We start from the raw sequence: 288,358 nt of genomic DNA, 5'->3' as shown, positions 1-288,358 counted from the left end.
GGGAAGGTTGAACACCAGACGGGCTGCGGCGTTCTGGATGAGTTGTAGGGGTTTAATGGCACAGGCAGGGAGCCCAGCCAACAGCGAGTTGCAGTAATCCAGACGGGAGATGACAAGTGCCTGGATTAGGACCTGCGCCGCTTCCTGTGTGAGGCAGGGTCGTACTCTGCGGATGTTGTAGAGCATGAACCTACAGGAACGGGCCACCGCCATGATGTTGGTTGAGAATGACAGGGTGTTGTCCAGGATCACGCCAAGGGTCTTAGCGCTCTGGGAGGAGGACACAATGGAGTTGTCAACCGTGATGGCGAGATCATGGAACGGGCAGTCCTTCCCCGGGAGGAAGAGCAGCTCCGTCTTGCCGAGGTTCAGCTTGAGGTGGTGATCCGTCATCCACACTGATATGTCTGCCAGACATGCAGAGATGCGATTCGCCACCTGGTCATCATAAGGGGGAAAGGAGAAGATTAATTGTGTGTCGTCTGTATAGCAATGATAGGAGAGACCATGTGAGGTTATGACAGAGCCAAGTGACTTGGTGTATAGCGAGAATAGGAGAGGGCCTAGAACAGAGCCCTGGGGGACGCCAGTGGTGAGAGCGCGTGGTGAGGAGACAGATTCTCGCCACACCACCTGGTAGGAGCGACCTGTCAGATAGGACGCAATCCAAGCGTGGGCCGCGCCGGAGATGCCCAACTCGGAGAGGGTGGAGAGGAGGATCTGATGGTTCACAGTATCGAAGGCAGCCGATAGGTCTAGAAGGATGAGAGCAGAGGAGAGAGAGTTAGCTTTAGCAGTGCGGAGCGCCTCCGTGATACAGAGAAGAGCAGTCTCAGTTGAATGACTAGTCTTAAAACCTGACTGATTTGGATCAAGAAGGTCATTCTGAGAGAGATAGCGGGAGAGCTGGCCAAGGACGGCACGTTCAAGAGTTTTGGAGAGAAAAGAAAGAAGGGATACTGGTCTGTAGTTGTTGACATTGGAGGGATCGAGTGTAGGTTTTTTCAGAAGGGGTGCAACTCTCGCTCTCTTGAAGACGGAAGGGACGTAGCCAGCGGTCAGGGATGAGTTGATCTCCGGAAATGGTCTGGAGAAGAGAGGAGGGGATAGGGTCAAGCGGGCAGGTTGTTGGGCGGCCGGCCGTCACAAGAAGCGAGATTTCATCTGGAGAGAGAGGGGAGAAAGAGGTCAGAGCACAGGGTAGGGCAGCGTGAGCAGAACCAGCGGTGTCGTTTGACTTAGCAAACGAGGATCGGATGTCGTCGACCTTCTTTTCAAAATGGTTGACGAAGTCATCTGCAGAGAGGGAGGAGGGGGGGAGGGGGAGGAGGATTCAGGAGGGAGGAGAAGGTGGCAAAGAGCTTCCTAGGGTTAGAGGCAGATGCATGGAATTTAGAGTGGTAGAAAGTGGCTTTAGCAGCAGAGACAGAGGAGGAAAATGTAGAGAGGAGGGAGTGAAAGGATGCCAGGTCCGCAGGGAGGCAAGTTTTCCTCCATTTCCGCTCGGCTGCCCGGAGCTCTGTTCTGTGAGCTCGCAATGAGTCGTCGAGCCACGGAGCTGGAGGGGAGGACCGAGCCGGCCTGGAGGATAGGGGACATATAGAGTCAAAGGATGCAGAAAGGGAAGAGAGGAGGGTTGAGGAGGCAGAATCAGGAGATAGGTTGGAGAAGGTATGAGCAGAGGGAAGAGATGATAGGATGGAAGAGGAGAGAGTAGCGGGGGAGAGAGAGCGAAGGTTGGGACGGCGCGATACCATCCGAGTAGGGGCAGTGTGGGTAGTGTTGGATGAGAGCGAGAGGGAAAAGGATACAAGGTAGTGGTCGGAGACTTGGAGGGGAGTTGCAATGAGGTTAGTGGAAGAACAGCATCTAGTAAAGATGAGGTCGAGCGTATTGCCTGCCTTGTGAGTAGGGGGGGAAGGTGAGAGGGTGAGGTCAAAAGAGGAGAGGAGTGGAAAGAAGGAGGCAGAGAGGAATGAGTCAAAGGTAGACGTGGGGAGGTTAAAGTCGCCCAGGACTGTGAGAGGTGAACCGTCCTCAGGAAAGGAGCTCATCAAGGCATCAAGCTCATTGATGAACTCTCCGAGGGAACCTGGAGGGCGATAAATGATAAGGATGTTAAGCTTGAAAGGGCTGGTAACTGTGACAGCATGGAATTCAAAGGAGGCGATAGACAGATGGGTAAGGGGAGAAAGAGAGAATGACCACTTGGGAGAGATGAGGATCCCGGTGCCACCACCCCGCTGACCAGAAGCTCTCGGGGTGTGCGAGAACACGTGGGCGGACGAAGAGAGAGCAGTAGCAGTGTTATCTGTGGTGATCCATGTTTCCGTCAGTGCCAAGAAGTCGAGGGACTGGAGGGAGGCATATGCTGAGATGAACTCTGCCTTGTTGGCCGCAGATCGGCAGTTCCAGAGGCTACCGGAGACCTGGAACTCCACGTGGGTCGTGCGCGCTGGGACCACCAGATTAGGGTGGCCGCGGCCACGCGGTGTGGAGCGTTTGTATGGTCTGTGCAGAGAGGAGAGAACAGGGATAGATAGACACATAGTTGACAGGCTACAGAAGAGGCTACGCTAATGCAAAGGAGATTGGAATGACAAGTGGACTACACGTCTCGAATGTTCAGAAAGTTAAGCTTACGTAGCAAGAATCTTATTGACTAAAATGATTGAAATGATACAGTACTGCTGGAGTAGGCTAGCTGGCAGTGGCTGCGTTGTTGACTTTGTAGGCTAGCTGGCAGTGGCTGCGATGTTGACACTACACTAATCAAGTCGTTCCGTCGAGTGTAATAGTTTCTACAGTGCTGCTATTCGGGGGCTAGCTGGCTAGCTAGCAGTGTTGATTGCGTTACGTTACGTTAAAAGAACGACAATAGCTGGCTAGCTAACCTAGAAAATCGCTCTAGACTACACAATTGTCTTAGATACAAAGACAGCTATGTAGCTAGCTACGATCAAACAAATCAAACCGTTGTACTGTAATAGTTTCTACAGTGCTGCTATTCGGGGGCTAGCTGGCTAGCTAGCAGTGTTGATTGCATTACGTTACGTTAAAAGAACGACAATAGCTGGCTAGCTAACCTAGAAAATCGCTCTAGACTACACAATTGTCTTAGATACAAAGACGGCTATGTAGCTAGCTAGCTACGATCAAACAAATCAAACCGTTGTACTGTAATGAAGTGAAATGAAAATGTGATACTACCTGTGGAGCGAAGCGGAATGTTGACCGGGTAGTTGAAGTTCTATTCGGTAGAGGTTGGCTAGCTAGCTAGCAGTATCTCCTACGTTAAGGACGACAAATAGCTGGCTAGCTAACCTCGGTAAATTAAGATAATCACTCTAAGTCTACACACTCTAAGCTACACAATTATCTTGGATACGAAGACAGCAAAGACAACTATGTAGCTAGCTAACACTACACTAATCGAGTCGTTCAGTTGAGTGTAATAGTTTCTACAGTGCTGGTGGACAGTGGACGTTAGCTAGCTGCTTAGCTAGCTGCTGGGCAGATAGCAGTGTAGACTACGTTAGGACGACGAAATACGATAATTACGCAATTATCTTTGATACAAAGACGGCTATGTAGCTAGCTAAGAAGAAATTGCTAAGATTAGACAAATCAAACCGTTGTACTATAATGAAATGTAATGAAAATGTAATGAAAAGTTATACTACCTGCGGACCGAAGTGTAGATGCGACCGCTCGCTCCAACCCGCTCCAACCCGGAACCGGATTAATAACAATATTACCACTCCTATTTGCCACATCTTCAATTTAGGCCTACTAGAAAGGCCTGGAGGGAAGCTAAAGTTATTCCGCTGCCCAAGAATAGTAAAGCCCCTTTACTGGCTCAAATACCTGACCAATCAGCCTGTTACCCACCCTTAGTAAACTTTTGGAAAAAATTGTGTTTGACCAAATACAATGCTATTTTACAGTAAACAGACTTTCAGCATGCTTATAGGGAAGGACAATCAACAAGCACGTTTATAATGGCTTTACACCCCCTGCTATATTGTGGATAAAGTGTTACATGTCAAACAGAACACAGAGGGTGTTATTTAATGGAAGCCTCTCCAACATAATCCAGGTAGAATCAGGAATTCCGCATGGCAGCTGTCTAGGCCCCTTACTTTTTTCAATCTTTCTAACGACATGCTACTGGCTTTGAGTAAAGCCAGTGTGTCTATGTATGCGGATAACTCAACACTATACACGTCAGCTACTACAGCAACTGAAATAACTAGAAAAAAATAAATGCAGTAAGCTTCAGAATGGGCGGCAAGGAATAACTTAGTCCTAAATATTTCAACAACTGAAGCATTGTATTTGGGATAAATCTTTCACTAAACACTAAACCTCAACTAAATCTTGTAATGATTCATGTGGAAATTGAGCAAGTGAAGGTGTCATGGTCAAAACCTATTGTTTTATACAACAGTAGCTAAGATGGGGAGAAGTCTGTCCATAATAAAGCACTTAACATCACTATCAACAAGGCAGGTCCTACAGTCCCAAGTTTTGTCGCACCTGGACTACTGTTCAGTCGTGTGGTCAGGTGCAACAAAGATGGACTTTGCAATTGGCTCAGAACAGGGCAACTTGGTTGGCCCTTAGATGTACACAGAGAGCTAACATTAATAATATGCATGTCAGTCTCTCCTGACTCAAAGAGGAGGAGAGATTGATTTCATCACCACTTGTATTCATGAGAGCTATTGACATGTTGAATGCGCCGAGCTGTTCTGTTCGAACTACTGGTATACAGCTAAGACACTTATGCATACCCCACGACATGCCACCCCAGCTCTCTTCACAGTCCCCAAGCCCAGAACAGACTATAGGAGGTGCACAGTACTACATAGAGCCATGACTTCATGGAACTCTATTCCACATCAAGTAACTCATGCAAGCCATAAAATTTGATTTAAAACACAGATAAATATACACCTTGTGGAACAGCGGGGACTGTGAAGCAACACACGATAACATACGCACTATACACACACGTACATATGGATTTTGTGTTCTAGATATGTGGTAGTAGAGTAGTGGGCTGAGGGCACACTTAATGTGTTGTGAAATCTGATGTGAATGTATTGTAATGTTGTGTTACTGCCTAAATTTAGCTGGACCCCAGGAAGAGTAGCTGCTGCCTTTATTATTGGGCATCATAATAAATACAAATACAAATAGCCACAAGGAAACTAGCATACAAGTAATATGTTGCCATTTCTCTAGTAGTTTAATGGTGTCCATCTACATTCACTCCTCTTCACACGAAGAGGACATTACAATAAAGGCATCTAGCAATCACTCCAGACACATGCAGCAAATATTACTCCTAAACAAAGCTTGACGTTAATGGTGATTTCAACGGTCGTTTTCAGAAAGCTAAATAGACTCATCTATTGCAATGTCCTTGTATCTAACATATGACTATACTTCATGACCGTACCTGTGTTCTTTACGTTTTTGAAGACCCTCAGAAAGAAATAGTGGGCTGTAATACCAAAAGTAAGCCATCAGCCCACTTTATGGGGGGTAGATTTTCATGAGGGTTTTGTCTGTGTTTTGAGCATGTTAAAAAGACTCGTACTGAGGCAATGTCCTGAGACTAGCACAAAGATGTCATCTGAAAACACATTTCTTTCCCTTAACGTTTTAAGAGGTGTCTCTGAGGTGTTGACAGAACTGCCAGTACTAGTAATTACTAACCTAAAAAGGTTCTTCACGTACCGAGGTCGTTGAAGGTGACGATGTGTTCCCACATGTCGCTGGGCTGGGCATCTCAGACGGGTTCCACCTTGAACAGGTACTGATGGCTCCCCAAGTTCACCTGGAGAAAGAGATAACATTTTATTAGTCCCAAATAGATGGTTTGTAGATATAACTGTCAACCATGTCAACTAACCCTAACCCTTATCCTAAAGATACGCAGTTCTGCCATTGAGTGTTGAAGAAGTTTGTCTTTGATGTAAGGTCTCATCCCTTCAGGTCTCTCTCCCATTATAGCATTTTTAGCCCAGTGAATCGCGACTCCTGAGTGGCTCAGAGAAAAAAAATGTAAAATGGCTCCCTCCAATCAATTTGTGCGTAAACAGCAACATCCATAAAACACATAACACAAAATCTAAGTGTTCCAATCAGGAGAGGACAAGGAACCAGGACATGTAATCAGTTTCCCAGAAGGCATCAGTTTTCATTATTCCTCCCATAGTGGAGGGAGGAAGAGAGACAAAGGGAGAGAGAAAGAGTGACAGAGAGAGAGAGAGCTAGAGAGAAAGAGATTGAGATTGAGAGACAAAGCCAGAGAGAGTCCCATTTTGTAGCCTACAACATTGACATTGTTCTCTTTTTACACATCCTTGTGCTATTATTGTATTAATGTTTCATACATTTTTAGATACTAAGAATAAAAATGCCTGCAGGTCTCATCAGTGACATCCTCATACATCCAGTGTTTCACACCTGGCATAGCATGTAAATCTCTTTCCTAACTTGTTTTATAGATAGACAGCTCTCCCCTCCGATTTCCATGCTCACTTGACAGCCATTGAAAATTTGTATCATTAACTGGCCCATATGTGATTGCTAGTTGGCGGTTGGTGACAGTTTCACGCACTTAGGATGTACAAACTCCTCAAAGCTACAGTTTACTTTCCTCCCACTTTTCTTTCACCCTTTTGTGGCGACGTCCTGCCTCCTACGTCACATCAGCCTATTAGGCTTTCATAAGACTTGTTTGTGTACGAACGTTCTCAATAATAACTTTGGCCGTAATTTACAGTCCGGAACGACGTTGGAGTACAATACATTATATAAGAATAGAGTACACAACGGTAACACTTTATAATGTTAAGTAATAAACTTTTTCCAGCTATTTACCAACAGTTTCCTCAGCATTTTTTTAATCATTACTCCCACATTTGTCAATGTTAGTCAGCAAATTATTCACACATTTATAAACAACTTTTAAATTTGATTAATGATTCATACGATCATTCATAAGATATTTATGTCCTCATCAACCTTTTATTGCCCTGGGATTCCCTCCCCGGGAAACCGGTGACCTAGGGACCCCCGTAAAAAAAATTGCATCTTGTCTTATCATCAGGTGAAGAATGATAATGGCAAGGAAAAGTAGTAGGTAAGTAAAAAGAGCTTACAGTAACAGACTTTGGAAACATTGATGATTTAATATTGGGCTGGTTCTTTAGAGGAACGAAAATACGAGTGATAAATGTATGTACAGCACCTGATGCAAATAGGAAAAAGTTATTATTTATGAAACTAAGGCCTATTTATGTGTGGGATATTCCGTTTTTATACGTGGGGATTTTAATATGGTGGCGGAAATCTCAGACAATTAAATATTATTAACTGCATCAGTGTCTTGACAAAAACTATTTATGAAGTGATATCTGATTAAATGTCACGGAATTTGTCTTCCTCTGATGAGGAGTAAGAGAGGTCGGACCAATGCGCAGCGTGGTAATAAGTGTTCATGATTTTTTATTTAATCAAAACTGAACACTAAACAAAATACAACTAGGAAGAACGAACAAACGAAACAGTCCTGTCTAAATCAAATCAAATCAAATGTATTTATATAGCCCTTTGTACATCAGCTGATATCTCAAAGTGCTGTACAGAAACCCAGCCTAAAACCCCAAACAGCAAGCAATGCAGGTGTAGAAGCACGGTGGTTAAGAAAAACTCCCTAGAAAGGCCAAAACCTAGGAAGAAACCTAGAGAGGAACCAGGCTATGTGGGGTGGCCAGTCCTCTTCTGGCTGTGCCGGGTAGAGATTATAACAGAACATGGCCAAGATGTTCAAATGTTCATAAATGACCAGCATGGTCGAATAAATATAAGGCAGAACAGTTGAAACTGGAGCAGCAGCACGGCCAGGTGGACTGGGGACAGCAAGGAGTCATCATGTCAGGTAGTCCTGGGGCATGGTCCTAGGGCTCAGGTCCTCCGAGAGAGAGAAAGAAGAGAATTAGAGAGAGCATATGTGGAGTGGCCAGTCTTCTTCCGGCTGTGCCGGGTGGAGATTATAACAGAACATGGCCAAGATGTTCAAATGTTCATAAATGACCAGCATGGTCGAATAATAATAAGGCAGAACAGTTGAAACTGGAGCAGCAGCACGGCCAGGTGGACTGGGGACAGCAAGGAGTCATCATGTCAGGTAGTCCTGGGGCATGGTCCAGGGCCAACCCAGGGCCAACCCAGACAGCATGACCACATCAGTGAATCAACCCACTCAGGTGACGCACCCCTTCCAGGGACGGACCAGTAAGTAAGCACCAGTAAGCCAGTGACTCAGCCCCTGTAATAGGGTTAGAGGCAGAGAATCCCAGTGGAAAGAGGGGAACCAGCCAGGCAGAGACAGCAAGGGTGGTTCGTTGCTCCAGAGCCTTTCCGTTCACCTTCCCACTCCTGGGCCAGACTACACTCAATCATATGACCCACTGAAGAGATGAGTCTTCAGTAAAGACTTAACGGTTGAGACCGAGTTTGCGTCTCTGACATGGGTAGGCAGACCGTTCCATAAAAATGGAGCTCTATAGGAGAAAGCCCTGCCTCCAGCTGTTTGCTTAGAAATTCTAGGGACAATTAGGAGGCCTGCGTCTTGTGACCGTAGCGTACGTGTAGGTATGTAAGGCAAGACCAAATCAGAGAGATAGGTAGGAGCAAGCCCATGTAATGCTTTGTAGGTTAGCTGTAAAACCTTGAAATCAGCCCTTGCTTTGACAGGAAGCCAGTGTAGGGAGGCTAGCACTGGAGTAATATGATCAAATTTTGGGGTTCTAGTCAGGATTCTAGCAGCCGTATTTAGCACTAACTGAAGTTTATTTGGTGCTTTATCCGGGTAGCTGGAAAGTAGAGCATTGCAGTAGTCTAACCTAGAAGTGACAAAAGCATGGATTAATTTTTCTGCATCATTTTTGGACAGAAAGTTTCTGATTTTTGCAATGTTACGTAGATGGAAAAAAGCTGTCCTTGAAATGGTCTTGATATGTTCTTCAAAAGAGAGATCAGGGTCCAGAGTAACGCCGAGGTCCTTCACAGTTTTATTTGAGACGACTGTACAACCATTAAGATTAATTGTCAGATTCAACAGAAGATCTCTTTGTTTCTTGGGACCTAGAACAAGCATCTGTTCTGTCCGAGTTTAAAAGTAGAAAGTTTGCAGCCATCTACTTCCTTATGTCTGAAACACATGCTTCTAGCAAGGGCAATTTTGGGGCTTCACCATGTTTCATTGAAATGTACAGCTGTGTGTCATCCGCATAGCAGTGAAAGTTAACATTATGTTTTCGAATAACATCCCCAAGAGGTAAAATATATAGTGAAAACAATAGTGGTCCTAAAACGGAACCTTGAGGAACACCAAACTTTACAATTGATTTGTCAGAGGACAAACCATTCACAGAGACAAACTGATATCTTTCCGGCAGATAAGATCTAAACCAGGCCAGAACTTGTCCGTGTAGACCAATTTGGGTTTCCAATCTCTCCAAAAGAATGTGGTGATCGATGGTATCAAAAGCAGCACTAAGGTCTAGGAGCACGAGGACAGATGCAGAGCCTCGGTCCGATGCCATTAAAATGTAATTTACCACCTTCACAAGTGCCGTCTCTGTGCTATGATGGGGTCTAAAACCAGACTGAAGCATTTCGTATACATTGTTTGTCTTCAGGAAGGCAGTGAGTTGCTGCGCAACAGCCTTTTCTAAGATTTTTGAGAGGAATGGAAGATTCGATATAGGCCGATAGTTTTTTATATTTTCTGAGTCAAGGTTTGGCTTTTTCAAGAGAGGCTTTATTACTGCCACTTTTAGTGAGTTTGGTACACATCCGGTGGATAGAGAGCCATTTATTATGTTCAACATAGGAGGGCCAAGCACAGGAAGCAGCTATTTCAGTAGTTTAGTTGGAATAGGGTCCAGTATGCAGCTTGAAGGTTTAGAGGCCATGATTATTTTCATCATTGTGTCAAGAGATAGAGTACTAAAACACTTGAGCGTCTCTCTTGATCCTAGGTCCAGGCAGAGTTGTGCAGACCCAGGACAACTGAGCTTTGAAGGAATACGCAGATTTAAAGAGGAGTCTGTAATTTGCTTTCTAATAATCATAATTTTTTCCTCAAAGAAGTTCATGAATTTATCACTGCTAAAGTGAAAGTCATCTTCTCTTGGGGAATGATGCTTTTTAGTTAGCTTTGCGACAGTATCAAAAAGGAATTTCGGATTGTTCTTATTTTCCTCAATTAAGTTAGAAAAATAGGATGATCGAGCAGCAGTAAGGGCTCTTCGGTACTGCACGGTACTGTCTTTCCAAGCTAGACGGAAGACTTCCAGTTGGTGTGGCGCCATTTCCGTTCCGATTTTCTGGAAGCTTGCTTCAGAGCTCGGGTATTTTCTGTGTACCAGGAAGCTAGTTTCTTATGAGAAATGTTTTTAGTTTTTAGGGGTGCAACTGCATCTAGGGTATTGCGCAAGGTTAAATTGAGTTCCTCAGTTAGGTGGTTAACTGATTTTTGTCCTCTGGCGTCATTGGGTAGACAGAGGGAATCTGGAAGGACATCAAGGAATCTTTGTGTTGTCTGTGAATTTATAGCACAACTTTTGATGTTCCTTGGTTGGGGTCTGAGCAGATTAGTTGTTGCAATTGCAAACGTAATAAAATGGTGGTCCGATAGTCCAGGATTATGAGGAAAAACAATAAGATCCACAACATTTATTCCATGGGACAAAACTAAGTCCAGCGTATGACTGTGACAGTGAGTGGGTCCGGAGACATGTTGGACAAAACCCACTGAGTCGATGATGGCTCCGAAAGCCTTTTGGAGTGGGTCTGTGGACTTTTCCATGTGAATATTAAAGTCACCAAAGATTAGAATATTATCTGTGTCTATCTATCCCTGTTCTCTCCTCTCTGCACAGACCATACAAACGCTCCACACCGCGTGGCCGCGGCCACCCTAATCTGGTGGTCCCAGCGCGCACAACCCACGTGGAGTTCCAGGTCTCCGGTAGCCTCTGGAACTGCCGATCTGCGGCCAACAAGGCAGAGTTCATCTCAGCCTATGCCTCCCTCCAGTCCCTCGACTTCTTGGCACTGACGGAAACATGGATCACCACAGATAACACTGCTACTCCTACTGCTCTCTCTTCGTCCGCCCACGTGTTCTCGCACACCCCGAGAGCTTCTGGTCAGCGGGGTGGTGGCACCGGGATCCTCATCTCTCCCAAGTGGTCATTCTCTCTTTCTCCCCTTACCCATCTGTCTATCGCCTCCTTTGAATTCCATGCTGTCACAGTTACCAGCCCTTTCAAGCTTAACATCCTTATCATTTATCGCCCTCCAGGTTCCCTCGGAGAGTTCATCAATGAGCTTGATGCCTTGATAAGCTCCTTTCCTGAGGACGGCTCACCTCTCACAGTCCTGGGCGACTTTAACCTCCCCACGTCTACCTTTGACTCATTCCTCTCAGCCTCCTTCTTTCCACTCCTCTCCTCTTTTGACCTCACCCTCTCACCTTTCCCCCCTACTCACAAGGCAGGCAATATGCTCAACCTCATCTTTACTAGATGCTGTTCTTCCACTAACCTCATTGCAACTCCCCTCCAAGTCTCCGACCACTACCTTGTATCCTTTTCCCTCTCGCTCTCATCCAACACTTCCCACACTGCCCCTACTCGGATGGTATCGCGCCGTCCCAACCTTCGCTCTCTCTCCCCCGCTACTCTCTCCTCTTCCATCCTCTTCCCTTTCTGCATCCTTTGACTCTCTATGTCCCCTATCCTCCAGGCCGGCTCGGTCCTCCCCTCCCGCTCCGTGGCTCGACGACTCATTGCGAGCTCACAGAACAGAGCTCCGGGCAGCCGAGCGGAAATGGAGGAAAACACGCCTCCCTGCGGACCTGGCATCCTTTCACTCCCTCCTCTCTACATTTTCCTCCTCTGTCTCTGCTGCTAAAGCCACTTTCTACCACTCTAAATTCCAAGCATCTGCCTCTAACCCTAGGAAGCTCTTTGCCACCTTCTCCTCCCTCCTGAATCCTCCTCCCCCCCTCCTCCCTCTCTGCAGATGACTTTGTCAACCATTTTGAAAAGAAGGTCGACGACATCCGATCCTCGTTTGCTAAGTCAAACGACACCGCTGGTTCTGCTCACACTGCCCTACCCTGTGCTCTGACCTCTTTCTCCCCTCTCTCTCCAGATGAAATCTCGCTTCTTGTGACGGCCGGCCGCCCAACAACCTGCCCGCTTGACCCTATCCCCTCCTCTCTTCTCCAGACCATTTCCGGAGACCTTCTCCCTTACCTCACCTCGCTCATCAACTCATCCCTGACCGCTGGCTAAACCTACACTCGATCCCTCCGATGTCAACAACTACAGACCAGTATCCCTTCTTTCTTTTCTCTCCAAAACTCTTGAACGTGCCGTCCTTGGCCAGCTCTCCCGCTATCTCTCTCAGAATGACCTTCTTGATCCAAATCAGTCAGGTTTCAAGACTAGTCATTCAACTGAGACTGCTCTTCTCTGTATCACGGAGGCGCTCCGCACTGCTAAAGCTAACTCTCTCTCCTCTGCTCTCATCCTTCTAGACCTATCGGCTGCCTTCGATACTGTGAACCATCAGATCCTCCTCTCCACCCTCTCCGAGTTGGGCATCTCCGGCGCGGCCCACGCTTGGATTGCGTCCTACCTGACAGGTCGCTCCTACCAGGTGGCGTGGCGAGAATCTGTCTCCTCGCCACGCGCTCTCACCACTGGTGTCCCCCAGGGCTCTGTTCTAGGCCCTCTCCTATTCTCGCTATACACCAAGTCACTTGGCTCTGTCATAACCTCACATGGTCTCTCCTATCATTGCTATGCAGACGACACACAATTAATCTTCTCCTTTCCCCCTTCTGATGACCAGGTGGCGAATCGCATCTCTGCATGTCTGGCAGACATATCAGTGTGGATGACGGATCACCACCTCAAGCTGAACCTCGGCAAGACGGAGCTGCTCTTCCTCCCGGGGAAGGACTGCCCGTTCCATGATCTCGCCATCACGGTTGACAACTCCATTGTGTCCTCCTCCCAGAGCGCTAAGAACCTTGGCGTGATCCTGGACAACACCCTGTCGTTCTCAACCAACATCATGGCGGTGGCCCGTTCCTGTAGGTTCATGCTCTACAACATCCGCAGAGTACGACCCTGCCTCACACAGGAAGCGGCGCAGGTCCTAATCCAGGCACTTGTCATCTCCCGTCTGGATTACTGCAACTCGCTGTTGGCTGGGCTCCCTGCCTGTGCCATTAAACCCCTACAACTCATCCAGAACGCCGCAGCCCGTCTGGTGTTCAACCTTCCCAAGTTCTCTCACGTCACCCCGCTCCTCCGCCCTCTCCACTGGCTTCCAGTTGAAGCTCGCATCCGCTACAAGACCATGGTGCTTGCCTACGGAGCTGTGAGGGGAACGGCACCGCAGTACCTCCAGGCTCTGATCAGGCCCTACACCCAAACAAGGGCACTGCGTTCATCCACCTCTGGCCTGCTCGCCTCCCTACCACTGAGGAAGTACAGTTCCCGCTCAGCCCAGTCAAAACTGTTCGCTGCTCTGGCCCCCCAATGGTGGAACAAACTCCCTCACGACGCCAGGACAGCGGAGTCAATCACCACCTTCCGGAGAAGGAATACCTAGGATAGGATAAGTAATCCTTCTCACCCCCCCCCCCTTAAATGATTTAGATGCACTATTGTAAAGTGGCTGTTCCACTGGATGTCAGAAGGTGAATTCACCAATTTGTAAGTCGCTCTGGATAAGAGCGTCTGCTAAATGACTTAAATGTAAATGTGAAATGTAAATCTGCTATGACTACAAGGTCCGATAGGAATTCAGGTAACTCAGTGAGGAACGCTGTATATGGACCAGGAGGCCTGTAAACAGTAGCTATAAAAAGTGATTGAGTAGGCTGCATAGATTTCATGACTAGAAGCTCAAAAGAATATTTGCTTTCGTAAATGTTAGCAACACCTCCGCCTTTGCGGGATGCACGGGGGATATGGTCACTAGTGTAGCCAGGAGGTGAGGCCTCATTTAACACAGTAAATTCATCAGGCTTAAGCATTGTTTCAGTCAGGCCAATCACATCAAGATTATGATCAGTGATTAGTTCATTGACTATAATTGCCTTTGAAGTAAGGGATCTAACATTAAGTAGCCCTATTTTGAGATGTGAGGTATCATGATCTCTTTCAATAATGACAGGAATGGAGGTGGTCTTTATCCTAGTGAGATTGCTAAGGCGAACACCACCATGTTTAGTTTTGCCCAACCTAGGTCAAGGCACAGACACGGTCTCAATGGTGATAGCTGAGCTGACTACACTGACTGTGCTAGTGGCAGACTCCACTATGCTGGCAGACTGGCTAACAGCCTGCTGCCTGGCCTGCACCCTATTTCATTGTGGAGCTAGAGGAGTTAGAGCCCTGTCTATGTTGGTAGATAAGATGAGAGCTTGGATGGAGTCCGTCACTCCTCAGCAGGTCAGGCTTGGTCCTGTTTGTGGGTGAGTCCCAGAAAGAGGGCCAATTATCTACAAATTCTAACTTTTGGGAGGGGGAGAAAACAGTTTTCAACCAGAGATTGAGTTGTGAGACTCTGCTGTAGAGCTCATCACTCCCCCTAACTGGGAGGGGGCCAGAGACAATTACTCGATGCCGACACATTTTTCTAGCTGATTTACACGCAGAAGCTATGTTGCGCTTCGTGATCTCTGACTGTTTCATCCTAACATCGTTGGTGCCGACGTGGATAACAATCTCTCTATACTCTCTACACTCGCCAGTTTTAGCTTTAGCCAGCACCATCTTCAGATTAGCCTTAACGTCGGTAGCCCTGCCCTTAAGTCTAATACTGCGGGTAATGGAGTCGCCAATGACTAGAGTTTTTAATTTGTCAGAGCTAATGGTGGGAAGCTTTGACGTCTCAGACCCCATAACGGGAGGAGTAGAGACCAGAGAAGGCTCGGCCTCTGACTCCGACTCGCTGCTTAATGGGGAAAACCGGTTGAAAGTTTCTGTCGGCTGAATGAGCGACACCGGTTGAGCGTTCCTACAGCATTTCCTTCCAGAAACCGTGAGAAAGTTGTCCGGCTGCAGGGACTGTGCCAGGGGATTTATACTACTATCTGTACTTACTGGTGGCACAGACGCTGTTTCATCCTTTCCTACACTGAAATTACCCTTGCCTAACGATTGCGTCTGAAGCTGGGCTTGTAGCACAGCTATCCTCGCCGTAAGGCGAGTACAGCAACTGCAATTAGAAGGCATCATGTTAATGTTACTACTTAGCTTCGGCTGTTGGAGGTCCTGACGAATCGTGTCCAGATAAAGCGTCCGGAGTGAAAAAGTTGGAGGGGGGGGGAATAAATAAATATATATATATATATATATATATATATATATATATATATATATATATATATAAACAGTAATTAAAAAGTAAAAACCGTAAAGTTGTCAGGTAGCAAAATAGGTTGGCAACAAAACGCACAGCACAGCAACTCGAAAACAAGTCTGCAAGTTGTGACCGGAAATTACGTCCACAGTGTGTATAGTGTTGTCTCCCTCTCCTCCCTGCTGCTAGTGACAACACACAAAACAGAAAACAATCACCCACGAAACACAGGTGAAAAAAGGCTACCGAAGTATGATTCTCAATCAGAGACAACTAACGACACCTGCCACTGATTGAGAACCATACCAGGCCAAACGCAAAATACAACATAGAAAAACAAACATAGACTGCCCACCCCAACTCACGCCCTGACCATCCTAAAACAAAGACAAAACAAAGGAACTAAGGTCAGAATGTGACAGTACCTCCCCCCCCAAAGGTGCGGACTCCGGCCGCAAAACCTGAACATATAGGGGAGGGTCGGGGGGGGGGGGCGTCTGTCCGCGGTGGCGGCTCTGGCACGGGACGTGGACCCCACTTCACCATAGTTTTTCTCCGCCTCTTTCTCCGCCTCCGTGGCCTCTTAAAAACGGCGACCCTCACCACCGACCTCGGACTGGGGACTATAGCCCCAGGTCCCGGATGGATGGGAGAATCCGTTAGCACCGGACGGACTGGAGACTCCGGCAGCTCCGGAGTGAAGGGCGATTCTGGCAGCGCCGGTGTGACAGACGGCTCTGGCAGCTCCTGGCTGACTGACGGCTCTGGCAGCTCCTGGCTGACTGATGGCTCTGGCAGCTCCTGGCTGACTGACGGATCTAGCAGCTCCTGGCTGACTGACGGCTCTGGCAGCTCCTGACTGGCGGGCGGCTCTGGCAGATCCTGACTGACCGGCGGCTCTGGCAGCTCCTGATTGACCGGTGGCTCTGGCAGCTCAGGACAGACGGGCGACTCTGGCAGCTCAGGACAGACGGACGACTCTGGCAGCTCAGGACAGATGGACGACTCTGGCAGCTCAGGATAGACGGGAGACTCTGGCAGGTCAGGACAGATGGGAGAATCTGGCAGCTCAGGACAGACGGGAGACTCTGACAGCTCAGGACAGATGGGAGACTCTGGCAGCTCAGGACAGACGAGAGACCCTGGCAGCTCAGGACAGACGGGAGACTCTGGCAGCTCAGGACAGACGGGACTCCCTGGCAGCTCAGGACAGACAGGAGACTCTGGCAGCACTGGACAGGCGGGAGCACCTGTAGGAAGGAGACGGAGAGACAGTCTGGTGCGGGGGGCTGCCACCGGAGGGCTGGTGTGTGGTGGTGGCACTGGATAGACGGGACCGTGAAGGCGCACTGGAGCTCTCAAGCACCGAGCCTGCCCAACCTTACTTGGTTGAATGCTCCCCGTAGCCAGGCCAGTGCGGCGAGGTGGAATAGGCCGCACTGGGCTGTGCTGGCGAACCAGGGACATCATGCGTAAGGCTAGTACCATGTACCCCGGCCAAAGGAGACGCACTGGAGACCAGATGCGCTGAGCCGCACCTGGCTCGATGCCCACTCTAGCCCGGCCGATACGAGGCGCTGCAATGTACCGCACTGGGCTATGCACACGCACCGGGGACACAGTGCGCCTCACGCATAACACGGTGCCTGCCCGGTCCCTCTCTCTCCACGGTAATCACGGGGAGTTGGCGCAGGTCTCCTACCTGACTAAAACTAAAACTGTAACTTAAGTACAGTCTCTGTTTTCACTGTAAACGCTCTGGAAGTTCTCACAATGTTCTCACAAAGCACAGAATTCTCACAATGTTCAAGTTTTCGATCACAAGACCTGAATTTCTTTTGTTTTAATGTTGTAGAGGGAACATTGATTTTCAGATATTATTTTTGTATATTTTTGCTTAAGGACATTTGTATAATATTTTTATTAACCCTCCTTTTATGTTGTAGGTCAATTGACCCATTTCCACTTTTGATTTGTCTAAAATACTAATACTCTTTTTCTTCATGAAATTTAATTACTTTTCCTCATTTAGGGTCATGAGCCTAACTTCAAAATGTGGCCACACTGATGTGTTGTGGAATGTCATATGCAAACATGATGTTGTGGGTCATTTTGACCCCGAGGCTTTCATGTGTAACGATATCCCTTTGTCATCTGAGGAGGAGTAGGAAATATCGGACCAAGGCACAGCGTGGTAAGTGTCCATGTTGTTTATTTAAACCGGAACACTGAAGCAAAACAAAAATAGAACAAAACGCAACAGTTCTGTCAGGTACTTACACATAACACTAAACAGAAAATAATCACCCACAACTCAAAATGAGAAAACAGGCTACCTAAGTATGGTTCTCAATCAGAGACAACGATTGCCAGCTGCATCTCTTTGGGAACCATACCAGGCTAAACACAGAGATAGAAAACATAGAACACAAAACATAGAATGCCCACCCCAACTCACACCCTGACCAAACTAAAATAGATACATAAAAAAGGAACTGAGTTCAGGACGTAACATCATGTATATAGATATTTGCGCAGGTCCAAAAGTAGCAAGTGTCTTTGATGTATTCTGTTTTGACTGGTTCTGGTTGCACTTTTATAATTATGTTTGGGTGAAAAGGAGTTTCCCCAAGCTTCTTCTTCTCAGTGCGAGAGTGCAAATCTCTGACACAGACACTCAAAAATGAGCTCCAAAAGATGTTCAGTCAGTGAAGCCTTATCACAAATTCTGGACTGTGACAGTGAAATAGAAGAGGTTTTAGAGACAGAGGACATTTACGAGATAGAGGACAATCCTGTTGATGATCCAGATTGTGAATATTTCTTTGGTGAAGAGGATTCAGAGGAGTCTGCCATACCATCCCGTCCATCAGATGAGAGAGAGAGGATGTAACAACCATCATCAAGAGAAGAGAGGACATGGAAGCCTAAAGATGGTAGAATGGTAACCATCACCACAACAAAGTCAAGGTAGACTGTCAGCTTCCAATGTAATCAGAATTGTTCCAGGGCCTACACGACTGGCTCTGCACCCCTCGATAAGACAGTAAAACCAGCACCACGTGTGTAGAATGCAACACATACATCTGCAGAAAGCACACACGTACATTGTGTTCAACATGTGGAGAGAAGACTGAAGGGCTCATTTTGACCAATAGGGTCTAATCACACCTAAGTGTTAGTGTTACTGGGAAATACAAAAAAAAATGCCTACTTGGGGAAACAGAAAACGCTTGTTTGTGAGAAAGGAAATATGTTAAACAAATAGCTCTTAAATATTGTTTTTGAAGTAAAATAAAGTTTTGACTGTTTTGTGTTTAAACTGTGCGGGTCAATCTGACCCATACCACAATGGTAAGACATTTGCCATTTTGTTTCCTATGAGCTTTGTTATTATCATATTGTTACAATTTATTAAACGTCTGTAATCAGCAGGGGACTCTCCAGATTTACATGTTTTAATATAACTGAAATAACTGTTTGATATATGGAACTAGGAAGCACTGATTTGAGCGATGTATGTTGCAATTTGTGTAAATAGGGGCGTTACTTTGTCCCAAAATGTTAAATAGAATGATTTATAGTAATACAAATGTAATTGCACTTTATTATTTCCATTCCGGAGTGAATGTGCATATGAAGTGGCTATGCTGAGCGGAAAAGTGATCATTTGAAACTGATCCTATACGCTAGATTTAGTAGTAAGTGGCAACTTTAGCTGTGATTGATGCATATCTTAGAACGTGTTAGAAATCGAAACATAAATGGGCTGCATCACGTGATTATAGGCTATTGATGACTTGAGAAAGTTTCAGAAAAGTTTGTGCTCTGTTCCTTGCCTCTAGCTGCACAGTCTGTTCTCTCATCAAGTGATAATATTTGAACCATCAGAATATTCTCAATTTAATCGTGTCTTTACTAATACACTACATACAGAAAAGTATGTAGACACCCCTTCAAATTAATGGATTCAGCTATATCAGCCACACCATAGCTGACAGATGTTTAGAATCAAACACACAGCCATGCAATCTCCAAAGAAAACAATTGGTAATAGAATGGCCTTACTGAAGAGCTCAGTGACTTTCAACATGCCACCAACATAGGATGCCATCTTTCCAACAAGTCAGTTTGTCAAATTTCTGCCCTGCTAGAGCTGTCTTGGTCAACTGGAAGTGCTGTTATTGTGAAATGGAAACGTTTAGGAGCAACAACGGCTCAGACATGAAGTGGTAGGCTACACAAGCTCACAGAAGGGGACTGCTGAGTGCTGACACGCGTAGCACGTAATAAAAGTCTGTCCTCGGTTGCAACACTCACTACTGAGTTCCAAACTGCCTCTGGAAGCAACGTCAGCACAATAACTGTTCATCAGGAGCTAAGATCACCAATACCAAGCGTCGGCTGGAGTGGTGTAAAGCTTGCTGCCATTGGACTCTGGAGCAGTGGAAGCGCGTTCTCTGGAGTGATGAATCGAGCTTCACCAGCTGGCAGTCCGACGGACAAATCTGGGTTTGGCAGATGCAAGGAGAACACTACCTGCCCGAATGCATAGTGCCAACTGTAAAGTTTAATGGAGGAGGAATAATGGTGCTGTTTTTCATGGTTAGGGCTAGGCCCCTTAGATTCAATGAAGGGAAATCTTAACGCTACAGCATACAATGACTTTCTAAACGATTCTGTGCTTCCAACTTTGTGGCAACAGTTTGGGGAAGGCCCTTTCCTGTTTCAGCATGACATTGCCCCCGTGCACAAAGCAGGGTCCATACAGAAATGGTTTGTCGAGATCGGCGTGGAAGAACTTGACTGGCCTGCACAGAGCCCTGACCTCAACCCCATCGAACACCTTTGGGAATTATTGGAACGCTGACTGTGAGCCAGGCCTTTTCACCCAACATCAGTGCCTGACCTCACTAATGCTCTAGTGGTTGAATGTAAGCAAGTCCACGCAGCAATGTTCCAACATTTAATGGAAAGCCTTCCCGAAAGAGTGGAGGCTGTTATAGCAGCAAAGGGGGGACCAACTCCATATTAATGCCAATGATTTTAGAATGAGATGTTCGATGAGCAGGTGTCCACATACTTTTGGTCATGTAGTGTATCAAATTTGCTTCGATTTAGAATTGTATTTGGAATTCCTACCCATTTAATAATGGGCAGGAACAAGTGCAGGGTAAAAAAGACATCTGCATGCACTCGAATAGCGAATAGCGAATGATGGCCGCTTTCCCGCTGGTTCATTTTTCAATCATACCGGGTAGGCTACTCCGGTTTTATAGCATGTGCTTAATATGTGCAGCTGAGAAATAAATATAGTAACAGCTGGGATCCTTCTCTTTTTATTGGCAACCATCAAACTGCTTTCACATGGGATTGCATAAAGAAATGTCTGGGCTGATAAGAAGACGTATTGCACTCCACGCATCAACCAGTGTTTGAGGAGCTGCGTGACAGGTGACACTCAAACTCTGTATGAAATGGGCTCTCCAACCCTGTTCTTGCAGCTACCCGTGCTTAACTTGCAACATCGATAGTAACATGTTTTCACTACAAAACATACTCCTTAAACGGTTGACAGCCCCTCTCTCTGCGCACTCGAGACAGGAATTAAGGAGAGAGGAGGAGATGGAAATTAACAGTGGTGGGATATTTTGTAGCTAAAGGTAATGTGTCAGCCTACTAATTCTGAAAAAAAAATCCTATTACTAGGCTATTCAAAATCAAATACAAATTCACAATAATTTTAGGCTAACTCTGTAGGCCGCCATGCACAGTCAATGAACCAACAGCATCACCTAGGCCTATATGTTCTCTCCCAGACTCATGGATTAAAAGTTTGCAGCGTAGAATAAGGTAACCAGTCTGTGAAGAAACGTCTGGTGCCATGTCTTCTGGGGTATGCATGGGTGTCTGAGCTGTGTGCTAAACAGACAACTCGGTGCATTCAGCATGTCAACACTTCTTACGAAACAAGTAGTGATGAAGTCAATCTCTCCTCCACTTTGAGCCAAGAGAGATTGTCATGCATATTATTAATGTTAGCTCTCTGTGTATATCCAAGTGCCAGCTGTGCTGCTTTGTTATGAGCCAATTGCAATTTTCCTAAGTCCCTCATTGTGGCACTTGACTACACGACTGAACAGTTGTCCAGGTGCGACAAAACTAGGGCCTGTAGGACCTACCTTGTTGATAGTGCTGTTAAGAAGGCAGAGAATCTCTTTATTGTAGAAAGACATCTCTCCATCCTAGCTCCTGTTGTATTAATATGTTTTGGCCAGGACAATTTACAATCCAGGGTTACTCCAAGTGGTTTAGTCTCCTGAATTTGCTCAATTTCCACATTATTCATTACAAGATTTAGTTGAGGTTTAGGGTTTAGTGGATTATTTGTCCCAAATACAATGCTTTTAGTTTCTGAAATATTTAGGACTAACTTATTCCTTTGCCATGGTGAGTTTGTCCAGGACAACAACAAAAATGTACTCGAAGACTGGAGTTGGGAAACACTGGACGAGAGTATGAATCCTTCAACAGGAGTGAATTAGCATTATCATAACTTCCTATGTATTCAATTCTACATACACTACCTTTATACAGCAGTGGTTGTGCATCATCACCATATGCTGTTCTTTCACTGGACTGACTGACCTGTACAACAGTACATACAGTAGGCAGGGTGCCAGAAGTGACTTCCTGAAAATGAGACAGTTTGATATTTTAAAATTGTTTTATTTAACCTTTATTGAGACAAAGGTCTCTTTTACAAATTACAGAAATTACAGAAAATACACATATAAAAATAGAAATGCAAGCAAAAAGAAAAACATGGTCATAAAAACTGTCTTTATTATTTTGGTTAGGTCAGGGTGTGACAAGGGTGGTTTGTGAAGTTTTTGAATTGTCTAGGGTTTTTTGCATGTTTATGGTTTTCTAGTCTAGGTGTTTATATGTCTATGGTTGCCTAGATTAGTTCTCAATCAGAGGCAGCTGTTTATCGTTGTCTCTGATTGGGGACCAGATTTAGGTAGCCATATTCCTTGGATAGTTTGTGGGTTGTTGGCCTGTTTAGTTGCCAGTCTGCACTATGCATATTAGCTTCACGGTTTGTTTTGATAGTTTGTTCAGTGTTCTCTCTTTTATTAAAAGAAGATGTATGCATTCCACGCTGCGCCTTCCTCTTTTATTTCTTCTTTTTTTGGGGGTGAATTTTTACCCCTTTTTCTCCACAATTTCGTGGTATCCAATTGTTTTTTAGTAGCTACTATCTCGTCTCATCGCTACAACTCCCGTACGGGCTCGGGAGAGGCGAAGGTTGAAAGCCATGCGTCCTCTGATGCACAACCCAACCAAGCCGCACTGCTTCTTAACACAGCACGCATCCAACCCAGAAGCCAGCCGCACCAATGTGTCGGAGGAAACACTGTGCACCTGGCAACCTTGGTTAGCGTGCACTGCGCCCGGCCCGCCACAGGAGTCTCTGGTGCGCAATGAGACAAGGATATCCCTACCGGCCAAGCCCTCCCTAACCTGGACGATGCTAGGCCAATTGTGTGTCGCCCCACGGACCTCCCGGTCGCAAACTCAGAGTCTCTGATGGCACAGCTGGCGCTGCAGTACAGCGCCCTTAACCACTGCGTCACCCGTGAGGCCCCTTGGTCTCCTCTTTATGACGACTGTGACACCATGTCTCCGGCATGAAAGGAAAACACCTTGCACATCAATAGGGTTAACCCACTTAGAGGGAATTGTAACGTGGCTCATACAACGAGGTTGGCTACACTGCACCCAACGAACGGGAAGGCACGTCCCTGTGATTCGACTTTCTTTCAAGCCCCTTCACACGTCTACCCGTGTGTTCTGAGGGCCTCACAGTCGCCATCCCACTTCTGGCCTATGTAAGGTCATTGGCGTTTGTTTTGCAGTCTTCCATTAGTGTTGACAGAGGGAACTACAGCGAACTGAATTCAAGTCTTAGTCTGCGTCCCAAATTTCACCCTTATTACCTACACATTGCACTACTTGGGGCTCTGGCCAAAAGTAGTGCACGATAAAGGGAATAGTGTGCGATTTGGGACACAAACTTATTAACCTAGGCATCCTATCTGATTGAGCACAGTGGTTCCACTGCAGATGGAAACAAAGACAGAGGAGCAAACACAGATGCCCTGGCTCAGAAATGCCAGATGTCACTAGCATGATTCTAAATGCCAGCTCCTTTTCCTGCCCGAGTCATCAGTTCCCTCAGGTTGTTGGTGTTCCTGAATTTCACCATTCAATGCTTATTTCATTACTGGATCAACTTTGCCTTTCAAGTTAGCTAAATGTATTTGCTTGATTGCAAAGTAACCTTAATCAATCCTCATCCTTTCATTAAATTGAATCATGATTTCAATAGTTTTTCATAAAATCATGAAATACAAAGTGATGTGAAAATATACAAGGAACAGTTGCGTAAATTGCAGTTTGATAATAGTTCAGAGAAATTGTAACGGCTTTCTTCCGTCAAAGAAGAGGAAGACCAAAATGCAGCGTGGTTAGAGTTCATGGTGTTTAATAAGTGAAACTAAACATGAACACAATTACAAAATAACAAACGTGGCAAAACCCGAAACAGTCCTATCTGGTGCAATAACACAAAGACAGGAAACAAACCCCAACACAAAACAAGCTACCTAAATATGGTTCCCAATCAGGGACAATGACTAACACCTGCCTCTGATTGAGAACCATATCAGGCCATACATAGAAACGGACAAACTAGACACACAACATAGAATGCCCACCCAGCTCACGTCCTGACCAACACTAAAACAAGGAAAACACAAAAGAACTATGGTCAGAACGTGACAGAAATGATAAGGGTCAAATTTAATTCTACAAAATGATTGTATCAAACTGATTACAGAGGCCAATATCGTAATACAGACTATAATATATACACAGTATTTTTTTAAGGAGCAACATCCTGTATCCATGCCGTAAGAGTCTGACTCAGACCCTCCCTCTGACTGACGGAAGCTCCATCTCACCACTTCGGACTCAGGAGTGGGTATAACGGGAGCAGACATATAATTGTTCTATTTCTATGAGAGGAGATTGTCGAGGAGCCTTGGTGACAAGAGAAGGTTAGAAATTTGAAGCCAGGTGCTTTTCTAAAAGGTCAGGATATTTCCCAGCATGCAGGGTAGCGATTTAAGAAGGGCTGATGCGTAAAATGGGGGGAGGGGTGGAAGAGGAGAGGGCCCCTTGTGGGGAGAGGTGCAAATAAACACAAACAACGCTTTGTTTTCATTTTCTCTTTGTTTTTCCATAAAATAGGAGAACATAAAAATACAAAGAGAGAACATTTTGATGTCTCATAAAGTCACTTTATATCAAATCAAAGTTTATTGCTCGAGTACACAGATGTTGTTGCAGTTAAATGCTTGTTTCTAGCCTCTTACATTAGATACAATCCTTAATATGAGACAACAGAACATCAATATAATCCCTTTTTAATTAATTTCACTGTATATCATTTCCCCTGTCAAAGCCTAAATCCCAAGCTTTAAAAATGTCAATCAGCAGCTGAAACAAAAACAAAGTGACTCCTCCACCCATTTTGATAAAAAGCTGAGGGATAGGTCTGGAGAAATGTAACCACTCAAATTCATAGACAGATCTATGGTTGCAGGGACTGACCATCTATGATACCAACATTATATTTTTTAACCATGTTTTGAGGCTAAAATGTGTGTTTACATTTATTTGTTTACAAACATAGGCGTGATAAAGATTATATATTGGGTTCTGATGGGGTACGGCAGTTGAACTATGCTCATGGGGCATTTATAAGTTATATTCTTCAAGAATAAGTGGGTACATTTCATTTATTCAGAAGTCCAAAAATGGAAGAAGAAACTGCAGATTGTCCCTTTAAAATGAAAGATGGGAAAAATCGGACTTTGTTTGGAGCAGATAGCAAATCCCTATGAATACCTTCACTTTCTCAATATTACTTTTCAATGGGTATTATTACCTACCTTTCAGCTCCTATCAGCTATATGGATAGACACATTTTGCCCATACACATACACCTCCAGTTTGGCAAGCCTTTTCTCTACAGGGCCTTCGGAAAGAATTCAGACCCCTTGACCTTTTCCCCCCAAAAAATTCAGCAATCTACACACAATACCCCATGATGACAAAGCAAAAACAGAGTTTTAGAACATTTTAAAACATGTATAACATTTTTAAACAGAAATACCATAAAAAAGGTGATGGGGTCAATACAAGAGGCTATATTTGGTTATTATGATATGTGGAAAAAAGCTGTTTAATATAATTGAGCAACATAAGTCATTACTCTATTCTTTAGAATTGCACTGTAAATTATTTTGAGTTTTTTTTTTTTTACATAAAGTCTAAAAGTATTTGGTTTTAAATATACTTAACCCTCCTTGTAACGGTTCTCGTCTGTCGAAGGAGAAGCGGACCAAAATGCAGCGTGGTGGTTATTCATGTTCTTTAATGAAAGGGAACGCGACATGAAATAACTAACAATACAAAACAACAAACGGAACGTGGAAACCTATACAGCCTATCTGGTGAACAACAAACACAGAGACAGGAACAATCACCCACGAAATACTCAAAGAATATGGCTGCCTAAATATGGTTCCCAATCAGAGACAACGATAAACACCTGCCTCTGATTGAGAACCACTCCAGACAGCCATAGACTAGGCTAGATATCCCCACTAAGCCACACACCAAACAACACCCCAAGACAAAACACACCACAATAAACCCATGTCACACCCCGGCCTGACCAAATAAATAAAGACAAACACAATATACTACGACCAGGGCGTGACACTCCTGCTGTGTTCCGGTCAAATTGGACCGAATTAGAAGTTCTCTCTGAATAATGTAGTTCATTTAATCTGATTGTCATAAGGTTCCATGACTTTGTTCACACAGGGCATCTGAACACACAAAATACATTTTGATGATTTTCATTACATTTTGGGTGTTTTATTTCACTTTTGCACACCTGTGGTGTTCCCGGTCAAAAATGACTAGTCATTAGAAATTAATGGGTGAGACTAATAATAAAATTGAGTTCAAGCACATGCCCATTTCTCACACATGTTGGCATTCTCACAACAACATTGTTTCAATAATATATAGAACTTTTCTAGCAGCTCTGGTATATAAAACTTTATTGAGACCTTGATAACAATTCATTCTGTGGCAACACAATGACCAAACGATATACTGTATGTGAGGCTCTTGATCATATCTTTGATCATGACACTGGTGAGGAGACAGTCCTTGTTAAACTTTGACACAAAGTAGTCTGTGATAAATATCACAAATGTTTAATCTGAGTATTTGTATTTGAGTATTTGAGTCCAAATAATCCATACATTATATGTTTTTTTTTATTCAAAAAAGAGTTGTATGAGCTCAGGTCAATGTGGCCTACAGGCCATAAATAGCTCTTCACAAGAACTTAAGTTGATAAAAAGATCTAACACAACATTAGGTGATAATATATGTATTATTATGGATTTATAATCAGCTATAACGGGGTGGACATTTTGGACTGGGAACACAGAATTAATTAACATAAAACGAACACAACAGTAGGGTTAAGTGTCAAAAGTAAATGAAATTGCTCAAATCAACTTAAGTATCAAATGTGTGTAACGGGTTTCTTCTTCCTCCTCTGAGGAGGAGTAGTAGGAAGGATCGGCGGGGCCAAAATGCAGCGTGGTATGTATCCATAATGTAATTTAATGGAAAAATGAATACAAAATACAAAAGAACAAGAGAATCAAAATGAAAACCGAAACAGTCCCGAATGGTGCAAACACGGAAACGGAAAAATAATCACCCACAACTCAAAGGTGAAACCAGGCTACCTAAGTATGGTTCTCAATCAGGGACAACGATTGACAGCTGCCTCTGATTGAGAACCATACCAGGCCAAACACAGAAATCCCAAATTATAGAAAAAATAACATAGACTGCCCACCCCAACTCACACTCTGACCATACTAAAACAAAGATTAAATAAAAGGAACTAAGGTCAGAACGTGACAATGTGAAAGTAAATATTTAAATAATTTCAAATTCCTTATATTAAGCAAACCAGATGGCACCCTTTTCTTTTTTCTTTTTTTTTACAGACAGATAGCCAGGGGCACACTCCAACACTCACATCATTTACAAACAAAGCATGTATGTTTCATGAGACTGCCAGATCAGAGGCAGAAGATGACCAGGGATGTTCTCTTGATACGTGCGTGAATGTGAGGCCTCTTAAGGGAGAGGGGCTGATGGGGATACGACCAATAGGGGCTCACTGATAACGATGAAGGAGGGAGTGGAGTAAAGGAGTAACGAAGGAGAAAGGGGTCTCACCATGTGAGTGGGCTTTGAGCAAGTCTCCATCGAAGCGCGTCAGGTTGGAGCGATCCTCTTCAAAGCCATCAAAGTCCTCCAGCTCCTGGGCGTTGCAGAGGGATTGTCCTTCTCTGGGTTGGCATGCTGACCACAGAGAGACGGATGGATGGAGAGTGGGTAGAGTTAACAGTCAAAGAAGAGTGAAAGGATGCATTGAATTAATTCATTAGAAGCTAATGGCGATGGGAAAGCTAAATCCCTAAATGAGCATTGAGGGGTTAAACAAGTTGGGACTGAAAATATTATTTTAAATAGGAAGCTGAGATTGCGGCAGCATAAGAGAACTGGACATGATGGCATGAGTGGGAAAAGTAGAGGTGCTTTGAGGAACTGAAGAGGTAGGGATGAGGAGGAGAGGACCTGAGGTTAGGAGAGAGGGGCCTTAAGAGGCTAAAACTGAGGGCTCAGAGAGAGGTTTGGAGGTGGGTTGATGTAGGGGAGGTTAGATACACAGAGGCACAGAAAGTATCATCAAGATTGGAGGTAAGAAGGAGAGTAGAGATATGGACAGAAAATGAGGGGTTCCTAAAGAAGGAAAAATAAAGACTGAGTGTGTTAAGAAGAGAAGCAGAGAGAGAGAGAGAGCACCAGAGAACATAATTGTTTTCCTCATCATCTGTAACCCAGGGTCATGTTATTTAGAGAACAAAGTGCAAAGAAAAATGAAAATGTGGATTTCTTATTGGACAAGTTCAGGTAGCTTAATCTCTCGCTGTTTCACTCAATTTCTCTTCTGTTTCATGCCTAATGAAGGAACACTCCTCTCCTGTCTTCTCCTCTCAGCAGCTCTGGCGACATGGGCCCCTAGCTTCTCTTCTGGACAGTCACCTCCAGGCTAGGGACACACACAGGGCGGTATGACTATACTGATGAAGCGACAGAGACAGGGCAGTATGATGATCACACTCACTGAGGACACCAACAGAGAGACAAGCAGGTATGACTACAGAGAGAGTAGCATGTTCCAGTGTGACTACAACTGGCTGAGAACAGAGAGGACAGAGAGCAAATCAACTTTGTTTTTACAGCTTTATCTTTTTGTGTTATACATACATTTGACTTTTGTTCTCTTCACAGCAGTTACAAGAATATAGTTACTTGACATACATCACATCCATATAGACAGTACCCAAACATATACAGTATACGTTATATATTGTGTTGTTAGTCATAACTATTATAGAGCATGAGCTTTTAAACCAACCCCTCAGCTACTCTCAGTCCATCCCACTCAGTCCATCCATCTCAGCTACTCTCAGTCCATCCCCACATCCCATCTTCATAAACCGCCCTCTTATGATTTCCATGTGCCATATATTTTTAACTGTAAATTCTGAACCTTCCTCAACGCATAGTATCTACAGATGTCAAGTTAAAGATGAATATTTTTACTAAAAATATGATTATATTTTTGATTGACTATGGCTTTCCAAATCTCCCAACAGCGCTATTTGTAGGCTTCGTTTTATCAATCAGTCAATCAAATGTATTTGTAAGGGTGCATGCTGGTGGCAGGGAAGTCATGCGCAGGAGATCGAACTTGGTATAAATGGAGCAGTTTAATAAGTGCTTAAAAACTCAGAAAACCAAAATATACAATTATACAAGTGGGTACAAAACCCGTCGCACACCAGAACATATCTTGCACAATGCTTACAAACAAACATTCACCGACAAGGACAATGAGGAGGAACAGAGGGTTAAATTCACAACAGGTAATGAATGGGATTGGAGCCAGGTGTGATACAAGGCAAGACAAAAGGAAAATGAAAAGAGGATCAACGATGGCTAGAAGGTCGGTGACTTAGACCGCCGAACGCCGCCCAAACAAGGAGAGGGACCAACTTCGGCGGAAGTCGTGACAGCGCTATTTACATCAGCAGAAACCCAGCCTAAAACACCAAACAACAAGCAATGCAGATGTAGGAGCACATTTTATGTAAATGTTTTTCTGCCATTCCTGAGCCTGTGACCAGAAACAAGCTACATAGAGGCAATGCCAGAATAAGTGATCTAATGATTCTGTCTCTTCACAGCCAAATCTGCAGAGCTGAGATGGTTATATGACCCATATACATAACATTTTGTTGGTGGCAATAATTTTGTATAATAATTGAAATTGAAATACTTCAATCAAGGCTTGTTTTGTGTACAGTATCAGGTCATAAACCACGTACCATGGAATCGGCACACCACAATCTCAACTTTTTTGCAATTTGTACGGCACAGCCGTCTACATTTTGGTCCACATCAAAATTCATACATTTAAGCTAGAGATTATCGGGTTTTTTTTGTATTGGATGCGTCTCTATCCACCGCATCCACCTATGTAACACTTCCATATTTGCAGTGAAAGGTGGCAGAGCTAGAGTGGTGTTTGTCAGACCATGAGACATCCTGGAAATCGGTCTTCTCACAAAATCATCTGTAGCGTCCGAACGGTTTGACCTATAAACTTTTAGGACTCCTCTATAGTCAAATGAGACTCTCACGAACACACAGTGTTCTCCGTTTCACTCTACGACCCCCACAAGCATCTTGGAACTCGTCTGAAGTCGGTACAGCAGATCTGCCAACTTCTGTCTGTAGCATCTAATATGTGACTAGTTTCAGGAAACTAGGCATAAGTCGCACGTCACTACTTCACAGGAGTGGCATTAATGCACATTTGAACATTTTGGGGCAGAAATACCTTCTGGAACATGTGAACTACCATCTGTAAATACAAATAAAATGGTTAAATTACAAGCCTAGTTGGTTTAGCCATGGAAAAAGCCAGGAACCTTCCCGCAAGCCATGATTGGCTGAGATAATGAATGGGCTGGACATACCGAGTGATGAGTTCGGATTGGTCTGCCATGTGGCACCTTCTGTTGATAACATAAACTGTTCGGTATGTGTAGATAATCCATTTTACTGCAGCTCTCTCAATAACATGAAGAACTGCAAAAGTGTTTCTCCAGATTATATCTTCAAACTTAAGGCAACCATGGCATTCGTGACAGAGAGGGAGAAAGATCTGATGATTCTTATGGCATTGCACACAGTCAGTGTGAACCAGAGTGACTTGACACAACTGGCCAAGCAAGCTGTACAAACAAAATGTAAATGTCACAGGACGTCTTATTTAATGAAAGGGGTTTCAATCTGCTGTGAAGCGTTCATCCATATACTGCACATGGGTAAGAGTCTAGCTTCATTTTCAAAAATGATACATTTCTAATTTTGTCATAAAGCTATGACAATCGGTTTGTATTGCTACTCCTCTATTGATTGGGATTAAGGTTCATTGTTTAGCTAGCTACCTACATGTCTAAACAAAAGACTCCAAGTTAAACGGCCTGTTCGCTAGCTAGCAAATGATAGCTGCTTGGCTCACTAGCTAACATTATGTGTAGGATCTGTGTAGTAATCTGTGTAGTGAAAATAAAAATCTTGTTTATTTATCAAGACCAGTCCCCATGCTGTCTCAGAGTAGTGTTGTCTTGACCTCTGAATGTTGTCTCTTCCATTCATTTTGAAAGAGTATTTTCCAGTAATCAACTACTTTATTCCAATATTTCTGTCATTCACTGATATTTATTCCCATAGTAATTCATTATGGATCCATAACAAAATAAAAATCTGCATTTTCAAAGAGTATTTTTTATAATAATTTTATTAATGAAATCATTCAAATCAAATCAAATGTGTTTATATAACTGATATCCCAAAGTGCTGTACAGAAACCCAGCCTAAAACCCCAAACAGAAAGCAATGCAGGTGTAGAAGCATGGTGGCTAGGAAAAACTCCCTAGAAAGGCCAAAACCTAGGAAGAAACCTAGAGAGGAACTAGATGCTAATGAAATACAGTACTCTACAGCATATGCTTTATCAGACATTTTGCGGTTGCATGAGGTCACCCACACGCGCTTTAAACATTTGGATAATAAAGAATTTAAAGCATTTTGAAGATAGAAGTTATCTGCATTTGTTTATTAGGCTACTGTGCAGTCTGACAAGTAAACATAGCCTAAGGTACGTACTGTAGTAAACATGGTAAAGTGCCTAATTCCTTACATATGGGAGAGCAGGCGATGTCCAGACAGAAGTTGGCTTGATGAAAATGATGTCCATTTTGTCTGTTCTCTTTGGTTGTAATGTCATTGTTTTTTAGATAAACAGCTCATTTTTGAATGATAACTGTGTTAAGGGTAGAGTTTGGGGCAGGTTGAGTAGTCCTGGAAAGGTGTGACTTTCAGTTTACAATAGGCCGTAAGTATACAGCAGAACACTGACTGTCCTCACTTTGATTATGCTGTAACATACTGTAGCACCATGACCAGGATCTCTATTCATTTAAGTGAACAGATTAGGGCTTTCAGGTGGAACGGAAAATCTAGTACAGCCAATAATGTTTGTTTTATTATCAATTAGTATATTTGAGTTTAACCACAATATTTGTTGTATTATTTGTTCTGTCTCTTCTGGTGGATTAAACTGAAATTGCAAACAACTTTCTATGGTTTGTTAAAAAATTACAATATTTTGGAAATGCTTTTGTTTTCAAATAACCTAAAGTGAGCGAGAAAAAGGCCATTCTTGAACATGGGGTGAGACGTCGTTACTAATTTATAAATAAAGCCAGTTTGTTATTTAGTATTATTTATTTCTGTTTTTAGAGGGAGAGAAACCAAAAGTCCACCGTTGCCTCATGGGTCTCTCCGGTCTCAGACAGTACGGGTATCGAACCAACATCTGAAGCAATGCAGTTTACACTGCAATTGTCACGCCCTGACCTTAGAGATCCTTTATTCTCTATTTTGGTTAGGTCGGGGTGTGACTAGGGTGGGCATTCTAGTTTCTTTATTTCTAAGTTGGTTTGGTATGTTTCCCAATCAGAGGCAGCTGTTTATGGTTGTCTCTGATTGTATATCATATTTAGGCAGCCTTTTCCCACCTGTTTGTTGTGGGATCTTGTTTTTGTGTATTGCCTGTGAGCACGGAGCCTGTGAGCACTGCATTTGCTTCACGTTTCGTTAATCTTTATTGTTTTTGTGAGTTTCATTTAATAAACATGTGGAACTCTACGCACGCTGCGCCTTGGTCCGTTAATTCATTAGACTATCGTGACAGCAATGCAGTGTCTTGGACTGCTGCGCCACCCGGGAGGCCCCATCCACAAAGTTTTTAATGCTGATCAATTGCCTTGCTCAAAGTATCAAAATACAGAGAGGTGTTGGCAAGAGTCTATTGTCCTACTAATAGCCTATAATGGTATATTAACACACTGACGCCTCAGGACCAGACATCCAATCAATCAATATAAACCAAATTACAACACAGTCAAACAAAACTACAAGCTCAAAGAAAAATGCAGTGCTATCTGGCCCTAAATCAACAGTACACCGTGGCTAACTACTTGACCATGGTTACTGATCAATAACTTAGAAAATGACAAAATAGAGGCTTTGTGAGCACAGCCTTGCCATTGAGAAAGGTAGACACATGAAAATATGTCTTTCTGTAGAGGACAGGCTGTGCAACCACTGCACCACAGAATAACCCGAAACAGAGCTACATTTCCTGAAAAAAATATAAAAACAATTAGAGTGTATCGTTTCTTCAAATTTGACCAGAGTAGGCTGTAGGCTGTGGGTTGGCAGCACTACATTCCTCCCTGCCATAAGATGAGGCACAGTGTCTGAGAGACCAACCAACCTGCACAAGTCCTCTATGCTTATTGTTATTGTTAAATGTATGGTTATTTTGACCCTTGATTATTGTTGTTACTGTTGTTCCGTTTACAATATTTATTATTGTTAATTTAATTATGTTAATATTGTAAATGTCCAGAATAAGCTTTGGTAAATGGTCACTGTTACCTCATGCCAATAAAGCAAATTGAATTAGAGAGAAAGAGAGAGAGCGAGGAGTCTTAGCCTACCTCTTTCAGGTAATACATTCAATGTGGTATTAGCCTTATATTTAGCTAATGAATGAAGAATTTTGCATAATAAGCTTCCAATTTATAGCCTCTGTCTCTTGCGCAATACATACACACACCTGTTTCCTCTGGACTCTCTCCTTTGGGTAGACGGAGGATGTCCATGAGAATATTGATGCCTATGAAGCATTTCATCTACTCTTCAAACATTTCAAACAATAACGGGGAGTCATTGGATGTGGTGACGGACAGGTTGAGGCAATGTATAGCCTATGAATATCTGTACCTTGCAAACACGACAAAACATGACCTAAGCCCAGTAGATAAACACAAATTACTCTCATATCCATTTTGATGGCTAGTAAGCTGGTTGTCTGTATGGCTAGCTAGTGAAAGTGACAGCTGAGGTTGACGCTTTGCAAATGCACCCGTAATTTACCACCACACACATCTTTTCTTGCCTGAATAAATACAATGGGGGAATTTCAATTGACATGTGGACTGACGATTTTCTGACGCACGGCCAGACGGAAAGACGGAAGGCCAGACAGAGAGACAGGCGGCCAGACGGAAGATGGACGGAAAGACGGACGGCCAGACGGAAAGACAGACGGACTGACGGACGGCCATACGGCCAAGTGGCAGGCCAGTTGGCCAAACGGAAGGCCACACGGTCAGACGGACAATGTATTATGTACTCTAAAGTTTTACATTTCTAACTACAAACATCATGCAACCGCAAAATATCAGATAATAAATACACTGTACAGTATTTCTTGTGGGTGTTTGTTTCCGTACTGTGTCTTTTCACTACACGGTACTGTTTTGGTTTTCGTTCGTTTCACGTTTATTGTTTTTCTATCCGTTGTGTTCATGTTAAGTATTTCTTATTAAAAGAACCATGGACACTTACCACGCCGCATATTGGTCCTCCGATCCTTCTTTCCTCTCCTCTTCAGACGAAGAGGAGGAAAGCCTTTACATCATGTCTTTGTCAGAGATTGTTTTATGTTCAGTTTCGTATTGTTTCTATTCGGTGTGCGACGGGTCCTCGTACACAATTTGTTTAATTTGCATTTATGGTTTTGGAGTTATGTTTTGTTTTATTAAATTACTTCACTTTACCAAGTTTACTTATCGTGCGCCTGATGTCCCTGCCACCTATACACACGATTGTGACAGAATCTCTGACCACCAATGAAGTTAGCAGGAGAAGGTACCCCGGCCATGGAGGTGGAAGAGCGTGACATGGAACATATAGAGATGATTTCCAAACTGAGCGCCGCCATGGATCACGTTGTCCAGAATATGGACCGCTGGGAGACACAGGGAGTTTTCCCAGCGCCTCCACCAGCACAACCGGGGTCTCCCCTGAACGCCCCTTTCCCACCTGAACCTAACAGGATCCAGCTATCCATGCCACAGGGATACGACGGAGATACTGCCAGGGTTTCCTTCTACAACTAAGCCTGTACCTGCCACGGTCCACCCAGCTCCATTGGACCATGAGAAGAGTTTCTCCCACGTCTCGTGCTTCACCGGTAAAGCCCTGGAGTGGGCCAGCGCTGTGTGTGGAGGGAGAGATGCAGCGTTGGACAATTTTGAGGAGTTCACCCTCTGTTTCCGGACAGTATTTGACCACCGACCTGAGGGCAGAGCGGCGGGTGAGCGCCTCTACCATCTGAGGCAGGAGACAAGAGCGCCCAGGAGTTTGCACTGGAGTTTAGGACCCTGTCTGCCGGAGCTGGATGGAGCAATCGGGTCTAGATCGACCATTACTACTGTAGTCTACGTGAGGACGTCCGTCGTGAGCTGGCTTGCAGAGAAACCACCCTCACCTTCAACCAGCTGGTGGACCTGTCCATCCGTCTGGACAATCTGCTGGCTACTCGCGGACGTCCAGATCGGGGTCTGGTTGTTCCATCCTCCCGCACACCCTCTCCGATACCCATGGAGCTGGGAGGTGCGGTGCACAGGGAGAATGGAGGGGGTTCCCGCTCGTGCACCATATGTGGCCACAGAGGTCACACTGCTGGTCGGTGCCGGGTTGGTTCCTCTGGGTATCAAGGCGGCAGGCAGGGCACTCTGGCGTCATCCCAGGTGAGTAGGCACCATTCTCATCCAGAGCCCATATGTTTGTCTCTGTTACCTTTCCTGAATTTTTTCCCGCGTTCCCAGCATAAGGCGCTAGTAGATTCAGGCGTGGCTGGGAATTTCATTAATAAAGGATTAGCTCATAGTTTTGGGATCCCCATTGTTCCTGTGAATATGCCTTTCCCCGTTCATGCCTTAGATAGTCGACCATTAGGGTCAGGGTTTATCAGGGAGGCCACCGCTCTTTTGAGTATGGTAATGCAGGGGGGTCACAGGGAAAAGATGAGTATTTTGCTTATTGATTCTCCTGCGTATTCCATGGTGCTGGGGCTACCCTGGTTAGCTTGTCATAGCCCCACTGTTTCGTGGTCACAGAGGGCTTTCACGGGGTGGTCACGAGAGTGCTCAGGTAGGTGTTTAGGGGTTTCCATTGGTGCTACTACTGTGGAAAGTCTAGACCAGGTCTTCACCGTGCGCATCCCCCCTGAATATGCCGTTTTAGCTATCGCCTTCTGCAAAAAGAACGCGACTCAATTACCACCCCATCGATGGGGGGATTGTGCGATAAATCTCCTGGTAGACGCTGCACTTCCCAGGAGTCATGTGTATCCCCTGTCTCAAGTGGAGACGGTGGCTATGGAGACATATGTCTCTGAATCCCTGCGTCAAGGGTACATTCAGCCCTCCATTTTACCCGTCTCCTCGAGTTTCGTTTTTGTGAAGAAGGATGGAGGTTTGCGCCAGTGCATTGATTATCGAGGTCTCAATAAAATCACAGTGAGGTATAGTTACCCGCTACCTCTTATCGCTACGATTGAGTCAATGCACGGGGCGCGCTTCTTCACTAAACTGGATCTCAGGAGTGCGTACAATCTGGTGCGTATTAAGAAGGGAGACTAGTGGAAGACAGCGTTTAGCACCACCTCAGGGCATTATGAGTACCTAGTTATGCCGTATGGGTTGATGAATGCTCCATCAGTCTTCCAATCATTTGTGGACAAGATTTTTAGAGACCTACACACGGGCAGGGAGTAGTGGTGTATATCGATGACATTCTGATGTACTCCGCTACGCGTGCCGAGCATGTGTTAACAACCCTCCAGGCAAGCTTCAATGCCATACAACTCTCCTTCCGTGGCCTCCAATTGCTCTTAAATACAAGTAGAACTAAATGCATGCTCTTCAACCGATCGCTACCCGCACCTGCCCGCCTGTCCAACATCACTACTCTGGACTGCTCTGACTTAGAATACGTGGACAACTACAAATACTTAGGTGTCTAGTTAGACTGTAAACTCTCTTTCCAGACCCATATCAAATATCTCCAATCCAAAGTTAAATCCTGAATTGGCTTCCTATTTCGCAACAAAGCATCCTTCACTCATGCTGCCAAACATACCCTTGTAAAACTGACCATCCTACCAATCCTCGACTTTGGCGATGTCATTTACAAAATAGCCTCCAACACCCTACTCAACAAATTGGATGCAGTCTATCACAGTGCAATCCGTTTTGTCACCAAAGCCCCATATACTACCCACCATTGCGACCTGTACGCTCTCGTTGGCTGGCCCTCGCTTCATACTCGTCGCGAAACCCACTGGCTCCATGTCATCTACAAGACCCTGCTCGGTAAAGTCCCCCCTTATCTCAGCTCGCTGGTCACCATAGCATCTCCCACCTGTAGCACATGCTCCAGCAGGTATATCTCTCGAGTCACCCCCAAAACCAATTCTTTCTTTGGCCGCCTCTCCTTCCAGTTCTCTGCTGCCAATGACTGGAACAAACTACAAAAACCACTGAAACTGGAAACACTTATCTCCCTCACTAGCTTTAAGCACCAACTGTCAGAGCAGCTCACAGATTACTGCACCTGTACATAGCCCACCTATATTTTAGCCCAAACAACTACCTCTTTCCCTACTGTATTTAATTTATTTATTTATTTTGCTCCTTTGCACCCCATTATTTTTATTTCTACTTTGCACATTCTTCCATTGCAAATCTACCATTCCAGTGTTTTACTTGCTATATTGTATTTACTTTGCCACCATGGCCTTTTTTTGCCTTTACCTCCCTTATCTCACCTCATTTGCTCACATCCGTATATAGACTTGTTTATACTGTATTATTGACTGTATATTTGTTTTACTCCATGTGTAACTCTGTGTCGTTGTATGTGTCGAACTGCTTTGCTTTATCCTGACCAGGTCGCAATTGTAAATGAGAACTTGTTCTCAACTTGACTACCTGGTTAAATAAAGGTGAAATAAAAATAAATAAATAAATGTGTTCCTTGTGCGCAAAGTGCTTTGTCGCCTGTTGGAGCATGACCTGTACGTCAAGGCTGAGAAATGCTTGTTCTTCCAACAGTCGTCTCCTTCCTGGGGCATCGGATTTCCACGTCAGGGGTGGAGATGGAGAGTGATCTCATTGCAGCCGTGCGTAATTGGCCGACTCACACCACAGTAAGGGAGGTGCAGCGACTATTAGGGTTTGCCAACTACTACCGGAGATTTATCTGGGGTTTTGGTCAGGTTGCTGCTCCCATTACCTCACTGCTAAAGGGGGGCCCGGTGCGCTTGCAGTGGTCAGCTGAGGCAAAAAGGGCTTTAAGGCACCTGAAGGCTCTGTTTACCTCGGTTCCTATGTTGGCTCATCCGGATCCCTCTTTGCCGTTCATAGTGGAGGTGGACGCATCCGAAGCTGGGATAGGAGCTGTGCTCACTCAGCGCTCCTGTACGCAACTGATGCTCCGCCCCTGTGCATTCTTTTCGAAGAGGCTCAGCCCGGCGGAGTGAAACTATGATGTAGGGTTCCCAGAGCTGTTGGCTGTCGTCAAGGCCTTGATGGCGTGGAGACATTGGCTTGAGGGGGCTAAACACCCTTTTCTCATCTGGACTGACCATCACAATCTGGAGTACATCCGGGATGCGAGGAGACTGAATCCTCGTCAGGCAAGGTGGGCCATGTTTTTCACCCGTTTTGTGTTTACCCTCTCTTACAGACCAGGCTCCCAAAACGTGAAGGCAGACGCATTGTCCCGGCTGTATGACACAGAGGAGCGGTCCATGGATCCCACTTCCATACTCCCAGCTTCTTGTTGGGTGGCGCCGTTAGTGTGGGAGCTGGATGCGGACATTGAGCGGGCGTCGCGTGTAGAGCCCTCTCCCCCTCAGTGTCCAGCTGGGTGTCTGTACGTTCCGTCTGCTGTTCGTGACCGAATGATCTATTGGGCCTACACGTCTCCCTCCTCTGGTCATCCTGGGATAGGTCGGACGGTGCGCTGTCTTGATGGGAGGTACTGGTGGCCCACTTTAGCTAAGGACATGAGAATTTATGTTTCCTCCTGCTCAGTGTGTGCCCAGTGCAAGGCTCCTAGACACCTGCCCAGAGGTAAGTTACAACCCTTCCCTGTTCCACAACGGCTGTGGTCACACCTGTCAGTGTATTTCTTAACTGATCTTACACCTTCACAGGGTAACACCACGATCCTGGTCATTGTGGATCATTTTGTAAGTCCTGTTGTCTCCTCCCTTTGCCCGGTCTCCCTACGGCCTTACAATCTGCGGGGGCTCTGTTTACACTCGTCTTCCGGCACTATGGGGTGCCTGAGGATATAGTGTCTGATCGGGGTCTCCAGTTCACGTCAAGGGTCTGGAAGACGTTCATGGAACGGCTGGGGGTCTTGGTCAGCCTTACCTCAGGTTTTCACCCCGAGAGTAATGGGAAGGTGGAAAGAGTTAACCAAGATATGGGTAGGTTTCTGCTGTCTTATTGCCAGGACCAGCCGGAGGAGTGGGCGAAATTCGTGCCCTGGGCAGAGATGGCCCAGAACTCACTACGCCACTCCTCCACTAACCTTTCTCCCTTTCAATGTGTATCAGGGTATCAGCCGGTTCTGGCTACATGGCATCAGACCGAGTCAGATCGAGGCTCCGGCGCGTGGAGGAAACCTGGGAGGCCGCCCACGTCCACCTTCAGCGCGCCATACTGTGCCAGAAAGTTGCCGCAGACCGTAACCGCAGTAAGGCCCTGGGGTGTGCACCAGGGGACAGGCTCTGGTTGAAGTGTGGGATGTTCCTCCGCCCCCTCTGGACATCGAGGGGGTCCCGGCGTACTCCGTTCGATCCATTTTGGATTCGAGACGTCGGGCGAGGGGCCTTCAGTACATCGTGGACAGGGAGGGGTACGGTCCGGAGGAGAGATGCTGGGATCCTGTGAAGCTCTGGTGAACTCCATGCCCAAGAGGGTTAAGGCAGTGCTGGAAAATGATGGTGGCCACACAAAATATTGACACTTTGGGCCCAATTTTGGCATTTTCACTTAGGGGTGTACTCACTTTTGTTGCCAGCGGTTTAGACATTAATGGCTGTGTGTTGAGATATTTTGAGGGGACAGCAAATTTTTACACTGTTATACAAGCTGTACACTCACTACTTTACATTGTAGCAAAGTGTCCTTTCTTCAGTGTTGTCACATGAAAAGATATACTCAAATATTTACAAAATGTGAGGGGTGTACTCACTTTTGTGATATACTGTATATACAGTCATATATATATATATATATATATAGTACCAGTCAAAGGTTTGTACACATCTACTCATTCCAGGGGTTTTATTTATTTTTACTATTTTCTATAATGTAGAATAATAGTGAAGACATCAAAACTATGAAATGACACACATGGAATCATCTAGTAAGCAAAAAAGTGTTAAACAAATCAAAATATATTTTATATTTGCCTTGATGTCAGCTTTGCACACTCCTGGCATTCTCTCAACCAGCTTCATGAGGTAGAGTCACCTGGAATGCTTTTAAATGAACAGTTGTTCCTTGTTAAAAGTTAATTTGTGGAATTTCCTTCTTAATGAATTTGAGTCAATCTGGAAAATTTCAAGAACTTTTAAAGTTCCTTCAAGTGCAGTTGCAAAAGCCATCAAGCACTATAATGAAACTGGCTATCAAGTTCCAACCGCTGTGTCTTTGTGAGACAACAGAGTAGGGGGACCGATTATCTCTGCAGGTGTGGTTCCCACGTGAAGCATGAAGGAGGATGTGTGATGGTGTAGGGTCGCTTTGCTGATGACACTATCAGTGATATATTTAGACTTCAAGACACACATAACCAGCATGGCTACCACAGCATTCTGCAATGATACGCCATCCCATCTGGTTTGCGCTTAGTGGGACTATAATTTGTTTTTCAACAGGAAGATGACCCAAAACACACCACCAGGCTGTGTTAGGACTATTTGACCAAGGAGTGTGATGGAGCTATGTTATAACAATATGCACTTCGTTTCTCATAATGCTGTGCGAGGTTTCCCTCATCTGACTCGTCGGTGCTCGGTTCTGTTCTGTGAAAATTGTATAAATGTGCTGAGAAATAGCCTACAGAAGTTAATTCAGTCCCCGCGTCAGGCAGCCTGCCTGAGCCCTGCGCGTGGGAGGGGTCTGTCAAAGCCTTCGCTCTCTAATTATCCAAGCAATAGAAGAAGCCAGGGACGGGGAGGTGACCAGCAGAAATATTCTGGGAAAACAAAAGGTATATGCAATATAACTGATAATTAGAAATTACCACGAATTACCATTTGAGTAGACATATTTCCCTCTACTGTTAATAATGAGATTGTGAATGAGGATGCGTAGGCTTTGCCATTCACTTATGTTGTGTTTGTGTAGGCTATACCGAGAGAGAGAACTATGAACCGCTAACGTGTTTTGGTAAAGCAACTCTCCTTGTAGAGAGCGTTGTGCAAAATACAACGTTTGTTCATCCTGGATACATGATAGGATTAGGAACATTTTTACCAAGAAGTCATTAGATTAATTTGTCTCAGTCTTATGCTTTTTTCGATGTTGCAATTGCCTAAATTCAAAAGTAAAATATGTACTTGCACTGCACTTAAACCAGATTTAGAGATGTTATATCGATTTTAGGGGGATGTTTACATTTTGTAATTGGATACCGGTGCGACAAGGTATTTATTGGTAGGTACCTATTGGTCGAAAATAATCCACCATGCTCGAGTAATTAAATGTAACTTTGTGTGCTATTAATTGTCTGGTAAGTGTGTCAGCGATTTAAATGAACATTCATTTCAATTAATGAACCGGGACATCCACTTTCTTAGCAATATTCTACACATGTGTGCTGCTGCTGGCAGTTGTGAACTAATATGCCTGCATGTTCATTATCTGTATTTACAGCGAGCTGGAAATGGAAAATGTTAAAATAGTTGATTTAGAATCCCCCTGCTTTGATCAAGAGGACAGTCGGTCAGATGATCCCACAAAAAGCCTCCCATGGGCTTCAAACTACCAACGCATCAATAAAAAGTCACTTTCCAACGAGCATCGTTGTGAGTCGGGGAATTGGGAGACTGCCTGCGCGGATTCGGAGCCAACTGCCTACGGAGACGGGCAGCCCCGCGCAATCAGCCAGCGGGGAGCAGAAGCTGAGAGAACCGTATGTTGCCTAGAGGAATTGGAGACATCTTTCACACGCAAATACGAGGATTTCAATTTACAACAGGAGAACAGTCCGCAGCAGTCCACAAGGGTCAACAACGGAAGCCTGAGTCACAGCTCCTTCGACGAACTCCACGACGGTGTCCCGGAACTGTCCATGTTGTCAGACAATGAGTTTACATCCGAAGCCTTGGGTAAATCAGCGGATTACGGTTTCATAAGTGCTGTCACTTGCCTGGTGACTGGCATCTCGTTAGTAGCCATCTCCTACACTGTTCCCCGGGAAGTTAAAGTGAACCCGGACAGTGTGTCGGCCCGGGAGATGGAGAGACTGGAGAGGGAGAACGCCCTGGTAGGGGTTCACCTTGACCGGTGGGTTATAGCAGGGCTGTGCTTGCTCACCCTCGGGGGTGTGGTCCTCTCCACCCTGCTCATGGTGTCTTTGTGGAAAGGGGAGCTGTTGAGAAGAAGGGCCTTCACCTACTCCAAACAGTCTGCACAATTATATGGCTCTATCAATTTAAGAGGGGGCTCAAACCCACCTAATGTCCCCTCCCAATTGTCTGTGGAAGATTTGGAAGAGGTCCTAAATTGACATTATGTACAATTGTAAAGACACAGACTAATCTCTATCACAGAATGTCCCTCTGCAACTCTTACCAATGGTGTCTTAAGATAATGCTGCTTTGTTTTGTGCATTTCATTCATGTAGCCTACTGGGAATATTCCATTCCCCATGTAGAATGCTCCTTGCCTAAAATGGATGGGTATTATTTGAAATATTGGCTTAATTTACCCTCAGACATAAGTTTGTGTTGTGCAGACCATAACATCTTATTAGCATGAGATTTGTCATTTTGTCAAAGCAATGGTTTATTCTGTGTATATAGTGTCTTTAAAAGTTTAAATTGGATATCATGTTGTATCAGATTTAAAAGACAATTGCATGATCAACACTGGAAATACAAACACACATTGTGTCCATATTTGTTTGTTGCTATGCATACAAAATGCAAATACCTAGCATAGACAAATAATAATACAAGGGTTATGTTTGTGAGTAGCTCAGTAAATACTCAATACACTAGGATATTGGACAGCAAATATTCAAAAACACAAGTGATACACGACACACACACACCTTAGGAGGGTTAGCTGGTTAAGGTGCTCTGAACAAACTGTTGTCGGTGTCTAAAATTGCACCTTATTCCTTATTTAGTGCACTACTTTTGACCTACTCCTAGGGAATCAGGTGCCATCTGGGATGTAAACATTGTGTCCCTTGCTTATGGTGAGCATAATGCTGTGCAGTGCAGGTTCAGTAATAGAATGTTTACAGTAGGCAGGATCAGATTATACTCACCAGCCTTTGTAAGCATGTAGCACTAACCATTGCCAAGATGCACACTTATTTGACCTCTTAGCGCCGTCATTTAATGTATGACTTGCCTGTCTATGTATTACCTACATGTTAAGTGGACTTGTAATCCATCCTCATTTAGTGTTGTTCACTGAGGGTATAAGTAGGGGTGCTCCAAATGTGAGAGGATATATATGTATATTGTGTCATTTAAGCAAAGTTGAAAAGGCTTCAAAGGTAGGCTATTTATTTTAAATAAGCAGATCTTAGGCATATCTGGAGTGGGGGCTGGGCACTACAGCTGACAACCACCCACTGTCTTTCTCTCACTCACTCACCCACTCACTCTCACACACACACGCGCAAGCCCCCCTCCCCTGAACGGAGTCACTGAGTAATCCATCAGGCCAGCTGGCAGCAGGAAATGGAATTGGAGTGCTGCAGGGATCACATGGGGTCAAGAGCTGGGTTGTGGCAGTTGTGGCCCCTGGGGATCAGGAAGTGAAGACACATGCGGTGGTAATGGCTGTGGCTCAAATGGCACCATATTCACTATGGGCCCTGGTCAAAAGTAGTGCACTATATAGGAAGTAGTGTCAGGGTGAAATTTTGAGACATAGCCAATCTATCTTATCCGATGTGGCATCCAGTTATCATCAACTGTCATAGCATGTGAAGGGAAAGTGTTCAAAATGTATTTTTGCTTAATGAGTTGGCAGTGAGATCATTACTGCAATTTTAAAATTCCTTTCGGATTCATAACCTTAGTTAATAGCTTATTCGATAATGATTCTTATTACCCAGTGTTTGTTGCATAGCAACGACCGGCTGAGTAAAGGAAGACCAGGGAAGAAGTGACAAAGGAGATGTTTTTACTGAGACAAGGAAGAAGTGTGAATATAGCACCTAATGTATAGCCATATCTTATTGATTGATTGCATGTATAAAGTAGTAGGCAGCTCCAACCAGAGATAACATTACATACATTACAATTTATCAAGGATAAAAACACAATAAAGCCCAAATTAATGACTTATTTCCATTGTGTTCTCTGGTTAATGTGGTTAAAAGGGACAAGAAGCAGCAACATCACACCACAGTGACTTCTTCTATTTTCATATTTCGTATTATGTGATGTGCTGCATGAACTAGAAATAATATTTCAGACAGTGCAGTTAAAATATACCGAACAAAAAATATAAACGCAACATGCAACAATTTCAACGATTTTACGGAGTTACGGTTCATTTAAGGAAATCAGTCAATATAAATAAATTCATTAGGTCCTAATCTTTGGATTGACTGAGCAGGGGCACAGCCATGTGTGGAACTGGGAGTGCATAAACCCACCCACATGGGAGCCAGGCCCAGCCAATCAGTTTTTTTCCCCACAAAAGAGCTTTATTACAGACAGAAATACTCATCAAGTTCATCAGCTGAAATAAGCTTTTGGTGCATACATGGAACATTTCTGGTATCTTCTATTTCAGCTCATGAAACATGGGACCAACACTTTACATGTTGGGTTTATATTTTTGTTCAGTATGGAATTGCCTCTGTTAAAGTTGATTGACTTCAATAAAAGTTTCTGAAAGCTGTAATTAACAGCCCACTGTTTTCCAGTCACGACTTATCTGTTTGTATCATGTTGCTCTCCCTCATATTCATTGTAGACAGCAGTGATTAATTGTCAGCTGTTCTTGAGTTAATGTCGCCCACATAGTCATGTCCCTTTGTGCCATCGCTGTCCTGACTGAAGCACAGAGAGTGCACCATAACCATAGAAACGGGGTCAGCCGTTTCTAAGGAGAAGACACAGTTTGCCACAGTGAGGATTCCTTGAAAGAGATAAAAATAGGTGATTTCCCCATGCAGTGCTTGTAGAGTCAACAGAGCTTTTCTGAATTCAGTGTATGTTTTACAGTTAAAGTAGCTTTCACTGCACACAGAGAGGATACTGCAGGTGCTTCCAAGCCCTTATCCAGCTGTGTAACACTTATGTCACACTGGAGAGAGCAAGCATTCACTCAGATTGGAGCACATGTAATCACTAGGCTACCAGTTCTTCAGTACCAAAGTACTTAAATAATTAATTGCGCATGGATCAGCTGTAGATGGTATTGTTTATTATTGAAATGAAAACATGTATGGTGTGTTATATGGTCTTGGATATATGTCAACCTGATGCCATCACATTTCATTCCCATTATTATTATTATTCATTTTAAATCTAATTTATCTTAATCTGACATGCGAGTGGATTACCGGTACTCCATGTGTATAAACTCTAAAAATGCAGAGCCATCGAGGTTTGACTCAGAGCCGAGCTGAGAATGTGCAAGCAAGCATTTATCGCCAAGAGGAATTTTATTGCCATTTAGCAGTGAGGAAGGTGTAGAATTAATCTTATAGTGGGACAGCTTTGCTTACTTTGTCCTTGATTTATGCTGCAATTTATTCAGTGTGCCAAGCTTCCACAGCAGTTCCCAGCACCTAGGTAGGGACATCAAAAGTTTCCACTGCATATTGATTCCATTTAAGTTGTCCAGCAGACCAAAGCTGAATCCCCAGGAGTCTCAACTCCATCCTAACAGACACTACAAAAGCCTTGGAAGGCTTACAAGCTATTACGGTGTTCTATTTGGTACACATTGATTGTGTGCCCTATGTATCAAGCTCTTAGTTTTCTTTCTTAATCATTTTAAGAATTGAATGTCTGTATGACTGTGCTGGATATAAGGCTATTGCTTCATCCAAATGGGTGGTATGAAAGGTATATCTCCCAAGATTTGATACAGTTAATTCATTTGTCATTTACTGTAACAATTGCTATGATTATTATGATCTAATTAGTGTGAGGCAACAATTTTGTGCTGATTTAATGAAATATGGTGACTGAGTAATTGCTGTTTCTAGGTTTGAATAAGTAATGTGCCCTTTAAAGCACTGCCAGCAGCAGGGACAAAAAAGGCACATTTCCTTAGTGCTCTTTCTTTCCTTAGTGCTCTTTCTTTCCTTAGTGCCCTTTCTTTCCTTAGTGCTCTTTCTTTCTTTAGTGCCCTTTCTTTCGTTAGTGCCATTTCTTTCCTTAGTGCTCTTTCTTTCCTTAGTGCTCTTTCTTTCCTTAGTGCCCTTTCTTTCCTTAGTGCCCTTTCTTTCCTTAGTGCCCTTTCTTTCCTTAGTGCCCTTTCTTTCCTTAGTGCTCTTTCTTTTCTTAGTGCTCTTTCTTTCCTTAGTGCCCTTTCTTTAGTAAGTTCTCTTTCCTTCCTTAGTGCTCTTTCTTTCCTTAGTGCCCTTTCTTACGTTAGTGCTCTTTCTTTCCTTAGTGCTCTTTCTTTCCTTAGTGCTCTTTCTTTCCTTAGTGCTCTTTCTTTCCTTAGTGCCCTTTCTTTCGTTAGTGCTCTTTCTTTTCTTAGTGCTCTTTCTTTTCTTAGTTCTCTTTCTTTACTCGCCCCTCCCATATGGGATGAATGAATGATACTATCGAACTTCAAAAGATCACGTGAACAAACAATTGTGTATAAAAAATATTTCAGTTTTTTCTGGAATGGAAACAGCAAGAACATGGAGAAACTAATGAGCACACACACACACACACACACACACACACACACACACACACACACACACACACACACACACACACACACACACACACACACACACACACACACACACACACACACACACACACACACACACACACACACACACACACACACACACACACACACACACACACACCACTCTACAGGCAGCACTGGCAACTTCAGACTTTATTGAGTCTCAGGTTTATGTGTTTACCTCCCTTGTAATGCAGATGATCTCATCTCAGTCTCTCCTCTTCCCTCATGTTTTTCCTCCAGCTGAGTAATTGCTGAAACTGTAGAGTATGACTCTCACATTAATTTTAGTGTACACATTTGTTTCCACATTTGTGCCTGATCTCTGTCAAGTTTATTGGAATGATCGGCTGAGCGTTGTAGTTATTTTTTGTTGTGTAGTTAGTCTGTGGAAGGTCATATAGAGAATTACAAACCAACGCAATCAACATGCAGAGCACTTTATCTTCAGAACTTGTTCTTGAACTATGAATTGATGAAATTACAAATTTAAAAAACTACACAGTTCTTGTTAGCGACTAGGGTTGCAAAGTTCCCAGATTTTCACATTTTGATACAGTCCTTCTCTCATTCTAGGATTTACTGTAATACCGGTTTAGTACAACGCAGACTGTTGAGCATCTTACCAGGATGCTAAGATAATTAGCACAAGTAATAACACATTTCCATGGAGGCTGCTAGCTATATATGCTAAAGTGTGGAAAGATAGGCAATCCAGCCCATTAGGTTATACAGGTAGGAGCTACCAAACGACTGTGAACAAGAGACATTGTTCAAATGAACAAAGTTTTGATGCACACTTGACTGCTCTGAAGCAGGACGTGTACACGCTGTGTCTGTCTGGAGTGTGTCTGTCTAGGACACCTTATTAATTCAGCCTGCTCTGCTTGGAGAAGATGGGGGATGAGCAGAGGGGCCGAGAATGGAGGAGAAAAACGCAAGGAAATCAAGATAGCAATGGCAGCTGTACAGATAACTCATCCAAAGGGCTTTGACTTCTCAAACATGGCAGAAAGCTTACAAAATATGATGCCCCATCATCTTATTAATTCAGTAACTTACTTAGATAACTAGGAAGTTAATCTTAGGGGTCGTCTTAACGTAGAAGTCTTCATTTTTCATGCAGAGAAAAAATATAACGTAAAATCTCTTGCTGTGTTTTGTAAATGCAGATCTAAAATGCTTCTTATTGTATTTTCTGCTTGGCCTCAGACTATTTTTTTTCTTTCATTTATTTAACTAGGCAAGTCAGTTAAGAACAAATTCTTATTTACAATGAAGCATACACCGGCCAAACCCGGACGACGCTGAGCCAATTGTGCACCACCCTATGGGACTCCCAATCACAGCCAGTTGTGATAAAGCCTGTATTTCGAACCAGGGTGCATGTAGCAATGCCTCTAGCGCTGAGATGCAGTGCTGTAAACTGCTGTGCCACTCGGGAGCAATAATGACCATGCATTGTTTTTGCTGTTTCACAGGCTTCCCCAAAAAATGTCCTTCAATTCACAAGAGGCTAAATGTATCTCACCTGAGAAAGGATCAGAGAAAACGAAACAGAGCCCTTCTGGCTTTGTATGTGTAGGGTATGACATTTTTGCCACCAGTGGCATTGAATATAGGGAAGCCTGCGAGCATTTGGCCTCCCTTCATAAAATAATAGCCAATCAGCGTTGAGCTAAACTGAGTGAGCTCAGCTGTGAATGGTCCTGGTGCACCAAAAAAAGTGTTGAGGGAAGCCAGTTTGGATTTGGCTTCAGACCAATCACGTTACAAACCTGTGTAAGTTTTATTATTGACAGAACAAAAATTGAATTGTTGCATCTCATTGTGTTGTTTTCCTCCAGGGGCTAGCTTACTAAAATTGTCCTTTTCCTAAATTAGCCATCGATGGAGATAGTGATTTGGACTTGTGGTTTTACATAAATATCCATACTGGCCAATGATTATAATGGCAATTCTGATCCAACCATAAATTTATTACATTGTGCCCTTGGCCTGAGAGTTTAGAAGTTCAACATGTAGCTAGATGTAGTATGCTAATGTGAACTAGCTGGCCTGGTGTCTTTGCCCATGAAAGGAAGTTAGGCTAGCCAGCAAGTATTTTGGCCAGGTAGCCTAGGGCAACTAAAATGTAAAGCATGTACTGTATCACAGAATTATAGACTGTTTAGGCAAATGCAACATGAAAGAGGAGGATGGCATTGGCGTTTCTCTACAAGTTAAGTTGAGTCAACCTGTTTTTTTCTACTTGCACACACGCATGCACACACACATCAGTATCATGGACTGCCACATCCTATTTAGCTTACATTGATTGGGCTGAATAGTTGTAAAAAATATTTTAGTGGTCACCGTCTTAGACTAAGCATAGGTGATTAGATGATGTAGAAACGTTGAAGTTGAAATGGTGGAGGCAGCTCTGGTTTTCTTTGCGGTAACTCCGTGGTTCTAAATCAATAGTTGTTTAGTCGTCTGAAAATGTCTGAAACATTACCTTGCTTGACCATGCTGTAGGTCATGTAACTGTCATGTAACTGTTTGTTACATGCAATATGTTTTGTGGAGTTCACCGTACAGATGTTGCTCTCAGATTTTGTAATGAAACAAATGCGTGGTTGAATTTAATGCAAATATAACAACACAGAGGTTTTAATATGTCTTTTTCTAGATTGGCTTCCCCGGTGATTTTACCCATACACCTCTGCTGCTTTTTCATTGTAAGCTGATTTACTTGTGTGGCTGCCAGCCAAATAGTGTGTGGCACTTCTGTTGTCATCTGATGAAAATGAAGTTATTTACTGCCAAATGTGTTGCACTGATGTATTTTCTGTGAAGGAAAACTATTGTTGCACGTCCCTGATCCCTCTATTGAAGCAAAAACAACTTTACTTTCAATATAAAACGCAACCCATGTCAATACACAGCTGGACTCACCTGTGCTATTGTGCTGCTTGCAAACAAACACTTGACTTGACTGTTCTGGGGAAGTAAGGAAAGCTTCATAATGTAAAATAATGTGACAGGTAAAATGAAGGGATGTGATCTGCTTTTTTCGTCTAATGTATTGCACAAGTTGACTGCAGATATTTAATGAAAAATTAGCTACAGATATAAAAATGTATTGAAAATAGCACTATATACTGACAAGGCTATTAGCTACACAAATATCCCTCCAGTGTAGACCTCTTGTATCCATTCATGGATCAGCCATTATGGTTCGTTCCATTACAAATCAAATCACAATTTTATTGCCAATATATGATTTGGCAGAATATTATTCGATAATATCATTTTGTCTATACCTTTGTCATCATAAATTGGGCTATAGGTTTGTTAAGTGGTAAATCTAAGCGCTGGCGGTAACACAATAGGTCAGGGGGTGTATCAGAAATATTCTATGCTATTTTCACAGCTGTTATTATGAGAGCAATAAGATGGCGGTGGTGCGAAATTAACAAGTTGTAGGTGTGATGAGGGCTTGGCCACTCACTGGCCAATCAAGGCATTCCATGGCTTAAAATGCATGTCTCAAGTTCTGTAGGTCTTCAACTCTAATTCGGCTGGGGGCACGGAATATTCTTGTCCTATTCCATTGTGGATTGATACTACAGTTTATTAAATAGAATAGGCTACAGTCACAAGTGATAGCAACAGTAAAAAAAACATCCAGTCTTTGCTCAATATGTTTGGATTGTTGACAGTAAACATTGTTTTAATTGGCTTCAACGAGTATCCCACTGGGCACAGAGGTCAGTTCTACTAATTTGAATTCAACCAAAAATGTCACCCTGTTATTGGATTTAGGTTGAACGTTGGATGGAAAGGTACTAAATTCCCTTACATTGATTAAACGTCATCTTGTAAAAACAAATCGGTTGAAATGACGTGGGAACAACGTTGATTCAACCAGTTCTTGTCCAGTGGGATAGGCCTTCACGCATCGCACTTCTCGGCTCACAGCCTCAATATGCAAGATATACCATAGGCCTAACATTGATATGGTGTTATAGGATGGGGCAGTATTTTGATGTTTGGATGAAAAACGTGCCCAAAGTAAACTGGCTATTTCTCAGGCCCAGAAGCTAGAATATGCATATAATGGCAGATTAGGATAGAAAACACTCTAAAGTTTCCAGAACTGTCAAAATATTGTCTGTGAGTATAACAGAACTGATATTGCAGGCAAAAACCTTTCTGAAACCTTGCTTTTCCATTGCAAGCCTATCCTCCATTTAAAGGGATATCAACCAGATTCCTTTCCCTATGGCTTCCACAAGGTGTGAACCATCTTTAGACATAGTTTCAGGCTTTTATTCTGAAAAATGAGTGAGAATGATCACATCGCATCAGTGGATAGCTAGGTGTCCTCAGATTTGTGCATGCGCGCGCCACTGGAGCAAGACCTTTTCTTTCTCTCTTCAATTGAAAAGGCTACCGTCCGGTTGAAATATTATTTATTATTTATTGTAAAAACAACCTGAGGATTGATTATAAAAAATGTTTGACATGTTTCTACGAACTTTACGGATACTATTTGGAATTTTCGTCAGCGCGGTCGTGACCGCACGAGAATGTGGATTACTAAACAAAATGCGCCAACCAAATGTAAGTTTTTGGATATAAAGAGAATGTTTATCGAACAAAACAAACGTTTATTGTGTAACTGGGAGTCTCGTGAGTGCAAACATACGAAGATCATCAAAGGTAAGCAATGAATTTGATTGGTCACGAAAGTCAGAAAAGCAATCTACTTTGCTGCTAGCTGTTTGTAATGTTTTGTCTGCTGAGAGCTGTCCTCACATAATCACATGGTTTGCTTTCACCGTAAAGAATTTTTGAAATCTGACACGCCAGGTGGATTAAGATTTTGGGTCAGATTTTCCAAATGGAGGGCGAGGGAGAGCTTTGTATGCGTCTCTGTGTGTGGAGTAAAGATGGTCCAGGGTTTTTCCCTCGGGTTGCACATTCGCATGAAACTGAAAGCGCGAACCACTGTTTTCAATCAGGGCAAGGTGTCTGGTAACATGACTGAATACAAACAATGCAGCTATTCCCTCCGTAAGGCTATCAAACAAGCTAAGCGTCAGTACAGAGACAAAGTAGAATCCCAATTCAACGGCTCAGACACAAGAGGCATGTGGCCGGGTCTACAGTCAATCACGGACTACAGGAAGAAATCCAGCCCAGTCACGGACCAGGATGTCTTGCTCCCAGGCAGACTAAATAACTTTTTTGCCCGCTTTGAGGACAATACAGTGCCACTGACACTGCCTGCAACGGAAAAATGCGGTCTCTCCTTCACTGCAGCCGAGGTGAGTAAAACATTTAAACGTGTTAACCCTCGCAAGGCTGCAGGCCCAGACGGCATCCCCAGCCGCGCCCTCAGAGCATGCGCAGACCAGCTGGCTGGTGTGTTTACGGACATATTCAATCAATCCCTATACCAGTCTGCTGTTCCCACATGCTTCAAGAGGGCCACCATTGTTCCTGTTCCCAAGAAAGCTAAGGTAACTGAGCTAAACGACTACCGCCCCGTAGCACTCACTTCCGTCATCATGAAGTGCTTTGAGAGACTAGTCAAGGACCATATCACCTCCACCCTACCTGACACCCTAGACCCACTCCAATTTGCTTACCGCTCAAATAGGTCCACAGACGATGCAATCTCAACCACACTGCACACTGCCCTAACCCATCTGGACAAGAGGAATACCTATGTGAGAATGCTGTTCATCGACTACAGCTCGGCATTCAACACCATAGTACCCTCCAAGCTCGTCATCAAGCTCGAGACCCTGGGTCTCGACCCCGCCCTGTGCAACTGGGTACTGGACTTCCTGACGGGCCGCCCCCAGGTGGTGAGGGTAGGTAACAACATCTCCTCCCCGCTGATCCTCAACACTGGGGCCCCACAAGGGTGTGCGTTCTGAGCCCTCTCCTGTACTCCCTGTTCACCCACGACTGCGTGGCCACTCATGCCTCCAACTCAATCATCAAGTTTGCGGACGACACAACAGTGGTAGGCTTGATTACCAACAACGACGAGACGGCCTACAGGGAGGAGGTGAGGGCCCTCGGAGTGTGGTGTCAGGAAAATAACCTCACACTCAACGTCAACAAAACTAAGGAGATGATTGTGGACTTCAGGAAACAGCAGAGGGAACACCCCCCTATCCACATCGATGGAACAGTAGTGGAGAGAGTAGCAAGTTTTAAGTTCCTCGGCATACACATCACAGACAAACTGAATTGGTCCACTCACACAGACAGCATCGTGAAGAAGGCGCAGCAACGCCTCTTCAACCTCAGGAGGCTGAAGAAATTCGGCTTGTCACCAAAAGCACTCACAAACTTCTACAGATGCACAATCGAGAGCATCCTGGCGGGCTGTATCACCGCCTGGTACGGCAACTGCTCCGCCCTCAACCGTAAGGCTCTCCAGAGGGTAGTGAGGTCTGCACAACGCATCACCGGGGGCAAACTACCTGCCCTCCAGGACACCTACACCACCTGATGTCACAGGAAGGCCATAAAGATCATCAAGGACATCAACCACCCGAGCCACTGCCTGTTCACCCCGCTATCATCCAGAAGGCGAGGTCAGTACAGGTGCATCAAAGCTGGGACCGAGAGACTGAAAAACAGCTTCTATCTCAAGGCCATCAGACTGTTAAACAGCCACCACTAACATTGAGTGGCTGCTGCCAACACACTGACACTGACTCAACTCCAGCCACTTTAATAATGGGAATTGATTTGAAATGATGTAAATATATCACTAGCCACTTTAAACAATGCATACGTATATACTGTACTCTATATCATCGACTGCATCCTTATGTAATACATGTATCACTAGCCACTTTAACTATGCCACTTTGTTTACATACTCATCTCATATGTATATACTGTACTCGATACCATCTACTGTATCTTGCCTATGCTGCTCTGTACCATCACTCATTCATATATCCTTATGTACATATTCTTTATCCCCTTACACTGTGTATAAGACAGTAGTTTAGGAATTGTTAGTTAGAGTACTTGTTGGTTATTACTGCATTGTCGGAACTAGAAGCACAAGCATTTCGCTACACTCGCATTAACATCTGCTAACCATGTGTATGTGACAAATAAATTTGATTTGATTTGACATTTAACATGCTGATAGATATTAGTTAAAACTGATTTAGGTTTCCCTGCATTAAAGTCCCCGGCCACTAGGAGTGCCGCCTCTGGATGAGCGATTCCTGTTTGCTTATGGCGGTATACAGATCATTGTGTGTGGTTTTAGTGCCAGCATCAGTCTGTGGTGGTACGTAGACAGCTACGAAAAACAGATGAAAACTCTCCAGGTAGATTGTGTGGTCTGCAGTTTATCATGAGATACTCTACATCCGGCGAGGTAGATATTGTGCACCAGCTGTTGTTTACGTATATGCATAGGCCCCCGCCCCATGTCTTATCAGAAGCTGCTGTTCTATCTTGCCGATAGAGTGTATAACCCGCCAGATGTATGTTCTTAATGTCGTCGTTCAGCATCGACTCGGTGAAACACAATATACTACAGTTTTTAATGTCGCGTTGGTAGGATATACATGCTTTCAATTCGTCCCATTTATTTTCCAGAGATTGAATGTTAGCAAGCAGGACGGAAGGCAAAGGCCACTCGCCGCCTGATCCTCACAAGGAACCTGATCTTTTTCCGCAAAATCTCCATTTCCTTATCCAGCGAATGACAGGGATCTGGGTCTGGTCGGGTGTCTGTAGTATATCCTTCCCCTCCGACTCATTGAAGAAAACTCTAATTTGAGGTGAGTAATCGCAGTTCTAATATCCAGAAGCTCTTTTCTGTCATAAGCGAAAAACAAAACAAAATAGCGTGGTTGGTTATTAAGAGCCAATAAGACGGCAGCCATTCCCTCTGGCACCAATACTAACATAATTGATGGAGTGAAAAAAAGGAAGCCTGTACAGAATACAAATAACAATACGGTTTGCAATAAGGCACTAAAGTAAAACTGCCAAAAAATTTCCAAAGAAATTCACTTTATGTCCTGAATTATGTTTTGGGCAAATCCAACACAAAAAAAACACATCGCTCTTCATATTTTCAAGCATAGTGGTGACTGCCTCATGTAATGGATATGCCTCTCATCGGGAAGGACAAGGGAGTTTTTTTATCATAAAAAGAAACGGAATAGAGCTAAGTACAGCCGGACAATAACCTAAAACACAAGGCCAAATATACACTGGAGTTGTTTACCAAGACACCATGGAATGTTCTTGAGTGCCCTAGTTACAGTTTAGACTTAAACTGGCTTGAAAGTCTATGCCAAGCCTTGAAAATGGCTGTCTAGCAATCATCAACAGCCAACTTTACACAGCTTGAAGAATTTTTATAAGAATAATGTGCAAATATTGTACAATCCAGGTGTGCAAAACTCTTAGAGAGTTACCCAGGAAGATTTACAGCTGTAATCTCTGCCAGAGGTGAGTCTAACATGGGGGGTTGAATACTTATCTAAGCAACATGTATCAGTGTTTTATTACAGTTTTTCTCAATTGCTAAAACACTATAACACATTGGCTGTACAAAGTTCTCAGTTGCCTGGACTCATTTAGCTAATTATGCAGTCTGTTGTCAATACCTTAAACCATTTCAAATGGTAAAACACAATTTGCAGATCTCACTTAGACTTTTCAGGAAAACTCTAAACACATTCTCATACTCAAAACACATTCTGCACTCTAATGCACATGTCATCCATACTGGTAAACACAAGTGGCAACAATCAAATACAAATAGAGAACATATGTCATTGATTGAACACAGCCACTCAAAATTGATTTAACCTGTTTCAAATGATGCGACACAACCAATATAAGCCAGTTCAGAGAGCAAACAGGTTGTTGAAGGTGGGAAGGAGAAAGTCTGAGAATGGATAGAAGAAATAATGTGAGAGGACGAGGATGAGTGTGTATGCGAGGTGGGCGATGAGGAGGAAGAGGAGGAGGAGGACAAGAAAGATGAAGAGGAGGACGAAGAGGAAGACAAAGAGTGGAAATATCTGATGAAATTCGAGCAACAGTTATAGACCATCTTCTTGTCCATGGACTGACAATGACGGAAGCAGGACTTAGAGTGCAACCCAATTTGAGCCGATTTTCTGTGTCTGTCACGAGTCCGACCGAGGGTGGCTCCCTTTCCTGGTCGGGTGGCGCTCGGCGGTCGTCGTCGCCGGCCTATTAGCTACCACTGATAGTTTTTTCCTCCCCCTCCTTGTATGTTTATTGTTAGCACCTGTTAGGGAGTCAGTAGTTGGGCTTTATTAGACAGCCGGAGGTGGTCTCCTCTCTCCACCTTCGGCACCCCCGACTCCGGACTCCTCATCTCCCGACTCCAGCACTCTCCGTCTGATGCTCCCGCGGGCTTATGATGGAGCGGCGGCGGGGTGCCAGGGGTTTTTACTCCAACTGGAGCTATACCTGGCCACCGTCAGACCCACTCCCTTGGGCGCGGAGAGGGTGAGTGTCCTCATCTCCTGCCTCACGGGTCATGCTCTGGAGTGGGTGAACACAGTCTGGAATGGCCCAGAGTTCCGGACCTTGGCAGCAGGATCTGGGTGGAACGACAGGGCCCTCATCGACCACTACAGGTGAAGTCTCCGGGAAGACGTCCGCAGGGAGTTAGCGTGTCGGGACACCGCTCTTTCCCTGGATGAGCTAATTGATATGTCCATCCGATTGGACAATCTACTGGCTGCCCGCGGGCGTTCGGAGAGGGTCCTGTGTGTTCCACCACCCAGCCCCTCCGCTCCCATTCCGATGGAGTTCGGGGGGCTGTGCCGAGGGGTACCGGAGGAGGGGGCCTCCACTGCACCAGCTGTGGTCGGAGAGGACACACGGCCGATCGGTGCTGGGGGGGTCCGTCTGGGAGTAGAGATGGCAGGCAGGACGCTTCTCGGTCACCCCAGGTGAGTCATAAGCCTACATGGAGGATCTGGCTAAAGTAATGTAGTAGCCTACACAGATAAAACAGGGATGTCCTCTCACTTTACTGCTACCAAACTTGATGTTGTAATAAAGTTTTGGTGATTAAGATTTATTTCAAAGCGGTCTCACGAGCCAAACCCTGTATCCATAGTCTTGACTAGGCCTACTTGGTGAATGCATTGAGCATGACAAAAAAACAGCCTTCATTGAGAGGAGGGGAGGCTATGCTTGGTTTCTAATTAAACTGAGTGGGGGAAAAAACATTTTAGTTTGTTTCTAAATATGAGATTTACTGGCAAGAAAAGCACATCTCTCGTGTTCCATGTACATGCATCACGCATCAAAATCCATGCTATGAGATCAGATCAAGTATTTTCCTGCGACCTGTCAAATCGGTAAGCAGCTGCTCTTGATCATTGTCACGAAACTACAACCGTCTTACTTGAGTTACATGTTCGAGAAAGTGTAGGCTATATAGAAATAATGATGGTCAAATTCAAAATCATGAAACTAAATAATGAGGATTTCTATCAGCCTATGAACAACCGGGTACACATAAGTACTCTGTTACATTGCACCGGATGTCATGCATGTAAATGGGGACGTCCACAATGGAGTGAAAACACAAATCCCCCTTGCGATTGGAGGCTCTAGATGGATGCAGCATACTTTTAAGTTTTTCACACTTTGGATTGTCTTCAGTCCAGCCAGAGTCAGTCAAAGAACAGTAAGTCTCATCGCACACTAGCTACTCCTGTGGCGGGCCGGGCGCAGTGCACGCTAACCAGGTTGCCAGGTGCACGGTGTTTCCTCCGACACATAGGTGCGGCTGGCTTCTGGGTTGGATGCGCGCTGTGTTGAGAAGCAGTGCGGCTTGGTTGGGTTGTATTTCGGGGGACGCGTGGCTTTCGACCTTCGTCTCTCCTGTAGCGATGAGACAAGATAGTAACTACTAACAATTGGATACCATGAAATTGGGGAGAGAAGGGGGGTAAAAAATTCAACAAAAAAAGAAAATGTAAAAAAAGAATACACATTGGCTGTTAAGACAATTATATTATATGACTGTTGCCTCCCGTTTAAGTTTAGTGCAATGTAATGACATCTGTTTTTGATCATTGTTAGGTGGAGGTCTGCAGAGCTAGCTGCTCTGCAGTGCAAGCTAACTTGACTTGTTAAAATGTCCGAAACAAGTTGATGAAAAAGTAACAAAACATGTTTTAATATCACCTGGAACAATATCATCCTGTCTTGAATGAAAGGTCAAATTTTGCAATCTCCCAAAATAAATTTGATCTGACTGTAGCGGTTTTCTTCCATTGAAGGAGAGGAGGACCAAAATGCAGCATGGTTAGGGTTCAACATGTGTAATATAGATGATAAACGAGAACACTACAAAATACAAAACAACAAATGTGAAAACCGAAACAGTCCTATCTGGTGCAATGACAGAAGACAACCACCCACAACGTACCCACAGAATATGGCTGCCTAAATATGGTTCCCAATCAGAGACACCGATAGACAGCTGCCTCTAATCGAGAACCAATCTAGGCAACCATAGACATACAAAATACCTAGAAAGGTAACAGCCCCATAAACATACAAAAAACCATAGACCAGACAAAAACAGATAAATCCCCCATGTCACACCCTGACCTAACCAAAATAATAAAGAAAACAAAGGTAACTAAGGCCAGGGCGTGACACTGACTTTACAAATTGCTTTATAAACACTATACTTGTCTGTTTAGTAGAGGGGCACATTAGTGCACATTTTTAAGGACACACCTCAGATATTTCTCCCTCCCACCTCAGCTCAAGCGAGTTCATACAGTATAAGACAAGAAAATAGAGGCACTTTAACAGGTCGAGCGTGCATTTGACAATTTCAAATGGACATAAATATTGGAAATAATGCCATATTTGGACTAAATTATGCTGAACAAGGTTGGAATGTCTTACATCAAAATAATAAATTGATAAGTGGTCTGTGGTCACCACCTGCAGAACCACTCCTTTATTGGGGTTGTCTTGCTAATTGCCAATAATTTCCACCTTTGTCTATTCCATTTGCACAATAGCATGTGACATTTATTGTCAATCAGTGTTGCTTCCTAAGTGGACAGTTTGATTTCACAGAAGTACAATTGAGTTATTTTGTGGTGTTTAAGTGTTCCCTTAATTTTTTTGAGCAGTGTATAATAAATATATATATATATATATATATTATATTATATAAATAAATACATTCTTAAAATATGTACAATAATTAATTAGACAATAAACGGTCAAACAAAAATAATGAAATCCCACTGTGGATGTATTATGTATGTGCACTATGGTGTGTGCACACATGAAATGTGTGACTTAAGTATTAGAGTCATAGCTCTCATTGCAGGACTTGGATTGTGGGAAATCACCTCCAAAGTCAACCTGTTGTGCATATTGAACATTCATATTGGACTGTACCGCCTTGTTTTTTATTTAAACAGGAAGTCACCATTGAGACCAGGCCGGCATTATGGGCGGGCCTTAAAATGCCTTGCCAGCCCTCCCGTGCCTCCTTGCCTGTCCAAATCAAATATTTCAATATTGATCATTTATTTGACCAGCAGGGTAGTAACGTCATGAGTTGTGATTATGGTGTATTGTTTACCTAGCTAGGTAACATTAACTGGCTGGCTCACTAGCTAACGCTACGTGTATATCCTTATTATTCGTATCTCAGAGCCATTTGCTTAGCTAGCTATAGCCTAATGTTAGCTAGCTAACATTGAACCTGGTTGGTTAGCTACCTTCAGATTCATAAAGGGTAGTAACATCATGAGTTGTGATTATGGTTCGTTGTTTACCTAGCTAGCTAGCTACATGTCTTAACAAAAGACTCCACTATGCAAGTAACCATTTCGTGTGAGTTCGTAAATCCAGTCTCGCCATCTACTCAAATTTCAGAGCACTCTCGTCTGTGTGCCAGAGAGCACAGAACACATGATGAAGTCTAACAACACAGCCCCCTCAATCTTTTTATCAGTAGTTTCCCTCAGCCAATCAGCAGTCATTTGTCTAAGTGTTGTGCTTGTTGAATGTCTTTCCTCATAAACGTGCTGAAAGTATGTCAATTTGTCAATCTGTAAAATAGCTTTGTATCTGGTAAAACATAATTTTATTCCAAAGGGTTGATAACAGGCTGATTGGTCGGCTATTTGAGCCAGTAATGGGAACATTACTATTCTTAGGTAGCGGAATGACTTTTGCTTCTCTCCAAGCCTGGGGGCATACACATTCTAGTAGGTAAAAATTGAAAATATGGCAAATAGGGGTGGAAAAATCATCAGCTTTTATCCTCAGTAATTTTCCATCCAAGTTATCAGACCCCGGTGGCTTGTCATTGTTGATAAACAAGAATAATTTTTTCACCTCTTCCACACTCACTTTACAGAATTCTAAAATAGAATGCTTGTCTTTCATAATTTGGTCAGGTGTACTTGGAGGTGTAGTGTCAGCGTTTGTTGCTGCCATTTCACGCCCAAGTTTGAAACCTTGCCAATGAAAAATGATTAACGTAGTTGGCAATACAGTGAGGGAAAAAAGTATTTGATCCCCTGCTGATTTTGTACGTTTGCTCACTGACAAAGAAATTATCAGTCTATAATTTTAATGGTAGGTTTATTTGAACAGTGAGAGACAGAATAACAACAAAAGAATCCAGTAAAGCGCATGTCAAAAATGTTATAAATTGATTTGCATTTTAATGAGGGAAATAAGTATTCGACCCCTCTGCAAAACATGACTTAGTACTTGGTGGCAAAACCCTTGTTGGCAATCACAGAGGTCAGAGGTTTCTTGTAGTTGGCCACCAGGTTTGCACGCATCTCCAGAGGGATTTTGTAAGGAGCAAGGAGGCCTACAAACCTGACTCAGTTACACCAGCTCTGTCAGGAGGAATGGGCCAAAATTCACCCAATGTATTGTGGGAAGCTGGTGGAAGTCTACCCAAAATGTTTGACCGAAGTTAAACAATTTAAAGGCAATGCTACCAACTATTAATTGAGTGTATGTAAACTTCTGACCCACTGGGAATCTGATGAAATAAAGAAAAGCTGAAATAAATCATTATCTCTACTATTATTCTGACATTTCACATTCTTAATATAAAGTGGTGATCCTAACTGACCTAAGACAGGGAATTGTTTACTAGGATTAAACATCAGGAATTGTGAAAAACTGTGTTTAAATGTATTTGGCTGGTGTATGTAAACTTACGACTTAAACTGTATATATATATCGAGGTCAACATGCAGGGGTAATGGGACACAGACAGCAGAGGCTGGGTCTAGTCATGCCAAAGATGGTGGTGCTGATGAGGCTGGGCCTAGTCTTGCCAGGGATGGTGGTGTAGATGAGGCTGGGTCTAGTCAGGCTAGAGATGGTGGGGTAGCTGAGGCTGGGTCTAGTCAGGCTAGAGATGGTGGAGTATCGGAGGCTAGGTCTAGTCAGGCTATGGATGGTGGTGTAGATGAGGCTGGGCCGAGTCAGGCTATGGATGGTGGTGTAGTGGAGGCTGGGTCTAGTCAGGCTAGAAATGGTGGGGTAGCGGAGGCTGGGTCTAGTCAGGCTATAGATGGTGGGGTAGTGGAGGCTGGGCCTAGTTATGCTATGGATGGTGGTGTGGATGATGCTGGGCCTAGTCTTGCTATGGAGGTGTTGTAGCGGAGACTGGGTCTAGTCATGCTATGGAGGGTGGGGTAGCGGAGGCTGGGCCTAGTTATGCTATGGAGGGTGGTGTAGTGGAGGCTGGGTCTAGTCAGGTGATACTAGTGGATGAGGAGAGTATAGTGGGGAAGTATAAGAGATTTGGGAGGAGGAGGAGGGTGTCAAGCGGAAAAGGAAAAGGGGTGTGGTCAAAGGCACCATGGAACCTTTGCCTGTTGCTGTGAGGGGGGCCTGACCAGAGAGGAAGGGCAGGTGGTCAGGGTGGGAGATAGAGATGAGGAGGAAAGTGAGGAAGAGGATGAGGAGTTATTTTTTTCAGACTCCTCTTCAATGGGCCAGGAGCTGACAGCCAGTCAAGCAAAGGGGTCTAAGTACACGTTGAGAGAACTGTCAAGGTTCCTGAATGAGACCAAAGGGGAAAAAAAGTTAATCTTGAGGCTTTTTGTCTGATCAGAGAAAGTTTGTAAGATTAGTACAAGATGCTATGAAAAATGAAGGGCATGGTGTCCTCTCACCCAGGAAACGGTTTAGGTTGAGGAAGTGGGTCACAACGGTGTGTAAAGGTTAAAATTCAAACACTGTTTAGATGTACAGTATATTTTCTTTCTGACACTGGGGCTTTTTGAGCTTTGCTATTGGTCTCTTTGCTGGCTTTTCTCCAACTTCTTATGGAGACTCATCGGGTAGGCTCCCTCAATATAAATGACGCCAGCAGGTGTATCTCACTGATCATCCCTAAAGCCAACACCTCATTCGGCCACCTTTCCTTTCTGTTCTCTGCTGCCTGTGACTGGAACAAATTGCAAAAATCGTTGAAGTTGGAGACTTTTATCTCCCTCACCAGCTAACCGATCGCTGCAGCTGTACATAGTCCATCGGTAAATAGCCCACCCAATTTACCTACCTCATCCCCATACTGTTTTTATTTATTTACTTTTCTGCTCTTTTGCACACCAGTATCTCTACCTGTACATACATCTGATCATGTATCACTCCAGTGTTAAAATCTGCTAAATTGTAATTATTCGCCTACCTCCTCATGCCTTTTGCACACAATGTACAGTGCCTTGCGAAAGTATTCGGCCCCCTTGAACTTTGCGACCTTTTGCCACATTTCAGGCTTCAAACATAAAGATATAAAACTGTATTTTTTTGTGAAGAATCAACAACAAGTGGGACACAATCATGAAGTGGAACGACATTTATTGGATATTTCAAACTTTTTTAACAACTCAAAAACTGAAACATTGGGCGTGCAAAATTATTCAGCCCCTTTACTTTCAGTGCAGCAAACTCTCTCCAGAAGTTCAGTGAGGATCTCTGAATGATCCAATGTTGACCTAAATGACTAATAATGATAAATACAATCAACCTGTGTGTAATCAAGTCTCCGTATAAATGCACCTGCACGGTGATAGTCTCAGAGGTCCGTTAAAAGCGCAGAGAGCATCATGAAGAACAAGAAACACACCAGGCAGGTCCGAGATACTGTTGTGAAGAAGTTTAAAGCCGGATTTGGATACAAAAAGATTTCCCAAGCTTTAAACATCCCAAGGAGCACTGTGCAAGCGATAATATTGAAATGGAAGGAGTATCAGACCACTGCAAATCTACCAAGACCTGGCTGTCCCTCTAAACTTTCAGCTCATACAAGGAGAAGACTGATCAGAGATGCAGCCAAGAGGCCCATGATCACTCTGGATGAACTGCAGAGATCTACAGCTGAGGTGGGAGACTCTGTCCATAGGACAACAATCAGTCGTATATTGCACAAATCTGGCCTTTAGGGAAGTGGCAAGAAGAAAGCCATTTCTTAAAGATATCCATAAAAAGTGTCGTTTAAAGTTTGCCACAAGCCACCTGGGAGACACACCAAACATGTGGAAGAAGGTGCTCTGGTCAGATGAAACCAAAATTGAACTTTTTGGCAACAATGCAAAACGTTATGTTTGGCGTAAAAGCAACACAGCTCATCACAATGAACACACCATCCCCACTGTCAAACATGGTGGTGGCAGCATCATGGTTTGGGCCTGCTTTTCTTCAGCAGGGACAGGGAAGATGGTTAAAATTGATGGGAAGATGGATGGAGCCAAATACAGGACCATTCTGGAAGAAAACATGATGGAGTATGCAAAAGACCTGAGACTGGGACGGAGATTTGTCTTCCAACAAGACAATGATCCAAAACATAAAGCAAAATCTACAATGGAATGGTTCAAAAATAAACATATCCAGGTGTTAGAATGGCCAAGTCAAAGTCTAGACCTGAATCCAATCAAGAATCTGTGGAAAGAACTGAAAACTGCTGTTCACAAATGCTCTCCATCCAACCTCACTGAGCTCGAGCTGTTTTGCAAGGAGGAATGGGAAAAAATTTCAGTCTCTCGATGTGCAAAACTGATAGAGACATACCCCAAGCAACTTACAGCTGTAATCGCAGCAAAAGGTGGCGCTACAAAGTATTAACTTAAGGGGGCTGAATAATTTTGCACGCCCAATTTTTCAGTTTTTGATTTGTTAAAAAAGTTTGAAATATCCAATAAATGTCGTTCCACTTCATGATTGTGTCCCACTTGTTGTTGATTCTTCACACAAAAAATACAGTTTATATCTTTATGTTTGAAGCCTGAAATGTGGCAAAAGGTCGCAAAGTTCAAGGGGGCCGAATACTTTCGCAAGGCACTGTATATAGACTCTTTTTTTTCTTAAAAAAATAAATGCTTTATCTTGGCCAGGTTGCAGTTGTAAATGATAACTTGTTCTCAACTAGCCTACCTGGTTAAATAACGGTGAAATAAAAAAATAAAAATATAAAAGAGTTGCGGAAAAGAGGAGTGTGTTGGGTGAATATGCAAAACAAAAAAAGTACATGTGTTGTTTCTGCAGGAGACGCATAGTGATATGTTGAATGCAGTAGCGTGCCGTGGTTCTGGGGCCTGGGCCTTCAGTGAAGTCCTACACAGTCCCACCCGAATTAATCCACCTCTTATTACCATCATTATGATGCCATGGCTCTAGACACTATACATTTAGACAGAAACGCAGTATAACCAGGCGTTGCGTCACCTTGAAATTGACATTGACATTTTTATTCAGAGAATTACAGGGGAAGAGTACAATACCTTTTCATTGTGCAGCTTTGTTGCCCTGCACGCTTGTTCGTTGAGCTCTCCTGTCTTATTCGGTGTTCTGTGTGAATTTAAGTATGCTCTCTCTAATTCTCTCTTTCTCTCTTTCTTTCTCTCTCTTGGAGGACCTGAGCCCTAGGACCATACCTCAGGACTACCTGGTATGATGACTCATTGCTGTCCCCAGTCCACCTGGCCGTGCTGCTGCTCCAGTTTCAACTGTTCTGCCTGCGGCTATGGAATCCTGAACTGTTCACCGGACGTGCTACCTGTCCCAGACCTATTATTTGACCATGCTGGTCATTTATGAACGTTTGAAAATCTTGGCCATGTTCTGTTATAATCTCCACCCGGCACAGCCAGAAGAGGACTGGCCACCACTCATAGCCTTGTTCCTCTCTAGGTTTCCTCCTAGGTTTTGGCCTTTCTAGGGAGTTTTTCCTAGCCAACGTGCTTCAACACCTGCATTGCTTGCTGTTTGGGGTTTTAGGCTTGGTTTCTGTACAGCACTATGAGATATCAGCTGACGTACGAAGGGCTATATAAATCAATTTGATTTGATTTGAGTATGAGTCTCTGAGTCAATGGTGGGATGTGGGGAAAGTCCAAATTCGGCTTTTCTGTCAACAGTACACAGCTCTCTCATCCTCAGAGGCTAGGAGAGTTTTGGGGGAACTAGAGCGTTGTATTAGTGAGATGGAGGTAGAGATGGTGGGCATGGCAATGTGTATGGTCAAGGTGGGAGGGGGGCTCAGTAGGCCAGTCTGGGTGAGATGGGGCATTAAACATGGATGCCCACTATCTGGGCAGTTATACACACCAGCCATTGAGCCTTTTTTGGGACTGCTACGCAGGAGACTGTAGGGAGTGTGCTGGACAGGCATGGATATGGTGACAGGCATAGCAGTGTCAGCATATGCAGATGATGTTTCTGTGATGGTCAGGGATGGTCAGGATATGCAGGCACTAGAGAATAGTCTGAAGGTGTACGAGGGAGCTTCTTCAGCTAAGGTAAACTGGGGCAAGAGCAAAGCTCTTATGTGGGGCATGTGGGGATAGGACCCCTCTGCTTTCAGGGGGTTTGCAGTGTGGTTGTGAAGGGCTTAAAGTATTAGGGGTGTACCTGGGCTCGGAGCTCGGAGAAGTGGGTCAGAAAGAACTGGGAGGGGTTGTCACAGGCAGTTGTGTCAAGACTGGCCAGGTGGAGGTGGCTCCTGTCCCAAGTGTCATATAGAGGGAGGGTGCTGATAATCAACAACCTGGTGGCATCTTCCCTGTGGCATAAACTGGCTGTCCTCAACCCCCCCTAGGAGCAGGATGGCTGCTTTCAGGCTAAAGGCGGCGCAGAGACTGCTGCACCATACTGATGTCGGCTGGAGGGAACCAGCATGCGCGCTGCTGAGGAGAGCTGGCGGATTAGGGTTGGACCGGCAGCTGTTCCTCATGAAGCTGGAGAGGCTGAGTACAGCAGGTCTCTCAGATTTGTACTCTACAGTGCTGAGGGCCAAAGCTGCTAAGGCCCACACGAGAAGGGGGTGTGGAGCCTGGGCTGTGGGAGGAGCCTATCTTCCACAACCCAGCCATCCCTTTGAGATCGGTTCAGTCGGCCCTCCTGCAGAGGCAACTGATGGCAGTGGGTTTACAAAGGCTGGGTGACCTGAGACTGCTGGGAGAGGAGGGGTGGAAAACCCTGGAAGTCTTGGCACAACAAACAGGAATAACGTCTCTTAGGCTGCTGAAGATATTCCTGGAGGAGGTCCAGGAGACACTGTCTGAGCCGGTAAGGGGGGTGTTTGAGCGGCCAAAGGGGGAGGGGCCACCAATGTTTCCGCCACTGCAGGTGACGGCAGAGACTGGAGACTGGCAAGGGGGTCTGGAGGACTTGTTAGATTTTAACACACCGAGCCTGGGGAAGTTTGAAGGGGTGGGAGGTAAAGCCCTCTACAACCTCTGCGTTAAGGTTAGGAACATTAGGTGCCTAACAGGAGTGAAGGCACATCAGTAGCAGTGTATGTGGGGCGGAGAGTATGGTGGGATTTAGATGGAGGGGGCTCTACAAACCCCCAGTTCCAAAGAGGTCAGGGGACCTCCAGTGGAGGGTTCTACATGGAGCCCGGGCCACTAACAGCTGGTTAGCACGGGTTGAACCAGGAATCGGGCAGGGGTGTCCTTTCTGTGTTATAAAAGAAACTGTGATTCATGTGTTTTCTGTGTGCATCAGGTTAATGCCATTAATGTCGCTGTTGGAATGTCTGTGTGAGAGGTTGGGGGCGGTTTTTACTGTTGGGATGATTATAATGGGGTACAGGTATTCAAATAAGGAGAAAGCCAAATGTGCTTTGTTGAATTTTCTGTTTTCTCAGGCAAAGTTGGCTATTTGGCTAACAAGGAGGAACAGGGTCAAAGGTGGGGGGATAACTTCTTATGGCTGGGGGCAGTATTGAGTAGCTTGGATGAATAAGATGCCCAGAGGTGCCCAGAGTAAACTGCCTGCTACTCAGTCCCAGAAGCTATGATATGCAGCTTTGGATAGAAAACACTCTGAAGTTTATAAAACTGTTTGAATGATGTCTGTGAGTATAACAGAACTCATATGGCAGGCAAACATCTGAGAAAAAATCCAACCAGGAAGTGGGAAAACTGAGGTTTGTAGGTTTTCAACACTTGGCCTATCGAATACACAGTGGGATATTGGTCATATTGCACATCCTAAGGCTTCCACTAGATGTCAACAGTCTTTAGAACCTTGTTTGATGCTTCTACTGTGAAGTGGGGGCGAATGAGAGGGGAATGAGTCAGGGCTCTGGCAGAGTGCCACGAGCTGGCCATGCTCGTTCACGTGAGAGCTCTGTTCCATTGCATTTCTACAGACAAAGGAATTCTCCGGTTGGAACATTATTGAAGATTTATATTAAAAACGTCCTAAAGATTGATTCTATACAACTTTTTGACTTTTCGTCTGCTCCTTTTTGGACATAAATTATGGATATTATCGAACAAAACAAACATTTATTGTGGGACTGGGAATCCTGGGAGTGCATTCTGATGAAGATCATCAAAGTAAGTGAATATTTATAATGCTATTTCTGACTTCTATTGACTCCACAACATGGCGGATATCTCTTTGGGTTGTTTTGATCTCTGAGCACTGTACTCAGGTTATTGCATGGGGTGCTTTTCCATAAAGTTTTTTTGAAATCTGACACAGCGGTTGCATTAAGGAGAAGTGTATCTATAATTCCGTGCATAATAGTTGTATCTTTTATCAATGTTTATTATGAGTATTTCTGTAAATTGATGTGGCTCTCTGCAAAATTACTGGATGTTTTGGAACTACTGAACGTAACGCGTTAATGTAAACTGCGATTTTTGGATATAAATATGAACTTTATCGAACAAAACATACATGTATTGTGTAACATGAAGTCCTATGAGTGTCATCTGATGAAGATCATTAAAGGTTGGTGATTCATTTCATCTATATTTCTGCTTTTTGTGACTCCTCTCTTTGGCTGGAAAAATGGCTGTATTTTTCTGTGACTTCGCTCTGACCTAACCTTTTGCTGTAAAGCCTTTTTGAAATTGGACACTGTGGCTCTCACTCTCTCTCGTGCTCTCTCTCTCGCGCTCTCTCTCTTTCTTGCTCACACTCTCTCGCGCACTCTTTCTTGCTCGCTCTCTTTCTTGCTCACTCTCTCTCTTTCTTCTCTTTCTCACTCTCTTTTTCTCTCCCTCTTCAATGGGCTTTATTGGCAAGGGAAACATGTTTACAATTGCCAAAGCAAGTGAAATAGATAATAACAGTAAACATTACACTCTCTCTATCCTCTCAGCATGCTGGCAGACAAGCTCAACATGACGCCTGAGGAGGCAGAGCAGTGGAACTTTTCAGGGTTCCATCTTGACAACAACTTTCAAAGGCTTCAATATGTTTTCTCATCAAATGAAGGACTTATCCAAGTTCCACAGGTGTTACTGTTTATGCAGACAAGATACTGCATAGACAGAAAATGTGCTTTCAATTAAAAAACAAGGACATTTCTAAGTGACCCCAAACTTTTGTAAAACTGTAAAAATAGCGAAATACACCCAGTATGATACGTTTTGCATTATACACTGGGTGGTTCGAGCCCTGATGCGGATTGGCTGACAGCTGTGGTATATCAGCCTGTGTACCACGGGTATGACAAAACATTTATTTTTTACTGCTCTAATTACATTGGTAACCAGTTTATAATAGCAATAATGCATCTCGGGGGTTTGTGGTATATGGCCATTACACCACGGCTAAGGGCTGTATCCAGGCACTCCGCTTTGTGTTGTGCATAAGAACAGCACTTAGCCGTGATATTCTCACCATATACTACGAACCCCAGAGGTGACTTATTGCTGACATGCAAAACATTTAGTTTTTCTTTAAGTCACCATTGAAATCCTTGAGTTGGCCGCCTACATTGTTTTAATTACTTTTCGGGATGGAAAAACGCTTTTAGTGTAAACTTAGACTAAAACCAGTTATAAAGTCTGTAGAAAAGATAGTGGACCCATCTTTTATATAATAATAACTAACATAATCACCTAAATGAAAGCTAGGTAGTCAGGGAGAATTGAAAATTCCCAAAGCAATGATTTTATCAATAATGATTTTTCTCTCATTCACTTTTATGAAACTACACCAGATGTTTGTTAACATTGTATGTAAAACAGTTTCTCCTCTGTCCACTAGATGGCAACATTGGCATTTTTTTCTACATTCCCTCAACTAATGTGCTGCATAAACTATTTCACATGCCAATTTCAAAATGGCTTGCGTTTCCCAATTTCACAAGGTTATCATATCAACGTTTCTTATTGTGGTACAGACATGGACAGATTGCCTTTTGGCTCTCAAAACAACCTCAGAATGTGGGAAGCTTTGTCTGGCGTTTGGCATGTTTAGGTCATTTTGGATCTTTGAAATGTCATGCTGCTGTTGTCATAGAAACAAACAGGAATGGAAAGTCTCCTGGTTTCTTGTGACAGTGACTCACAAGTTACAGAGGAACCAGATATGCTTTACTTAACCACACTGTACCAGCGGTTACTTTCCACACCCAGTTGCCTATGGACACAACCTAGATCTTTCTGTATGTTTAGTTCTGGTGAAACCGGTCAACTCCAGCAGCATATTGTACTTCATCATAAAAGGTTAAAAAAAAAACATGCTTACTGAACAGGCAGAGGGAGGAGGCCAGGAAAGATTCTTTAAGGAATGACAGGCAGACCCACGTTCACAGGCATCCTTTCAGGTTTTTTTTGTGTGTGCGTTTAGTATGTGTGTTTTCTCTCTGCTATATAGCCTCATCACTCCTTCGTTGTGCAGTTCGCTTCATCCACATACAGTCTGAGCACACACATGTACACACAGCACGAGTCAGAGGTGAGGTGGGCTGAGGTCTGAGGGCTCCCATCTTAGTTTCTACTACTGTTGCTGTTCCAGCTGCTGTATCTGCTGTGCTGTGCCTCCCTGAGCACAGATTCATCCCATAGGAGCCCTGCTGAAGATAGATATACAGACAGATGGACCGAGACAGACGGACAGAGCCAGACATTAGAATGGGGGCCCTGCAAGTACAGTTAACTGACGAGTGAATTAATATTGTAAAAACTCCAATTTGTATTATACAGGGTATATTTTCAAAAGAGACCTAGGTCTCAATATGTCTTCCCTGTTAAAAAAAAAGTTAGATAAAAAAATAAATATAAATAGTTGACTGCATCCACCTGGCACAGAAGTCTATTCTTGTTCTGAGAAATTAAGTCTATTCCATGAGAAAAATTGATAAGATGGCCAGCATCCCGGAGTCGCCTCTTCACAGTTGACGTTGAGACTGGTGTTTTGCGGGTACTATTTAATGAAGCTGCCAGTTCAGGACTTGTGAGGCGTCTGTTTCTCAAACTAGACACTCTAATGTACTTGTTCTCTTGCTCAGTTGTGCACAGTTTTCAGCTGTGCTAACATAATTGGAAAAGGGTTTTCTAATAATCAATTAGCCTTTTAAAATGATTAACTTGGATGAGCTAACACAACTTGCCATTGGAACACAGGAGTAATGGTTGCTGATAATGGGCCTCTGTATGCCTATGTAGATATTCCATAAAAAATCTGCCGTTTCCAGCTACAATAGTAATTCACAACATTAATGTCTACACTGTATTTCTGATCAATTTGATATTATTTTAATGGACAAAAAATGTGCTTTTCTTTCAAAAAGAAGGACATTTCTAAGTGACCCAAACCTTTGAACGATAATGTATATACTGTATACCATCTATTGCATCTTTCCTATGCCGCTCTATCATTGCTCATCCATATATTTATATGTATGTATTCTTATTCCATTCCTTTACTTAGATTTGTGTGTATTAGGTCGTTGTTGTGGAATTGTTAGATTACGTGTTAAATATTGCTGCACTGTCGGAACTAGAAGCACAAGCATTTCGCTACACTCACAATAACATCTGATAACCATGTGTATGTGACAAATAAAATTTAGTTTGATTTGATGACATGGTAATTTGATGACATGTCTGTACTAGCTGCATGTGGATGATGGCAGTGATTATACTGTAGATGATTTCAAATTTTCCTCCTATTGTTTAATGGCCTGCATGTGTGACATAACTGAACCAGTCATATTTATGATATAATTTACAAAATTGTACCTTTTTTAAACATATCGAAGAAAAAAAAATTATATATATATATTTATCAATCAATTTGTATATGAGTTTAACCACAATATTTGTTGTACTATTTGTTCTATCTTTTCTGGTGGATTAAAGTGAAATTGCAACCAACTTTCTAAGGCTTGTTTAAAAAATAATATTTGGAGATTATTTCTTTTTCAAATAACCGAAAGTGAGTTATAAATTCTTCCGTTGTCACGACTTCCGCCGAGGTTGGCTCTCCTGCCCATTCAGGCGGTGCTCGGCGGTCGTCGTCACCGTCCTACTAGCCACTACCGATCCCTTTTCGTGTATCTGTTGGTTTTGTCTGATTGGTTTCACCTGTGTGTTGTTTAGTTAATTAGTGTCTGTATATATAGTAGGTTGTCCCGCCCTTGTTTTGTGCGGGATTGTTTATTTGTCATCCATGTCTGTCGGTGTATCTTGTGTTCTTATTCTCCGGTTCGTCTTTTATCCTGTGTTGGATTGTTCACCCTGTGTGTATTGGGTTGACCGTGTTTCTTGTTCACCGGAGAATAAACTTTCATATCGCTATCTGCTCTCTGCGCCTGATTCCACCCACCTTGATTAGACGTGACATCCGTCCTAGTTAGAAACAAGTTATCATCCAGTAGGCTTTGATTACATTTCCAATATTCTAGCCCACGTGGAAATTCTGTAAGAGTAATATATATGCCAATTTTAACAATTTGCGACATTTGGAATGAGACTGATGTGAGGTAAAGAAAATTCATTAATAGAAGACTAATTGATGAGATATTAAAATATCTGAAGCGCTATATTCAGAAAATTATAACTTTGTAATCTGAAGATTTTCCGTGGTGCCCCGACATCCTAGTTTAATTACATTTACATGATTAGTTTAATCATGTAATAATAATGACAGAGAATTGAATTAATGAAATAAGTCTTCACTTTTAATGATGCCAAAGACACAACACTATGAAATGATCAGGCTGTTTATTCAGTTTCTTGACATGCTACACCTGTCAGGTGGATGGATTATCTTGACAAAAGAGAAATGCTCACTAACAGTGATGTAAACACATTTGTGCACAACATTTGAGAGAAATAAACTTCATGCGCCTATGGAAAATTTCAGGGAAATTTTATTTCAGCTCATGAAACATACAACACATGTTGTATTTAAATTTTTGTTCAGTATAGATACAATGACAATAACTATCTTAATACTCTGAATAAGAAGGTACTTTAAAATACACAAACAGAAACCTCAATGTCCAAACTCTCTAAATGGCTCTTATGCTTAAGGTGATGGAACATTTTATGTTGGTGCTTTTCTATTTATACATTTCTGTGCTCTCCGTTTGTGCTTTTCTGTGAACCAATTTCTGTGTTCGTGCAAGTGACTGATTGAATGAATCCTCACTATCAATGTCTGCATTACACCCAGAACCTTGTTTAGAGAAAAGGATATTTCAGTTTCAAGCTTAGAGAGAAGAAGCCTTGTGAGGTATTGGCCTGTCACATGCATGACCCAGTACAGGTCGGTCACATGAATGAAGCAAACGTTAATGACTAACTCATTATGAATAAGCTAAATCATGCAAATATGACTTGTCTGAGGTATATAAGTGAACTAAACGGAACTGCCGCATTAGAGCTCCTGACAGACATTCACTTTTGTGCATCAAGTTTGTTGGAACCTCTCTAGCGCGCTGACAATAAACAATGATTAATTTAAGATTAACTTTGTCCCTGTGTAAGAAATTCCACAACAATTTGGCGTTAATGAACAGGATGATTGATTCTGCCTGCGAAGCTTTCCAGTAGGGGTCTGTGGGGAAAACCAATGGTGCATTTTATGAAGCGTGAGGGAAATTCCCATCTGACCAAAAGACGAGACCCACGCAGACTAGACCCTTTCTGTGAGCTGCCCAGAAGGATATCATCCATATAATCTGTGAACAATTGAGGGACAGCAACAGATTTCAGGAAATCAATTTATATTAACCTGTATAAAATAAAATGGAAAGAAATCAAATCAAGGCGGGTATAAAAAAAGGTCTTTCCATGGTACTGTTCCACCATCTGTCAGGATTTGGCCAGGGTTGTTCCGGGTTTTGGTCACTAGATGCCCCCATTGTGCTTTTTGACCTTGTATTTTTCCCTTGTTCCCCATTATTATTTGCACCTGTGCCTCGTTTCCCCTGATTGTATTTAAACCCTTAGTTTCCCTCAGTTCTGTGCTCTGTGTTTGTATGTTAGCACCCAGCCCTAGTGTTCTGTGTATTCTTGTCGATTCCGGTGGATGCTCTAGTGGAATTCTGTTTTTTGTTTTTGAGTATCTCTTGAGGTTTTTTTTGTGCTATTCCTACCACCTTTTGGATTTGCCATTTTTGTATTTAAGGACTTCTCCTTTTTACTTTATTAAATACACCGTCTTAAGTACTGCTGTGTCTGCCTCATCTTCTGGGTTCTGCTGACTATTCGTGGCTCAGTTGGTTAAGTGACTGTTTCTCACTCCGGAGACCCAGGTTCGTAACCGGGTCCTGACAGAAACACAGAGCCAAAAATGAACCCAGAGGCAGCCAGTTCCCAGGACCTTTTGGCCATGCTGTCCCACCACCAGGAGACTGTCCAACGCCACGAAGCCGCCCTAGTTCAGCAAGAGGCCTTAATGGCTAGACATTCTCATCTTCTGTCGGAGATGCTGACTTCCATTAAGCAAATATCTGATCGTCTTACCCCGGCAACAGTTCCCGTCCCAGTACCTCAGATTCACGTACCCATGGCAGTTAACCCCCTGGCTGAACCTCGTCTTCCACCTCCCCAACGGTTCTCAGGTGATCCAAGTGCTTGTAAAGGGTTTCTCACCCAATGTTCTCTCTCCTTTGAGCTACAACCCTCGTCGTTTCCCACCGACCGGTCTAAGATCGCTTATATCATCACCCTGCTGTCGGAAAAAGCCCTGGCCTGGGCTACTGCTGTGTGGGATGCCCATAGTTCCTGCTGTGCCAGCTACTCTGCCTTTGCTGAGGAATTCAAATGAGTGTTTCAAGGCCCAAGCAGTGGTTCTGACTCAGCCAAACAGCTCCTGACTCTCCACCAAGGTTGGCGCAGCGTGACGGACTATGCCATCCAGTTCCGCACGATGGCAGCGGCAAGTGGCTGGAACAACGAGGCGCTCACGGTGTGCTTTCTGAAAGGCCTTTCCGACACTATCCAAGATGAACTGGCCACTCGGGAACCACCGGACAATCTCGAGTCCCTGATCAAGTTGGCCTCACGCATTGACCAGCGTCTGAGAGAGAGAGAACTCAACCGTAGACCTCTAGCCCCTATCAGTCCCAGCTCCGAGTCCCCACCTTTATCCTCGCTGGCTCCATCGGAACCCATGCAGATTGGACGCATCTCCCAGGCTGAGAGAGACCGCCGGATGAGGGAGCGACGCTGTCTATATTGCGGCAAACCGGGCCATTTCCGTTCCACGTGTCCCGGGCTCCAGGGAAACGCTCTGTCCCGTACAGACCGGGGGAACTGTAACGGGAAACATAACCTCCTCCCATCCGTCCAACTCCCGTCTGCTCATTCCAGTCACCCTCTCCTGGGACAACCACAAGCTTCACCTTCAAGCCTTGGTAGACTCTGGAGCCGCAGGTAACTTCATGGATGGTGTCTGGGCGAAGGAGAATGGCGTTCCCTCTGAACCTCTAAGTGAACCCATGAGGGTCACTACATTGGATGGAAGCCCTTTGGGATCTGGACTTGTCACTCATGTCACTACCTCCTTGCGACTTTCAGTTTCACAACACCAGGAATTGATGAACTTTCATTTGATCTCCTGTTCCGAGTTCCCTCTCGTCCTTGGATACCCCTGGCTTCACAGCCATAACCCTCACATCGACTGGTCTATGGGCACTATCAAGCAGTGGGGTCCTACGTGCCAAGCTACTTGTATTTTCCAGAATTCCCCGAGTTCTACTCCCGAGTCTTTAGAATCCATCGACCTGACCCGAGTTCCCGAGTGTTACCATGACCTCAAACTGGTGTTTAGCAAACAGAGGGCCACCATGCTACCACCCCATAGACCTTACGATTGCCCCAACGACCTGTTTCCGGGCACTTACCCCCCCAGGGGTCGGATATTTTCCCTATCTCCACCCGAACGAGCTGCTATGGATACCTACATCAAGGACGCTCTGGAAGCAGGCCTCATGCGTCCATCCACCTCCCCGGCGGGAGCAGGGTTTTTCTTTGTGGCCAAGAAAGACGGTGGATTACGTCCTTGCATCGACTACCGGGAACTCAATGCCATAACCGTCCGTAACCGTTACCCGCTACCCCTTATGGCCACAGCCTTCGAGCTGCTCCAGGAAGCAGTTGTTTTCACTAAGCTTGACCTGCGGAACGCATACCATCTTGTGCGGATCAGACCTGGTGACGAGTGGAAGACCGCTTTCAACACGCCTACTGGTCACTATGAATACTTGGTGATGCCCTTCGGCCTGACCAACGCCCCAGCGGTGTTCCAAGCGCTCATAAACGATGTGCTTAGGGATATGCTTAACATATTTGTGTTCGTTTACTTGGATGACATCCTCATCTTTTCGAGCTCCCTTCAAGATCACACTAAGCATGTCAGACAAGTACTCAAACGCCTCCTAGACAGCCATCTGTACGTTAAGCCGGAAAAATGTGAATTCCATTCATCCCGAGTACAATTCCTGGGATTTGTAGTGGAACCCGGTCGAGTCCAAATGAACCCCAGGAAGGTAGGGGCGGTAGCGGATTGGCCCACCCCCAAATCCGTTAAGGAAGTTCAGCGTTTCCTGGGCTTCACAAACTTTTACCGCAAGTTCATCAAGAACTTCAGCTTGGTGGCAGCCCCTCTCTCAGCTTTAACCAAGGGTGGCAATGCAAGGTTTTTGTGGGGAAGAGAAGCTGAGACGGCCTTCCAAGGACTCAAGCAGCGCGTTCTCTCTGCTCCCATCCTGATACTACCGACTACGGATGAACCATTTGTGGTGGAGGTAGACGCATCAAAGGTTGGTGTTGGAGCTGTCCTGTCTCAGAGGGGTGAAGACAAGAAGCTTCATCCGTGCGCTTTCTTCTCACACCGGCTTACCCCGACTGAGAGGAACTACGATGTGGGGGATCGTGAACTCCTAGCGGTTAAGATGGCATTGATGGAATGGAGACACTGGCTCGAGGGGGCTTCTCACCCGTTTCAAGTGCTTACGGACCACAAAAATCTGGAATATATCCAGCAGGCGAAGCGGTTGAACTCTAGACAAGCTAGATGGTCTCTTTTCTTCAATCGATTCCAGTTTATCCTCACCTATCGGCCCGGGTCGAAGAATCTCAAACCGGATGCCCTGTCCCGAGTCTACGCTCCTGCCATTCGAGATGACACGGACATGCCTGTCCTTCCTGCTGCTAAGATTGTGGCTCCGATCTCGTGGCAAGTTGAGGATACCGTGAGACGTGCTCAAGCTAGCGAACCGGACCCGAAAGGAGGTCCTGCCAATCGGTTGTTTGTCCCCAAGGCAGTGAGGACTCAGGTCCTTCTGTGGGGGCACTCCTCTCGCCTCACCTGTCATCCGGGCGTAGGTCGCACCTTGGAGTTCATCCAGCGTAAGTTCTGGTGGCCTACCATAAGAGAAGACGTTGCCACTTTCGTCAATGCCTGTCCCGTGTGCTGCCAGGAAAATCTTCTCACCTCCGCCCTCAAGGACTCCTTCACCCTTTACCTGTTCCCCACAGACCCTGGTCCCATATCTCATTGGACTTTATTACTGGACTTCCTCCATCCCATGGCAATACTACTATCCTAGTCATAATCGACAGGTTTTCAAAGGCGGCCAGGTTCGTCCCTCTGACTAAGTTACCTTCTGCCAAGGAAACGGCTGAGTTGGTAATTAATCATGTGTTCCGAGTCTTCGGCATTCCTCAAGATATGGTTTCTGACAGAGGTCCCCAGTTCGCCTCAAGGTTTTGGAAGGCCTTCTGCCAACTCATGGGGGCTTCTGCCAGTCTATCTTCAGGGTACCATCCGGAGTCCAACGGCCAAACAGAGAGGATGAATCAAGAGCTGGAAACCACCCTCCGATGTATGACTCGTGACAACCCGTCCACATGGTCATCCTTTATTGTTTGGGCCGAATACGCGCACAACACCTTGCGCTCCTCCTCCACTGGTATGTCCCCGCACGAGTGTCAGTTTGGCTATGCTCCTCCATTGTTCCCGGACCAGGAGGCAGAAGTCAGAGTGCCTTCAGCCTTGAAGTTCGTCAGACGCTGTCGGCTTATGTGGAGGAAGACCCGTCTTAATCTTATGCGTTCCTCACAGAGGTACCAACAACAAGCCAACAGACGTCGCCGTCCCGGGCCTACCCTGCGCCCGGCCAGAGAGTCTGGCTCTCCACAAGAGACTTACCTCTACGGGTGGAGTCTCGCAAGCTGTCCCAAAAATACATCGGTCCCTTCAAGGTTGCCAGGAGAGTTAACCCAGTTTCTTATCGCCTACACTTACCCAGATCCCTTAAGATTAATCCCACATTTCACATTTCATTGTTAAAACCTGTTGTTTTTCTCCCCTTGTCCCGGCAGACAGACCTACCCCTCCGCCTCGTGTCATTGGAGGCCAGCCGGCTTATACCGTCCATCGGATACTGGATTCCCGCCGGGTGCAGCGGTCCTGGCAGTATCTGGTGGACTGGGAAGGCTACGGTCCCGAGGAGCGCTCCTGGGTTCCTGCCAAAGACATCCTGGACCCTGACCTCATTCGTCAGTTCAGGGCCCTCCACCCTGAGAGAGCTGGTAGGAACGTCAGGAGCCGTTCCTAGGGGGATTCTGTCAGGATTTGGCCAGGGTTGTTCCGGGTTTTGGTCACTAGATGCCCCCATTGTGCTTTTTGACCTTGTGTTTTTTCCCTTGTTCCCCATTATTATTTGCACCTGTGCCTCGTTTCCCCCGATTGTATTTAAACCCTTAGTTTCCCTCAGTTCTGTGCTCTGTGTTTGTATGTTAGCACCCAGCCCTAGTGTTCTGTGTATTCTTGTCGATTCCGGTGGATGCTCTTGTGGAAATCTGTTTTTGTTTTTGAGTATCTCTTGAGGTTTTTTTTGTGCTATTCCTACCACCTTTTGGATTTGCCATTTTTGTATTTAAGGACTTCTCCTTTTTACTTTATTAAATACACCGTCTTAAGTACTGCTGTGTCTGCCTCATCTTCTGGGTTCTGCTGACTATTCGTGGCTCAGTTGGTTAAGTGACTGTTTCTCACTCCGGAGACCCAGGTTCGTAACTGGATCCTGACACCATCGTCTTATAGAGGCTATTCACTAGTTTTATGAGAAGACTAGTGCGATGGTGTAACAGTCCCATGGAAAGCCCCGCTGACAACAGTCTGTAGGCATTTATAAGAAACGTCTATGTGGATTGTCATTAAAAAAATGTCATGTCATTAAAAAATTCATAAAAAAATACTGTAACTTGAAAAGTATACACACTGTATATGTTTGGTTTTCATCTTATATGTTGTGCATGAGACATGAAACATGATGAAAGGATTTTTGTTAAAGAAAAGTTTTTGTGTAAGAAAAGGAATGTGATTTTAGTTTTCTAACGAGATCATAGTTTTGATGATACTTTGCACCAGTAAGAAGCCACGCCCTGAGGGAGCGCAGAGATCGTGTCAGGATGATGGAACTCCCCTTTTACGCAGAGAGTATAAAGGCTTGGAAGATAAATTAACATCAGATCAGGAAACATGAGGCGAGAGCTACATGTTTTTAAATGGTTGAAACTTTGAACCTCAACACGAGGTGAAGAAATAAACTCACCTTCCTTTTGACCAGGGAGACGAAGAGCTTCAGCTCATGTCCATCATGGTCCGAATCCTGAATGCCAACACGAGGAGTAAGAGGAGAAGAAAACTCCCCTCTCAGACAATCACTGGTACGGCTAAGTAGCTGTTCTTAGGAAACAACCCATTGGAGACCGGACAACTAAGAAGAAGAACATTGTGACCTTTGGTGTACAATCAGAGCATGTACAAGTGGCCCACAGGAAAGGCTCACCAAACCAACATTCTTCCGAAAGAGGGCTCGTTCCAACAGAGAAACGGCAAATGGCATTCAACACATAAATACATTCATTATTTCTTATTTCAAACGGGCGGCGGTTTGTGTGCAAGGTATATGATTAATGTGAGAACAGTCCTAGAATGTATCCAAGATAAGTGTCCCTTTTTCTCTCTCTCTTTTTCCCACCCCCTCTCTATGTGTAAGAAGCCGTCATATCTGGTCACTCCACTAAGGACCTTTATCTCATGTAAGCATGTACAGTGCCTTGCGAAAGTATTCGGCCCCCTTGAACTTTGCGACCTTTTGCCACATTTCAGGCTTCAAACATAAAGATATAAAACTGTATTTTTGTGTGAAGAATCAACAACAAGTGGGACACAATCATGAAGTGGAACGACATTTATTGGATATTTCAAACTTTTTTAACAACTCAAAAACTGAAAAATTGGGCGTGCAAAATTATTCAGCCCCTTTACTTTCAGTGCAGCAAACTCTCTCCAGAAGTTCAGTGAGGATCTCTGAATGATCCAATGTTGACCTAAATGACTAATGATGATAAATACAATCCACCTGTGTGTAATCAAGTCTCCGTATAAATGCACCTGCACTGTGATAGTCTCAGAGGTCCGTTAAAAGCGCAGAGAGCATCATGAAGAACAAGGAACACATCAGGCAGGTCCGAGATACTGTTGTGAAGAAGTTTAAAGCCGGATTTGGATACAAAAAGATTTCCCAAGCTTTAAACATCCCAAGGAGCACTGTGCAAGCGATAATATTGAAATGGAAGGAGTATCAGACCACTGCAAATCTACCAAGACCTGGCCGTCCCTCTAAACTTTCAGCTCATACAAGGAGAAGACTGATCAGAGATGCAGCCAAGAGGCCCATGATCACTCTGGATGAACTGCAGAGATCTACAGCTGAGGTGGGAGACTCTGTCCATAGGACAACAATCAGTCGTATATTGCACAAATCTGGCCTTTATGGAAGAGTGGCAAGAAGAAAGCCATTTCTTAAAGATATCCATAAAAAGTGTTGTTTAAAGTTTGCCACAAGCCACCTGGGAGACACACCAAACATGTGGAAGAAGGTGCTCTGGTCAGATGAAACCAAAATTGAACTTTTTGGCAACAATGCAAAATGTTATGTTTGGCGTAAAAGCAACACAGCTCATCACCCTGAACACACCATACCCACTGTCAAACATGGTGGTGGCAGCATCATGGTTTGGGCCTGCTTTTCTTCAGCAGGGACAGGGAAGATGGTTAAAATTGATGGGAAGATGGATGGAGCCAAATACAGGACCATTCTGGAAGAAAACCTGATGGAGTATGCAAAAGACCTGAGACTGGGACGGAGATTTGTCTTCCAACAAGACAACGATCCAAAACATAAAGCAAAATCTACAATGGAATGGTTCAAAAATAAACATATCCAGGTGTTAGAATGGCCAAGTCAAAGTCCAGACCTGAATCCAATCGAGAATCTGTCTCTCGATGTGCAAAACTGATAGAGACATACCCCAAGCGACTTACAGCTTTAATCGCAGCAAAAGGTGGCGCTACAAAGTATTAACTTAAGGGGGCTGAATAATTTTGCACGCCCAATTTTTCAGTTTTTGATTTGTTAAAAAAGTTTGAAATATCCAATAAATGTCGTTCCACTTCATGATTGTGTCCCACTTGTTGTTGATTCTTCACACAAAAATACAGTTTTATATCTTTATGTTTGAAGCCTGAAATGTGGCAAAAGGTCGCAAAGTTCAAGGGGGCCGAATACTTTCGCACGGCACTGTATGTGTATTCTTTGTTATTATTTAGTTAGCTTGTAAATAAATAAACAACATTTGTGTAATTCTGAATATTGCTCAAGATTTGGGTTTTTGCAAATCCAGGATGGTTACGATCGTTCAGAATGAGTATTTTATAAGAGGTAATGATTAATAAGATGACTGTTTATTGATGTTATAGGTAAATATCTTATAGAGTCACGACAGGTTTTAAACATTTTTTTAAACCAAATTAACGTTATTAGCAGATAATTTTGCTAATTTTAAACTAAAAAATGCTAAATACAAGTAATCTTATTTCAATATATTTTTCATGATTTTGACCTTAATCATCGTATTCAGATAAAATATTTGTAAATATATCGTTCACTACATTTGACCAGGGCCCATAGGGAAGAAACTAGGCAGCACCTTTCAAGATGCTTTTAATCTTTTACCAGCTTTATTAACAATTTGTGAGTGACTGTTTTGACTAGGTGTCAAGTCAACAGTCATAATGAGTGCAAGAGGGCCCTGATCTGGTCAAAGTGGTGCACTATAGGGAAGAGGGTGCCATTTTGGATGCAAGCCCAATCTCTTGCTCTCCCCTAACAGTTGAATAATGCTGGGTCGATCACCTGCTGGGTGTCGATGAACGTGACAGTTTAACATGTAGAATCTATTTAACATGTAGACCACCCGTGTGCCTTGTTTAGTAATCTGCCAAGTCCTCTGTAATGCCACTCATGGAGCATTACTATTGATACTGTCGCAGAATCCTAACAATGTTCAGTCCAGCACAGCTAGCATTGTACCAATGGCTCTTGTGAATCAAGGCACTGTTGTCTGCTGAGATGCAGTTTGATGTAGTGCTGAATAGACAAAGACACTCTGAGATGGCTCAGGCCCAGGCTTTGAGGGAGAGCCTTTGTGTTTCCTCTCAGTAATGAGGAAGCTACGGTTCATTTCCTCCCACTGACTAAACCAAGTGGGTGGACACATAGGATGTATCCCAAATGGCAGTATTTTCCTATATATAGTGCACTACTTTTGACCTGGGCCCATGGGACTCTGGTCCAAAGTAGTATACTATGTAGGGAATAGGATGCCAGTTAGGATGCATACGGAGAGAAATAGACGAGCTTCAGAGAAAGAATGACGCATGGCTGTTTGCAACTGTAGAAGGCATGATCTCACATTCCTATCTGTGATGAAATATCATACGGATGCATGATCTCATTATATATGATTGTGTGTGAGTGTCTTTTCTGAATGAGAAAATATTTTTGGGATCACAGCAAAGAAATATTTGTTGAATATATGTAGGAATAATTGCATATGACCTCTAGGCTTGTGTTCATAAAGCGTCTAAGAGTTTTGACTTAGGATCAGGTCCCCCTGTCCATATAATCGTATCCATTATGATTGAAAAGCTAAACTGATCCTACATCAGCACTCCGACGCTTTATGAATAAGGGCCCTGACTGACCTCTATGGTACTGTCATACTTGGCCAATGATCTACTCATGTGTGTCCCAAATGTCACCCCACAGCCCCTGGTCAAAAGTAGTGCACTATAAAGGGAATAGAGTGCCATTTGGGACACAGCCCTCTCTGTTCAATAGGAATATGAATGATACTGCATAATGATGATCCAGCCTGTTGCTGGATGCATTATTTTCCCTCATCACTGGAGAGACTCAACTTAATTTGTTAAAGTGACAACTGCAATCACAATTAGTGGCTTCTCAACAAGGATGTCTTTGTCTGATCTAGAGACGACATGTCAGAAATCATCATAATAGTTTTCCAATGGAGAGGACTGTCATTATTATTAGTTCAAACTGATGTAGAGATCTCTCTAGCCACAGTGTGTAATAAGCTTTCAATAACAGTTTTGAATGAGCTACCTGAACTTGTTCAATTACTTCAAATGTGATAATTGAAATTTACCACAGTTTCGTTCCTAGTTCAACATAACTTTTATATTGTATGTGTACTACAATAGTGAAAGAAGAAACAAAAGAAAAGCATGTCACATCTGTAGCAGAGTGCCCTCTGGACAGGACATTTATCAATAAACCAATTAGGCACATTTGGGCAGACTTTACACAACATTTTAAACAGTAATGCAATGGTTCTTTGGATCAGTCTAAAACTTTGCACATACGCTGCTGACACCTAGTGGCCAAAATATACATTGTGCCTAAATTGCAATAATACATTGTGGCCTTTCTCTTGCATTTCAAAGATGATGGAAGAAAATGCATGTTTTTTTTTTCTTTGTAATATCTTTTGCCAGACCTAATGTGTTATATTCTCCTACATTAATTTCACATTTCCACAAACTTCAAAGTGTTTCCTTTCAAATGGTAGGCACAAGTGTTTAGAGTGTCAAACCCTCAGTAGATGATTTAATCAAATTGTCTGGACAGGATTTACTCAAGAACTGTGTTATTTGCCATTTTGCCATGGCCATTTTGGATATCATATGATGTCTCCGCTTAGCCTGGCTGACGCAACTCACGTGACTCACAGCAAAGAAGAGCTGTGACACACTGGTCTGGACAGAAGGCCATTGTAAATGCAGTATTCACAAAGAGTTTGCTTATTTCTGGCTAGCTTTAATTGGTTCTGTCAAATATTTTGTTTTTCTCTCCTGAGGGGTTGAGAACTTGCGTTGTTTGGATTTGAAAATCCAACAGTTGTATTGGAAGGGGGTGACCCTCGAGGGGCTGTCAGCGTGGGTTTCAGTGACAAAGACACAGAGGAGAACCAATCAATAAAACAGCAGATCCTCTTCATAATCGACGCATCCTGCCGGCAACATCAAAATAGCCTTTCCAGATTGAAGTCAGGAGGACTTTGAGTTAGCCAGACTAGGTTTTGCTGGCTAGGGAGATGAACGTCTGACAAGATGTCTAGGGCTTCAATGGTTTGAAATGTAATTATTGAAGGCACTTTTTTTACAATATAAACCTATAGCAATATCAGTAATGCACTAGGAGAATTCCAAATAATGTGCATTGTAGCCCTGGTAAGGTGTATGGCAAAGATGACCTAAACAGTCCCTCTACTGGTATGACCATGTACGGACACAATACATTATTTTCACGCCACTTCGATACGAAGTGATTTTTATAGGAGGTTAGGAGAGCATTATGGGAAACTCTTTCCTAACCTTAACCTCAGGGTGTTTTCACATATAGCCCTTTTTAAAAGAAATGATCTCAGTCCTCTTTAAAGTGAACTCTGGTGTAAAACGAAACGCAAAATAACTCTTATCTGTTCTATTGACACTTCCCTTGCGTTTGAATGAGGACTCAACTGTTTTGCTAGTTCACTTCACCTATTTTGTGGGCCGAGTCCTCTTTGAATTCACATTGTTATGTTTAGAAAGGAACCCAGATCTTTTTTCCAGCATGCACTCTGGGTTTTTACAAAGTGCAGGATGAGCCATTCCATCAGAATGTGTTGACAACTAGATATACCTAAACTCAGCAAAAAAAGAAGCGTCCTCTCAATGTCAACTGCGTTTATATTCAACAAACTTAACATGTGTAAATATGTGTATGAACATAAAAAGAGTCAACAACTAAGACATAAACTGAACAAGATCCACAGATATGTGACTAATATAAATGGAATAATGTGTCCCTGAACAAAGGGGGGGTCAAAATCAAAAATAACAGTCAGTATCTGGTGTGGCCAGCAGCTGCATTAAGTACTGCAGTGCATCTCCTCCTCATGGACTGCACCAGATTTACCAGTTCTTGCTGTGAGATGTTAACCCACTCTTCCAACAAGGCACCAGCAAGTTCCCAGAGATTTCTGGGGGGAACGGCCCTAGCCCTCACCCTCCGATCCAACAGGTCCCAGACGTGCTCAATGGGATTGAGATCCGTGCTCTTCGCTGGCCATGGCAGAACACTAACATTCCTGTCTTGTAGGAAATCACGCACAGAACGGGCAGTATGGCTGGTGGCATTGTCATGCTGGAGAGTCATGTCAGGATGAGCCTGCAGGAAGGGTACCACATGAGGGAGGAGGATGTCTTCCCTGTAACGCACAGCGTTGAGATTGCCTGAACTGACAACAAGCTCAGTCCGATGATGTTGTGACACCGCCCCAGACCATCAACCTCCAAATCGATCCCGCTCCAGAGTACAAGCCTCGGTGTAATGCTCATTCCTTCGACGATAAACGCAAATCCTACCACCACCCCTGGTGAGACAATACCGCGACTCATCAGTGAAGAGCACTTTTTGCCAGTTCTGTCTGGTCCAGCGATGGTGGGTTTGTGCCCATATGCGACATTGTTGCCGGTGATGTTTGGTGAGGACCTGCCTTACAACAGGCCTACAAGCCCTCAGACCAGCCTCTCTCAGCCTATTGCGGACAGTGTGAGCACTGATTGAGGCATTGTGCGTTCCTGGTGTAACTCAGGCAGTTGTTGTTGCCATCCTGTACCTGTCCCGCAGGTATGATGTTCGGATGTACCGATCCTGTGCAGGTGTTGTTACAAGTGGTCTGCCACTGCGAGGATGATCAGCGGTCCGTCCTGTCTCCCTGCAGTGCTGTCTTAGGCATCTCACAGTACGGACATTGCAATTTATTTCCCTGGCCACATCTGCAGTCCTCATGCTTCCTTGTTGCATGCCTAAGGCACATTCACGAAGATTCACGAAGGACCCTGGGCATCTTTCTTTTTGTGTTTTTCAGAGTCAGTAGAAAGGCCTCTTTAGTGTCCTAAGATTTCATAACTGTGACCTTAATTGCCTACCGTCTGTAAGCTGTTAGTGTCTTAACGACTGTTCTACATGTGCATGTTCATTAATTGTTTATGGTTCGTTGAACAAGCATGGGAAGCAGTGTTAAAACCCTTTACAATGAAGATCTGTGAAGTTATTTGATTTTTTTTTAATTATCTTTGAAAGACAGGGTCCTGAAAAAGAGATGTTTATTTTTTCGCTGAGTTTACCATTATTTTTACCCACCTTTTTGTGATATCCAATTGCGAACTTGTCTCATCGCAATGGAGGAAACACGGTTCAACTGACAACCGAAGTCAGCCGGTGCCCGACACAGACTGGGATCAAACCTGGGTCTGTAGTGACCTCAAGCACTTTGATGCAGTGTCTTAGACCGCTGCGCCACTTGGGATGCCCCCTACTTACATTTTGGAACCTAATAGCTTGCATTTAGTTAAAATATGAGATAATAATGGTAACCAGAAGATGCCATTAACATGTAAATTTGATTGGTAACAGAATAAATAGCAATAGAATAACTGCAGAATAAATAATGCTGCAATTTAACATTGTACACCCAAGGCAGGCTACTGCCCCTTTAAGAGCTCGAATAGATTCTCACCAAATATATTGTATTTTCACACTATTCAAACCCCACAATCAATAAACAGCTTATGAAGCTACGTTAGCTTACAGTTTACATATTGCAAACAAAAACATCCACACATTTTGGAATTTATAGGCGTCCTTGACAATCGATAATCAATATACAAAAACAGCAACAAAAACGGCAGGGGATGGCAGGAGAATAGCAGGGGAAACTGTGTTGCAGTAGTCTAGTGTGTGGTGCGGGAATAATGACAAGCTAATCACATTGTCCTAAAAAAGGGAACCGGACCGCAGAATTCAAGCAAACCGACCACTCGAGATGGTCTCAGTTCGGTTCGCCTCAAGGTCTCTTTTGAGGGGTCAGTGTTCCTTTGGAGTGTTCACACTGCACAAAACCGCACTGAATTCACAAAAATTGTCTGAAAGGGACCCTCAGTCTCCTAGCCTGCTACGTTAATTCTCCTAACCTGCTATGAATAAGTCACTTCCATATAAAAGTGGCGTAAAAAGAGTGTTTCTCATATACAGACATGCTGATTTAGCCGAGGTCAGCAAGAATGAGTCTGGCAGTGTAGCTGAACTACTGTATTGTATCTACAGTTGTACATCCCAAGTGGCATGCTATTCCCTATGTTGTGTGCTCAGTGGCGATTTTAGCATGTAAATCTTGGTGAGGCAAAAAATATATAATTTGGGATGCATGCAAACAAAGCCACAACACAACACTAAACAATACATTAATTGCACTATAACAATGACAAACCGGTGCCCACAAACTGTTAGGGCTTACATAAAGCTGTCCCAACAGCTGAGTCCCAACAGCAGTCCCAACACCTTACCTCTGCTACACCTGACTATCAGCAGAGCCTTGTCTGGCTGCGAAACAGTTCATTCAACGTCATTTACTGCCTTTAAAAAAACATAGCTGATATGGCTGACTTGCTTAAACAAATGTGGTTTCTACTGATAATTGAGATGTACAAACTATGGCATAAGGCACATATGTCAGAGTCAAGGCCCGCGGGCCACATCCGGCCCGCGAGAAGGTTTTTTACGGCCCCTGGGATGATCTTGATTTATTATTAGAACCGGCCCGCAGACCGCAGCAAGCCGGCAGCCCGCAGATCTTTTACACGCACCAATACTACATTTCCCACAATGCAACGGTGACGCACCGAGCAGTAGGCTGCTTCATTTCAATATTTATTGGCACAGCAGTCGTCAGCATCACAGTAAAATTAACTTTCAGATACCCATCAAAAATGGCAAAACGGAAGGTGGACACTGAGAACCGGGGTTTCAAACAAGGTGGGAGTCGGAGTATATGTTCACGGAGGTAGCTGGAAAACCTGTGTGTCTTCTGTGTGGAGAAAGTGTGGCGGTACTGAAAGAGTATAATCTGAGACGACATTATGAAACGAAACACGCGGACAAAAACAAGAATATGGACATGGAACAAAGGCTACAAAAGGCAGAGGAATTAAAACGAGGCCTCAAATCTCGACAGGCTCTGTTCAAAAAAGCCAAATCACAAGGCCAGGCTGCTGTCAAGGCCAGTTTTATTTTGGCAGAAGAGATCGCTAAATCAGCCCGGCCATTTACGGAGGGGGATTTCATCAAAAACTGCATGATTAAAGTTTGTGACGAAGTTTGCCCAGAAAAAAGGCAACTCTTTTTAAATGTGAGTCTGAGCAGAAACACCATTGCCGAGAGAGTAGACCAGTTGTCCATCAATCTAAAAGAGCAGCTTGTGAAAAAGGGAAAAGATTTCATTGCATATTCCTTGGCTGTGGATGAGAGCACCGACATTTCTGACATTGCCCAGTTGTCAATTTTCATCCGCGGAGTGGACTCCAGCCTAAGCGTGACAGAGGAGTTTTTGGCTTTACGTCCTATGCATGGCACAACTACGGGGCATGATTTGTATGAAGAGGTGTCAAGATGTGTAAATGAGATGGAGCTGCCTTGGGAAAAACTCGTGGGTTTGACAACCGACGGAGCACCTGCGATGTGTGGACACAGGAGCGGACTGGTGGCGAAGATACGGGAAAAGATGCAAGAGGAAAACGCGACAGGTGAGCTGACAGCTTATCATTGTATCATACACCAGGAAGCGTTGTGCGGTAAAGCCTTGAAAATGGAGCATGTAATGAGCATCATCACGCGCACAGTTAACTTTATCAGAGCCAAAGGTTTGAATCACCGCCAGTTCAAGGCATTTCTGACGGAGTTAGAAACGGAGCATGGTGATTTGCCTTATCACACAGAGGTGCGATGGCTAAGCCAGGGAAAGGTGCTTCAAAGATGTTTCGAGCTTCGTGAGGAGATTTGTCTGTTCTTGGACAGCAAAGGGAAAGACACAACACAACTCCGAGACGAAATGTTTCTGTGTGAAATGGCTTTTCTGTGTGACATTACGAGTCATCTGAATGCAATGAACTTGCAGCTGCAGGGTCGGGATCATGTCATCTCTGATATGTACAGTACAGTGAAGGCATTTAAAACCAAACTGACTCTGTGGGAGACGCAGATGCGGAAAGAAAATTTGAGCCACTTTCCCAGCTGCCAGACCATGAAAAAGAAGCTCTCTACCAGTGCGTTCCCGAGCGCACAGTTGGCTGATAAAATAGGTATGCTTGCCGCTGACTTTCGACGCCGATTTGCTGACTTTGAAGCACAAAAAAGCAGGTTGGAACTGCTCGGTAACCCATTTGCTGTTGACGTGGAAAGCTCACCACCAAACCTCCAAAATGGAGTTGATTGACCTCCAATGCAATGATGCACTGAGGGCAAAATATGCGGCAGTGGGTGCTGCGGAGTTCGCCCGTTTCCTCCCCGACACAATGCCCCAGCTGCGCATCCAGGCTGCTCAAACGTTGTCTATGTTTGGCAGCACATACCTGTGTGAACAACTTTTTCTTTGATGAACCTGAACAAAACATCACACAGAAGTCGACTTACTGCTGAACACCTCCACTCAATTCTGAGGATTTCCTCAGCTCAGAGCCTTACCCCGAACATTGATGAACTTGTGGAAAAGATGGGACACCACCAAGTATCACCCTCAACCTCAAACAAGTGAACATTACTGTGCAATCACATATTTAGAGTTTTTACTCAGTTCAAATTTAAAAGTTAAAGTTTAATATTTGTTTTCACTGCATGTTACTTCTCCTTAAACAAAGTGTTGTTTTTGATTAATAGATTTTTGCACTTTATTTTATTGTATTTCAATCCAATTATATTTTAAAAATATTTCAGTTGAGTGGATGATAGAAAATTGCTATTATTGTTTTTTTCTTTGAAGTAAATTTAGCCCACTTTTGCTAAAATAGAAAATATAGGCTACTGATGGTGCCTTGAATACCGGTTTCTTTCATTTAATGTTCATGTTATGGGGATTTTTATATAAAGGAAATTTGTCTTTTGTGTCTGTTGAAAATTAAAGATTACTGACAGAGCCATAAGAAAATATTGCTTTATTTATCTGATCATATTGGAATATATTTGTTAGGTTTTCAGTAGGTTCAATTAGGTTCACTAGACTATATGCGTCATTTAAAAATTTTTCAATGAACATTCGAACAGTCCGGCCCTCGGCTTGTAGCTAAATTTTTTATTTGGCCCTCCGTCCATTTGACTTTGACACCCCTGGCATAAGGGGACAACAAGTGGATAAGAGGAAATCCGTAATTTCGATTAAGACGTTAGTGAGTGAGCTAGAATGGATGTAGTCAATATAACTATTTGTTTAGCACTTTTGAAATGTTCAGCGACAGAATTCAGAACATGGACCATTCTTACAGTGTTCTCCATGTACACCAAGTCAGAAAGCTGAAAGCTCTTACAATATTCAATGATCACATTTCTCAAAAACAGGTTATAGGCTACATGAGGTAAAAATAGACCAAATTATTAGGGTGAGGCACATGGGCTACTAACAGCTTACTCGACAACATACACTTAGTTTAAAACTTACTTACCTTACAGTATACATATCACATAATTTATGCAGCAGCATACAAGACATTTTTGGATTCACCTTGTTGTGCTGTGCTCACTTGAACAGGAAGGCGGTCCTTCGTGGGCAAATTTTGTCATCAAACTTTGTCATCAAAGTCTGGCATTCTCTGGATTTATGGTGCTTTCAAGACAACCGGGAACTTGAAAAATAAAAAGAAGTTGAATCTTGATGATGTCAGTGAACTTCAGGTTGTAGCTCTAGAAAGAGGCCTGAGTTCCTGATTTACACTCGACTGAATAGCAGGCAAATAATTGCTTTGCAATGCTTGCAGTTAGCCACTTATTCCTTCTAAAACACTCATTGTTGAATTTGAAATTTCCAACTTGTTGTGTCCAATGGCCGATGAGCACAGATACATTTTATCTCTAATTTCTCTCCATTATTTCTCTTCATATGACAAGGATTAAAAAGGATTTGCCAGTAGATTGTGGACTTCATTCATGATGATGACTGCTGCTATCTGTGTCCAATGACCTTGAGCCTTCTTGGATGGGCACTTCTAATGTAATTCTATAACAGCACCCAAGGGGCTAGAATTTTACCCTCTACCCTTAGACTTGATGGTGACGTAGTGTCACCATGAGTGACAGAACACTGAGCCAATCACGCCACAACACTCTGTATTTTCTGCTGGCTTCCCCAACCACCACATAAAGCACTGAGCGAGCCTGCATTTTAGCTGCCTTATTCAAGAAATCTAGAGACCATTTATTAACTCAATGATATATATATATATTTTTTTTTTACATTGCTTGCAAACTGATATGTGACACATATTAATGCCAAAATAACATGCATAACAGGCAAGTCCCTGTTTTGCATGTTTTTTTATTTTATTATTATTTTTGCTAAAAATGTGGGGCTCAAAACAGGTGGGGCTCTGGCCTGCCCTGAACGACAGGTTGCCAGTAGCATACCACACTGCCTCTTACTGTTGGTTTGTCTCTGAAGATAAGCCGGGTTGGTCCTGGTTGGTCCCTGAATAGGAGACTGGAAGTGGTGTTGGAGGGCCAGTAGGAGGCACTCTTTCCTCTGGGCAGTGATTGGGGGCATTGCCCTGTATAGGGTGCAGTCTTCCAGGTGTCCTGACTATCTGTGGTCACTAAAGATCCCATGGCACTTTTCATACGAGTAGAGGTGTTAACCCCAGTGTAAATGTCCAATTTGGCTTTTATACCAGCATCCAATTGTTTTTTTGCTCACCCCTGTAACTATTCCCCAGGTCGTTGCTGTAAATGAGAATGCGTTCAAAGTCAATTTACCTGGTAAAATAAGGGTTAAATAAATGTTTTTTAAAAACAACTTTTGACCAGAGATCAACACTATGAAGGGAACAGGGTGCCGTTTGGGAAGTAATTTATGAGTTGACACTGTTATTTCCACTGAGAAGACCAGTTGATGATGACCGGGGCAGACTGCGTTTAGTGTCCTGTGCCGTAAAGTGGCATATTTTGCGTCGTTTGCATTTTTCCCTAATCATATTCATCATCCCGTTAACTAGTTAGTGGATTCCATAGTGCTTCTAGAAGTAGCGATACAGTCTGATCTCATAACTTTGCCCATGCGCCTCTGAATCTATCAGTGAGATTGAGAAGGAACCTGCAAATAAGCATTTTGTTCAACGGTGTAAGGAGGCTATTTAACATGTCACGTGTATCTCGTACATACGACTAATACAACTTCAAACTAGATATTTTACACTGCTTGATTCAACCATTACTTGGCGAGTGGTGTGTGGCAGCCTCGGTTATCTTCCCCGAACCTGTATGTCTCGAGGGACCATCTATTTAAACAGCCCAACGCGGGATACAGACCAAGGAGTTGCCTTTCGATGGCCTTTAATTTTTATGTGAAACGGGCGGGAGGACATTCCCAATTCAACCTGGTAGCGTAATTTATTGCTGTATAACACGTCGTGGAGCGATACCGTGGTTGGACCAGTGCAGTCAAGGTTGAACGTGAGTATAAAAGCATCCACTGTTTTACCGAATGACTCATATCATCCTGGGGCTATCTTGCCGCATCGTCGATGTGGTTTCGTAAGCTATAATGTGCACTTGTGTCATCGAAACTGTTATGACTTCTCCCATATTGTTGCCAAGTTATCATTTGCATTTCTGGATGATGACTTTGATCATGCAGTAGCATCAATAACATCCAGCATGTAATTTCGCTACAAACTAACGTCATGGCATCATGCACCTGTAATGATACAGAATGAAGAAAAAAATGCTTTTCATTAATGTCCTGCGACTGTTTAGGGAAGTGTTTATTGATTTTGAGTACCGTCTTTTAAATAATTCGAAGGAGTCAAAGTTATGGGACCTTAAATGTAATCAATGAAATTAAATACAAACCAATGGCAATTTAAAACAGTGCGGATATAACCAACAGAAAGTTGTGGTGCAGTAGTTCCCTCAAAGCGATCAGTGGGCGTGTCATTTCCTAGTGATGTCACTGTTGAGGTCAGGCTTTTCTCTAGTTTTTAATAGAACATAATAAATAGTAGGACCTTTACAGCTCCCACTGTTACCTCTATAATACAGCACAGGTAATAAAATGGACACTCCTTTCCCATGTCAAAGGACCACTACAGACTGTCTACAGTATCCAATCATTTGCCCTGTCTTTGCCCAGCCTGGTCTCATAGACTAAATGTAAAATAGTAAATGTAAATCTGTGCTACTCAAATTAGTATGCGGTTAGGTATGGTTACATAACACAGATGGTTATCAACACTAGAACCGCTTGGGCCTCGAGGGACACTCCTTCAAGCTAACGAGCAGTCAATCTGACTGCAACATTCTAACCGTGTAATTAATACATTTCATATGTGACTAGTTTCAGGAAACTATGCATATGTCGCACATCACTGCTTCACAGGAGCGGCATTTGAACGTAAACATGTTTGTTAAAATCAAAATGCAAACGTTCATTAATAACAAACTTGTATTCATCCATAAATACAAAATAAAATAGGTAAATTACGAGCCTAGTTGGTTTAGCCATGGAAAAGGGCAGGAACCTTCCCACTAGCCATGATTGTCTGAGATAATGGATGGTCTGGACATGCCGGGAGATGAGGTTGGATTGGTCTGCCATGTAGCATGGTTCTGTCTAACTTGAGCTGTTCAGTAAGTGTTGACAGTCCTTTCTACCGCACTGTTTTTTAAAGATATAATGTTAGCCATCGAGAACTACAAAAGGTTTGCTACTTTACTCAACAACATTGATGCCCTGAATTTAGCGGGCGTTATCGAGAGATCAGTTGGAAAAGTAACAGGCTACTCCCTGCACACACCACGGTCAGTGTGAACCAGAGTGACTTGACACAACTCTGGTCGAACAAGATCTAACTACAAACAAAACGGAGATAAATGGTTCCAGTCTACTGTGAAGCGTTCATCTATAGATATGGGGACGAGTCTAGCTACATTTTCATATATAAGTTTCTAATTATGTCAGAAAGTTGTTTTCATTGCAAGTTAAAGCTTACTGTTAGTTAGCTAGCAAACGTTAGCTTGCTGGCTCGCTAGCTAATGTTACGTGTATGATCTGTGCACTAATATTATTCGAATCAGAAAACCATTTTGATTGCTAGTTATGGCCCAATGTTAGCTAGCTAACTCTGAAACTAGTTTTGTTAGCTTTTTTTTTTCCCTACATAGGAAGCGATCATTGTCTTCAAGGTTCGATTTACCCTCTCAGTGAGGTTGGTCTGTGGGTGATAGGCCGTGGTCAACTTCTGTCTCAGGTTCCAGCTTTGGCAGGTATCCTCAGAGATCAGAGACAAATCGGGAACCTCGATCACACAGGATGTAATCAGGCACTCCCCAGTGAGTCAGGATCTCTTTCGTAAGGATGTTAGAGACAGTCCTTGCTGTGGCCTGACACAGGGAAAAGAGCTCCACCTACTTAGAATAGTAATCAACAAAAACAAGCATGTACACATTCTGATTGGAGCTTCTAGGAAATGGACCCATCAAATCCACTCCTAACATTTCCCAAGGTCGGGTAACCACCGTTTGCTGCAACTTGCCAGCAGGCTTTCTACCTTCTGGTTTGTACATTTGACAAACCTGACAGTTTCGGATGTGTGACTTCACATCCATGCTCAGATGTGGCCAGTACAGTAATGCATGCAACCGCTTGTAGGTTTTGAACCTGCCCAAATGACCAGCTAATGGTTCTTCATGGAAATGTTAAAGCAGTTGAAGGCGCAGAGGTTCAGGTATGTACATTTGGTAGAGTGTTCTGTGAGGTAGTTGTACAACTCGGTAGACTTTGTCTTCAATGATGGTCAGCTTGATGGTGGATTGATCATCTTTTCTCCATCTTCCAGGATAGTCTGGTACAAAGCCTGTACTTCTGGATCATCCTGTTGGGCCTTCCATATGGCCTCATCAGAGATGGGGAAAGTCAGTTTTGGGTGAGTCTCAACTGCTAGACAGGACAGTAGCACATGTAAGATGAGGGCCACCATTACCACAAGCAGGAGCTCTGGATAAGGCATCTTGAACAGTGTTGTATTTTCCTTTCCTGTATCCTACTGCAAAGGTGAACTCTTGCAACCGTAGAGCCCATCTGATGAGTCTGGTGCTTGGTTTGTTGGTCTTGAACACTCACACAAGGGAGGAATGGTCAGTGACCACAGTGAAGTGTCTTTCCTCCAGGTAATACCTCCACTTTTCCAAAGCCCAGACAACTGCAAGGCACTCTTACTCGGTTGTAGAGTAGTTCCGTTCTCCTCCATTCAATCTCCGACTGGCGAACGCTAGCACTTCTTCAGTGCCAAGTCCAGTCGGTTGGACTAGGACCGCACCAAGTCCAACATCACTTGCATCAGTGTAAACAACAAAAAGGCAGTCAGTTGGGATGACTCAAAATGGGAGGGGTGACAAGGTGTCGTTTCAGGGTTTCAAAGGAGGTCTGGCACTCTGCCGTCCATAGGAATTTCGCTCCTCTTTGCTTCAATGCGTTGAGTGGTTCTGCCACCTGGGATAAGTTCGACACAAAACGATGATGCCATTCCAAGGAACCATTGAAGGGCCTTGAGTGTGGTTGGCACAGGGAAGTCTTGTACTGCCTTGGTCTTTTCAGGATCCACATGAATGCTGTCAAAAGACACAATATGGCCAAGGAACTTCAAGGAGTCTTGGCAGAAGTTGCTCTTCTTCATGTTCAATGTCAGACCAGCTTCTCTTAGCTTGTCCAACACTGCTTGAAGATCTAGAAAGTGTTGTACTCTGGTCTGGGAGTAGATAATTATATTGTCCAGGTAGACGAAACAGATCTTTGCATTAGGTGAGCTCAAAGGGATCTCCATCAGTCTTTGGATAGTGGCAGGTGCATTCTTTAATAAAAAAGGCACCACCATAAAGGAAAGCAAGCCCTCAGCACAGACAAAAGCAGTCTTGTCCTTGCTTTCATGGTCCATCTCAACCTGCCAATAGCCACTATTGAGGTCAAGGGTGGTGAACACAACAGCGCCAGACAATGACTCCATGATCTCGTGGACGGTGGGAAGAGGATAGGCATTCGTCTGGGAAACATTGTTGGTCTTCCTATAGTCCACACAAAATCTAAGACCACCAATCTTTTTTTGGATGAGGACAATAGGAGCAGCCCAGAGAAAGGAGGAACGTTCAATTATATAATGTGTCAACATATCATTAATGAGTCCCTTTTTGAATGATTATCTTCACTGGGGACAAACGATATGGCTTCTGTTTGATTGGCATTTTCTGTGTAAGGAATATCTTGTGCTTCAGGAGCCCGGTGCGTCCCAGCTTTGAAGTACATAGAACAGCTGCAGAATAACTGATGTAACAGCCTTACCTCCTCTGGCTGTTCCAGCTGAGCTCTTCTCACAGCCTGTAAAAGGAGATCATCAGAAGGATTACCAAGGGTTAGTGGTACTAGAGCAAAGGCAGAGAAGACTGACACTTTTGGTCCCCATTCATGTAACTTCGTAGCTTCTGATTGGAAGAAATGCTTCTTGCTCTGATTGTGTGGAAACCAGTAGCAATTGTGTGCGATATCAATCTGGACACCACTGAAGTACATGAAATCAATTCCCAACATGACAGGAAAAGCAAAGTTCTTGGTTTGTAGGATAACAGAAGGAATCATATAGGAGCGGTTACACAGGCGGAACTCTACCTCACTTCATCCAAGTGGTCGTTTAGCCTCCAGTCAGATCAGTCAGATAGAGTGGACCTTCTGTCCACGGCTTCAAGTTGTATTGTGGACCTTTAACCTCCTTCCACAGATTCTCAATGAGCTGTGTGTAGGATGACCCGGTGTCCAGTATGGCTCTTCCACGGGCCTATGGACAGTGGTAACACAAGTTGGTGCGGTTTTAACTGAAAGGAACTGGATGTTGACAGGGAGGCATAGGCAGTGACTCTTGGGGTTTCAGCTCTGGTCAAAGCACCCAGAGTAGGATGGTCGTTCCTGTGATCGGAGTTAGGTCTGTTAGCCTGTTGTGATTTGTGGTTTCTGGAAGGGTTTACTTGATACGGTCTTGGACATGTGGCTGAAGAATATCCCTTTTGGCTACATCTCCAACAGAACATGGGAGGGGTCTTGGCTGGAGACTCTGGCTGTTGTTGATGGTCTGCCTTTGGTAACTGTTTGGGTGTCTGTTTCTCTCTCTGTTCATATTGTTGTTGGCATTCTCTGTCCTTCTCGAACTGCTGTCCCAGTCAAACCAGTACATCAACAGTGGTGACTCTTTCTTGGAGTTGACTGGCTAGTATAGGGTTGATATTCACCTTCTGCACAGGGAGTGGTAACTGTATGCAAGGTCACAGATACTCTCTTTCTCTCTTAATAATAAATCATTTTGCTCTTTTATTTAACCATCTTACATTTTAAACCTAATTTGTTTATAAAAAGATTGTGAATAACTCACCCCATGTTAATGAGAAGGGTATGCTTGAAAGGAGGTACATAACTCTGCAATGTTGGGTTGTATTGGAGAGTCGCAGTCTTAAATCATTTTCCATACACAGTCTGTGCCTGTATTTAGTTTTCATGCTAGTGAGGGCTGAGAATCCACTCTCACATAGGTACATGGTTACAAAGGGCATCAGTGTCTCAACAGTGCGATTTGCCAAGGCAGGATACTCCGAGAGCAGCCCAATCCAAATCCAAATCAAATCAAATTCAAATCAAATTTTATTTGTCACATACACATGGTTAGCAGATGTTAATGCGAGTGTAGCAAAATGCTTGTGCTTCTGGTTCCGACAATGCAGTAATAACCAATAAGTAATCTAACTAACAATTCCTAAACTACTGTCTTATACACAGTGTAAGGGGATAAAGAATATGTACATAAGGATATATGAATGAGTGATGGTACAGAGCAGCATAGGCAAGATACAGTAGATGGTATCGAGTACAGTATATACATATGAGATGAGTATGTAAACAAAGTGGCATAGTTAAAGTGGCTAGTGATACATGTATTACATAAGGATGCAGTCGATGATATAGAGTACAGTATATACGTATGCATATGAGAAGAATAATGTAGGGTAAGTAACATTATATAAGGTAGCATTGTTTAAAGTGGCTAGTGATATATTTACATCATTTCCCATCAATTCCTATTATTAAAGTGGCTGGAGTTGAGTCAGTGTCAGTGTGTTGGCAGCAGCCACTCAATGTTAGTGGTGGCTGTGTAACAGTCTGATGGCCTTGAGATAGAAGCTGTTTTTCAGTCTCTCGGTCCCAGCTTTGATGCACCTGTACTGACCTCGCCTTCTGGATGATAGCGGGGTGAACAGGCAGTGGCTCGGGTGGTTGATGTCCTTGATGATCTTTATGGCCTTCCTGTAACATCGGGTGGTGTAGGTGTCCTGGAGGGCAGGTAGTTTGCCCCCGGTGATGCGTTGTGCAGACCTCACTACCCTCTGGAGAGCCTTACGGTTGAGGGCGGAGCAGTTGCCGTACCAGGCGGTGGGTGATACAGCCCGCCAGGATGCTCTCGATTGTGCATCTGTAGAAGTTTGTGAGTGCTTTTGGTGACAAGCCAAATTTCTTCAGCCTCCTGAGGTTGAAGAGGAGCTGCTGCGCCTTCTTCACGATGCTGTCTGTGTGAGTGGACCAATTCAGTTTGTCTGTGATGTGTATGCCGAGGAACTTAAAACTTGCTACTCTCTCCACTACTGATCCATCGATGTGGATAGGGGGGTGTTCCCTCTACTGTTTCCTGAAGTCCACAATCATCTCCTTAGTTTTGTTGACGTTGAGTGTGAGGTTATTTTCCTGACACTACACTCCGAGGGCCCTCACCTCCTCCCTGTAGGCCGTCTCGTCGTTGTTGGTAATCAAGCCTACCACTGTTGTGTCGTCCGCAAACTTGATGATTGCGTTGGAGATGTGTGTGGCCACGCAGTCGTGGGTGAACAGGGGGTACAGGAGAGGGCTCAGAACGCACCCTTGTGGGGCCCCAGTGTTGAGGATCAGCGGGGAGGAGATGTTGTTACCTACCCTCACCACCTGGGGGTGGCCCGTAGGGTACTATGGTGTTGAATGCCGAGCTGTAGTCAATGAACAGCATTCTCACATAGGTATTCCTCTTGTCCAGATGGGTTAGGGCAGTGTGCAGTGTGGTTGAGATTGCATCGTCTGTGGACCTATTTGGGCGGTAAGCAAATTGGAGTGGGTCTAGGGTGTCAGGTAGGTTGGAGGTGATATGGTCCTTGACTAGTCTCTCAAAGCACTTCATGATGACGGAAGTGAGTGCTACGGGGCGGTAGTCGTTTAGCTCAGTTACCTTAGCTTTCTTGGGAACAGGAACAATGGTGACCCTCTTGAAGCATGTGGGAACAGCAGACTGGTATAGGGATTGATTGAATATGTCCATAGACACACCAGCCAGCTGGTCTGCGCATGCTCTGAGGGCGCGGCTGGGGATGCTGTCTGGGCCTGCAGCCTTGCGAGGGTTAACACGTTTAAATGTTTTACTCACCTCGGCTGCAGTGAAGGAGAGACTGCATGTTTCCGTTGCAGGCCGTGTCAGTGGCACTGTATTGTCCTCAAAGCGGGCAAAAAAGTGATTTCGTCTGCCTGGGAGCAAGACATCCTGGTCCGTGACTGGGCTGGATTGCTTCCTGTAGTCCGTGATTGACTGTAGACCCTGCCACATGCCTCTTGTGTCTGAGCCGTTGAATTGGGATTCTACTTTGTCTCTGTACTGACGCTTAGCTTGTTTGATAGCCTTACGGAGGGAATAGCTGCACTGTTTGTATTCAGTCATGTTACCAGACACCTTTCCCTGATTGAAAGCAGTGGTTCGCGCTTTCAGTTTCACGCGAATGCTGCCATCAATCCACGGTTTCTGGTTAGGGAATGTTTTAATCGTTGCTATGGGAACGACATCTTCAACGCACGTTCTAATGAACTCGCACACCGAATCAGCGTATTCGTCAATGTTGTTATCTGACGCAATACGAAACATGTCCCAGTCCACGTGATGGAAGCAGTCTTGGAGTGTGGAGTCAGCTTGGTCGGACCAGCGTTGGACAGACCTCAGCGTGGGAGCTTCTTTTTTACATTTTTGTCTGTAGGCAGGTATCAGCAAAATGGAGTCGTGGTCAGCTTTTCCGAAAGGGGGGCGGGGCAGGGCCTTATATGCGTCGCGGAAGTTAGAGTAACATTGATCCAAGGTTTTCCCACCCCTGGTTGCGCAATCGATATGCTGATAAAATTTAGGGAGTCTTGTTTTCAGATTAGCCTTGTTAAAATCCCCAGCAACAATGAATGCAGCCTCCGGATAAATGGTTTCCAGTTTGCAAAGAGTTAAATAAAGTTTGTTCAGAGCCATCGATGTGTCTGCTTGGGGGGGGATATATATACGGCTGTGATTATAATCGAAGAGAATTCTCTTGGTAGATAATGCGGTCTACATTTGATTGTGAGGAATTCTAAATCAGGTGAACAGAAGGATTTGAGTTCCTGTATGTTTCTTTCATCGCACCATGCCTCGTTAGCCATAAGGCATACACCCCCACCCCTCTTCTTACCAGAAAGGTGTTTGTTTCTGTCGGCGCGATGCGTGGAGAAACCCGTTGGCTGCACCGCTTCGGATAGCGTCTCTCCAGTGAGCCATGTTTCCGTGAAGCACAGAACGTTACAGTCTCTGATGTCCCTCTGGAATGCTACCCTTGCTCGGATTTCATCAACCTTGTCGTCAAGAGATTGGACATTGGCTAGAAGAATGCTAGGAAGTGGGGAACGATGTGCCCGTCTCCGTAGTCTGACCAGAAGACCGCCTCGTTTCCCTCTTTTTCGGAGTCGTTTTTTGGGTCGCTGCATGCGATCCATTCCGTTGTCCTGTTTGTAAGGCAGAACACAGGATCCGCGTCGCGAAAAACATATTCTTGGTCGTACTGATGGTGAGTTGACGCTGATCTTATATACAGTAGTTCTTCTCGACTGTATGTAATGAAACCTAAGATGACCTGGGGTACTAATGTAAGAAATAACACGTAAAAAAACAAAAAACTGCATAGTTTCCTAGGAACGCTAAGCGAGGCAGCCATCTCTGTCGGCGCCGGAAGTAAGATTCAGAAATCAGAAATCCAGAAATCTGGCAGTGGCTAGTGATTAAATTCATTTTTTCACAGAACCGCTTGTTGCAATTTTGACTAGGCAGATATCGGTAAGTGGACTGGAGGCAGGGCATGAAAGGGATAACGAATCCAGTTGTTTGTGTCATCCGTTTTGGGAAGTACCTGCATAATTGCACAGCCAACTCGCTCAGGTGCTTCGCTATATCACATTTGACATGTAAGCTTGAGTTAATTTGCACACAAAAAATACAATGATGGAAAGACCTGTGTGCTGTCCTTGTTAACTTCTTGATACTACCCATCCCGTATCCGGGATCGTGAATACAGCCTCAGGCTCATTAGCATAACGCAACGTTAACGATTTCTGAAAATCGCAAATGAAATGAAAATAATATGCCTGCTCTCAAGCTTAGCCTTTTCTTAACAACACTGTCATCTCAGAATTTCAAAATATGCTTTTGAACCATAGCAAATCAAGCATTTGTGTAAGAGTATTGCAAGCTAGCTTAGCATTTTGCGTATCATTTAGCACGCAACATTTTCACAAAAACCAAATAAATAAAATCATTTACCTTTGAAGAACTTCGGATGTTTTCAATGAGGAGACTCTCAGTTGCATAGCAAATGTTCAGTTTTTCCTGAAAGAATCTTTGTGTAGGAGAAATCGCTCCGTTTTGTACATCACATTTGGCTACCGAAACGAACCGAAAATTCAGTCACCAAAACGTCAAACTTTTTCCGAATTAACTCCATAATATCGACCGAAACATGGCAAACGTTGTTTAGAATCAAACCTCAAGGTGTTTTTTCACACATCTCTTTTTCACATATATGCCGTTCGTGGAAGCCTGCTTTCCCCCCAGAATCCCATGGAAAAATACCAGCAGCTGAAAATGACGCACCAATTTCGACGGAGGACACCGGGCGGACACCTGGAAAATGTAGTCTCTTATGGTCAATCTTCCAATGATATGCCTACAAATACGTCACAATGCTGCATTCCTGTCGCATTCACAGCCATATAAGGAGACAATGGAAAACAGAGCCTCAAAAATCCTGCTCATTTCCTGGTTGCCGTTTCATCTTGGTTTTTGCCTGTAGCTCCTGTTCTGGGGCACTCACAGACAATATCTTTGCAGTTCTGGAAAATTAAGAGTGTTTTCTTTCCAAAGCTATCAATTATATGCATAGTCGAGCATCTTTTTGTGACAAAATATCTTGTTTAAAACGGGAACGTTTTTCATCCAAAAATGAAATAGCGCCCCCAGAGTTTCAAGAGGTTAATGCAGACAGAGAGGAGCTCCAAATTCTTAATCATAGCCTCAATTCTGTCCCCCACATTGAATGTAGTTGCTGAGAGTCCTAGATTCAGATCATTCAGGCGAGGAAAAAGCATCATCCAGATAGTGCAGTCGTGCAAGAAACTCGTCATCATGCAAGCAGTCAGACAAGTGAACCAGTTGAACCCGCCGTGCAGGTGTCCACCATAACGAGCAGCCTGGTGACCCCACATTCTCCGACAATCCGACCACTGTTTCCCAATGTGGATCTTTTTTTCCAAAATGGTGCTGTCCCTACCTTTCTCTTGTCTCACCGTTTGGTGTAGGCGCGGGCATCAGCTCCCGTGTTTATCATTCTGTTTTTTTTTTGTGCTTAGGCCTCGTCTGAGCCTTCCGTCTGAGCCTTCCGGCTGAGGCTCAGAATCAGAATAATAACAATCAAAGATGTCATGATTAATTTCTTCCCCACCATCTGAGTCGTTTTCATTCAGATCTTGTAGCAGCGCTAACACAGCATGTGCATCCAGTCTTCTTGGTCTTCTTGCCATTGTAAATGACGAATGATCTCACTGTGTATTACAAGTAGGCCAGAGTAGACTGGTAAGACTGCTTGGATTTCATGGACTGAAATAGGGTACTACCATTTTGAGATAATAATTAGAATATACCAATATAGTAGAATTTCCCGCCCTGTTCTTCATTCACAATTGGTGATTCCATAATTATGCATTATCCGCTTCCCCTCACTCATCAACTCACCCATTCTCTCCCTTTCTCCCCCATCATACTTTACTTCATTTATTTAATCTGTTGTTATATGTGTGAAAATAGTTTAGGTTCAGTTTCGAGGAAATTATCGGGGTTGATCAACTGGCCACTGCACCTTCCAATGTTGCGAGAATAGGTGGAGCAGACCCTAATGTCGGGTGTAAATGGGAAAATCATTTGAATCAAATTGGTTATAACAGCAGTTCTGTTTGATATTGTGATTCTAACAACGACAGTGATTTATGTAGACTTATTCGGGAAAGTCAAGGATGAAGGGGGGCATGCCTTTAAAAATGGAAGAGTAATACAATTAATTAATTAATGAGCAGTCATAATGACAGCTTTAGCAGTTATAGTGTTAAAGGAAAACTCCCACCCAAAAACTCTCTTTTGGTATTTGCTTCAAAATACATCAAACGGGATGATTTCTGTATTTTGAAATTTACATGTCTTGAAATCCTTGATTGCTGACAAACAAAACCATTTTGGGATGAAACAAATACCAAAATATAGTTTTTGGTTGTAGTTTTCATTTAAGGCAGAGGTTCCCAAATGTTTTTTTTTAAAGAAACTTTAACCCTTAACCCTTTAACCGAACTCCTGAACTTAACCTTAATCCTGACCCCCCCCCCCCCTAGCCTAGCTTACATTAGCCAGTGAGCTAACGTTAGCCACCTAGCCACACAGCTAGAATTCAATATATCATATGTTTTGCAAATTCGTACCAAATTGTACATTTTGCAAATTCGTAACATATCATATGGAATAAGTGATGGACACCCACAAATGAATACATACTAAATAGGTTTGGGGATTTCAACACAGGACATTGCAAAATGCTCTGAGACCAGGTTGTAGTATCTTCTCTGAGACCAGGTTGAGTAATTTAAAGCATAAAGGAAATTAGAGAAGGAAAGGGAGTTGTCTAAGACTGTACAGACACATCCACACCTACTTTCTACAACTTCTTAACCTCACCCAATGATCTGGGAGTGATTCATGCACTGCCAAAGTCTATTCAAATGAGCAAACACTGATGACTTTCCCTGTTTCTTTTACATCCAGAGAACCTTCTGGAGTAGCATACCCTTTAAAACTCCTCAAGGTTGCCTAGTAACTCAAACCGTTGCCTTCACCTTGGACATGCTTGGGTGCTATCCAGGCAGAAGGCAATGCCGCTCTGAATAGAAATTATGTAGTTTAGGAATAATGGGAAGTAATTATCTTCCTGAGAGGGGTACTCCAGGTATTATCTCAGTGAAATACAGGACCTTAACCAACAATGCAGTTCAAGAAAGATTTAATAAAATATTTACTAAATAAACCAAAGTAAAAAAACTAAGTAACACAATAAAAGAACAATAATGAGGCTTTATACAGGGGCTAACGGTACCAAGTCAATGTGCGGGGTTTAGTTGATAATTTTTTATAGGTGTTGGTAAAGTGATAATGAACAGTGAGTAGCAGCAGTGTAAAAACAAAGGGGGGTGTCAATGTAAATAGTCCAGGTGCCATTTGATTAATTGTTCAGCAGTCTTATGGATTGGCGGTAGAAGCTGTTAAGAAGCCTTTTGGTCCCAGACTTGGCGCTCCGGTACCACTTGCCGTGCAGTAGCAGAAAGAACAGTCTATGACTTGGGTGACTGGAGTCTTTGGAATTTTTTTAGGCCTTTCTCTGACACCGCCTGGTATAGAGGTACTGGATGGCAAGACACTTGGCCCAAGTGACGTACTGGGCCATATGCACTACCCTCTGTAGCACCTTAAGGTCAGATCCCAAGTAAGTTGCCATTGCAGGCAGTGATGAAACCATGCTCTCGATGGTGCAGCTGTAGAACCGTTTGAGGATCTGGGGACCCATGCCAAATCTTTTTAGTCTCCCGAGGGAGAAAACGTGTTGTCGTGCCCTCTTCACGACTGTCTTGGTGTGTTTGGACCATAATATTTTGTTGGTGATGTGGACACCAAGATATGTGAAACTCTCGACCCACTCCTCTACAGCCCCAGCGATGTTAATGGGGCCCTGTTCGGCCCGCCTTCGGTGAACAGGGAGTCAAGGAGGGGACTAAGCACGCACCCCTGAGGGGCCCCAGTGTTGAGGATCAGTGTGGCAGATATGTTGTTGCCTACCCTTACCACCTGGGGGTGGCCAGTCAAGAAGTCCAGGATCCAGTTTCAGAGGGAGGTGTTTAGTCCCAGGTTCCTTAGCTTAGTGATGAGCTTTGTGGGCACTATGGTGTTGAACACTGAACTGTAGTTAATTAACAGCATTCTCCCATAGGTGTTCCTTTTGTTCAGGTGGGAAAGGGCAGTGTGGAGTGCAATTGAGATTGCGTCATCTGTGGATCTGTTGGGGCGGTATACAAATTGGAGTGGGTTTCCGGGTTTCCGGGATGATGGTGTTGATGTGAGCCATGACCTGCCTTTCAAAGCACTTCATGGCTACCGACATGAGTGCTACGGGGCGGTAATCATTTAGGCAGGTTACTTTTGCTTCCTTGGGAACAGGGACTATGGTGGTCTGCTTGAAACATGTAGATATTACAGACTTGTTCAGGGATAGGTTGAAAATGTCAGTGAAGACACTTGCCAGTTGGTGAGTGCATGCTTTGAGTACACATCCTGGTAATCCATCTGCCCCCACAGCTTTGTGAATGTTGACCTGTTTATAGATCTTACTCACATTGGCTACCGAGAGAGTGATCACACAGTCGTCCGGAACAGCTGGTGCTCTCATGCATGTTTCAGTGTTGCTTGCCTCGAAGCGAGCATAAAAGGCATTTAGCTTGTCTGGTAGGTGCGCTGTCACTGGGCAGCTTGCGGCTGGGTTTCCCTTTGTAGTCCGTAATAGTTTGTAAGCCCTGCCACATCCGATGAGTGTCAGAGCCAGTGTAGTAGGATTCAATCTTAGTCCTGTATTGATGCTTTACTTGTTTGATGGTTTACCTGAGGGCATAGCTGGATTTCTTATAAGCATCCAGATTAGTGTCCACTCCTTGAAAGCGTCAGCTCTAGCCTTTAGCTCGGTGCGGATGTTGCCTGTAATCCATGGCTTCTGGTTGGGATATGTATGTATGTATGTATGTATGTATGGACACTGTGGGGTGGACGTTGTCGATGAACTTATTGATGAAGCTGGTGACAGGTGGTATATACTCCTCAATGCCATTGGTAGCATCCACATCATCTGACCACTTCCCTATTGAGCGAGTCACTGGTACTTCCTGCTTCATTTCTTTTTTACAATCAGGAATCAGGAGGATAGAATACTGGACATATTTGCTAAATGGAAGGTGAGGGAGAGCTTTGTATGCATCTCTCTCTGTGTGGAGTAAAGGTGGTCTAGAGTTTTTTTCCCCTCTGGTTGCACATGTGAAATGAGGTAAAATGGTCTTAAGTTTGCCTGCATTAAAGTCTCCGCCCAGTTGGTGCACCACTTCTAGATGAGCATTTTCTTGCTTGCTTATGGCCTTATACAGCTCGTTGAGTGCGGTCTTCATGCCAGCATCGGTTTGTGGTGGTATAGAGATTGCTACGAATAATATAGATAGTGTGGTCTACAGCTTATTATGAGGTACTCTACCTCAGGTGAGCAATACGTTGAGACTACTTTAATATGAGACATTACGCCCCAGCTGTTATTGACAAATAGACACATGACCGCCCGCGTCTTACCAGACGTAGCTTCTCTGTTCTGCCGAAGCACGGAAAACCCAGCCAGCTCTATATTATCCGTGTCGTCGTTCAGCCACAACTCGGTGAAACCTAAGATATTGCTGTTTTCAATGTCCCGTTGGCAGGATAGTCTTAATCGTAGATCATCCATTTTTATTTTCCAATGACTGCACGTTGGCCAATAGTACGGATGGCAGTGGAGGTTTACTCACTCACCTACAAATTCTCAGAAGGCAGCTCGACCTCCCACCCTTTTTCTGTCTTTTTTTCATGCAAATGATGGGGATTTGGGCCTGGTCTCAAGAAAGCAGCGTGTCCTTCGCGTCGGACTCATTAAAGAAAAATTCTTTGTCCAGTTCGAGCTGAGTAATCACTGTTCTAATGTCCAGAAGTATTTTTTTGTCATAAGAGACGATAGTAGCAACATTATGTACAAAATAAGTAAAAAAATAAGTAACAAACAATGCGAAAAAAACAAACAAAATAGCAGTTGGTTAGGAAACTGTTAAATGGCTGCAATATCCTCCGGCGCCATTATAGGAATATCGACTATGTCCATCTTAGCTCGCTCATTAACGTCTTAATCAAAATTACGGCTTGCCTCTTATACACTCATCATCCCCTTATGCCATAGTTTGTACATCTCAATTGTTATATTGCATATATAGGTCTATCTCATTAGTATCTTATTCATCATTTTAGGCAATGTTGGAATGATGCATTTTATTTTTTTGCTTACTTTGTGTATTATAATTAGGCAATGCACCTTTCTCAACAGGTAGGGATACTATATAGTGTTGTCGGGTTTGTAACCACGTTTGCCAGTGACTGTCTCTTCCCATTCATATATATATATATTTTTTTTTCAACAAAAAGTCCAGTAATATACCCATGTAATTCCAGTTGATATTGCAAGGGTTTGTTTTGCACAATGCACTGTCTGTGCATCGCTATATTGGCTATAAAAGTGGATCCGTGTGATTGTATTTTCCTTCCATTTTAGACCACATAGGCCTAATAAAATACTTAAAATGGTAGGCTAACCGCACCTCTCTCTCTGTGTGTGGTGACTTAAAGAAGAGTAAGGAAGGGTAAGGCCCTTTTAAAGAACTGATTGGGTCTCTGTTTGACACCAACAAACGCGTCATAATATCTGTCCCTGTGCCCTCCCAAAATCAGTGCATTAAACATTTCAGCAGACAGCAGATGCTTGTTCTATAAGGAGGATTTGGATCCACCCAAATCATTTGTGTTCCTGAATCCTTTCACAGCATTATAAGGCTGCGTGGAGACAATGACTTATCAGAGATCGAAGCCCATCTCAGTTAATCCCTACCATTGTGTCACTGAGTTGTCATTATGATTCAGCAAATGTACATTATCCCATTGGCGTGGTGTTGGAAGACGCAATGTATGTCACCTAATTTATGTCCCTCCAACTGCCCTGAATGCCTCTGCTGATCCTATAGCTATTGTATGCAGTAATCATTTACATATGAACCAGAGTTATACTGTTAGCAATGAGGCAGTGTGCCCATGTAGGATAGTCCACTTTATGCAGCTCACCCAGCACTAACATAAATAATATGAGCATGTCTACTTCTGTTAAACTTCCTAGTAAAGAAATGAAAACAATCAAGCATCCCAGAAAAGTGCTAAACATAGCCCACGTTAACATATGTACCTTAAGAAACAAGATTCATGAAATCAGTAATCTGCTAGTAACAGATGACATTTATATTCTGACAATCTCTGAAACTCACTTAGATGATACCTTTGATACAGTGGTAGCAAAAAATTGTTATAACATCTACAGAATACACAAAAATGCCAAAGGTGGAGTTTCCGTTTATTTTCAGAACCACATTCCTGTAAAGCTTAGAGAGGATCTCATGTTAAATACCATTGAAGTAATATGGCTACAGATTCATGTGCCTCAAGTATCGGTCTGAAGTGCGCTCCATCGGGGCAGTCCCGTTTTTTCTCTTATATACTGCTTACAAGTTATATGTGCATGATTTACATTATTCATTAATTCGTCATTAACTTTTGGTTCATGCATGTGACTGACCAATACCTCACGAGACTTCTTCTCTCCAAGCTGAGACCTTGAAACTGAAATATCCCTTTCCGTTCTCAAAACAATGTTCTGAGCGTCCTGCTAAATTGCTTATGCTGATAGCGAGGATTCCTCCCAGACATCAATCAGTTATTTGCATGAACCCAGTTGAATTAGTTATTAGAAAAGCACAAACGTAACATTTTCCTTCACAGTATTACTTTACTTAACATAGTGATCAGTGTTATCACTTTACTTACCAAAGTTGGTGATTTATTGCATGTTCATTACATGCCCATTGCTCTATATTATTGAAGATCCCTACTAGACAGGAATACAGTAAGCTATCTTACAGCAGGCTGTCTTGTGATGCTTCATAGCCTATGTGTTGATACTGTATGTAGCATAGGTTTTATTAAAGTGTATTGTTGCTGTCACTTTGCTGTCCTAGCCGGTGGAGAGATAGGCTACACTGATATCATAGCCACTGTGTAAACCGTGCCTGATGCACTCTATGCCTGGTTACCCTTGGGAACATGGTCCTGTCTGCTCTCGTCCAATCAGTGCCGGGCTGGTGAGGCAGCCAGCGCCCCTGTGGAGAGCAGCCTGATTACTGTATGGTGACTCAGCTGAAAAGGAGGCTAGCTGACTTGGTGCATCATCACGGAGAGTGTAGCTTAAGAATTCTCACTTTCTCTCTCGGACCATTTACAGTCGACTGTATCTGTACAAGGTTACATTTTAGTTTTATCTGGCTGAAGTGGTTGTCTTTTGTACAGTTTCTGAACCTGATTTTCTGTGTTCCCCCAGTACTAATATACACTAGGCATGTAATCCATCTAGTCTATATGTTATCACCTAGTAGGAGAATTTACTATTTTAGGTACCAAGATGCTCCATTGAACTTGGAGTCCACAGCACAACACACCCTTGTGTTTTCTCACCATCCTATACTGCACATATTCATTATTCCTTTGTTGCTCATGCAGGCCATGGAGGAACTTAAGGAGAATACTAAGAGGTATCCTTTGGTGCGGGCTGCATCTGAGGAGAGCTCCAGTGAGCTGAGCAGCTCACCGTTCCCTGGAGACACCATGCCCTGGAACCTCTCCAAACATCACCAGATCAAACGTTCCAAGTCTACCTCAGGAGACGTGCATGTGCTGGACTCGGCGGAGAGGGCCGTTCTCCGTATCGCAGGTAAGCTTGGACTAATTGAGCGTGGAATGCACACACAGAGGACTGAGTCAGAAATAATTTGTTCTTAATTGATCTGCCTGGTAAAATACACACGTACACACAGAGATTATTAATCAGATACACTATACTACGCCGCACATCGCACACTTTTTGGACAAGAGCAGAGGACTGATACATTCATTTTCATTGCTCTCCTAGACGATCTCCAAGTGTTTTATACAGCTTGTGATTCAGTAATGACATTGCCATTGCATTGCTAATGAGGCTTTAGGAGCTAAGCTATTATGGTAACAACTCTAAGTTTCCCATTTGAATTCCAAAGGGTGTATTAGGCTGTCAGAGCTTGTCTCTGTCAATCTCAGGGCTCTCCTTCCTTGGCTCCAACTTCAAGTCTACTATATGACACTGTGACTTCAAAACAAGTGCACTATATAGGAAATAGGGTGCCATTTGGGGGACAGTCTGTGTCTGGCCACTGATATTGTGGTGTGATTATGTTGCTGTGTCAGCACTGACTCTCAGATGGAATAAACCGTATCGATTTGATTCAGTGGGGTGGAGTACTTAGACAGCGGTAGCATTGTGGCTGGATATTATCATTGGTCAGCACAACAAGAGTTGGAAGATGCAGTTTGGAGATTAAAATGGTTTTCTTTTGAAAGCTTTTTATTTATGTTCACTCAGCTGCACCGCGGCAGGTAGCCTCGAGGTTACAGCGTTGGGCAGTTGTGCCCTTAAGCAAGGCACTTAACCACAATTTCTCCAAGGACGCCCTTTGTGACCCAGATTTTACTAACTGTATCAAACATTTATTTAAAAGCTATTATCTATTCTAATCTGCTTAGTTATGTCTGTTTAATTATAACTTGCTGCTAGTTCTGTCCTGTACAGGGAGAGCCCTTGTGTTACAAGTAGGCTCTCTTGGCTAACACCCTGTGGCTCTTATTGAGTAGTGCAGCATGGTGGTCTCCCTGCAGTGAAGAGTGTCAGGGAATTATGCTTCACAGCTATGGCGTAGATAAGGATGTATATGGCTGTTGAATATTTATATTCTGTGTGATAGAGGGAAATATGGTTTTGACTGACTAATGTGTTTGCTAATGAAGTCGGCTGAGAGTAATTAGTACATACAGAAGTAGACTAAGCACCCAGACAGATGCTCATTGAAATTAAATGGGCATCTAAAAATTGTATTTGATTTTTTTATTTCACCTTTATTTATTTAACCAGGTAGGCTAGTTGAGAACAAGTTCTCATTTACAACTGCGACCTGGCCAAGATAAAGCAAAGCAGTGTGACACAAACAACAGCACAGAGTTACACATGGAATAAACAAACATACAGTCAATAATACAATAGAAAAGTCTATATGCAGTGTGTGCAAATGAGGTAGGATAAGGGAGGTAAGGCAATAAATAGGCCATAGTGGTGAAATAATTACAATATAGCAATTAAACACTGGAGTGATAGATGTGCAGAAGATCAATGTGCAAGTAGAGATACTGTGGTGCAAAGGAGCAAAATAAATAACAGAATGGGGATGAGGTAGTTGGATGGGCTATGTACAGGTGTAGTAATCTCTGAGCTGCTCTGAAAGCTGATGCTTAAAGTTAGTGAGGGACATACGAGTCTCCAGCTTCAGTGATTTTTGCAGTTCGTTCCAGTCATTGGCAACAGAGAACTGTAAGGAAAGGCATCCAAAGGAGGAATTGGCTTTGGGGGTGACCAGTGAAATATACCTGCTGGATCGCGTGCTACAGGTGGGTGCTGCTATGGTGACCAGTGAGCTGAGATAAGACGGGGCTTTACCTAGCAAAGACTTATAGATGACCTGGGGCCAGTGGGTTTGGTGACGAATATGAAGCGAGGGCCAGCCAACGAGAGCATACAGGTCGCAGTGGTGGGTGGTGTATGGTGCTGCATCCAATTTGCTGAGTAGAGTGTTGGAGGCTATTTTGTAAATGACATCGCCGAAGTCAAGAATTAGTAGCATAGTCAGTTCTACGAGGGTATGTTTGGCAGCATGTGTGAAGGATGCTGCCAAACATAAGATGCATTTAGATAAAGGAGGTGGTTATATGACTCCCAGGTTTGCAGTCACAATAGCACTGGTCTCGTACATCAGCTGTGTGTCTGACAAGCGAGGCCACAGCAACCTTAACTCACAACAACTGGAGACAGGACCGTTTGTTATCCCGCTGCTTTTATAGCTGCTGGCCATACAGGCAAATTTATTTGCACGTAGTAGTACTGTACACAGAAGACTGCAGAATAGTCTCCATTTACTGGTAGTGGATAGCTTTCTCAAGTTATTTTTAGCAGAAGCACTTTGTACGCTTATGTTTTGTTGAGGGTGTCGTGTGGTAGCCTACTTTCCCACAGACATTTCACTGACCTCTGACCCTAGTGGAGCAGGCCTCTTCAATTGACCCCTACGTGTCAGAGGTCACTGTAGATGGTTTGGGCTAGTTAAACCAGTTCCTTTTTACGCAAGCCATCGGCAGTCTGTTATATCTCAAATGCTTCACTTTCCAGTTATGCCTGGAATACCAGGCATTTGACCCTGGGGAAATTTACAAGGTTTTGGGAGGTGACTTAATGGTGCCAGTGTGGACAATTATTACCCATTTTCCAACTATGCAGACTTATTTGCATAAATGACACCCCTGGTGGTGTGTGACCTTGGTCAGTGATTAATTATAAGGACACATTAAACACTAACCCTTCCTTCTGGAGTGATGTGACAGAGGACCGGTTCACTGGACAGATGTTTACTGTTGCAAGCATTGTGATAAGCCTATGAGAGGAATGCAATGTTGGTGTTAGTGTGGTACCATGGTATCCCATGTTCAAATACCATCCAGAGTCTTCACTGAAGAGAGAACTAGTTTAACACTAAGGGGCGGTTTCCCAGACACAGATTAAGCCTCGTTCTGAACTAAAAAGATAGCTCAGTGGACAATCTCCATCGGAAAATAACTTTTAGTCAGTACTAAGGCCACAGATGGTAGAAGGAGACGGACATCTCACAGAATGTATAGATCTGAAGCATCCGTTCAGAACTTCTCCCCACCAAATATGGTGAGGAGAGGAAGTTCAGAGGTGGGAGAAGATGGAGCTATAGATGAAACTTAGACTTGTCCCTTTTGTCAAAGTTTATAAAAATGTTGTTGAGAAGGAGAGCAAGGGCGAATTGAGTATTGTATACGTGCACATTCCCAAATGGAAATGTGCAAATACATGCTGTAATGCGCCAATAGGATCTCGCTAGTTCATTCTTGGATCTGCCCACCTCCTTGCTTGTTCTGCCTACTGCCTTGTTTTGCCTACTGCCTTGTTTATTCTGGAGACTGCCCCTATACCTTCAGAGGAGGCATTGCCAAACAGGTGATTGCCTAGGTTTGTGTATACTACAGTATATGATAGAGAGAATTCTTCTTTTGGTGTTTTTCTCAAACATTCTCATAGAAAGCTTGGAGTAAAAAAAACTTCAGTCAACATGCTGTAAATGTACTGACATATAAACCATGATTTACTGAAGACCATGACTTGCTCCTCTGAACATTCTGATGTCCAATGAATTATTCATCATAAGATTCAAATAGTTATTTCAACCCGACTAAAAGCACCCCTGTGCTACATGTGAGTGAGTTTTTATTTATTTTTATAGCTGAGGGATTCTACTAGAAAAGAGGTATAAACAAGTAACCATACATCAGAACCTGGAATGTAAAGTCTTTTCACACAAGTCAAAACCTCTGTGTCCTAAATGGCATCCCTGCATAGTGCACTCATTTTAACCAGAGGTAAAAAAGAAAAAAAAGAAAAAAGCAATTTATAGTGAATAGGATGTCATTTAGGATGTAGCCCTTCTCTCTTAGTTCATCAAGACGTCATAATGTCCACCACACTGTGTGCTGGAAAATACACAATAGGGAATCCCATACATACTATACATAAGTGCAGTGAGGGGGATTCTGCTGTGCTTACAGAGGCTGCTCACCCGTGTAATGCTCACTGATGCCACAAGAGGACAGTAGCCAAAGCTAAAGTATCTCTAGTATCATTTGTTTTGATATCTGTTCAAGATGTTATGCATCAAAGTGGCTTCAGGTCTCAAAGAAGCATTGATACTCAGATAGGCATGCTTTGGGGTCGTTGTTCTGTGCTCTATGCCAACCTAACTCAGCTGTCCATCTTAAAAATAAGTTTCAGGGCGGAAACTTCAGCTGTACTCCAACTTTAGACTAGATCTACAGTTAATTAAGCAATAAGGCCCAAGGGTGTGTGTTATATGACCAATATACTGTACCACGGCAGGCACAATGCAGCGCAGAGTGCCTGGATACAGCCCTTAGCCATGGTATATTTGCCATATACCACACACCTCTGAGTTGCCTTATTGCTGTTACATGTATAAACTGGTTACTAATGTAATTAAATATCCTACAATGTGATTTTCTGGATTTTGTTTTCCTCATTTTGTCTGTCATAGTTGAAGTGTACCTATGATGAAAATTGCAGGCCTCATCTTTTTAAGTGGGAGAACTTGCAGAATTGGTGGCTGACTAAATACTTTTTTTGCCCCACTGTATAGCCTTAAAAAACAACACTCCCTTCATTTGCTGTGTGGGGACCTAGGTAATGAAAGCCAAGCAAAACCTGAGAAACGTATGTAAGTGTACAGCTGTTCCTCTCTATTAGCATTCAACCTGCTAGGATACATCAACCAGACTTACTACAGAGGCCGTAAAAAAGTGTGTTGTTACCGAACAGACCAGAAAGAATACATGGCAAACAATCAATGAACACTGAGGACAGTGTCCACCTTAAATATTTAGTTTGATCCTCCTGCCGCCTTTTAATGTTTTAAGATAAGACAGTGGAACTACTGTGCTCCATAGCTAATGTAGTTACTGAGGCATGGGAGGGTTAGCTGCCTGGCAGCACAGTCAGTCATGAGAGCCCAAAGCAGGCTCGCTAACAAAAAGAGACTCTTCTTCATCTGAGGTCATAATGACCTTGGTTATCTGGGCTAGGCTGCATGTCCTTAAACTAGTTACCTTGCTATGCACCAGGTTAGTGGATCATAATGTTGAAATATTTTCATAAACCAGACATGGTAAATATTTTGCAATCAGTACATTTCGGCAGTTGATCTTGTTTACTAGTTTGAACTTGGTGACGACTTCCTCTCCTAATCACTGAATGAAGTCTGTCAGGATGCCGATCACATTGCATCCATATGTGTTTACATACCCTTCGTTGTGATGACGCTTTAAGAACACACATGCGGGGTTGCACACACACACACACACACACACATACACAATGCAAACATGCACACAGACACCTTGAAGAAGAAGAATGTTCTGTCAGTGCAGTGCCATAATGTTTCAATTTCCTCCCGTAATAGGGTCATTCTAGTGCATTTCCTCCTATTTCGCTCTCTCTTTTCCTGATGGAGAGAACTCTGACATGCTTCCCAAGCGCAGTTTCCTTTCAGGAAGGTTCCATTGATGCTGCAACATGTCTTGGCATCTGCAGTGGCTCTCTTAGTTTTGATGTACTTGCACAGATTTCTTGAGTCTTTCTGTTTACTATCAAGATTAGGTTTGCATTGGATTTTCCAGCAGGCTAAAAGTCACAAAGAAGGGAAAGAAACAAACATTTAAAAAATGGCTATAAAATGGCTATGTAAGTTCATTAGCTCTTCAAGCACATAGACAAAACATGTATTGTTTTTGCATATCATGGGAATGATTTGTAACGGAGCTGTAGCATGCGATCATGTCGTTTGTTGAAAATGCAGTTCATGTTTTGTATCTCTCCATTGTATTATGGTGCTGCTTCAGTTGCAGCTGAAATTCTTAAATCCAATATCCTTCTGGGGAGTTTTCTGAAATGGACAGCATAGTTTCATTATCTCTGGTATACTACAGCTACAAGCTGTATCAGGGTTATCCTCGTCTGAAGAGGTGTGGTTCTCTGGCATCAGTCTTTATATGTAATCTGTCGTCATCCAGTTCTGGGAAAGTGTGGTGTAGAGTGCTGGGTGTTAAAGCTATGTGTGGATGGGAAGTTGTGATGCATCTGATACCCCCGGTGTGCTCTCTGTTTCCCCTCTGTTAGAGGAACTTGTGTAGCCCCATGTAGCTTAGTCACTTGTTTCTCGTTGAGGCAGCTGTATGAGTGTCTGTATGGGAGGGGTGATTTGTGTGGGAGATCTCGATGTCTGCCTCTGTGCCTTTAAGAGGAGGGCCTGTTGTGTGTGTTGGTATTTCTCAAGCAGAGAGAGGAGGGGAGTGGTGGTCTGGAATCAAATCCACTGCTTTAAAGGGAATAGACTACATTTACATTTTAGTCATTTAGCAGATGCTCTTATCCATAGAAATTAGGGTTTAGCGCCTTGTTCAAGAGCACAGCCTAGTCGTCTCAGGGATTCGAACCAGCATCCTTTTGGTTACTGGGCCAACACTCTTAACTACTAGGCTACATGCGCCCCACTGAGAGAGTGCGCGTGAGAGAAGGAAAGGGGGACCAGCAGATGCCACTGTACTTTTGAAAAGTTACTGGACAGCAGACAGTGGGAATAAAGAGAAGGATCAGAGGAACGAGAGAGGGTGACCTGACCCTACTACAGTGGCAGCCAGGGCCATGTCCATGTATGATCCAGCCAGCCGGCCAGCCCATGCAGAGGAGCAGAACTATGTACAGGCATATGAGAACGTCAGGGAGAAATATAAAGGTAATGACCCCCTCTAATATCCCCGAGTGGCTGGTACAGCGCTAATGGCGGGAATTGTAATCACTTCTGTATGTCAGGGTATGTGAGGTACAGGGTTGGTTGGGAAGGGGGCGTGTGTGTGTGTGTGTGTGTGTGTGTGTGTGTGTGTGTGTGGGCAACTCGGGTAGCTGACTGGCGTTAAGTGGTTCCATATTGATTGGCACGGATGTGGTCTATTTCAGGGCTGCTCTCAGTGCAATGGGAAACTGCACCTACTGTATTGTTCCTCATCAGAATAGTGGTAAGCTGTTCTACCACAAGTGTGCTGTCAATAGTGGTACATTAACATTCAGCCATTGCAAGTATTTTGTTATTTATAATCTTGTAACATCATTGATCACAATGTATCAGAAGGTAGGCTATACAATGCCCTGTACAGTCGGCCTTCAGCCACCCAAGCCATGGCCTGTTCACCCCGCTACCATCTAGAAGGCGGAGACAGTACAGGTGCATCAAAGCTTCTACATCCAGGCCATCACACAGTTAAATAGTCACCATTAGCAGGCCTCTGCCCAGTATCCCGGCCCTGAACTGTAGACACTGTTAATAGCCAGCTACTACCCCGTACTCAACCCTTCCACCTCAGAGACTACTGCCATATGAGATTGAACACTGGTCACTTTAATAATGTTTACATACTGTTTTACCCACTTCATGTATATGCACCTTATTCTAGTCAAAGCTTATCCTCTCAGGCTCTGTCAGGTTGGATGGGGAGTATCGCTGCACAGCTGCACAGCTATTTTCAGGTCTCTCCAGAGATGTTCGATTGGGTTCAAGTCCGGGCTCTGGCTGGGCCACTCAAGGACATTCAAAGACTTGTCCCGAAGCCACTCCTGCATTATCTTGGCTGTGTGCTTAGGGTCGTTGTCCTGTTGGAAGATTAACCATCACCCCAGTCTGAGGTCCTGAGCGCTCTGGAGCAGGTTTTCATCAAGGATCTTGTTGTACTTTTCTCTGTTAAACTTTCCCTCAATCCTGACTAGTCTCCCGGTCCCAGCTGCTGAAAAACATCCCCCCCCCCCCATATATATTTATATTCTGGACTCTGACATTGCTCATTGTAATATTTCTATATTTCTTAATTCCTTTCTTTTGAATTGAACGTGTATTGTTAGGTATTACTGCACTGTTGGTGCTAGGAACATAAACATTTCGCTACACTCACAATATCATCTTCAAAATATGTGTACGCGACTGATACAATTTGATTTGATCCTTTGTGTCCGGTGAATGGTAACAAGAGTAAGAGGGGTTGATGTTTCTCCCTTCTTGGACCTGCCAAACTGTCCACCGGGGTTGGGGTCAATTCCATTAAAATCCCTGTCAATTCAGGAAGTACACTGTTAGCAGTTGATGAGTTTTCTTCAATAACACAGACCCCAAAGCAAACCAGGGGGAGAAAAATAGGTTTATTCAAAGAGATCAAATCATCATACGGGGAGGTAGATGTAATATACTCCCCTGTCCTCAGTGATTCTCTCCTGTGATTCTCTCCCCAGAACAAAGGGACAGGATGTAGTTTTATAATCCAGCCCTAGCCTGTGGTTGACCAATTAGAATTCCTTGCAATAAAACTGGGCCAATGGCCAAATAACAAGTACCCTATTTCAGATTCAATGTATAAACAATTTGGACCAATGAGAACTTGCCTTGTGAGTTCCAGACTGAAATTCCTCCCATGTCTCTTACCCATTGACATTAATCCCCTATTACAGGAAAAACACTATTTCCATTGATCATTAGTCATCTATTGACCTCTCGTCCTCTTCTTTATGTATTTATCTTCAAAATATTATTACAACACTGAAACTCCAATTCTCTTCAATGCTTTTCAATTAGGAAAATTTGGAATTGGAATTTGGTTTACTTTCTGAATTGACTGGAATTCAATCAATCAAATGTATTTATAAAGCCCTTTTTACATTAGCAGATGTCACAAAATGCTATACAGAAACTCTGCCTAAAACCCCGAACAGCAAACAATGCAGATGTAAAACCACGGTGGCAAGGAAAAACTCCCAAGAAAGGCAGGAACCTAGGAAGAAACCTAAAGAGGAACCAGGCTCTGAGGGGTGGCCGGTCCTCTTCTGGCTGTGCCGGGTGGAGATTATAAGAGTACATGGCCATTTAAGGCCAGATTGTTCTTCAAGATGTTCAAACGTTCATAGATGTCCTGCAGGGTCAACGGGTCAGTACCTCGAGTAAATTTCCGTTGGCTTTTATAGCCGAGCATTCAGAGGTCGAGACAGCAGGTGCGGGAGAGAGCGTGAAAGAGACAAACAGCAGGTACGGGACAAGGTAGCACGTCCGGTGAACAGGTCAGGGTTCCCTAGCCACAGGCAGAACAGTTGAAACTGGAGCAGCAGCACGACCAGGTGGACTGGGGACAGCAAGGAGTCATCATGCCAGGTAGTCCTGAGGCATGGTCCTAGGGCTCAGGTCCTCCGGGAGGAGAGGGAGAGAGAGAATTAAAGGGAGCATCATTAAATTCACACAGGACACCAGATAAGACAGGGACAGTCTGTTATATCTGGTGTAATTCTCCTATCTCCCCTGCACATAGACTATTGATACTGGAGACTGAGACCATTTTAAATGGAGTTGACCCCAACTCGGCTGTCCAATGCATCAATCACCTGGGAAAGACTTAACTTCACATTGTTTGCTCCATGTCTGACTGTGATGTATTCCAGATTGCATTATAATAAATCATATGTGTCACTGCAAAGTTCCCACAGTTACTATTCTAAGCATGTGCATTTCAATAATACATTTCAGTGATGTGTTTTTCAGTCAGTAAGATAATATGTTGTTGCTCATCCAGTGCTTTCATGTTGATAAAATCTCTGTGTACCATCAATTGCATAGCCTACCTTTCAACATAACTTTTTTCATACCTTTGGCCATGTTGTTGACATTTGTATCTCCGTAACTTAGAAACAAGTTAAAGTAAAACCTACGTGGATCCCATCCCTCCTGCGGCGTTGGCTGCTGTTTATTATTCATATCCTCCCCTGCTTCATCCCAATGTTGGGGATGAAAGTGATTTCTAAAAATACAGGCCCGATTTGTTATCACAGAGAAAGAGAAGTTCAGTCCACCAGAAAGAGTTGTACAATGCCTTGGCTGGGTTTCTCTCCATCACAGGGGGCATAGTTACCAAAGTTTACTGTACATGAAATGAGAGTATGGATACGTCCCGTATGTCACCCTATTCCCTTTATAGTGCACTACTTTTGAGGAAGTAGATCAATTCACTTTTGGGGAATATGGTGCCATTTGGGACACACTCTATCTGCTTTATTAGGAGTGCTGAGCTATGGCTTTATAGACCTTTTAAAAGTGTATACAAAGACTGTGTGTATACCAAAGTGGGTACAAAGACTATACTTCCTTTTAAAGAGGTTTCATACAGATCAATTGGCAAGTCAAATTCAAGGGATTTCAATGTTATACAATGGTATAATTCATATAATTGTACTTATAGAGCTTGCACATGCATTGAGATTAAAATTATTATTACATTCTAGAATATATGTGGACATTGCCTGACGAAATAACTTGGATTCATGGCGACTTTTCTGGCGACCAGTAGTTCAGTGCAGGTGGGGTCTAGCTCAGTGCTTTCTGTGGTGGTGGGGCAGCCAGCGGACAATACGGAGCGTAGGGGTTGGTACTGTTCTCCAATTGCGCCGTGATTGGTTCAGTGCACGGTCACGCATGGGGCACTACATCACCGCAAATATACGGGGAGAGCTCAAACATTCAAGCCCCTTGTGTGCTGCCATAGAGTTACATTAGAAGTGCCCATCCAAGAAGGCTCAAGGTCATTGGCTTCCGTTTTGAAGAGAATACAGTTCCACCGATGCGGCCCGCTACCAGAGACTGGGCTCTCCTTGTCTGTGACCGACGTAAGACATTTAAACATGTTAACCCTCGCAAGTCTAAGGACTAAGGACTCGAACCCAGAATCTCTAGTGGCACAGCCAATGACCCCTGAGCCTTCTTGGATGGGCACTTCTAATGTAACTCTATGGCAGCAACCAAGGGGCTTGCATTTTCAGGAGGCCCTTAGGCTTAATTCCCAACAGCGACAAGACAACCTACAGGGAGGAGGTGAGGGCACTTGGAGTGTGGTGTCAGGAAAACAACCTCTCACTCAACGTCAACAAAACAAAGGAGATGATCGTGGACAGCAGAGGGAGCACCCCCCTATCCACATCGGGAGGCCAGCAGTGGAGAAGGTGGAATATTTTAAGTTCCTCTGCGTACATATCACGGACAGACAGAAATGGTCCACCCACACAGACAGTGTGGTGAAGACCTCAGGAGTCTGAAGAAACGTGGCTTGTCACCTAAAACCCACAAACTTTTACAGATGCACAATTGAGAGCGTCCTGTCGGGCTGTATCACAGCCTGGTACGGCAACTGCACCACCCACAACCTCAAGGCTCTCCAGTGTATATACATCTCAGCAATCTACACACGATACACCATAATGACAAAGCGAAAACAGGTTTAGACATTTTTGCAAATGTATTAAAATACTTTATTTAGATAGGAGGGGGGGGGGCTAGCTGGCTGGCTGGCTATGTTTGAGCTTGGGATACCCTGCCATACAGTGTCTCCCTTCAAGGCATCCTTGTCATTCAGTGGTATGCACAGTTTTGTTTATAGGGGGGACTCCTGTTTTTGTACGTCAGTTTTGTCCAGTCATTATAGTCTAACTCATCTGTTCCATTTCCAGTGATCTGGTACATGAGGTAATGTTGCCAATTGAAGCGGTAGTTTACTACTCTCCCTCTGTCATAATAATAACTGCTGTACTGTTTAATTAGTGTTGAACACGCTGCTTTGCTCTAAATACTCCTAACCACTATCTTGTGAGAGCAGTCCGTCTCAGTTATTCTGGTTGAAAGGCACAGACCGGTTAGTCCACTGAGGTCCATGTGAATGGAATCTTATTTAGGAAGATTTTAAGTCTCTTCAATGTTAGCTTATGCCTGATTGCATGTTTAAGAAAATAACGATTAGAACAGTCGAGCCTCTAGGCGTGATATTTACCTTAAGACAAACTTGTTTAGATATGTGATTAGTTCTGACCTCTAGTGATGGCCACCCTAATTTTGTATTTGTGTGTTTTCAACGACATCAGTACAGTCTGTAGGCGTGTTATTTATGTCTTATTACACGATTTTAAGAACAATTGATCAATGAGAACAGTAGTCTCTAGGCATGCTATTTATTTGTAGATTTCAGTATCTTCAATATTAGTTTGTCTTATTACATGTTTAATAACAGTACAGTCTTCATGCTTGGTATATACCTCTATCTATAGAACAGTACATCTTAAGTACAACAATCCCCTTGTCAAGGCTGTTGCAATATGACTAATACTACAGTACTGCATCTCCAGCGAGCTGGTATTGTTTTGACAGTAGACATGCATCGCCGCCCCCTCAAGGTGTTCAGGCCCACTTGCTAAAGTGTAATTTGTTAACTTGTTAAACTACAATTTACATTTTTGCCTGCCACCCAAACCTGATTTCAAATCACTCACAACTCTCACCTGGAAGGCAAGGTAACGATAGATCAAAATGATTCCTGCACTTCAAATATTAGTCTAATCAAGTCCTGAAGTAAGTCCAGTAGTACACTACTGCGCCTCGAACATATGCCGCCTCGAACATCTTTAGTCCCTGGCTTGCGTGCCATCTCGGGTGGACTCCGTCCCTCAGGAAGTTAGTGAGCTCATCTCCCACCATGCCTCAGTTTCAGTCAGGCCATTTTAGCCCCCAGATAAACCACGACCAGGTTGAAGAGGACAAAGGATGTCCTGTCACTCTCACTGGTTGTACAGATCTTTGTTTGCTTAGTTCTAAGCTTCCAGTTTAGGGTCATTTCACTGGAATTCCGCCCCCGTTCCCACCTATATTTTTAAATACCCAAAACAGTCTGGTGCAAAACACTGCTGTTAGAAATTCTGGTTTGAGTTTGGACTGTGAATGAGGCTATGTGCATGTACATAGCAAAAGGGATGATTTTGTAGTATTAAAGGGATCGATAGGTTTGTATGGTTGTGAATCACTGTGTTTGGACAGCTGACTAGTACAGTAAGCAGAGCAGTCTTCCTCCCTCATTTCCAGTCCTTGTCCAAGATCAGTTTCATGCAACATGACCTTGCACTCTAAAATAGTATCCTTTTAAAGACACACACACACACACGACTATGAAAGGAAATGCATACACTGTACTGTTCAATAGACAGATATGGTATGTCTCGTTCAGTGTACACCCACACATGTATACAAGCATGCACACCTACAATATAGCATACACTGTTCGTCGTAGGAAAGGAGAGCGCTCTCAGATCCTGTTGGCACTGCCACATTGTGAGATATGGTGTAAATATTATTGGAGTGTGGTTGTGACTAACAATCAGAGCAGTTTATTCAAAGCTATTGAACCAGTGAAAATGAATGTAGGCCTGATTTTTATCGAATCGTGTTCTCAGTTGGGTGTCCATGTTTGTCAAGCTACAGTATACCATAATACTTTAGTAGCTTGCTTGTGGTCAGCCTGAAAGTTTCATATTACTCAGTCTGTACTGTATTTACAGTACCCTATGGGTGTCTTTAGGTGAAATGCTTCAGGCCTATAGTGGGTGGTTGCATGGACCCCACAGTGGGAGCAATTACTGTGTACTGGCAATCATTCAATGTGATCTAATGAGAGTGCATCCATGTGGACAATGTGCTGCCCATTTGTCTCCAATTGCTCACCAAAAATTGACAGTGCATGACAATCCTTCCTGTCCATTTGAGACAAAGTTAGCTGTTGAAATCAGTGTTTCCCCTAACTGTAGGCGGGGTGCAAAGGCCCCCAAAGCAACATCCTGGCCACTTGACACTAAAACTGTTGATTGAAACCAATGAATGACGACCAAGCGTTTTTAGTTTGGGGGCAACAGAGTTAGCCTGGCCTCATTGGTTGAATCATTGCTTGGAAAAGAAGTGAGGATATGTGACATTTTAAGGGCTATTTTCCTGGAGTCCTCTCCTCCCTCTCTGCTATGGCTTTGGAAGCCGTCCTACTGGATATTAGCTATTGGTTGAAGGGGACATTTTCAGTAATGGAATTGTATTCTTTCTCTATCTGGACTGAACTGTTGTTTTGCAGGGAGGAGAGTGACTGCATCATTACTCTTCTTTGTGAGATGTTGAAAGCACCGAGCTGTCTGTTCAAATGACTAACACACAGCTCATACACCCATGCATACCCCACAAAACATCCCACCAGGGGTCTCTTCACAGTTCTGAAGTCCAGAACAGAGACTCTGGAAAACACACAGTACTACATGCAAGCAGTAAAATTAGATTTAAAAAAACTAAGTACACCTTATGGAACAACATGCACTGTGAAGAGACGTGTGTGTGTGTGTGTGTGTGTGTGTGTGTGTGTGTGTGTGTGTGTGTGTGTGTGTGTGTGTGTGTGTGTGTGTGTGTGTGTGTGTGTGTGTGTGTGTGTGTGCGCGCACACACACACATTTTGTAGATATGTAGTGTTGTATGATGTGCTGTTTTATAAAATAATTGTATGATGTAAATGCCATGTTTGGACCACAGAGTAGCTGCTGCCTTGGCAGCATCTAATGGGGTATCTGTACCCCTGTCCTGCAGTTAGTCACCAGCAGCGTACCACCGCTGGCTTACTTCTGAAGCTCATCAGGGTTGGTCCTAGTTGGTTGCTAGATGGGAGACCAGATGCTGCTGGAAGTGGTGTTGGTGGGCCAGTAGGAGGCATTCTTTCTCTGGTCCCAAAAGAATATATTATTTATTTAACTAGTCCGTTAAGAACAAATTCTTATTTACAATGACGGCCTACCCCGGCCACACTGGGACAATTGTGCGCCGCCCTAAGGGACTCCCAGTCACGGCCAGATGTGATACAGCCTGGAATTGAACCAGGGTCTGTAGTGATGCCTCTTGCACTGAGATGCAGTGCCTTAGACCACTGTGCCACTCGGGAGCCCTAATAATATATCCATCTATCCCAATACCCCAGGGCAGTGGTTGTGTAGAGTGGGGTCTTTTGGATGGGACTTCAAACGGTGGTCCCTGAGTCTCGGTGGTCGCTAAAGATCCTATGTCACTTATTGTAAGAGTAGAGGTGTTAACCCTTGTGTTCTGTTTTTTTAAGCCCATAACCATGTGTGTGAGGTGTAGATTTGTTTAAGACTACCAAGAAACACTGTGTGACCCTGATGTATCCCACTGCAGTAAAAGGTTAATAAATACATATACACATAGACTGTGTCCTAAATGGCGCCCTATGAATAATGTTCATGTCTTAGACATTTAAGGTGATTTAAGGTGCCAGAAGACACATTCATACATACCAGAACATTAAGATGAATTGTATTTTTAATTTTGTTCCAATACGTTGCTTTAAAACTAAAGTAAGATTTAATTAGCTTGGTGGAGACCCTAAGAACCTCAAGAGTTAACCAATCCTGTGTACTGGTTAGGCTACTCAGGTGTCTATACTTCAATAGGAAAGGTAGATAAGATGTAAGTTTATGAAGTAGAGCCTTGTAAACAAAAAAGGGAGTAATGTAGAGATCTACGGGTCTATAGTGAAGTCCAGCCAACCTTTTAATACAGGAGGCAGTGATGAGTATCAAAACTGTCACCTGTAACAAAACGAAGGGAACTATGGTAGAGGCTGCACTTAGATAAATAACATCACCATAATCAAGAACAGATCAAAAGGTTGACTGAATAATTAATCGGCTTCCTACTGCTTAGAGAAAGGCACCATCTGTTTCTGTGGAAAAAGCCAATTTTAAATCTTAGCTTCTTAAATAGCTAATCTATATGTTTTTTTAAACATCAAATCCATATCAGTCCAAATGCCTCAGTATTTATATGCAGGAATTCGTTCGATTGGAGAACCATCTAATGAGTGAACATGTAGTTCATCTGAAACATACTGAAAACATACTTGAAAACAGCATGCATTTAGTTTAGCTTGTATTAAGTTCAAGTTTTAAACCGGCAAGGGATTCCTGCACAGCTATTAAATCTGACTGTAGTTTGACAAAGCCAGATCAACAGTCGGGGCAATGGCATACATAATAGTATCATCCACATCTAGTTAGCAATTTTTAATGGTGTTTATATAAATAGTGACGAGAACAGGTCCCAACATAGACCCCTGTGGTACACCATTATGCACTTCAAGAAATTCTGACTTAACCCCATCAATCACGATGACCTGAGTTCTGTCACTAAGATAATCTTGAAACCTATAACGACACAGGGCTAGACCCAGATGCATATGGGTTGAGTCTGATATTTATTAGAATTGAAGGGGCAGACAATATGCAGGCTGAGGACAGGCAGAAGTTCTTTAACCAGGTCCGAAAGGTACGGTGAGGCAGGCAGGCTTAAGGTCAGGACTGGCTAAATGGTTGACAAGATAATTAACAACTAAAGTGGTTGCTGTAATAGTTCATGCCCAGGCCTAAACCCTGATTAGTGTACATATAAAAATACATTTCTCACATAAAAAAGAGCAAAGTTGAACATTTACCAAGGATTCAAGAATCTTAGCTAGACAAGGAAGCCTTGAAATGGGGCGATAATTATTAAAATCACTACTATCCCGCCCTTATGGAGTGGCAGCACAAGAGCTGATTTCTATACGTTTTGAATATTTCCTGATAACAGTACCTTCTTTTTTTAAAGTGGGTTATTGAGCCAACTTTGATGGGCTTAAGCAATTGGTTGGCCTCTGGATTTATTGTTGTCTAGTGCTAGCAAAGCATCCATTATTTTATTTTTCTGTAAATAGCCCCCCCAAAAAATGTTTTGACTATCATTTCTCTGATAATTCAGCAAGTTTCCCCTATCAGCAACAGTATCCTAATGAATAGGCTTAGAAGTTATTTCAAAGGATTTGACAGTTTTCCAGAATTGTCATTACAATCTGAAAGAAAGGTTACATAATAATCAGATTTATCCTTAGATGTGTCATACACAATGATTCCTCAGTTACTTAAAAGCTTGCCAGTCCGGGCCTGTGTTCCTGGCCTTGACCCTAGCATTTTATGAATGACTTCTGATAATTCCGGAGTGTACCAGTCATTCAATCTATCATTCACCCTTAGTTTTTTGAAGGGAGCATGATTGTCCACGAAAGTATTGAAGACATCAAAAAATTATAATAATTAAAGTCTGAACACTAAATCAGGTTCAGGGATAGCTGAAATACAATCAAGGTCACTAAAATAAAGATCATGCAAAAAAAGCCTGTTGACTAAAGTTTTAAAGTTCCTCTTTGTGATGACACGAGGCTTAGATTTTCATTTTCTCACATCTCTAACACAAACAACTGGGCAATGGTCACTAATATCTTGGTCTAAGACACCAGTAGAAACATCTATCTCTGGTGTATTCATTAGAATAAGATCAGAGTTCACTTTGAAGTATGTTTAGGGTTGGGCCATGTAGGCTTAGTCACCACCTGGGTTAGGTTTCGATAATTACATTGTCTGAAGCCTGCATTTCCCAAACACAATCATTTATGATTTAGTAAAAGACAACAAACTAGTTAACTCCTCGAGTGCACCAAGGTTAGCCGAGGGAGGACAGTAGACCCCTATAACAGTTATGGATACATTTTTCCCCAGAAAAAGGCTTAAAGTAGCTCAAATTTTTGAGCAAGGGAAATGGATTTCCGTAAAGAGAGACATTATTTAAATAGTACTGGGTGAGCAGACCATAGTGAGCCTCTTTTTATAAGCTAACAACAGCAGATCTATAATATTGCAACTGATAATGCCCCTGGCAGAATAGACAACAGTACGACGACAATGCTTAGAAAGCATGGGAGGTATTACCTGAGCGGGGCTCGGTCTGTCTCTGAGTCAATGTCTTAATGCGGCCTTCAAATATGAAGAGAGGGTTCAGGCTCCTAGATGGTTTGGGTGAAGGACATATAATCTCTGTAGAGCATCTTTTGTTTCCAAAAATGGTCAATAAATGTTATGCCAACAGAGTGGGAGTAGTCTTTAAGCCAGATATGAAGTGCTAAAGAGCCTGATGAACCTTTTGCAGCCGCGACCCACCGACGGCACGGGGCCAGAGATAATCTGCTGCTTTTCAGGGTGTTGATCAGCTCAATTGACCTTTTTTAAATATATTTTGATCCCACATGCACCTTGGCTGCTGATGTGGATGGGAGAAATCCTGTGATATCCTTCACTGTAGCCCCCGTGTAGCACAGGGTTTTTGCAAAAAAAGGAACCACCATGGAGCTACCAATGATGATGGCTGGAGGAAGGTGAGTGGCCGTGGATGTCCGGCCTTTTCTGTGCCTATTTAAGAAAACCGGGGGGGGGGGTGGGGGTTGAGCCTCAGATACCCTCGAGGCCTGAGGTGAAAGGACCCTCAGGAGATAGGGTAGAGGATGAAGGAGCAGGAGTCCCCCAACCCAAGATGATTTCAGCCCCGTTCACCAAAAACCGCTGACTTGCACTGGGCTCATGGTGTCTCGAGGCTTAAAGTCTTCTTTAAACTTCATCTACACTGATTAAAGTGGATTCAACAGGTGACATCAATACATGATCATAGCTTTAATGTCATGGAAAGAGCAGGTGTTCCCAATGTTTTATACACCGTGTATGTTCACACCTAGTCTTTATTAAACATATTTAGGCCTGGGGGCCTTGTTTTGTTTTGGCCCACTGTCAGAGGGTGATTGGGTAGGATAGTCCCGGGACATACAGGGCCTTCCTCACTACTCTGCTATTTCACATGGTCCTGTCAGATCAGAAGCCCCATTTGTCTTGCTGTTCACATGTGAACCTGAATGTACAGGGTGATTTATTACATGGTGACTTATGGGGTGTAATGAGTTGAGGCATGCCTGTTCTGTCATATGCCATAGTATGGCTTCTCTCATACATAGGCATATTTTGAGCAGTGGAGGAAGCCATGTGTTTGATGTATTTGATACCATTTCACTCATTCCGCTCCAGCCATTACCAAGAGCCGTCCTCCCCAACTAAGGTGCCACCAACCTCCTGTGATTTTGAGGTGTGTGCGTGTGCGCACATGTTCCAATCTTGGTGTTACTGGGTCTTTCCCTGTTGCATGCTTGTTACATTAGGCACCACAAGTGATTTGTCAGCATAGCTCCAATTGGTCATGCCAGTAATGACTTGGCCTTTATGAAATATAACAAGTTCAAGTTCCTTTTTTCTAAGCAATTTTTGTGAGGCTCTCCATGCCCCTATTGTTGGATATGTCTGATGAATATTGACTCTGCAGAGAAATAATCCTCTCCCACCTGAACTCTTCTTGACACAGGCTTCATTCCAAATGGCACCCTATTCCCTATCGTGCACTACTTTTGAACAGAGCCATATGGGCCCTCTACAGGGTGATTAACCAGTTGAGATTGGAGATTATTGAGTGGTCTCTGTTTGAGTTTCCACAGTGACTAGAGATACAGTACGACTGAGGTTTACTGGGTCTAGCTCCCAAATGGCGTTCTATTAACTACATAGTTCACTACTTTTGTCCAAACCCCTGGTCAAAATATTGCACGATAAACGGATTATGATGCCATTTGGGATGCAACTTGAGGTTATTGATTGATTGCATGGGCGCTGAGAGGGATGTTTTATTTTTTTACCCCTTTTTTGTGATTACAACCTTGTCTCATCGCTGCAACTCCAACATGCTCGGGAAAAAGTAGAGTCGTGCGTCCTCCAAAACATGACCCGCCAAGCCGCGCTTCTTAACACCAGCTCGCTTCACCCAGAATCCAGCTGCACCGATGTGTCAGAGGAAACAGTCAGCCTGCAGGTGCCCGGCCCACCACAAGGAGTCGCTAGAACGTGATGAGCCAAGTAAAGCCCACCCGGCCAAACCCTCCCCTTCCTTGGGCGACGCTAGGCCAATTTTGCGCCGCCCGATTGGACTCCCGGTCATGGCCGGTAATGACACGGGGATCAAACCCCGGGCTGTAGTGACGCCGCAACACTGCAATGCAGTGCCTTAGACCACTGCGCTACTTGGGAGGCCAGAGGGATGTGTTTCTAATCTGTCTACTATGATGACGTCACATTGAGACATTTGCCATGGTGGTGTGATATGTCCGTCTCTCTGGGTTACTGTCTGATACAAACTCTGTATCCTGTCATTTATCGGCTTCCTATGTTCTCTACTCAAATAGTCTATTAAAAAGGTGGGTGCAGGCCTCACGGGTGGTGCAGTGGTCCAAGGCACTGCATTGCGGTGCTAGCTGCATGGGGCGGAGCACAATTGGCCCAGCATCGTCCGGGTTAGGGAGGGTTTAGCCGGCAGGGATATCCTTGTCTCATCGCGCACTAGCGACTCCTGTGGCGGGCCGTCGCAGTGCATGCTGACAAGGTCACTAGGTGTACGGTGTTTCCTCTGACACATTGGTGCGGCTGGCTTCCGGGTTGGATGTGCGTTGTGTCAAGAAGCAGTGCGGCTTGATTAGGTTGTGTTTCGGAGGACGCATGGCTCTCGACCTTCGCCTCTCCCGAGTCTGTACGGGAGTTGCAGCGATGAGACAAGACAGTAACTACTACCAATTGGATACCACGAAATTGGGGAGAAAAAGGGGGCAAGGGGTGCTAAGTTTGGCTTCACAAAAATATCACAATGTAGACCTAGCCTATACAGCATAATATCAGAATTGTAAATCAGGAAAATATAATTGCAGATTGAGCACAAGCTGATAGCAACACAAGTGTACAGCATGTGATTCACTTTTTAAGTGTGTGTGTGTGCATGCATGTGTTAGATCACCCGTTATTAAGCTACTCTGCATACCGGTATCTGCAGCATGTGGAACAATAGCACTAACACACTGGTGCGCCAAAACAAACTCATGGCAGAAATGTCATAGCAGGTCGGCTGGTATATACTGTATGTTCTAGGGGGGCCTACCAGGGCTGGAGGCTGTACAGTTGAAGTCAGACGTTTACATACACTCGTTTTTCAACCACTCCACAAGTTTCTTGTCAACAAACTATAGTTTTGGCAATCTACTTTTTGGCATCTACTTTGTGCATGACATAATACATTCTTTCCAACAATTGTTTGTAGAATGTTTATTTCACTTATAATTCACTGTATCACAATTCCAGTGGGTCAGAACTTTACATGCACTAAGTTGACTGTGCCTTTAAGCAGCTTGGACAATTCCAGAAAATGCCCTCATGGCTTTAGAAACTTCTGATAGGCTAATTGACATCATTTGATTCAATTGGAGGTGTACCTGTGTATGTATTTCAAGGCCTACCTTCAAACTCAGTGCCTCAGTGCTTGACATCATGGGAAAATCAAAAGAAATCAGCCAGGACCCCAGATATTTTTTTGTAGACCTCCACAAGACTTGTTCATCCTTGGGAGCAATTTCCAAACGCCTGAAGGTACCACCTTCATCTGTACAAACAATAGAAAGTATAAACACCATGGGACCATGCAGCCGTCATACCGCTCAGAAAGGAGGCGCGTTCTGTCTCCTAGAGATGAACGTACTTTGGTGCGAAAATTGCAAATCAATCCCATAACAACAGCAAAGGATCTTGTGAAGATTCTGGAGGAAACGGGTACACAAGTATCTATATCCACAGTAAAACGAGTCCTATATCGACATAACCTGAAAGGCCGCTCAGTAAGGAAGAAGCCACCGCCCCAAAACCGCCATAAAAAATAAATTCCGACTACGGTTTGCAACTGCACATGGGGACAAATATCGTGCTTTTAAGTTTGGAGGGAAAAGGGCGACGCTTGCAAGCCGAAGAACACCATCCCAACCGTGAAGCATGGGGGTGGCAGCATCATGTTGTGGGGGTGCTTTGTTGCAGGAGGGACTGGTGCACTTCACAAAATAGTTGGCATCATGAGGGAGGAAAACTGTGTGGATATATTGATGCAACATCTCAAGACATCAGTCAGGAAGTTAAAGCTTGGTTGCAAATGGGTCAACCAAATGGACAATGACCCCACACATTCTTACAAAGTTGTGGCAAAATTGCTTCAGGACAACAAAGTCAAAGTATAGGAGGGGCCATCACAAAGCCCTGACTTCAATCCAATAGAAAGCGTGTGTGAGCAAGGAAGCCTACAAACCAGACTCAGTTACACCAGCTCGGTCAGGAGGAATGGGCCAAAATTTACCCAATTTATTGTATAAAACTTGTGGAAGCCTTCCCACAATGTTTGACCCAATTTTAAACAATTTAAATGCAATGCTACCAAATACTAATTGAGTGTGTGTAAACTTCTGACCCACAGGGAATGTGATGAAATAAATAAAAGCTAAAATAAATCATTCGCCCAACTATTATTCTGACATTTCACATTCCTAAAATAAAGTGGTGATCCTAACTGACCTATGATGGGGAATCTTTACTAGGATTAAATGTCAGGAATTGTGAGAAACGGAGTTTAAATGTATATGGCTAAGGTGTATGTAAACTTCTGACTTCAACTGTTGCTCTTGCCCCCTTTCATTTCCAAGCTCATGCTAGTGCCCAAACACCTATACGCTATACATACACCCTCCACTGTCATTCCATCCTGCTGGCCAGTTAATTCAACAGCTTATAAAATAAACAGAAATGTCTGATCTTGTTCATGTCAAGGTGAACGAGGGTGCCAAAACACATTTTCACCAGTTGATTTTAATATTGGAAACCTGTCAAAGACTTACAATATAAATGGACACTATAATATTGATAATCATTTTGGAAATGAGTAATTAATAAATCAAACCATCAGAAACAAAACATCACCTGTCCCAACCTCTGCTCTTCTATGGCCTTTGTCAGTAGGTCCATCTCACACAGATAACGGAAGTGTTGATCCCAATCTCCACCCCTGTAACATCTACTTCAGGGTGGCCCTAGAACAGCCCCTAGTGGAGCTTTGTCTGAGCTACAGAAATCCCATTTTGTTTGGAAAGTTATGGATGGCATAATTACTATGTAGCATTTCTCACCAATCCCTGTGCTAAATCCTGCACTTCAAGAGGAACAGCCTTAGGATGATTCAGACAAGACATCTCTTCCAATCAATATATAATCAATGAATGACAGTCGAATTGCAGTTGTTGCATGGATTCGGGAAAACATCTTTAGTCTTTGATTCGTGTAATTTTGTCTCTCCTGTAATATTGTTCAGAAGGACATTTCTCCTCACATTCAGTGTCTTTGTATTGGGGATACATTTCAAGAGTCTCCGTCAGTGATGTATGGGTTTGTATTGATTTGTGAGTGTGCGCAGTGGAGTGATAATGTCAACAACTGCACTTGGAAATTGATATATCTTTACTAAATTTAGATGTCACTCCAGACATTATCTGGCCTCTTTAGACCACAGCCAAGATCAGACATCACATTCTACATCTGAGCCAAACAGCCTGATCTATAACCCAGTTGCCCCCGTCAGTGTGGGAGTGGGCTGGTCCTGGTCCAATCTCTCATTCTGGAACTGATGAGTGTGTGGACGGACTGGGGCAAACCACACCCCAGTACAAGGGTGTATATGAGGTCCTACAACCCCCTGTGTGTTCAGATGGGAAGTATGGACTTTAACAGTTTCATGGAAACAGCATCCTCAATGAAAACACTTATACGTTATGACATATCACTTCCTGGAAGTTTGGTCAGGTTAATCACAACAGTATTTATAACATGGTTTTGATATGGAACTCAGTGTCTATTCTGATGATATCTGATGCACTTGACTGATGTTCTGATATCCTGCTTTGTCTTGTGTTGTATGATGGGAATGTCCTTTCAGTTGGTACATGATGTTTACTGCCTGTCATCAGTGAACACTGAGGCTGTACCCGCTTTAAGTTACAGTTTCAGACAGTGGTCTAGTAGGCTACTGTGGCTATTTGATCATAGTGTAGGCCTACCAGAGTGACCTTAAATAAAATAAATATGGAGAAAATGCATCCCATAACATTTTAACATGGAAATAGCTGTTCTATCATTCAGCCTACAGTAGCAGCCAATATGTGTTGTTAAATGTAGCCCCATGAGATTCTTGATTTAAAAAAAAAAAAAAACGTAAGGCTTGATATTAACCTGTTTATCCACTTGTCCTTCAGACAAGAAGGTGACTGAAAATGTTTTAGTTTGATGCAAGAAACTACTTTACAAAACGAAATGCATTATTATTCCCATACCATTATTACAAAAGAATTCGACAAATTATGCTACCCTCTGCCTATTGGCTTCTTAGTTTATTCAAGCTTGTCTCAAAAGACATTGCCCATTTAAGACAAAAAAAGCTCTTAACCTGACTCCCTTTTCAAAGATGTCTAGAAATGTATACGTTTTGTGCTCTTGTCGGAAGCAATCACTCCCCTATTGCTGACTACAAATGATCTATAACAGGGATAATAACTCACTAACTAGCAAAGGATATGAACACGTGGCTACATGCATTTCTGGCTTTGATTTCAAAACAAGCGCATCTACTCATGACCTCTCATTTTTATTTTACCTTTATTTAACTAGGCAATTCAGTTAAGAACAAATTCTTATTTTCAATGACTGCCTAGGAACAGTGGGTTAACTGCCTTGTTCAGGGGAAGAACGACAGATTTTTACATTGTCAGCTCAGGGATTTGATCTTGCAACCTTTCGGTTATTAGTCCAATGCTCTAACCACTAGGCTACCTGCCGCCTATGCTGTAAACACAGTCCAGTTTAAATAGAAGGGCAAAGATCCATATGTGGCAATGGTTTATTTGTATATAGGCCTACTGCATCTCTGATTAGTTATGCTGCACAAGTCTGAGTAGAGTACAGTCGTTGAGTCGTGCGTGTCAATTCAATATAATCCTACTCCGATGAGTTCTGCCTACAACTAAATATCTTGCAGAGTTTGTTTTGTTGCATTGAAAGTGGCTAATATAGCATTGTTTCGATCACAGTTCCCACAGTAAAGCGAAACATTGATAGTGTTAACTAAGACGGAAAACTCTAGAAAGTTCAGTGAATTTCAATCTCGTGCTTCTCTGCACCGGCTGGTATTTCTTCTGCGCGGCAGTTCCGAGGAGCGTGCCTGCCCGCAGCTTAGAGGGAACATTGGCTGGAGCCCTATTATTATTATTATTATTATTATTATTATTATTATTATTATCCAATCTTTGGAGAGCTATAGTTCTTAAATGGTAAGACCTACAGAGACCACACTAAGTGGGATGGTGTAAGTTGGTGCACGAATACATCTGGTTACACATGGTGGCGCTATAAACATTTGACATCAAAAGGTCAGCCCCTCCTCCTCCATTGACCTAGTTTCGGAATTTGTTACAGAGGTTCTTCTATACCTGAGGAACAAACTTGGACCAATGATGTCACCGCGATGGATCATCTGCCATTTTGAAAATTGTGTAAATTCTTCAGCATCCCATCAGACACCATTAAACCAATTTTTCATAAACTTGGTGTACAGCATCTATAGACCAAGATCTTGATATGCAATATAAATGAAGTTGATATCAGGTATGAAGGTAAGACCCAGATGCAGACAACATTTAATTAACAATGGTTTAATGTCTATAGCCTGCCCATGTGATCCAACAGGGGCAGGCAATAGACCGGTCAAGGCAGGCAGGGGTCAGAACCAGAGGTGGGGCAACGATACCGGACGGCAGGCAGGTTCAGGGTAGGCAGAGGTTAATAATCCAGTAAATACACAGGGGATAATGGGGAAGATGGGTGACAGTTTATGTCTGAAACGTATTGGTTGCTGTGAGCCAATTAAGCCTGACAATTCAAGCTGCTCTAGGAGGGAATGAAGCCCCCTGCTGGCCTTGCATCTCAATACTCTACAGTGTTTCCTGAAGTGTGCACTTGACCACTACCCACATGAATTCAAAAGTATAAAAGTGGTGCGAGTACCAGAGATGAAGACCAGAACTCTTTAGATCCAGACCAAGACTTTCTTATACCTAAGTCATGGACCAGAGTATTGAGACAATTACCAGACCAATGACCAGTTAAAATGGGGAAAGATCCAGTATAGTAGAGTAGAGTGTTGTTTCATTTAGATTTTATTTTTAAGCACACATTTAGTAATTAAAATATAAAGCACACATTACTTGAAAAGCCATGAGTAAAATCATTGAGGATAACATACAATTAAGTCTGGGACTTACTTCCATTGTGGTCCTCTTGAGGCAAGATCCAACACAGTTCCACACAGTATGACAGGTAGATTTTCTTCTTTGTTTTTATGTTTTACTATCTCATCATTTCAGTTGCATTTAAATGGGCACCAAAGACATCAAACTTTTTTTTTATTTTTTATAAAGCTGCCCAGAGAGGATGTTGTTTTTATGTGCAGAGTCAACACATTCCACTCTGAAACTCCAGCATACAAGAACGTACCTTTCCCAGCATTACTCCTGAATCTGTATGAGCACACATTAGCAACACCTGATCTGGTGCTGTGATTGTTTGCATCCCTAACATGGGGAAAGTAATCGGTTAGAGATCTGGATGCAGAACCATAAATACTCCTGTAAACCAAACCCAGTCTAATCTGGGACACTTTAGCCTCAACAGGCAGCCAGTTGAGTTCAGTTGAGTGTGTACATTGGACTCACCTTCAATACTACCCTGATCAGCTTATTCTGGGCTATCTGGAGCTTCCCCTTCATATGTTTAGATAAGCCCCCAAACCAGGAAGTACTAGCATAGTCAAAATGGCATTGAATGAGGGCAGAGTCCTTATCAAGCAGCTTGGACTTTCTGGACAAAAACTTGGCATTAACCTTGCCTAGCACCTTATTGACCATGCTCACACCTCCTAAGCTTCCATCAAGGATACATCCCAGGTAGCTAACAGAGGTTTTCGTAGTCAGCACCTCACCCCATAACTCCACTGATTTCAGAGGACATACACAATTTAATTCTGGGCCCAAAAATAATTGCCTCAGTTTTACTTAGTGCAGAGAGCTTATTATCTCCAAGGTATTTGAGAATGATAATAAAATGCATTACAGTAAGATATAGTATAGTGGAGTATAGATCTGTCGAGTATAGTTTCGTGGCGGTCAGCGCCGTTTAAGATGAGGGAGGATTATTCATTTTTTCATGAGCATGGCCATATTTCTATTACAGCAAATTGGATGATTCTATTTCATATTGCATTCACCCAGTTTAATGTAACAGCGATGGGTTTAGGCTACTACATGGTACTTACATTTTCCCTGTACCTTCCCATCATGAGGTTGCTACAACCTAGCCTATGAATGAAAGTTTACAACATAGGTGCACACAGGTCGAGAGACACATTTGAGTTGACAGACAGTGACATTCAATACTGCCTTGCACACTCTTGCCTGCATCTAACTGATGTCGGGTCTAATCATCAGTACAACAGTTTCAAATTAGAGTCTCTATTGGACAAATTCAGGTATGTTTATTCCCGTTTTGTTCCGTTTGTTTTCGTTTAAGAAATGTTGTTCAGAATCGGCGGAATGAATACACTCATGATCATGCATAAACACTGTTCACTTTCATAGCAGCCATGTTGTATTCCTACTCTCTTGCTTCTCCTTCATTTTGGAATAAATACATTTTTTCAAAACTGTTCAACTATGGTCTTTCTCTCTCTTTGAGTCAACTACTCACCACATATTATACACTGCAGAGATAGCTAACTGTAGTTTATGCTTCCAGTACTAGATTCATTCTCTGATCCTTTGGACAACATGTCAGTTCATGCTTCAAGAGCTCTGATAGGGTGGACGACGTCCTCCAGAAGGTGTCATAATTACTGTGTAAGTCTATGGAAGGTGGTGTGTTTTGCATTGAAGTCAATGTACGCAGAGTAGGACGGAAGCTAGCTGTCCTCCGGCTACACCATGGTGCTACCCGACAGAGTGCTGTTGAGGCTATTGTAGACCTTTGCAAAAAAAGTGTGTTTTAATCAATTGTTTGGTAACATATGAATATATTTAGTATAGTTTAACTTTTTAAATGTTTTACAATTTTAAGATTTATGAAATTCACTGAAGAGGATGGTCCTCCCCTTCCTCCTCTGAGGAGCCTCCACTGTTCCATAGAGTATAGTACAGTACACTTGTATTTGTGAGAGGTATTGACATGTTGAAAGCACTGGGCTGTCTGTTTTTAAGGACTAGCACACAGCTCAGACACCCATGCATACCTCATGAGACATGCCACCAGAGGTCTCTTCACAGTACCAAGTCCAGAACAGACTATGGGAGGTGCACAGTACTTCATAGCCATGACTACATGGAACTCTATTCCACATCAAGTAACTGATGCAAGCAGTAGAATCAGATAAAAAAACCCCAGATAAAATACACCTTATGGAACAGCGGAGACTGTGAAGAGACACAAAAAGGCACAGACACATGCATACACACACATGATAACATGGATTTTATGTAGTGGAGTAGGGGCCTGACAGCACACACTTAGTGAGTTGGTAAATCTTTAATGAATGTATTTAAATGTTTTTAAAATTGTATAATTGCTTTAATATTGCCGGACCCCAGGAAGAGTAGCTACTACCTTGGTCAAATCAAATCAAATGTATTTATATAGCCCTTCATACATCAGCTGATATCTCAAAGTGCTGTACAGAAACCCAGCCTAAAACCCCAAACAGCAAGCAATGCATGTGTTAAAGCACGTTGGCTAGGAAAAACTCTCTAGAAAGGCCGAAACCTAGAGAGGAACCAGGCGACGAGGGGTGGCCAGTCCTCTTCTGGCTGTGCCGGGTGGAGATTATAACAGAACATGGCCAAGATGTTCAAATGTTCATAAATGACCAGCATGGTCAAATAATAGGTCTGGGACAGGTAGCACATCTGGTGAACAGTTCAGGATTCCATAGCAGCAGGCAGAACAGTTGAAACTGGAGCAGCAGCACGGCCAGGTGGACTGGGGACAGCAAGGAGTCATCATGCCAGGTAGTCCTGAGGCATGGTCCTCCGAGAGAATTAGAGGGAGCATATTTAAATTCACACGGGACACCGGATAAGACAGGAGAAGTACTCCAGACTGACCCTAGCCCCCCGACACAAACTACTGCAGCATAAATACTGGAGGCTGAGACTGGAGGGGTCAGGAGACACTGTAGCCCCATCCGATGATACCCCCAGACAGGGCCAAACAGGAAGGATATAACCCCACCCACTTTGCCAAAGCAAAGCCCCACACCACTAGAGGGATATCTTCAACCACCAACTTACCATCCTGAGACGAGGCCGAGTATAGCCCACAAAGATCTCCGCCACGGCACAACCCAAGGGTGGGCGCCAACCCAGACATGAAGATCACTTCAGTGACTCAACCCACTCAAGTGACGCACTTCTCCTAGGGACGGCATGAAAGAGCACCAGTAAGCCAGTGGCTCAGCCCCTGTAATAGGGTTAGAGGCAGAGAATCCCAGTGGAGAGAGGGGAATGGGCCAGGCAGAGACAGCAAGGGTGGTTCGTTGCTCCAGAGCCTTTCCGTTCAGCTTCACACTCCTGGGCCAGACTACACTCAATCATATCACCCACTGAAGAGATGAGTTTTCAGTAAAGACTTAAAGGTTAAGACCGAGTCTGCGTCTCTCACGTGGGTAGGCAGACCATTCCATACAAATTGAGCTCTATAGGAGAAAGCCCTGCCTCCGGCTGTTTGCTTAGAATTTCTAGGGACAATTAGGAGGCCTGCGTCTTGTGACCGTAGCATACATCTAGGTATGTACGGCAGGACCAAATCAGAGAGATAGGTAGGAGCAAGCCCATGTCATGCTTTGTAGGTTAGCAGTAAAACCTTGAAATCAGCCCTTGCCTTGACAAGAAGCCAGTGTAGGGAGGCTAGCACTGGAGTAATATGATCACATTTTTGGGTTCTAGTCAGGATTCTAGCAGCCGTATTTAGTACTGACTGAAGTTTATTTAGTGCTTTTTCCGGGTAGCCAGAAAGTAGAGCATTGCAGTAGTCTAACCTAGAAGTAACAAAAGCATGGATTAATTTTTCTGCATAATGTTTGTACAGAAAGTTTGATTTTTGCAATGTTACGTAGATGGAAAAAAGCTGTCCATGAAACAGTCTTGATATGTTCGTCAAAAGAGAGATCAGGGTCCAGAGTAATGCCGAGGTCCTTCAGTTTTATTTGAGACGACTGTACGACCATTAAGATTAATTGTCAGATTCAACAGAAGATCTCTGTTTCTTGGGACCTAGAACAAGCATCTTTGTTTTGTCCGAGTTTAAAAGTAGAAAGTTTGCAGCCATCCACTTCCTTATGTCTGAAACACAAGCTTCTAGCGAGGGAAATTTTGGGGCTTCACCATGTTTCATTAAAATGTACAGCTGTGTGTCATCCACATATCAGGGACAGTTAACATTATGTTTTCGTATGACATCCCCAAGAGGTAAAATATAGAGTGAAAACAATAGTGGTCCTAAAACGTAACCTTGAGGAACACCGAAATTTACAGTTGATTTGTCAGAGGACAAGCCATTCACAGAGACAAACTGATATCTTTCCGAAAGATAAGATCTAAACCAGGCCAGAACTTGTCCGTGTAGACCAATTTGGGTTTCCAATCTCTCCAAAAGAATGTGGTGATTGATGGTATCAAAAGCAGCACTAAGGTCTAGGAGCACGAGGACAAATGCAGAGCCTCGGTCTGATGCCATTAAAAGGTAATTTACCACCTTAACCTCTAGCGACGAGCAATCCCGTATCCGGGAGCGTAATCATAGCCGCAAGCGCATTACCATAACGCAACGTTCCTGTTCATGAAAATCGCAAATGAAATAAATATATTCAAACACAAGCTTAGCCTTTTGTTAACAGCACTGTCATCTCAAATTTTCAAAATATGCGTTACAGCCAACGCTAGACAAGCATTTGTGTAAGTTTAGCATGGCATAATGCTACGCTAGGCTGTGCTGGCAGCAGGCAACATTTTCACAAAAATAAGAAAAGCAACCAAATTAAATCATTTACCTTTGAAGAACTTCAGATGCTTTCACTCAGAAGACTCCCAGTTAGATAGCAAATGTTCCTTTTTTCCAACAATAATATTTTTGTAGGCGAAAAACGCCACGTTTGTTCATCCTGACAGAAAAATACTTCAACTATAAGGCATTAGCATAATGCAACTTTTTCTATTCATGAAAATCGCAAATGAAATAAATATATTGAAACACAAGCTTAGCCTTTTGTTAACAACACTGTCATCTCAGATTTTCAAAATATGCTTTTCAACCAAAGCTACACAAGCATTTGTGTAAGAGTATTGATAGCATAGCATTCAGCAGGCAACATTTTCACAAAAACAAGAAAAGCATTCAAATAAAATAATTTACCTTTGAAGAATTTCGGACGATTTCAATGACGAGACTCCCAGTTAGATAGCAAATGTTCATTTGTTTCCCAAAAAGATGATTTGTGTTGACGAAATAGCTCCGTTTTGTTCATCACTTTTGGCTAAGAAAAAGACCGGAAAATGTCACTACAACGCTGAACTTTTTTCCAAATTAACTCCATAATATCTACAGAAACATGGCAAACGTTGTTTAGAATCTATCCTCAAGGTGTTTTTCACATATCTATTCGATAATATATCAGTGGTGACAGTTGGTTTCACATCAGAAGCGAACGGAAATATACTGCAGCTGGAGATTACGCAATAATTGCAACGGAGGACACCAAGCGACCACCTGGTAGATGTAGTCTCTTCTGGTCAATCTTCCAATGATATGCCTACAAATACGTCACAATGCTGTCGACACCTTGGGGAAGAGACAGAAAGCCTAAGCTCATTCGTTGCCCATTCACAGCCATATAAGGAGTCATTGGCATGAGGCGGTTTCAAAAAATGCGGCACTTCCTGAATGGATTTTTATCTGGGTTTCGCCTGTAACATCAGTTCTGTGGCACTCACAGATAATATCTTTGCAGTTTTGGAAACGTCAGTGTTTTCTTTCCAAAGCTGTCAATTATATGCATAGTCGAGCATCTTTTCGTGACAAAATATCTTGTTTAAAACGGGAACGTTTTTCATCCAAAAATTAAAATGGCGCCCCCTATATCCAAGAAGTTAACAAGTGCAGTCTCAGTGCTATGATGGGATCTAAAACCAGACTGAAGCATTTCTAATACAGTGTTTCTCTTCTGGAAGGCAGTGAGTTGCTGTGCAACTTTTCAATTTTTTTTGAGAGGAATGGAAGATTCGACTTAGGCCGATAGTTTTTTATATTTTCTGGGTCAAGGTTTGGCTTTTTCAAGAGAGGCTTTATTACTTCCACTTTTAGTGAGTTTGGTACACATCCGGTGGATAGAGAGCCGTTCATTATGTTCAACATAGGAGGGCCAAGCACAGGAAGCAGCTCTTTCAGTATTTTAGTTCGAACAGGGTCCAGTATGCAGCTTGAAGGTTTAGAGGCCATGATTATTTTCATCATTGTGTCAAGAGATATAATACTAAAACACTAGAGTGTTTCTCTTGATCCTAGGTCCTGGCAGAGTTGTGCAGACTCAGGACAACTGAGCTTTGAAGGAATACGCAGATTTAAAGAGGAGTCCGTAATTCGCTTTCTAATAATCATGATCTTTTCCTCAAAGAAGGTCATGAATTTATTACTGCGGAAGTGAAAGCCATCTTCACTTGGGGAATGCTGCTTTTTAGTTAGCTTTGCGACAGTATCAAAAATAAATTTAGGATTTTTTAAATTTTCCCCAATTAAGTAGGAAAAGTAGGATGATTGAGCAGCAGTGAGGTACTGCACGGTACTGTCTTTTCAAGCTAGTTGGAAGACTTCCAGTTTGGTGTGGCACCATTTCTGTTCCAATTTTCTGGAAGTTTTGCTTCAGAGCTCGGGTATTTTCTGTATACCAGGGAGCTAGTTTCTTATGAGAAATGATTTTAGTTTTTAGGGGTGCAACTGCATCTAGGGTATTGCGCAAGGTTAAATTGAGTTCCTGCCTCCCTGGTGGCGCAGTGGGTGGTTAAGGGCGCTATACTGCGCCAGCTGTGCCACCAGAGACTCTGGGTTCGCGCCCAGGCTAGGGCGTGGCCGGTAGGGATATCCTTGTCTCATCGCGCACCAGCGACTCCTGTGGCGGGCTGGGCGCACTGCGTGCTAACCAAGGTTGCCAGGTGCACGGTGTTTCCTCCGACACATGCGCGCTGTGTTAAGAAGCAGTGCGGCTTGGTTGGGTTGTGTATCGGAGGATGCATGACTTTCAACCTTTGTCTCTCTTGAGCCCGTACGGGAGTTGTAGCGATGAGACAAGATAGTAGCTACTAACATTTGGATACCATGAAATTGGGGAAAAAAAGGGCTAAAAAAGTTACTTATTTAGGTGGTTAACTGATTTTTGTCCTCTGACATCCTTGGGTAGGCAGAGGGAGTCTGGAAGGGCATCAAGGAATCTTTGTGTTGTCTGTGAATTTATAGCACGACCTTTGATGCTCCTTGGTTGGGGTCTGAGCAGATTGTTTGTTGCAATTGCAAGCGTAATAAAATGGTGGTCCGATTACTCCAGGATTATGAGGAAAAACATTAAGATCCACAACATTTATTCCACGGGACAAAACTAGGTCCAGAGTGTATGACTGTGACAGTGAGTAGGTCCAGAGACATGTTGGACAAAACCCACTGAGTCGATGATGGCTCCGAAAGCCTTTTGGAGTGGGTCTGTGGACTTTTCCATGTGAATATTAAAGTCACCAAAAATTAGAATATTATCTGCTATGACTACAAGGTCCGATAGGAATTCAGGGAACTCAATGAGGAACTCTGTATATGGCCCAGGAGGCCTGTAAACAGTAACTATAAAAAGTGATTGAGTAGGCTGCATAGATTTCATGACTAGAAGCTCAAAAGACTAAAATGTATTTTTTGTTGTTGTAAATTGATATTTGCTATCGTAAATGTAAGCAACACCTCCGCCTTTGCGGGATGCACGGGGGATATGGTCACTAGTGTAAACTTGAGGTGAGGCCTCATTTTAACACAGTAAATTCATCAGGCTTAAACCATGTTTCAGTCAGGCCAATCACATCAAGATCATGATCAGTGATTAGTTAATTGACTATAATTGCCTTTGAAGTAAGGGATCTAACATTAAGTAGCCCTATTTTGAGATGTGAGGTATCACAATATCTTTCAATAATGACAGGAATGGAGGAGGTCTTTATCCTAGTGAGATTGCTAAGGCGAACACCGCCATGTTTAGTTTTGCCCAACCCAGGTCGAGGCACAGACACGGTCTCAATTGGGATAGCTGAGCTGACTACACTGACTGTACTAGTGGCAGACTCCACTAAGCTGGCAGACTGGCTAACAGCCTGCTGCCTGGCCTGCACCCTATTTCCATAATAAATACAAATACACTAGAGCACAGTATAGTAGAGTAGAACCAAATATGTGTCTTTGGGCTCTCTGTTTGGGCTCTTGGACGGTTGGAGCTCCCGGCTGGCTAATACTCTCAATACTCTATGCTTTTTCCTGAAGTGTGCACTTGTCTACTACACACGTGGTGGCCGGCTGTAACTCAGTTGGTAGAGCATGGCACTTGCAATGCCAGGACAGTGGGCACAATTCTCGCAATCACCCAGATGTAAAGAATGTATGCACGCATTACTCTAAGTTGCTTTGGATAAAATTAACCTGCTTAAATGGCATATGTTACATTATTATACTGTATGTTATAATATTTATGTAAGTGAAAGCGATGGAGACAAGACTGGAACCTTCAATTCATACATGCGTGCTCTTCCATAGTGTTGACTTTTTCCCTGACTGTTGCTATTATGCGAGAATGGCTCAGAGGCTTAGTGCCTTTGTCTTGTAATACATACCAACCCATAGGAGTCTGGGTTCAAATCCCACTACTGGGGCTTTCAGATAGACATCCCTGGACAGTGAGGTATTATTGGTGTTGTGCCTGAACCAAATTTGATGACTTGTAAAATAAGGGCATAATATTTGAGAGGCTGAAACAGGCGAAAATACTAGATACCCAAGTTATTGCTGCTTGCAGCTGTATTTCTACTTGTGTTTCCCTGATGCGATATCTCCTCTCCAATGCCATTGCCAAAGGATCAAACGGGTATTTATCAATTGTATGTTGATTAGCTGATTTTTATGGCTTTCCTGCCCCCACCCACCCACTCTTTGGTTCTTATGAGGGACCAACAGAGCCACTCTGTGGTGTGGTGTTTGTTACATGGTTAACACGGAACTCTTTCAGTCCCTCTACATCCCAAATAGCACCCTATCCCCATTATAGTACACTACTTTCGACCAGGGTCCATAGGGATCTTGTCAAAAGTAATGCACAATGTAGGGAATAGGGTGCCACTTGGGATGCATCCCATGTCTGTGCTGTGGGCAGTGCTAATAGAGACGCCACAGGGCAAGATTTACAGCCCTCTGTGACCTCACTGGGTTGGAATGTTGTTGGCTGGAGCTTTGGGGCGTTGCCTTGCCTGACTGGACTGTGCAACCACTGTGTCCCTCAGATGGACCGCTGTCACTGTGGTAGAGTTTCTCCCATCTTTGCTTATCTTTCCCCCCTCCTCATCGCTCTCTCCATCACCCCCTCGCTCAGTCAATTCTTTATTTCACTCCTCCCAGATTCTCAATTCCCTACTCACCACCCCTATCCCATTCGAATGTCAACCCCCACCCCCTTTACTCTCCCCCCATCTCTGCAGATTGTTAGAAGTTGGAACACGATCCATGCCATAACTTCAGCTTGCCAGCCATTCATATTGATTGGAAGAGAAGCCCTTGATGCCTTGTCTGAATAATTTTAAGGCTGTTGTAGTGCAGGATTTAGCATAGGGATTGGCGAAGAAAGCTGCATAGTCATTATGCCACACATCACCTTCCACACAAATGTACGCATTTGGAGGTGTGCCATATTTGCCATTTTCTCACCGTCCTACGAGCCTCTCTCCTGGCTCGTTTGGACAAGAGGACAGGATGAGAGATAAGTGTATGAAAAAGTGGACCAGCAGAGACAGTCTGCTGAATTCAACAGGGTTTTGTGAGAGGAGAAAATAAGATTCTTACCCAGGTGTGTCATGTCAAGTCCAAAGCATGCCGAAATGAGCTAGAAAGAGATGCGGGTTTAGGGTTGTTGTTTTTTTACAAGGAATGGCTGTAGCGGTCAAACAGTAATTCTGCTGTCAATCTTCCTACTTATCTTCCATTGAGTATGATGAAGGTTAAATGGATAGTTCACCCAAATTACAAAATTACATATTGGTTTCCCAGTAATTACCTGGACACTTTCTCCAAATGAGAGCTTTTTAGCATTTGTGGCACGGTCAATATCCCCAATATTAGAATTGTTCATTGTTCATGTCCAAATCTGCAATTGCTTCGTCCATTGCTACATCCATCTAGGTCAGAAATAATATTTGATCGAAGCACAGTTGTCCTCACTGATATCATGTCACAACAAATATATCTATTTTTTTTTCTTTGTTTGCTGCTAAAATGTTTTTCTCTGACTGAAAAATATTTGGACTGTTATTAATTTGCCTAGCATCTGTTCTCTGCATCTTGCTCTGGCTGGTGATCAAACTAATCTTGTGTAACTTTCCATGATCTGTTTAATTGTATTATTCTCTTACAAGTGAATCCTGTTTTGATGTCCATGCAAATGGCCAACTAGTCTGGCTATGTGTGAATAAAGACAGATGGTTGGTACAAGTATTATTTACCTCAAATCTGAAATCCACAATAGAAGCTAGCCAGAAGCTAGCCAGAAGCTAGCCAGTTTACTGGCTAACGTTAGTATTCAGCTAACCACAGTTTGTGGTCGTCAGCTATCCTTTAGCTCGAAAAGCTATCGCCAGTTTTGTACAACACGACTCAGACCAGAGCATACCGGACCTATTTTCTCTCCATATCCCCGGATTTCAACCACAAGCTCTGGACATTTACACTTGGATCTCGCAGCTAGCTCGTTGCTATCCGTGTGACTATTGGCTTACGTCGATCCCGGAGCAAACATCAATTATTCCGGAGCTAGTCAGCTGACGAGTTCCATCAGCCACTCCTGGGCTACCATCACCTATCCGGACCTGTTTTACTGCTGATGCGGAGCCCCACCGGGCCTTCACGACTGGACTACCGACGTTATCTGCCCGAGGGAGTTATCCACCTGGCCCCTCAGTTGCGACGTTACCTGAACACCAATCTGCGGCCCGCTAATTGTTAGCTGTCTTATCGGCTGCTATCTGAATAGGTCTATCGGACAATTTTTCTTGGGTCACTATAACTATATATATTTTGCCAATTGGATTGATCCCCTCTACCACACGGAACCCCACTAATCTACCGACGGAAATGCACGGGGTGGCTAAAAATAGACCTCCATCCTATACTAGCTTGTTACCCATGGCCCGGCTAGCTGTCTGAGTTGCCGTTACCCCAACCAACCTCACTACTCACTGGACCCTTATGATCACTTGACTAAGCATGCCTCTCCTTAATGGCAATATGCCTTGTCCATTGCTGTTCTGGTTAGTGTTTATTGGCTTATTTCACTGTAGAGCCACTAGCCCTGCTCATTATAGCTTATCCAACCTTTCAGTTCTACCACCCACACATGTGATGACATCACCTGGTTTCAATGATGTTTCAAGAGATAATATCTCTCTCATCATCACTCAATACCTAGGTTTACCTCCACTGTGTTCACATCCTACCATACCTTTGTCTGTACGTTATACCTTGAAGCTATTTTATCGCCCCCAGAAACCTCCTTTTACTCTCTGTTCCGGACAATCTAGACGACCTATCATAGCTTTTAACCATACCCTTACCCTACTCCTCCTCTGTTCCTCTGGTGATGTAGATGTGAATCCAGGCCCTGCAGTGCCTAGCTCCACTCCTATTCCCCAGGCGCTCTCTTTTGATGACTTCTGTAACCGTAATAGCCTTGGTTTCATTCATGTTAACATTAGAAGCATCCTCCCTAAGTTTGTTTTATTCACTGCTTTAGCACACTCTGTTCTAGCCGTGTCTGAATCTTGGCTTAGGAAGACCACCAAAAATTCTGAAATCTCCATCCCTAACTACAATATTTTCAGACACAATAGAACGGCCATAGGGTGCGGTGATGCAATCTACTGCAAAGATAGCCTACAGAGTTCTGTCCTACTATCCAGGTCTGTACCCAAACAATTTAAACTTCTACTTTTAAAAATCCCTCTCTCTAAAAACAAGTCTCTCACCATTGCCGCCTGCTACAGACCACCCTCTGCCCCCATCTGTGCTCTGGACACCTAATGTGAACTGATTGCCCCCCATCTATCTTCAGAGCTCGTGCTGCTAAGCGACCTAAACTGGAACATGCTTACCACCCCAGCAATCCTACAATCTAAACTTGATGCCCTCAATCTCACACAAATTATCAATGAACCTACCAGGTATTTCGAATCCCACCATACCTTCTCCGCTATGCAATCTGGTTTCAGAGCTGGTCATGGGTGCTCCTCAGCCACGCTCAAGGTCCTAAATGATATCTTAACCGCCATCGATAAGAAACAATACTGTGCAGCCGTATTCATTGACCTGGCCAAGGCTTTCGACTCTATCAATCACCACATCCTCATCAGCAGACTCGATAGCCTTGGTTTCTCAAATGATTGCCTCGCCTGGTTCACCAACTACTTCTCTGATAGAGTTCAGTGTGTCAAATCGGAGTGCCTGTTGTCCGGGCCTCTGGCAGTCTCTATGGGGGTGCCACAGGGTTCAATTCTTTGGCCGACTCTCTTCTCTGTATACAACAATGATGTCGCTCTTGCTGCTGGTGAGTCTCTGATCCACCTCTACACAGATGACACCATTCTGTATACTTCTCGCCCTTCTTTGGACATTGTGTTAGCAACCCTCCAGACGAGCTTCAATGCCATACAACCCTCCTTCCGTGGCCTCGAATTCTTCTTAAATACAAGTGAAACTAAATGCATGCTCTTCAACTGATCGCTGCCTGCATCTGCCCGCCCGTCCAACATCACTACTCTGGACGGTTCTCACTTAGAATATGTGGACAACTATAAATACCTAGGTGTCTGGTTAGACTGTAAATTCTCCTTCCAGACTCACATCAAACATCTCCAATCCAAAGTTAAATCTAGAATTGGCTTCCTATTTCTTAACAAAGTATCCTTCACTCATGCTGCCAAACATACCCTTGTAAAACTGACCATCCTACCGATCCTCGACTTCGGCGATGTCATTTACAAAAGCCTCCAATACCCTACTCAATAAATTGGATGCAGTCTATCACAGTGCCATCTGTTTTGTCACCAAAGCCCCATATACTACCCACCACAGCGACCTGTACTCTCTCGTTGGCTGGCCCTCGCTTCATACTCGTCGCCAAACCCACTGGCTCCAGGTCATCTACAAGACCCTGCTAGGTAAAGTCCCCCCTTATCTCAGCTCGCTGGACACCATAGCAGCACCCACCTGTAGCACGCGCTCCAGTAGGTATATCTCTCTGGTCACCCCCAAAACCAATTCTTCCTTTGGCCGCCTCTCCTTCCAGTTCTCTGATGCCAATGACTGGAACAAAATACAAAAATCTCTGAAACTGGAAACACTCATCTCCCTCACTAGTTTAAGCACCAGCTGTCAGAGCAGCTCACAGATTACTGCACCTGTACATAGCCCATCTATAGTTTAGCCCAAACAACTACCTCTCCCCCCTACTGTATGTATTTATTTATTTATTTTGCTCCTTTACAACCCATTATTTTTATCTCTACTCTGCACATTCTTCCACTGGAAATCTACAATTCCAGTGTTTTACTTGCTATATTGTATTTACTTCGCCACCATGGCCTTTTTTTGCCTTTACCTCCCTTATCTCACCTCATTTGCTCACATTGTATATAGACTTATTTTTCTACTGTATTATTGACTGTATGTTTGTTTTATTCCATGTGTAACTCTGTGTTGTATGTGTCGAACTGCTTTGCTTTATCTTGGCCAGGTCTCAGTTGTAAATGAGAACTTGTTCTCAACTTGCCTACCTGGTTAAATAAAGGTAAAATAAATAAAAACTTACACAGGAAAGCGTAATAGTTTTTTTTTATTACGCCCCAAATTACAGCATGCCGTATAAGGGCACGGGGACGAAGAACAAGCAAACACATATACAACACACAGGGTTGAAACCCAAACAAAAGAGTGAGGAGTACCTCAAATAAATACACACTCGCACACAATGATTAACCCATGGGACAAGACCCGTAATCATCTGGCAATCCACAAGGGCACGAAAGCCAAACTATACACAGCACAGGTACTGACACGCACCAACGGACATTGTAAAAATAATCAACAGACAAGGAAACCAAAGGGCACACTTATACAAGTACTAATCAGTGGGAATAGGGGACAAGTGTGCGTGATAAAAGTTCCAGAGGGATCCGTGACAACATCAAGCAAGGCCATGCAGGTCCAAACCTCAGACAAGCTCACAGCCAAATCAAACAGTCCCTAAACAGCTGTGTTGTTCTGGCTGGGGGATTGTCAGCGTGCACTTGTGTTGGTTTGAGTCTGAGATGGCACCCTTTTCCCTATAAAGTGCACTACCATTGACCGGGGCCCATTTCAGACACACCCATTGACGCCCCCTTATAACTAGTGATGATACATTAATGAACACATACTTCATGCCTGATGAAATCTCAGCATTGGTGCCTACAGTTAGTCGTTGCCTCGAAAGTGCCATCAATCTAATTTCCAACCAGGTTTTGTTGTAATAAAGCATAACAATGGTATTAACGCAGATTAGCTGGTATGCTAAACTTGTCCCCTAAAGCAGACTCTGAAGCTACTGTATCTATATGGATGTATTATCTCTGTGGTCACTTGTATCTGTACAGGGTAAACTCTGAATTACCCTATGCAAAGGGCATTTATGGTCCTCTCAGGAATTTTGTCTTATTGGTCTCATCCCCCACACAAGCCTTTAGATGCTGTGGAGATTGGGCCCAACCTGGTCTGAGCATTTCGTATAATTCTGTACATAAATCCGACAGTCCATTTAGTATATGTTCCATTTTGTATGGTATATATTAATTTGTGGATGTCCATCACCCATTTTGTATGATGAGTTACAAATTACAATTTGTATTATATGTTACACATTTGCTAAACATACAATGTTAAGAATTAGCTTAATGTATTATTTGTTACAAATTCTATCTAGGTAGCTAACGTTAGCCAGGCTAGGGGTTAAGGTTAGGGTTATGGGAAGGTTTAGCTAAAACATTTAAAGGTTAGAGGAAGGGTTAGCTAGCATGCTAAGAAATTGCAAAGTAGCTAAAAAGTAGTAGGAAGTTGAAAAGTTGCAGTTACAGAGTTTAATGGCTGTGATAGGAGAAAACTGAAGAAGGATCAACAACATTGTAGTTACTCCACAATATTAACCGAAATGACAAGTTGAACAGAAGGAAGCCTGTACAGAATATAAAAATTCCAAAACATGCATCCTGTTGGTATCAACACACTAAATTAATACTGCAAAACTGTGGCAAAGCAATAGTAGTATAGTGATGGCTGCATCATATTTTGGATATGCTTGTTGTCGTCAAGGACTCAGAGTTTTTCAGGCTAAAAAATAAAATAATTGGACCTAAGCACAGTCAAAATGCTAGAGGAATACCTGGTTTAGTCAGGGGTTTTAATATTTATCTAAATTCGATATTTGTGTATGGAATTTTCATATAGTATGCAAAAAAAAATTGGGGAAACAATTAGCTATCATTATGGGGTATTGTGTATAGATGGGTGAGAAAAAAAATATATTTTTTCAATTTTGAATTCAAGTTGTAACACAACAAAATGTGGAACTAGTTATGGGGTAGGAATACTGCGTAAGAACACACTCACTAAAAGGTGCTGCATCAGAACACACTCACTAAAAGGTGATACATCAGAACACACTCACTAAAAGGTGATACATCAGAACACACTCACTAAAAGGTGAAGCATCAGAACACACTCACTAAAAGGTGCTGCGTAGGAACACACTCACTAAAAGGTGCTGCGTCAGAACACACTCACTAAAAGGTGCTGCGTCAGAACACACTCACTCAAAGGTGCTGCATCATCCTACATTGCTGTAAGTCTGAGCTCCCCGCCCCTCTGCAGCACTGGCATAAAATATAGAGTAGTATTGAGTGACTACACACTTTTCTAGGAGATTCGGATTCTATCGACTCACAGCGTCATCCATGTGGGTGCAAGGGAAGGACAGGGTGGAAAAAAGACTGCACACTGCAATCTATGCTCCCATGTGATTTATTGGTGACAATATTTCATCTCACATCTTCACCAAGTCTCCATTGATAAAGAACAAACAGATTTATATATGCTATACAGTATAGGCCTATGTATAGCAAATTCATTTTAATCTTTCTCTCTTCCTTTGTCTGTCACTCAGAAGACACTTTTTAATTTGACAGGATCTGCGATGGCTATGCGAAGCCATCCTACACATCTGTGAGATGCGATGGCTGAGCTGTGATTGGTCTGTTAAAAGCATAGGGGATGGAATGGGGTAGAGGGAGGAAGGGGAGGAGGAGGGAAGGAGGGAGGTGTACTTAATTTCTTTCAGTTTGAGGGGGAGAGAGGGAGAGCAATGAGAGAGGTGGAGAGAGAGAGAGAATCAAAACGCAGCCCAGCCAGCTAGCAGCCGCAACAACTCTGGTACTATAGAGCGAAATCCTCCGCCTCCTCCAGCAGTGTGCTGTGTAGCATTAGGCTGACTTTGCAGTTCATAGCCTCCCAGACGGAGCAGGAGCGCTCACTCAGGGGCAGGCAGCTTCACACTGGGACAGAAGGAAGCAGTGGGAGGGAGAGCATGGACACCGCAAGGTCTATCCAGCATGAGATCACCTCTCTCAAAGGTATTCTCCTCTGTCTCCCTCTTTATCAAGTGTGATGTTCTGGACAGGACCGCCTCATTTTCCCACAACCCCTTGCAGAGGAGTACCTCATTTTGTGAATCTGTTGAGAAAGTTTGATCAAATGATCTTACCCTCTCTCTCTGCATTTTGTTGAAAATAAAGGGAGAGAATGGCTTACGTGTTATAGCGTGACTGGAGGGGCTCGGTCGGGGGTGGTGATAGTATTGGTATTGATGATGGTGTAGTTGAGCTGGTATGTTGTAGACCGCTTCATGTTGTGTGTTTTTTGTGCGTGTGTTCATACTATTTGTGTGATTGTGTTCTGAATGCACTGGTGCGAAGGGTGAGTGGTACGAGCTTACCGCTGCTGCATGCGGCACACAGTGCGTCTGCGCTACGCTGGGGTCTGCAGAGTGCTGCTGCATCGCCGCGACAACGCTACAATCTGGCCAACCACGACCCTGCCCTTTGGCTGGGGATATCCCTGCCTGCAGCCGGAGAGGATCCTTTGGGACAGAGGACAAATAATCATTACATTTTGTAAAAATCTACCCTATAATGTATGGAAATGTTTCTTCGGCCCGGTTAATTTTAACTTGATGCACTGCAGTGTGTAATGGAGCAGCTTACTTCATGCTGCATTTGTTTACATCCAAGAGGTGTTAGTCACTGCACCCCCCTCCCACCCGACTGCTACTCTATGATTATCTCACTGATCATCAACCACTTGCACTAAATGAGACTTTCAAGATTACTGTGAAGAAGACCTGTTAGGAAATGTTTCCATGTGTTATTTTCTTCTGTTTGGAGTAATTGAGAAATGATAATTATAGGATGCTGACAGTATAGAACTCATTTTATTCTCTTTATAATCTCTCAATCTAAAAAGGCTGATAATGATCGTTTACACTCGGCTCTTGACAGACTCTTGAGTCTCTACTAAGTTGTAATCAGTCCATCCCTGGTGTAACCTTTTGGGATTTCTTGCTAGCCTAGCACAGCCAATCGATTGCTGTGAGAGCAGAAAATGTTGAACATTCAGCACAACTGGCTTAGTGGGGGTTACAGTAATATTAATTGAACAAGTTCAGAATACAGGTCTTATGTTATCGCCTAGACCTGTTAGTTAGTCGCAAGAAGTAAGTCTGGATTTAGACCTAGTTATGCATTCACTCTGTTTAGGCCATAGTTTCAATAAAAATGCTGAGTGTAATTTGTAATGGCGTCATGGCTTCCAAACCCAGCCTTAAGGGTGCATTAGGGAGTTTGTGTCTCAGATTGATCCTTCCAGTGCTTCTTAATTTATTCAGACTCTATCTATCTATCTCTCTCTCCATTGAAGGGGCAATCTGGGATTGGTAAATCCATTTTTGGACTTTTAAATTAATGATATACAGTAATTGATTCTTGAAGAATATAGCTTAATATAAATGTATCATAGGCTTAATTCAACTGTCGTACCCCAGAATCCAAAGTATAAGCTTGTTTACTCCATTGTTTGTAAACGATAGAATTGTAAACAAACACTGTATAGCTTCAAGACATGGTTTTGAAAACTATAATTTTATCTCATGGATAGTCTTTGCATCCATAGCTCTGTCCATGAATTGGAGAGTGGATACATTTCTCCACCCCATTCCTCAAAACAAGTGGTTGGACTGCCATTTTGTTGTTTTTCCTGAAATGCTTACTGTAACTTTAAGAAAAGGGTCCCTTTAAGAGATCCTCCCTGACATTTGTATTTATTTTTATTTAACCTTCATTTTGACAGGGAAGGGATACTGAGGCTAGGGTCTCTTTTACAGATGATCCCTGCATAAATACATAAACGCATACAAAATGACAAAACATATTAAGAAAAACAGACACATTTTCATGTGGTGTCCCTTTAAATGGATGAATACCAGGCCAGGCTGGCAGAGCTAGCCTAGCCAGAAGCTGATACTTTTTTTTTTTTTTTTAAACAGGCCTGGTGTGAAAAACCTAGGTAATATTAGTTTTTTGGGCCAAACAAACTGGCCTAAACTTTGCGGCTGGTCTTTTAAATCACTTTCTGGAAGCCAAGCCACTTAAATGGTGCGGGTGACAGATCTAACACACAGTTCAGACCCCGAACTTATGGCAAGTAAAACTTAAATTAAGAGCGGGTTGGTATGGTTGAGAGCTTTTCTTGACATACCGATTGGTTTCATATCCGCGCTCAACACTGCAGATGGTAGGTTTTGGGTCGAATTCAGGCATAACTGCAACCTCTTCTGTGTTAAAGAAACCACAAAGTTTATTGCACTTAAAAGGCAAAGAAATAAGTTTCACACACCTGTGCAGCGCGGTAGTTAATGTTTGAAACACTGAATATGATCAGTTTAATGTTTCTCGGTTAACATAACGTTTCTTCAGATTTCATAACTCGCTTAAGGAATCATGAAGAGTCTCCCCATCCCTTAAATAAACCATGAGTTTGAGATGGCGATATTACTGTACAATGTAGATGTTTTATTTTCCCCTGAGATTGCAAAACAATGCGTGTTGATTATGAATGTTATAAATGTTTCAGCCTCTGTGTTGGGAAGTTGTGTTTTTACTGTCAGTTGCTGGTTTCAAAGAGCACGTAAAACTACACTAACCATGAGACTTTTAGCGTTTCTTCCGCCACAGAAACAGACCCTGGGTCTGTTCTAATGTGTCCACCTGAGAGTCCGAGGCCATGATTGTGCTTCTGTTGTGGATGTGGTAGCAAAGTGTTGGTGGAATTAAATTCCTCTGTTTTAATACCCAATTAAAATCAAACACTCTGTCAATTCATAAGGATTTGTATGACCCTTATTTGTATAAAATGGACAGAGCCCAGTCTTAAAGTCAACCAGCAGCTTTTATTCACGAGAGTACTGCTCCTTACACATTTTACCACAGGTTATAAACTGAAAATGACGTCATTAGTTTCAGTACTAGCCCGTGTCATCTCCGCTCTAGTACAATGGCTGTATGTTTCTCACATGTCTCTCCCTTTTAAGATAATATATGACCGAGCCAAGGTTATAGTGTAGATAAGCCTTCTAGCCAGACCAGTCATTGTTCTAATTCTTGATTATACTTACACACATTCAGTACTAGGATTAAAAAGAAAATTCATACATATACAGTAACATAATAGTATTCTGATTAGTACATATACAGTAACATAATAGTATTCTGATTAGTCAGTCCTGATTGAAATGTATACATAATTAGTCATCATTGATAAAAATTCCCTTAACACAAAGTCACCTTTATTTGCATGTACTTAACATATATTAATATGCATTACCAGTTTCCCCAACAGTGGTTGGAACTGCTCAGGACCGCTGCATGAAACTGAGCTGCGCTTCACCCGCACCACACTGAAAGAGCGGCAGAGGTTGCCAAACTATCGTTAAGTCTGACCAGGCCCACTTCGTGGTTTCAGACGACGTTCTATGCCCGCTCTTCGAAAGAGAAAGTTACTTTTTTTCTTTTTTCGGTGTGGCCATGGAACAGTGTTTGAACTAGGGCTAAAGCCTGTCTCATGCTTCCCAGTTGAAACAGCTTGCGCCTATATTATGATGACATTTTGTGACGTTTTTGTTCATTTTGGTGTTTGGCAGGTTTTTTTGGGACTATTTGAGCACACGTTTTTTTCTTGGGGCAAGTCAAAGTTCGGTTGCCGACGTCTACGCCCCTTCGTCGGTTATTGTTCAACAGCAATACTCTTATTAGGAGTGGGCCCTATGGATGGGATTCTTCAATTACAGTTCATTTGGAAAGTATTCATATCCCTTTACTTTTTTCCACATTTTTTTACTTTACAGACTTATTCTAATATTGATTACATTTAAAAAAAATCCTCATCAATCTAAACACAAAACCCCATAATTACAAAGCAGGTCTTTAGAATGTTTTTTAAATGTATGAAAAATAAAAAACAGAAGTATTCAGACCCTTTGCAATGGGACTTGAAATAGAGCTCAGGTGCAAACTGTTTCCAGTCCACCTGTGGTCAATTCAACTGATTAGACATGATTTGGAAAGCCACACACCTGCCTTTATGAGGTTGTCAGAGCAAAAACCAAGCCATGACTGAACAATAGGGGGAGAAGTGCCTTGGTCAGGGAGGTGACCAAGAACCCAATGGTCACTATGACAGCGCTCCATAGTTCCTCTGTGGAGATGGGTGAACCTTCCAGAAGGACAATCATCTCTGCAGCACTCCATCAATCAGGTCTTTATGGAAGAGTGGCCAGACAGAAGCCACTCCTCAGTAAAAGGCACATGACAGCCCGTTTAGAGTTTGCCAAGAGGCACCTCTAAAGAGACTCAGACCATGAGAAACAAGATTCTCTGGTCTGATGAAACCAAGATGGAACTCTTTGGCCTGAATTCCAAGCATCACTTCTGGAGGAAACTTGGCACCATCCCTGGTGGGAGCATCATGCTGTGGGGATGTTTTTCAGCGGCAGGGAAACGATGAACAGAGCAAAGGACAGAGATCCTTGATGAAAACCTGCTCCAGAGCATTCAGGATCTCAGACTGGGGCGAAGGTTCACCTTCCGACAGGACAATGACCCTAAGCACACAGCCAAGACAACGCAGGAATGGCTTCAGGACAAGTCTCTGAATGTCCTTGATTGGCCCAGCCAGAGCCCGGACTTGAACCCGATCTAACATCTCTAGAGAGACCTGACAATAGCTGTGCAGCGACGCTCTCTATCCAACCTGACAGAGCTTGAGAGGATCTGCAGAGAAGAATAGGAGAAGCTCACCAAATACAGGTCTGCCAAGCTTGTAGCATAATACCCAAATGTGCAAAAAAGTCTAAAAACCTGTTTTTGCTTTGTTATTATACTGTATTATGTGTAGTTATATGTAAAATTGTGTGACTAAGATCTCAGCAAAAACATCATCTATTACAGATTTCTTGATTTATCTTCAGACTATTTTGAAGACGTGTATACTGGCTATGTTGTTGCTACGGCATCTTAAGAGGGACAAACGATAATATTGCAGTTTTTCAGATCAGGGTCTGTTACAGAGTATGCGAGGTACAGACATTCACTTTGCCTACTCGAAACTAGTATGTGGGCAGCTTAAGATTTCTCCAGCACTTGGACCTGTTGAGAATGGATGTGTCCCAAATGTAACCATATTTCTTACATGGTGTACTATATAGAGAATAGGGTGCCATCTGGTACGCAGTCAATGTTTTACCAAGAGGAGATGAGACAAAAGCTTACTCATGCTATTGAATACTGCCCATTGGAGTTACTTAATATGTTTGACATTGATTGCTCAGTTGGTTCGTTTGTAAGCATGTCCTCACCAAGGAGAGTTCACCGCATGGCTGCTGGCCTGATGTTCAGCTTTTTAAGGTGTCATGCTACATTACATCCCAAAAATCTGACCATCAGGCCAGCAGCTATGCAGTTTTGAAGATGTTTACCTATATTACCCAACAAATATGTTTTGTAATGGGGAGAGGTGTTCACATTCGTCATAGTGGGGGTTGGCATCACAGAAACTGGGGTTGTGTCCCAAATGGAATCCTATTCCCTATATAGGGAATACGGTGCCATTTGTGACACAGTCTGGCTCTGTCTCCAAGTAGAATAGCATCAGATTCCTCTCAGCTTTGCCCGTCTTATACCACTCTCATGACCAGTTCTGGGTCTTGACCTACATTCTCTGAGCTTAGTGCAGCTCTCTAATCAGCCTAGGTAACAGGCTTTTTAAGGCCAGTGTTTGTATGTGGGTGCCTGCTTTACCTTATAAAGTGTGTGAGGGGTACAGGAATTTAGGGTGAAGTTAGTTATTACAGGGTTGACAAATCGGTTGTTTAGTAGGTACAAAGGCTGTCATTATGTCAGACCTCAAACTACTGTGGAAACAAGTGCATAAGGCCTGACATTTCCAGATGAGAGAATGGGTGCTTTAATTGGGCTTTTCCACTGCAGCAGCGGTGCTCCAAACACTGGTGCTCCAAACACTGGTGCTCCAAACACTGGTGCTCCAAACACTGGTGCTCCAAACACTGGTGCTCCAAACACTGGTGCTCCAAACACTGGTGCTCCAAACACTGGTGCTCCAAACACTGGTGCTCCAAACACTGGTGCTCCAAACACTGGTGCTCCAAACACTGGTGCTCCAAACACTGGTGCAAGGCCTGACCATGGAAATGCAGCATAACATACCGAACATTATTATTTACCTGTGCTTTAAAAAGGTTTTGTCTACGTCTATGATTGCTCAATGCTTCGTCTATCCCAGTGGGTCTGGCGTGAAATAAAAACACTCCAGTGTCCAGTCTAGCCTCTTATCAGTTTGTTTTTCCAAACATTGCCGTATATTTTGTTTTGATTGACCCATTTTTGAAGGGCTTTGTTTTGGGGGAAATGTTCATGCTTATCTTTTTCAACATCCGAATTCATCAGGGTTGCATCCCAAATGGCATCCTATTCCCTATAGTGCACTACTCTTGATAAGGGCCTAAAGGGCTCTGGTCAAAATAGGTACACTATGTGGGGAATAGGGTGCCATTTGGGACATACACCTCATGTGATCCATTGGGATGGCCTCTGGAGAGGAAACTGTGCGACAGTTGATGACCCCAGGTCTCCTGTCACGTTCGTTGGAATGAATATTGGACCAAGACGCAGCGTATGTTGAGTTCCACATATTTTAAAGTGAAACTAAGCAAAGAGAAAAAAAAACACTATAAACTAACAACAAACCGTGACAACAGAGATGCGTGACAACAGAGCTTTCTATGGTCCGGATGTGACATCTCCACAGTATTCTATAGGGCTGTAGTCCTCTCAGCACTCTGGATTCCTATCCATTGTTTGTGATCCAAATGACACCCTATTCCCTATATAGTGCACTACTTTTGACCATAGCCTATGGCCCTGGTCAAAAGTAGTGCCCTGCATAAGGAATATGGTGCCATTTGAAACACAGACATAGACTCTGTGAGCAGTGGCTATCCAGCCCAGGGCCCAGACACCAAATCTGTATTATAACTACTCCCACCTACCCACAGGAAAAAACTTTGTTAGATACAGTACTTATGGCCAGCCTCCGAAGTAGTGCACTATTCCATAGTGCACTACTTTTGACCAGGGCCCCAACGAAGTGCACTACTAGGGCCCTAGTCAAAAGTAGTGCACTGTGTAGGGAATAGGGTTCATTTGGGATGCAGAGAGCTCAGAGGGACGGAGGGCTTATAAATGATGATGATTAGCATTACATCATTGTTTTGGAGAGGGGTATTTGTGACATCCTCTGTGTTAGACACTCACTTTACTGGAACTCAAAGAACTGCTGCTTTTCTGTTCCTGGAATATTTAGATATTGGTTATTTAAAATGAGATTGTTTTACCCTCTTGGCATCTGTTTGGAACTCAACTTTGCCTCTCATATCATACCAATATGTCAATTTAAGAAGCTTTCGGACAATTAAAAAATATCTTCTACTTGTCCGAAGGACATGTGGCTAAAAAGGTTAATGTCAAGCGATGCGAAGTATGAAAAAACAATCATACTTTAGCTCTTGTTATGAGCCGCAATCCTGTTGGCAACATGCAGACAGTCATGGTCACGCTCTGCTTGAACCAGCATATTACACTCAGGTACAGGTTGCATTCCAAATGGCACCCATAGGGCTCTGGTCAAACGTGTTCCCTACGTAGTGCACTAGAGTACCATTTGGGATGCGGAGACAGTATTTTATCAGCGTTTTCTCTTTTTTTCTCCCTCGCTGCACTTTTTGGATGCCAAGAAAGGCTGCTTTCCCAGCATAAAATGAGATGAGGACATGAGAGATCAATAGATTTCTGCTGTTGGAGGCCACAGTCGGATCAGAAGGAAGCAACCGTAAATAGCAGCCATGTACGTGTGTGTAGAGATTTAGCTTTTTTTTATTGCAATCATTTATCTTAGTTTCTTTAGTTTTCAGTCCCAATCATTGAATGTGTCACTCATGTTCTTCTCCTCCTCTTTCTAAAGGCTGGAATTCAAATAGCATCTCTGATGAGAGAGAAGGCAATGCAAATACACCCAGTCATCCAGCCTCTGGTTAAAAATCACTACTTATTTGCTGTGTTCTTCTAGTAACTTTTTGCCTGTTTTTAAACAGTGGGATGTTGTTTACGTTAGTTACTGATTTATAATTGAATCAGACAAGTAGTCACACAGCCTGTGAGCAACTTCAGTAGCTGCAGTCAGCTTAAAGAAGCGTCTGTAGATGTATGAACCCATAGGGAATTAGATCAGTGATCATGTTGTATGCACGGTTAGGATTCCTTTCCTGTTCGTCTCCAGGGATTTACAGTATGTATCAAGTGTCTAATAGTAGAAATGCTGATCTAAGATCAGGTCCCACCTGTTTGTGCAGTCTCATTCATTGTGATCTAAAATGCAAAACTGATCCTAAATCATCACTCCTACTCTTGATACATACTCCTGATTTTTTTCCTGTTAGAAACCCCTGTCTAAGCTACTCTCTGCTGCTATCGCCTACTAGCCCCATTTGGGTGGCCCTTGGTCCTTCTCCTCTGTGGTAATAAAGCGTTCAAATAATTATCGGTAGGACCAATCATACAGTCTCAAAAGTTTTTTTGAAATTTGCTCTAACGAAAAGTCAAACCTTTGGACGGGTCATGTAGTACACTTTTTTTAATTACATACTAATAGAATACCTCCTCTATCAGTAGTTTATACTAGCTCCTGAGATTGGAATCCTTGCTCTAGATATCCATCCACCTCCTCAGGATTCCTGAATGCAGAGTGACATCGATCTATTTTAAGACAGAAGAACTTGCATCTCGCATGACAGCTGCTTGGTGGGACATAGCCCAACTGCATCATGGGTCTTGGGCAGGTGGCAGTCAGGGTTGTGCAAGAGGGATGTGGCGGGTGCCATTTCAGGAACTGACGCATCGTGTAGAGCTATCAACAGCAGCCCTTTTAGAAACGTGATTTGAAATGGTGCTCTGTGGAGTCGATTTAAGATGATGGGGTAACTTTAATGTGTTCCAATTGATTGATATGTTAGGGATGAAGACAGGTTTAAATGTTCCAACAAGTCCAAATTTGTCAAAGGCAGTATCCATTTTGCGGCACAATCTTATAGCTATCATTTAAAATTCAACTGACATTTTGTGCAATTTGTTGCTTTCGCCTCTTACTGTATATTATCAGTATAATTATCTGAAACTCCTCATACAGGTGTTTTGAGAATCTCGATTTTGAGTCATTAATCCTCAGTGGCAATCTGAGTAATCCTGTCAGTGTGTCTGTCTATCAGTGAGACCGCCTGCCACTCATGTTGGTTAAAGGGTTGGTCTGGGCTCTGTCCCAGCTGTGTTATCTGATGTGATTACTACTTAATCTAATCTAACTCCAGGTCTGCTGTAACTCCGTAATCCAACACATCCTCCTCAATTATCCACTCCTTCTTCTAATTCGTGACCCATTGGGATGTAATCGCATTGCTCACACTGCATTTTGTCAAGGAGTAGGGGGGTATGGTGAAGTTGCCCCTAATGCTGATCTTGGGTCAGTTTTGTATTTGCTGGTCCTAGACCAGTACAAAGGGGATACTTTACCACAGGGCTCACAAAACAGACTGTAACGGATTGCCATGCCTCTCAGCAAACGTGATCTTAAACCAACCAGAAGGTGGCACTGTTACTAAAGCTACTGCAGACCGTTCTGGTTTGCAACACAGCTCACCATGTGATACCCCCCTCCCTCAGCCGAGCCCTCTCTTTAAGATTCTACATCATTTTTTTTTTAGAGTTGAACTGTTATGATGTGGATTGCCATTCCCTGTCTAACTTCTCCATGGTACATTTACTGCAACTTCCTCCTGAGGTTTATTTGTCTTTTGTTTGATCCTGCCTCTATTTTTTTAATAATAGTTTGCGTGGGTGTGTCCTCCTGTCTCAGGTCGTAAAATAACACTTCCCATCCCCCCCCCCCCCTATAAACCTGTCAGCTTTTAATTCATTAACACTCAACATTTGGGAGGAGGTGTTTTTGTTCTTAGTTTTTTTTATGCCCTTGCTTGGTCTGTGGTCGTAAAGACACGACAATGATTTGATTCTCAATACTCAACACTCAATTCTCAATACTGTAATGTTTGCATTGTGTCTAAAATCTTGTTTACATTGGCAGTGTGAAATGCCAAAAAAATAGGATTCGAGTCACTCTAACCGCATGGCTACCCTGCCGCCCCGTAATGGCTGTCTGAACACACAAATTTGATTTGGTCACTTGTAACTTGCTGTTTGGACAGGCAGTATTCAAAACCGATTAGAAGAAAAACAACCCGATTGGAGCGTTAAGGCCTGCAGTGTGAACAAGGCCTAACAACGTGTGTGCTCCTGTTTATTTGCATTTGCAGGTAAGCTGCTGTTCCAGTGCTGTTGTATGACTTTGGGTGTGGCAAGGTCAACATGGAACAAGGTAATGAATGGGGGTCAGAGAGAGGGTAAAGTGCAGCAGTGTTTAAAACTGTGGAAATGCACACGTCCCAAAGTGTTTAATGAGAAACGGACAATGTTCCAGGGGCGCCGTACTACTATGGCTGACCCTGTAAAACAACACACTGGATAGGTGCAGTGAAATGTATGTGACAACGAAACATGAAGTCGCCAGAAGTGCAGAAGTGTACTTTGAGAAAGATTACCACAACTGCCTGTCTCTCTAATATAGAAATGAAGAACATATGTCAGGTTTTCTCTCGTCACCCAGAGGCAGGGAGGAGTGATCTTTATGTGGTCTGGTCGGACAGAATGATTCCCACCTATTTCTCAAGATCCTTACACACACTATATACTCTATTACCCGCTGGTTGATATGTGCACACAGATTGGTTTCTCAGAGTTGAAAACAAGACCAATGGCGTGTCTTCCATCCTCTTTATTTATTTGTGTATTTATTGCACTGTCAGCCTCCTTACGGCTGCATCCCAGATGAAATAGGGTGATACTGAGTGAAGGGTGCAGGATAACTCAAGTCACTGCTGACACACGTGAGCCATTGAGGTGATCACTGGGTCAGTTTGAAGCTGAAAGGTTTGAAACATTGTCTGCGTCCCAAATGACACCATAGGGCTCTGGTCAATAGAATGGCACGAAGAGACAAAGTGACAATTTGAAGACTTCTACTGCGTATTTTAGATGTGCCATCTGCTCTTGTGTAAGGCTGTTTTTCACTTCTGCCTCCACTTAGTTGCAGTAACTCACATTTGTTTTGAGTTTTTCTCCCACTGACATTAACATTTAACTTGTCAGTTTTGAGTTATATAGCCTTCAACCCTGTGCCATTCTCAGCCCTGATGCTCCCCCTGGCATGAGCTGATTGTTATAAAAACCCCTCAGAGACACTTTGTTTGCCAAGCCTTTACCACATGGACCACTGCCCAGGGAGGCGCCTCACTCAGAGTACAAAAAATGGGCAATCTACCAATGAGGCCCTTCTCACTACTCTCCTATGTTATGGAAGGCAGATCATCGCGGATATCCAGGATTTCTCTCGTAGGAGTGTCAAGTCTAGGAGTAGTGTGCAAATGCAACTCAGACCGTGAAGGGGGTGGGTTGTGAGTCCATGGGGTCTGGTAGGCGGGGTTTAGACTGAAAGGGGTCTTTTAAAGGAGTGGGCTCTCACACTATCAAAAGCTGGGTTCACAAGGAGGGAAAGGTGTTATATATGACCCTGCTAATGGCCATCTATCAATGAAGAGCCAAGAAAAAGACCACATCACATGTCTATGGCTTTGGTGAGGTGGGTTGTAAGTCAGGGACTGTTGTTTTGGACAGCACTACTGTCCCTTGGTTGTTTATTTAGCATATTCATCAGTCTCGAGCACCATAGTCCCACCAAATATCGCCCCAAGACTGGGCAGTGGCAGCCCCAAAACATCCTCTGACTGAGGGGTTGTCCCAAATGGCACCCTATTCCCTATATAGCTCATTACTTTTGACCAGGGCCCCCATGGCACTTGATAGGGAATAAGGTGCCATTTGGGATGCAGACTGAGTGGATAAAACATACGTCCTTTGCTTTGTGTGCCAGATGGTGCTCCTGAGTGATGGTGTCCATCCCACCACAAAAAAGTGATGATATCCATCTTCTTTAATGGGTCATGACTAGGCGCTGCATTCCCAGCGGCGAGAGCAGAGAGAGGATGTTGGTGTGGGAGGCCCCAGAACAGTCATGGAGAAATGGAGTACCAAGTTTAACTATGTGAAAAAAGTTCAACATTGACCGTCCCATAGATAAACAAAAGCTTAGTGGAAGCCACCCAGAACTTGACAACTACTGTACTCCCTCATTTGTATGTACGAATGGGCTCTTCAGTCTCAAATCAATCAAATGCTTTGTCACATGCTTCGTAAACAACAGGTGTAGACTAACAGCGAAATGCTTACTTGGGTCATTTCCAACAATGTAGAGTTTAAAAATAAAATTTGCAATAACAAAATATAAATAATGACACGAGGAATAAATACACGGTGAATAAGGAGTAAAAACAGCATGGTTATATACAGGGAGCACCAGTACCGAGTCCATGTGCAGGGGTACCAGGTAATTGAGGTAGCTATGTACATATAGGTTGGGGTAAAGTGACAAAGCAACAGGATAGAGAGTAGACAGTCACTTTACATAGCTACCTCAATGAATGAACGGTTTTTCTCAGCCTGTTACAGTGACTCTGTTGGACTCTTGCCAAGCGCAGTCATGTTGTGATTGAAGTTGTTGTGCTTCAAGTCTGCTTCATTTTTAGGGGAACTCAGTCAGGGTCTCAACTTACTGTTGAGAGTTACAATAATACAATACACGAGGTGCAATTTCGAAATTTGGTCGTGAATCAGCAGTCACTCAGTCAGCCAATGTCAGCAAACATTTTTTAAATTTGTAAGTTAGTCTTGTGGGCAGCTATCAAAACTGGTAGAAGCACGGTCAAATTACCGACCGGGGTGGGACCCATTTATCATCAGTTATCATATTGAAAACTGCCAACATTTGCCTCCACCCAATGGCAAAATGTGTAGAATTGTAGGAAATTAGCTCTAAAACTGCTAACTAAGTCTTCTCCTTGCCCCATGGGAAAATGTGTGGAATTGCAGGATTTGAACTTTAAAACTTAAATGTTTTTTCTTCGCTTCACGAAGGGGGCCGCTAAAATGTTTTACTCGTGGGTATGCAAACCCACGAGCCACTGTGTCCCCTCGTGATAATTTCAGTTATTTTGTGGCCCCCACCCATATCAAAGTTGCCCATCCCTGCTCTAGAGTCGAGACAGACGGGTTGCCTCCCACAATGTAACCAATGTTCCAGCATAGGTCTGGGATTTCCAAGACTACTTTGAGAGGCATAGCTAATGTTGTGCTATCTTCAGTCACAAGGAAGCAACAGACCAAGGCTTTTAGGAAAATGCTCCCGACCACAGCTCAGGGTGCACGCACATCACATTGCAGAAGTAAAGAATTGTTATTTTCATAACCGTCATTAATCCAGACTGTATGTGCCAGACCCTGTTGGCACTTGCCAGTCTACCAACCCTCCAGCTTTTATGATCTGATCTATCTCAATAAAAGTACAGAGATGGCTATTCATATTTATGTTATCATCACATCACATGATGAGCTCTTGAGCCACTCTCACTTCCAGGAAGAGTGATTGTCCAGTGTCTATTTTTTATGTTACCAATAACAACCAAACTATTTCTGAACACTGCCCTGGCCAGGCCTTGTATTTATTTACTCATATTTCGGAGGGTAAGGATGATGAGTCATGTTGCCAGGGCAACAACAGGGGATTTTTGACTAACCACACCCTGCTGAGGGTTTGATGTTGACTCACTCTAGATGTGTGAACAGTGTCCGAGTGAGCAGTGTCTGTTAGAGGAAGGAATTATACAGTTTCTCCCACTCTGTCGTGCCCTGTGGGACCAGAGGGCAGGTCTGGCAACAAGCCGCCATTTTCTGTCTGTCTGTCTGGTCAGCCATTTTGGCAAAAATGTACTGGTGCTGCTTTCATCTGACTTTCAGTAGTTCGGTTATGCTAGGAATGTTGATATCTGTTCCCTTGTCTTTCTGGAGACTTGTCTAACCCTTTTCTCAAATCTGTGCCATGCAAGCTTATTAAGGTTTTTCTGTCTTGCAAATTGTTTACATTTCCTGCCCTGAGCTTTTCTCCTGAAGAAGTTCCTTTCGTTAAACTGAAACTTTATTTAATTTGATTTAATCTATGGTTAAATGCACTGATTCCTGACTCATTCTTATCAAATCAAGTGTTATTGGTCACATACACATGGTTAGCAGATGTTATTGCGAGTGTAGCGAAATGCTGTTCTCCTAGTTCCGACAGTGCAGTAATATCTAACAAGTAATCAAACAATTCCACAACAAATACCTAATATTCACAAATATAAGCAAAGAAATGGAATACGAATATATATATATATATATATATATATATATATATATATATATATATATATATATATATATATACACAAACAAATAAATATATGGATGAGTAATGACCGAGCGGCATAGGCAAGATGGTATAAAATACAGTTTATACATATGAGATGAGTAATGCAAGACATGTAAACATTATTAAAGTGTGATGGTTGGTTGGGCCATTAGCGGTTTGGTGTGTGTGTGTGCGTGCATCTTATGTTGTTTGTAAGAACATCCATCGTAGCATTTTTCCCACTGCTCAGTCTCCACATGTCAACATGCCAAGCTTGTTTTAATGACTTGGAATACAACCATGCGGCATAAATTGCTCTCTTTAAACTGAGAGCTGGAATGCTAGAAAATAAGTTGTATTTGGTTTGAATGTCAAGCTTGTTCAATGCAGCCAATCGGAACAAACTTGTATACAAGTAGAGTCTACACTATGAATGATTATTAAAGTATGTGTAGCTTTGTTGGTCACTGTGTATTTGCCTCTATATGTGTATATGGGTTTTGTGCACGTCACAACCTAGTAGATATTTCACCGGGGTTGAGATTGATTCTGTTTGCTACATCTGGGAGTCAGTTGGTATATGCAAACAAAAGGCCTTTGTTGCTCTACTCCCATTTAAGTTGGATCCATAGGAGAGGCAATGGGTAGCAGATGGAAACGGATTCTCTGGCATGGTCTGCAGTACACTCTGTGACAGAGAAGCCTCTGGCATCAGTGTTGAGTTTGCTCAATCGTTATGGATGGGTTCACAACCTTCTTTTGAGTTGAAAAAGTTGCATTTTAGTTTGTGTCAGATTAAACTGGCATTCTACTGTATATTTTATATCCTTATCTGAAAAGGCATATCCAGTTAAGACTATCCCAGTAATTACTTCTGATTTGTCTTTTAAGTTTTGACTTGACGAAAGGCTTGTGAAGAAGTGTCTCTGTACGCTTGATTGGTCGTTTGAAATGGAATGAGATGCATTGGAGTCCTCCAGGTTGTAATAAATAATTAAAATCTGCTAGAGACGGCATAATGCCTTTCTGGCACGCTGCTTGATATGGTGCCTAAGTCTGATATACCACTCCCAGTGGATACAAGGGCCTGTTTTGTATTCACAGTGGTTACGTCCCAAATGGCACTCTATTCCCTATGTAGTGCAGTACATTTGACCATAGCCCTATGGCCCTGGTTAAAAGTAGTGCAGCTATATACTTTAGGGGATCATTTGGGACCTAGCCCAAGAACTCAAATGAGCCCTGTCTTTTGTTGTTTATGACATTTAAACGTGATTTACATTATGGATAAATTATGAAAGGGCTTCTATGTATAAATCATTTGAGGCTTCTATGTATAAATGGTTAGGGCCAGATGTTTTCCTTGTTCATGTGAAATTTGCTGTGGAAAAGGTGTTGTTGTGCCCTCTTCACGAATCAAATTAAATGTTTTTATAAATTCCTTCTTCCATCAGCTGATATCTCAAAGTGCTGTACAGAAACCCAGCCTAAACCCCAAACAGCAAGCAATGCAGATGTAGAGGCACGGTGGCTAGGAAAAACACCCTAGAAAGGCCAGACCCTAGGAAGAAACCTAGAGCAGAACCAGGCTATGAGGGGTGGCCAGTCCTCTTCTGGCTGTGCCGGGTGGAGATTATAACAGAACATGGCCAAGATGTTCAGATGTTCATAAATGACCAGCATGGTCAAATAATAATAATCACAGTAGTTGTCGAGGGTGCAGCAAGTCAGCACCTCAGGAGTAAAGTCAGTTGGCTTTTCATAGCCGATCATTCTGCTGTCTCTAGAGAGTTGAAAACAGCAGGTCCAGGACAAGATAGCACGTCCAGTGAACAGGTCAGGGTTCCATAGCCGCAGGCAGAACAGTTGAAACTGGAGCAGCAGCACTGCCAGGTGGACTGGGGACAGCAAGGAGTCATCAGGCCAGGTAGTTCTGAGGCATGATCCTAGGGCTCAGGTCCTCCGAGAGAGAAGAGAAAGAGGGAAAGAGAGAGAGAATTAGAGAGAGCATACTTAAATTCACACAGGACACCGGGTAAGACAGGAGAAATACTCCAGATATAATAGACTGACCCTAGCCTCGTGACACAAACTACTGCAGCATAAATACTGGAGGCTAAGATGGGGGGGAGGTCGGGAGACACTGTGGCCCCATCCGCCGATACCCCCGGACAGGGCCAAACAGGCAGGATATAACCCCACCCACTTTGCCAAAGCACAGCTCCCACACCACTAGAGGGATATCTTCAACCACCAACTTACCATCCTGAGACAAGGCCAAGTATAGCCCACAAAGATCTCCGCCACGGCACATCGCGAAGGGGGGGGGCGCCAACCCCGACCAGGAAGATCACATCAGTGACTCAACCCACTCAAGTGACGTGTAACAGTATAACTTTAGACCGTCCCCTCGCCCATACCCGGGCGTGAACCAGGGACCCTCTGCACACATCAACAACAGTCACCCACGAAGCATCGTTACCCATCGCTCCACAAAAGCCGCCGCCCTTGCAGAGGGGAACCACTACTTCAAGGTCTCAGAGCAAGTGACGTCACCGACGTCAAAGCACTTCATGGCTACCGACGTGAGTGCTACGGGGCGGTAATCATTTAGGCAGGTTACTTTCACTTTCTTGGGCACAGGGACTATGGTGGTCTGCTTGAAACATTACAGACTCAGTCAGGGAGAGGTTTAAAATGTCAGTGACATATGCCAGTTGGTCCGCGCATGCTCTGAGTACACGTCCGGGTAATCCGCGTGGCCTTGTGAATGTTGACCTGTATAAAGGTCCTGCTCACATTGGCTACGGAGAGCGTGATCACACAGTCGTCCGGAACAGCTGGTGCTCTCAGGCATGTTTCAGTGTTATCTGCCTTGAAGCGAGCATAAAAGTGATTTAGCTCGTCTGGTAGGCTCGCACCACTGGGCAGCTCCAAGCAAGGTTTCTCTTTGTAGTCCGTAATAGTTTTCAGCATCCGACCACTTCCGTATTGAGCGAGTCACTGGTACTTCCTGCTCTAGTCTTTGCTTGTAAACAGGAATCAGGAGTATAGAATTATGGTCAGATTTGCCAAATAGAGGGTGAGGGAGAACTTTGTACGCATCTCTGTTTGTGGAGTAAAGGTGGTCTAGAGTTTTTTTTTCTGTCTGGTTGCACATGTGACATGCTGGTAGATTTATTTATTTTATTTTTTAAACGGCTAAATGTATACTATCCCTGTTGTCATTCAGCCACGACTCCGTGAAACAAGACATTAGAGTTTTGAATGTCCCTTTGGTAGGATCGTCTCGAACGGAGATCATCCAGTTTATTTTCCAGTGATCGGACATTGGCCAATAGAATGGATGGTAGAGGCAGGTTACCCACTCGCTGTCGAATTCTAACAAGGCACCCCAAACTCCGCCTCTTGTATTTCCGTCTTTTCTTCATGAGAATGACGAGGATTTGGGCCTGGTCTCGGAGAAGCAGTATATCCTTCGTATAGGACTCATTAAAGAAAAAAGAATCCAGTTTGAAGTGAGTAATTGCTGTTCTGATATCCAGTATTTTCGGTCATAAGAGACGGTAGCAGCAACATTATGTACAAAATAACGAACCAACAATGTGTAGAAACACACAAAATAGCACCGTTGGTTAGGAGTCGATAAAACCGCACCATTGGTGCCATTGTTATGACCTCATATTGAAGCTTATAGAGACCCCATCTGATGTATAGAACAATACTTCAAATGATCTACGTTGGTTTAGATACAAGCATCGTGAAACCTCTAACACAAGAAATAATTTTGATTTGTTGAAAATTATTTTTCTGTACCTGACTTGATTACCTCTTTTTCCATGTGGTTTCTTCGTTGACAAAATCCATGAAATTAAGACCTCTTCCTAAATATTTGGTAAAATTATACATTTTGTGTATGAATTCCTATAAACAAGGGTGGCTCAACTTACCCCTTTGGCTCAACTAACCCACTCTCCTCTACCCTATTAACTATATAGTGCACTACTTTTGACCAAAAACCCTCTCGTCAAAAGTAGTGGACTATATAGGGAATATGCTGCCATTTGGAATTGGAACACATTCTAGGACCTTTATACTTGTTGGGAGCTTTGTTGTGTTGTCACCTGAACCCCAGAGTGCTTTGGGTCTTGTCCCCACTAGGGTCCTGTCTCCAATAGAGGGCAGTGTGAGTTGACGTGTAGGCTACTGGTACACCACACTATACTGCACCACACTCTACTAATGGTTTTATCCACTCCACTCTACAGACTTGTAATTGGTGGAATAGCAGTAGAGAAGCACTTCATGAGTCAGAGGAAGGCACAATTCTACAATCTAACTCTCAGAAAATAGGAAAACAAATATTTTATCATTCCCCTGCTGTATAGTTTTAGCCCTGCAATGGGGGTCCATAGTGTGCCTGCTTGGGTTCCATATTTCTTTCCACATTCGCTGCTCTCTCAGGGGAGGCATGGATGACGGGTGACTCATGTTGAATGGAACAGAGACACAATTGACCTTCTAAAGGCAAAGAAATCACTTTGTGGCTTTTCCATTAAGGTTCGCACAGTTGAAGTGTTTTGTGACCCCTGAGGAAAAGGGAGTGCGAGCTGCAGGATTATGGACTTTCTCAGGACTTTCTCAGGTGTCAGTACTCTGCAGGAGTTTGTTTTTGTCTGAACCGAACCTTTCTTTTTTTGTTCGGTTCCACTGTTCTGAACTGCAAAATAAAGTTCTGAACCTTTTCCATCCCCCAAAAAGTAGCTGTATGTATCGTTCCTTTTTAAACCTCTGAAATATATTTTTTTTGTACATTTAGCTCAACAATAACTTACTTCACCAAGCTATAGTTGTTTACATGTGCGATGGCCAGACAAGTGTAGGGATGCGAGATGCGTTGGAAATTTTGCGGGTGGAGAGACCGCAAGAAAGGGTGGAGTGGGAGGCTTGGCTTGAAGCACTGGGCATCTTGTTATGACGTGCAATATCTGAATTAGGCCCACAGAATTATACCTACGGAGGAGCAGCTTCTATGGAGGAACTTTGAATGTCTTTGAACTTCCAACAGGCTTAATGTTGGACCCATGCTAGCTAGCAAGCTTGTGTGTACAGAGGCACCAGAATTAAAAACACACATTTTAGTAGTTAATAAATCTAATGTGAAATGTGATATCTATAGTATCCTTAACTAGCATTGAAAAAGTGTCTCCATTATTCTGTAATTAAAAAAAACTCTCCTTAATTTCTGAATCACGCCTGTAACTTCAGTAGGCTATGCTTCAGAGGGGGAGAGTCGGGTACCCTACACACGTAAAAAGTAAAGAGAGCCGCACACTCTAGGAGCTCAGATGCAAAAATTTAATTACCAACGTTATAATCCCTACACACGTACACACACACTGGCAAAGATTTTCAGCTGGCAGGCAGACACTGGAATAAGTTTCTGAGAGACAGACTGAAGGCTTTGCATAGGCACTTTGTTTTACGTTTTTTGGTGGGACTGAAAAAAAGCCCGGAATGTAAAATAACATTATTAACCGGTTCCCATACTCCCATAAAATAATGTTTCTGTTCCAGAACATTATATGATCACTTTCATTCCCGCTTCTGATTCTGTTCCCTGAAAAATGTCTGTTTTTGGTTCTGTTCCCTGAATCAGTTCCAACTCCTGGTGCTCTTTTCTTTTTACCTGTGTTTTATACTGTCTGCAAGAGGCGTTAAGAACAGTGTGCCATACGCATCTGTATTTGGTATGTAATTCATATTTGGAATGGGTGTTTTTCCTGACCAGTTGTCTGTTACAACTCTCTTTTTCCTGGCCAGGTCACATGGTCTATAATCAACAAAATCTTAACGTTTTTCAATTGTGTTAAAAGCCAAAAGACACTGCCCCTTTTGTGTGTCTGTGCTGTTTCTCAGGGACTGGTTCCCCCCAGGCTAGATCTGTTTTGGCTGTTGAATATAGATGGCATGTGGTTCCTGGCACCACTATTCTGGAACTCCCCGATTATCTGTCAGCTACTATCATCTCCTTCAGCGGGCCCTTTGCCTCTCTCACCCAACTTGGTTACTCCTCATTTACCTAACAGCTCAGCGGTTAGCTATGCCAACTTTCTCTTTTAAACATTTGAGGCAGATATTTTCTATTTCAAATCCCAGCTGTGTTCCAAATGTCTGTGGTTCTCACAGAGTCCCAAAAATAAGTGCATTATTAATTTAAAACTGTCATTACATTACATTTATTGAGTAATGGTGAGCCTTCCTTTGCATCGTCTTCACCATGGTCGGCTTGTGTCTGCACTGATCATGCGTAAATGAGAGACTAGGGCTTCATCTCAAATGGCACCCTATTCCCTACATAGGGCACTACTTTTGACCAGAGCCCTATGGGCCCATCAAAAGTAGTGCCCTATTTAGGGAATAGGGTGCCACTTGGGTCGCTATCCTAGCGATGTTGTTATGCAATCTTATGCAATTAGTGCACTACCTTTGACCAGAGCCCATAGGGCCCTGGTCAAAAGTAGTGCACTGTATAGGGAATATAGTGCCAATTGAGACACAGACACTGCCCTCCTTTAGAATAGGTACTAAATACTGTTACTATGTCTCATTAAGTGGCATGCTACACCTCTGTGAAACGTTTCACTGGTACAAAACCAAGCTCACTGAAAAATACATATGCAGTCTGGTCAGTCCCAACTTGAAGTATGTGGCCCTATCATCCCCATAATTGATATTTACCAGATTTCGCTTTGCAGAAAACCTGATTTGATGACTAGTTTGTGAGGAGAAGTGTCATTTCAGTGCATTGAAAAAAGGATTAAACATGTTTTGTTATGAACAAACAATTTCATGAAAGTCTCCTCCACCAGCAGGCTCTCGGAAGCAATTGGGAAGAGGTTATGAAAGTCCAAGTGACAACAAAAATGTACTTACAGTACACGCTAACAACCCTTGGTTACAGTATAGGTTTGCCAGACCCCACAGCTAAGCGGTTCTGAGAATGGAGGAGGAGAATATCAGGAAGATGATGGGACACGTCATTAATCAGAGTAGATATTATCTCCTTTTGCTTTCACTCAGGACGTATCCCAAATGTCACCCTATTCCCTATAGTGCACAAATTTTGACCATGACAACACCCTGAAGTGGTTCTAACAGAATTTGTGCATTTTTGAAGAATGTAGGCCTAGGTCTGTTTCAAATGGTATAGACCTACAGTATACAGTGAGGGGAAAAAAGTATTTGATCCCCTGCTGATTTTGTACGTTTGCCCACTGACAAAGAAATGATCAGTCTATAATTTTAATGGTAGGTTTATTTGAACAGTGAGAGACAAAATAACAACAAAATCCAGACAAACACAGGTCAAAAATTTTATAAATTGATTTGCATTTTAATGAGGGAAATAAGTATTTGACCCCCTCTCAATCAGAAAGATTTCTGGCTCCCTGGTGTCTTTTTTTATACAGGTAACGAGCTGAGATTAGGAGTACACTCTTAAAGGGAGTGCTCCTAATCTCAGCTTGTTACCTGTATAAAAGATACCTGTCCACAGAAGCAATCAATCAGATTCCAAACTCTCCACCATGGCCAAGACCAAAGAGCTCTCCAAGGATGTCAGGGACAAGATTGTAGACCTACACGAGGCTGGAATGGGCTACAAGACCATCGCCAAGCAGCTTGGTGAGAAGGTGACAACAGTTGGTGCGATTATTCGCAAATGGAAGAAACACAAAAGAACTGTCAATCTCCACTCGGCCTGGGGCTCCATGCAAGATCTCACCTTGTGGAGTTGCAATGATCATGAGAACGGTGAGGAATCAGGCCAGAACTACACGGGAGGATCTTGTCAATGATCTCAAGGCAGCTGGGACCATAGTCACCAAGAAAACAATTGGTAACACTACGCCGTGAAGGACTGAAATTCTGCAGCGCCCGCAAGGTCCCCCTGCTCAAGAAAGCACATATACATGCCCGTCTGAAGTTTGCCAATGATTCAGAGGACAACTGGGTGAAAGTTTTGTGGGCAGATGAGACCAAAATGGAGCTCTTTGGCATCAACTCAACTCGCCATGTTTGGAGGAGGAGGAATGCTACCTATGACCCCAAGAACACCATCCCCACCGTCGAACATGGAAGTGTAAACGTTATGCTATGGGGGTGTTTTTCAGGGGACAGAACAACTTCACCGCATCAAAGGGACGATGGACGGGGCCATGTACCATCAAATTTTGGGTGAGAACCTCCTTCCCTCAGCCAGGGCATTGAAAATGGGTCGTGGATTGGTATTCCAGCATGACAATGACCCAAAAACACACGGCCAAGGCAACAAAGGAGTGGCTCAAGAAGAAGCACATTAAGGTCCTGGAGTGGCCTAGCCAGTCTCCAGACCTTAATCCCATAGAAAATCTGTGGAGGGAGCTGAAGGTTCGAGTTGCCAAACATCAGCCTCGAAACCTTAATGACATGAAGAAGATCTGCAAAGAGGAGTGAGTAAAAATCCCTCCTGAGATGTGTGCAAACCTGGTGGCCAACTACAAGAAACGTCTGACCTCTGATTGCCAACAAGGGATTTGCCACCAAGTACTAAGTAATGTTTTGCATAGGGGTCAAATACTTATTTCCCTCATTAAAATGCAAATCAATTTATAACATTTTTGACATGCGTTTTTCTGGATTTTTTGTTGTTGTTATTCTGTCTCTCACGGTTCAAATAAACCTACCGTTAAAATTATAGACTGATATTTTCTTTGTCAGTGGTCAAACGTACAAAATCAGCAGGGGATCAAAAACTTTTCTCTCTCACTGTATGAACTGTAACTACACATGGCTCCCTGTGTTTTCTAATGCTATCTGAGTGACTCAACCATTATAATAAAATAATTTGGGCCCCATGCCATGCCATTTATTTTTTTTTGATTCTCCCTGATTTTACAGTTTTTATTTTGGTGGTTGTCAGTGCTCTAAGATGATCTTATAAAGCTCCATTATTTTTTTCTACATACTTTGTCTGGTTTTAGTCATTTAAGTTTCCACTGAAAACATTTGACCTTCACTTAAAATGTATTATTTTCTTAATCATATTTTTTTGTCATGGCGGCAATTATTTAGCAGTGGCGGCCCACCGGGACCGGTGGTATGAACTACATCCATCCTCCTCTGAGTACGGTTGCCAAGTGCCCCTCATCCCCCGCTGACATTGCTATTTTGGGTGGTGGTGGATGGAAGCAACAGGACTGAAAGGGTGTACCCAGGCATTGCTCAGGGGATACATTAGGCCAGTGGTGTCAAACTCATTTTGCCCATGGGGGGCCAAATTCGGTCTTCAACGAGGTCTGAAAATGTGCAATATTTCCTCTGTCGAAAAGTGCAAAAAAAAATGTCCTCTATCCAAATATGAACTGTGGCTACATGTTTACAAAGGTTTTGGTGGACCACATAGGAGAAAGTCATAGCTTTTGGTCGATTCTCAGATGATTTTTCAAAACGCATTGCTCCAGTGCCTGCTGTAGGGCTGTACATTGTACTGTTTTGATGAAAAGTAATACAATCCAATAGACCTGATTTAATAATAGATGTTTACTGCAGTTGTGTGCATGTCCAAGTCTAGGCTGTATAGGGTGTCCTATCTCTCCATCTCCATCCTGTCCTGAGAGAGGAAAATCTTAGCACTCAATGGTTCTGTGATGGTTCTAACTTGGCCACAAGCTCTCTTGCATGCCAGTCTGGCTGTAGCCGGGAATCATGAACATGGTGAAGAGATCCACTGCGATAGGTTGTTAGAGACTCCTTTGTTTGTAATCAGTGCGTGAAATCCTCCCTCTGGCAGCAGTACCATCCCTGGTGGTTGTTCATTAGCATCAGGGATCTGCATCACTGGGCTGTGTTCATCCGAAATGACACCCTATTTCGACCAAGGCCCATATGGCTCTGGTCAAAAGTAGTGCACTTTGTAGGGAACATAGTACCATTTGGGACACAGACACTGTGCCAGAGTCCTGGGACTGGTGTGTTGTGCGAGACAAGAGTTGATCAAATAATGGGGAGATGTGTAGGTACTATAGTATAGTGATAACTAATAAAGTGTCACAGATCTACGTCCCAAATAACACCCTATTCCCTACATGGTGCACTACTTTTAATAAGGGCCCATAGGGAATAGGTTGCCATTTGGGATGCAGAAGAGTTGATAAAATAATGTGGAGATGGATATGCAGGGTTGAAGATGTAGGTACTGTGGAATGTATCCAATGACTCATGAAGGGTGTGATGTGATTTACATATAGGTGATCGTGTACAGTTTAGGAATTTGCATCATATCTTACTGATTAGGCTACATCATTCCATGTCATGGCTAGAATAATGAAGCAGTGTGTTTTAATAGTTTGATACTGTAGTTCAGTGTTTTGTCAGGATGACTGCCCATAGATGTTTGATACTTTACAGTTGTTACACTATGTGGACACCTGTTTAGCAGAGGGTTTCTTTACTGTCCATTCAAATGATCTGTGTGTCTTGTTCATCCCGACAAGAGCGTGTAGCTTAGATGACTGGCTTACTGTATAGCCTCTCCCTCCCCTGTCAGAAGATGAACCCGGAGACACTATTGTTAATGGAGTCTGGTGTTGCATTAGTGTGATTGTACATCCCGCCTCCCTCCTCACAACTACCACTGCTGTAAAGATGCGTCCCTAATGTTACCTTATTTCGGTATAGTGCACTACTTTGGACCAGGGCCCATAGGGACATATTTTACTTCCTTCTTTGCTCCTATGAGTATCCATTATGCCAACATGGACTTGAATGGGGACGCCCGTTCTATTCATTCTATGTCAAATCATATCAGATCAAATGTTATTCGTCACAGGCGGCGAATACAACAGGTGTAGAACTTACAGTGAAACACTTACTTACAAGCCCCTAACCAACAATGCCGTTTAAAAAAAAAAACTAACAAGAAATAAAAGTAACAAGTAGTTGAAGAGCAGCAGTAAAATAACAATAGCGAAACTGTATACTGAGGGTATCAGTACAGAGTCAATGTGCGGGGGCACCGGTTAGTCAAGATAATTGAGGTAATATGCATAGATGCGTAGATAATAACAGGTATTAGCAGTGGTGTAAAAGAGGGGGAGGGGCAATGCAAATAGTCTGGGTAGCCATTTGATTGGATGTTCAGGAGTCTTATGGCTTGGGGGTAGAAGCTGTTTAGAAGCCTCTTGGACCTGGACTTGGCGCTCCGGTACCACTTGCCATGCGGTAGCAGAGAGAACAGTCTATGACTAGGGTGGCTGGAATCTTTGACAATTTTTAGGGCCTTCCTCTGACACCGCCTGGTATCGAGGTCCTGGATGGCAGGAAGCTTGGCCCAAGTGATGTACTGGGCCGTACGCACTACCCTCTGTAGTGCCTTGCGGTCAGAGGCCGAGCAGTTGCCATACCAGGCAATGATGCAACCATTCAGGATGCTCTGTGGTGCAGCTGTAGAACCTTTTGAGGATCTGAGGACCCATTCCAAATATTTTCAGTCTCCTGAGGGGGAATAGGTTTTGTCATGCCTGCTCCATGACTGTCATGGTGTGTTTGGACCATGATAGTTTGTTGGTGGTGTGGACACAAAGGAAGTTAAAGCTCTCAACCTGCTCCACTGCAGCCCTGTCGATGAGAATGTGGGTGTGCTCAGTCCACCTTTTCATTTAGTCCGCAATCATCTCCTTTGTCTTGATAATTTTGAGGGAGAGGTTGTTGTCCTGGCACCACACGGCCAGGTCTCTGACCTCCTACCTATAGGCTGTCTCGTTGTTGTCGGTGATCAGGCCTACCACTGTTGTGTCATCGACAAACTTAATGATGGTGTTGGAGTCGTATCTGGCCTTGCAGTCATGAGTGAACAGGGAGTACAGGAGGGGGCTGAGCATACCCCTGTGTTGAGGATCAGCGGGGAGAATGTGTTGTTACCTACCCTCACCACCTGGGGGCGGCCCATCAGGAAGTCCAGGATCCAGTTTCAGAGGGAGGTGTGTAGTCCCAGGGTCCTTAGCTTAGTGATGAGCTTTGAGGGCACTGTGGTGTTGAACGCTGAGGTGTTGTCAATGAATAGCATTCTCACATAGGTGTTCCTTTTGTCCAGTGCAATAGAGATTGCATCGTCTGTGCATCTGTTAGGGCGGTATGCAAATTGGAGTGGGTCTAGCGTTTCTGGGATAATGGTGTTGATGTGAACCATGACCAACCTTTTAAAGCACTTCATGGCTACAGACGTGAGTGCTACGAGTCGGTTGTCATTTAGGCACGTTACCTTAGTGTTCTTGGGCACAGGGACTGTGGTGGTCTGTTTAAAACATGTTGGTATTACAGACTCAGACAGGAAGAGGTTTAAAATGTCAGTGAAGACACTTGTCTGTTGGTCAGTGCATGCTCGCGGTACACGTCCTGGTCATACGTCTGGCCCTGCAGCCTTTTGAATGTTGACCTTTATAAAGGTCTTACTCACATCGGCTGCGGAGAGCGTGATCACACAGTTGTCCGGAACAGCTGGTGCTCTCATGCATGTTTCAGTGTCTTTGTAGTCTGTAATGGTTTGCAATCCTTGCCACATCCGACGAGCATCGGAGCCGGTGTAGTACAATTCGATCTTAGTCCTGTATTAACACTTTGCTTGTTTGATGGTTCGTCGGAGGGCATATCGGGATTTCTTATAAGCTTCCGGGTTAGAGTCCCACTCCTTGAAAGCTGCTGCTCTAGCCTTTCGCTTGGTGAGGATGTTGCCTGTAATCCATGGCTTCTGGTTGGGGTATGTACGTATGGTCACGGTCATTTGGCCAATTACCTTCATCCAGAATTCCATGACCGTCACAGCCCTAAGTCTGAGACCCCATTTAGACCAGTTTAACAGGTAACACTCAGACCCTCTCCAGCTCTTCCATATACCCTGCAACCACAAAGTGAACTGCACATGTGCACATGCATAGACAGATACATGTTCAAGTTGACATGTGATCTTCACATGCATTAGATATTAAATGTGGTGTTCCTGGCTGCTGACTCAATTGGGGAAATAGAGGGTATTCTTGTTCAGTACAGCAGTTTATACATGGTTAGCGGTAGTTAGCCGTTTGATTCGACTAGATTTGTACTATTTGATCTAGTGAAAGTGTGCAGCACAGCAACAGATCGAGATTGCGTTCTAGTTATTCTTTCTACGAGCACTGCATAGTCAGCACAATTCTTAATTGTTAAATCACTAGTAGCCTAAGGGTTTTGAATACACTTTTAACTTTTAAGACTACAATAATGGCTTTCAAAAACATGCTCAGCATTTTGGCTAGTAATGAGAAATGAACCACTAATTGCAATCATGGTGTTTTATGAACACAAGATAAATAAATTAAAGATTAAGCAGTTTTAAGGTCCCAAAGCTCTGCAGTCAAAGCTCTGTTTTGCCTGTGTTGTAGAACAGCTGTCCAACAGCCGATGAAATTCTAAGTGTGAAAACATTTGATCAGTGTTATTTCCTGATAGTTGCTGGTTGAAAATCCAATCTACGCAGGAACTTCTAATCAGAAGGTTTTCATGGACAGGAGTTTCAGCTTTCCATGGTGACATCAACATGCGGTAAATTAGTTAATAGACCAATAGCAACAAGCGTTCCAAACCTCTCTGCCAATAACAGCTAGTTTTCAGTTTTAACCTTCCCAAGCAATGCAGGTGTAGAAGCACGGTGGTTAGGAAAAACTCCCTAGAAAGGCCAAAACCTAGAGAGGAACCAGGCTATGTGGGGTGGCCAGTCCTCTTCTGGCTGTGCCGGGTAGAGATTATAACAGAACATGGACAAGTTGTTCAAATGTTCATAAATGACCAGCATGGTCGAATAATAATAAGGCAGAACAGTTGAAACTGGAGCAGCAGCACGGCCAAGTGGACTGGGGACAGCAAGGAGTCATCATGTCAGGTAGTCCTGGGGCATGGACCTAGGGCTCAGGTCCTCCGAGAGAGCGAAGGAGAGAATTAGAGAACGCACACTTAGATTCACACAGGACACCGAATTGGACAGGAGAAGTACTCCAGATATAACAAACTGACCCCAGCCCCCCGACACATAAACTATTGCAGCATAAATACTGGAGGCTGAGACAGGAGGGGTCAGGAGACACTGTGGCCCCATCCGAGGACACCCCAGGACAGGGCCAAACAGGAACCACTCACAGACAGTCCTAGAAAAAGTCTTGCTTGATAAATATTATTTTGCTAAAAAGCTATTTTTGCCAATGTTAATAAAAATCAATTACAGTAAGGTACTTAGTTGTTAAATTATACCGATCTAAAAATGGCTGCTTTGGGCCTTTAAAGAGGGAGCCGTTTATCAAAGATTGCAGTGTTGAAAATTCAGTAGAGAGTGCTGGAGCAAAGAAACAATAATAATTCCTCCTCCTTAAAGTGCTCTGAGGGACATACTGTTCCCCTACTGGACTCGCATGTGCGTACGCAGACACATGTGCTCCATGTATGTTCAACATGTTTGCTCAGTTTTGTGAAACACCTCCTAGAGTTTGGACGGTCTATATGTAATTTGTCTTTCTCTCTTTAAGCAGTAGTTTGCCCCCCTCTTTGGATATTCAAATGTGAGCGTGTAAGCTTCAGAAAAAATATACTGTAAGTGAAAACAGGAGGAACACTGTGTAACTCCCCCCATATGCCCCAGGGAAAAGGGTTTGACTTGGGTATTACTTACAGGGGTGGGAGTGTAAAGTATAGGCTACACCTAAATGTCACTGAGTGCAAGAGATGTGCTCTGGATTGGCTGTAGAGGTTTGCACTAAGATGAGTGAATGTCTGGCTGTTGCGGACTGTACAGGACAGGGTGTCTCCTATGTGTTCTTTTGTTCATGCGTTGGAGCCCAGCCCACTCTGCCCAGATCTCTGCTTCCAGCAGCCAAAGGGGGAGTGGCAGAGCTCTGGTGGGGGTGTTCCCTTTAGGCACACAGTGTACAAACACATGTGCTATGGTGCGGCAGAGGTGTGTCACTCCTGGCTCTCTTGCTAGCTTGCCTGCTTAGCTTCCTTCCTTTTTTCCCTGCATCCCGCGTGCACACACCCCCTTCACTTTTCCCCTTTTCTTCCCTACTCGCCTCGGCCAGGCTGTTTCTCCACCGACCAGAGAGAAGGTAGGAGGGGTTGTGGGCTTGCTTTTTGTGCCACACTGACTCAGGCACTTCGGTAGATCAGTGCCTTTTTACTTCCAAGGGAAACTGATTCATAGGGAACATTTCCTGTGTTCTGTGGGACTGAAATATATATATATTTTTTCCCCCAACACAATAGAAGAAATAAGGAAATACACAAGACTGTAAGACTTTGTTAATAAATTTTAAGTCTTAATACTTGGCAGCCGGTCCTGCTATTGTATAACCAGAAGTGACTGCATTCAGTTTCCTCTGCATTAAACAAAATAAGTTCATTAGGCCTTAAAAGAAAACCCAAGAAGTCAAAATGGTTGCTGGCATGGTAATGCCCCTGGCAGATCTGAGGGCCATTTATGAGCTCCTCTTTCGGGATGGCGTCATGGTGGCCAAGAAGGACAGGCGTCCCCAGTGCATGCACCCTGAGATCCAGGGGGTTGCTAACCTGAAGGTGATAAGGGCCATGGGCTCCCTCAAATCCAAAGGCTTTGTGCGGGAGACCTTTGCATGGAAGCATTCCTACTGGTACCTCACCAACGAGGGTATTGTGTACCTGCGGGACTACTTGCGTCTGCCACCTGAGATCGTGCCCTCCTCCCTGCAGCGCGTGCGTCGCCCCGCGTCCACCCTGAACATGATGCGTCGGGCCAGCCGTGGAGTGGTCCAGACCGTGGAGGGCCCCCCCTTCTACGCCCCTAAACCCAGGGTCGGACAGGAGAGCCAGCAGGGCATGATAGACCGCCAGGGCTACCGCCACAAGAGGGGACTCCCCGGCGAGGAGGAGGCCTCGGGTGAGAGGCTCGCAATGAGGTTTAGGGGCTCCTACCACGGCCATGGACGCGGAGCTGTAGGGGAGCCTGGAGCTGAGACCCAGACTTTCTTCAGAAGAGGCCAAGGTTTACACAGAGAGCAACAACGTGTGCCAGAAGAGGGCCAGAGGAGAGGCTTTGCTCCACGTGGCCCTGCTTATCCTCCTCCTCTGGAGGATAGGCCTGTCAGATCCCCTGCCCCAGCTGGAGATGTCAAACCATTTGTGCCTGAAGTTCCTGCCCCTGCTCCTATTAAGCAAGAGAAGACCAAGGAAGTTGCTGTGCTCGTGCCTTTTGCAGAGATCATTGAACCAGCATTCATCCCTGCAGTGGAACCAGAGGCCCAAGCCCCAGCCCTAGAATTGGAGAAAGTGATGGAGGAGGTGACAGTTGAGGAAGTGTCATTTGAGGCCCCCATGCCTGTTGAAGAGGCTGAGCCACAAAAGGAAGAGAGCACCGCTGTGGAAGCTGCAGAGGTGCTATCAGATGTGTGGGAACAGGAGGAGCCAAAGCCAGTTGTGGAGGAGATAGAAGAAGCAGCTGAAAAGGCCCCAGAGCCTGAGGTGTTTGAGGTGGGTGAGGCCATTAAGGAGGAGGTCCTTGAGGCCACCGCACCTGTTGAAGAGTTTGAAGAAGAGCCCAAACAATCCACTGAAGGGTCTGCTGAAGAGTCCATCCAAGAGTCTACTGAAGAGTCCACTGAAGAGGTGGAAGATGATGAGAAAGTGACGGCCACGGAGATGGTGGTTGTTGAAGAAGCCGCTGCCATTCAGGCGGTGGTTGTCAGGGATGCTCCTGAAGTTCCTCCCGAAGACCTCCCACGTGATACTGATATTGAGATACTCGAAGAGCCCAAAGAAGTTGAGGAGGAACGATCCACTCATGAGGAGCCTGAGGCCTCTTCGTCTGAGGCTTCTTCTGATTCTGAGGCCTCTGAGCCTGAACCAGTCACAGCTGCAGTTGCTACTGAAGCCGAGAGTGAACCAGTTACAATCACAGAAAACATTGAAGCTGAGAGTGAGCCAGCTACAACCACAGAAAACATTGAAGCTGAGAGTGGGCCAGCGACAACCACAGAAAACATTGAAGCTGAGAGTGAGCCAGCTACAACAACAGAAGGCGCCGTAGAGGCCAAAAATAAACCAGTTACAATTACAGAAGCCATACCAGAGGTTAAGACCTCCGTCCCATTGACCAAAGCTGATTCCACTGAGCCAGACTCTGACACTGACCTTCCCACCCCTCTACCCCCAGTCACAGAGGACTTCACAGACCTCACAGAGTACCATCAGCAGACAGTGCTAGAGCACATCACTCAAGAAATACACGCTGGTATGGCAGCCTTCAGATCTGAGATGCCACTTGAGGTAACCTCCCAAGTAGTAAGCTCTACAGTGTATTCCACAGTGTTTGAGAACCAAATCTCCCAGTCTGAGGCCTTCATGGAACCCCCCTCCATTGGAATGGCAGGCACTGTCTCACAGCTTGGACTTGAGCAAGAGGCTAGCCCTCTCTTTGGGGCTGAGTGTACTGCCCCTGTCATCCCCTCTGAGTGTCCCATCGCCCCCTCTGAGTGCCCCGTTGCCGCTCTGAAAAGTTCCCTTCCCCAGGATGACTGGGCCTTTCTCACAGAGGAACCTGATGAGGAGGAGGTGAAGAAGATCTGGCCTGATGCTCTACAAGGTTTGAGCTCTTTCTAGTTATTAACCCTTCTTCGACTACAGTCTTTTCCTGCATCAGTGACATCACAGACGTTTCTATGGGTACTGTTTGTTTGTGAATGTGTGGGAGGGTGATCTGTGGTTAATTAGATCCAATAATGATACAAGTAATGCACTTGTCATTTTCCATAAGGCGAAACAATAACCAGACTCTCTAAATCATATTTCACTTGCAGGATGCATGATATAATAGTCTGATACTGCATGGTTGTGGCTTGCTTGCTTTGCACTTAACTAAATGTAGTTCTTCTTGTAACATGAAATGTAATTCTCAGAACACATACACTACTGGTCAAATTTTTAGAACACCTACTCATTCAAGTGTTTTCCATTATTTTTACTATTGTTCTACATTGTAGAATAATGGTGAAGACATCAAAACTATGAAATAACAAATGGAATCATGTAGTAACCAAAAAAGTGTTCCAAATATATTTTATATTTGAGATTCTTCAAATAGCCACCCTTTGTCTTGAGGACAGCTTTGCACACTCTTGGCATTCTCTCTATAGGATTCATGAGGTAGTCATGAAATGGAATGCATTTGAATTAACAGGTGTGGCTTGTTAAAAGTTAATTTGTGGATTTATTTCCTTCTTAATGTGTTTGAGCCAATCAGTTGTGTTGTGACAAGGTTGGGGTGGTATACAGAAGATAGCCATATTTGGTAAAAGACCAAGTTCATAGTATGGCAAGAACATCTTCAAATAAGGAAAGATAGATGACAGTCCATCATTACTTTAAGACATGAAAGTGTGGTGTGGATGTGGTTTTGCTGTTGACACTGTCTGTGATTTATTTAGAATACAAGGCACACGTAACCAGCATGGCTACCACAGCATTCTGCAGCGATACGCCATCCCATCTGGTTTGGGCTGAGTGGGACTATCATTTGTTTTTCAACAGGACAATGACCCAACACATCTCCATACTGTGTCAGGGCTATTTGACCAATAAGGAGAGTGATGGAGTGCTGTTTCAGATGACCTGGCCTCCACAATTACCCGACCTCAACCAAATTGAGATGGTTTGGGATGAGTCGGACCACAGAGTGAAGGAAAAGCAGCCAACAAGTTCTCAGCATATGTGGGAATTCCTTCAATACTGTTGTAAAAGCATTCCAGGTGAACCACATTGAGAGAATGCCAAGTGTGCAAAGTTGTCATTGGGGCAAAGGGTGGCTATTTGAAGTATCTCAAATATAAAATATTTTTAGATTTTTGGTTACTACATGATTCCATATGTGTTATTTCATAGTGTTGATGTCTTCACTATTATTCTACAATGTAGTAAATAGTCAAAATAAAGGAAAACCCTTGAATGAGCAGGTGTTATAAAACCTTTGACTGGTAGTGTATATGTTGCATTTAATTTTTCAATGTTATATGCCTGACCTGTTGCATGATTTGAATCATCTTTTGTGTATTTGTTTTCACTGTGTGAAATGATGTGCCATTGTACAGAGGACTGCCAAAATGCTGGAGAAATACATATTTAAAACACACAAGGATAAAACCACACACCACAACATTCACTCCTAGTTGAAAAGATCCACTGAAAACACCACTGATTATTAGACACATATCAGACTAGTAGGTAAAAACCACACAGTCTATGAAGGGTTTGCACAGAGCTCAGTATCCTTACATTAGATAATTAGCCAGTGTGGCTTTGGTGCTGTTTTTGTTGCCAGCTGTGTTCAAATAAGGATTGGAGCAGTGTGCTGAGGGCTGACCCTGTACTGTACTGTGCGTGCCTATGCCCCTCTGTGCGTGCCTATGCCCCTATGTACTTGTCCTCTTGCTCAGTTGTGCACCGGGGCCTCCCACTCCTCTTTCTATTCTGGTTAGAGGCAGTTTGTGCTGTTCTGTGAAGAAAGTAGCACACAGCATTGTATGAGACCTTCAGTTTCTTGGAAATTTCTCGCAATGAATATTCTTCATTTCTCAGAACAAGAATAGACTGACAAGTTTCAGAAGAAATGTCATTGTTTCTGGCTATTTTGAGCCTATAATCGAACCCACAAATGCTGATGCCCCAGATAATCAAGTAGTCTAAAGGACAGTTTTATTGCTTCTTTAATCAGGACAACAGTTTTCAGCTGTGCTAACATAATTGCAAAAGGGTTTTCTAATAGTCAATTAGCCCTTAGCTAACACAATGTGCCATTTGGACACAGGCGTGATGGTTGCTGATAATAGGCCTCTGTAAGCCTATGTAGATATTCCATAGAAATCAGCTACAATAGTCATTTACAACATTAACAATGTCTGCACTGTATTTCTGATCAATTTGACATCATTTTAATGGAGATTTTTTTAACATTTTCTTTCATAAACAAGGACATTTCTAAGTGACCCCAAACTTTTTACGGACACAATGTATTTTTCAATAGTTGTCTTTCCTCCCATCTATTTCTGAAGAGCATCCCATTTTGATTTCTATTTGCCGATATATTTTTAACTGTGCTGTTTCATAACATTTCTGAACCTTAATAATCTCATAGTTTCTACGGATTGTAAATTAAAGATATTTTTTTTTTCTAAAAGTGTTATATTTTTGATTGATTGACTATGACTTTTCAATCCAGCAGTACTATTTGCAGTGCTATTTAACGTGAAATGCTTACTTACAAGCCCTTTCCCAATAATGCAGAGTTAAAAAGTACGGAAAATGTGCAAATAAGGGAAAAAAGGATATAGTAGCACAATAAAATAATAATAACGCGGCTATATACAAGGAATACCAGTACCGAGCCAATGTGCAAGGGTACGGGGTAATTGAGGTAATATGTACATGTAGGTAGGGGTAAAGTGACTAGGCAACCAGTATAGATAATAAACAGAGTAGCAGCAGTGTTGGTAATTGAGGTAATATGTACATGTAGGTAGGGGTAAAGTGACTAGGCAACCAGGATCGATAATAAACAGAGTAGCAGCAGCGTATGTGAAGAGTGTGAAAGTGTGACTTTGTGTGAGTCCTGTGAGTGTGCATAAAGCCAGTACAAAAGAAGCTGTTCGGGAGCATTTTGGTCCCCGACTTGGCGATCTGGTACCGGTGGTGTAGTATAAGAGGTCCTGGATGACAGGGGGCTCAACCCTTTGTATCGTCTTGCGGTAAGATGCCAAGCAGTTTCCATACCAAGCGGTGATAAAGCCAGTCAAGATGCTCTCAATGGTGCAGCTGTCAAACTTTTTGAGGATCTGAGAGCCCATGCCAAAACCTTTCAGCTTCCTGAGGGGGAAAGAGGCATTGTCGTGCCCTCTTCACGACTGTGTTGGTGTGTTTGGACCATGATAGGTCCTTAGTGATGTGGACACCGATGAAGTTGAAGCTCTCAACAAGCCCCACTACAGCCCCATCGATGTGGGTGTGCTCGGACCTCCGTTTCCTGTAGTCCACGATCAGCTCCGTTGTCTAGTTGACATTGAGAGAGAGGTTGTTGTCCTGGCACCATCGTCGGTGATCAGGCCTGCCACCATCGTGTCGTCGGCAAACTTAATTATGTTGTTTGAGAGAATAAGCACGCTCCCCTGGGGGGCCCCCGTGATGAGGGTCAGCGTGGCAGATGTGTTGTTACCTGCCCTCACCACCTGGGGGCGGCCCATCAGGAAGTCTAGGATCCAGTTGCAGAGGGAGGTGTTTAGTCCCAGGGTCCTGAGCATAGTGATGAGCTTGTAGGGCACTATGGTGTTGAACGCTGGGCTGTTGTCAATGAACAGCATTCTCACGTAGGTGTTCCTTTTGTCCAGGTGGAAAAGGGCAATGCAATAGAAGTTGCATCATCTGTGGATCTTTTTGGGCAGTATGCACATAGGAGTGGGTCCCGGGTGTCTGGGATGATGGTGTTGAGCAATGTTTCCTCTAAGCGGCACGCGTGAGGCAGAAGAAATATGAGCCTGTGCAGAGAATCACAAGATTGAAACTATACAATTGCATTGTGTAATTGAACGCCTTTTTTCTTTAGGATTAAGGCAAATACAGAGCTGGAGAATTGTCACTTCTAACGTGATCACCTACGTTGTTTGCTTTACACCTACGTTGTTTGCTTTATTGCCAGACAATAAACGAGGCACTCACCTGAACCCGATGATCCTGTGTGTGTGAATCCTGCAAGTAGTGACAATTATGTGTTACAATGCATTTATAGGACAATTAATGCATTGTTATTAAAATGTAGTTCAGAAGATAGATGCCTCAAAAAAAGGCAATTGCATGGGGCAACTGCATCAATATGCATCCACACACGACACGTCCACACTCACACCCAGCGTCCACGAGCTGTAAAACTCGCTGGACTTGCTGCTGCCATCTGCTGGGTAACAGCTCTACTCCCCATCTGTGTACAGTATGGATAAATTTGTAATAATACCCACATAGTTGTCATAGACAGTGAATATTAGTGGATATTACATTGATAAATAGAAAACAAAACATTCAAGTGAAAAACATGACATATTGTACATTCATGTTTATGGGGATACTCAAGTAGTTGTGTTTATTAAGTGAGAAAAGTAAGGTGACTTTTGTTTGTTTCAGTCCTGGCCTGTGGATCCTTCCTCCACAGGGCCTGTTTCAGCCCCCCTGAGAACTTTCCATTCTCTGCAGGCTGATAAATGACTCAGCAAGAATGACTCAGCAAGATTGTGTTGGACCAGGTCTCTCTTGGAAAAGAGATATCTCAATCAGAAAAAAACCTGTATAAATAAAGGTAAAAATAAAAAGATGGGAAATGTGAGTCCAATTAGTGAACACTGCTTTTTCTGCCATTTTTCCTGCTAAATGGGGCGAAGCCTCAGCTCCTACACGATGGAGCTCAGATGGGAACATGTGGCAGCCACCTTTTAATCTGACCTCCACTCCCTGTTTCAGCTCAGGCTGTTGCTGCTGGAGATATTCAATTTTAACAGTAGGGAGACGAGTGTATAAAGAGTAAATGCACACAGAGACTAGACTCTAGTAGCTAGTGGTATCATTTTCTCTCAGTTGTTGTATTGTGAATATATATATCTTTTTTATTAGCTATTATGAAGATTGATTATGGTAGATCCTTCATGGAAGATCTGATTCAACAGAGCCAAGGTAGGACGTTTTAAATACAGGTACAGTACAGGTTTCTTACCAAGAGGTGTCAGCATTAGGTTTGCATTGCTAAAGCTGGGATCTCATGCTGCTAGTGTATCACATAACAGTAGTGGCATTCCATCTCTTTGTGATAAACCTGTAGCATATGGTTCACATTAAGCTACAATATATATACAAAAGGAGGTGGACACCCCTTCAAATTTGTGGATTTGGCTATTTCATCCACACCCTTTGCTGACAAGTGTATAATATTGAGCACACAACCATAAAATCTCCATACACAAACATTGCCAGTATAATGGCCTTACAGAAGAGCTCAGTGACTTTCAATGGGGCACAGTCATAGAATGCCACCTTTCCAACAAGTCAGTTCGTCAAATGTCTGCCCTGCTAGAGCTGCCCAGGTCAACTGTAAGTGCTGTTTTTGTGAAGAGGAAACGTGAAGGAGCAACAACTGTTCAGCTGCAAAGTGGTAGGCCTCACAAGTTCACAGAACGGGACCGCTGAAGCGCGTAGCACCTTTAAATTGTCTGTCCTTGGTTGCAACACTCACTACCGAGTTCAAAACTACCTCTCGGAGCAACGTTAGCACAAGAAGTGTTAGTCGGGAGCTTCATGAAATGTGTTTCCATGGCTGAGCAGTTGCACACAAACCTAAGATCACAATGCGCAATGCCAAGCGTCATAATAAAATAAAGCTCACCGCCATTGGACTCTGGAGCAGTGGAAACGTGTTCCCTGGAGTGATGAATCACATTTCACCGTCTGGCAGTCCAACAGACAAATCTGGGTTTGGCAGATGCCAGAAGAACGCTACCTGCCCCAATGCATAGTGCCAACTGTAAAGTTTGGTGGAGGATGAATAATGGTCTGGAGCTGTTTTTCATGGTTCCGGCTAGGTCCCTTAGTTCCATTGAAAGGAAATCTTAACGCTACGGCATACAATTACATTGTAGTCGATTCGGTGCTCCCAACTGTGTGGCAACAATGGTTTGTCAAGATGGGTGTGGAAGAACTTGACTGGCCTGCACAGAACCTTGACCTCAACCCCATCAAACGCTGACTGCGAGCCTGACCTAATCGCCCAACATTAGTGCCCGACCTCAGTAATGCTCTTGTGGCTGATTGGAAGCAAGTACCCACCACAATGTTCCAGCATCTAGCATCTTCCCAGAAGAGTGGAGGCTGTTATAGCAGCAACGAAGGGCCAACTCCAAATTAATGCCAATGATTTTGGAATGAGATGTTCGACGACCAGGTCAAATCAAATTAAATTGATTTGTATAGCCCTTCGTACATCAGCTGATATCTCAGTGCTGTACAGAAACCCAGCCTAAAACCCCAAACATCAAGCAATGTAGGTGTAGAAGCATGGTGGCTAGGAAAAAGTCCCTAGAAAGGCCAAAACCTAGGAAGAAACCTAGAGAGGAACCAGGCTATGTGGGGTGGCCAGTCCTCTTCTGGCTGTGCCGGGTGGAGATTATAACAGAACATGGCCAAGATGTTCAAATGTTCATAAATGACCAGCATGGTCAAATAATAACAATCACAGTCAGAACAGTTGAAACTGGAGCAGCAGCATGGCCAGGTGGACTGGGGACAGCAAGGAGTCATCATGCCCGGTAGTCCTGAGGCATGGTCCTAGGGCTCAGGTCCTCCGAGAGAAAGAGAGAATTAGAGTGGGCATACTTAAATTCACACAGGACACCGGATAGGACAGGAGAAGTACTCCAGATATAACAAACTGACCCTAGCCCCCCGACACAAACTACTACAGCATAAATACTGGAGGCTGAGACAGGAGTGGTCAGGAGACACTGTGGCCCCATCCGATGACACACCCGGACAGGGCCAAACAGGAAGGATATAACCCCACCCACTTTGCCAAAGCACAGCCCCCACACCACTAGAGGGATATCTTCAACCACCTACTTACCATCCTGAGACAAGGCCGAGTATAGCCCACAAAGATCTCCGCCACAGCACAACCCAAGGTGTCCACATACTTTTGGTCATATTATGTATTTAGCTAGATTCCATTTGTTTTTGATGCGGTAAACTAGTTTCACTAGTGAAAGTTGAGATTTGTGGTCTATAAATTGCCAGCCAACGACACACAGCCTACGTTCCATCTATTTGGATTTGCTGATTTATCTTGACAATAAGTATTAACTGTGAAGCAGAGTTGTAGCACAAACTTTATGGTAAGACCAAGAGCTGTAGGGCAGGCTCCTCCCACTCACACAGTCTGGTTCTGCCAGGAATCAGGTTCCCCAGAGCTGGCTAAATCCAGGGGGTGTGAGCTGGATGAACTCCTCTGAGTGGCTACTCCCCGTCCTGTTTTTCCCCCAATGAGGGGCAATGTGTGCGCCCAAATGGCACCCTATTCTCTATCCAGAGTGGCTGCGGATCCCACTTTTCCCTGACCTTTTTCTCAAAAGTATCTCTAGCACTAAATTACCTGAAGGTTCTGCGCGATCACGTTCTGCACATGTCTTTCTTTACCTCTACCTTACGCACACATTTTTGTGGTCCTCTTTTCAATCAGTTTAATGGGGATATGCATTTGGGCAAATCTACGGTAACAGAATGACACAGCCTTTGACATTTTTTCACTTTAAAAGTATGCCAAACAAAAACCATTAACTGCAAAGTTAAATGAACCATACAACTCTGTGCATATGTACTACCTTTAACAATATCATAAAAACGCATTTACTCGAAGAACGCAGATGTAAGGTTTGGTAACAGAACGGCAGTGAAATATCCCTCAGTTTTTATTAGATCTCATTGTTCCAAAAACTCTGTTAAATGTCTACTCCAAATTAAGTTTTAATGATGTCTTCAGAAAGAATGGGCTGTCAGCTGACACCTTGAGTTTGAAAAAAATAATCTATTTCGGTTATTGAACTGGATTGGTGAATTGGATTGGACCCGATATCAGAATGATTGTAACAGAATGACACCATGGGTCCCTGATCTGTACTATACATAATTATGAATGTCATTCTCTTCATGGTGATGTATCTTGAATAGGTACACAAAAGGCTCTAGAGATCATCATACTACCAACAAACTATCTGCTGATAAGCAACTGCTTGCTAAGGTTACGGTTAGGGTTAGGTTTAGAATAAGGGTTAGGGTTACAGTAATGTTATACTATGCTATTATATTCGGTTCTGTTATGCACAATAGCCTACTATCATTACGTGATCTTGCAGAAATTGATTCAGCTTTGATCTAACTTTATTAAACAATCACCATTCGCTAGAGTAGCCTGTTCCCTAAGAGTAGAGCAGACTGTGTGTAAAGTAGAGAATAAACACATGTGCAGAACGTGACCTGCACATGCGCTAAAGCTGTGGGACCTTTAGCACCAGAGATACTTTTGAGAAAAAGGTCTGTGAAAAGGTCTATTTACTGCATTACTTTTGACCAGGGCCCGTAGGGCAGTGGTGTAAAGAACTTAAGTAAAAAATACTTTAAAGTATTAAGTCGTTTTTTGGGGTATCTGTACATTACTTTTCCATTTCTATTTTTGGCTACTTTTACTTCACTACATACCTTATGAAAATATTGTACTTTTTACTTCGTACATTAAAACTACTTTTAATGCTTAGCAGGATAGGAAAATTAGTCAAATTCACGCACTTATCAACCAAACATCTTTGGTCATCCATACTGCCTCTAGTCTGGCGGAGTCACTAAACACATTTAGTTTGTAAATTATGTCTGAATGTTGGAGTGTGCCCCTGGCTTTCTGTACATTTTCTAAACAAGAATATGGTGCCGTCTGGTTTGTTTAATATAAGGAATTTGAAATGATTTATGCTTTTACTTTTGACAATTAAGTACATTTTAAACCAAATACTTTTAGACTTTTACTGGGTGACTTTTACTTTTATTTGAATAATTTTCTTTTAAAGTATATTTACTTTTACTCAAGAATGACAGTTGGGTACTTTTTCCAGCACTGCCATCGGGCTCTGGTCAAAAGTAGTACACTATATAGGGAATAGAGTGCCATTTGGGATGCCGCCTGTTGCACTCCAATGCAGGGGCAGTATGGGTAATTGCTAGCCGTCACAGTAAGCGACCCAGTGACTGCATCCAAAATTGTACTCTATTCCCTATATGTGACTGACCGGCTCAATTCGGTCTTATGTAGCAACATTTCAAATTGTGTTTTTTTCGTTGGATAAAAGTAGAAATTCAGAGCTAGAAAATTGTATATCATAAACTGCAGGAGGAACAATGGAAAAGTAATTCTGCTTTGAAAGTTGGTAAACTTGTTACCCCACTTTTGAGAAAATGGCCCTTCAATGTTTGGTACACCTACTGGAAAGCTCTTCTTTGTCTACACCCATTCAGCATCGTTCACACCCTCTTAAGCCTTAGCCCCACCCATCTCTTTAAGGATTCACATGTACTAAACCAAATATTTCAAGACCAAAGGCTGGTTTATAATAGGTCTATCGACAGTTGTCGCCATTAGAATTAACATTTTATTGTCGTCCGTCATCAAACTTGTCGTTAGAAAAAGTATGAACACAAAAACGACAGGCTGCATGACATCAGCAGCCTGGTGGTCCAAGATAGCATAACTGGTGTATTTAAAAAAATAAATGTATTAAGTATATGTCAATCTATCAAACCAGGCAACTAAAAGCAAGTTTCTAAACAATGTTTTGGTTTATTACGTTAAGTTAGCTCGCTAGCCAGTTCAATGAATGACTATATCATATACAGTAGCTGACAATGTCTTCACTTTAGCTCATTTGTATTCATTATTGCAGGAAAATGAACTCACAACAACATCATTATTTACAAGTTTGATGGCGAGCCAATTACAGAAAATAGCGTATGGATGTGTGTGACAAAATAAAATCAGGGCATTCTAACCGTTAAACTTTGACACTGTCTCGTTAACCTAAAGTTATATCCTAATTTGACTTTGGTGCAGGTCATGTTGTTTTTCACATTACCGTCTATGGTAAACACATACAGTTCCTTGTAAAAGTATTCAACCCCCTTTACGTTTTTTTCCTATTCCAACCTGTAATTTAAATTAGTTAAATAATGTCCACCTCTGTGCAATCTAAGTGTCACATGATCTGTCATATGATCTCAGTATATATACACCTGTTCTGAAAGGCCACAGAGTCTGCAACACCACTAAGCAAGGGGCACCACTAAGCAAGCAGCACCATGAAGACCAATGAGTTCTCCAAACAGGTCAGGGACAACGTTGTGGAGAAGTACAGATCAGGGTTGGGTTATAAAAAAATATCAGAAACTTTGAGCATCCCACGGAACACCATTAAATCCATTATTAAAAAATGGAAAGAATATGGCTCCACAACAAACCTGCCAAAACTCTCAGACTAGACAAGGAGGGCATTAATCAGAGGCAACAAAGAGACCAAAGATAACCCTGAAGGAGCTGCAATGCTCCACAGCGTAGATTGGGTTATCTGTCCATAGGACCACTTTAAGCCATACACTCCACAGAGCTGGGCTTTACAGAAGAGTGTCCAGAAAAAAAGCCATTGCTTAAAGAAAAAATAAGCAAACATGTTTGGTGTTAGTGTTACCGATGTGAAATAGCTAGCTCGTTGGTGGTGGTGGTGCACGCTAATAGTGTTTCAATCGGTGAGGTCACTCGCACTGAGACCTTGAAGTAGTGGTTCCCCTTGCTCTGCAAGGGACGCAGCTTTTGTGGCGCGATGGGTAACGATGCTTCGTGGGTGAGTGTTGTCTGTGTGCAGAGAATCCCTGGTTCGAGCACGGGTCGGGGCGAGGGGACAGAAGTTAAACACTTGAGTGGTTTAAGGGGAAACATTTAAATGTCTTGGAATGGCTTAGCCAAAGCCCAGAACTGAATCCAATTGAGAATCTGTGGTATGACAAAGATTGCTGTACACCAGTGGAACCCATCCAACTTGAAGGAGCTGGAGCAGTGTTGCCTTGAAGAATGGGCAAAAATCCCAGTGGCTAGATGTGCCAAGCTTATAGAGACATACCCAAAGAGACTTGCAGCTGTAATTGCTGCAAAAGGTGGGTCTACAAAGTATTGACTTTGGGGGGAGGGGGGGTGAATAGTTATGCATGCTTAAGTTTTCTTGTTTGTTTCACAATAAAAAAATATTTTGTATCTTCAAAGTGGTAGGCATTTTGTGTAAATCAACTGATACAAACACCCCAAAAATCAATCTTAATTCCATGTTATAAGGCAACAGAATTGGAAAAATGCCAAGGGGGATGAATACTTTCACAAGCCACTGTATTATATAAAATAAAATCACAGTTTATTTGTTACATGCACAGGATACAGAAAGTGTAAACTGTACAGTGAAATGGTTACTTGCATAGTGGAGTCTTTTATTTAGACATGTAGCTAGCTAGCTAAACAATAATCCCAACTCATAACATTACTACCCTGCATGTATCTGCAGATAGCTAACCAACCAGGTTCAATGTTAGCTAGCTAGCTAACATTAGGCTATAACTAGCAATGCAAATGACACTGAGATACGATTAATATTACTACACAGATCATACACGTAACGTTAGCTAGCGAGCCAGCCATCTAACATTAGCTAGCTAGCTAACAATACACTTGCAATGAATTTACTTTTCCAAAATTTGATACATATATAATATCTGAAAATATAGCTAACTCGACTCTCTTGCATGTATACATGATTAACCCTTCTCCCTCTGTCACGGATGCCACGGTTGCCTTTTAGTTTGAAGATGTAATCTGGGGACAGGCCTTCTGTGTGTTATCTTTTCTGCATATTTGCAATCAAACACCAGCATTTTCTCCACCTCTTTTGCTACCATACCTTCATTCCATCGGGCATTCCACTGATTTCAAAACTCAGACCTCCAGAAAGTGGAGAGCAACACTTTTGCAGTTCTACGTGATATCTTTCAAAAGAGCTATGTTAGAAAGGATTACCTGCACATAGTGACCAGCTCATGTTATAGACAGACTGTGCAACATGGCAGACCATGTCCAGCCCATCCATTATCTCAGCCAATCATGGATAGCGGGAAGGTTCCTGTCTTTTTACTTGGCTAAACCAACTATGCCTGTAATTTAACAATTTTAGTCGTATTTACAAATGTCATACAAGTTTGTTATTAAGGCACAATAAAGTTCAGTTGGTTTAGCCATGGAAGAAGACTGGAATGGAATGAGACGGGAACAGCAATTTGTTGCAAGTTGGGGAGGGGGGCTAATACCTGAGCAATAGACTATTCAACCTTTACTAAAGAATAGTCTAATAGCCGAGCTAGGTGTGACCCCCCCCCCCCATCACAGACCAGGGGTAGCTTGCTACTCAATGTAATAAAGTAATGACTTTTCAAATAAGTTAACTTACACTTTATATTGGCTGACAATTTGTTAGCTACGCTGTCCGTACGAACCACATAGCATATCATAACAGCAGTATGTACCGGTATGTTAGCTAGCTACATAACATTAGTAGTTATACATCTTGCCAGTATATTAACTATAGGCTATCTAACTACCCAATGTTTATTGACTTGATTATTCTCGTCATTCTTAGTTTAGCTAAATGGTATAGTCGTTGTGCTTTCTCAATGGACGTTTCGGGTGCTTTTGTAAATTCGCTTAGGCTATCTATAGGCTGGACAATAGAACGAGTCAAAATGGCTTAAGAACGTTGGCTAAACAGGAACGGTAGCACAAGCCCAAAGCAAATTAATGGAAACGAATGTTCGCAGAGCCTGTTTTGACTAGAGTAAGGCTTAGAATTCCATTAAATGTGTCCCTTTTCATTTTACCACTACAGTTTGTTCTTCAGACGAAACTGGAAAAAAACAACTTGTGTAGAAAGTAAACAACCGCACCTCGATGGTGTCAACTGTGCTTATGTCCGTGTAATGACAAAGTAGGGAAAAAATAAAAATTCTAACTATTTCTGGTCTAGCGATCGATGACAAACGAGCTCGCGGCCCAGACCTACATAATTACAAAGAGGAGATTCTCCTGATTTAAAATGGTGCCCGTGTAACAGTTTTGCTTCCATCCCTCTCCTCGCCCTTATTGGGCTCAAACCAGGGACCCTCTGCACTCATAGACAACAGCCACCATCAAAGCATCGTTAGGACCTCAACTACTTCAAGGTCTCAGAGCGAGTGATGTCACCGATTGAAACGCTATTGGCGCGCACCCGGCTAACTAGCTATCCATTTCACACCGGTTACATCCGATTTGAAAAAAAAATCTAAATATACACATTGCGATATATTTGGCGAAATAGACAGACATGCCTATATTTCCCCCATAGGAAACAATGAGAATACCACAGAGTTCCAAAATTATTTTTGTTGTTTACATTTTGTTGTTTACATTTTAACTATAAAACAATGTGAGCAGATCTCATTGCCAACAATAGCGAAGCAAGCATTGTGACATTGAACAATAAGCTGGGAATAGAACATTCAGAAGGCGAGTTTGTGCCACGGTGCTCAATTGAACTAAAAGGAGCTGGCAGGGTGAAAAATGCACTAAATCAGGCAAGTTTTTTTGCAAATACTTCAAAACAACGGCAAGCAGCTGGGAAATATGGTCATATTATGAAACTGGGCTCCACGACGGATGCAATGAACTCATTTTTATCTGAAAAGAACGTTGTTAAAAATGTCATGTGTCCAGCCTACTATCAATTAAATTGTTTCCAGCACCACATTTACAGTCACCAAAGCTCTGGTTAAAACGAAAACTGCCTTACCAGCTCTACTAGGGTGAGTAAAATGGTCAGAGTGGTCTCATTTGTGTCTGTAAGTAGCGAGCAAATATTAGCTTGACTGCCGCTGTAAAGCTAAATCAACCCTACTCCTCGGGCCGAACGTCCAGTGTGCGCTCCGAGAGTGAAACAGTCTGAATTTACAAACTGACCATTTTTTTCTGAATGGAAACACCATAATATTAATCAAATTAATTAAGCCATGTCGGAGCAAAAACCAAGCCATTGTGTCGAGGCACATGACAGCCCACTTGCAGTTTGCTGAAAGGCACCGAAACGACTCTCAGACCATGAGAAACAGGATTCTCTGGTTTGATTTAATCAAGATTGAACTCTTTGGCCTGAATGCCAAGAGACAAGTCTGGAGAAAACCTGGCACCATCCCTATATGGTGGTGGCAGCATCATGCTGTGGGTATGCTTTTCAACAGCAGGGACTGGGAGATTAGTCAGGATCAAGGGAAAGATGAACGGAGCAAAGTATTCTTTTCTTGATGAAAACCTTCCCCAGGGCACTCAGTATCTCAGACTGGGGTGAGGTCACATTCCATCAAGACAACGACCCTAAGCACACAGCCAAGACAATGCAGGAGTGTCTTTGGGACAAGTGGCCCAACCAGAGCCCGGACTTGAACCCGATCGAACATCTCTAGAGTCCTTAAAATAGCTGTGCAGCGACACTCCCCATCCAACCTGACAGTGCTTGAGAAGATCTGCAGAGAAGAATGGGAGAAACTCCCCAAATACAGGTGTGCCAAGCTTGTAGTGTCAATACCCCAAAAGACTCAAGGCTGTAATTACTGCCAAAGGTTCTTCAACAAAATACTGAGTAAAGGGTCTCTGAATATGTTTATTTTATTTTACACATTTGCTGAAGTTCATACAAACCTGTTTTTGCTTTGTCATTATGGGGTATTGTGTGTAGATTGGTGAAGTACAATAAAAAATATATATATATTTTAGAATAAGGCTGTAATGTAACAGAATGCACTGTATATATTTACAAAAAATATATATATTGATAATAAATACATTGATGGAAACCACAATCTGTCTGCAATATTAAATCTGCTCTACCCCCCCCCCCCCCCCACACACACACACACACACACACACAATTAAAAAAAATAATACTCGGAAAGGGGTCGAATACTTTTTCACGACACTGTAGTTGAGGCCTGTTGTTGAGATGTATTTCTTATGAGTCACTCTTGTCTACGTGGTTTAAATGTGGTAAACATTGGGGCAGACTCCACCTATGTCGTTGGGAGTGTTGATGTGACATCACGAAGCTAGAAGAATATTTTCTTCTGTCAGGTTCTTAGCTTGTCATTATGACCATATTTCCCATTCAGTGTCCACTTTTAACTTAAATCTGTAGGCCTATTCCATATCCCCTTGACAATTGTTTTGGTCACTGGTTTTGGTTGACATTTACCAGCAGGGGTAAAATAGACAACCCTCAAATTAGCATAAAAGGGACACCCCTCATAATAGAGTTATCAGACAGAGATACGAGAGAAACCACCTCTGTCTCTTCAGACCAGGTCTGTCTTTGACATCATGAATATCTCCTCTTAGGCTAAATATCCCTCTTACGATATCTTCTATAGATGAAGATCATACCTGGTAGGTTGATAAAAGTGTGTCTGTGTGTTGCTTATCATTACTGGGAAACTAGCCTCGGTTCCAGGCTTCGCACCTTTGACAGAGGCGTAACCGACCGGAAGGCTTGCTAATTTGGCTAGAGCATACTGTATGTAGTTCACTTTGCTTTCAGCGGTTTTAGGCTACAATACTCTCACTTATTTTGCCCACAGAATTAAACTTTTGATGTTGTATTTTGGGGTGTGTCATGTGAAGTGTGTCTGAGGGTTTTATTTGTGTGTTTTGTGGCTTTGGAACGGTTACAAGTCAGTTTGTTTTGTGATGGGGGATACGTTCCAATGTCAAGGACTTATGCATTGTGTGGCTCTGCAAAGAGAGCACCTTCACAAAGAGACAGCCATGAAAACAGGATCTGTGTTTGAAGGAACATTCCCACTCCGGGGTTGGCTTTTCTCTAAGATATTTCACCTTCAGTTCTTTAATGACGTTCTTTGTCCAGAAAGAATGGGATAGGTGTTTGGATTGACAGGCAGAAGGCTTTAAACAGTGAGTTGGTATTTGGAGGTTGGAGGATTTTTATTTGTTAGTGGTCAAGAAACAAGACCCAGTTCTTTAGGCTTCTGGAAAGCCTATGAATATGGAGTTAAGACATAGCTTCTAGGAAAATGAAAAAAAAATACAAATGTAAATAGGAACATAAACCTTTGGAGAGAAAAAGTGAGATCCTTGGTTTATATGACTCATGGGGAGGATGGAAAATAATGAGTAGCTTACTGCTAGAGGTTTGTGAGCCTTCCCATGGAGCAAACCAGTTGGAGTAGCAACAGCAAATAGATCACTTTACACCACACTACTTTGATGACAGAAACTAGGTCCAGGAGAGATCTAGATTAACATCTCACTTTATGAGATGTCTCCCACACTACCTTCAGAGATGGTGTTTAATTTTTTTATTCGTCCTTTATTTAATCAAAAGTCACATTGAAATGTACATCTCTTTTACAAGAAAGACAAGAAAGAACCATACATAGTAAACACAACATATTGGGGCGGCAGGGTAGCCTAGTGGTTAGAGCGTTGGACGAGTAACCGAAAGGTTGCAAGTTCGAATCCTCGAGCTGACAAGGTACAAATCTGACGTTCTGCCCCTGAACAGGCAGTTAACCCATTGTTCCTAGGCCATCATTGAAAATAAGAATTTGTTCTTAAAACTGAGTTGCCTACTTAAATAAAGGTAAAATTAAAAAATAAGACATAACATAAAACATAACAATGAATGGAAGTTAAAATGGTGCATAGTGCAAAAGTAATCTAAAACTTTAGGTTTAAAAACATTATCATTATTGTGTTTGTCTATATAGTATGGTATTTACGGTATGCTAATAGTTGCTCTCACACATGAAGCAGGAATGTGGCTTTGGCCACACCACATCCAACTAAGGCTATTGTAAATAGAGAAGTTGAAGAGCGATCTGACTAGACATATTTTACTAATGTCAATCTATGTAATCTTTACTGTGTTACCTGAAGGCTACAATCAATAGACTTAAATGTACCTGGCTAAGTAAAGAAGCAAAATCATGCAAGTCTGAGTGGACGAACGAGAAGCAAAGAGATTGTGGAAGGAAGGGAGCGAAGGAACGAGCAAGAGAGAGTGGGTGGGAGCTCGGCCACTTTTGCCAGCAGTCTGAGTCAGAAGGAGAAAAAAAGGTGGGAGCGGTGCTCTTTCGCTCTGCTCTCTCGTAAGTTGCAAGCATGTTGGCTTCCTCTTTGGTTTGAAGTCCAGGACGGCGGCACCACACCCCTGGCTGGCCCCCCCCCCCTTCCTCCACACACCCTCACCTTTCACCCGGGCTCTCCCACCTGTCTCTGGATCCTGCGAGACCCCACTCGGTCCCAGGCCTGATGCCGGAAAGGCCCCCTGGAAGCGTGTTCCCAACCCTGGTGGTTGTAGGACATATTGTTACTTTGATCGCTGTTTGGCAGTGGAGGCAACGTAGGAGGCAGTTAAGAGAAGGTAAGACCAGCTGGGGAAAAAAACTTGTTACGAGGCTTACTGTACTTCAGTAAATATGTCCTTGGGGCACATGAATAGAGATCAGAAGGTCTCTAGTCGTCACCATTTGTCTGAAATGGTCTGCTCTCTCTTCCCTCTCTATTCTCTGTGCTTTTGTGGTGCATGCTGCTCCCCCTCTTCTTCTCCCTCTCATCTCAAATTTCCTGACTGTAAAGTTGGTGGTGTTAACCCTGTAAATGCTGGCTGTAATGTGATGCTGTGGTATTTTGTTGACTGACGTTGCTTCGCAGTTGGATTCACAACTTGTAGTTCCGCCTCAGTCTTGTCTCACTTATCTGAAGTTGTTATGAAGGTACATGCACTAAGGAGAAATAAATGATTCCCTATCATTGAAAAATAACCTCTAGACAGATATGATAATTTTGTTTCACGTGAAGATCATTTGTTCTATTTGTGAGTGTGGAACATTTATGTGTTGTTGTGTGATATGGCATAGGGAGTTTGATCAAATAATAACGTTTCATTTAATACATGGTAAATTTGAATGGTCTTGTGTAGTATAGACTTTCATACAAGGCGATTGCAGTATAGACTTGCATACAAGGTGATTGCAAAAGCCCTGAATTGTGATTTTTGTTTTCTTCTTCGAACGACTCCTTTTGTTTATGAATATGTTCAACATGCTGTCACATTGGTCCTATATGGAATGTTCACAATGTTAATGGTTATAGACATGGCTATTATCAGGCCTTCTGGTCTCTGAAGAAATATCACACACACGATTTGGCTCAGTTAACCTCGTACAGTTTAGCTTGCTACGTCCCTATACCTGTGGCACAGACACCTCTTTCAAATGTAATGTATTGTTGACACAGCTTGTCACAGTGAGCCTGTCAGGCTTTCCTCTGCATAACAGTGGGACAACCACACCCTTAGGCAAATTACAGGATGCCTGAGTTTAAGGCTGCAGATGTCGCGCGTGCGAGAGAGGGGATCATTACCTGCACTTGTGAAATGAGAAACACCCGTACACTAAATCGATGAGACAATAAAGTAAAGTTGTAATGCAGCCAGCTAGCCATAAGAGGATGCTAAAATCGGCATCAGTCTGAGTAGCTCTTTATCTGATGCACAATCTTCTTTAAATGAAATTTTTGGGTCTAATTTGTTCTAATTTGTTGTTTTCCTGAACCTTGGCCAGGTACCGTACCTTGGCTGGTAATGACTCTTGACCCTAAGCGACTCTGTCCAGATTGACGAGTCTCACAGGAAGTCACTAGACGACCCACCTATTTAGATAAGGGATTTCTACAGCGTTGTACTTTATTTAACCAGGGAAGTCACATTGACATTGACATCCCTTTTTTCAAGTGAGCCCTACTTGTTTTGTTAAGTAATATCCTTACTGTATGACCCAAATCGTATTAAATTCACACGTTATTCTATTGAATCCACAACTAGACATGCTAACTGATAATATGTTGGCTTGACTGTGAGATGTCAGGCAAACATTTCTTTGCACAACTAGACTGTGGGTTATCTCTACCTCTGCGTGTTAATATTTAGCTGCTTTGCATTCGGCCTGGTCAACTTTCAGCACTGCAGACAATGCATAGGGAAGGGCAGAAGTCGATTACACTTGTGGTTTCATTGCTAATGTTACCTTAGTAATAATTAATGCTACTGTTTTCACTGTTGTCATACCATATTGGACTTCTTTTAGCAGATTATTGGATGGCTTCTGTGTTTGATGAACATATTACACATTCAAAATAAATACTTACAGTTGAAGTCAGAAGTTTACATGCACTTAGGGTGGTGTCATTAAAACACATTTTTCAACCTCCACACATTTCTTGATGCCAAAACTATAGTTTGTTATAAATGTGTGGAGAGGTTGAAAAATTTGTCAGTTAGGACATCTACTTTGTGCATGATGACACAAGTAATTTTTCCAACAATTGTTTACAGACCGATTTATATCACTTTATCATAATTCACTGTATCACAATTCCAGTGGGTCAGAAGTTTACATACTTAGTAGTTGACTGTGCCTTTAAACAGCTTGGAACATTCCAGAAAATGATGTCATAGCTTTAGAAGCTTCTGATCGGCTAATTGACATCATTTGATTCAATTGGAGGTGTACCTGTGGATGTATTTCAAGCCCTACCTTCAAACTCAGTGGCTCTTTGCTCGACATCATGGGAAAATCTGAAGAAATCAGCCAAGCATACTATCTGTACAAACAATAGTATGCAAGTATAAACACCATGGGACCACGCAGCCGTCATACCGCTCAGAAAGGAGACGCGTTCTGTCTCCTAGAGATGAACGTACTTTGGTGTAAAAAGCGCAAATCTATCCCAGAACAACAGCAAAGGTCCTTGTGAAGTTACTGGAGGAAACAGGTACAAAAGTATCTATATCCACAGTTAAACGAGTCCTATACTGACATAACCTGAAAGGGTGCTCAGCAAGGAAGAAGCCACTGCTCCAAAACCGCCATAAAAAAGCCAGACTATGGTTTGCAACTGCACATGGGGACAAAGATTGTACTTTTTGGAGAAATGTCCTCTGGTCTGATGAAACCAAAAACATAACTGCTTGGTCATCATGACCATCATTATGTTTGGAGGAAAAAGGGGGAGGCTTGCAAGCCAAAGAACACCATCCCAACAGTGAAGCATGGGGGTGGCAGCATCATGTTGTGGGGGTGGTTTGCTGCAGGAGGGACTGGTGCAGTTCACAAAATAGATGGCATCATGAGGGAGGAAAATTATGTGGATATATTGAAGCAACGTCTCAAGACATCAGTTAAAGCTTGGTCGCAAATGGATCTTCCAAATTGACAATGACCCCAAGCATACTTCCAAAGTTGTGGCAAAATGGCTTAAGGACAACAAAGTCAAAGTATTGGAGTGGCTATCACAAAGCCCTGACCTCAATCCTATATAAAATTTGTGGGCAGAACTGAAAAAGCGTTTGCGAGCAAGGTGGCCTACAAACCTGACTCAGTTACACTAGCGCTGTCAGGAGGAATGGGCTAAATATCCCCCAACGTTTGAAGGACAATGGTACCAAATACTAATTGAGGGTATGTAAACTTCTGACCCACTGGGAATGTGATGAATGAAATAAAAGCTGAAATAAATCACTCTCTACTATTATTCTGACATTTCACATTCTTAAAATAAAGTGGTGATTCTAACTTACCTAAGACAGGAATTTTTACTAGGATCAAATGTCAGGAATTGTGAAAAACTGAGATTAAATGTATTTGGCTACGGTGTATGTAAACTTCCGACTTCAACTGTATATTGGTCACATTTTGGATGACGGTGGAGGGACAACCATGGCCGCCCTGGCACTTCTATAAGGCAGTGCTTTGATTGACAAGGGTGCCTTTGACATAGTTCAGTTATAGGGGAGGTGAGTGTGCAGCAGGCGAAGGGCGTTTACCCCCCCCAAACAGTTAAAAAAAACTGGCCAACTCACACACACACACAGCAGAGGTTGGGTGATAGTGCTTTACTCAATCCCGTGCACATGATGTGTGTTGTGTGTGTGTGTATCCTGGATACCACCATAACAGACTGGAAGTTCCCCAGACTGGCTCTGTGGGTCTGTAGGCATGTGTGCTATTCAGTGGCTGTGTCCCAAATGGCATCCTATCCCTACATAGTGCACAGCCATATAGGGAATAGGGTGCAATTTAGACACACCCAGTGTGTGTGCTTTAATAATCAAAGAACCATTAGCACAGCCACAGTGCAAGATCTTAGCGTCACTGCTGATTGAATGTGTGTATTTGTACAGCATTTACTGTACCTTGCACAGACCAAGAAAATAGTATTTATGTATCAATCTTTGGCCACATTGAAGAGCTTTGGCGTGGGCTTTAAGTTGATCTTGGCAATGGCTTCTCCTAATAGTAATAGTGGGTAATAAAGCAGTCTGTTCATGCAGCCAAAGCGGTAGACTGTCTTTGTTTACGAGTTCCATTGAGATGAGAAACACTTCCTGTTGTGTTCTTTTCTCAGATGTTATTCTTTTACTGCACCTTTATCCTTGATTACTTTGGTATTGTACTTTTCATCAATTCTTGATTAGTTCTTATATGCAGTTCTTGATGGAATCTTTATCTAATCCAGGGGTGTCAAACATACGTCCTACGGGTGGTTTGAGTAAAAACTCTAGCTCAATATATTTTAAAATGACTAGAACCAAATTGAAACTGTGTAGAAATGATAATGGACCTATACTCATAAAGTTTCTTGACTGTCTAGCTCGCTAATAATCACAGTGCACAGTCAATGGTCCTACATTCAAACAGTTTCTTGATTGTCTAGCTTGTTAATAATCCCTAGACAGTCAAGGAGCATCGAAACATCCAAAAATGATGGATAGAGAAACATGTTTTGCACATTTTGACAGCAAGGAAATATAACCAATTTCCAGTGCGACCTTCTGGACCTCGTTGAAGACTGAATGCAAAAATCAATGCGACGGTGTAAAATCAATGCGACACCGCTGATCTAATGTAACAAATGACACACCCTGGCAATATCTAATGTGATTTAGGTCTCGAAAAATACACACAATTCTACCAATGCAATGTACTCCACCAATTTTCAAGATTCAACCAATACTAAATACTCCACCGAATACACAGTACTCCAATTCCAGAGTTTCATATGCACATGTGTGCGCAAAGATGTGCCTACATCTTTGTCCCTCTCCAGCATCTTGGCATGTCCTCAACCTCGCTCATTTTCCGCATGTCCTTGCTGATGGGATGGCACTGTTCCATGTCCAGGTGGCACCGCCTCTCTGAGCTGTCTAATTGTGTTTCATAGGATGAAGATCCGGCCTGCCACAACCCTCATAGAGCAAAACTGTCTCGCTCTTTTCAGCGAAATGCCATCAACTACCTCTGCGAAACGCTTGACTCACAGCTTCCAACAAAACGGACCTTAAAGTTTAGAAAGATGAAAAAGGAGTATGCCAAATAGATGGATTAATAGATTTATAGTCAGCATTGACAATGCTGTGCCTACATTATGTGACTAGTCATTAGGAATGTTTTGAAATGTGAAACGTATAATCTTATCGCCTTAAACATAGTTTGTAGTTTTCTATTAAAGTTTGAATTCTATTTTATAGCACACGATATCTTGATCCTATCAGATTGTCCATACGTACATTAGGGCATTAGGTGACCTGAAAGGGGCGGGTTCTAATACATTCTTTACATCCTTCTCTCTCTATGTGTAAGCGGTTCAGTCAAATATTTTCATAATTGAATGCAGCCAAACATTCTTTATGGCTCAAAAAGTACATGAACCCTAAATATGCATTTTGTTATCATCTTTTTCTTTCTTTTTCATATTCTCTGTCAGTTAATGTATTAGTTAAAAATGCTATAAAATAGTTGAATGACATGGATGATGAAAATCTAAAAAGGAAAAAGAGCCAATTTATTCAACATTTTGTGCAATGCTCAGTCTAGCAACCATGATCTAATCCTGGCTGATTTAGCTGCTGAGTCTAAAACCAACCAACAACTCACAATGCATGTACACCCAATGTTTCAGTCAGTTACGGCAATATTACACTGAATGCATTGAGTAAGCATAATAAGGTTAGGAAAATGAACTGACTCCTAGTGGATTTTATCCATTTAAAATGGGTTTGAATGAATGTGTTTGGGAATGGCTTCTTCTCACAGGAAATGTACCCCTATTCGTTTGTCTTATTTTGAACATCATTAAAAGACACTGGAAAATAAATGATGCATTGCTGTTTTCCTTAACCAACACAGCGAGGAAGAAATGAACACATCATCACACCTTCTATTATCTGTCAAACAATGCCCTTGTCAACATGATGAAAACCGGTGGAGAGTAATACCGTACATGAACGAACTTGGTTGAAAGAATGCCAAGAGTGTGCAAAGCTGTCATCAAGGGGTGGCTACTTTGAAAGAATGGAAAATATATTTTGATTTGTTTAACCCTTTTTTGGTTACTGGATGGTTCATTATGTGTCATTTCAAAGTTGTGACGTCTTCACTATTATTCTACAACCCGGAAAATCGTAAAAATAAAGAAAAACCCTGGAATGAATAGGTATGTCCAAACTTTTGACGTGTACTGCATGATAAAAATAGATGTAGTACATTTGACTAATTTAGCACAGTGGCTCCCAACCAGGGGTACTAGGACCTTGGCCTATCCACAGACGGTACTTGAGAAGACTTGTGAGACCATAGGCCTACTGGTAAAATGCACAGGCAAAATGCATTTGGTGGTACGGTACAGTAACCGAAAAGGTTGGGAAGAGAAATGGTGCCAAAATATATGAATATAGTGTCTAATATATAAATCGTGTCTAATATATATGAAATTACCAATGAACCTGAGACGTTTAACAAGCATCTCACCTGTGACAACATCATATGCGCATTGGTGACTAGTGCTATTGACACCATTCCTTCAGGGATCATTATGTCAAAGTTGAAATGAAACACCCTCTAGCAGCTAGTAAAAGAGACATCGCGTGTCGGGATGAAACAGTTTAAAATGAAACAGTCCAGACAGATTGTTATATTGGGGATGGCCTTTAGTATCGCATTTCAATAGCACCGATTAAGAACGCATTGTCCCGCAGAGGCGGGCGCGTGTAGAATGAAGCTACGGGAGACTGCGCTCACTGGGTAATTTCCTAAACAAAATAATGTGGGCTGGGCTTGAGAACGTGAAGATTTGACTCATTGTAACTTAATTACGACAGACCCTTGTTTTTTCATTGTATGTTGAAGAGATATAAAATAAAGACACCGTTTGTTTCGAACGCCGCGTAGTTCCACGGGCACTTCTTTCGACAAAAGCAGAGTGCGCGCGCGACACAACTTTCTGGGTGCTCCGTTTTGGTATGGCGAACGCTCAAGATACTCGTACCGCCGCTGTGTCTTTTCGGTATGGCGGTTTCGAACAGGACATTATTTTTGGACGTGCAAATTACATCAATGAAATGAGCTGTGGAGAAGTGGGGTCCCATTTGTACAGCAGAATGTGTTGCGCAGGTAAGCAGTGTCCAACACTCCGTCAATACAGCACTGCTGGACTGGAGAGGAGGAGATCTGGCAGGGAAGCGTTGGTTCGGGCAGATAACGTTAACCTATTCCATGCCATCATTAGTAAACAAGACTGTAAAGGACTGTTGGCTCAGGGTAGCACAACTGTAAAATGAGACTTCTCAGAATAACCTTATAAGTAACTTATAAGTAATCTCTGCAGTAATATTAAAATACAAGTTATATAGAGTGTATTGTTATAATTGCAGTGTTACTATATGACAAAGTGCTTTATTATTTTTGTGAAAAACCAGTCAGCCTCTTATCTAGACCTACAGTGTGTGTTGTTCATGGTATGTGACTTTCACTAGTGTGTCTGAAATAGTATGTTGATTATATGATTCTCGTGCAAGTCGACCAATGCATAACAGTACAACCTGTACTCTGGGGTAGAGGTAACACAGTAAATGTCAGTCTGAGACACTCCAATTAGTATGGTATGTTACATTTCGTGTGGTATGTAGTAGTTTGTGGATGTCCATCATCCATTTCGTATGATATGTTACAAATTACAATTCGTATGATATGTTATGAATTGCAATCCGTACAATATTTGCTAAATATATGAGACGGTGGCTAACATTAGCTAAGCTTGGGGTTAGGGGAAGGGTTAGCTAACATGATAAGTAGTTGCAAAGTAGTAAGTAGTTGCAAAGTTGAAAAATATGTCCGGAATGTGTTTCGAACACGCAGCCTTTGGGTTGCTAGACATCCGCGCTATATGCCCACCCATCCAACCTACTTTTGTTTTTGCCTTTTGCTTTTGCCCCCTCCCCCTCCCCTTCCCCCCCTTCCCCCTCCCCTTCCCCCCCTCCCCTTCCCCCTCCCCTTTCCCCACGGACTCATCCTCTATAAGACTCAGGCTTTCTGGTGCTCCAGAGGTTTTTGGACAAAACCACACATCTATAAATCTAGTTAAGGGGCTCCCGGTTCCTGTGTGTTTTGGTCTGTTGTCCTGGAAACAGCTCTCACATTTCATTTTTCCACAGTCTTGCATGACTGTCGAATAACATTTGCCAGAACTCTACTAAATGTTGACCTAGGATGTTAGTAGTCATAATGCTGATTTGGTGGTAGACTAGACACGGAGAGGAACAGGTTACAGCTAGACATCAAAGGTTTCTTTATGGTGTAAGGATAAACTGTGTTTGGACAACTCAATAAAAAGTATTGAAATAAAGTTAAGAGGGGGAACTTAGTTCAAGTTTAATTAACCCTGATTAGCTTGATGATTTTTTCGTTGTTGAAAATCTTCATTGTGTCAATAAACATTTCTGATCAACAGGGCATGTTTCTGTAGTGCCTTGTTTTCAACAGAAGAGGGAGACACCTAATTCCACTCACTTATGCCTGCGATACAATTTGGCCTCATCATTCTTGAAATATGAGAGAGTAGAGAGATTATAGTAGAGTAGAGAGTATTACTTTATTAATCTCAATTTGGGAAATTGCTTTAACACAGCATGCATCATCAATGACAGGACATGCAACAATAACCACCACATATATATATATTTTTTAAACACATTGAGACACAAAGGCACATGCACCAACCATAGTATCCCTAAAAGGAATAGTCTGTTTCAGGTGCTGTATTCTATCCTACTCGGGGAAAACGGGCAACAACATTTTCCAACAAAACGACCTCATAAAACAGTCAATCAATTACACTCATTAAAAATGACCGTCCTCAACAGACCTCTTCCAAACTAATGGTCTTCCATACTAAGATGCTGGTATTTGAGATCTGTTCCTTGCAGTATATTTGGAGAAGGATGCATTTAAGGAAGTGTGCAGTTTTTACACATGATTAAAATTAAACATTAATAAATAAAATATGCAACACATCAGATTTTTGTATACAGCATACAACCATGTTTAAAAAAAAAAGTTTGTGTGTGGGCCGATCAATGTCACATGTGGCTTTTTTGAGTCACAGGATTGTGTGGTAGTTTTGGATACAATAACGCATGTATAATATATGAGATGAGAATATAGTCAGGGTACTGGAGTTTTTTTTTCTCATGAAAACCCAGGGGCACATATATGCTCTAAGATTAAATTCCAACTCAAATATTGCGGAGCCAAGAGATTGTGCTGCAGCAATAACAATGACAGTAGTGAATTTTACTAGCTAGTATTTTCTGCCCTCCGATGCCCACGGGCTTCAATACCTTGGCCTTGTTTAGGGAGCTCCCCAAGATTCATAGCATTCCTACATCATAAATCAGAACCAGCTGTGTGTGAGCCATATTATCTCTTGTGTTTTCTTAAAATTCCCATCCTCATTATTGATGGCCATCGCATGCAGAGAGATTTGGTGGGTCGGTGGAGTTGAGATGGAGCCATTGGTGTGTTATCATGGAAAGGAGGCTCCCCATCTGTAGGGAGGGTGGGTACAGCACACATACACCCTGAGCAGGAATGTACTATCGAGTGTCAGGCATCACCTCCCGCCTAAGCAGTCATAATAAAACTGCAATCACATCTCTCATGTCTTGGCATTGTATCTGCATCTGGCTCTCACAGACCTGTAACTTCTTCTTTAAGAGGTTCCTCTGTCCTCCACTCGTTACCTGTATTAATGGCACCTGTTTGAACTTGTTATCAGTATAAAAGACACCTGTCCACAACCTCAAACAGTCACACTCCAAACTCCACTATGGCCAAGACCAAAGAGCTGTCAAAGGACACCAGAAACAAAATTGTAGACCTGCACCAGGCTGGGAAGACTGAATCTGCAATAGGTAAGCAGCTTGGTTTGAAGAAATCAACTGTGGGAGCAATTATTAGGAAATGGAAGACATACAAGACCACTGATAATCTCCCTCGATCTGGGGCTCCACGCAAGATCTCACCCCGTGGGGTCAAAATGATCACAAGAACGGTGAGCAAAGTAACAAAGCCTACCATCAGTAACACACTACGCCGCCAGGGACTCAAATCCTGCAGTGCCAGACGAGTCCCCCTGCTTAAGCCAGTACATGTCCAGGCCCGTCTGAAGTTTGCTAGAGAGCATTTGGATGACCCAGAAGAAGATTGGGAGAATGTCATATGGTCAGATGAAACCAAAATATAACTTTTTAGTAAAAACTCAACTCGTCATGTTTGGAGGACAAAGAATGCTGAATTGCATCCAAAGAACACCATACCTACTGTGAAGCATGGGGGTGAAAACATCATGCTTTGGGGCTGTTTTTCTGCAAAGGGACCAGGACGACTGATCCGTGTAAAGGAAAGAATGAATGGGGACATGTATCGTGAGATTTTGATTGAAAACCTCCTTCCATCAGCAAGGGCATTGAAGATGAAACGTGGCTGGGTCTTTCAGCATGACAATGATCCCAAATACACCGCCTGGGCAACGAAGGAGTAGCTTTGTAAGAAGCATTTCAAGGTCCTGGAGTGTCCTTGCCAGTCTCCAGATCTCAACCCCATAGAAAATCTTTGGACGGAGTTGAAAGTCTGTGTTGCCCAGCAACAACCCCAAAGCATCACTGCTAAAGAGGAGATCTGCATGGAGGAATGGGCCAAAATACCAGCAACAGTGTGTGAAAACCTTGTGAAGACTTACAGAAAACATTTGACCTCTGTCATTGCCAACAAAGGGTATATAACAAAGTATTGACAGACTTTTGTTATTGACCAAATACTTATTTTCCACCATAATTTGCAAATAAATTCATAAAAAATCCTACAATGTGATTTTCTGGAGTTTTTTCTTCTCATTTTGTCTGTCATAGTTGAAGTGTACCTATGATGAAAATTACAGGCCTCATCTTTTTAAGTGGGAGAACTTTCACAATTGGTGGCTGACTAAATACTTTTTTGCCCCACTGTACACTAAATACTTTTTTGCCCCATTGCCCCACTGTACACCTTAGCCAAATACATTTAAACCCACAATTCCTGATATTTAATCAGAGTAAAAATTCCCTGTCATAGGTTAGCTAGGATCACCACTTTATTTGAACAATGTGAAATGTCAGAATAATAGTAGAGATAATGATTTATTTCAGCTTTAATTTCTTTCATCACATTCTCAGTGGTCAGAAGTTTATATACACTCAATTAGTATTTGGTAGCATTGCCTTTAAATTGTTTAACTTGGTTCAAATGTTTTGGGTAGCCTTCCACAAGCTTTCCACAATAAGTTGGATGAATTTTGGCCCATTCCCCCTGACAGAGCTGGTGTGACTGAGTCAGGTTTGTAGGCCTAGCTCGCAAACGCTTTTTCAGTTCTACCCACACATTTTCTATGGGATTGAGGTCAGGGCTTTGTGATGGCCACTGTAATACCTTGACTTTGTCCATTTGGAAGACCCATTTGCGTCCAAGCTTTAAGTTCCTGACTGATGTCTTGTGATGTTGCTTCAATATATCCACATAATTTTCCTACCTCATGATGCCATCTATTTTGTGAACTGCACCAGTCCCTCCTGCAGCAAAGCATCCCCACAAACATGATGCTGCCACCCCCATGCTTCACAGTTGGGATGGTGTTCTTCGGCTTGCAAGCCTCCCCCTTTTTCCTCCAAATATAACGATGGTCATTATGGCCAAACAGTTCTATTTTTGTTTCATCAGACCAGAGGACATTTCTCCAAAAAGTATGATCTTTGTCCCCATGTGCAGTTGCAAACTGTAGTCTGGCTTTTTTTATGGCGGTTTTGGAGCAGTGGCTTCTTCCTTGCTAGAGCGGCCTTTCAGGTTATGTTGATGTAGGACTCATTTTACTGTGGATATAGATACATTTGTACCTGTTTCCTCCAGCATCTTCACAAGGACCTTTGCTATTGTTCTGGGATTGATTTGCACTTTTTGCACCAAAGTACGTTCATCTCTAGGTTCACAGAATGTGTCTCCTTCCTGAACGGTATAACGAATGCTTGGTCCCATGGTGCTTATTCTTGTATACTATGGTTTGTACAGATGAACATGGTACCTTCAGGCGTTTTGGAAATTTCTCCCAAGGATGAACCAGACTTGTGTACGTCTACAATTTCTATGTCTGAAGTCTTGGCTGATTTATTTTGTTTTTCCTATGATGTCAAGCAAAGAGGCACTGAGTTTGAAGGTAGGCCTTGAAATACATCCACAGGTACACCTCCAATTGACTCAAATGATGTCAATTAGCCTATCAGAAGATTCTAAAGCCATGACATCATATTCTGGAATTTTCCAAGCTGTTTAAAGGTACAGTCAACTTAGTGTATGTAAACTTCTGACCCACTGGAATTGTGATACAGTGAATTATAAGTGAAATAATTACTTGTCGTGCACAAAGTAGATGTCCTAACCGACTTGCCAAAACTATAGTTTGTTAACAAGAAACGTGTGAAGTGTTTGAAAAACAAGTTTTAATGACTCCAACCTAAGTGGATGTAAACTTCCGACTTCAACTGTATATGCTCTTTTCATGCTTTCTAAGTTTACCTGCCCTGCGGAGATACAGGACTTGGCAGAAGAGCAGTGTCATCACTTCCCACTAGTCAAGCCCAAACAAGCCAGTGTCTTAAGCAGGCATCCAAAGTATTCTCTCTGCTCTTCTTCATGATCACGAATGTCCCCTTTGAAAGAGAAATATTTATGGTCTCGAGGGTTGAAGGTGTAAGAGGTATTTGGGTGCTATGCAACACACCTGTGGAGACCTGTGAAGGGAGAAGGGGGCTTTCTGCCGCCCGCTAGCATGTCTGCCTGGACTTGTGCTATGGCCTTGACCCCTCCAAATCATCATAACTGTCTTCTGAGTGAAGTCCATGTCCAGTTTCAACTTTCACCAGATATATACATTTGTTAGTTATGGACATATGGGATGTTTTTATCTAGTGAGGCACACTCACAGCACCAAAACACTATTGTTTTGATGTCCTCCATTAAATTCAGACACTGGCTTCCTTATATAAGGAATAGGGTGGTATTTGGGACACAGACTTGAAGTCTGCTCCGAGTCAACCCTCCACTGTCTACTGACTCCTTGATGAAAACATTTCTTGATGGAGGTTTCCCTCTAATTCTGTACTGATGGAAACAGACTGTTCATAATTGAGGGTTCCCTTGTGATTGTGCCATTTGATGTATTGCCTGATGACTTATTTCCATTGCCTTGTACTATACCCTGGTCTGCAATAATACAGGCCTTTCATTCAGCATGGGCTGTGGTAGTTTTAGTTGCATGTACACTCTTCCTCTCTCTCACCACACACTTACCACTGGCCAGAACGCATGGAGCCCTGAGTGGCTATAGCAGATTCTAGTGGACTGTTACTGTATGGTTGTATGGCCAAATCAAAGTTTATTTGTCACATGCGCCGAATACAACAGGTGTAGTTCACCTTACAGTGAAATGCTTACTTACAGGCTCTAACCAATGGTGCGAAAAAGGTGTTAGGTGAACAATAGGTAAGTGAAGAAATAAAACAGCAGTAAAAAGACAGTGAAAAATAGTAGTAGCGAGGCTATAAAAGTAGTGAGGCTACATACAGACACCGGTTAGTCAGGCTGATTGGGGTAGTATGTACCTGTAGATATGGTTAGTGACTATGCATATACAGTATGATGAACAGAGAGTAGCAGTAGCATAAAAGAGGGGTTGGGGGGAGACACAATGCAAATAGTCCGGGTAGCCATTTGATTACCTGTTGAGGGGTCTTATGGCTTGGGTGTAAAAACTGTTGAGAAGCCTTTTCATCCTAGACTTGGCACTCCGGTACTGCTTGCCATGTGGTCGTAGAGAGAACAGTCTATGACTGGGGTGGCTGGGGTCTTTGACAATTTTTCGGGCCTTCCTCTGACACTGCCTGGTGTAGAGGTCCTGGATGGCAGACAGCTTAGCCCCAGTGATGTACTGGACGGTACACACTACTCTCTGTAGTTCCTTGCAATCAGTCAGGATGCTATCGATGTTGCAGCTGTAGAACCTTTTGAGGATCTGAGGACCCATGCCAAATATTTTCAGTTTCCTGAGGGGGAAAAGGCTTTGTCGTGCCCTCTTCACGACTGCCTTAGTGTGTTTGGAACATTCTAGTTAGTTGGTGAGGTGTTTAGTCCCAGGATCGTTAGCTTAGTGATGAGCTTTGAGGGTATTGTTGTGTTGAACGCTGAGCTGTAGTCATTGAATAGCATTCATTCCTAAACTTTTCTTTCATGAGTAAGAGTAGGGGAATGTCCACTCATCTAGGATTGTTTTTCTTCCATTGACTGTATGCTGTTTTTCTGCTCCTGTTTGCAAACTTAGAAAATCAAATGCTCCTTTGGCTGTCCTGTGAACGTTTGTCAAGTCGTTGGAATAGGATTAAGCAGAATACACTGTCTTGCAGGTGAAGCGCATCAGTATTTTCATGAAAACTGTGTATGGATACGAAACCTTCAAAATTATTTATATGGCGCTTTTAACAAAAACATTTCTTCCAGGGGGAAACCTGTGGTTCTGTATTTTTCTCTAGTAAATCTGTCTAGCTGTAAGCCTCCTTATCTGTTCCCTCAGGGACGTGCCCAGCTAGGCAGAGGTTTGGTCAGGGTGGGCTGGGCTGGAAGGATATGGGATGTTCCCTTTCAGTACACACAACACGGAGCGGTGAATGACGGGCCCTGACATTGTAGCCTGCAGGCATGCATTTTGCAAAAGCAAGAGGGAAAAAAAGTCTCAAGGGAGTGAGAACAGAGAGGGGAAAGAGTGAGGGATAAAGGGGAGAGAAGGCATGTGCAGGGACAGTCTTGAGCTAGAACACACCCACTTGACTACACGCTCTTTATGAAGCGGCGTTTTGAGCAGTAAGGAGAAGCAGAAGTCTCAGAGACTAGACAGAGTAACCTTACAAACTGTACTTGTTACTGTTACTTCTCTGAGTTAACTGCACCTACCTGACAGTGGGATGTCAATGCAGCCGGTTTACAGAACCTACTCCAGTGACAGTGTGGGAAGTGACAGGGTCTTCACTGACGGATACTACTACCAGGGGATGCTCAAGGCCACCGATGGAAGGAAAGGTAGAATTATCATGGTGTCTAATAGTTTTGACTAGTCTAGTTGGCGTTTTAATTTTTATCAAAAAGAAAGACAGATCTTTGCTTGGTTTCATCTGGTCGAAATGCTTCACTTTATTGAGCTTTTATTTGATTGAGTAACTGATGTTTTTTCCCCCGAGTTATGATTTCCTCAAATTATGTGACTGTGTTGAAATATTTAGCTTTCACTTGTTAGATTGTATTGCGTAGGATTACCTGCGATTACCCAACTGTCGGCAGATGTGACAGTTTATGTCTATGTAATTATAAACAACTAGTCCAAGTTAGTTTGTTTCATGTAAGTAAAATATACAAACAGAGGCATTGTCCATTACTGTCACAGCACTGCCATGTTATGTCACACCCCTTTATGTGTCACTGGCTTTGTCCAGCCTTATTGGTTTATTAAAGTGTCACTCAAGTTTACTTTAGCAGATTACTTTTGGACAAGCCAATTAAAACATAAGGTTGTGGACCATAACTAAATACCAGTGGTGTAAAGTACTTAAGTAAATATATTTTAAAACATTCTCGTATCTTTACTATTTATATTTTTGACTATTTTTACTTTTACTTCACTACATTCCCAAAGAAAACAATGTACTTTTTACTTCATACATTTTCACTGACACCCGAAAGTACACGTTACATTTTCAATGCTTAGCGGGACAGGACAATGGTCCAATTTACGCACTTATCAAGAGAAATATCTGGTCATCCATACTGCCTCTGATCTGGCAGATTAATTAAACACACACACTTCATTTGTAAATTATGTGATGGAATGTGCCCCTGGCTATCTGTAAATAAAACATTTATATAAAATGATGCTGTCTGGTTTGCTTAATATAAGCAATTAGAAATTATTTATACTTTTACTTTTGATTCTTAAGTATATTTTAGCAATTACATTTACTATTGATACTTAAGTATATTTAAAACCAAATACTTGTAGACGTTTATTCACGTATGACAATTGTATACTTTTTCCACCACTGCTAGATACATGTTTGCTGAGAGAATAGACCAATAAAAATAGTCTGGCTGTTTTTGAGAGCACTATATATTACTATGGCAGTAGGAGTAGACTATGAAGGTTTTGAAGGAGATCGGATACCTTCCCAATTAATCTAACCTCAGTCTGTTTCTCAGACAAGGAAAGGCTAACCCTTAACTTTTCCCCTTGTTTCAGTTTCTCAGACTAGGAAAGGCTATAGCCATGGCTCGGAGTAAAGTGTTCCAGACTGTATATGAGCTTTTCAACCAAGAACACACAATCAGGATAAATGGATTTAAGTTCCCATTGCTATTTTTTGAAATGGATTTTTTTTTTCAGTTACACCTTGACCTTTGCTTCTGTAGATCATAGTCGGTGTCACAGCAGTGGAACTCTTAGTCTGTGTCGCAAATTCCCTGTATAGTGCACTACTGTTGACCAGATTCCTATGTGTCCTGGTCAAAAGTAGTGCACTATATAGGGAATAGAGTGCCAATTGGATGTAGCCTTACTGTTAAAAACATAACTGAGGGAGATTTGACTTGGCTGCCTACCATGGGGATGCTGCATTGGCACGACAGGAAAGCTTGTGTGTGGTGCCTCACGATGCCACTTCTGTGTTGGTGCAGTTTTTCCAAGACGCCATGCATGTGTGACTCACAGGCAGTACCAGTAAAGGGATTTGGCATTGGTGGGGCACATCCTCTCCTCTGTTTCACTGCCCCATGACTCACCAGTCCCTGACATTGTTCTGTTCTTTCTCATTGTCACACAACATCTGCTTTGATCTAAGAGCTTATCCTGAGGATGAAATCAAACTCTGTTTCTCAAGTCACAGATGGCTTATGAAGGAATAATATCTTAAATTCCCATGCTAGGCTGTGTTTTGATACAGTTGAGTTGTACTCCATGTTTACTTTCTCAAGCCGTCTCTATAGTTCAACCATAGATACTTTATTATACTGTATAATCTTAATGCTGCGTTACTCTACAGAATGAGACTGAATAGGGAGAGTTGGGTTGCTTTGGCATAGGACTTGCCAGGCTTGGATCAGGTGCCTTGTTAGGCTGCGTGGAAAACATTATACAAATCAAATGTATTTGTCACATACACATGGTTAGCAGATGTTAATGCGAGTGTAGCGAAATGCTTGTGCTTTGAGTTCCGACAATGCAGTAATAACCAACGAGTAATCTAACCTAACAATTCCAAAACTACTGTCTTACACACACAAGTGTAAAGGGATAGAGAATATGTACATAAAGATATATGAATGAGTGATGGTACAGAACGGCATAGGCAAGATGCAGTAGATGGTATCGAGTACAGTATATACATATGAGATGAGTAATGCAGGGTATGTAAACAAAGTGGCATAGTTTAAAGTGGCTAGTGATACATGTATTACATAAATATGCAGTAGATGATATAGGGTACAGTATATACATATGAGATGAGTAATGTAGGGTATGTAAACATTATATTAAGTAGCATTGTTTAAAGTGGCTAGTGATATATTTTACATCAATTTCCATCAATTCCCATTATTAAAGTGGCTGGAGTTGAGTCAGTGTGTTGGCAGCAGCCACTCAATATTAGTAGTGGCTGTTTAACAGTCTGATGGCATTGAGATGGAAGCTTTTTTTCAGTCTCTCGGCCCCTGCTTTGATGCACCTGTACTGACCTCGCCTTCTGGATGATAGCGGGGTGAACAGGCAGTGGCTCGGGTGGTTGTTGTCCTTGATGATCTTTATGGCCTTCCTGTGACATCGGGTGGTGTAGGTGTCCTGGAGGGCAGGTAGTTTGCCCCCGGTGATACGTTGTGCAGACCTCACTACCCTCTGGAGAGCCTTACGGTTGTGGGCGGAGCAGTTGCCGTACCAGGCGGTGATACAGCCCGACAGGATGCTCTCGATTGTGCATCTGTAGAAGTTTGTGAGTGCTTTTGGTGACACGCCAAATTTCTTCAGCCTCCTGAGGTTGAAGAGGCGCAGCTGCGCCTTCTTCATCATGGCTGCAGTGAAGGAGAGTCCGCCGGTTTTGGTTGCGGGCCGTGTCAGTGGCACTGTATTGTCCTCAAAGCGAGCAAAAAAAGTTATTTTGTCTGCCTGGGAGCAAGACATCCTGGTCCGTGACGGGGCTGGTTTACTTTTTGTAATCCGTGATTGACTGTAGACCCTGCCACATACCTCTTGTGGCTGAGCCGTTGAATTGTGACTCTACTTTGTCTCTATACTGACGCTTAGCTTGTTTGATTGCCTTGCGGAGAGAATAGCTACACTGTTTGTATTCGGTCATGTTTCCAGTCACCTTTCCCTGGTTAAAAGCAGTGGTTCGCACTTTCAGTTTCACGCGAATGCTGCCATCAATCCACGGTTTGGATTTCTGGTTTGGGAATGTTTTAATCGTTGCTATGGGAACGACATCATCAATGCACTTTCTAATGAACTCGCTCACCGAATCAGCGTATTCGTCAATGTTGTTGTTGGACGCAATGCGGAACATATCCCAGTCCGCGTGATCAAAGCAGTCTTGAAGCGTGGAATCAGATTGGTCGGACCAGCGTTGAACAGACCTGAGCGCGGGAGCTTCTTGTTTTAGTTTCTGTCTGTAGGCAGGAAGCAACAAAATGGAGTCGTGGTCAGCTTTTCCGAAAGGAGGGTGGGTGAGGGCCTTATATGCATCGCGGAAGTTAGAATAGCAATGATCCAAGGTTTTACCAGCCCTGGTTGCGCAATTGATATGCTGATACAATTTAGGGAGTCTTTTTTTCAGATTAGCCTTGTTAAAATCCCCAGCTACAATGAATGCAGCCTCCGGATATGTGGGTTCCAGTGTGCAAAGAGTCAAATAAAGTTTGTTCAGGGCCATCGATGTGTCTGCTTGGGGGGGGAAATATACGGCTGTGATTATAATCGAAGTCAGGTGAACAGAAGGACTTGAGTTCCTGTATGTTGTTGTGGTCACACCACGTCTCGTTAATCATAAGGCATACGCCCCCGCCCCTCTTCTTACCAGAAAGATGTTTGTTTCTATCGGCGCGATGCGTGAAGAAACCAGCTGGCTGCACCGATTCCGTTAGCGTCTCTCGATTGAGCCATGTATCTGTGAAGCAACGAACGTTAGTCTCTGATGTTCCTCTGGAATGCTACCCTTGCTCGGATTTCATCAACCTTGTTGTCAAGAGACTGGACATTGGCGAGTAATATGCTAGGGAGTGGTGCGCGATGTGTCTGTCTCCGGAGCCTGACCAGAAGACTGCTACGTTTCCCTCTTTTACGACGTCTTCGTTTTGGGTTGCAGGCTGGGATCCATTCCATTGTCCTGGGTGGAAAGCAGAACACAGGATCCGCTTTGGGAAAGTCATATTCCTGGTCGTACTGATCGAGAGTGGACGTTGCTCTTATATTCAGTTGTTCTTTCCGACTGTATGTAATGAAACCTAAGATTACCTGGGGTACCAATGTAAAAAATGACACGTGAAAGAACAAAAAACTGCATAGTTTCCTAGGAACGCGAAGCGAGGCGGCCATCTCTGTCGGCGCCGGAAGGTACTGATACTACTCATGTCTGCTGCTGGTAGATGTGGATAGTGATAGCAGGACAGTTTTCACTCTTGCCCATAATCAGACATGCGTTGACAGTCTCCTAGAGTTAGTAATCACACGGTGGAATCAAACACAGACCTGAGAACGGTATTACTCAGGGGGGATGCTCTTCCCAGTTGAGCAACAAATGGTAACACTGTAAAGTACTCCCCCTCACCCATCTTATGTTATACATTTTTTGTTATACATTATTGTCCTCTCTGATCCAGCACTTGGGACAAATGTTTTATGGATGTGAGCATACCACCCCACTTAACTGTATGAACTATCCACGCTTTTTGTGATCCCCCATAGACATTACCTCACAGACGACAGAATTCTGTAGCTATATAACTCTTGGTCTCTTAGTTGAAGTTGAGTCTCTGTATGCTGTTGACGTTGACCATCACTTTCTCTCTGTCCCATAGATGAACGGGATCGGGTACAGAAGAAGACCTTCACAAAATGGGTCAACAAGCACTTGATGAAGGTAAGATGAGGACATGTAACACCTCACTTGAGCTCATCCCACATCTACTCTAAACTTGACAATAACCGAAGCTGTAATGGGGTGTTCCCCAAAAAACATGTACAACTAGATTCAGCTCATTGATATTCAATGTGGTCATCTCATCCGTGTATTTTATAGGGGTCCATAATTCATTCAGCAATTTTGTAGGAAAGCAGCTGCAAGGGAGCTATAACATTGCAGTGCACATACATATGTGATACACAGGACAACATAGCAGTTTAGAGGCTCATTGAGGAAATCACTTGCAACTAAGTGATTGTGTTCTGTGGCTCTGCTCTGGATAGATGAATTATATTCTCAACTGGAATAGGATATGCTGCTAAAATATTAGAGAAGGTTTACTCATTACATGGTAAAGATAGTGCGTGCATCCCAACTGGCACCATATTCCCTATACGGTGCATTCAGAAACATTTTGTTATGTTAGAGCCCTATTCTAAAATTTATTAAATTGGTTGTTTTTCCCCCTCATCAACCTACACAGAATACCCCATAATAACAAAGCAAAAACAGATTTGTGATTTTTTTTTTGTGCTAATTAATAAATTAAAAAACTGAAGAAAGAAAACATTTACAGTACCAGTTAAAAGTTTGGACACCCCTACTCATTCAAGAGTTTTTCTTTATTTTTATTATTTTCTACATTGTAGAATAATAGTGAAGAAATCAAAACTATGAAATAACACATATGGAATCATGTACAGTCGTGGCCAAAAGTTTTGAGAATGACACAGATATACATTTTCACAAAGTCTGCTACCGCAGTTTGTATGATGGCAATTTGCATATACTCCAGAATGCTATGGAGAGTGATCAGATGAATTGCAAGCTGACATCAGGTCAGTGATTCTCTCATTAACACAGGTGCGAGTGTTGACGAGGACAAGGCTGGAGATCACTCTGTCATGCTGATTGAGTTCAAATAACAGACTGGAAGCTTCAAAATGAGGGTGCTTTGTCATTGTTCTTCCTCTGTCAACCATGGTTACCTGCAAGGAAACACGTGCCGTCATCATTGCCTTGCACAAAAAGGGCTTCATAGGCAAGGATATTGCTGCCAGTAAGATTACACCTAAATCAACCATTTATCAGATCATCAAGAACTTCAAGGAGAGCGGTTCAAATGTTGTGAAGAAGGCTCAGGGCGCCCAAGAAAGTCCAGCAAGTGCCAGGACCGTCTCCTAAAGTTGATTCAGCTGCAGGATCGGGGCACCACCATTTTAGAGCTTGCTCAGGAATGGCAACAGGCAGGTGTGAGTGCATCTGCACGCACAGTGAGGCGAAGACTTTTGGAGAATGGCCTGGTGTCAAGAAGGGCAGCAAAGAAGCCACTTCTCTCCAGGAAAAACATCAGAAACTGACTGATATTCTACAAAAGGTACAGGGATTGGACTGCTGAGGACTGGGTTAAAGTCATTTTCTCTGATGACTCCCCTTTCCGATTGTTTGGGGCATCCGGAAAAAAGCTTGTCTGGAGAAGACAAGGTGAGCGCTACCAGCAGTCCTGTTTCATGCCAACAGTAACGCATCCTGAGACCATTCATGTGTGGGGTTGCATCTCAGCCAAGGGAGTGGGCTTACTCACAATTTTGCCTAAGAACACAGCCATGAATGAAGAATGGTACCAACACATCCTCCGAGAGCAACTTCTCCCAGCCATCCAGGAACAATGACGAACAGCCTTTTCCAGCATGACAGAGCACCTTGCCATAAGGCAAAAGTGATAACTAAGTGGCTCGGGGAACAAAACATCAATATTTTGGGTCCATGGCCAGGAAACTCCCCAGACCTTAATCCTGTTGAGCACTTGTGGTCAATCCTTCAGAGGCGGTTGGACAAACAATTACGCACAAATTCTGACAAACTCCAAACATTGATTATGCAAGAATGGGCTGCCACCAGTCAGGATGTGGCCCAGAAGTTAATTGACAGCATGCCAGGACGGATTGCATAGTTCTTGAAAAAGAAGGGTCAACACTGCAAATATTGACTCTTTGCATCAACTTCATGTAATTGTCAATAAAAGCCTTTGACACTTATGAAATGCTTGTAATTATACTTCAGTATTACATAGTAACATCTGAACAAAATATCTAAAGACACTGAAGCAGCAAATCAAGAGATAGTCATCTGGAATGCTTTTCAAACAGTCTTGAAGGAGTTCCCACATATGCTCAGCACTTGTTGGTTCCTTTTCCTTCACTCTGCGGTCCAAATCATCCCAAACCATCTTAATTTGGTTTAGGTCAGATGATTGTAGAGGCCAGGTCATCTGATGCAGCACTCCATCACTCTCCTCCTTGGTCAAATAGCCCTTACACAGCCTGGAGGTGTCTTTTTGGTCATTGTCCTGTTGGAAAACAAATGATAGTCCCACTAAGCGCAAACCAGATGGGATGGCGTATCGCTGCAGAATGCTGTGGTAGCCATGCTGGTTAAGTGTGCCTTGAATTCTAAATAAATCACAGACCGTGTCACCAGCAAAGCACCCCCACACCATCACAGCTGCTCATTCATGCTTCACAGAGGGAACCACACATGCGGAGATCATCTGTTCTCCTACTCTGTGTCTCAAAAAGACACGGCAGGTGGTACACAAATATCAAAGTTGGACTCATCAGACCAAAGGACAGATTTCCACCTGCTTGTGTGTCTTGGCCCAAGCAAGTCTCTTCTTGTTATTGGTGTCCTTTAGTAGTGATTTCTTTGCAGCAATTCGACCATGAAGGCCTGATTCACACAGTCTCCTCTGAATAGTCAATGTTGACATTTGTCTGTTACTTGAACTCTGTGAAGCATTTATTTGACCAGCAATTTCTGAGGCTGGCAACTCTAATGAACTTATCCTCTGCAGCAGAGGTAACTCTGGGTCTTCCTTTCCTGTGGCATTTCTCATGAGAGACAGTTTCATCATAACGCTTGATGGTTTTTGCGACTGCACTTGAAGAAACCTTCAAAGTTCTTGAAATTGTCTGATTGACTGACCTTCATGTCTTAAAGTAATGATGGATTGTCATTTCTCTTTGCTTATGTGAGCTGTTCTTGCCATAATATGGACTTGGTCTTTTACCAAATAGGGCTATCTTCTGTATACCACCCCTACCTTGTCACAATCCAACTGATTGGCTCAAACGCATTAAGAAGGAAATAAATTCCACAAATTAACTTTTAACAAGGCACACCTGCTAATTGAAATGCAATCCAGGTGACTACCTCATGAAGCTGGTTAAGATAATGCCAAGAGTGTGCAAAGCTGTCATCAAGGCAAAGGGTGGCTAGTTTAAAGAATCTCAAATATTAAATACTTTTTAGGTTTAACACATTTTTGGTTACTACAGGTTTCCATATGTGTTATTTCATAGTTTTGATGTCTTCACTATTATTCTACAATGTAGACATTTTTTAAAAATGAAGAAAAATGTGTGTGTGTCCAAACTTTTGACTGGTACTGTACAATAGTATTCAGACCATTTGTTGAAGCACCTTTGGCAGTGCTTACAGCCTTGAGTCTTCTTGGGAATGACACTACAGGCACACCTGTATTTGGGGAGTCTCCCATTCTTCTCTGCAGATCCTCTCAAGCTCTGTCAGGTTGGATGGGGAGCGTCGGTGCACAGCTATTTTCAGGTCTCTCCAGAGGTGTTCAATTGGGTTCAAGTCTGGGCTCTGGATGGGCCACTCAAGGACATTGAGACTTGTCCCGAAGCTACTCCTGCGCTGTCTTGGCTGTGTGCTTATGGTCATTGTCCTGTTGGAAGGAGAACCTTTGCCCCAGGCTGAATTCCTGAGCGCTCTGGAACAGGTTTTCATCAAGGACCTCTCTGTACTTTGCTCTGTTCATCTTTTCCTTGATCCCGACTAGTCTCCCAGTCCCTGCCACTGAAAAACATCCCCACAGCATGATGCTGCCACCACCATGCTTCACCATAGGGATGGTACCAGGTTTCCTCCAGACGTGCTGCTTGGCATTCAGGCCAAAGAGTTCAATCTTGGTTTCATCAGACCAAAGAATTTTGTTTAGTCTGTCATGTGCCTTTTACTGAGGAGTGGCTTCTGTCTGGCCACTCTACCATAAAGGCCTGATTGGTGGAGTGCTGCAGAGATGGTTGTCCTTCTGGTAGGTTCTCCCATCTCCACAGAGGAACTCTGGAGCTCCGTCAGAGTGACCACCGGGTTCTTGGTCACCTCCCTGACCAAGGCCCTTCTCCCCCAGGTCAAGGATGAGAATTGGTGTTTTAAACTTCTTCCATTTAAGAATGATGGAGGCCACTGTGTTCTTGGGGACCTTCAATGCTGCAGATACATTTTGGTAACCTTCACCAGATCATGGCTTGGTTTTTGCTCTGACATGCACTGTCAACTGTGGGATCTTATATGGACAGGTGTGTACCTTTCCAAATCATGTCCAATCAATTGAATTTACCACAGGTGGACTCCAATCAAGTTTTAGAAACATCTCAAGGATGATCAATGGAAACAGGATGCACCTAAGCTCAATTTTGAGTCTCATTGCAAAGGGTCTGAATACTTCTGCAAATAAGGTACTTCTGTTTGTTATTTTTAATACATTTGCAAACATTTCTAAAATATCTGTTTTCACGTCATCATTATGTGGTGTTGTGTGTAGATTGATGAGAAAATACATAATTTTAGAATAAGACTGTAATGTAACAAAATGTGGAAAAAGTCAGGGTGTCTGAATACTTTCCGAATGCCCTCGTCAAAAGTAGAGCACTATATAGGTAATAGGGTGCCATTTGGGACGTAGCCAGAAGGCCTTGTTTTCTGTCAGTGGCCGCAGATTAATGTTTCTGTTATGAGTCGCTACTCTGACTGACTGGAGGGCACACGGTGCAAAGCTTCTTGCTAATGCATGCTCTCTGCCTCTTGGCAAACTGTTGAAAATGCATCAATTGATCATATGAGCAGGAAACATTTTTTTTTCTTTTTGACTCCTCTTGGTTCACTCAAAGCCCACAGCTGTTCACATGATAGCGACTTTGAAAACGGCAAGATAGGAAAAAAACAAATGTTGACCATTAGGTTGATTAGAAGCAAATTTGGTCAAATATTTGATGTTCTGTCCAACCGTCCATCTCTGAATCTACTTTTGATGTAGACGGTACCATAATGATACTGAATAACGATGCCAGTGGCCAAATTACTGCATCCATCCGTGACTACAATTATCACTGCTTGAACAGTTTGTTAAGTGCAGACTATTAGGGGTCTACTTAACGATAACTGTAGATAAGTGAAACGACCTCGGATGGCTTGAGATGTCCTAGAGAGCCTGTACAATGGTTCCCATGCAGGCCACTGTCATATTTCTATAGTGGCAGTCACAAAAACATATTTTTGGTTGCCTGTTGTTGTAGTGTCTATGGCAAGAAGAGGAAAACACAGGCCTGTGGTGCTGTATTAATAGTGTGAATCATCAGGCATTCCTCAAACAGAAGCTTGGTTTACATAAAAAAGACTTGGGAAACCACTGTACTTTTACTGGAAAATAAGGATATGCACCATACATTTCCATTGTGACTCACATCGTCTCCCAAATAAGATTTGGAGCTACGTGGAAAATAAACACCCTACTTGTGCTAAAAACTTATTTTCGTACCAGTTTTGATTTTGTTCTCAGCGCAATGGCAGTACGTACACGCATGCTATTTCTGTGCTATGTGTGGGAATGAGTCACAAGCATCTGGTCTCGCTTTAGCTCTATGAAGGAGAGCGAGGCGGGCTGGAGTTTTGGGCATGGGTCATGTTCCGCACACATCTGGCCCACAGACAGTCTGGCTTCTGGGGCTGTAATGTGCGTCCCAAATGGCACCCTGTTCCCTATATAGTGCACTACTTTGGACCCGGACCCATAGGGCACAGCTCAAAAGTAGTGCACAATATAGAGAATAGGGTGGTATTTGGGACGTAGCCCTGCAGTGGGCAGACTGAGCGAGAGAGCACCTGGGTGGAGGTGATGGACCCCGGAGGGTTTCTGGCTAGTGGGACACATTACAGAGTTTTCAATTTGTTTCTCTTGGAGAGATGTTTATGTTACTCTCAGTAAATGCTTAGGTCCCTAGCAAGGGACTCTATTGGGCCTCGTACAGTATGGATGGACAGTTGCTGCTGCTATCCCACCCACCTCAGAAGAGGGTGGAATATACTGTTTATAGGGACTACGTTAGTGTCAGTGAACAGAAAATGTGGAATCAACCAACTAACTAAACCATCCCAGCAGTCTGCTGTACTGCATGTCATTGCTGAACCAGAGAAGTCAAAGTAAGGATTCTCTATTTCCTTCTTCTTCTTTTTGTTTTTCACCTGTGAACTCAAGTGTGTCAAAATCTGTGTGAAATGTCTGTGCGATTCATGCGATAGGGGCGTAGATATCCTCTGGCACGGGGACGGTTGTCCTGAGTTGGTACTCCATTGTAAAGGAAATCCCTCTCATGTATATGCAGTGGACCTGTGTGGTTCAGGGCTTTGGCTGCCCCCGGGCTGTTTGGGCCTTGTTCAGAAAAGGACCATGGGATTAACTGGGAGGGAGATACACAGGTCTAGTTGTGGATCATTGCCTGTCAGACACTCCTGAGGGCTGTTGTTCATGCAAAGTCAAATGGGACATCGCACTCTTCTTATGCTCTTTTTCACTATGGTGAAATATAGATTCAAGTTCAGTGCATACATCTTACTCTGACAAACTATTTTACATATGATTGGCATGATACGAAAACAAAAGCATTCAGCAATACTGTGTTTTACCCAAACAGTCTGTCTGTTTTAACATCTCTCCAATTGTCAGTCAAATGAACGTCCACCTTTTTGCTCATTCTACTTTCCTCTCCTCCGTTTGTCATCCTGTCTTTCCATCCTTCCATCAGCACTGGAGAGCAGAGGTAGGTGCAGACGGTCTGTGAGCCTGTGCTGAGTGGACGTGCATTCTTTTCTGCATGGGTTTCTTTTGCTGCTCCTCTCCTTAGGCGTTCTGGCCGGGCACCTAAATCTCTAACCTCTGTCCTGTCTGTGTCTCTTTCCCTCCTCTCTTAACTTCCTAATGTAATCGCTGCTTCAGCCTCTCTGCAGAGTAAAGTGGCTGACCAGAGCATGTCCCATCAAACCAATCTGGCAATTGCTTAGGCCTAAGTGCTATTTTATTAGGAGGCATATGAAAGATACCCTATTATCAAATTAACTCTCAAAAACATTGAAACGTTTGACTTTGGACAAAGTCACTGTAATTGCTACAGCAGGAGGCCGTGTGACCCTTTTTACAAGTTGCATAGCTATTCGTTTATATCAAATTAGGATAAGAAGATAAACAAGTAGTTTTATTTTTACCTTTATTTAACTAGGCAAGTCAGTTAAGACTTACAATGACGGCCTAGGAACCGTGGGTTAACGGCCTTGTTCAGGGGGAGAAGGACAGGTTTTTACCTTGTCAGCTCAGGGATTCGATCTTGGAACCTTTTGGTTACTAGTCCAACGCTCTAACCACTAGGTTACCTGCCGGCCCAAATCAATCAATCTGTAAATCAAAATGTTTAAAGTAAACTATAAAGGTCACTCATCTAAGGCAGTGGTTCCCAACCATGGGTACTAGGACCCCTAGGGGTACTTGGCCTATCCACAGGGGGTACTTGAGAACATAGAACATGTAAAATGCACATGAGGGGGTACTTTAAGGGTACTCCAGGCAGAGCAAATATCACTTAGTGGTACAGTAACCAAAAAAGTTGGCAACCACTGACCTAAGCAATGCATCTCCAGATTCTCAGACAAACTGGCTGTGTGTGAGTAGTATAGTGTGAATACAATCAAGAGATACTGACTGATACAGACAGAGATACTGTTGCATTACTAGAGGTTTCTTTAGTTTCAAATACAATGGGGACTCCAGTCTGCCAAAATAGTGATTGCTGGAGTGTCTTTAGCCTGAATGACTTAGAAATAGCAAACGTCTTGGTTATTAGTTATTATGGAAAATTGCAGGGCTCTCAGTTTGATTCCTAATCCCTGATTATATTGTCAAGAACAGTGTTGTTTCTTCACGAACAGAGCTTTTGCTAAGAACCGGTCTTGTTAGATCACGAGTATTTACAGTACGTAAGCAGTATTCATTCCTCATCCTCACAGCTGACCAGCTTATAGATAACAGAGAAACCCTTCAAGTGCATTGAACCATAATGAATCCACTGTGTCTCTCTGTGAATAGTCTCTAACTGTCTCTCTTGACCGTTCCCCTCCCCAGGCACAGCGGCATATCACTGACCTGTACGAGGACCTCCGAGATGGACACAACCTCATCTCCCTGCTGGAGGTGCTCTCTGGAGAGACACTGGTGAGTCCCTGTAACCTTTGCCCTCTGGCTGGAAGGAAGGACCTCTGTTTCTGCTACAACCTTCTTTCCCAACCTCTCATTTCCTTCTGTCCCTTTCACCCATCCTACTCACATCAGTTGCTTTTCAGTCCATTATACTATAATATTTTAATTAGTCATGATGATGCATTAGATCTTTTGTAGTCTTTCCTATACTTGATGTAATACACAACCTGGGCTGGTAGGTTTTGTTTTCACCACCTTCTTGCATGTGTTGAAACTTGCTGGGATACAGTATGTGGTCCACAAACAATACAGTACATGCTTAAGAATGCCTCACGATTTGACTTAACCTATCCATGGCACTGATTTGAAATTGTTTTTGGTATAAGTAATATCTCATAGCATTAATTTAACACAAATTTCATAATTTGCTTCTCTAACTCTCTCTCTCTTCTCTAACCTTTTGCACTTGTTTGACCCCTGTTTTTCCTTTTCTGATTCCTTTCTTGCCCTGACCTTTGCCCCCTTTGCTTCTGCCTCTTCTCTTGCTATGGTCTTGCTGTGATAGCCGAGGGAGCGTGACGTTGTCAGGAACTCGCGGTTGGTGAGTGGGCCTGGACTGTATAGCGCCTCCTCGGGCGTGGCATCTGTCACTCCCCCAGGTGGCTGCCAGGTTGTGCATGTTGATGTCACCTCCTTGTTTCTGTGTCCGCAACGTCGTCGTCCTCTTCCATCTGTTGAAGAGCGTTCAGAGACTTGGGATGTGTCCCAAATTGCACCCTATTCCCTACATAATGCACTATTTTTAACCAGAACCCTATGGGCCATGTTCATAAGTAGTACACTATATAGGGAATAGGGTGCCATTTGGGTCATTAAGTAGGGAATGCAGATGTAAGATGATCGTTTTTGTGTTTTCCCATGGATTTGGGGATATTGTGTGGTAAATTACTGGTAGTGCCTAGTCATTGTGTGTTGATAACCTATGAGTGGAGTAGGTGCTTTAGAAGGAATTTAGTCATCTTTAGTTACTTATTAGAAACATGATGAATAAAGCTGGGATATTTCCTTCAGTTTCAGCACTAGATCATTTCATGTCCAGTCTGCTAGTTCCATCTGTGTCTGCTAGTTCCATCCAAGTCTTAGCATATTAGTCTGAGGTCTCAGAAAGAGATGCAGGCATCCGGTCATTTGACCCAACTTACTGTAAACCAAGCCAATAAGAGATCGACCTGTATGGTAGATGAGCTTGTGATTGGATGAGAGCTTGTGACTTGCTGCACCTGTGCATGTAATGGTGGACCAGATAAGTCTCCTGAACACTTGACCATTATCTCTCGAGATTGAGAAGCATAAAGACTCTAATCACTGCTGCTTGGCTCCAGGTATCTGCTTGGTAAGAGTGGATTGTGTTGTAGATCAAAGTGTGATCATGTCATTTAGGTATCATTTCTCTACAAAAAAAATCATATACTGTATATAGGACCAAGACTGCTGCTTGTAATCCATATCAAATGTTTTCTCAGTCAGAAATACCTTGTCTCCAGTCATGGGGCCTGCTCTTCCCTGTCCTATTGGTACTGAATGTGTGTTTTCATCTCCCTCTAAAGTTCAATCTCTTCTCACATCTCACAGCCCAGGGAGAAGGGGCGCATGCGCTTCCACAAACTGCAGAATGTACAGATCGCACTGGACTTCCTCAAACACAGACAGGTACAGTGTGATGATTAAATGGATCAATATATCTATGTTTTTTAAGTTTACAAAAAACTTCTCACTTGAACTGATTCTTATAATGTAATCTAACAGTCCCAATACCTTATAACAGAGGTGGGACCAAGTCATTGTTTTACAAGTCACAAGTAAGTCTCAAGTCTTAGCACTCCAGTTCTAAGTCAAGTCCCAAGTCAAGACAGGCAAGTCTGAGTCAATTCTCAAGTCAAGACCGTCGAGTCTCAAGTCCTAAACTTTGAGTTTCGAGTCCTAAACAAGTCATAATGTGCTCTTCACCAAATGTAATACCATTTCATATTTTTAACAAGAGTAATCGTTAGTATATTATATTTACACAAATCATGAATGCTTTTAAAAATATCTCTATATTTATTACTTTCCAAATAAACATTATATTTCCATGGAAATACATGGGTAGCCATGAGAAAGACCCCCCCCCCCCCCCCAATAGGGATCAACTATCGAGGATCGCTATGGGGCGCAATCGGGCGATGTAGGCTTGTACATAATCGCCCAATCTTAACACACACACACACTCTCTGTGTGGTTACAGTAGGTTAACGTATGTCAATGGTTTTAGGAACAGCAGTAACATCAGACAGGATTTAGGCTACCAACTGCCTAGCCAGTTGTAGCTCAATCACGGGTGCAATGATCACGTTCCCGCACTGACTGATTGTGTGGAAGCTCATTGATTTAACGTTACGTTAGTCTACATAATACACTAGTAACGTAATAACATATATAGCTGTCATCTATATTAGCCACGACTTACCGTTCTTTGTGCAGCTTCAAATGTCGAACAAAGTTGGAAATTGTTGCGCCTCCGTCTGTAATTTTCTTCCTGCATGTTTTGCAAGTTGCAATCCGTTTTTTGTTGATACAGCATCATCTTTATATCCGAAAATAATAATTTTGGGGATCATCTTTCCAAGGGCTCCACCAGAATTCACCCGCCGACGTTCCTCTGCACTGCAACGCACAACATTTTCTCAGCTGGCATAATGTGATTGGCTGCTGTCCGATTCAAACTGTAATCCGTTAAATGAAGAGTTTCTGCGCTGCACACTTTTTTAAATAGCATAATTTTTTATATTTGGGCTTGGGGAGGGTATGAAGTCAGGTCGAGTCATAAGTCTCAAGTCCAAGTCAAGTCACGAGTCATTGATGTCAAAGTCGAGTTGCAAGTCATCATATTTGTGACTCGAGTCCACACCTCTGCTTTATAATTCATTAGCTAACCATTTAGATATAAATGAATCTAGAGGGCCATAAGATAGTTGTACATACTTGTGTCCCATTTGTGACAGGTCAAACTGGTCAACATCAGAAATGATGACATCGCTGATGGAAACCCCAAGCTGACCCTGGGCCTGATATGGACCATCATCCTTCACTTCCAGGTATGTCATGCTTCACTCATAACATAAAACAAACCAATATGTTTATTATTATTCAAATGATAGGCCTAGGCTAGGGTGATGCGATCTAGGTAAAACTTCCTATAACCTGTTTGTTACACTACACTGTGTAACAAAGTACTACAAAGTATGTGGACACCTGCTCCTCGAAAATCGCATTCCAATATCATGGGCATTAATAATAAGTTGGTCCCCTTTTGCTGCTATAATAGCCTCCACTCTTATGGGAAGACTTTCCACTAGATGCTGGAACATTGCTGTGGGGACTTGCTTCCATGCTTCCAAGAGCATTACTGAGGTCGGGCACTGAGGTCAGGCACTGATGTTGGGCGATTAGGCCTGGCTCGCAGTCAGCGTTCCAATCAATCAAATTTCAATCAAATGTATTTATAAAGCCCTATTTACATCAGCTGATGTCACAAAGAGGTATACAGAAACCCAACCTAAAACCTCAAACAGCAAGCAATGCAGATGTAGAGGCACGGTGGCTGTGAAAAACTCCCTAGAAAGAGAGCAACCAGGCACTGGGGGTGGCCAGTCCTCTTCTGGCTGTGCCGGGTGGAGATTATAACAGTACCAAGATGTTCAAATGTTCATAGATGACCAGCAGGGTCAAATAATAATAACAGTGGTTTTAGAGTGTGCAACAGGTCAGCACCTCACGAGTAAATGTCAGTTGGCTTTTCATAGCCGATCATTCAGAGTTAGAGACAGCAGGTGTGGTAGAGCGAGAGAGTCGAAAACAGCAGGTCCGGGACAAGGTAGCACGTCCCGTGAACAGGTCAGGTTTCCCTAGCCACAGGCAGAACAGTTGAAACTGGAGCAGCAGCACGACCAGGTGGACTGGGGACAGCAAGGAGTCATCAGGCCAGGTTGTTCTGAGGCATGATCCTAGGGCTCAGGTCCTCCGAGAGAAGAGAAAGAGAGAGAGAGAAAGAGAGAGAATTAGAGGGAGCATACTTAAATTCACACAGGACACCGGATAAGACAGGAGAACTACTCCAGATATAACATACCGAGCCAAGCCCCCCGACACAAACTATTGCAGCATAGTTACTGGAGTCTGAAACAGGAGGGGTCGGGAGACACTGTGGCCTCGTCCGACAGGGCCAACAGGCAGGATATAACCCCACCCACTTTGCCAAGCACAGCCCCCACACCACTAGAGGGATATCTTCAACCACCAACTTGAAGACCACCAACGGTTCCCCTCTCTCCCCCACGGCACGAACCCGAGGGAGGCGCAAATCCGGACAGGAAGATCACGTCAGGGACTAAACCCACTCAAGTGACGCATCCCTCGTAGGGACAGCATGGAAGAGCACTAGTAGGACAGTGACTCAGCCCCCGTAATAGGGTTAGAGGCAGAGAATCCCAGTGGAGAGAGGGGAACCGGCCAGGCAGAGACAGCAAGGGTGGTTCGTTACTCCAGTGCCTTTCCATTCACCTTCACTCCCTTGGGCCAGACTACACTCAATCATAGGACTTACTGAAGAGATGAGTCTTCAATAAAGACTTAAAGGTCTCTCAGGCAGAACATTCCATAAAAATTTAGTTCTATAGGAGAAAGCCCTGCCTCCAGCTGTTTGCTTAGAAATTCTAGGGACAATAAGGAGGCTGTGTAGGTAAGGAGGCCGTGTATATGTAGGCATCTTCGGCGGGACTAAATCGGAAAGATGGGTAGGAGCAAGCCTATGTAATGCTTTGTAGGTTATCAGTAAAACCTTGAAATCAGCCCTAGCCTAACCAGGAAGCCAGTGTAGAGAGGCTAGCACTGGAGAAAAATTATCAAATTTGTAGTCAAGATTCTAGCAGCCATGTTTATCACGAACTGACGTTTATTTAGTGCTTTATCCAGGTAGCCGGAAAGTAGAGCATTGCAGAAGTCCAATCTAAATTCAGCAAAAACAGAAACGTCCTTTTGTCAGGACCCTTTCTTTCAAAGATAATTTGTAAAAATCCATATAACTTCACAGATCTTCATTGTAAAGGGTTTAAACACTGTTTCCCATGCTTGTTCAATGAACCATAAACAATTAATGAACATGCACCTGTGGAACGGTCGTTAACACACTAACAGCTTACAGACAGTAGGCAATTAAGGTCACTGTTATGAAAACTTAGGACAATAAAGAGGACTTTCTACTGACTCTGAAAAACACCAGAAGAAAGATGCCCAGGGTCCCTGCTCATCTGCATGAATGTGCCTTAGGAATGCTGCAAGGAGGCATGAGGACTGCAGATGTGGCCAGGGCAATAAATTGCCATGTCTGTACTGTGAGAAGCCTAAGACAGGGCTACAGGCAGACAGGACGGACAGCTGATCGTTCTCACAGTGGCAGACCATGTGTAAAAACACCTGCACAGGATTGGCACATCCAAACATCACACCTGCAGGACAGGTACAGGATGGCAACAACAACTGCCCGAGTTACACCAGGAATGCACAATCCCTCCCTCAGTGCTCAGACTGTCCGGCTAGGCTGAGAGAGGCTGGACTGAGGGCTTGTAGGCCTGTTGTAAAGGCAGGTCCTCACCAGACATCACCGGAAACAACGTCGCTTATGGGCACAAACCCACCGTCGCTGGACCAGACAGGACTGGCAAAAAGTGCTCTTCACTGATGAGTCGTGGTTTTGTCTCACCAGTGGTGATGGTCGGATTCGCTTTTATTGTCGAAGGAATGAGCATTACACCGAGGCTTGTAGGGTCCATGTTCTGGGGCGGTGTGTCACAGCATCATTGGACTGAGCTTGTTGTCATTGCAGGGAATCTCAACACTGTGCGTTGCAGGGAAGACATCCTCCTCCCTCATGTGGGTACCCTTCCTCCAGGCTCATCCTGACATAACACTCCAGCATGACAATGCCACCAGCCGTACTGCTTGTTCTGTGCGTGATTTCCTGCAAGACAGGAATGTCAGTGTTCTGCCATGGCCAGCGAAGAGCCCGGATCTCAATCCCATTGAGCACGTCTGGGACCTGTTGGATCGGAGGGTGAGGGCTCGGGCCATTCCCCCAGAAATATCCTGGAACTTGCAGGTGCCTTGGTGGAAGAGTGGGGTAACACAGAGTGGAAGAGTGGGGTAACACATCTCACAGCAAGAACTGGCAAATCTGGCGCAGTCCATGAGGAGGAGATGCACTGCAGTACTTAATGCAGCTGGTGGCCACACCAGATACTGACTGTTACTTTTGATTTTGATCCCCCCTTTTTTCAGGGACACATTATTCCATTTCTGTTAGTCACATGTTTGTGGAACTTGTTCAGTTTATGTCTCAGAGTTTGAATCTTGTTATGTTCATACAAATGTTTATGTTAAGTTTCCTGAATATAATCGCAGTTGACAGTGAGAAGACATTTTCTTTTGCTGAGTTTAGAGGTGACAAAAGCATGGATACATTTTTCTGCATCATTTTTGGACCGAACGTTTTTGATTTTTGCAATGTTATGTAAATGGAAAATTCATCCCAAAGATGTTCAATGGAGTTGAGGTCGAGGCTCAGTGCAGGCCAGTCAAGTTCTTCCACGTCAAACTCGTCAAACCTTTTCTGTTTGAACCTTGCTTTGTGCACAGGGGCATTGTCATGCTGAAACAGTAAAGGGGCTTCTCCAAACTGTTTCCACAAAGTTGGAAGCACAGAATCGTCTTGAATGTCATTGTACTGGTATTTCATTTTAAAATGTCTTTTAAATTTGCAAAAATGTCTAAAAACCTGTTTTTGCTTTGTCACTATGGGGTATTGTGTGTAGATTGATGAGGGGGAAAACAATTGAATCTGTTTTAGAATAAGGCTGTAACTTAACAAAATTTGGAAAAAGTCAAGGGGCCTGAATACTTTCCGAATGCGCTGTATACTGTAGCGTTAATATTTTCCTTCAATGGAATTAAGGGGTCCAGCCTGAATCATGAAACACAGCCCCAGACCATTATTCCTCCTCCACCAAACTTTACAGTTTGCACTGCATTGGGACAGGCAGCGTTCTCCTGGCATCCCCCAAACCCATATTAGTCCGTAAGACTGCCAGATGGAGAAGCGTGATTCATCACTTCAGACAAGTATTTCCACTGCTCCAGAGTCCAATGGCGGGAGCTTTACACCACTCCAGCCGAAACTTGGCATTGCGCATGGTGATCTTAGGCTTGTGTGCGGCTGCTCGGCCATGGAAACCTATTTCATAAAGCTCCTGACGAACAGTTCTTGTGCTGACACTGCTTCCCGAGGCTATTTGGAACTCAGTAGTGTGTGTTGCAACCAAGGACAGACAATGTTTGCGTGCTATGTTTGCAGGGCAGAAATTGGATGAACTGTCTTTTTGGAAAGGTGGCATCCTATTACATTGCCACGTTGAAAGTCACTGAGCTCTTCAGTAAGGCTATTCTACTGTCAATGTTTGTCTATGGAGATTGCATGAATGCGTGCTCGATTCTATACACCAGTCAGCAACAAGTGTGGCTTACATAGCGGAATCCACTAATTTGAAGGGGTGTCCACATACTTTTTACCATGTAGTGTATATTTCACCTGGAAGGATCATTTCTGATCCTTGCCTGCAGTAGTAGGGAAAGCAACAATAGTACATTATGACTTTTCTGGGCCAACTAATCAACTCCAAGCCCACCGCTTCTGCAGATATGGCTCCAATTAAATTATTCAAAAAAATCTGCCTCTTTTGGCATTTGGCACCCGCTGTCTATACATAACTCAGCTACTCATTATTCCCATTTGTCTGAAGAATTTCAGACTAAACATCGTAAAAACATATTGAAACTCTCATACCATGTGAGGTTTTCATCCTCAATATAACTCAATAAAGGATGGAAATGATTTCTCCCCAAATGGGAGATGCTTGGGAGTATTTGGTTATTTGTTTAGCAGTTGAGAGTATTTTGAAATATGGAAAAAGAAGGGCAAGGAGATTCTTTGATTCTATAATGGATATACTGGTTATACTGGGATTACCATCATGTGGAATTCCGTCCACTCCAGGGTGACTCAGTGTTTCCCGTGGGGAGGCAAGAAAGAGAGTTGGGTGTGGCAGGTAGCGGATATAAGCATTTCAACGAGTCCCACCATTGGCTATACTTTTTTGTTGATGAGAGGAATCTGACTTTGTCCCAAATGGCACCCTATTCCCTATGTAGTTCACTACTTAGGCCCACAGGTACAACATGATTATCCTATTGTTTACGGTTGGATGCCTTGATGAAGTGGAAGGAAGCAGGAATCTCTAGATTCTCATAAAGGCAAATTGATGTTTCCGTGTGGTGTGTGTGAGTCACATCATGAGTACCTACATAGAAGTGTGGTTCCCCCACTTCAGAGAAGAAGGGAGAGGGATGGTAAGGCCTACATTTTTCCTCTCTCCACCCTTTCCTTCAAAAAAGCCTGACAGAGATATTAGAACCACTGACAGTGTTCCACCACCGGCCAGTCACATTGGTCATAAAGCAATCTTTCTTGTTCCAATAAGGCTCTATAAAGTGTCCTTTTTATGACTAAAAGTAACCACTACTCCATGGATCATCCATTTTTTATTTGGTTGTTTTATTTTTGGTGGTTGAGAGGGGAGGCAATACATTCATTATTTAACAATGCATTGAACAAAAAACAGTATGCAATGCACACATAGTATTGAGCATCGAGTAACAGCGAAAAAAAACACTAAAGTGAACACAGCTTCACCATTTATCTTAAGTTACCTCAGTATTGTTGAAGCTTCCTGTAGATGCAGTAGTTATCATCTCGCTCTCCAGAAGGAAACCGACTGCTGAGAGATTCTCAAGGCTGTACCTGTGACTAATAGCTTTATCTTCCAATGTCGTTTAAACAGGAATTCGCTGCAGGAATTCACTGCACCTTATTAAATTCTGTGCCCCATGGATGTTTTTACTCTCACAACTTGGATTCTGCAACCAGGAACATAAAGCTGTTTGGGGTGTTTTCACAGCAGCAAACTGCAATGGATTTTATAATAATTTTGCATCTGACTGTTGGTTTTTGAGGTTGAAAATGTGAGTCATCTTAAGCATGGATCAAGTCAAGTTGCTTATTGGAAAAAGGTTTCCCTGCCTTTGAAATCAATGCATTATGATTATACCAAAGCACGCAGAGTTCTCTTCCGTTATGTTCCCTTTATCCACAGCCCATAACCCTTTTTTCCAGCCTTTTTTCCCACCCACCACACCTTGAACCATCTATAACACTGTTATTCAGTCCTGGGGACCTATAAGGTGTGCAAGCTTTTGTTTCAGCCCAGTACAAACACACCTGATTCAAATCATTAACTAATCATCAAATTAGTTAAATCAGTTCCAGGCTGTATCACACCAGCCGTGATTGGGAGTCCCATAAGGCGGTGCACAATTGGCCCAGCACCGCCCGAGTTAAGGTTTGTCCGGGGTAGGTCGTCATTTTAAATACGAATTTGACTGACTTGCCTAGTTAAATAAAGGTTCAACAACAACAAAAATAACTAGTAGAATTGAACAAAAGCCTGTATACCCTATGGATCCTCAGGACCATGATTAAAGAACACTTTATAGCCTGCCTCACCAATACCCCCCGCCCCCAGATCTCCGACATCCAGGTGAATGGCCAGTCAGACGACATGACGGCCAAGGAGAAGCTGCTGCTGTGGTCCCAGCGCATGGTGGAGGGATACCAGGGGATGCGCTGCGACAACTTCACCACCAGCTGGAGGGATGGCAAGCTCTTCAACGCCGTCATACACAAACACAGGTGAGATGCAGCCTTGAAGGATTGAGGTGATCTGACTGGGACTTGAGGACATCCTGGGTGTCACAGGGGGGAAGTTGTGCCAGGGGGATACATGGACATCCAAGAACACATTTTTTAAGCCTAACCATTTTGTGAATACATGCGATTGCCTGGACCTGCTATAATATATGTCCTTGGGACATAGTGAACCCCTGTGCTCCTCGTAAGGCTCCACCTACATGTTACATTTGACATGTATTACTGTACATACAAAGACAGAAATGTGAATTTCATATTCACTGTCACGCTGCAGAAAGCCTGACCTCTTCAGATAGTTATGCAATCTGCAATCAGTCGTCAATCAAATTCAGTCAAACATTACAAGTACTTCTCATGATTTTATTTGGAAGCAGTTTCACTGATGAAAACATTTTATTTGCTGTAGCATTCCCGCATGTCCAGGTAAGCATTCAAGCACATAGCAATAATACACTGAGTGTACAAAACATTATGAACACCTGCTCTTTCCCTGATATAGACTGACCAGGTGAATTACCCCCTTATTGATGTCACTTGTTAAATCCACTTCAATCAGTGTAGATGAAGGGGAAGAGACAGGTTAAAGAAGGAATTTTAAGCCTTGAGACACTTGGAACATGGATTGTGTATGTGTGCCATTCAGAGGGTGGTTGGGCAAGACGAAAGATTGAAGTGCCTTTGAACAGGGAGGGTATGGTAGTAGGTGCCAGGCGCACCGGTTCGTGTCAAGAACTGCAATGCTGTTGGGTTTTCACGCTCAACAGTTTCCCGTGTGTATCAAGAATGGTCCACCACCCAATGGACATCCAGTCAACTTGACACAACTGTGGGGAGCATTGGAGTCAACATGGGCCAGCATCCCTGTGGAATGCTTTCGACACCTTGTAGAGTCCATGGCCCGATTTAATTGAGGCTGTTCTGAGGGCAAAAGGGGGTGCAACTCAATATTAGGAAGGTGTTCTTAATAATATAATAATGATAATAATAGATTGAATTTGTATAGCTCTTTTTATTACAGCAAGAATCTCAGACTCTTAAAACATCAAAACCATTTCAGTTAGCCTGTTGACAGTTCTGGGTGGAAGATCTTCCTCAGTCATCCATAGAGGCAGGGACAAGTCCAACAGGTCACATATCAGTAACAGTCAGTCAACACTGAAAGAGTTAGCTAAACACCTGTGTAAAAAGAATAGACATATCAACTACCATATGAGGTCAGGGTAGATTTTGACAAGACTTTTCATGTTTGCACATACTGTATAAACACACACCCTGTAGGCTCACACGCACACACACACACACACGACTCAGGAGAAGTATTTCGTTTTTTTCATTTGTGTCCCATGAATTTGAAAATAAGATGCCCACAGGGCTGTGCTTTTAAGTGTCAGCAGATAGCAGCACAGCTCAGGTACGCCCAGGTGTCTTAGGTGTGTCTGCCATACAAACTCCACACAGACGAAGAGCAAGACAGAAACACACTGCAGAACGACAAATCAAGAAAGTAGTCTGGGCTCACACACAACAAATTGAATTTGGGAAAAGCATGAGAAAGTCATCTCTTTAATTCTATGACCGTCAACGCTCAAGGCTTGCACATTATCTAGCTGTGGAAAGGGGATGCTTAATCAAAGGCAATGTGGATACATGAGACCCTGAACTGAAAAAGGACTGGAAAGCTTGAGCGATAGTTGTGCTTTGGGGGAGTGACTGCCGCTACAGTATGAACGTCTATATACTCGTATCTGGAGGGTGAGAATGCATCATAAACCTTGTAAAATCTTGAAAACATCTGTCACAGTCCCATACGCGGATGGATTTGTAAGACTGTAAGGAAAAACTGCAAGGGGAGCGTTTGAACACTGTTTGGACATTGTTGCAGTTGAGGACACCCACACACACTCTCACCATGATGCACAGTCTGAAGAAGAAGTTCCGCTCCTCCAAGAGACGGTTGAACAGCACCTCCAGCAGCACCCAGGGCTCCGTCAGTGACCTGGAGGACCGGGTGGTCATGCTGTGTGAGGACATCCCAGCTGAGAGCAGCTCCTTTGACTCGGGTCAGGGGTCCCAGAGCCCGGGGAAGTCCTCCTCCAGCCGAGGCTCCCAGAACAGGGAGCAGGAGACAGGGTCAGAACTTTGCATAGTGCACCTGAGCAGGGACAGACACTCTGATATGGAGCACCAGCCCACTGGCCATGGAGACTACAATGTGCAAAGAGTTGTGCAAGGGTATGGAGGGTTTATGCGATTTTTTTTTCATTAAGGTGGTGGTTGGGATTAACTTTGATAGCCGTTTCCTTTTTTTCTACTTCTAGACACTAGTTCCTTTCTAATAGGGAATATAACAATTTATGCAATTTATGCCTTTTTATAATGTGTTTACAAAACCCCTGTATTTTGTCTAACCTTGCCAGACTAAATCCCTTGGCAAATATGAGATGCCCTGTGCTCATTCCAAGCAGTCGAAGCTTGTATCTGCATGTTATTTGACTGCATTTACCTTTATTGGCAGTGTACATGGAATTACTTGCATGTTTTGTGCATGAAACGGTGGGGGAATTTGTAAATTACTGGTTGGTAGGAGCTCTTGTTTTTTCCTGCCCTCCTCCTGTCTGTATTCACATTCCTCTGAGAGAGGCATGTCGATCAGGATCTAATGCAGTCATTCCATCATGATTAAACTGCCTTGAGCAGGGTTCCCCAACTTATTTTGTTCTTCATCATTGTTGGACATAAAACACTAAAAACACCAGGAAATCGAGTGATTTTAATTTGGGAAATCTGTTCACAAGTGTTCTCACGCATCATAGAGAGACGCGTGATCATATACTAATGTAAGCCATGTTTGAAATGGTTATGTTTTAGTCAAATATTATATCTGTTTGGACTTCTTATGGTCAATTTGTAATCATGTTTTCAGACCCCCCGACCATTTGCCAAAAAAAAAAAAAAAATTAGAAAAGGAACTCTTATTTAATGGTTTTACCTAAATGTTTTGGGGTTGCAAAGATGAATATAATACATCCATTTGCGCTATATTCTATAAGAAAATACAGTGTCTGAGATTCAATTTCATAGTTTTAACAGTCTTCTCTATGCTCTGTCCCCAGGCCTACTCTGATTGACATGAGTAAGGTGTACCGACAGACCCATGTAGAGAACCTGGAGCAGGCCTTCAGTGTGGCAGAGAGAGACCTGGGTGTCACTCGGCTGCTCGACCCAGAAGGTAACGGAACGTGCGAGTATTGTTTTCTCCATTACTGTCAATCCTATTCTCAGATATCTGTATTTGTATGAATACTTGCATTTATCTTTTTCTAAAATCAGTTTTGAGCTGGTGTTCATTGTCTCCCCTCTATTAAGATGTGGATGTGCCACACCCAGACGAGAAGTCCATCATCACATACGTGTCCTCCCTGTATGACGTCATGCCCCGTGTACCTGACGTCCAGGATGGGGTGAAAGCCAATGTGAGTGTTGTCTTGGAACCGTATAGGTCATCACCACTTAAGGGCTTCCTCCTGGTCTCACCTATGAGGTCACATCTTCCCAAACTTTAAGATGTCTTTGATGCTCCAGAGGACATTTTCCCTTATGTACAGGTATAGGATCAGCTTCCCCTCCCCCAATTCTAACATTAACCAATAAGTGGGGGAAATGCAAAACTGAACCAAGATTAGCATCTAGAGGGAACTTCACCCAACACCATGTTTGACCAGTGGAGTGATTTTTAATAATGCAGTGGTATGGAGACTCCCGGATTTGTTTTATACTGAACAAAAAATAAAAATGCAACATTTAACAATTTCAATTACTGTTTTGTTAGTTACAGTTACTAGAAGGAAATCAGTCAGTTGAAATAAATTCATTAAGCCATAATCTATGGTTGGGCATAAGCCCACCCACTTGGGAGCCAGGCCCAGCTAATGAACATTCAACTCTCTGGCAACAGCTCTGGTGGACATTCCTGCAGTTAGCATGCCAATTGCAGGCTCGAGAGACATCTCTGGCATTGTGCTGTGTGACAAAACTGCACATTTTAGAGTGTCCTTTTATTGTTTCCAGCACAAGGTGTAATGATCATGCTGTTTAATCAGCTTCTTGAGATGCCACACCTGTCAGGTGGATGGATTATCTTTGCAAAAGAGAAATGCTCACTAACAGGATGTAAACATATTTGTCCACAACATTTGAGAGAAATTAGCTTTTTGTGCATATGGAAAACTTCTGGTACCAACACTTTAAATGTTGCGTTTATATTTTTGTTCAATATAGTTTCATTAACCTTTTCTCTAATGAACCTTCTCCTGTCTCCTGTGTGTCCCCCAGGAGCTGGAGCTGCGTTGGCAGGAGTACTATGAGCTGGTAACCCTGCTGCTGCAGTGGATCAGACACCACATCATCGTGTTTGAGGAGAGGAAGTTCCCTACCAGCTATGAGGAGATTGAGGTAAGTCTCCTCACCTATTGGGGAAATCTTTTGCTTGATACATGTAAGTGAATATTTTAATTGTCTGTTTATTTAATTGTCTATAATAATTGTCTTAGAGACTTGATGCTGTATATGACAAAAGCTATGTTCAGTTGTAACAGTGAATTAAACATGATTTTTTTCATATTGGGGCGACTGTGGAGTAGCAGTTATGGAAGTGGTACTAGCCTCCATAATACCTTATGTCTCACTTGATGAGGAAATACTCTAACTGTTTGTCTCTGATTTCTGAAAATTGTCTGAGGGATGTGATGAAACAAGAACTATGCTCAGTTGTCATGTTGAATTAATTCAGCAACGTTTTAAATATTCAGGTTCTTTGGCGCCAGTTTCTGAAGTTCAAGGAGACAGAGCTGCCGGCAAAGGAAGCTGACAAGAATCGATCCAAACATGTCTACAAGTCATTTGAGGTTCGTAAATAATCCTCTAAAAAGAGAAGCCGAAACACCCAGAGTGAATAGTTAAATCAACTAACTGTATCCAATAGATGCTGGCCCTTTTTTTGAACGTTTTCCTGACTGCCTGTCTGTGTCTGTCCTTGCAGGGTGCAGTTCAGGTGGGTCATGTCAAGGTGCCCCCTGGATACCACCCTATCGATGTGGAGAAGGAGTGGGGTCGTCTGCATGTAGCCATATTGGAGAGAGAGCGTCTTCTAAGGACAGAATTTGAGAGGTGGGTCAGCCATTATACAGACGCACAAAACTGTGGTCGGAGGGCCTATGGTGTTTGAGATTATACCTTCATCTTTGAGATGAGGCTGAAATCTGTTGCACGTGTTTTTTGTTAGATGCCGTTTTCAAGAGAAATTCTGGATTTAGGGACTCTGTCACATGGTGTTTCTGTTGTGTTTCAGTTGTTAAAGCAAACTCAATGTTTACTAGAAGTAATAAATGAAACGAGACACAAAACATTGGAGAAAATAGCATTTAAACCCCAAAGGCGTCTGTGACTATGTGGTTGCTGTAACTATGTGGATTATAACCAGTTTGGTAGATGTGAGAAGACATTGTCAGATAAAGATAGCTAGACAACCCGACCATGACTCACTGAAAGATCCATGCACTGCTGTTGCCATGGCAAAGAGTTCAAAACCTTTCAATAATGTGATTATTTGTGTCCTAAGCAAGTTATTATAGGACGATCCTTTCCAAATCACAAGCAGGGCGTATGTAGTTTTTGGTAAGGGTTGGTCTCTCATCACAAGACTTCCAGTCTTGAAGTAAGCAGTCAGGGCAGCGGTCGGAGAAGCTACTGTGGTCTGTGAGTCACGCAACAGCCAACCACCCAACACCCAACAACATCCTGTGGACTGTCATCATATCTGCTGGGAAGGACAAGCTGTCAGTGAATCCATCATGGCCTTTGCCAGTCAGAGCTATGGTTTAGAGTATTTACTTCGCAAGAAGATCGAGAAGGAGTGAGTGTTTTACCATGCCTGCATAACGTTTCTGAGAAGATTGTTGGATGTTTTTTTTTCTCCAGATATTTTATCGAAGCTATTGAAATGAATTCATACCCACATCATTTTGTTATTTGTATTATTTATTTATATTATGATATCTTTATTCAACCAGGTTGTCCCATTGAGGTCAAAATGCTTGTTTCACAAGGGATCTGGCCAAGGGGCCAGTGTTGTCTTTGAGTAGAGTATTGTCGGTCATGATTTACAGTTCCATCATTGAGTTAAATCGTTACCTCATTAGACAATACCTCAGCCTAAGAGCCGAGTTATGAGAGACTGTGGAACATGTCTCAACTGATGTGTTGACCTTTGACCCTCAGGCTGGAGCGGCTGCAGAGGATTGTCAGTAAGGTCCAGATGGAGTCTGGGGTGTGTGAGGAGCAGCTCAACCAGGTTGAGGGCCTGCTACAGATGGTGAGTCTCATACCCTGCTGGGGTAGACAGTCACTAGCCAATATAGATAATATATGTATATGTATAATATTTGTCTAATGTACAGTCTGTGGCCCTACAGATTTGTAACCACAAGCACATGCTAGACTGAGTCTAATCAATGATACAGTGAATTAATACCCCGCAGATTGGATGTGTTCTGATGTTCAAAAGCATTCTCACGCTGATGGATTGATGCCTACTGATGCTGTATTCAAGATGGAACACATGGTGTCATGGTGTTTATACTGTAATCTATGTTCTAGGATGTCCGTTTGCTGAACTCAGGAAAGCCTGCTAAGCACACAGCAGAGATGGAGACAGACCTGGACAAGGCCGAGGGCATGATCCGGTACCTCTTCAACGATGTGCAGCTGCTGAAGGATGGGCGCCACCTACAAGCTGAACAGATGTACCGCAGGTCAGAACAACCACAGAGTAAAACCATTTCAGTGCCACGTCATTCACTCAGAGCATTACTGTGTCATTGTGAGGCCTTGTGCGACACGTGATGACACGTAGGCCTCTTACTTTATTGTAACTATTATATTATTACTATGTCTTTACATATTTATGACAAGTGGGTTTGTTGTCATTGAACAAGTCATCATTGTTTCTCCTGTTTTACCTCCAGAGTGTACCGTCTCCACGAGCGGCTGGTGAACCTGCGCAGTGAGTACAATCTGCGCCTGAAGTCCGGGGTAACCATCACCCAGATGTCCCAGATGCAAACCCTTCAGCAGGCACCCATGAGGGTGCGTCCCGAGCTGGATGAGGTGACCCTGCGCTACATCCAGGACCTGCTGGCCTGGGTGGAGGAGAACCAAAGGCGGGTGGACCGGGGGGAATGGGGCTCGGACCTGCCCACCGTGGAGTCCCAGCTGGGCAGCCACCGCGGCCTTCACCAGTCAGTGGAGGAGTTCCATGCTAAGATTGGCAGGGCAAAGGCAGACGAGGTACTTTGGAAAAACTACCTGGGATGGGATTGGAGTTGGACTGATTCAGTCATACCATCATTGATCCTCTTTGGTTAATGCTCAAAGTAGTCTGACTGAATCTTTTTTTTAACCCTGCTTCTTCTCTAATCTTTAGTCTCTTTTTCTATTCCCCTTCAGAGTCAGCTCTCCCCTGTCAGCAAAGGTGCCTACAGAGACAACTTATCCAAGCTAGAGTTGCATTATGGCAAGCTTCTGGTATGTTCTGGACACGAGATATTAACGTGCAACTACAACTATTTGACATTTATCTAATGTGTCTTCTCCAATCTCATTTATATTATTTTCTCCCCAGAGTTCTTCCAAGGCTCGTCTGCACAGCCTGGACGGGCTTCATGCCTTTGTCACTGCAGCCACCAAGGAGTTGATGTGGCTGAATGAAAAGGAAGAGGAGGAGGTTAACTATGACTGGAGCGAACGCAACACCAACATGACAGCCAAGAAAGACAACTACTCGGTATGGCTGTTCTCATCCTCACCATACCTGGAAAGTTCAACTTAATTTAAATATGAAAAGAGTTAAGCATAGTACGGTATCTTGTAGAGTAAAGTAAAAAGCTATTGCATTTTACAGAACAGTAAAATGCCATCTTTAATTAGCTTTTGGTCAGATTCTGTTAAAAAATGTTTTTAAGTATTTATGAAGGATCCCCATTAGCTGCTTCCAAGGCAGCAGCTACTCTTCCTGGGGTCCAAACACATCAATCAAAAGAGAAAACGCTACATATAACATTATGTATAACATTATTACACCACTACATATCAACAATACAAAAATGTATAATACCACCATACAACTATATTACAATGTACGTGTGTGTAGAATGTGTGTGCTAGCGTATGTGTGTGTCTGTTCCTGTGTATCTCTTCACAGTCCCCGCTGTATGTATTTATCTGTTGTTGTTTTTTCAATCTAATTCTACTGCTAGTGTAAGTTACTTGATGTGGAATAGAGTTCCATGTAAAACAGACCTCTGGTGACATGTCTTGTGGGGTATGGATGGGTGTCTGAGCTGTGTGCCGGTAGTTTAAACAGACCTCTGGTGGCATGTCTTGTGGGGTATTAATGTGTGTCTGAGCTGTGTGCAGGTAGTTTAAACAGACCTCTGGTGGCATGTCTTGTGGGGTATGAATGGGTGTCCGAGCTGTTTGCTAGTAGTTTAAACAGACACCTTAGTACATTCAGGATGTCAACACTTCTTACAAACCAAGTAGTGATGAAGTTAATCTCACCTCCACTTTGAGCCATGAGAGATTTACATGCATATCATTAATGTTAGCTCTCCGTGTACATTTAAGGGCCAGCCGTGCTGCCCTGTTCTGAGCCAATTGTATTTCTCTGACATCGCTCTTTGTGGCACCTGACCACATGACTGAACAGTAGTCCATGTGCGACAAAACTAGGGCCTGTAGAACCTGCCTTGTTAATAGTATTGTTAAGAAGGCAGAGTAGCATATTATTAAGGACAGATACTGTTGTATCAACATGTTTTGACCATGACAGTTTACAATCCAGGGTTACTCCAAGCAGTTTAGGCACCTCAATTTCCACATTGTTCATTACAAGATTTAGTTCAGGTTTAGGGTTTAGTGAATGATTTGTCCCAAATACAAGGCTTTTAGGTTTTTAAATATTTAGGACTCATTTATTCCTTGCCACCCATTCTGAAACTAACTGCAGCTCTTTGTTAAGTATTGTAGTCATTTCAGTCGCTGTAGTAGCTGACGTGTATAGTGTTGAGCCATCCGCCAACATGGACACACTGGTTTTACCCAAAGCTAGTGGCATGTCATTAGTAAAAAATGTATAAAGCAAGGGGCCTAGATAGCTACCCTGGGGAATTCCTGATTCTACCTAGATTATGTTTGAGATGATTCCATTAAAGATCACCCTCTATGTTCTGTTAGACAGGAAACTCTTTATCCACAATATTGCAAGGGGTGTAAAGCCATAACACATACATTTTTCCAACAAGAGCTATGATCAATAATGTCAAAAGCTGTGCTGAAGTCTAACAAAACAGCTCCCACAATATTTTTATCATCAATTTCTCTCAGCCAATCATCCCTCATTTGTGTAAGTGCTGTGCTTGTTGAATGTCCTTCCCTATAAGCGTGTTTAAAGTCTGTTGTCAATTTATTTACTGTAAAATAGCATTGTATCTGGTCAAACACCATTTTTTAAGGGTTGGTATCAGGGGATTGGTTAGTTATTTGAGCCAGTAAAGGGGGCTGTGCTATTGTTCAGTAGCGGAATAACTATTGCTTCCCTTCAGGCCTGAGGGCACACACCTTCTAGTAGGCTTAGATTGAAGATATGGCAACTAGGTGTAGCAATATCGTCCACTATTATCCTCAGTAATTTTCCATCCAAGTTGTCAGACCCCGGTGGCTTGTCAATGTTTATAGACAACAATAATATTTTCACATCTTCCAAACTCACTTAACGGAATTCAAAATGACAGTGATTGTCTTTCATAATTTGATCAGTTATACTTGGATGTGTAGTGTCAGCGTTTGTTGCTGGCATGTCATGCCTAAGTTTGCTAATCTTGCCAACAAAAAAAATAATTAAAGTAATTTGTTTATTATGATTAGGGATGCACTTGCATATCTAGTAATATCCCCCCTCTTGCCATAACTCCTGTGTTTTCTTTGGTTTATCTCAGGGGCTGATGAAAGAGCTGGAGCACAGGGAGAAGAGGGTCAACAGTGTCCAGGTCCAAGGAGACAAACTGCTGAAGGAGGGTCACCCTGCCAAGACGACTGTAGAGGTGAGAAAAAAATACGTTTATATCACCAGGAATTCAGCTACAATTAATTGAGTAATTATGTTCAACTATTCCCATGAATAAAAATAAAGATTTGTGATTGTGTCTCAATGTATTAAAAGGTATGAAATTATCATGTTATCTTTAAATACAATCTCTTTTTGGACTTACTTGTGTTTAATTTACAGCGTTGAAATTATTCAAATTATGTTCCGGCCCCCTGACCATATACTCAGACAAAAATCATCCTCTAGCTAAATCTAGTGGCCTACCCCTGCATTACAGTATCTATTTAACAGGGATTTGTGTTTCATGCCTAAAAAGCAGAGGACATGAGGATCGTTGGGTTGTTAAAGCGCTTTTTTAAAGAGGCCAATGGTTGTCTCACACCCATCTCTCTCTCTCTCCACCAAAGGCCTTCACTGCAGCACTGCAGACCCAGTGGAGCTGGATCCTGCAGCTCTGCTGTTGCATCGAGTCCCACCTCAAAGAGAACACTGCCTACTTCCAAGTATGCCGACTCATATATATCCCCCTCAGATGGTCCAATGAGCATAAAAACACTTCTTGAAATACATCATCCCATCTTTAAAATGGCTTGTGCTCCTCCTTTTTTACCCATTGTAGTTTTTCTCCGACGTGAAAGAGGCAGAGGAGACGATGAAAAAGATGCAGAAGACAATGAAGAAGAAATACACATGCAACCGTAACATCACTGTGACACGACTCGAGGACTTGTTACAGGACGCGGCTGTAGGTTGACTTACTCTACTTGAAGAAGTGAAATTCAGCAACTCTACTTCAGTGACATTACAATAGCAACAGCACCTGTCATTGTTTGTTTTATTAAATACAATGTGATATTTCCTATAGGATGAGAAGGAGCAACTGAAAGAGTTTAAGACCCATTTGGATGGGCTGAACCGGAGGGCCAAGACCATTGTTCAGCTGAAGCCACGTAACCCAGCAACACCGGTTAAGGGCAAATTGCCTGTCCAGGCCGTCTGCGACTTCAAACAGATGGAGGTGAGGAGATATTAATGTTCATGTGACCAGCTTTCCAGTGGAGAAGCAAACATTCTTAGGCTACTACTTAGTACACTCTAACTCAAATACTTCTAGTAAATTGTACTTAGTCAATGAAAAGTCATTATTACTTAAAATGTTTGTGGTACTGACTCAAAACTAAATGAGAAGTCACACCAACTCAGTTTTTTAAAGATATGATAACAAATGAACATTTTCCCAGCATGCTCTACTGCAGGTTAAAAAATATATATACACTACCATTCAAAAGTTTGAGGTCACTTAGAAATGTCCTTGTTTTTTACAGAAATGCAAATTTTTGTCCATTAAAATAACATCAAATTGATCAGAAATACAGTGTAGACATTGTTAATGTTGTAAATGACTATTGTAGCTGGAAACGGCTGATTTTTAATGGAATATCTACATAGGCGTACAGAGGCCCATTAACAGCAACCATCACTCCTGTGTTCCAATGGCATGTTGTGTTAGCTAATCCAAATTTATCATTTTAAAAGAGAGTGAGATCATGAAATCAATTGCAATTATGTTAGCACAGCTGAAAACTGTTGTCCTGATTAAAGAAGCAATAAAACTGTCCTTCTGTAGACTAGTTGAGTATCTGGAGCATCAGCATTTGTGGGTTCGATTACAGGCTCAAAATGGCCAGAAACAAAGAACTTTCTTCTGTCAGTCTATTCTTGTTCTGAGAAATGAAGGCTATTCACCAATTTGTAAGTCGCTCTGGATAAGAGCGTCTGCTAAATGACTTAAATGTAATGTAAATGTAATTCCATGCAAGAATGAATGCCAATAAACTGAAGATCTGGTACAGCGCTGTGTACTACTCCCTTCACAGAACAGCGCAAACTGGCTCTAACCAGAATAGAAAGAGGAGTGGGAGGCCCGGTGCACAACTGAGCAAGAGGACAAGTACATTAGTGTCTAGTTTGAGAAACAGACGCCTCACAAGTCCTCAACTGGCAGCTTCATTAAATAGTACCCGCAAAACACCAGTCTCAATGTCAACAGTGAAGAGACGACTCAGGGATGCTGGCTTTCTAGGCAGAGTTCCTCTGTTCAGTGTCTGTGTTCTTTTTCCCATCTTAATCTTTTTGTTTTTATTGGCCAGTCTGAGATATGGCTTTTTCTTTGCAACTCTGCCTAGTTTGAAAGTAGGCCTTGAAATACACTGCTCAAAAAGAGAAAGGGAACACTTAAACAACACAATGTAACTCCAAGTCAATTACACTTCTGTGAAATCAAACTGTCCACTTAGGAAGCAACACTGATTGACAATACATTTCCCATGCTGTTGTGCAAATGGAATTGACAACAGGTGGAAATTATAGGCAATTAGCAAGACACCCCAATAAAGGAGTGGTTCTGCAGATGGGGACCACAGACCACTTCTCAGTTCCTATGCTTCCTGGCTGATGTTTTGGTCACTTTTGAATGCTGGCGGTGCTTTCACTCTAGTGGTAGCATGAGACGGAGTCTACAACCCACACAAGTGGCGCAGGTAGTGCAGCTCATCCAGGATGGAACATCAATGCGAGCTGTGGAAAGAAGGTTTGCTGTGTCTGTCAGCGTAGTGTCCAGAGCATGGAGGCGCTACCAGGAGACAGGCCAGTACATCAGGAGATGTGGAGGAGGCCGTAGGATGGCAACAACCCAGCAGCAGGACCGCTACCTCCGCCTTTGTGCAAGGAGGAGCACTGCCAGAGCCCTGCAAAATGACCTCCAGCAGGCCACAAATGTGCATGTGTCTGCTCATACGGTCAGAAACAGACTCCTTGAGGGTGGTATGAGGGCCCGACATCCACAGGTGGGGGTTGTGCTTACAGCCCAACACCGTGCAGGACGTTTGGCATTTGCCAGAGAACACCAAGATTGGCAAATTCGCCACTGGCGCCCTGTGCTCTACACAGATGAAAGCAGGTTCACACTGAGCACATGACAGACGTGACAGAGTCTGGAGACGCCGTGGAGAACGTTATACTGCCTGCAACATCCTCAAGCATGACCGGTTTGGCGGTGGGTCAGTCATGGTGTGGGGTGACATTTCTTTGGGGGGCCGCACAGCCCTCCAAGTGCTCGCCAGAGGTAGCCTGACTGCCATTAGGTACCGAGATGAGATCCTCAGACCCCTTGTGAGACCATATGCTGGTACGGTTGGCCCTGGGTTCCTCCTAATGCAAGACAATGCTAGACCTCATGTGGCTGGAGTGTGTCAGCAGTTCCTGCAAGAGGAATGCATTGATGCTATGGACTGGCCCGCCCGTTCCCCAGACCTGAATCCAATTGAGCACATCTGGGACATCATGTCTCGCTCCATCCACCAACGCCACGTTGCACCACAGACTGTCCAGGAGTTGGCGGATGCTTTAGTCCAAGTCTGGGAGGAGATCCCCAGGAGACAATCCGCCACCTCATCAGGAGCATGCCCAGGCATTGTAGGGAGGTCATACAGGCACGTGGAGGCCACACACACTACTGAGCCTCATTTTGACTTGTTTTAAGGACATTACATCAAAGTTGGATCAGCCTGTAGTGTGGTTTTCCACTTTAATTTTGAGTGTGTCTCCAAATCCAGACCTCCATGGGTTGATAAATTTGATTTTCATTGATAATTTTTGTGTGATTTTGTTGTCAGCACATTCAACTATGTAAAGAAAAAAGTATTTAATAAGAATATTTCATTCATTCAGATCTAGGATGTGTTACTTTAGTGTTCCCTTTATTTTTTTGAGCAGTGTACATCCTCAGGTACACCTCCAATTGACCCAAATCATGTCAATTAGCCTATCAGAAGCTTCTAAAGCCATGACATCATTTTCTGGAATTTTCCAAGCTGTTTAAAGGCACAGTCAACTTAGTGTATGTAAACTTCTGGCCCACTGGAATTGTGATACAGTGAATTATAAGTGAAATAGTCTGTCTATAAACAATTGTTGGAATAATGACTTGTGTCATGCATAAAGTAGATGTCCTAACTGACTTGCCAAAACTATAGTTTGTTAACAAGAAATGTGTGGAATGGTTGAACAAGTCGGTTAGGACATCTTCTTGTGCATGACACAAGTCATTTTTCCAACAATTGTTTACAGACAGATTATTTCACTTATGATTCACTGTATCACAATTCCAGCGGGTCAAAAGACGCGTTCTGTCGCCTAGAGCTGAACGTACTTTGGTACGAAAAGTGCAAATCAAACCCAGAACAACAGCAACGGACCTTGTGAAGATGCTGGAGGAAACAGGTACAAAAGTATCTATAGCCACAGTAAAACGAGTCCTATATCGACATAACCTGACAGGCCGCTCAGCAAGGAAGAAGCCAGTGCTCCAAAACCGCCATAAAAAAGCCAGACTAAGGTTTGCAACTGCACATGGGAACAAAGATTGTACTTTTTGAAGAAATGTCCTCTGGTCTGATGAAACAAAAATAGAACTGTTTGGCCATAATGACCATCATTATGTTTGGAGGAAAAAGGGGGAGGCTTGCAAGCTGAAGAACACCATCCCAACGTGAAGCACAGGGGTGGCAGCATCATGTTGTGGCGGTGCTTTGCTGCAGGAGGGACTGGTGCAGTTCACAAAATAGATGGCATCATGAGGCAGGAAAATCATGTGGATATATTGAAGCAACATCTCAAGACATCAGTCAGGAAGTTAAAGCTTGGTCGCAAATGGGTCTTCCAAATGGACAATGACCCTAAGCATACTTCCAAAGTTGTGGGAGAATGGCTTAAGGACAACAAAGTCAATGTATTGGAGTAGCTATAACAAAGCCCTGACCTCAATCCCGTAGAAAATGTGTGGGCAGAACTGAAAAAGCATGTGCGAGCAAGGAGGCCTACAAACCTGACTCAGTTACACTTGCTCTGTCAGGAGGAATGGGACAAAATTCACCCAACTTATTGTGGGAAGCTTGTGGAAGGCAACCCAAAACTCTTGACCCAAATTAAACAAACAATTTAAAGGCAATGCTACCAAATACTAATTGACTGTATGTAAACTTCTGACCCACTGGGAATGTGATGATCATTCTCTACTATTATTCTGACATTTCACATTGTTAAAATAAAGTGCTGATCCTAAGACAGGGAATTTTTACTAGGATTAAATGTCAGGAATTGTGAAAAAAATCTATTTGGCTAAGGTGTATGTAAACTTCCGACTTCAACTACATCAGGGTTGTTGCATGTACATTGAGTGATTGATTGATTAAATGTTATGCTACACAAAGATAAATAGCATTTTTCTAAGCGAATCCAATCATCACATCTGTTACTGAAATGATTGTTCCAGTTTAAAAGCTTAGGTAGTCTCCTAAGTGATGAGGATGAATACAAATGTAAATTCTTGCATAGCCTAATGCTGGCTCGTTCCCAATAGGAATTACACAACACTTTGCAAGCCAGCATAATGTTATTTAAAATTCGTTTTGGGAAAGTTTGTCATTTTGCAACCCTACTTACTGTATAAGGCCTTATGTATATGTAATGGTTTATTATAGTGATAATATTCGACTAGGAACTCACTTGGTGAAGGACACTTGACTGAAAATTAATGAATTCATCAACCATGTCTCTGTCACTAACATACGGTCATGGGTGGTAACTCTACAATTCAATTGAAGAGCCAAGGCACACGGGAAATGATTAGAGGCGCTGGCTTAGTGGGGGTTGTTAAATTTAAGTATATTTTACTTTAAAAAACTGCATTTGTATTACTAATATGAAGGTTGTACTGCTTATTTCAGCTATTTAAAGTTTCTTGACTTCTTGAGGTGATCGGTTTCCTCAAATGTTTGAGCAGCCAGGACTTATCCGGTTTTACAGTGTATAAGCACATTCTATCAGAATCAGTGGAAATATAGTGTTTATTCAAAGCATACACTGAGTATACAAAACATTGCTCTTTCAATGATACAGACTGACCAGGTGAAAGCTATGATCCCTTATTGATGTCACTTGTTAAATGCACTTCAATCAGTGTAGATGAAGGGGAGGAGACAGGTAAAAAAAAAAAAAAAAAACATTTTTAAGCCTTGAGACAATTGAAACATGGATTGTGTATGTGTGCCATTCAGAGGGTGAATGAGCAAGATAAGAATATTTAAGTGCCTTTGAACAGGGTATGGTAGTAGGTGCCAGGTGCACCGGTTCGTGTCAAGAACTGCAATGCTGTTGTGTTTTTCATGCTCAACAGTTTTCCGTGTGTATCAAGAATGGTCCACCACCCAAAGGACATCCAGCCAACTTGACACAACTGTGGGAAGCATTTTAGTCAACATGGGCCAGCATCCCTGTGGAATCTTTTCAACACCTTGTAGAGTCCATGCCCTGACGAATTTAGGCTGTTCTGAGCGCAGAAGGTTGTTCCTAATGTTTTAAAACACTCAGCGTAGACACTTAGAAGTAGAAAAGCAGTAGTATATTTTTTTTAGTTTTTTCTCTCTATTTATCTTATTAGTCATGCTTGAAGGCTTGTCATTAGAACTGGTCAGATACAGTACAATGTGGGCATCCATTTTGTACCTATTTCCAGCTCACAGTTCATAGAGGGGAGGAGTGTGTACTGCTGGACAACTCTCAGCCGTACAAGTGGAAGGTGCAGAACCCCAAAGGCAGCAAGGCCACGGTGCCCTCCATCTGTTTCCTGGTTCCTCCCACCAATAATGACGCAGTGAGCGGCGTCTCAGGGTGAGGCAACCAATCTCCTTGCAATGAAACACCATGGCAAAAACCTCTGATTTTAGCCTTACCATAAACAACATGCCTAAAGCCTTTAATTCAGCCTTACCATGAACCAACATTAGCCTGGTCCCAAGACTTTTTGTGCTCTTGCGTTTGACTCCAGCACCTGTATGGTTCACTAACCTCTAACCTCCCCCCACAGTTTGGACACTAGTCACCAGAACCTGCAGGTCCTGTGGCAGATGCTGTACGTGGACATGAAGAGCCTCATGTCCTGGCAGTACCTGACGAGAGACATCCACCTCATCAGCTCATGGAACATCACCGCGGTGAGCTCAGTTTCACACAGACTGTGTCTCAAAACGGAACCCTATTCCATATGTAGTGCAGCCTGGTCAAAGGTAGTGCACTACACAGGGAATAGGATGCCATTTGGGATGTGCACATATACTTTTTGGAGACAACAATTCCTTGTTGTAGAATTGAATTAGGCCCACGGAATGCTTTAGTCTTACCTATACAATTCCAAAGGTCCTGGAATGGGGGGGGGGTCGGATGGAATTTAGCCAATATAATTTAACACTCTTCCTAACCACACTCACCTTTCCTATCTTTCTTCCCCATCACTACAGTTTAAGACCCTGAGGGTGGAGGAGTACAGGCTAGCTTTGAGGAACCTGGAACTCCACTACCAAGAGTTCCTAAGAGACAGCCAGGACTCCCAGCTGTTTGGTGCAGATGACCGCATGCAGGTGGAGAGTAGCTACAACAAGGCTAGCCAGCACTACGAAGGACTGCTGCACTCTCTGGAGAAAGGTGAGTGTTGGAAATCTGGGCAGGTAGAGGGTCTGTATAGTACAAGAAGTAGCATCAAACCATGTTATTTTTTATGACATCAGTGTTGCACGTTTTATTGTACACTTTGTTGCACTGCACACCTTATGAGTTGCCGTTGCATTTTCCATTCATGAACATCATGATTTCAATATTCGTTGTTGTAAATGTTGAAATTCATCACAGGCCCATTCGTCTAGAAATAGTGCTTAACTGTTAAATTCACATTACAGGCTATGTGTCACCCTCTGGAGGTAAGGTGTCCCAGTTGCAGTGTCAGATTGAGCACATTTTTGACTGGCTTAGCTTTTTCTCTTATAGTTCTGATTAGTTTCACTCCATTAACTTCACTCAACCTATAAATCATTCAAGATTTTCTCTAACTTCTCTGTTCATTGCATTAGCCACCTTGTCCAATCGCATGAGTTTGCATGTGTTGTGTAATCATGTTGTTTAATAATTTCTCCTGCATGAAGCTGGCAGTGGATTGAGTTTGATTTTGAAACTATTTGTTGATGAGCAAAAGCTTGAGTGATTATATGGATTTCATGAGACACGTGGTTCCAGAAAATGACAATAATTATGTGGGCATAAATAATGAATTCATGATCGAAATGACCAAGAACAAAATCAGACTGTTAAATAGCCACAACTAGCCGGCTACCATCCATTACCCTGCCCTGAACTTACACACTTACTCACTGGCACTTGCCGGCTACCACCAATTACCCTGCCCTGAACTTACACACTGGCACTACCCGGCTTCCACCCATTACCCTGCCCTGAACTTACACACTGGTACTACCCGGCTTCCACCCATTACCCTGCCCTGAACTTACACACTTGCACTACCCGGCTTCCACCCATTACCCTGCCCTGAACTTACACACTTGCACTACCCGGCTTCCACCCATTACCCTGCCCTGAACTTACACACTGGCACTACCCGGCTTCCACCCATTACTCTGCCCTGAACTTACTCACTGGCACTAGCCGGCTTCCACCCATTGCCCTGCCCTGAACTTACTCACTGGCACTAGCCGGCTTCCACCCATTACCCTGCCCTGAACTTACTCACTGGCACTACCCGGCTTCCACCCATTACCCTGCCCTGAACTTACTCACTGGCACTAACCGGCTTTCCACCCATTACCCTGCCCTGAACTTACTCACTGGCACTAGCCGGCTTCCACCCATTACTCTGCCCTGAACTTACTCACTGGCACGAGCCGGCTTCCACCCATTACTCTGCCCTGAACTTACTCACTGGCACTAGCCGGCTACCACCCATTACCCTGCCCTGCCCTGAACTTACTCACTGGCACAAGCTGGCTACCACCCATTACCCTGCCCTGAACTTACTCACTGGCACTAGCCGGCTACCACCCATTACCCTACCCTGAACTTACTCACTAACACTAGCCGGCTACCACCCATTACCCTGCCCTGAACTTACTCACTGGCACTAGCCGGCTACCACCCATTACCCTGCCCTGAACTTACTCACTGGCACTAGCCGGCTACTACCCATTACCCTGCCCTGAACTTACTCACTGGCACTAGCCGGCTACCACCCATTACCCTGCCCTGAACTTACTCACTGGCACTAGCCGGCTACCACCCATTACCCTGCCCTGAACTTACTCACTGGCACTAGCCGACTACCACCCGGTTACTCATCCCTGCACCTTAGAGGCTGCTGCCCTTTGTACATAGAAACATGGAACACTGGTCACTTTAATGTTTACATGCTGTTTTACACATTTCATATGTACAGTGCATTCCGAAAGTATTCAGACCCCTTGACTTTTTTCACATTATGTTACGTTACAGCCTTATTCTAAAATTGATTTAATAATTTCCCCCCGTCAATCTACACACAATACACCATAATGACAAAACAAAATAGGTTTCAAAAGATGTAAATAAATCAAAAACTTCAATATTACTTTTACATAAGTATTCAGATGTTTTTGAAGCACCTTTGGCAGCGATTACAGCCTTGAGTCTTCTTGGGAATGACACTACAAGCTTGGCACACCAGTATTTGGGGAGTTTCTCCCATTCTTCTCTGCAAATCCTCTCAAGCTCTGTCAGGTTGGATGGGAAGTGTCGCTGCAAAGCTATTTTCAGGTCTCTCCAGAGATGTTCTATCGGGTTCAAGTCCGGGCTCTGACTGGGCCACTCACGGACATTGAGACTTGTCCCAAAGCCACTCCTGTGTTGTCTTGGCTGTGTGCTTAGGGCCATTGTCTTGTTTGAAGGTGAACCGAGCTCTCTGGAGCAGGTTTTCATCAAGGATCTCTGTAAATTGCTCCGTTGATCCTGACTCGTCTCCCAGTCCCTGCCGGTGAAAAATATCCTCACAGCCTGATGCTGCCACCACCATGCTTCACCGTAGGGATGGTGCCAGGTTTCCGCCAGACGTGACATTTGACATTCAGGCCAAAGAATTCAATCTTGGTTTCATCAGACCAGAGAATCTTGTTTTTCATCGTCTGTGAGTCTTTAGGTGTCTTTTGGCAAACTCCAAGCGGGCTCTCATGTGCCTTTTACTGAGGAATGGCTTCCGTCTGGCCACTACCATAAAGGCCTGATTGGTGGAGTGCTGCAGAGATGATTGTCCTTCTGGAAGGTTCTCCCATCTCCACAGAGGAACTCTGGGACTCTGTCAGAGTGACCATCGGGTTCTTGGTCACCTCCCTGACCAAGGCCCTTCGCCCCCGATTGCTCAGTTTGGCCGGGCGGCCAGCTCTAGGAATAATCTTGGTGGTTCCAAACTTCTTCCATTTAAGAATGATGGAGGCCACTGTGTTCTTGGGGACCTTCAATGCTGCAGACGTTTTTTGGAACCATTACCCAGATCAGTGCCTTGACGCAATCCTGTCTCAGAGCTCTACAGACAATTCCTTTGACCTCATGGCTTGGTTTTTGCTCTGACATGCACTGTCAACTGTGGGACCTTATATAGACAGGTGTGTGCCTTTCCAAATCATGTCCAATCAATTGAATTCACCACAGGTGGACTCCCAAGTTGTAGAAAAATCTCAAGGATGATCAATGGAAACAGGATGTAGCTGAACTCAATGTTGAGTCTCATAGTAAAGGGTCTGAATACTTATCTAAATAAGGTATTTCTGTTTGTTGTTTTTCATAAATTTGCAACAATTTTTAAAAACCTATTTTCTCTTTGTCGTTATGCGGTATAACAATCGTCACAAAATGTGGAAAAAGTCAAGGGGTCTGAATACTTTCCGAAGGCACTGTATACTGTATTCTAGTCAAGTCCATTCTATTCAACTATTGCTGTAGATATACTGTAGATATACTATCCACATATTGGACTACCCCCTCTTCTCTTCTATCCACATATTCTTCAGCTATATATATATATATATAGCTGAAGAATATGTGGATAGAAGAGAAGAGGGGGTAGTCCAACAGTCCAGATCACAATGGGCAATCACAGAGCTTTTGCTCTCGTTTCTCTCACCCTTCGTACCTCTCTTGTCTCTCACCCTTCGTACCTCTCTTGTCTCTCACTCTTTGTACCTCTCGTTTCTCTCACCCTTCGTACCTCTCTTGTCTCTCACTCTTCGGACCTCTCTTGTCTCTCACTCTTCGGACCTCTCTTGTCTCTCACCCTTCGTACCTCTCGTCTCTCACTCTTCGTACCTCTCTTGTCTCTCACCCTTCGTACCTCTCTTGTCTCTCACCCTTCGTACCTCTCTTGTCTCTCACTCTTTGTACCTCTCTTTTCTCTCACTCTTCGTACCTCTCTTTTCTCTCACTCTTCGTACCTCTCTCGTCTCTCACTCTTCGTACCTCTCTTGTCTCTCACCCTTCGTACCTCTCTTGTCTCTCACCCTTCGTACCTCTCTTGTCTCTCACCCTTCGTACCTCTCTTGTCTCGCACCCTTCGTACCTCTCGTCTCGCACCCTTCGTACCTCTCGTCTCTCAACCTTCGTACCTCTCTTGTCTCTCACTCTTCGTACCTCTCTTTTCTCTCACTCTTTGTACCTCTCTTTTCTCTCACTCTTCGTACCTCTCTTTTCTCTCACTCTTCATACATCTCTTGTCTCTCACTCTTCGTACCTCATGTCTCTCACTCTTCGGACCTCTCTTGTCTCTCACTCTTCGGACCTCTCTTGTCTCTCACTCTTCGGACCTCTCTTGTCTCTCACTCTTCGGACCTCTCTTGTCTCTCACTCTTCGGACCTCTCTTGTCTCTCACTCTTTGGACCTCTCGTGTCTCTCACCCTTCGTACCTCTCGTGTCTCTCACTCTTAGGATCTCTCGTGTCTCTCACTCTTTGGACCTCTCTTGTCTCTCAGTCTTTGGACCTCTCTTGTCTCTCACTCTTTGTACCTCTCTTGTCTCTCACTCTTCTTACCTCTCTTGTCTCTCACTCTTAGGATCTCTCGTGTCTCTCACTCTTTTGACCTCTCTTGTCTCTCACTCTTTTGACCTCTCTTGTCTCTCACTCTTTGTACCTCTCTTGTCTCTCACTCTTTGTACCTCTCTTGTCTCTCACTCTTCGGACCTCTCGTGTCTTTCACCTCCTCTGCCCCCTTTGTGCAGGCTGCTTCCTCCTTTATCCCCAAGCACTCCCTGGCTTAACGACCCACAGCTTTTCCTCGTTGGGGCAGGAAGTCCATATAAGACTTGGGGATGGAGCAAGCTACCTGCAAGATATCTCTCAATTACCACTCCCCTCACCTCTCCCTGCCATCTGCCACAACAACAAAAAATATATATTTATACTCCAAACTCTGACATTGCTCGTCCAAATATTTATATTTTTTAATTCCATTATTTTACCCTTAGATTTGTGTGCATTGTTGTGTGTTGTTAGATTATTACTGCATTGTTGGAGCTAGGAACATAAGCATTTCACTACACCAGCAATAACATCTGCTAAAAATGTGTATGCGACCAATAAAATGTGATTTTATTATATTTTATATTTTATAATATTTTATTTTAACCCTGCTATTGTACCATAACCGTGGATGCATCCCAAATGGCACCCTGTTTCCTACATAGTGCGCTACTTTTGACCACATCCCTATGAATCCTGGTCAAAGGTAATGCACTGTATAGGGAATAGGATACCATTTGGGATGCAACCCATGTAGCCAAATCATTTTAAGCAAATACACAGCTATATGCTCTTTGTATCATTCAATATTAATCAGGGAACAGAGCACTATTTTCTGATCCAGAATTCTAGTCCTATTGATCTGTAAATTCATCTTCTTCTGTTCTGTTCAGGTGAGCAAGATGAATCTGAGTGCCGAAGCTACCTGACCAAGATCAAGGACCTGTGTCTGAAGCTGGAGGGCTGTGAGACTCGCACCGTCGCACATCTGCGACAGCCCGTGGACAAGGAGCCGCTCAAGGCTTGCGCCCAGAGGACCGCTGAGCAGAAGGTACTGCAGTGACGTCACCCCTCAGTGACATTGTTTTGTTTAGTTTATAAGGATCCCCATTAGCTGTTGCACATGCTGCAGCTAGTCTTCCTAGGGTCCACACAAAATAGATGACACAGTGCATAACAGTTACAGACAAGAACAACACAAAGACAATACAACAATACATTATAGGGGCACCTTCGGAGTTTTAGGGCACTTCACTATGGGTCTAACGGCAATGGAGGAAGATACATTTGCTGTTGTAGCTGTTTCTCGACCAAGATAGAAGAAAATCAGTATCTATGTCATTTAGACTCAGGGGTAGCCAGGCCACTGGTAAATGGTTGCTATAAATCACACATCCAATCCCAAAGCAAACAGAGTTAATGGTAGATCTGTAATGAGGTTTGAGCCCAAATTAGATAACATGCCTATTTGAAACAGACCCAGGCCAAATTCAACATGGGGTTATTGTTTAGGAAGCTATTTAAACAGAGCCAGGTCACATTTAACATGGGGTTATTGTTTAGGAAGCTATTTAAAGTTCTTGTGTGTCAAGTAAATGAAGTTAGACAGTAGAATAGACAAACTAACATTTTTAGATCAGTCATGCTGTTTAGTATGTTCCATCTGCTTGTTTCTGATCGTAAGAAGTTTCAGAAGACCTTTGTGTCCCTATTTCACTTTACAGTACATTGCTGGTTAGCTTGTTAACAACTCCATGACTGCTTGGATGCCCGGGTGGAATAGCCAGTTATGGTCCATTATTCCCTTTTCTGCTCATAGAAAGTCCAGTCAGAGTTGGAGGGCTTGAAGAAAGACCTGACCAATGTGGCTGAGAAGACAGAGGAGGTGCTGGCATCTCCTCAGCAGTCCGGCTCCACCCCAGTACTGCGCTCTGAGCTGGATATTACGCTGAAGAAGATGGAGCACATCTACAGCCTGTCCTCCGTGTACCTGGACAAGTGAGTTCCTCCTGGCTCTGATTGTTACGACATGCATATCAAAACCATAGGACCAATAAGTAACATCTTCAATGGAAATAGTAGATCTGAGTCATGTTACATATACAGCTAACACTATACACCCTTCCTTGTTCAGACTGAAGACCATCGACATAGTGATTCGCAGCACAAAGGGAGCAGAGGACACCCTCAAAAAGTATGAAGCCCGTTTACGAGACGTAAACAAGATGCCAACAGATGAAAAAGAGGTGGAGAACTACCACACCCAGCTAAAGGTACAGTGTCTCTGTTAGAATTAACTGTATTCTATCCGTTGGTGAATAGACAATGCTTTTACATGGACTGGTTATCCGACAGTAACTTAATGATTTCTATGCATTTGTAGTGATGTTCCTCTCTCTCCCACTCTTTCTTTCTCTATCTCTCTCTCTCCTTCTCTCTTTCTCGCTCTTCCTCTCTCTTTTACTCTCTCTCTCTCTCTTTGTCTCCCTCTTTCACTCTGGTAGACAATGCGTGGCGAGGCAGAGGATGACCAGAAGACGTTCGACAATCTCCAGGTGGAACTGAAAAAGGCGGCGGCCGTGAATGAGCGGATTAAGCTGGTCCACAGCGAGCACAACACCGAGCTGGAACACTACCGCCAACTAGTGGCAGGGCTAGAGGAGCGCTGGCAGGTTGTATTTGCCCAGATAGACCTGCGCCAACAGGAACTGGACTTGCTGGGGAGGCAGATGTGCGCCTACCACGAGAGCTATGACTGGCTCATCAGATGGCTCGGTGATGCCAAGCAAACGCAGGAGAAGATCCAGGCCATGCCCATCGGCGACAGCAAGGTCCTTATGCAACAGTTGGCACAGGAGAAGGTACTCTACGACTAATAATAATATTTGATTGGATTTATATAGTGCTTTTCCACCTAGATGCTCAAAGTGCTTTCCATAGTAAAGGGGAAACTCACCTCATCCACCACCAATGTGAGGCACCCAGGACAAGGTAGCAGGAGGCTTCCATTACAAATAGTGGAGATGAAGCTTCTTTGCTCGATGATGGAATATAATGTTACATTATCATGACAGTCAGTGTTCCAATCTTTTATCATTGTAGAAACTCCTAGAAGAGATCGAGAAGAACAAAGATAAGGTTGAGGAGTGTCAAAAACATGCAAGGGCATATATTGATGCGGTCAAGGTGCGTATGCAAATCACTTAAAACAAGATCATGCATATGGAGATTTGTTGCATTAATAAAATGATTATATTATGTCCATGTGTTTTCCCCAGGACTATGAGCTTCAGGTGGTGACGTACAAAGCTCTGGTGGAGCCCCTGGCTTCGCCCCTTAGGAAAACCAAAATGGAGTGTGCATCTGACAATATCATCCAAGAGGTCGGTCATATAGACACGATGGGGAATTTATTTAATAGTCTTTTACAGCTACAGTAGCTTTAAAGTTGATAACAATTATATGGGATTACTAAACATCTGAAATTGTCTTTCAGTATGTGACTCTGAGAACCCGCTACAGTGAGCTAATGACTCTGACCAGCCAGTACATCAAGTTTATCACGGAGACACAGCGCCGCCTTGAGGACGAGGAGGTAATTGAGGGACACATTGAAGGCAGGCAGCAGCTCCCTGCTCCCGACAACTTTAATTAAACCCACCAACCATAATAACAATCGCCTGGTCCGAGATCTGTTTGTGCGCCCATGTCAACTATTTAGATGTTTGGCATGTCAAGGAGTGACATGATGGCACAAACAGACTTGAATACCCAGGCGATAACAACACTTACTATAAAACACTCTCTTTATGTATTAATGTATTAATTAAAAGGTTCAATATATTTGAGCTGATGTGGTCTATGAGAAAATGAATTAGTTTTAGTATAGCTCATCACAGTATGGAAGGTGAGTAATAAAAAATAGTCATTTCAAATTCCGGTGCTACAGCACATCCCTAACACGTCACTAACAGTATCTGTCTCTCATTCTCCCTATACTGTGGTTCATGGATGTGTAATAAGTCTTTAAATTACACTTGCAAGTTAGTTTTCCTACAGTATCCACTCAAATCTGAAGCAAACATCAGGCTCCCCATTCAACCCCAGCCTTTTTTTCTTCTGCAATTGAATTTGTTGTTTCACTCTTGAAACAAAAATATTTCTGCACACTCCATTTTCTCTGATCTGGTGATTAGGACTCTGCAGTCTGACTAACGACCACCTCAGAATGATAATTTCAAGTGACCAGTTTTGTTTGCCCCTTTATTTTCCAACCTAATTCAATCTAAGCATATTCTCTATGGGTAATACCCTCTTTGCAAATTATTATTTTTCAGCTTCTTGTCCTTTCAAGTTTAGTTCCAATTTTAGTCCAAGGTAATACAATCTTAGTCCAAGGTAAAGTTGAAGAGTAGTAGCCAAGTCAGTACATTGACAAGTGTTATTTGATTGATTCGTATTTTATCTTAGTAATGAAAGATTAAATGGCTACTTCAAAAGACCCAAGGTAAAATACCTAATTGGCATGATATACCATTCAAGATCCCAATAGTGTTGTGAAAATGTCTCATATGTGCCATTCGTTAAGTAAATGTGACGAGACGTGTGATTATTTCCCTAAAACAAATAACAAACATTTCTCTCAGTCGATAACAAATGTTTTTTCATTTGAAGTAACGTTTTGTTCTACAATGGGATCCGAAATGATTGACACCCTTGATAAAGATGAGCAGAAATTTCTGTTTTAAAATACATAATTCAAATACTGAGCTATATTGTATGTTCAAAAACAATTGGAACTTTTTAAATTATTTATTTTTTAAAGTCAGTTTTGCTCATCTTTATCATGAGTGTCAATCATTTCGGACCCCACTGTATGTGTACCTACATATACTTAAACGTTTGACTTTTTTTTGAGTAATTCAATCAACTCAACATTTATATTCTAACACTGTAATACTTAACATTGTTTTTCCCTTTACCTTTTGCTTCCACTAATACAGAAAGCTACTGAAATACTAAAGAAGGAGGAGAGAAAAAAGCTTTCTGAGATGCAGGCTGAATTAGACAAACAAAGACAGTTAGCTGAGGCACACGCAAAAGCTATCGCTAAAGCGGAACAAGAAGCCCAGGAGCTCAAGTTGAAAATGAAAGAAGAGGTCAGCAGGAGGGAGGTTGTGAAAGTGGATTCAGAGAAACAGAAGCACAACATACAGCAGCAGCTGCACGAACTCAAGAACCTGTCAGAGCAAGAGATCCAATCCAAGAGCCAGCAGGTTGAGGAAGCACTGTACAGTCACACCAAGATAGAAGAGGAGATCCACATCATCAGAATCCAATTAGAGACCACCATAAAGCAGAAGGCCACTGCTGAGGCCCAAGTTCAGCAGCTCAGGGACATGGCTGTCGAGGCTGAGAGACTGAGAAAAGTTACTCAGGAGGAGGCAGAGAAGCTTCGCAAGCAGGTGAATGAAGAGACTCAGAAAAAGCGCAACGCGGAGGAGGAGCTGAAACACAAAGCTGAGGCAGAACAAGAGGCTGCCAAGCAAAAGCAGAAGGCCCTGGATGAGGTGCAGAAGTTCAAGATGCAAGCTGAAGAGGCAGAGAGACGCATGAAACAGGCAGAGGAGGAGAAGCAGAGGCAGGTCATGGTTGCAGAGGAGGTGGCACAGAAGAGTGCCGCCACCGAGCTGCAAACCAAACGCATGTCCTTTAACGAGAAGGCAGTAAAGCTTGAGGCATCACTGAAACAAGAACAGGACACTGTTATTCAGTTGCAGGAACAGGCTGAGCGCCTCAAGAAGCAACAAGAGGAAGCCAACAAAGCCAGGGAGGAAGCAGAGAAGGAACTTGAGAAGTGGAGGCAGAAAGCCAACGAGGCACTCCGTTTGAGACTCCAGGCTGAGGAAGATGCCCATAAGAAGAGCCAGGCTCAGGAGGAAGCAGAGAAGCAGAAAGAGAACGCTCAGCGAGAGGCAAAGAAAAGGGCTAAGGCTGAAGAGGCTGCTCTTAAACAAAAGGAAATGGCAGAGGAGGAGCTGGAGAAACAGAGGAAATTGGCAGAGGGAATGGCCCAGCAGAAACTCTCTGCAGAGCAAGAGCTAATTCGCCTAAGGGCTGACTTTGACCATGGTAAGCAACAGAGGTCTCTATTGGATGAAGAGCTCCAGCGCCTGAAAAATGAGGTGAATGCTGCTGTAAAACAAAGGAAAGAGCTAGAAGATGAACTGGCCAAAGTAAGACGTGAAATGGAAGTTCTTCTTCAGATGAAGTCCAAAGCTGAGAAGGAGACCATGTCTACAACAGAGAAAAGCAGAAATCTCCTTGAGTCTGAGGCATCGAAAATGAGGCAACTAGCTGAAGAGGCGACTAAGCTGAGATCAATTGCTGAAGACGCAAAGAAGCAGAGGCAGGTAGCAGAGGATGAGGCAGCTCGGCAAAGAGGAGAGGCTGAGAAGATACTCAAGGAAAAACTGGCAGCCATTAATGAAGCAACTTGTCTGAAAACTGAAGCTGAGATTGCCCTGAAGGATAAAGAGGCAGAAAATGAGCGACTTAGGAGAAAAGCCGAAGATGAGGCTTATCAGAGAAAGGTCCTGGAAGACCAAGCAAAACAGCACAAGCAAGACATTGATGAAAAGATCACCCAGCTTAAGAAAACTTCTGATTCTGAATTGGAGAGGCAGAAGAAGATTGTAGAGGAAACTCTTAAGCAGAGGAGGGTGGTCGAAGAGGAGATTCGCATACTAAAACTAAACTTTGAGGAGGCATCAACAGGCAAGTTGGATCTTGAGTTGGAGTTGAACAAGCTTAAAGGCATTGCAGATGAGACACATAAGAACAAAGTCAAGGCGGAGGAAGAATCAGAGAAACTCAGAAAGCATGCTTTAGAGGAGGAGAACAAAAGGAAGCAAGCTGAAGAGAAAGTAAAAAAGATCACTGCAGCAGAGGAAGAGGCAGCGCGACAATGCCAGGCAGCTCAGAAAGAAGTGGAGCGCCTTAAAAAGATTGCTGCTGATGCTAACAAGCAAAAGGAGGATGCTGACAAAGAAACAGATAAACAGATTAGTCTAGCCAAAGAGGCTGCACAGAAATGTAGTGCTGCAGAAAAGAGAGCACAGGCTGTTCTGGTCAAGCAGAAAGAGGACAATCTTTTCCAGGGCAAGCTCAAAGAGGAGTTTGACAAGGCTAAGAATCTTGTACAAGAAGCTGAGAAGGCGAAGGAGAAAGCTGAGAAAGAGGCTGCTTTACTCCGTCAAAAAGCAGAGGATGCTGAGAAGCAGAAGAAAGCAGCTGAAGCTGAGGCTGCCAAACAGGCCAAGGCTCAGGGGGATGCTGAGAGACTGAGGATGGAAGCAGAGCAGGAGGCTGCAAAGCAAGCAGAAGCTGAGGCTGCTGCTCTGAAACAGAAACATCAGGCAGATGCAGAGATGACCAAGCACAAAAAGCTAGCTGAACAAACAGTGAAACAGAAGAAACAAGTTGAGCAGGAGCTGACAAAGGTGAAACTACGACTGGATGAGACTGATAAGCAGAAATCTGTTTTGGATGAAGAGCTTCAGCGCCAGAAGGATGAAGTTAGCAATGCTGTCAAGCAGAAAGCTCAAGTGGAGGATGAGCTATTCAAGATCAAGGTCCAGATGGAGGAGCTGATCAAACTTAAGCTTAGAATTGAGAATGAAAACCAGCGTCTCATGAGTAAAGACAAAGATAATACTCAGAAATTCCTGGAAGAGGAAGCTGAGAACATGAAGAAGCTTGCGGAGGATGCTGCCAGGCTAAGCTTAGAAGCTCAGGAGGCAGCCCGAGAGAGACAGATTACAGAGTCCGAGCTTGAAGAACAGAGAGCTCTTGCTGACAAAATGCTGAAGGAGAAAATGCAAGCTATCCAAGAAGCAGCTAAACTGAAAGCTGAGGCAGAGAATCTCCAGAAACAAAAGGACAAGGCTCAGAAGCAGGCCCAAAAACTGCTGGAGGACAAGCAGCAGATGCAGCAACGTTTTGAGGAGGAGACAGAGGGCTTCCAAAGATCCCTAGAGGCTGAGCGCAAGAGGCAGCATGAAGCTGCGGTGGAGGCAGAAAAACTGAAGCTTAGGGTGACACAGCTTAGTGATGCTCAGTCTAAAGCAGAAGAGGAGGCCAAGAAATTCAAGAAACAAGCAGATGAGATCAGGGTTCGTCTCCAAGAAAAAGAGCAACATGCTTCAGAAAAAGTAATTGTAGAAAAACTGGAGGTGCAGAGATTACAGAGCAGCAAAGAGTCTGATGACCTACGCAAAGCCATAGCTGACCTTCAGAAAGAAAATGAGAAATTACAAAAAGAGGCTGCAGATCTACAGAACAATTCTAAAGAGGTATTGCAGAATGTGAAATAATCCTGTGAAATAAAAATTGCACACCCCTTTGCAAATATCCATAACCTTCTCAAAAACACTAACACATAAAGGAGGTCCAAAGTTACTATTCATGTGAATTGCAGAGACTGTCAACAATACTAAGTGTCCATTAATTTCTCATGAATTACCAAATGTTGCTGCATTTTGTAAATCCAATTATGTTTTCTAGCAAATGTTTATAATTGCATTTCAAAATTAAACCGATTTCAAATAAATTTCCAATCATAGAATACAGAATACAGTTATATGCTGTATATACAATACCATTTATATATACATATATTGATTACATTATTTAGAAGTTATAATCAGTGTAATATAATGTTAAGAACATGTGAAAAAGGTATGTTTGGAGTTGTATTAATTTTGTCTTTTTTTTTTTATCTCCAAATTAGATGGCCAATGCCCAACAGGAACAAATTAAAAAGGAAAAGATCGTTCTTGAGCAGACTTTCCTGACAGAAAAACAATTGTTGTTGAAAAAAGAAAAGCTCATTGAAGAAGAGAAAAATAAGCTTGAGAAACAGTTTGAGGATGAGGTTAAGAAGGCCAAAGATCTCAAAGATGAGCAGGATCGTCAAAAGAAGCAGATGGAACAGGAGAAGAAGAAACTCCACGCTACAATGGATGCCGCTGTTAAAAAGCAGAAGGATGCTGAGGAGGAGATGAGCAACAAGCAGAAAGAGATGCAGGATCTTGAAAAGAAAAGGCTTGAACAAGAGAAATTGTTGGGTGAGGAGAATGAAAAGCTTCGAGAGAAGCTGCAGCAACTTTCTACATTAAAAACATCAGCAAAATCCCACACTAAAGAAATGGAGATGCAAACGGATGAGGTCCCTGAAGATCAGCTGATTGCAATGACAATGGTGGGAACAACAAAGAAAGTATTCGATGGGTCTGCAGTAGTAGATGGTGAGAAGAAAAACGAAGAATTACCATTTTCTTTCGATGGGATTCGGGAGAAGGTTCCTGCCAGCAGGCTCCATGACATTGGTATACTGAACAAGAAGGACTTTGATAAGCTGAAAAAAGGCAAAACCACAGTGAAAGACCTGAGCAAGACAGAGAAAGTGAAAACATGTCTGAAAGGCAAGAATAGTGTTGGTGGAGTCTTGACTGCAGCCAAGCAAAAAATGAGTGTGTATCAGGCCATGAAAGAGAATAAACTTTCTCCTGGCGCTGCTACAATGCTTCTTGAAGCTCAGGCAGCATCTGGCTTCATCATCGATCCAGTGAATAACAGAATGCTCACTGTGGATGAAGCTGTAAAGGAGGAATTAATAGGTCCAGAACTCCATAACAAAATGCTTTCTGCAGAAAAAGCAGCTACTGGTTACAAAGATCCTTACACTGGAGACAAAATCTCACTCTTTGAGGCCATGAAAAAAGGTCTGATTGAACAAGACCAGGCCATTAGACTTCTGGATGCTCAGATTGCAACTGGTGGAATAATTGACCCTGTCAATAGTCACCGTGTGCCTCTCCAGACAGCCTATAAGCAGGGCCAATTGGATGCTGAGATGAGCAAAACTCTATCAAACCCTACTGATGACTCAAAGTTATTCATTGACCCAAGCTCTCAGGAGAGCCTCACTTATCAGCAACTATTGGAGAAATGCACCCCAGATGCAGAGACAGGCCTACTTATGTTACCAATCACAGAGAAGGCTACACAAAGTGACAAGACCTACACAACTGAAGAAACTAAAGAGGTACTCACTAAAGCGAATATCTCTGTACCATTTGGAAGATTCCAAGGAAAGACTGTGACCATTTGGGAAATCATTAACTCAGAGTATTTCACAGAGGCACAGAGGAAGGATCTGATTCGCCAGTACAAGACCGGAAAAATTACTGTGGAAAAAATTATCAAAATTGTAATTAGCGTTGTGGAAGACAAAGAGAAGAAGAATGAAATTGTGTTTGACGGTCTGAGGATTCCTGTCACTGCAGCTGAACTTCTAGAATCTAAGATCCTCAATAAAGACCTGTTCAACAAATTGCATAATGGTAAAACAACTGTCAAAGAAATCTCTGAGATGGAGCCTGTTACGAAAGCCTTAAGGGGTACACATAGCATTGCTGGAGTGATCATTGAGTCAACAAATGAGAAAATACCATTCTATCAAGCTGTAAAGGAACAGATGCTCTCTCCCGAGACTGCATTGACTCTTCTTGAAGCTCAAGCTGGGACTGGATTTGTAATTGACCCTGTCAAAAATCAGAAGCTCACTGTGGATGAGGCTGTTAAATCAGGTCTTGTTGGCCCAGAGATGCATGAAATACTTATGTCTGCAGAGAGAGCTGTTAATGGATACAAAGATCCCTACACTGGAAAGAATCTATCCCTATTTGAGGCAATGTTGAAAGACCTCATTAAGAAAGACCAGGGTATCCGTCTGCTAGAGGCTCAGCTTGCAACTGGAGGTATAATTGATCCAGTTAAAAGTTATCACATCCCACATGATGTTGCCTGCAAACGTGGATATTTTAACGATGAAACAAACAAGACCTTGAGCAACAACACTGATGAAACTAAAGTTTTCTTTGATCCTAACACGTGGGAGAATGCATCTTATGTACAACTCATGAAAAAATGTATCACTGACAAAGAGACTGGTTTTCCATTTCTTCCGCTCTCAGAGAAAGCAATTCAAAAGTCAAAAGAGGGACATTATAAGTCAAAAGAGGAACATCAATACACTGAGGTCCAGATCAAAGATGCCCTGAACCAGGCAACTATGGATCTGCCATATGGACCTTTCAAAGGAAGGAAAGTCACTATTTGGGAGATCATAAACTCTGAATATATTACAGAGGAACAAAGAATCGAGTTGATTCGACAGTACAGAACTGGAACAGTGACTATTGAAAGAATGATTACAATCATTGTCACAATGGTTGATGAAAAGGAGGCTAAGAAACAGGAAAAGGAACAGGCCAGCTTTGAAGGGCTTAGGTCATCGGTCACTGCCAGCTCATTGTTTGAATCCAAAATAATTGATAAAGCTACATATGATCAACTACAACAGGGTAAAAAGAAACCCAAAGAAATCAGTGACATTGACTCAGTCAGAAAGTACTTGCAAGGAACAGATGGACAGATTGTAGGCATCTATATGGGCGAATCAAAGGAAAAGGTTAGCATTTATCAAGCAATGAAGAAGAACATATTGAGACAAAATACAGGTCTTTCGTTGCTCATGGCACAAGCAGCAACCGGTTTCATTATCGATCCTGTCAAAAACCAGAGGTACACTGTGGATGATGCTGTGAAAGCAGGAGTTGTTGGTCCTGAGGTTCACGAGAAACTTTTGTCAGCAGAGAAAGCAGTGACTGGCTACAGAGATCCATACACGGGCAACACGATTTCCCTCTACCAAGCCATGAAGAAGGAGCTTGTGCTACGAGAACATGCTATTCCCCTGTTGGAAGCTCAGGTGGCCACAGGAGGGATTATTGATCCAGTCAGCAGCCACTGTGTTCCAAATGATGTGGCCTTCCAACGTGGCTATTTCAATAAGCAAATGGCTAATAACTTCACTGACCCCTCAGGGGATATCAAAGCTTTCATTGATCCCAACAATAATGAAAGTTCCACCTACAAACAACTGCAAGAGAAATGTATAAGAGATGCAGATACCGGTCTGTGCTTCCTGCCGCTATCAAAGGCTGAAGCTCAAAGTCCCGTGGAAAAGTCATACGTATACACTGAAGAAATGGCACAGACAGACTTGACTAACACTCAAGTGGATATCCCTCATCCGAGCTATGCAGGGAAGGTAATGACCCTATGGGATGTCATGGGGTCAAACCTTCTCCCCGAGGAGGAAAAGCTAAGGCTCCTGGAGCAGTATCGCCTCGGGCAAATCACAAAGGAGAGAATGATCATCATCGTCATTGAAATCATTGAACAAAGGGAGATACTGAAAGGAGAACAGAGCATGTCCTGTGATGTGATCAGACGAAGAGTCACTATTGAGGAGCTCTATAGTTCTCGCATTATCGACCTTCAAACATACAACATGTTGAAGCAAGAGAAGAAAACTATCCGGGAGGTAATGGAGATGCCATCTGTAAAGCAGTATTTGTTTGGCACAGGCAGTATTGCTGGAATCCTCTCAGACTCCCCATCTAAGGTTAGTATTTACCAGGCCATGAAGAGAGGTCTCATTAAGCCTGATTTTGCTATCAGTCTCCTGGAGGCCCAAGCGGCAACAGGATTCATCATTGACCCAGTGAAAGAAGAATTGCTAACAGTTGACGAAGCTGTGCGCAAAGGGCTAGTCGGCCCTGAAATCCATGACAAACTTCTCTCTGCCGAGAGGGCAGTCACTGGCTACAAGGATCCTTACAGTGGAAAAGTAATCTCTCTCTTCCAAGCGATGAAAAAAGACCTTGTTCCTGAGGACTATGCCCTGAGGCTCCTTGAAGCCCAGGCTTCCACTGGGGGACTTATGGATCCAGAATACTACTTCCACCTTCCCACCGATGTTGCCACGCAACGCGGATACATCAATAAGGAAACGCATGACAGGATCACTGATCCAAACAGTGATGTACAAGGTTATGTTGATCCAACCACAGAGGAGAGACAGACCTATGCCCAGCTGCTGAAGAGATGCAAAGCTGATAAAGAGAGTGGTCTGCGATTACTTTCACTGGCCGACAGAAGGCTGCTTTTCAAGGGTCTCAGAAAGCAAATCACCTTAGATGAGCTGCTTCGTTCACAGATTATTGACCAAAAGACATACAATGATCTCACTGAAGGCCTTATCTCAGTAGAGGAGGTCAGCAGAGAAGTGAAGAAGTACCTTGAGGGCACAAGCTGCATTGCCGGAGTATATGTAGAATCCAGCAAAGACCGTCTGTCCATCTACCAAGCAATGAAAAAGAACATGATAAGACCCGGGACAGCCTTTGAACTTCTTGAGGCTCAAGCAGCAACAGGATATATAATTGACCCAATAAAGAACCTGAAACTGAATGTTGGTGAAGCTGTTAAAATGGGAGTTGTTGGTCCAGAGTTCAAAGACAAGCTCATCTCTGCTGAGCGTGCCGTTACAGGCTACAGGGATCCGTACTCTGGCAAGATCATCTCTCTATTCCAGGCCATGAAAAAGGGTCTCATTCTGAAAGACCACGGCATTCGCCTATTGGAAGCCCAAATTGCCACTGGTGGGATCATTGACCCAGAAGAGAGTCACCGCTTGCCAGTCGAGATGGCCTACACACGTGGCCTGTTTGATGAGGAGATGAATGGCATTCTTACAGACCCATCTGATGACACTAAAGGCTTCTTTGACCCTAACACTGAGGAGAACCTCACTTACCTGCAACTGATGGAGCGATGTATGATTGACCCGGAAACTGGACTAGCACTTTTGCTGTTGAAAGAAAAGAAACGTGAGAGGAAGACATCCTCCAAATCATCTGTGCGTAAACGCAGGGTAGTCATTGTTGACCCAGAGACAGGCAAAGAGATGTCTGTATATGAGGCATATCGCAAAGGACTTATAGATCAACAGACCTACATGGAGCTTGCAGAGCAAGAGTGTGAGTGGGAGGAGATTACTATAACCTCATCTGATGGTGTTGTGAAGTCCATGATCATTGATAGGAGGTCTGGCCGACAGTATGACATTGATGATGCAATCACAAAGGGCCTCATTGACCAGTCTGCTCTGGATCAATACCGTGCTGGAACTCTGTCCATCACAGAGTTTGCAGACATGTTGTCTGGAAACATAACTGGCACCAGATCCAGATCATCCTCTTTTGGGTCCACATCATCTTACTCCAGTAGCCCAGCTCCCTCTATCAAACCCCCAGCAACAATATGGAATGATCCAACAGAAGAAACCGTGCCTGTGGCTGGAATACTGGATACTGACACATTGGAAAAGGTGTCTGTCACAGAAGCCATGCACAGAAATCTTGTGGACAATATCACAGGTCAAAGATTGCTGGAGGCTCAGGCTTGCGTTGGTGGCATCATTGATCCAAACACTGGAGAGAAGTTCTCAGTTTCAGATGCAATGAACATGGGACTTGTGGATAAGATCATGGTTGACCGAATCAACCTGGCACAGAAGGCCTTCAATGGATTTGAGGATCCCAGAACCAAAAAAAAAATGTCTGCTGCACAAGCATTAAAAAAAGGGTGGTTGTACTATGAGGCGGGTCAGAGATTCCTGGAAGTACAATATCTAACTGGTGGTTTGATCGAACCAGAGGTCACTGGCAGAGTTCCACTAGACGTTGCAGTCAACAAGGGCACCCTAGATGCACGTACTGCACAAAAGCTACGAGATGTCAGTGGATACTCCAAATACCTCACCTGTCCAAAGACAAAGCTTAAGATCTCATACAAGGATGCCATGGATAGAAGCATGATTGAGGAGGGTTCTGGTCTGCGTCTGTTGGAAGCCTCTTCTCAATCAAGTAAAGGCCTTTACAGTCCCTACAGTGTTAGCGGTTCAGGGTCAGCATCCGGTTCCCGGCCCGACTCAAGAACTGGCTCCAGGTCAGGCTCCAGACGAGGGAGCTTTGATGCCACAGGCTCTGGTTTCTCCACTAACTTTTCCCCCTCCTCCTTCAGCTCGACGAGCTATGGGCGCAGATATAATGCAGGATTACAAAGCGGACTTAGCATGGATGAGCTAGCACAGGCCCTGACATCATTAGCAATGGGCAGGAACTGCAGTTCTGAAGAGAAAATATTCACCACAATACAACCCAATTACTCACCAGTTGCCTAATTCTTATTAGAAAAATAGACTACCTTTATTCTGCTCTGCATGTCGTTATTATGGGGCTTTTCTGCAGTATATTATACATCTTTTTGCTGGCTTTACATTTTGTCCATAGATTTATTCAGTTAAATCTGCTTGAAGTACATTTTTGGTTGCTCTCTTTTGTTTTGTGTAGTCTGAGAAGTCACATTTTTGTAGACTTTAATGGCAATGTTGCCATTATTTATATGCTTACATACAGAAGAGCTGTGTTTTTAGCAACTACAATTATATTGATAATAACATTTTCAGTGTTAGATATGTTGACATATTTTTTTCATTTTTAAGCCAGCTTGTTATTAGTTCTAATTCATTATGCTTCCTATAGTTACATTTTCAGACATTTGAGTAAAAATTATATTTTGATTTTTTTATATATTTCTGTTAAATTCCATCAAAGAAAGAACAATATCTATTATAAAGTATACCTTTTTATGGCAAAAACAAATTAGATGTAAAAGCTGTTAAACAGATGTCTGTCATTACAAATATATAGAAAGGAAAGCATCCAATCTGCAGAGTAGAATAAGGAGTCACGGGACAATTAATTATTATAACACTGGAAGAAATGCTTAAACAAAAACCAAGCTTCAAGATCTTTTCTCATCTCGGCTACAGTGCCGCTAATACTTTGCTAATGTTTGGATTCTACCTATCCCCTTCTTGTAATATACAATGGACTACCAATCAAAACTATGCAGTCTTTATACAGTCAAGCACCTTATGGAGAGAGCATTCCAAGGATGGCAATCCCAACATAATATAACCTGGACAAACTCACTTGAAGTGAAAGATGCCCCAAATCACCATGAAACAGCTCGGTCTCATCTCAAGCTGAAATAACTTCTCAGCAGAACCATTGCTTCTCTGGAGACTTTTGAAAGGTAAGTCTCTAAATCCTTTCTTTGATTTTTTTTTTTTTTTGCTAGACGTGAATCTTAAATAAATGCTGTATCTTCAAGTATTTTTTTCTTCACTTTGTTGAAATCTAAGTTTTGTCTGTATTTGACTCCCTTAGTCATCTCCACTCCTCCTCTGTGTGCTGATGCTTTGATGTCTTCCAATATCCTGAGAACCTCAAGTCAAAAAGAAGATCACCGGCAATGTTCAAGACTGCACCGACATACATGTCTATCATTTGTTTTCAACTTTTTATTTTTCAGCCATTTATTCAAAAAATAAAGGATGATGTTGTTAACTGAGCAAAATAGAATGAATCACTGCTTTGACCGTCTTCAACCTTGCGTCTAACTTTGACCCTCTGCCTGCTCACCTCCACCTGATCGCAGTAACAGTCTTATCCACCTCCACACAAACCACAACCTTGCGTCTAACTTTGACCCTCTGCCTGCTCACCTCCACCTGATCGCAGTAACAGTCTTAACCACCTCCACACAAACCACAACCTTGCGTCTAACTTTGACCCTCTGCCTGCTCACCTACACCTGATCGCAGTAACAGTCTTAACCACCCCCACAAAACCACAATTGCTGTATTGAAATGTTTTTGTAAGTGCCTGCATATTCAATGCATCAAAGGGTTGCGTCGATTACAAGGTGTGAATTGTACTGTAAATTGAGTGATTCACAACTGGAGAAAAAAACTGACACAGTTCCCATAGTTCAAATTATATATTATCATTATTATCAGGTATTTCCCAAGTTCATGACACAATTTATGCATCATACAGTATTCATACCGCAAATCCCTTTTATTTCTATATAATACAACTAAGAACATTTGTACAGGGCTAATATTTAAGTAAATGTTTAGAGCTAAAATAATTATAACATTTGAAATGTACTGACAAGCTATGTACTGTACACTGTATTATACACTGAATGTACAAAACATTATGCACACCTTCCTAATATTGAGTTGCATCCCATTTTGCCCTCAGAACAGCCTCATTTCGTCGGGGCATGGACTACAAGGTGTTGAAAGCGTTCCACAGTGATGCTGGCCCATGTTGACTCTTAATGCTTCCCACAGTTGTGTCAAGTCAGCTGGATATCTTTTGGGTGGTGGACCATTCTTGATACACATGGGAAACTGTTGAGCGTGAAAAACCCAGCAGGGTTGCAGTTCTTGACACACTCAAACTGGTGCACCTGGCACCTGCTACCATACCACATTCAAAAGCAGGTAAATCTTTTGTCTTGCCCATTCACTCTCTGAATGGCACACAAAATCCATGTCTCAATTGTCACAAGACTAAAAAATACTCCTTTAACCTGTCTCCTCCCCTTCATCTACACAGATTTAAGTGGATTTAACAGGTGACATCAATATGGGATCGTAGCTTTCACCAGTCACCTGGTCAGTTTATCATGGAAAGAGTAGATGTTCCTAATGTTTTGTACTGTCAGTGTAAATTTGAAAAGTATCTTTAAGCTTAATCACTTGTTGCCTCCTAAACCAGTGTTCATATTTTCCACCACAATTGTTTGTTTTATTGTTCCTTAAAAGTGCTTTCCTTTGTAAAAAATCTAAATTTCCGTAATTGTCATACATATTTTATTATTGCTTTGCATGTTTTATCCCCATTTAAATGACATTCAGCTTATCTTATGAAGGCTTTATAAAGCCTTCATAAGCACTACATCAATGTGTTACAAAGTATCTATGACCGTATGTCATGCTTTGTAAATGGTTCATAAATGTGACATAATCACCCATGTCAAATGTGACATAACCCTCTATGTGGAATATGATAGCAACATGTGCTTTATAAAGGGAGACATGTTGGGTCAAGGGATTGGAATACGCTCTAAAGTGAAGTCATGTTAGTCACATTACACCTAATCTCATTCCCAGACACATCCGCCCAAATATGTGGAAGGTCTGCTTGACCAACACATTAAACTTGGCCTTCATTAGTTAGGGTTAGGTTTAAAATCTCATTTTCAGAAGATCAATTGTGGAAATGGGCAGGGTTTAGCAATAATTATGACTTTTTAACTTTGTTAACTAGTAATGATGACAAGTACTTTATTCTGTATGTTCACTCCTATAGAATTCTATGGTCACTCCACTAAGGCCAGCTTTGAATGGCTGATATCACAGGCTTAAATGTGTGGTGTGTTCAATAGTCTAGGGACGACATTACACCAAGGAACACTGACCATTATGAAAGCCCCCAACCTAAAAACATTGAAAATGGCTGTCTTCTGGCGCCAAGTTACATGTTCCTCAGTACACACACACACACACAAAAACAAACCATACCGTGCGTCGTTGGGCCCATCAGGTCTTTGCAAGCTCATCAGCCCATTTAAATACCTCTTACATCCTACAGTAACCTTTGGATCATGATAGAACCTTCATAGAACCTGTATAGACTCTATTTTGCATGACACTGTACTTAAGTCAGACCCCTTTGGTGATTTATAACACATACATAAATGCCTTGTATCATATGAAGCTGTACTGACTATAAAGTCAGACACCTATGGTCATTCATAACAGACCCATAAAGGCTTAATGATGTAAACACAAATGTATTAACACTTAAGAAATGATCACTAAAAGCTAAAACAAATAAACATTAAAGACAAATACATTAAGTTTCAAAAAGTCCAGCAAAGCAATTATATTGAACATTACACAGGACTGTGAATACTGTAGCCTGTCCCTGAGCTAGTGGATTGATGGTTCTTGCCTCTCTGCCTGCTGGAGGTACTGCATGTTGTTTCCAACCTTAAAAGTAACAACAAAGAAAGTTATCATGTCTGTTTTTCTGTGCAGTGTCAGAAACTCTAAATGGGGAGATGGGAAACTCCATTTGATTCGTATTATTCTATTATTTAATGTACAGTCATGTGATGACATGACTGAGACATGTCTGTATCTAAGGGGATTTTTATTTAGCTGAGCCTGCTAGCTAGCAACATTTTGGCTAGCTAGCAATTGCTGTGAAGTTACCGAAATTATTTGAAATAACGACTGAGGTAGCTACAGTATGGAATTTAACTCAACTCTAGTAATTTAAATTACAATGAATAAAGGTTAACTTGTTTATCACTCTCCAGTGGCACCACAATTGGGCATTTTGATTTGCGAACTCATCACATGATCAGCATCTTGTCTGTAACGCTAAAAAAATACTTCCGGGTCACGGAATTTAGGAATTCTTCCAAATAAAAGTACGTCATGTATTGAATTCATAGTATAAAAGTGTCAATCTGTATTCATGATATATGAAAAATAGTTGTCTAAACATGAACAATGATTCATATTTGTTCATATATAAGTGACATTTGTATTAAATTTGGAATGCGAATCACTGTACAGTGTACAGTGACTGTTGCTGGCCTTTTACTCCACCCATTCCATTGGTGGTCATAATGCTAATCACTGCACATAATCATCACATGTGCGATTGTTCCGTAACAAAAGCCCTCTGACCAAACAACAATGCAGGGCATGAGCACTGAATTCATGGGCAACTACACTCAAAATATATGTTTCTTAGATTTTTCACATACCTCAAGTCATCCCCTAATGCGGCTTAAGCTTTGTGTTGAAGACAGAAAATCAAATGTTGTATTTTTTCAATTAAAAACGTGAATAAAATGAGGGAGAACCTAAAACAATTGGGGAAATCTGAAACCTGGAAGAACATTTTATTTGGGAAAAGAAAACATAAGTAGGCAAAAAAATCTAAATGGATTTTAAAATGTCTCGCCAACGTGTTTTGCTGTGCATGACTGCACAGAGTGTTAACCTGCAGCCTAGTATTTTGGGGAAAGTTGAGGTCTGGTCCAGTATTGACTATGCACACAAGAGGGAAAGAAGTTGTGCCATCTTAGAAATGTTTTAAAATAATATCAAATTTAGCAGACGCTTTTACCAAAAGTGACTCACAGTCATGCGTGAATATATTTTTATGTATGAGTGTTTTCAGGATCCCACTCTCCGGGCATTGCAATGCTCTACCAAGATGCATGACAGGGTTATAAATGCTTTGTGAACCTTCAATTTAATATGATTTATAAAGCCTTTTTTAAGATGTGCTTATGTCATCGTTTATAAAGTACAGGTTTGTGTCATTTGACATCGTGGGTTATATCACACAGTTATGCCACATTTATGAACCCTTTATAAAGCATGACATATGCTTGTAGATGATTTGTAACACATGTAGTGTTTATGAAGCCTTTATAAGCTGCACGTCATTTAAAGCAGGACATTTAACTTGGTTGAAAATATAAATAGTTGTATCAATTTGAGAATACATTTTTGGTTGTGAAGCCTTTTAAAAATGTTTGAAGGATTTACTTTAAAGTTGGGTTTTCAAGCATGCTTACAATGGTGTTTTGAAAGGATGGCATTGTATTTTATTGTAACACCTAACAGAATGTAAATAAATTTATGAGGCATCAACACAAAAGTCCATGCAATGTCTTGAGTATGTTTTTTCTGATGCAAATATGTTGGCATGTAGATAATTACACTCAAACAATATCACATTTCAGGGAAGACCCAGATGGAGACAAAAGTTTATTACTTGAACAGGGGGCAGGAAAAACGACAGGTCAAGAGCAGGCAGAGGTCAGTAATCCAGATCAGAGTCCATAAAGTACAGAATGGCAGGCACTCTCAGGGTCAGGGCAGGTAGAGGTCAATAATCCAGTGTGGTGGGGCAAGGTACAGGACAGGAGGAAGGATCAGGGCAGGCTGAGGATCAATAATCCAGTGTGGTGGGGCAAGGTACAGGACAGGAGGAAGGATCAGGGCAGGTAGAGGTCAATAATCCAGTGTGGTGGGGCAAGGTACAGGACGGCCGGAAGGCTCAGGATCAGGGCATGCAGAATGGTCAAAACCGGGAAAACTAGAAAACAGGAACTAGAAAAAGACGGGAGCAAGAGGGAAAACGCTGGTAGGCTTGACAAACAAAACGAACTGGGAGAAAAGCTTTAAGTTCCTCGCGGTGCACATCACTGACAACCGAAAATGGTCCCTTCAAACAGACAGCGTGGTGAAGAACCTCAAGACGCTGAAGAAATTCGGCTTGGCCCCGAAGACCCTCAAACTTCTACAGATGCACCATTGAGAGCATCCTGTCGGGGTGTATCCTCGCCTGGTACGGCAATTGCACCATCCACAACCACAGGGCTCTCCAGACGGTGGTGCGGTCTACACAACGCATCACCGGGGACACACTGCCTACCTTCCAGGACATCTACAGCACCCGATGTCAGAGGAAGGCCAAAAAGATCATCAAGAACAACAACCACCTGAGCCATGGCCTGTTCACCCCGCTACCATCTAGAAGGCGGAGACAGTACAGGTGCATCAAAGCAGGGACCGAGAACCTGACAAACGGCTTCTATCAGCAGGCCATCAGACTGCCTAAATAGGTATCTCCCCTGATGTGGAGATGTTTTCAACACAGACTCATTTTGTTGTACAGTATTCCATATAAGGAATCCAGACCTTATGAAAGTTGCACAGTTTACCCTTAATGTTGTAATAAATTAAATATAGTAATACATAACTTGACATTTCTTCCATCCATTGTTGGTGGATAACCAACCTTCCAATTAATGTCACTCTATTTCTTAGCCGTTATAAATGCTAGGTTACACAGTTTCTTCTGATAACGGTCTCCAGTATCAACATTTCCACGCAAACAAAAACAGGGAGAAGGGAGGAATCTGCATACTGAGATGATAAAAGAACATAGTCTTTGCCAGGATTCAGCCAGGATTCAGCCAGCCTTCACAAGACCAGAACATGCGCAAATATGTCCCTTTTTTGTGTTTTACACCTCCAGCAGAAGAATACAATTTGAGTGAATGATATTCAGTTTAACTGGCATATAGTATGTTCTATGGATGGTTTTAAACTGCAGTAATTTATGTCTGAGATGATATGAACATGACTGGGCATTCTAACATCTGTATCCATTCATCATCATCAATAGTGTCTCCCAGGTCTTCTTCACATTTTTATTTTACATGTTTTGTGTCATTGGGAAAAGCCTCTATCAACCCTTGATACATTTTGGAGAAGCAACTTTAAAGGTTGTCAGACTGCCTTAAAATAGTTTCAGTCTTTGCTTGTCTAGTGCTTGCTTCAACAGAGAGAATAAAGTGTTGTATCGGCAAAAGTTCACCACTGCGCTGTCACAGACTGGTCTTCCCTGGCTGCCTGACCCTGATGAGACCTCTTACCACCTGATCCTGCTCAGATGATGCATGACAAATACTTACCTTGGTGTACAGTTGAAGTCAGAAGTTTATATACACTTCGGTTGGAGTCACTAAAACTCGTTTTTCAACCATACCACAAATCTCCACAAGTCTGGTTCATCCTTGGGAGCAATTTCCAAATGCCTGAAGGTACCACGTTCGTCTGTACAAACAATAGTATGCAAGTATAAACACCATGGGACCACGCAGCTGTCATACCGCTCAGGAAGGAGACGCATTCTGTCTCCTAGAGATGAACGTACTTTGGTGCGAAACGTGCAAATCAATCCCAGAACAACAGCAAAGGACCTTGTGAAGATGCTGGAGGAAATGGGTACAAAAGTATCTATATCCACAGTAAAATAACTCCCCTATATCGACATAACCTGAAAGGTCGCTTAGCAAGGAAGAAGCCACTGTTCCAAAACCACCATAAGAAAAGCCAGTCTACGGTTTGCAACTGCACATGGGGACAAATATCTTACTTTTTGGAGAAATGTCCTCTGATGAAAAAAAGACGGAACTGTTTATCCATAATGCCATTGTTATGTTTGGAGGAAAAAGAGGGAAGCTTGCAAGCTGAAGAACACCATCCCAACCGTGAAGAACTGGGGTGGCAGCATCATGTTGTGGGGGTACTTTGCTGCAGGAGGGACTGCTGCACTTCACAAAATAGATGGCATCAGGAGGGGGAAAATTACGTGGATATATTGAAGCAACATCTCAAGACATCACTCAGGAAGTTAAAGCTTGATCACAAATGGGTCTTCCAAATGGACAATGACCCCAAGCATACTTGCAAAATGGCTTAAGGACAGCAATGTCAAGGTATTGGAGTGGCCATCACAAATCCCTGACCTCAAACTATAGAAAATTTGTGGGCAGAACTGAAAAAGCGTGTGCGAGCAAGGAGGCCTACAAACCTTACTCTGTTACACCAGCTGTGTAAGGAGGAAGTGGCCAAAATTCACCCAACTTAATATATTTCGACCAGGGCATAACACACATTATGTTTGTCTTCATTTATTTGGTCAGGCCAGGGTGTGACATGGGTTTTTGTGGTGTGTTTTGTCTTGGGGGTGTAAATCATAGTCTATGGCTGCCTGAGGCGGTTCTCAATCAGAGTCAGGTGATTTTCATTGTCTCTGATTGGGAACCATATTTAGGCAGCCATATTCTTTGAGTATTTCGTGGGTGATTGTTCATGTCTCTGTGTTTATTGTCACCAGATAGGCTGTATAGGTTTTCGCGTTCAATTTCATTAAAGAACATGAGTAACCACCACGCTGCATTTTGGTCCGCTTCTCCTTCTACAGACGAACGCCGTTACAATGTGGAAAGCTTGTGGAAGGCTACCCAAAATGTTTGACCCAAGTTAAACAATTTAAAGGCAATGTTACCAAATAGTGAGTGAGTTTATGTAAACTTCTGACCCACTGGGAATGTGATGAAAGAAATAAAAGCTTAAATAAATCAGTCTCTCTACTATTATTCTGACATTTCACATTCTTAAAATAAAGTGGTGATCCTAATTGACCCAAGACAGGGAATTTTTACTTGGATTAAATGTCAAGAATTGTGAAAAACTGAGTTTAAAGGTGTATGTAAACTTCTGACTTCAACTGTATATATCCTAACATCATTGTCAAGCAAAGACTCAACATCAAACTCAAAAGAACAGACAATTACTCTTCTGTTTCACCACTCACGCCACCCTGTCTGCATCGCACCAAACGACGAGCGTCACAAACAATGACAGTCTACCCCTTTAGAAATAAAAGCGGAAATAAATCATTCTCCCAACCAATTATTTACATTTACATTTAAGTCATTTAGCAGACGCTCTTATCCAGAGCGACTTACAAATTATTCTGACATTCTTAAAATAAAGTGTTGATCCTAACTGACCTAAGACAGGGAATTTTTTACTCTGATTAAACATCAGGAATTGTGAAAAACTGATTTTAAATGTAGTTGGCTAAGGTGTATGTAATCTTCTGACTTCAATCCTACTTCTGATAAAGTGTAGGCTTGACGCAATGTTTTGGAATAAAGTATACCTCAATCATTAAACTCCTAATGGCATTGTATAACTGTGTTTCACATATGCTTTACATG

At 43.1% G+C, this 288,358-nt stretch overlaps 3 protein-coding genes across 10 annotated transcripts; all 3 read left to right on the top strand.

Annotated features, from left to right (window-relative positions):
* Window positions 1–41,440: 41,440 nt before the first annotated feature.
* On the top strand, window positions 41,441–45,410 carry LOC135552369 (transmembrane protein 74-like). The gene is made up of 2 exons (XM_064983944.1): window positions 41,441–41,502; window positions 42,168–45,410. Exon 2 carries the CDS (start codon window positions 42,178–42,180, stop codon window positions 43,021–43,023), a length of 846 nt encoding a protein of 281 aa, XP_064840016.1. The 5' UTR covers window positions 41,441–41,502; window positions 42,168–42,177; the 3' UTR covers window positions 43,024–45,410.
* A 47,373-nt stretch (window positions 45,411–92,783) lies between these two features.
* On the top strand, window positions 92,784–284,439 carry LOC135552367 (plectin-like). Of its 8 annotated transcripts, XM_064983935.1 has the most exons (35): window positions 92,784–93,147; window positions 110,547–110,757; window positions 223,411–223,472; window positions 231,766–231,855; window positions 233,473–233,550; window positions 234,882–234,974; window positions 241,569–241,735; window positions 244,867–244,982; window positions 245,120–245,226; window positions 246,086–246,205; window positions 246,562–246,657; window positions 246,792–246,919; window positions 248,030–248,123; window positions 248,408–248,562; window positions 248,776–249,097; window positions 249,257–249,334; window positions 249,432–249,593; window positions 251,806–251,910; window positions 252,323–252,418; window positions 252,535–252,660; window positions 252,781–252,933; window positions 258,490–258,644; window positions 258,841–258,967; window positions 259,271–259,454; window positions 259,706–259,726; window positions 264,748–264,905; window positions 265,674–265,852; window positions 265,989–266,127; window positions 266,359–266,715; window positions 266,957–267,040; window positions 267,133–267,237; window positions 267,351–267,449; window positions 268,858–272,208; window positions 272,646–279,928; window positions 280,063–284,439. In XM_064983935.1, exons 2-34 carry the CDS (start codon window positions 110,550–110,552, stop codon window positions 279,009–279,011), a joined length of 13,881 nt encoding a protein of 4,626 aa, XP_064840007.1. In that variant the 5' UTR covers window positions 92,784–93,147; window positions 110,547–110,549; the 3' UTR covers window positions 279,012–279,928; window positions 280,063–284,439. The 8 variants fall into 8 exon arrangements, with proteins under 8 accessions (XP_064840007.1, XP_064840008.1, XP_064840014.1 ...); XM_064983936.1 differs by lacking the exon at window positions 259,706–259,726; XM_064983942.1 differs by lacking the exons at window positions 92,784–93,147; window positions 110,547–110,757 and adding an exon at window positions 117,043–117,505.
* On the top strand, window positions 183,078–188,267 carry LOC135552368 (retinitis pigmentosa 1-like 1 protein). Its single transcript, XM_064983943.1, has 2 exons — window positions 183,078–185,722; window positions 186,667–188,267. Exons 1-2 carry the CDS (start codon window positions 183,541–183,543, stop codon window positions 186,672–186,674), a joined length of 2,190 nt encoding a protein of 729 aa, XP_064840015.1. The 5' UTR covers window positions 183,078–183,540; the 3' UTR covers window positions 186,675–188,267.
* Window positions 284,440–288,358: the final 3,919 nt, after the last annotated feature.

The sequence above is a fragment of the Oncorhynchus masou genome, chromosome 13, assembly GCF_036934945.1.
Source record: "Oncorhynchus masou masou isolate Uvic2021 chromosome 13, UVic_Omas_1.1, whole genome shotgun sequence".
In the NCBI taxonomy this organism is placed as follows: Eukaryota; Metazoa; Chordata; class Actinopteri; order Salmoniformes; family Salmonidae; genus Oncorhynchus; species Oncorhynchus masou.
Note: the sequence above shows the minus strand (reverse complement) of the source record. Positions and strands in the feature narration are given on the sequence as shown.

What these genes read in the sequence shown, in the direction of transcription:
- LOC135552369 (XM_064983944.1), top strand. Translation starts at nt 42,178, where the DNA reads ATGGAAAATGTTAAAATAGTTGATTTAGAATCCCCCTGCTTTGATCAA.
- LOC135552367 (XM_064983935.1), top strand. Translation starts at nt 110,550, where the DNA reads ATGGAGGAACTTAAGGAGAATACTAAGAGGTATCCTTTGGTGCGGGCT. An exon ending in CCAAGAAAGACAACTACTCG is followed by an intron (nt 249,594 to 251,805) that starts GTATGGCTGTTC and finishes GGTTTATCTCAG; the next exon opens with GGGCTGATGAAAGAGCTGGA. An exon ending in ACTACCACACCCAGCTAAAG is followed by an intron (nt 266,128 to 266,358) that starts GTACAGTGTCTC and finishes TCACTCTGGTAG; the next exon opens with ACAATGCGTGGCGAGGCAGA.
- LOC135552368 (XM_064983943.1), top strand. Translation starts at nt 183,541, where the DNA reads ATGGTTGCTGGCATGGTAATGCCCCTGGCAGATCTGAGGGCCATTTAT.